The sequence below is a fragment of the Grus americana genome, chromosome 18, assembly GCF_028858705.1.
Source record: "Grus americana isolate bGruAme1 chromosome 18, bGruAme1.mat, whole genome shotgun sequence".
In the NCBI taxonomy this organism is placed as follows: Eukaryota; Metazoa; Chordata; class Aves; order Gruiformes; family Gruidae; genus Grus; species Grus americana.
The window spans coordinates 5,113,471-5,353,564 of record NC_072869.1 but is presented as its reverse complement, the minus strand read 5'-3'; the positions used below and the strand labels follow the sequence as shown (position 1 = coordinate 5,353,564).

Below are 240,094 nucleotides of genomic sequence, written 5' to 3'. Positions count from 1 at the left end.
AGTATTACATAAAACACTGAAAGTATTACATAAAATAACTCCCAATATGGATTTTCAGGAACTACACATAAACAAGCATTGAAGCTGGCCTTAGAATTCACATGTTTCTGTACAAATAAATGACCTAACTATAGACTAGAAAGTCATGCTTTCTTCTAGACCTGGTGCAATTGTAACTCCTTTTTGTGAAGCAGAAAAGCTGCGATGGAAGTGACAGGAAGGATGTCTTGCTCTAATGCTGAGAGATGCGTGGGCTCTCCTCTAGAAGGGTAGGCTTGTAGCTCTCAGGCAAGTAAGGGTCGAATACAATTTGGGCACCACCGCTCTGTCCTTTTAAAAAAGGGATGACTGACTACCTCTGCCTTTTAAGGTCCTGCTGTGTTCTGAGCATGACTCTCCAAGGATATAAGGAAAGAAGTACCAAACATACCCGAAGCAGCACGTTTGGCACCTGTAGAAATTCAGTGCAAACAGCTGAGGAAACTTCAGGACTGAGCAACAGCTGCAGTGAGGGGTTACAGGTTCACAATGTTGGACTGCCATGCTTAAAGGCTACATAGTTCCCCTTTTGGACCTGCCCTAAATGACAAAATCTCCTCCCTGTGGCCTTAACGCAGCTGCTTTGGAGGAGGTGCAGCCCCATCGTCTGGGACAATAAGCAAGAAGCTGTGTGATTCTGGAACTCATGCAGCCTATTGAGAGAGCAGAGGTTTACTCCTAAATTGAGCAATGCTGTTGCTCTGCCTACTAAGACACACTTGCAATACTTCATGGCTTCCTTTGAGTTTCCAACAGTCTCCTGGGCCTTAACAGCACAGCAAACAGTGACTCATTAATCTGGAAAAGTACAACCATCGTGGGCTCCCTAGTCAATTAGTTTTTCTTGCCTTTTCCCTAACCCTCCACTGAATTTTCCTTTATTTCATCCCTAAGCCCACACATGGACACAACACACCAGTTGATTACATTTACTGGAACTTTTGGAAAGCACTCTTTCAACATGTTTAATATGTTGTAAATCATCCTTTTCATGTCATGCAATGTATGTGTTTTGTGATGGGGAATGCAGCCTTAACAAAGCCAGTTAAACCAGAGAACCAAACCTCTACTTCACATAAAATGCTGTAGCTCCCCTCTCATTAAAAGTTTACAGCTCAAGGGAGTTCAGCACTATTGGTTGATAGCTATGCTAACCACCCACTTTGTGTAATCAGGCTCATGAAATGGATGACGTGCTTATAACGATAGAGAGAAACCTCTTTGGTGAGCAGGAATATAGAAAGGAATTTTCTTGGAACTCCATTATATCCTACCAGGACTTTGGTCAGCATCAGTTATCCTGCTGTGCATTTGAACTTTGTTACTGCCCTACTTAACTTTCACTTAATCCTCCTGCAGAGCTGAAGAAGACAGGACATCTGGAACTGAAAACAATTATTCTTATCTCCTACTGCTTTCATAATTATATGAGGTTCACATTTGAAGAGCTGCATTCCTTCTGTGGACATGTGCTTTTAATTAACAGAGGGATGGTGCCACACCACCAGAAGTCAAATCCTGAATCTTGCACAAGTCAGTTACAGAACCTCTGAATCTTTAGCCAACATGGCAGCTTTCTGGCTGAGCTAGGAGGAAGCCTGGTAACAAACACAAGACAATGTAATTTCACCATAACTGTGCTTTTTGTTAGAGACTATTGCAGGAGGATCCAGCAGATTCAGCTGAGATTTATTTCAGGGTAGGAACGATCTCTTCCCATGGCTCTGCAGAGGGCTTTTCTTTGTTTTCGACCTGAGCTGAGTAGCCCAAAGAATTTACAGAGCACAAAGACATGAAGGGAAATGCAGACAAAGAGCTGAAAAAGTGACTCGTCCAAGCTCACCTAGTGGATAATGTCAAGAGCCATTTTGTGTCTTGCTTCCCTGCTCTGCCAGTAGATAACGGCATAAAGAGCGCACCCTGTTCCTCTTCAAATGATCAGTCTAATGAACCTGGAGCATTTCAGCCAGTTGTAATTGACTCTCCAGCAGTAGAAAGAAAAGGATGAGCTTTCGACTAACCTACACAGGCCATCGGTTGAATTACTTCCTTTCAAACAAGCTTCTCTGTAGGCTCTAGACAGCTTGGGAAAATTGGTAGGAAGGGAAAGAAAGTGTTACGGGGAAATGACCACTTGCCTATGGTGTTCAATGGCTATTGGTGCACAGACTTACAGGTTTATGGCCAGAAGCAGCCTTCAGATTATCTTAGTTGACATCCTGTGTAACACAAAACATTCAATTTTACATTCAGTCCAAGATCTGTACTATGAAAACAGAATTCTCTGCTCATCTGAAGTATATTTTTCAGAAAATGATGCAATCAACAGGTGGGAGAATGTCTTGCCAATTCATTCAAATGTTACTATCGTGACTGTTAAAAAACTATGGTTTATTTCTAATTTTTCTAATTTCTTATGTTAATTTCAAATCTTTTGGCTTTTACCTTGTCTGATGAGTCTTCCTTTGTCCTACTCCACTACAATTCTTGGGACTAAACTTATCCACAAGATCTACCTAAAATACTACATATAGCTAAAAAACCCCCAGATGTTCTACGTAATAGATGACTTCCGTGGAATTACAGTGAGTCGAGAGTCTGAGCTAAAGGGTAGTTTAGGAAGAAAAGAAAGGACTGTTGCAGGAAGACCAGTTCTCACTATTCCCACAAATATCATCTGCTTTAGCATCACATGCTAAAGAAAACGTTTAAAAATATTTCTACACCCATGGAAACAGGTTAGGAAAGTAGAGGGTGTGGTAGTGACAACCATTTGCCAAATCAAGTCAAGATCTAAATAGCCTCATTTATCTTTTGAATGAGTCATTTTAGGTCATGCAGATAATAGCGCAATCCCTTCTTTCCTACAGCGAAGTTTTAAAATTACCACTCTTTCCTCAACATCAGGTAAATAGGTTGCACCTCACAATCTCCAGTTTATTTGCACTGGGAGTGCATTGCTTTCCAGAAAAGCTGTGGCTAAAAGGTGTAAATCAAAAGTCAACATGGCCAAATGAAAGAGATGGGTCCTGACACTAGGAGTCCAGCATATTAAAACTCTTTACCACAGATTAAAAATATTTAGTATTAGAAGGCAGGAAAACAGCAGAACTCCAGCTATTCTCTGAATCCTCTTGTATTTGGGTGGAGCTTTCTTAGATACTCAATACAGATACAGTCATAGTTTGGGGTTCAATTCAACTCTATGAAGAAGGCTGTTACAGTGTTAAGTGGCCAGTTAAGACCTCTTGTGACAGCTCAAACAGTGCATGTCTGGTGCTAGGTCTTTGCAAACAAGATGATTGTCACTCAGGGTGCCCCTTCCTGCCTATATGTGTAGGCAGGAATATGAAATATGTAAAATATATAAAATATATAAAATGCATAAAATATATAAAGTTCTCAGTGTGGCAGACAAGCTAGATTTTCTGCATATTCTAAAACTACTGAAAAAACAGATTTCCCTTTGACTCATACAGGAGAGGAGAATATAGACTGCCATACACGGGCTTGTCTGTGGTTGGAGATGCTATTGTTACTTTTCAGCTTTCTGGATGAAGAATTTGCTTCTTGCAAGTTGCAAAAGTCATGAAACAATTTGTAAGAAAGGCTTTTACATAATGCAGTCAATAAAACAACAGTAGCAGAAGATTATAATTGCTTTGGCTGTGTATAATAGAAACATGAATGTGCATACTGTATAAATGGTGTGTCAGGACTATTCAGCACTTTTGCAAAGTTTTTGGAATGCACTGAGTAAAATGCAATGACAATAGTATATAAATGTCTGCACAGCGGCTGAATCCGTCAAAATCCCACATCTTTAGTTCATCTTCAAGAATTTCTGAAAGTGCACCAGTGCCACACAGAGACAGATGCAGGAAAACACAATATAGCTGGTAGCACTCTCTCACATATGGATACCCATATCCAAAACAAACACAGAAAATCATCTGGGGCCTGAAAACCTCAACGTAGTATTCATTGCTGTTTTCATTTCTGGCCACATATGATTTTCTGGTGGAGGGGTTGTCCAATTCACTGGTTAGATTCCACACCATAGAATTCAATGGATTTCTCAGCGTTGATTTCAGTAGCAGAAAGGTTAGGTGCTGGAATTAATAGGTGAAATTAATAGATTATTTCCATTCTGAAAAACAGGTGGACAATTTAGGTGCATTAATCCCATTGATAGCCCAGATCAGCAAGTTTCCTCGAGGTATCATTTCCTGCTGAAAGCAGCAGCAGCTAAATACCTAAGAAATACTAAGTATGTGGGTCAAGTCGTGGGCACTTTTGAAACTCCCCCTCATTGCCCTAGAATAGTAACCCTCTATTTTCATTTGGTTAGTATTTAGGTCCCTGATCCATGTGTGGGACTGGATCGTGCTGTATCTAGGCTGCTTTCGGTAGCTGTGCTCAAGCTTGGGTTCATGTTCCCAAAACCAGCTGCCCTGAAGCAGTTGCTGTCCCACTGTCTGTTGGGGCACAGCTGTAGGAAGTTAGTCCCCGCTGTGTCTGAACTCACCCCTGACTACAGCCACACTATGTAGCGATGCAGATAACAAAGGGTTTGGGTTCAAAGTTTAGCTTCTATCCCTAAGCTAGGGACAATACATGGTCATGCAAGTGATAAATAATAACACTTACATGAAAATAGAAAATAAAGTCTCCTTTCAGAACTGTTTGTGCTTTCTCAATAATCACCAATCCTTACTTACCAAGAAAAAAGGTCACATAGTAATGCCTTCTTTGAAAGTTTTGGTCCCTAGTGTAGCCTTGCGATACAAATCACTCTTTTTCCATGAGAGCACTGAGGGGAGGAGGGAGCGGACAGGCAGCTGTAGCCAACTTACAACTGATGCCATGTAGACAACCATGTAATGCAAAACATTTACCGTAAAACAATAGGCAACGCTGAGCTGTGATCACTTCAGTCCTTTTGCACAAACAAGGCTCCTTAAGGGATCGCGTAATCTCACAGGATCATTTACACACGTGTCCTTGCTCCGTGTTAAACATCAACCTTTGACTCATAACTCCTCCTTTTTCATACTGGGTGAAAGTCATCTCTGTACAAACAGGAGCCACAAAGTCTTTCAGTCTCACGTGAGCCCTATTTCAGAGCATGAATCGGATTTTAAAGTGAGATAGAAATCTGATAAAATTGCTGCAAAACTACTGTTTCTGCAAGATACATGAAATCAGTCTCCCCTATAGCCCATTCTCTCATATTCCATTTTAAAGATCAGACCCTCAGCTGGGCGGGCAGCATAGCTCCACCGAAGTCAACTTAGCTCAGCCAAGAATTTACTTATAAAGGTTCAGCCATATTGTCATCATGTTTTGGAGACCCAGCTGGGCTGACTGAAAGCACACCATTGTAATTCACAAAGAACACAAATAAGCAAAAATATTTAATACGTATTGTATAAATATTATTAATAAAAGGTCATAATACAGGTAAGCATGTTACAAAAATATTGTATGTCTGCTGAGCAGTTTCACCGGGGAAGTGAAAGCAGGTAATGTATGAGCAGAGACTTTCCACCATTAGTGACATTATTTTAGAAAGATGCCACAGGTCAAATTCTGGCATCAAATTTATATGCTAGGAGGGGGATGGTGAGATAGCATCTTGCCTTCTGCCACAACTCTCTCTCCAGAAGTTTTCTGGGCTATGCAAGGCTGACACTCAGCTTGTATGTCCAAACCAGAGTCAGCCAGGAATCCTCATGCTCTGCTTGCAAACCAATTGACTGGAACTGGAAGGGACAGCTGACATAAGTGAACTCTTTGTCAAAGAAGTCAGTCATTTGGCAGGGAAGCTAGAAAAAGCTAAATTTTGCCAGCCTTGCGCAGAGGTTACCACCAAGTGCATTGGGCTAGTGTTGTCAGGCAGGCTCTTTGTCAGTCAATAGGTTTGATGACGTCCCATAGCTCAGGGCTGCTTTTGTTTTTCTGAAGACACAGTGTTCAGCAGGAATATCTCACAGGAATTAGAAGAATAAAGCTGTAATGAAAACAATTTACAGCTCCGCGGAGTAAACCTGCCCTAGTCACTTACATTTTGATGCCCTGAATGCTTTGGCTGTCTGTGCCAGCCTCATGGTAGCATATTGTTATAGGTGGTGTTATCAGCAGGAGCCTAAGTGAGGTGTGAGGTGTGTCCCTGCCAGTGGATTCCTCCTGCCTGGGAGCTCAGTGCAGTGACAAAGCTTTCTGTTCCCTTCCACCCTGCCCACCCCCAGTCTGCCTGGGCCTGAGCCTGCTGCCACCAGAGCCACCGGCTGGCTGGGCGTGGGTGGGTGTCTGCCTGTGTCACACCCCCCTACCAACCAGCTGTACAGCATTTTCTGTTCTTCATATATTCTCATGTGAGCAGTCCATGAGGAAAACTGCTTGTTAAAATGTGAAAATATAGATATATAAATAGATGGGCCCATAGAGACTATTCAGTCTCCGTCCTTGGGGAAATCCAAAAGGCAAGGCCCTGGCCAACACACCACCGGTCCCGGCCCCGCTCTGGCACCAGAGAGGTGACACGCACATCTCAAGGCCGGGTTCCCCGCCTACCGCCAGGAAACGGGGACCCTATCACGAAACTGGGGGAGCACGGAGAAGATCAAGAGATGCGCCCATACAACTGCCGGCGGACTTACATTCGTATAAACCTACGTCCTCCGCTCGCTACACCGCAGCGGGCAGCACACGCCCCGGGGCGGCTCCCAGGCTCGCCCCTGCCCCACGGCCCTGTCATGGCGGCGCGGCGGCCCCGGGGCGCGGCGGGGGCCGGGCGGCCGGCAGGGAGGGGCGGCGGCCGCCATTGGCTGGGCCCGGCGCGGCCGCCAATGCTCCGCGCCTGGCCGCCGTCTTCTGCCGCTGGTGAGAATGGCGGCGCCGCTGCCGCCGGGCTTCTCCGAGGAGCAGTTTCGGGCCGCCTGCCGGGAGCTGGACCAGCCGGCGCCGGCTACGGGGGGGCCCTGGCAGCTCCTGGTGGACAGCATGGGCGTGAGGATCTACCGGCTGTACGACGAGGTGGGCGGGTGGGGGGAGCTGCCCGCGCCGGGGGGCGGCCGTGCCTCAGGCCCTCCCTGCCCGGGGCTGAACCCTGCGTGGGGCAGGGAGCCGGGGGAGTGCGGCTGCGGAGCGGGGCGGGCGGGGGGCGGCGGCGGCGGCGGCACGTCCGGAGCCGCCGGTTCCCCGCACGGGTCAGGCTGAGGCCCGTTGCCCGTCCAGGCACTACTGGCCTCGGATCAGTTTCTCCAGGCTCTCAGAAAGCGGCTTTTAGGGTAATGCTATTAACTGCTGATGGAGAAAGCTGCTCTGCTGCAGTAAACACTGCTCTTACAAACTGCTAGGGGAACCCGCGAACTGTGTGGCTTTTAAAGCTTGTTAGCAGGTGGTGGCTGGAGAAATTCCTGGTGGAAGGTGCTCTCGGTGACAGGAGCAGTCATGGGTCTAACGGGGTGTTTGCTCCGCGGGTTCCACTCCTCTTTCGAGCCCTCTCTGAGGGATGTGTGTGATGGAGAGACCTGTCCCTGCACACTGGCCCTGAGCACTTCCCACGTTAGAGCATCCTCCTGATCTGCAAACTCCTGCTCCCCTTCCTTCTCCCTCTCTCCAAAACTCCTTTCAAACAGATTTTCTACCTTTCTTCCCCTAAAGTTAGGAGGTAGTTCAGAAAGGGTGGAATGCAATTCCCCCCTTTTTTGGAGGGACTTACTTCTCTTAAGTTCAAAAGTTCAGGCTTCCAGAACTGACATGATTAACATAGCGAGTGTTTCCATTCTGTTGCAGATTTATGATTTAATAATGACTTTTGAGTCCATATAAATATCCTATTTCTTCAGGTCTGTGATCATAGCCACCTCTCAACTCCTTATAAAGCTGGACTTCATGCTGTGCTTTGCATGAACATCTTGTATTCTGAAAAAATCATTTTGGGCATGGTCATGTTAAGAAAAATAGCAAATGAAGCAAACACATAGGTCTGTGTGAAAGGCAAGATGAGGTAGGGAAAGTCTTTTCAAACAAAAAAAAAAGGCACTTCATACACCTCAGAGTTTTTTTGGTGGTAAATAGTCTGTCCCTGCTTACAGCCTGGGCGTGGTAACTGGCAATAGCAGGACAAGCTTATCAATGAGAGCACGCAGCAAAGGCGAGCCTGTGATGTCTGCCAGGTATCTACGCAGGAATCAGATGTGCTGATGAAACGGAGGGTACTAGGACTGTTGCTTCTGGAGTGGATGAAAGAGAAACTTTAGGACCGGAGCTCATCCCAGACCTGTCAATGCATTGCACAGTGAACAAAGGCAAAGTAACTTTGGGAAGATGGAGGCTGGATTTAGCCAAACCAATGGGACCAGGTGCCCATGAGACTTGTACTGGGGCAGCCTGCTTTGCTGCTCTTGTAGAAATTGAAGCTGGCTAGATGGAAAGTAGCTCAGGCTTCTTCTTCTCATGCTTTTATATAGGACTATTGAGCTGACTGAAAAATATCAAGGTGTCTTTTTTTTGTTTGTTTTTTGCATCTTATACAATGACCCTAATTTAGGGTAGATGGACAGACTAGGTAGGATGCAAGAGACCTTTTCCAGTCCAGTCTTCTAATTCTGCTGGGAAATAAGTCTCTTGGTTTGTCTTTCAGTTGCTTCAAATTGCCACATGAGAAGAAGAACCAAGTCTAGGAGAAGGGTCTTTGCTTAAAGTTGTTACTGGGAAAATTGGCTTCTAACACTTATTGAACTGCAAGTCTACTATAGCAGTGGTAGTCCAGGAAGCTGCAGGCAGCAATTATATTTCCTGATGCCTTCTCTTTCCACCTTCTCCACAGGCTACACAAATAGATCTCCCAGGCTTTCCTGCTCTGTGCTCTATTCCAACCCACTGATTGACTCTCCTGCTGATAGGCATCTGAAAACCTGAAACATTTCCTTCTTGTTTTAACTTTCTTATTGTGAATTGCTGTTTTTATTGAATGTCTTTTTCCATCTTGCCTCCTGCAAGATGTACTGTTTGCTTTTCAGATCATGATTTATTATTTCATACTGTTATCAAAATATGACCTTTTTTAGTAGAAGATATTTAATGATGTATGCTGTCATTTATCTAGCAGTTGAAGAAATAGATTGGTAGAGAAGAACAGCATAATATCTTGATCTGTCTTGAGCTGCAGTATAAGAACTTGAAGGTTACAGATGTAAGAATGACTGAACTGATAGTGTGAACCAGCTGGGAGCCCACCTTTAACTGGAGCCTACCTTTGAATGTTTAGGTAGAATCCCATCTGTTAAGTCAGGGGATTAGATAGTGCAGCACTTGCACTCTGTATTTAGTGCTTCTGAATTATGTGACAGTAAATGACATCACGACAGTTCTATTTTAACCTTTGATGGAGGTTCTATCTATAGCAAAAATGCTTTAAAGACCTATATTGTATGCATATCTTTTTATAATCCTCAATTAAAAAGTACTACAGGAACTTCTAGTTGCCTATTTGGTGAAACGTACAAGCTTTAGAAACAAGCAATACAGTGTAATAGTTTGTGGTCCTAAAGCTTTTACTGTGTTTGGAAGTGTGAAACTGTATGTAGTTTGTCCTTGCTAAGGTACAAAGCGCACAATTCTATGCAAAATCTTTGAGGCAAGCTCTGATAGCTTAAATGAGAAAATTACTGCATGGCTTTCTTCTGTCAAAGAGATTAAGAGGAAGCTAAAGGATGCAAAGAAATGGTGAGCGTGCTGATAAACAGCTAGTTTTGTGTATTGACTGCAGAATTAAAGTTTTGGGTGAGTTTGGTTTGTTACCTCTCAAGATGCAGTTGCAATCAAAATCCAGGAAAAGAATACAAAGACTTCTGATCTTTGGTGGTGGAGCAGCCCAATAACACGAGGAAGTAAGGCTTTCTTCTAAATTATTAGAAGAGTGAGGAGAGTTGTGGTTTGTTCCTCTCCTGACTTATGTGACACTGAATGTAAACATACACACATGCAAGATAATCTACATAGAATTTTTACTAGTGACCTGGAATGAAATAGCGTTCAAGTTAAATCAACTATTTTTGAAGTACCAGTGTAGTGTTTTGGCATATGCTGTTGGGTCTCAGCTCAATTTCAGGTGTCATATTTTCAAAATTAGTTTTTCTTGTGAAAATAAAAATGTTGTTGCCTTTTACAAAGATGACGTGAGTGCATGGGGCTGCACAGGTGCTGAACAGTTCAGGTTTCAAGCTAGGGATTGATGCTTCCGGGAAGCCACAGTGAAGATGAGTAGCTTAAGCTTCTTGGTCCCATTATTATCTTCTGGTACATCAAATCTTCATCCTCTAGGGTTGATTTGTGAAGGGGAGGGGAAGACAAATCAGCCATTCACTAACAGAATGGTGTATAATCCTTCCCTCCCTTTCCTTGGGAATGCTTGAATTTGACTATATATTCAAAATACTCTTATTGTTTTAATTTTGTCCTGAACTGGTACTAACAATAGAACAAACATTGCTCTATAGGCACAGATGGAGTTTCCATATGTTGAAAGAAACATTAAAAGCATTAACATAGGAGATATCCTGCACCCCACCCCTTCAGTGCAGACAGCTTTCGGAAAGAAAATAGCTGATAAATATTCAAGGCAGATATAATAGTGCATTGTATGTAAGCATGAACATTAGAAAGCATTCTTGTATCGCAGCCTGAAGTATAAGCATACCTGACTTGCTGGAAAGCTTATTCCAGATCCTGCAGTACCTGGTAACCTCCTGGAAATGGCTGAGACTGTTAAACACATTATATAGGGTCTGGAGACCTTGCCACAACAATTTAATGCTTCTGGTAAGCTTCAGTGTGGCAGGATTTAGTCTGCACTGACCACTGGGGATGAAAAGGGGTGTGTGTGTGAAGAAACATGCTCCCTTTGGAACTGCTTATGAAGTAAAAGGGTACTGGTGTAAGGGAAGGAACAGCCATTGTGCAGGGCAGGTCAGCCTGTCTGGATTTAAACTTTCATGTATAGATCAAAAAGTCGAGAGGTTAAAGACTGAATCTGGCATTGTTTTTTGAACACTTGCTTTCACAGCTCTTGAGCAAATTTGTTGTATGTGCCCCACCTAATTTCCTTCAGCTGTTCTCCCTGCTGCAGAGTACTTCCCTTTCCTGTGTGACTTTTCCTCTCTCCATTCTGTTTCCACAGCAATCAGGACTTTATGAGTATAAAATCTTCGGTGGTCTTGCTGACTGTCCCCCAAAACTGTGTGCAGATGTCTATATGGATTTAGATTTCAGAAAACAATGGGATCAGTATGTTAAAGGTAAGCTCATCTAGGCAGTTTAAAAGCAAGCTTTATGTCCACATTAACTCTTCCTACTAAAACTTTGTTCAAAGGTATTTCAAAGTTGCTGCATCTAGAGACTTTGAGCCAGAATTAAGTATCTTTTGGGGTAAGGTTGCATTCTGCAAATACACTGAGATGGAACAGCTAACATCTAATCACTGTTTAGCTGGAATGAATTCTTTCCATGTTGGTTAAAGCACATAATTGGCATCACTTGCTGCAAGGTGCTCCAGCATAACTTCTAGCTGTTGTAATTCCTAGGTTAAATGTTAGTAGATGTTCTGGGGAGAAAGGGAGATGGTACCTTTTGTGCATCTTTGCATATTGCAGTGGAGTAGTGCAATGGCTTCCACCAGTTTGATGCGTGATGGAATGTCTTTTCCTGAAAGCATTGGTTGTTCTTGGCACCTTTTACAATCAGAAATGGGTGTATTGAGAAAATAGTTGATGACGTTGGGCTTCTACAGAGAAAGGAATAACTAATTTAGTTGTATTTATTTAATATTTCCTTTGAAAAAGGGAGTTGAACCTGGATATCCATATGATGTTAAAACATCTGAAGTCAGCAGTGACAAGGCAAGGATTCAGCTGATGTAGGCATCCAGTAATCCATTTGTTTTAAAGCTGGGGAGCCCTTCCCTTTTCAGCCTGTGTTGAAAATCAGTTCAGGCCAATAAAACCCGAAACAGGGCCAAAGTGTTTTGCTGAACAATGAACAGTGTTAAACACCAAAGAAGTGTTAAATGTTGTGCCTGTTAAGTCTAGGACAGCTCTGGTGAGCAATTACTGGTATTGCCTTTGACTGTTTTGTTAGGAGAACCACATACTTGACTCCTTGGTCAAGCTTAAGCAGCTATGTCTTCATTAGTGTTATTTGTCAAAATGGGCAATAGCTTTCTTGTAGCAAAGGCCACTTTGCCATTACTGAAACAAAAAGAGCTGGAGTGGGACTCAACATTATCATACTAGGTATAAAAATACTGTTATGTTAAATTACTTCAGTAGTCTTTGATTTAAGTGCATTTAGGAGAACTGAATCTTTCTTAAATAAACACTACCTTTTTTTTTTTTTTTGTAATGCCTTCTTAGAGAAAAGAAAGGAAGCAGTTGGGGAAGCTACACCCTTAAACTAAAAACTAGATAATGTTGCAGAGCTGGTGTTTATATCCTTGCTGACCATGATACATTCATCTGTGAATTTATAGTTGTACTGGTACTTAAAGTCCAGAGTTTCGCAGAAGTTAACCCTTGCAGGGCATAAACTTAATGTTAACGCTTTCCTTTAAGCTTAAAAATTGACACAAACCTACGTATTCTTTAGAACTGTATATGATGAAATATTGCTAGCCAACATTTTCAGTGTAAACAATATGAGCTTGGGTTTTTCTCCTTTCACATTTAGAGAGAAAACCCAGAAAACTTCCATTCAGAGCCTTCTTGCTCTTTGTTTTACTGTTTGTATTCCTTATTGCTTTTACAGCTATGCAATAATGGCATTCCAAAGAAGAGTTTTCTGCTGAATTGCTGGCTGGCATTGAAATAAAAATGTGACCAGAGGTTTTTTGCATTTTAAGTTGAAAAGGTAACTGCTGCTGCACTAAGCATGAGAGGAGCTAATGTCTATCCTCTAGTTCTGTTCAGCAAAACTCTTTCTGAAGGCCTCACTGGAAGCAGATATGGGCAGGATTCCTGTGAATACTTCAGAGGGTCGTGCTTTGATCTGTCCTTGCCAAGGGTTTGCCTGAGGCCTCAGAAATGTTGGTATCAGCCTGCTGTTGTTGTTGCATTGCTGTTAGTACCCTGGCTATTTCCAAAGCAGGCTCCTGGATATCTACAAGATGTGGACATCCCAAGGCCTGGTCTGTGCTGCAGTTGCCAATAAAGCAGGGAAGCTGTGACTAAACTGTAGGGTAGCAATTGAGGTACCACATCCTTCTGTGGTGTGATACAAAATGGTTGGGCCTGAGAAATATTGAAACTTGCTACTCCTGGTTGTAATACCATCCTGATTGAGATCATACTTCCCAACAATTTAACAGTAATAATTGACTGCTAAAGCAACAAATGCAGCTGTGCCTATTATGAATAAAATGGACTTGTGATCTATTGTAGTAATGCTAAGTGAAATCTGGTTATTGATTAAAATGCACTGTATTCTGCTTTGATCAGAAGTTGTCCACTAGTATTGACAGACTAAAGTGAGTACAGATGGGACATGACTGACTTAGTGTGTGTTTCTTCTGTGCTTGCAAAGATGCAAAGGTAGATGAGTTAGTAGCTAAAAACTGCATCGAAGTCTTTAAAATAGTGTCTTAATCCCCTTGAAAAAGGAAAGCTCTGCAGTTAGCAGTGAAAGTAAAGCTGATAAACCAATGCTCCAGTGACCTCTGGTGGATAGCATAATGCTGTAGCTTATTACAACACAGAGCATTGTGCATCCAATACTGCTCCAACCCGGAGAAGAGGAGAGGCTGGTTTTATGGGCCACAGCTGACTTGCAGGGTGTACTAATGGCCTAGTTTGGAACATGTTATATAGGGAAAGAACCTCCCATCTGTAGCACTCTTCTTGCCTTAGCAATGAGATTGTCAGTCTGTTCTAGCCTTATTTTCAAAACCACTGAAAGTCATGTGGCAGGCTGTGTGCATTGGCTCTGAGGGATATATAGCACCTCTAGGCAGAAGTCTGCTCTAAAGGAGAAGAGCACTCTGTTAATGTGAACCACCTTTCTGGATCATACCCTTTTTAACTGCACCCATGTAATGACCAGCCCCTGAGCAGACAGGGATTCACCTTGGCTCAGCCCCATGGCTTGTCAGGTCCATTACCCTGATAACAGCAGTTACTGCCTCAAGGGAAGAAGCCGTACAGTAGACAGTTTCTCAAACTCAGCTCTGTAGTTTGATTTGAACTAATTTTTCTCCTTCATGCCACACTATTGAGTCACTTCCATGTTTTAGGGACTATTCTTAGATATTTTTTTCGTATTCAGCTGCCTTCTGATTGAGTTTCCAGGCAGACTGAAGGTCGTGTAATGAAGGCTCATAAACTGCTCAAGCTTCTTGTTCACTGTTGCCTCTATATACTGCTGTGAGATTCCTAATAGCTTTTCCATACTTGATTAATCCCTCACATAAGACCTCTTCAAGTATTAGAAAGCAGTGCTCATCCTAGTTCCTTGTTAACTTAGGATCATTTACAAGGGTAATGGTGTGCTTGTGAAAAAGCATACTGTACTCATACCTCAGAATTATGCAGACTATGCATAGGTGAGGAAGAAGCTTTGAGATGGAAAGCTAACTATCTGAAAAGGAATTTGACTCTGCCTCCCCCCAGAACTGTTCTGGTTTTATGGTTGGTATTTTTTATTTGTTTTTTTTAATCAATAAATTCTATAGCAGCAGAAAAACAGGCCACCTATTTTTATGTATTTGGTTGCTGAACAACCCTTCTACAGAACTTTACATATGTATCAATTTTGACGTAAGGGTTGCCTGTAAAATGTGTTCATGTCAGAAATCTGAGCAGTTCCTAATGCCGTGTATGGTTCTGATTTTGATTTGTACTGCAATATCTAATAGTCTTCCTTTTTCAACTGTAGAACTATATGAGAAAACATATGATGGTGAAAAAGTAATCTACTGGGAAGTGAAGTACCCTTTTCCTCTCTCAAACAGAGATGTATCCTTTCAAGCTTTTTGTTCCTCTTGCAGTTTTTGTCACCTGGTCATACAGGGATCCCAATGATGTACTGATTGTACTGCTCAGCTGCACTCGATCTAAGATCTTGCAGTCCTGATATTACATGAATGTGTATAGCATGAAGAAGAGCGTGGGTGCCTCTTCCCACGCACTACTAAAGCTCAGATAGCTGAATTATTACTCTGCAGGATTGAATCCTGTAGAAGCATAAGAAATAACTTGAAGGGGCTGGTATTTGTAATGGAATTCACTTGTCAATTCATCATATGTCAAGCTGACACTGTTTTGACATGCCTCCTCAACTTGGAATACAGTATGTCTATATTCGTGAATGTCGAGAGATGGATGTTGATGGGCGGAAAATCTGGGTTGTGTTAGCTCAAAGTGTGTCTGTTCCTCAGTGCCCTGAAAAGCCTGGTATTATCAGAGTTAAAAGCTATAAACAAAGTCTGGCAATTGAAAGTGATGGCAAGACTGGATCTAAAGGTAAGAAATCAAGAAGTGTGATCACAAGTCACATAGCCAAAGAATGTATGTATTAGCAAAATGCACAAAGAGGAAGACTGGAAACTTTAAGCTAAAACCGTTACTATAAAGTGGATGTAGTGAGCACTAGAATACTTTAAAATGAATGAAAGTTTTGGAAATGTCCACTGCAGTGTGCTACTGTTAAGAATCTTCTATTTAACAGTTGGGCTGTGCAGTTAAGAATAGACTACTGACCACTTCATTCTGCCCAGCCTTCAATTTTTTTTCCTGCCAGCCAGTTCAGTTGGGTAGAGTCTGATGCTAGCTGCAGTCTGGTTAACTTGGTGATAATACAAGCATCATGTTTGACATTGATTTATAGATTAAAGGGTTTGCCTAGAGATTGACTTCTGTCTAAGATTAGTCCTTTAAAAACAACCTTATAAGACAGGCTGCCTAAAATGGTTGCAATAGTCTAAATTAACATTATGGCACGCTCAGCTTCCCAGAGGTTAACTGGAAATGGCTATACTTGTTTTACATTCCACTTCAGTACAAGTTGACTTTTTTGTGAAGAATTTAGAGCAGAACTGTTGTACTTTGTGATTCAGTCATGCACACTGACAGCTTCTGTCATATGGTGTTAGAGCTAATACTCCGACTATGGCTGGATAACTTTCTGGTAACTTCTCTCTCATCTCTAGTCTATATGTACTATTTTGATAATCCTGGTGGCATGATTCCATCATGGCTGGTCAATTGGGCTGCCAAGGTAAGTAAAGGTTGACAGCGCAATTATCTTTGGCTAAGCTGTTTCAAACGATGTATTCACTGCATCCATACTGGTCTTCTGCATGTTGGGTAGAATTATTTTTTTCTGAAACCTTTCTAGCACTTATGCAGTCCCATTTTTAGAGTCTTGCTATTGTCTGCTCTCATGGCAATTGTCTTAATTTTTTTTCCTTAACTCCTATCAAATTCCATTGGTTAGTCAACCAGGCAGGTAAATTTGTGCAACAAAACCAACAAATCCATGTTCCAGAGCATATGTGAATAGCCTTAACACAAGCAAACTTCAATAATGCAGTCTGTTCATGAAGGATTAAAGGAATGGTCTGCTGCTTTGTACCAGATCTTAAAATTGTCCTGTATTTGTTTGAAGGCCTCGATCTCTATAGTGGGAATTCTCATTTTGCTTATAGTTTTTCTTGATTGCATTATGCAAGAATGACTTTTCCACTTTTCTGTTTACAGAGTGGTGTGCCTACTTTCTTGAAGGACATGCAAAAAGCTTGCCGTAATTATTCTAAGAGCACATAGGTCAAAATTGATCTGAATTGTTTAATTCCTAGAGCTCTGCACTTACAGGAGTGGCTATTATATATTACACTGGATAAAATCTACCTCTAATATTGGAAATAATTTTATTTAGTTGGTTTATGCCTTGAATTTTATTAGATCTTTGATTCCATCTCCAACTGAAGAGCTAGCCACGGGCAAGTTAACACCAACATCAGCTGCGTGCTTTTGCAAGTAATTAAGTTTAGCCTTGTCCCCCATGCTTTGCTTATGCTGATTGTCGTGTGCCAGCTGGAGGAGTTCTGTTGATTGAAATATTACATCCTTGGACAAGAGACAAGGTTCTTGCTAGGAAAAATGTCTGAACTGGAACTGAAAATTCTCAGCATATATTATGCCTGGATCTGCCTTTGTGGCCTTGCAGGGTAGCTCCTTACTGAAACCGAATAATGGAGGAGGAAACGCTTTTGTTACCCAAGTTTGTCATTTTTAAATTGTCTGCCCACTATAAAACTAAAAGATTCTGAGGACATCTAGGTAAATTACTAGAAGTCTGCAGTAGGAACTGGAACTCTATGTTACTAAGCTTCCTTGTGATGGCTTTAAGTCCAGATATAAAAAGACTTGTGCCTAAAGCCTTGCATTCACATCTCAATACCCCTGGATGAAAAGTAAAAAAACATTAGCTGTGTTCAGCCAGGAAAAAAAGGAGTTGGCTTCCATGTCTGATTTAAGAGGAATAAGCTGTATCTTCAGAGTCAGTAGCCCTATCTATAAAGCAGCTTGGATACCAACTTTAAATTGGAAGTAATTTCAAACTGGATGCCTGCAACTGAGTGAGAATGAACTTGATGTGAAATTTGGGCTTGGTTGCATTTTTAAATTTCATGCTGATGTAAAGAATGAAACTGTAACTGTGGGTAGTAATCCACCAAAAGCACAACTGAGTGGGAAATTAAATTTGCAGCAGCTTTGGGATGGGGTGGAGTGGGTGTGGAGGATGGAGAGCATAGAAGTTGAGAAGGCCTCAGTCTCAGGGATTTAATACATTCTGCATCATTACTAAATCTAATCCTGTTACTAAACAAATCTTGTAATGGGGCAGCTTTGTCTTGTTAAAAAATAAATGGTTGAAGTGATTGCCTTCATACTTTGTGTAAATATTTGTTTCCAATAAATCATTATTCTATATATGCAGTACTCTTGTTACGTCTCGTGTTTATGAGTGGCTGTGCTGGGCAGGTCACAGATGACAGGCTGATGTCATGGGCTGTTTTATTTTTAAAGGCTTTTGAAAGAGTAACTTGGATTCACGAGAGCTAAGTAGGATTCTGTGTGTTCTGAAGAGCTTGCTGCCAGCAGTTTAGGCATTTTTCAAGTGTCTTAGACTTCGAGACCATTACTCAATTGAATATTACAGTGCTAACAATTCTTGATCTATTTTAAGTTTAGCTGTCACGTTTTTTTCCCAGCAGATGAAGAACAGACATCAAGAGAGAATACTTCTGAAGCATAATTCTTTAACTTTCCACAAGTTTTGTGCACATGCACTTACTGGAACTGGAGCCAAATTTTTATTCATGTGTACTGAAAATGAATTATTTCCATCATACCAAGAATACGATGGTGTTTTACCTGAGTATATAAATTCTCAAATTTCTTTTTTTTTGGCAGTGTTCAAAAAAAGATACCTTTAGAATTCAGAAAGTATTTTAGCAGTGTGCTAAGTATGTAGGAATTCAAATATCATAAGCAATCACAAGAATACCAGATTTGCTTTTAAACAACAGGATATGGATACAAGTTCTATTCTGAAGCAAAGGTGGCACTAGGTAGATTGTTCAAAAAGAAGATAAAAAAAGCAAAACAAAGTATTATAGACTTGATACAACAGAATTTAAAAAGGGGACTAGCTGAGGATGAATCTTCCTGCAACAATGATGCAAACTAATTGATTTCCAGTTCCTTCTGAACAAAACTGACCTCTGTACCACAGTAGTACAAAACCTACCTGTAATTGTAAAACTACCTTAAAACTTAGAGTTTCAATGTTTACAAGAAATGTGTACCTAGTGAGCTGAGTATGTGCACAGAGATGAGTCATGTACAGATGAGGTAATTTTTTTCTTCCTTTTTCTTGAAGCAGTCTGTAATTTTGTTTGTCCTTAATGAAAGCAGGAGAAAGAGTGAAAGCATTTTTATATTCAGAAATTCATGATTGCATCTTTGTCATTAGTTATTTGTCATCACGACATAGTCTACATTTGTCTGCAGTGGGCTGAAACAGTAAGACTGAGCATTCAAGAGGCTGAATGGCTCCATTGTCAATCTTGCTGAAAACTTGATTTCCTCCAGACCTCACACTGAGAGTATAGAATACATGGCCTTTGCTCACGTATCCTCATTAAAACCATTGCACAGACAGTTTCTTGTGCTGTACACAACTTTCCAAATTAAAAGACATTTGACTAAACAGTAGCTACTGAAAACACCTTTTCACAAGCAACTCACCAATGATATGAGATGAACGCAACATCGGATCTTCTGTTAAATTTAGGTCCCCATGGTATCTTATAGTGACTTAAATATGCAGTGGCACTTCAGTCTACTTAAGTATGTGTTACTACACCTATCTTGTTTTACTAGAGAAGAAAAAGCTGTTCCAGCTTTGCGTGATGTGGCTTCTTGTCTAAATGTTGATATTTTTCAGTCTTTGGATGTAAAGACTTTCATAAAGCATTTTAGAGAGCTTTATCCATGATTGAGTATTGAGCTTGTATAAATCACACATGCATCATGTGGACTTTTCTGGATAGCTCGAACAGAAATTTACCTGCTGTGGAAGTTGTAAGTCATGCATTATGAGTTCTGGTGTACAGGGTTAAAAAAATGAAACCCCCTTTGCATGCCATTTGTTAATGTAGCTCCTGAAAGTTAGCTTTCTGTTTCCACCAGCTTGCCTGAAAATGGAGCTCAAAGTTTGTTCTTTTAGAGTGATCTGCTGTAAACATAGGGCACTTTGAATAAAAAGAATGAAGCATTTCTGTTAGATGATGATTGACCCTCATCTTCTATATCCCACCCCCATTAACAGATCACTAGGTATCCCATTCTACAGATTAATGGGGACTAGTGAACTTTTCCTAGTAGTCAAATAGAACTAGAAAAACGCTGTAGTTTCTGTCAATAAATAGGCATCTGATCCAAGGCACAATAACCAGACTTTTCCATAAATCATAATGAGCTTTGGATCTATTCTCATATAGAGCTTTTGTTTTAAAATTATCCGCTCCTATAAAAAAATATTTTTGCACATTGCTTTTCACATAAAGAAGTGATTCTTTTTGGGGATGACTGGTCACCCATCTCCTGTTTCCATAAGGAGTGATGTTGTAACAAGGTGAATATAAACCCTTCTTCCACATTGTGTTCTCATCATTCAAACTCATTCTTTCCATGTGATCTCTCTGTGAAGCTACTGTATTTGATTTGGAAAGTAAAGTAAAGGAAAGATTCTGAGTAGCCCAAAGTCAACATGGCGAATGATGTCAGATACGCAATTGCTGTAATGCTGCCTCTCAGAAGATGATGTGTAAAGGGAAACACAAGTTGTCTTTGCTCAGGAAACATCTGGTTGATACTTCATTTCTCAAGCAGGTCATTGGCTTTTTTTATAATTTAGTGGAACAAAAATGTGGGAAGATAGGGGGATAGACTTCTGATATTAATGCACACTGGTAGACCATTTATCTTCCCACCAACAATTTTGCTTTCCATTATGTTAGTTTTCTATGTGTAAACAACATTTTCAAATGGGATCTAATGGTATTTAAATTTCACTTAGCTGACAGTAATCTCACCCTGAGCATGAATTTGCCTTCCTCTAGACAGGAGGATAATTTGTAACCAAAGTTACTGCCCCAACGTAGTTTTCTGATCAGACTACTAGGCTTTCAGACAGAAAACTTTATTTTTCACTCATCTCCTGAAGCTTAAAAGACACTGAAAACTTCCATACAAAACCAGAGAGGAAGGCTTATGACAGGAGGTAAGTTGTTATAAACCTAAATGGACTATATGGAAAATAAATGCTCTTTGAGGAGCAATAACAAGAACAAATCTCTATAGCAAGATGACTTTTGCTGACATTTTTTCATACCACCCTGGCTTATAACTGCAGATTTAGGACGAATCCTTACCAATAATGTAAAGAAAGCTGGTGTTTAAGCATCCTACTAATTCTTCTCTGCAGCTACCAATTAATATATGAATTAGGATTACATATGGAGACATATGCACACATGAAGAGAACGTCATCTTTCTCTGTTAGTTCAGTATTCCCTGTTCTTTGAGAACTTGACCATAAACAATTATTCTCATCTGGAATCTGAATTACGAAAGTATCCTGGAGTCCTGGTGTGAGACAGGAACATTTTAAATGGGAACAACTCTCCACTGGAAACCTTCATTTCCAAAGTAAGAAGAACTGCATCCTGTGAATAAGTGTTTCAGTGGAACATGCCATAATAGGCAATTATGTTGAAGGGCCTTGAATATAGGTATTAATTTTAGCCTTGTGAAAAATTTCCTGCATCTCAGCTGTGCAACTAGTTAAACTGAAAGCTGTTCCTACATTAAGATTTAAGTGAGTTTGCCTTTAGCTGTCCTCATTAGATTCATGCAGATTTTCAGATCTTTCTAAGGCCTATTTCATAACTGCAGGCAGAAAAGGTTCTATTACAGGCTTTGTGATATTAGAAGAGTCAGTTTTCACCCCAAGCTTAATTCTCTTATTATTCTTCACCTATGGGAGAAACTTCTGGGAATGAATCATTTTAATAGATTGTGTTGTTCCTAGAATGGCAAGTTTTGGATTGTAGCCATTCTTCTATAATACGTAAGGCCAAAGGTTACCTATGTGCTGTACATACTTCCAATAGATGCCTGCTGTTAAGTTACAAGGCTCACTGCATTTCTGCCTGAGCATATCTCGAAAGGTTTTAAGTCATTTCCTATTTCACTTAGAGTTGTAGGGTTTGGGGCTTTTAATATTCCATGTGCATATACATATCTTCCAAAGCATGATAGAAATGGTGTGTAATTGGCTGTAAATGGATGTTTCATATTCAGCCGCAACTTGGAGTTATGGTTTAAGGGTGGGCTTTAAACATTTTTTATTAAGACTAGGCTGCTGCTGTGCATTTTAAAAGTCAATGCATTTTCTCAGCATGGAAGTCATATAATTGATTTGTACATTTGAGCAGAGAGCAAGATCCCACAAAATGCCAAAATTGCCTGGCCAACCCATTTACCCTGTAAAAGGCCCATATGATGCCGTTCACCTATTCAAATAAAAACAAGCAGTAGGAACATTTCTACAGCAGGAAATTACTTTGACACTAAAAGGGTCTATTGTCTCAAAGTGTGAGGTGGGTATGTGAAAAAGTACATTGCCTTCCACTGATTTTTTTTCTTGTAACATGGGAATAAACTGACCCTTGATAGCACTTAAGGCGTGGTTCTAGGAACCATGAAGTTGAGAGCATTATCACCGAACAATGAGCTTGATTAATTCACTACAATGACAGACAGGCATGTCAGTAATTTAGAAAAAGGAATTTAAAGTCCATTTGGAACAAGTTAGAGAATAAGAATAAAAGAGAAAGCTGAGGACCCTTTGACGTCTTTCAGCAAAGACAGGCCTAGAAATACCTGCCAGATCACCAAATGCAATTACAGGCATCACATAATATAAATCATTCCCTTTCATAAAGTATGTTTCACAAGTATGTGTTTAATCCATCTTTTCTTTCGGACTAGTATTTCTGTATGCTTAATATCTTTGCTAGTAAGTTTATTGTGAAAATACGACTTGAGTAGAGAAATAATATTTTGCTCTTCATCAGTTTTATGATCAGTAGATATCGGAATATTTTATGACAATGTAAGGGAAGGGTTTTTTCACAGTGATGATAATCAGCAATGAAACAAGTTGCTCTGGGAAACTGTGAAATCTCCATTTTTGGAGATAAAGCTTGTCTGAACAAGGCCCTAGGCAATTTATCTGACCTTGAAATTAGAGCCAGCTTCAAATTTGGTGCTGCACTGGGCTGTGGGTTGGACCAGATGATGAGATGATCCCCTATGTCCCTTCCAAGCTGAATTATTATATGATTTTTAATAAAAATAAATCCAGGAGATTACAGTGTGAATCCTTCTGAGAAGGCAGCATTATTTTCTTTCCAAATGCTGTTATTTAACAGACCAACTTGAATGAGCTAAATTCCTATGATATACAATGAGATGCACAAGTATATGAAAATCCTATAATCAAAATCTGTATTAGAAACAGGTACATAAATGTTTTTGACAAGATGCTTGTGGTAGGCTTCCATTATTGCTTTAGTTTATTAACTAAAATTATTGGTATGAGTTTGGTGAGAAATCTGGGAAATTCAGACTAAATTAAATTACAGCAGACTTTCTGAATCTTTGCTAGTGAAGCTTAATATCATAATAAATACACTATTGTGTGAAAGCATGATGACTACTTTTGGAAAAAAGACAGCAATAGCAGACAAACTGAGGCTGTGCTCCATACTCAGAAAAAAGTTATTGATGCCAGTTGTTACTGTTCATTTCCTGTTGCATCCAGCAGCTGTAGATCGTATTCGAAAGGTTAAAGCTGGGAAAGCCTCAACTGGGCAAGGCTGAGATGTAATAAAAAGAGAAGATGAAATGCAGATTTAGAATATCTAAGCATTCCACAATGATCCTCTAGTTTTACCCTAACTATCATGGCATGGTACTTTTAAAGACAACATGTGGAGCCAAATAGCACTCACAAAATGTTATACATGGTGAGACTCTCTTTCTGTCAGATGGGAATATATACTCAATCATATTTAATTATAATTAAATTAACATTAAAAATATTTAATGTTAGTAAGTAGAGTCTTCTTCACCAGACCTGGTGCTCGTTATCAGCCTAATTCAATATTTAGCAAAAGAAGATTAAGAAATCTTTGTGTTGACTCTATAGTGGACTTTCCTCTACCTGGTCCAATGATGGATATTTCTAATCAATGTTTACTGGTGACTGCAATGTCCTTTACTGTCACGTGCCTTTCCCTTTCCCTTCCCCCTTCAATATTGTGTCAACATTTGGGATGAACCCAAATCCTAATGTGTGATCTGACCTTCTGACATCTTAGCCCAGTGAGCTACCAACTTAGCCATGCTTCCTGCTCTGGAGAGTAAAGCACAAACATCACTCAAGGATCTTCTTCTACCCACTTGTTATTTTTATGCCTGTCAGTTCTTGTGCATTTTACTGTACTATAAAAATCTTGGATGCATTTTCATTCCCAAAACATGTGTGGGGATCAATATATCTGGATTTAGGTGGGAATAAGAATTACGACTTTTGGAATTGGTTTCTGGTGAAACTAAGAAAAATGAGGGGGAAAAATACAAACTGGATTGAAAAGATAGTACTGAACATGAAATTATGTTGGTCAGTGTTAAGCAGCATTCTGAAAACAGAATATGTTTTTGTTTAAAATGATGTGATAAAGTATATGCACTATATTTTATAATAAAACCTTTCATCAGATTTCCATGCAAAGAACAGGGCAATTTTTCAGGTACCTTTGTCCCTTATTTCATTAAGCAGAGACATATTTTGAAATTGCAACATTTTTGGCTTGCTGTGCTAACTATTCAAAGAACAAAAATGTTTGCTAGAGTCCTAGTAAATACCGTCTTCTGACTTTTCAAACTGCAAACCTGTATTAGTTTAGCACTGTTGTACTAATGGAAATGCCAAGCTCTTAGAGCATTCTTCCCTAGGTAAGATAGCTTCAACTTTTACAGTTTCCTGTTTTGTCCTAATATTTTGAAAGGTAAAAAAACCCCCTAATCTGCATTGCTCCACATATGCCTTGCACAGAGGCTGCAATTCAAACACTATTTTGTTTGGGAGCAGGCATAAGTAAGTTCATTGCCTACAGTAGCAAATGAGGAGGAAAACAAAAAAGGTTACTTTTTTAACTCTTCAGAATGGCAGTGTCAGTAAGACGCCTTTGGTAGTTTCCACAGCAGAGAGATCAAATTAATGAAACATCAGCGAGCTAGAATAGTGCAGTCTATTTTTGGTCGTGAAGCAAGCATCCACAAAGCTCATCTGTTTCACTAGGGATATTAGAGGAAATTGCAAATACTGTAGAAGGCTATTCTAATGTCACATGCTGTTAGGTGGGTTAAAAGGACAAATATTGAGCCTTCCATTTTGGATTTCTCTCTGTCAGTTGCTCTTTATCAAGCAAGGTTGTGTATTTGTCCCACAAACCCCATTTTTTTTCAAGTACTAATGAAGTCTGTAATGTGGTAAAGTACATAAATAAGCAGTGGAATAAGTTCAAATTTTTCACTCGGTTTTAAAAGATACTGAAAAGAATATTTTTTGGATTAGTTTCAAATGCAAATACAAAATATTTAAGCTTTTTTCACCTCATTTTCATCCCGCTTTTCAATTTTTAATTACTAAAAATAACATGGAGCTAGAGAAAGATGCAGAGAGTGGGTTACCAGTGAGGAAAATAGATCTTCAGGTTTGGGGGGAAAATTGGGACAATGCTCCAATTGTCATGGAAAAATAAGGAAAACAGTATTTTTATTTTTCTTTTGTGAAAAAAAAATTAACATTTTTCAACCACTATCAGCCTTTTCCACTGCCAAAACCAGCTAATACCTGGACAAAACAGAGATAAAGTATTAAATCTGCGGAAACAAATAACTCCCTCCTGCTCTCACAGCTGTATGGCACAAGCCGCAGTGGAAAGTCACCCCTTAAGCACACGCTGCTTAAGCATTTTAACATTGGCTTCACTCCATAGCAGTACTTCCCTCTCAGCAGAGCCTTTAGAAGAATTCTGCCTCTTTTCCCCATTGACCTGGATCAATTCTGCCCATGTTGGAGTTGCTGTACACGGCAGCACAGTTCAGGTACAAAAATGTTAATCTCTTCAAACAGTTTGTGAGTAAGAGACTAAACTCCCATTTTGAAGCCAGCAATCTCAAAGTAAGGCAACCCAATCTGCCATATTACTTCAAATACTATTTTGTTTCATTTGTATTGGAAGGCCACAGTTTGGGAAACCAAGGAGGCCTCACAGGAAATAAATAAATATATTTATCATTATCCTAACTTTTGCTTGAGTAGAGTTATCTAGAGAGCTAACCACATCTGCACAGGAAATAAGATCTTTAGTTAATGGACTTAAAAGAGCAGATACTGATTACTTGAGGAGGCTGAGAAACAAAACCAATGTGTTCTGATCCAGTGGATGATTTTGTTAAATTGGCAGCCTCGTTGTCTTACAGATTGACCTTGCATACGCAGTCTGGTGAGTCAACTGGCAGAGGTCGCAAGTGCAGGATTACTGACTGAAATGTGGCAGAAGGGAAGGAAAACAAAAATACCTACGCACAGAAAGGCACGCATGCAAAGTAAACGAGGGCAAAGCAGCACCTGGAAAAGGGCAGTAAATAGAGCTTAATAGTGAGGAAAGACTGCAGGAAACCGGGTACCCAAACACAGTAGAACCAGGAAGGCATATCAAAGCGTTAGGAAGGGCCACAGGTACAGTGTAACAAACAAGGGCACCACCAGGCACACACTGCTTACTGATCTGTGCAGACTACAACATCAGGGGCTTGGGGAAATAGAAGCAATGTGGACACAGTATCATTTTTTTTTTAATCTGAGAAGTCATATCAGCATTTGGTTTCCTTTTTCCTGCTACTTTCCTGATGTTTCACGCGGGGTTGGAAAAAGACCAGAAAAATTGAAAAAAAAAAGTGATTTGGTTTAAAAAACCATAAGTATTTTGCTAATTCATGCCATTCAGAGGCTAAAGTACAGCTCTAATACTTTTGTCTGTGAAAAAAAAAAAGTAGAATGTGGCCATTACATGAAGAAAACACCGAGGCGAATTCTGAGTTGGGAGTCTCAGTTCCTAGGAAGGACCCTCACTCAGGTCTATGTGAGAATTCACTCACTCACACAGAAGTAAATTCTGGGGCAGATATTATACAGAAATTTTACCTGCTCCTCCCCAAATTCACCAAATACTTTGTATTTCTTTAAGCAAATGAAAAAATAAAAAGAAAAAAAGAAAAAAAAACTGATTTCTTTTTTCTAGTAGCTGCTCTGTACAATCAGGCTGTCCTTGTTAGGTCTGACTTACACCTGGATCTTTGCAGATCCCAAAATCTAGAGCTATACCTGGTTGTCTATGACTTCATCTCTTGGTATCTCCACTCAGCCATAAATTCTGATGTCTTCTCAGTCCCACACTCTTCCTTTTTTCCAGAAGTGACACACTAGTCACCTAGAGGAGTCTACCCAACAGCCTCTCTGGTATGCTTATAACCTAAGACATGGATTTTCTAGTATTTCATCTATTTGTTTTCTGTTTCAGTGCTTATGTTTACTAAATCCTTACAGTGCCCTAGCATTAGGCACTCTTCTAATGCAAAATGAACAGTGCTTAGAAACTCATCACATTTTCCAAATCACTTTCCAATATGCACAGTTGACAAAATAAGTGTGATCTTGCCCTGCTGAAGTGAATCACTGATAGTGAAAAAAGGGGAAGAATCTACAAATGAATTATCTTCAGGGGATATGTTTCTAATCAACTTATTAGGGTTGTAAATTATTCTCGCATACTGAGCAAATTGTATTTTTAATCATTCTGTGATTTTATCACTTATTTAAAACAGCACCTGTGCAGAGCCACTAGGTTTTTTTGGTGACACCTAGCGTTGATGATTGCATAAAGCAGTTCCTGGAAAATAGAAATAATACCCTGTGGCGTCTCTGAGCAGACTGTGGCCATTTTTCTCTGAATTTAGCAAGGGTGTTTGCTTCTTGCTTTGTAAAATTGTGACTGTGAAACCTCACAAAAATTGTGCACAACAACAGGAAACCTTCATGAATAGTTCTGCAGATATTTTGTCCCCTCTGCAAGAAACCATCCTGGATGACAAATGAACTGTTAGATACTATAAATTCTCCCTGCACTGCTACAAAAGGCAACATCCTAAAATATTTTTTCTCCCTACTGAGCACTCTGTTTTGCAATCTCATAATGTATGGTACAGCTGAACATTAGGCAGTTTCACAGAGGCCCATTCTAAAACAAATTAAGAAAATGAAAAATCCCCAACACTGTAACTGCAATCGGCTGCTACTGCTTTCATTTACAAGTGCAGATTATAATGTACATTCAATTTGCATATAATTCATTGTAATCTAAGAATTTTTTAAAAACAATTCAAGTATTTTATCGGCTTAGATCATGGGCATTTAATGACAGAAATCTTTCAAAGTGTCTGGACTTTTAGAGACAAATCTTTAAAAGGATAGCACTAGTTAGATGAAAAACTTAGAAATTTTTGCTAATTCCATTTAGGGTTAGAAATCTAGCATTTAGATTCAGCAGGGCCGAGTGGGATTATTTACTCAATTCTATTACTAGTTTACTGTGTCCCTGTAAGGGTCACTTAATATTTGTGTGCTTCTCTTTACATCATCTTTCGTATGGGACTAATTACTCTGCAAAAGATTGATGGTTTTGAGAAACCCTGAAATTGCCCATTAGAACACATTACTGATGTACCTCAAATTGGGATGTACAAAAAATTAGGAAGAGACATTTACTCCTCTTTGAGGATGTTATTTGTAGTAACAAATCTACTTCTGCAATATACCAAAAAAAAAAAAAAAAGGCAAGTAATGAAAGAAAAAGTGGGACAAAAAATAAATGTAGCAGCAGATTTGGGCTGTTTAGCTGCTTTTTCTGTTTGAAATCAACAGGAACAGTGAACTGGAACTGCGCTGTGCTTTTTTCCCCCATTGGCTTGTAAATATGATTCATTTGACTCAAATCTCCACCAGCAAGTACAACAGCATTCTATCAGAAGTCAAGATACTACCTCTCTAGCTTCACAGTATGTAAATGCATTAATAGTATCTTCATCACAGCCAGGGAAACAGATTAAAATATTGTTTCCTACCTCCTGGGAACTGACAAATACTAATTGCAACCAGATATATCTCACAGCTCTGTAGACAGGATAAACATTTTAGCAACATCAGTAGATCACTCACGCTGACATTTTTGTTTGAGGAGAACAAGATCTGGAAAGATCTAGATTATTCTCTCTCGATCTCTCAAATATATATTAAAATAACATTATATGTCACCACATAGCTCATGGTGAAAATGTGTGTTTCCCTCTAAAGAAATTTACACTGTAAGGACCCTATTTGTAAAAAGTCAGAGGCAGACAAAGAACAAGTGAAAAATTAAAGTGACTTACTGGTTCTGTTCATAAAATATTGGTTCTGCCTGAAGGAGCACGGAGTAATGAAGTGCAAAGAACGGGATAGAATCCTCATTATGGCTGAAATGAAATGAGAAGATACAACTTAATAGTCAGTGGTAAGTGCAACTAAAACCTGCTTTCATTAGTTTATCATCTTGATGTGCTTTCATAAACAGTTATATATCATTATTTACATTTTAAAGACAGAACACAAGATAAAGTGATCCATTCAGTCAACAGCCCAACAAGAAGTGAAACTCAGGTTTCCTGGATCAGTCACTACAAAACCCTGCAAGACACTTTGACTTTATCATGAAATAAACAGCATATGGTCAACTCCACAACCCTCCTTTGGGTGAATCTTCACTCAAGATAGTTCATCCAAGTTCACTCACGCAAACCTTTATTAGTCAAAACTTTGCCTCAGCAAAGAAGTATGCTTGGTCTGTAATCAAGAGATGTTTTGGTGAAAGCAAGAGACAAAAATCCATCTTTGATAAGAGGGCTTAGATATTCCTTAAATCATAGCTCCACATCTTTCAGGTGAACACATCTCATCTCAGTATCAGCAAATTACTAACAGAAGCTTCTGCAGCAAAAACATGTGAGTGTTTAACAGTTCACAGACTGTTTGACATCTGTTTTGGACAATAAGAACAGAGACTCTTGTACAGTTACATCTATTTGCACCTGATGAAAAATCTCCATGCAAGACTAACTGAAATTATATTTTTGTACACTATGCCATTGACATTAATCACATTTATCTAATATTCAATGCAATTGCATGATGGCAGATTTGGCTAAATGTGATATACATAAAGCTGTTTGATTTTGCTGGTGTCTGAACTAACAACATCTACAGTTTATGTGGCAGACACATAAAGAGCTTAATTAGCTCGCCCTCGTAGGGAAGTATGCTGTATGCAGCATAAGAAATAGTTATTGTGGTCAGCTTAGATCAACTTCAGACTGTAGACCAAAACAAACTCAAAAAAAAATGTGGTTCTATTTTGCACTTAGTTTACATTTCCCAACCCAGATGACTAATGACACAGTGCGTTGATGATTTAACTGGGAAGTGTAATATGTTACTGCCATCTAGTGCTATGCAGTAGACTCAGCCTCTGTCATACAATTGAAATATAATATTTTAATATGACATGTGGGAGCATTAGATAAAAAGATTACATTTCCTATCAGTTGATCTATGAAGCTTAGGATACAGTGACTGTTGGTCTGGCCCTGTGATCTGTCCTCTGTTTACATGGAGTAAAATAAGATTGTAACAATGAAAAAGCTCCAAAATCAGACAAGAGGCATGGTAGAAACCACACTGAAAAAGTGAAGACTATTATATTTAGAGACAACATCAGAAGACTGGAGTTGCTCAATGAGCCAATAATCCCTAGCCAGGATAAGGCTGTCTTTCCCTTTATTAAATAAAAATCCCAGAACTCTCAGGTGGTCTACAGATGGTTTCCCATCAAGGTTTTCCTAAGATCATGTGGTAAAAATTTGTCAACATTCGAGACTAAGGCAATTTCTTGGTCAAAATTTAGACCCTTGCCTTGACTCATAATGAAAATAATATAATTAAAGTTTTGCTGTTTGCTTTATGAGACCAACTTCTGGATGCTGATAAGACACTTGGAGGGAAATGATGCCGAACCACAAAAAAAGACTGCCAAAGGAAAAACATATTTTAACTGTACGGAGTCTGAGCACTGTTAGGTAGTATGTGACTAAAATAACTTTAGCTGTCAGCGCTGAGTATCTCATGTTTATTAACAACTACAGTTGTTACTGGTGCAGTGGTAGGAAAGTTGAAATAAAAAAAAAACCCAAACATTTGTGCAGAAATAGTTCAAAACTTGATCCAAAACTTATCAGAGTCCATGAGACTCTTGATTTGAATTTTGGGCCAGCACTTCAGGATGTGTAAAGAGAACTTCAAGTATGGCTTATAACTAGCATGAACAGTGGAGAGTTGAAATATATGTGGGAAAAGACTCATGCAAAAGTCTTTACTGTGTATCTCTCATTTAAAACTCATTATTATTTCTCCAAATAAAGATGCTGCTCAGGAATGAGAAAGGTTAGGATAATTATTTACTCACTTTGGACAGTATTGGAAAAAGTCCCTCAGCTATACTCTTCTTTTTCATAGTATATTTCACAGCAAGTTGATAAATTAAATGTAAGCAGTAAGTATGAGCTTCATTCAATACCAACTGAAATCTTTAAAAGTCTTCTATTTACTTCAATAGTCATCTTATTAAGCCCTAATGGTAATACTGTAAGTTTAAATTGAAATCTAAAGTTTTTAAAGGATTCAAAGATTGTTTTTTTTCAAATATGGCTCAAAGTAAAAATGAAGCAAATGACGTTCTCTCTCAACTTTTTATTTTGGATCAAACCTGTAAGTTCTTTTTTATGCTTTCCTTTTTACTGAAGCAACTGAAGAGAATCTTCATGGTTTGTCCCACTGAGATTAAGTAGTTTAATAAATTCTATAGCATATCAAAACATGGTATTGTAAAATCACTTTCTTTTATTGACAAAGGATAAAATGTCACACCAGCTGCTGCCAAGTGTAGTCATTCATGTTTTCATCACAAGTTTGTGACAGCCTCTTAGTATAATCAATTTTACACAATTTAGATAGCTGTCTTCATTTCTCCATTTTTGTGAAAGTATATTGTAAGTAATCATTCTTTTCCAGTTAATAGAATTACATAGCTTGCAACTAGAGTAGGAGTAATACTTCAGAGTAATTTCTAGAAGACCACAAAGAAAAGCAGCCCATTGTGATTCTTTTGTGGTAGTTCAAAGAGAATCCTTTTCTATTTCTAGCAACTTCTACCTTGCAATAAGCAAGAACTCTACAATAACATCTAGCAAAAGGTACTTCAGTTCAACTTCATCCTATAGTGAATGGAATGCTAAAAACAGTAAGATCCAAGTCAAATTTGTAACATTTGTTTCTTGAATTTAATAAAAATACCAAATAAGAGTGCTGGTGAGATCTGCAACAGCCCTCTGGTGTTATAAGAAGCAGATTACAGATCAAATCTTCATTTCCTTTTGCCCTGCATTGGACTAACATTTTATAACCTTTATAAAACAACAAAACCAGTGGAATGTTGTCATTTTGCACTGTTGAGTATAAGAACAACCCAGAATGGTATGCTTTGTAAAAATGGGAACGTGCCTACTGTTTGGGGCATCCTTTAGTCTTTTTTCTACACAACAGCAAAAGCTGAGTCATCCTCACTCGTAGAACGATTCCAGGAGCTAGTCATTACCTCTCCTTTTATCATCACAGGACATAGCAGTGATGTATCTATAAATGATCTTGAGCAAAGGCCTGCAATCTTGGTTGCTTCCTCCCTTTTCTGGTCCCTCTCCCATCTTTATGTACATTCAAGTCATCATTCAGGCTCTTCTGAGACAGTGCTTTCCACTTTCTAGGATCAGTATTAGTTCATGTCTTCTAGCATCTGCCCAAGATGGACGACCAATAACATAGACTAGGAATGAGCTTTTTATTACTGGAATTCCTTCTGCAGTACAAACCCACACAGTCCATAACTCAAACCAGGCTTACAAATCTCCTGGCTTGGCAAATAATAGATCTCCCCTCAGGCTACCAGAGAGTGAAAAAAGCATCTAAAAACCTGCCTATTAGCTAGTTATTTTCTTTGCAAGGTACATAACCCAAAACCAATGGCAAATGTAGTTATTTCCCACTGAAGACAAACTATTGGCTTTTCCTAAGTTACAATCAAAACAGGCTTGATATGCATTAATAGAAGAGTATTGCTTTCAAGTCAAACAATTTCCCATTGTTGCAACCACAGCAAAGGAGTAAGAAACCAAGTAACAGAGGTAGCAATCCTGGGAGCTGTTAATGACGGATCTAGAACTACTTTTGTTCTGTGCCCTTAATGACAGGCACGATACCAAAAGAGAGGCTGCTGAAGCATGTAGGAAACAGCCCTCTTCACAAATCAAACTTAGTTAAAATCAGCTTCTAGTAGAGACTGAGACAGACTACTTCACAAGATTAAAGGAAAGGCCATTCCCTCAAGGAAACAGAAAACAAATCTTCAATTTCTGAATAAACAGAACTACTATACTGATGCATGTGACCTTTTCCTACATCCTTTTTGCAAAGATCAACATCTTTCTTCTACAATGCGAATGATGTCATATAAACTAGGCAACACAATGATAACTGGAAAAGCTGATCGAAAAGAAGAACATCGGCAGAAATGTGTGAGAAGACAATTAAGCAAGGACTTAACTACAAAAATGAAATTGCACGTCTAAGGTACGAGAAACAGCCTGAAAGATCGTAATTACTGATTCTAAGCTCACTAAGTCCTACCAACAAAATATGGAAATATGTCCCCATCTAAGCCTGAAAAAAATGGGGCACATTACAATGGTAGGATGGCTTTCCTTCAGATTATATCAAAATGATAGACAGGAATGATTTGTGGCATGGGAAAGTTTGCTCTTGTCACAAGGGAAAGAGCTACTAAAAAGGCAGCCTTGGATTGTCTCAGGGGTAAAGGTTTTCCTGATTGAGATTATTTATAGAGAATTAGTTTTTATGGTGGGCGTTTTATTATTTTCTTTTTCTCTTGAAAATTCCATCCGTTCCTTGTTATTCATTTCAGATGTTCCACATGAATGAAGCATATCAAGGTATCCTTTGTAGAAAAAATCCAGCAGCAACTCTGTAAACTCACCATCACTGTAAGTAAATTCAACAATCAGAAAATTACTAATATTTGTCCAAAATGTTTTGCATTTTCCCTGCTAATCAGTTAAATGCATTGGAATAAATGGCTTACTTTAAAGTGAATCATCCACATCACAGAATGTATATATGTATTATGTATGGTGTAATGAATTTCTCTCCAACCAGATCAGAACACTCGTGAGCAGTCTGCATATTTGAAGTATTTCCTGAGTTATATCTGCCAGGAAGGATGCTTTGCATGGGAAACTGATTGCTACTTAGTTTTTATTGTACTTGCAGAACTGGCTTTTTCACAGAGGCTGATTAACATTATTTTATTTGACCAGGATTAATATACCACACTGTCTTCTATACTGTTAGCAGTTCTATTATATTCAGCATGATTATAATAATAGTTTCTATTCTCTGGAGTTTTTTTATTCTTCTAGATTTCTCATTAGTGATTCTAAGGAAAATAACACCTTCCTTGTTTGATTAAAATATCTCAAGTCCATGCTTTCATTGATAGAAAATGATGTTTTAAATCAACCTTGAAAACCATATCAATCTAAAAATGTCTGTATTTATGAAATCCTTAGCTACTTCAGGATGTCAATTAAATGACTTAAAATTCAAATACAAAAAGATACAACCACATGTCATTAACATTTCAGGACATATGCTTAGAGGGTTATACTGATTATGTCCTTGCCCGTCTTCCGAACTGTTCTGCAGATCATGCTGACTTTCCTCTGGACCTCTGATACTCTCCCCATAAAGACTGCAGGAGGTAAACCAGTGTACCATATCCCGCAATATGCTTTATATATCCAGTGTCACATCGTCCCATGTCCATGTTAAGAATACAGAGGCTTCCAAAAGTAAATACATCCAGGCTGTCAGGAGGCAAAGTGTTTTGTGTATGCAGATCGTATGGGTGAATCTTCTGTTACAGGGGGAGTATTCATTTTCATGTTGTTTCTCAACCAGCTCTACAAAGGGAGGATGAAATGATGACATACTCAGTGGTCACACAAAAGCTGTTCAGTTGTCTTAGAATTTGTGCTGGGTGTAACTGTATAGTTTTGTTTGAGTTTTTTATGCCTATGAATGTTGCTTCTACACAAAAACCCCCACCTTTATGAATGACCTGATCTTTATGTTATTTTGCTTCTCTCATAATGGCATACAGTACCATATAAAAACTGACACAGAAAAAAAGTGAATTCTCCCTCTCTCAATCTCTTGCCATTTTTAATAATTTATATGGACCCTTGGCTTCTATACCATAACAGATGCAGAGAGCCATGAAACTGTGAACTGTTCAGCACTGAGATTCTAAAATATCATTCTGATGAATACTGAAGCAGATAGAGTGATTAAAAAACCCCACAAAAATTAAACACAAACAAAAAAACCCCATTATAGTCTTTGAGTCAATCCTACAGCTGGTGTAAATCAGCACTACCTCCTCTGACACCCATCTAATTCTGACAATATGAGCCACCTGAGACTGGTCCTCTTCATGCAGTAATGTGGAGAGTATCATGTTTAATCACAGCTCTAAAAAAATGGTAATTCTTATTTTGACTGCCCTTCTCCATTTTTAACAATGAGGAAGGAATAAGGTGTTTTCCTTCCATCCCCTCTTCTTGTGGGGAAAAAAAAAAAAAAAGGATTGTTAATGTAGTTTTAATTTCCATCCTTTTTTATTGAAACATAATTTTCTTTTCAATTAAAATCTCAAAAGATAATTGAAGATGGATCTCTCTCCAGAGAAAATATAATTAGAAAGCTGTTTCTTCAATGACAAGTGATTCAATAAATGACATTCATCAATTTGAAGGTATAGAATCTTTTAGCCTAATTAGAATGGGTTCATTTTACAGCTGAGTACCTTGTGTCTCTGCCCTCTCACCTTTGGGGTTTGCCTTTCAATGTGCTGTACAACAGCTGCGTAGGAGACATTGAGGCAAAGTTTGCGACATTGCAGGTATCGGTCTTTCCCTTTTGAACCATTTGTAGTTCTCTATCACTGGAAAGAGAGTGCTTTAGATAAGCAAAACTGATTTATGAATCCAATGGACCAATTCTTGCTTAAGCAATTAACATTATTCCCACTTCACATTCCCTTCAGATCTGAATTGTTGAATAATTTCTTACTTCACCTTCTAAATACTAAAGTATATAGTTTCTTGTAGAGAAACACTTTTATATTCTCTTCCAGAAATGACTGCATTATAGGTTTATGAGTTTGGTCTTTGTATATTGCATGTGAAGTGTCCCTTTGATATCTTTTAGATTGCACAATACCATACAAGTGCAAATTCTTTTTGTATAATCGCAGTAATTGTCAGGAACTGCGGACTTTGCAATAAACTGTTGGAGGTGGAAGAAATCTGTTCTTGCAGGGAAGATTTATTCTAAATTTGCCCCAGAGAAAATGGAAGGATCTGCATGCTTAGCATTAAAGAAATGATTGCAGTGATTATGGATTTCTTAGTTATAGAACTCACAGAACAAAAGTGCCTTTAAGAAAGATTTAATGTCTCACTGTGTATTTATTCCTGTATTTGCCTGTTCAATTTACTGTATTTAAGACCTTTTCAAATGATAATGTGTGTGTAATGCAAAGGATGGGAAAGAGTGAACTGGTACAAATCAGAACACTTCTACTATTTTAAATGGACCAAGAAAGATTTATTTCAGCTGAAAGTCTGATTAATGAATTCTAACCTGTTCCAGATGTGGATATTTCATCCAATTCTTTTTAATAATTTCCCTGTCTAAAGAGCTTTTCAAAACAAAGTGATCATCAATCAAATCAAAATGAGTATCAATTTCTTTATTCAAAATTAGAAATAGCTTCTCTGATGCAGTTTGGCTTGATAAGAGTCTGATGTTTCCACATGTATAATAAAAGATTTATTGGTGGTATTGTCTCTATCCCAGAGAACAACAATAGGATTATATTTTATTAAGGTTCAGAATGTGTTTAGTGCTGCCTAAAGGAGTGAAAAATTAGCAAGCATATTTGTCTGATTCCAACTTTATGGAAAGAGGATGTAGAGGATTGTAATAAAGCAGTACTTCTCTTACAACTGAAACCGAACACCAGTGTAGGTCCCAATGATGCTTTAGAGTGGTATCCCTTCATACTTCATTGCTTTCTTCTGTTAGCTGTATATTAAATACTACACAACTTTCATGGCAGCAGTTCCATTTCATGACGTCCTTGTAAGACAGGGAATTTCTTGTCACAATATTAAGGATGTAATTGTTGTCATCATAGGGGTTTTATGCTTTGTACATTTACAAGAATTTTTTTTTCCTTCCCTATTCACCCAATGACTGCCCTCTGTCTGCAACAGTTGGACCCTCTTAGTTCAGTCCATCTGATTTTTCATTACATCTTTATTGTTTTCTGTCCATGAAACTGAATAGAAATGGCTGCCAGGGGATTTTAATCTGTTCTGGTGAAGCTTACACTTTTCAAACAGCTATATAAGCAGGAGTTCAAAGAATCCACTTGTCCCATAAAAAGATTGTTATGTTTTGTTTTCCATTTTAGAACCAGAACTCAAGGTTATTCAGTGTCAAGAAGTCTTCTACACTGAAAGATCAAAGCTCCAGGACTTCACCAAGGCTACAAACAACTAATGTAGTACTAGCTGGTAAAGGGTTTAACAACTAACATATGAGGGCACTACAATTAAGGATACCAGAGTTTCAGTTCCTTTCTTGTGATGTGACTTCAGACAAATACTTTAAGATCTTGATTGCTCATCTGTGAAATGAAAATAATCTCTTGTTCCCTCAGATGGCAGTCGCTGTATGAGCCAGTAAGCCTATTCCGTATCTGACCAATATGAATCACTAAATAACTAACCAGCCGTGCCATAAGAAGATGAGTTTGTCTGTGTCATAAGTAGCCTGGAAGCTACTCAGCTCTTCTTCATTAATAACAATAATGGTTCTGTGTTTTAGAAATTTGAAATGTATTCAGATTTGCTCTCTGCCCCATGAAACTTCAAGGTTAGGTCTGGCACAAACAAAAGGCTGCTGATACAATGCACTAGGAGATTGCAGGAGCCCCAGATGGTGGGTATTTATCAGAGTTCACCAGTGAAAGGCTTTTTTTGTACGCAGTACATTTGAGCCAGTAGGAAAAACTAATAGCTTTGACTTCAGGAGGCCAGGCTGTAGACAAGCACTCTGCAGATCTCCAGACCGCCCTGCGAAGGCTCCTCAGTTCTTGCCCTCAACACTACTATTATTCCCTTGCAATTGCTGCCAGTTGGCGTGGTAACCATGGGCATATTTGAACAGCTGAATTCTTCCCTCAGTTACACTTGGCACCACTACAGACTTCAGGGGAGCTACAGGGTGTAACTGAGGGCAGAACTTGGCTCCCAGCATCCACTACAAACCAGGTCAAGGCCACCAAATGCATTTTTATCCTTAATGTTTTAATCCATGCAATTAGCAAAAGGAACCTAGGGCATTAACTGTATCACCTTGCCTGAGAAAGCCTGGCTCCTTCATTTGGGCATAAGATTATGTTGCGTATGAAGCTTTGTCAATGTGCCAGCAAGTGTGGAAAGAAACACATTTCTTACACCTGAAGTGCAGACTCAGTGTCACTCACGCTGCAGTCTACCCACCTATCACACCGAGTTAAGCCAGCTTCCAGAGCTGTACTTGAAACAGTGCTTTGTTTTAACCACATATTTTTATTTCATAAAACAGAGCTAAATATCCTGAAACTAAAGGAGTATTTTTTCATGCTGCTATAATTTGTGAAATAATGAGACATTTTGGTCTGTTAACTCCTCTTAAGTCTCACCACAATGTTATGCTTTGACTTCATTTGTGGTTACAAAATATTTACTTTTCTCTTTAGCAGATTATATGAAGCTGTGTATTTTGTCTTGGGAGATATATACATATATTTATATATATATTTAATCTTAGTAGAAGCTGTTAGTAAAGCTACCATTGTGCTCTGATCTGTTTTTGGATCCTCTTTAAAAATATTTACCAGGATATTGTGGATTTATTTGCTGATGCTATCTTTTCTCAAAAAAAGATTAGGACATAATAATAATAACCTTTTTTTTTTTTTTTTCACTATGCAGGTCATATGCACACAAAGAATTCTTCACTTGTACGGGGAATATATTCCCCAAACAATTATTTAGTCATATTAAACCTTCCCTCATTAGAGATTATTAATACAAGGTGGTATGTCTAAAACTGCCAGGGGGAGTTAGAATCTTAAGCCTTCTCAAAAGGCAGAATGAGCTTTTACTAGGACAAACTCCACATTAAAGGAGACAGTACAGTCTACTTAGGATTTAAACAGCGGGACACCTGTGCTTACTTTCCTTCCTTTTCTACCAACATACACTAGGTTCAGTTACCAAAAACCTGATCATCACTCATTTATCAACTGAGCTGCTATTCAAGCAAAATTCAGATATTGAAGATCCAATCCAAAACCAAACAGCTACAGCGTTCAGGAGACTTTTGATCCTACATTTCAGCCACCTGTAGTTACAATGCTGCTTATACAATATGGCTGTGAAGTAATTAACAATTTAATACTTGTAAGAGGTTATGATATCCTTTGAAAAAATCCAAATGTGTATCTAGTCATCTTCTCTCCTCCCATCCCTCCAGTAAGAATTAAAACATGAATTCCTCATTGTCTGGGAATGCCCCTTTACCAAGTATTTTCTTGGTAATTAAAAGACCATCTCAGCTAGTACCTTTCTCTTTTCGTTCCTTATCAGCTTAATGTCTTGATTTCTCTACTGCTGTCATTATCTTTGGGACTTCTCTGTTCTCCCTACATTTAGTAGCTATTGAGTCTTGTAGGGATAAGTTTGGCATCAAGGGATAAAGGAACCTGCAAAGGAATTCACTGCACACAAAGACACTAACTGCATCATTCCTGCAAGCTAAAGGAGCTTTTAGTAATCTTTTTCATCACTCCTGTGGCTCTTAAGTCTTCCCAGACTCTCAATAATTTTAAAGATGTATAGCACCTGAATCTGGCAGCGATTTCAAAGGCTGTATCACCAGTGCCAAATACAAAGACAATATAATCCCTCTACTTTTATTCAGCATCTCCTTTTCCTAAACACAAGTATTTGCATTCGCTCTGTTGGCCAAAGGATTCTAGAAGAGGAAAGTCATGTTCTGTTGAGCCTTCCACAGAACTGTCAGATCTTTTTCACAGGTAGCTTTTCCCATATATATGGTATTTTAGTTGGTTATACTGAAATGCAGTTTAATATTCCCATCATAGCAAATGTTTCAGACTCCTGTCAGTGATCTTAATTTTTCATGACTTGTCAGACTGTATATGATCTGCAATTCCTGTCAATTACCTGACATTTTCTTTATGTCTGACCTGAAACTCTAAACTTGAGAGAAGTAGATTTTCAGAAGTCTTCAGGCACTTAAAGAAAGGCACCTTGTTGCATTAAAAAGGGACTTAAAGAAATAAGGTACCTAATTCCTACTGACTTCCAATGAAAGAGTGCTTAAAATATTTGACAACTTCTAACAGTTTAATTAGCTGCTTGCATGTGTTGTAAAGTTCATAAATACAATTTGAAGAACAATCTTGGCTTTTAATTTGTGCATTGTTTCCTATTGTAGAAGCAGAGAAAGGACCCAGAAATGAACATAAATTATATACACTTTAAAGTCTCTTTGTATTTGAGAAACAGGATAAAGGCGTGGTTAGTTGTACTTTGTACTTGTGGATCTGTGCTGTCTTTTAACCACAATTCCAGATACATACAATCTGCAACTGGGAATCTTTAAGCTAAATATATCTATTAAGTTTAAGATTCCTAAAAAGATATTAAAGTAACTCAAACTGGGCCAAAACTCCCCTCTCCTCCCACCCCCCAACTTAGAGATAACCTTTGTTTTCATTCTTGTATGAGATTAAAGTGATTTGCGGGAAGGGAGGGGGAAGAAGGAGGAGTGAAGGGGAATTTCTAATTTTTCCATAATACAAATCTTGGAAAAAGATGAATTAATTTAGGAAACAACAGATGCATATGGCTTCCAAATGTCTTGGGTTTTTTGAGCTTGTGAGGAAAAATGATGTGTTTTGGTGTTGTCTTTGATACCCAGTGCTGATGAGCTACTTTCTCCTAGTACAGTCCCAGGATTTCTGAGGTTTAGGTTACATAGGAGCCACAATAGCTTGATTCAATGAGACAGTCTGACACTGGTCTTGCACCTTTGGACAACAAAATTCAGTTTTGCTGAGAAACCTCAAACTGCTGCTTCTAAACCTAACATTAAAAACTACACTAAAGAATTTCAAAACAAGCACTGAGGTGATATTACAATAATCATTTATATTTTAATCAAACACTTTTGGGTCTAGCCAGCGATAAAATCCTACATAGTAATACACATCTAGTGAAAACATGATACGCGCCCAAAATATTCTAGGCTAAATGAAGTGAAACTCTACTTATTCATCCTCCCTTTCAAAGAGCACAGCCAAGGCTTTACTTGTTCCAGTGATAATTTTCCTGGATGCAAAGAGGAACAGCAGATGCCTATAAAACTTTTATCATACACATGCTTTGTCACTGTACTCCAGAGGGCAGTATGGTAATACCTATGAGATTTGTCTATTGAGTCATGCAAGAATCCTCCAAATTTTCATACTAAAAATAAATATTAAATTATTTACTAATATTTTTACACAGAGAAGCCATCAAATATGCAAAAGCAACATGTGAAGAAATGCTGTTCAGATTTCATAGGTGCCTATATTAAAACAGTTTATAAGGAGATGAGATTTAAATTAAAAATATCAGTCTTCCTATACAATATTTCAGTTTTATAAAAGGATTGCACAATCTCAAGCTAAATTCAAACAGAAAACAAACAAAAAGTAGCTTTCATTTCTTTAAGAAATGTTTATTTTCTGATGCTCAGCCTCAATATTGGATGAGAAAAATGTTAATATATTAACTGCAGTATAATTAAGTGCTTTCTCCAAAGTCAAAGATATGTAGGAAAGTGCTGCTTGGTAGTGACTTTCATAATTTGTAATATATAAGTTAGAGAAGAAAAAAAATCAAACATCTAAATACTTTAGAAAAAGTTAGCTATTTGTGCTTCAAGCTCTTGCTGCTTCTAGATATTGCAGCCTAAGAAATTACTTTGTTTCTGTGATTTGTTTTTAAGAGAGATCTTAATGAAAATCACAGGTCGTCACAGCAAAAACAAAACAAAACAAAATCTGTATCCAAAATGTACACCCAGAAATTTGAATCAAGTTTCCATCATTACTTTTCTCCAAAGTAGTAAGCTCATTCTTGGTTATTAGGGCAGTGCAAATCTGAATAGCAGAAAACCTCGTGGACAAATCAGGTTATCCAAACTTCTCAATAAGGAAACCATTTGCCACAATATATTGAGCAATGTGCATAAACACAGAAAAACTAGGTCTTTGGTGTGAAAAGAGTATTCCATAGAACAGTGGGAGAAAGGAAATACTACCCTTTTTTTACAATGCTTTAAAATTTGAGAAATTAGGTAACATGGCCAGAATCAAACAGTTTGCAACTCTTTGGCCAATATCTAACCCTCTTCTTCTCTACCTCAGTGCTACATCTTAACTCAAGACTATGTACTCAACTAGTTTCTTTGTGCAAACACATAAACTTAATCCTCAGCAAATGACAAAATCCCAAGAAATTAAATGAATGCATTCATAAGAAACCATGCAAGCCTAACTTCCCATTCTACATGATTTTATTAAAGACACTGTTTTGTATTCTCCATGCCACCACATGTTTACAAGCCAAGTTATTTTTCTCTCAATAGAACAATTTGGCTATACAAATATTATCTTGAATTTCTGAAGCTCTGATTTAGCTGTTTTAAATTCTCTTGACTAGAAGTAGGGATGTATATTATAACTATCCACCTGTAGTGAACAAACTCTGGAAGTAAGAATTCCTTCCAACTCTCTCAAAATTAAAGAAATTAATTTTGCTTAGGTACATCTCTGTCTTTCAAGGTGATGAGTACTCCTGAGACATGAGTTACAATGACCAAGAATATTGTTGGTTCTTATTAATGTGGGGATTGGAGATATGTGTATGTAATTTCCTGCTCATATTTAGCAGCTATGGGTTGCTCTAAGTCTTAGTATGTACTGTCCTAATTTGCAACTCCTCCTTCAAAAGCCCCAGTGGAGTGGTTAAAATAGTGCAATAATTCACTTGTCCTCCCCTTGTACCAACTTATGGTTTTGTTTCCTATAACTCTTTTAACTGCACCTTTACCAGTCATCATTTTCCTAGTCTTCCTCTATCCCTACCATACATACAGAAAAAGTAACTGGAACTGTCTGGACAGAGGGTGTTATTTCATTCAGTCCCTACACCAGCAGCCTTATCGTTTCACTTTCCTGAGCAATACCAGATAGGACTTTCTGCACAGGTTTCTTGATTGCCTAAAGCTGATATGAGCTGCCTCTACCCAAAGGTCTGAGGTGAAAGGGTTGATTACAATATTTGACTACATTATTGCAGTAAAATTTATCCCCTTTATCATGGTTCTTAGAATGTTAATCTGGCAAGTAGCCAGGCCCCAATTAAAAGTGTACATATGTATACATATAAGTATGTATGTGCCAGAATGCTAAGCAACTGAGAATCAATAGCCTCCCTCACAGTAACAGTAGAAAACTATTCCTCAAGAATATTAGTATTATTTAAAATTGCAATAGGATCATATTGCAATTGTTTTAATAAAATGACTACAATATAGGGCATTGTTTAGTCAGGGTTGACCATAAAATTCTGAAATTAAGCCCTAACCTGTATGTAGTAGAAGGTTTCATGTAAATAATGCCAGCAAGACAAATGTGAATCCCTATATATTGCAACCATAAAAAAGCTTATGGAGTGTTGCTTTGCTTATTATGGATTTTATCAGAGTTTTGTTGAGTGAAGCAGCAATTAAACTAAATATGCTGTCCCAGAAACCATTTATGACTCTTCTGTCTACATAGAACAGACTATACTGAAAGACACCATGACTTGCATTTCAAAACATGCTTTAGGCTTTCTTTTAAATGGTTGTGAAGAACCGAGTATGGGTCTCTTCACAACAGATTTGACAAAGCTGAAAATCTACTGTGTCAAATTTTTAGAATTTTGGGTCCTATGCCACTTGCCTAACGCAGTAGGTGTCTTTCCCAAACAATTCTTAGGTCATTTATGATTACTTCAATAATTACTTCCCAGTCCTAAGCAATGCCAGGTCTGTACCAACACAGAGCACCTAAAGATGCTGCGACACTTTTGCCCACAGTTTCCCTCACAGAGAAGGGTGTATTTAAGGAAGGATCTGTATGGGGAAACTAGTAATTAGAATCTGTAAATAATTAAGCTTAGAGGGAGGTTGGTTAATGATAGTATCTTGCAAGGGAATATACATTTTTTGCAGTCTGAAAAGACATAGATACTGCCACAGTATGTTTTTGACAGTTCATTAACTTTATCTGCTAGCCCTGCCCATAGAAACAGGGATTTTTGGCTGAGTTCTGCTTCACTGTTTGTCTGTGTCTTGCAGGTCCAGCAAAGCTGCTTTCATTTCCTTTTGTCCACTTGCTTGTTATGAAAATAGATTTTAATAGTCCAGCTAGGAATTTTAATATATGAAACTCAAACTGCATGCAACATTTGCTGTCTGTGTTCAAATGTGCACCAACCTAGGCAGCAATAGCATTGTTTAGCCCTGTAGTAAAAAAGTCTTATCCTTCCATTGGCATCTACAATGATTGCAGTGAACACATAGACATAGATAAGTGTGGACAGAGACAAATTGTGATAAAAATATGTGGTAAATATGTATTCAATCAACCTCTTTAGTTAAACTACAATAAAAATATTTCCATTACACAATAAAAGTAACGATGTGGATTGTCACAAAACTGACAAGAAAGAATGTTCTTGTAGGTATAGTATTCCCTTCAGACTTGAGATCTGTATGCAGTTCCTCTCTCATTACTATTTTTTGTTTCACAGGGAAAAAACCACATTTTCTATGCCATATTTCTCTATGTAAAACTCACTCTCACACTAAACCAGCACAATGTTTAGAACAAAGGCTGTGTAATTACGCTCTTTGTAGAACCTTGTAGCGGTATTGGCTGAGCTCAGCTGGGGCTGCTAAGTGCTGTATGTAAAACAAACATTCTTGAATTTGGCTTGATTTCACTGCCAACACTTTAGGTCAACCCTTAAGCTGCTTCTGCTTTAATTTTTAATTAAAATACATCAATAATACCCTTTGAATGCTTGTATCTCTGTTGTTTCCAGCTACACACTAATTATGTTGTCCTCATTTACACAACATTTAATTTTCTGGTTGTTGTCTGGAGAAATTCCATAGTATTTTTCAGACCTATTTTCCTGCTACTGCGGGTATGCTGGCTTTCTCCAAAAGATACCTGCCCTGAAGGTAAATCAGACTCTTTGCCATCTTCTTACTCACTGCCCCCATGATTTCCACAGGAATAGAGCATCAGTCTTTGGGCTTTAATTCATTGGTACTTTCATTGGACCAGCTGTATGAGGGACTGAAACTGGTGCAATGAGAAGACTGAAGCAGATACATAAAGCAATCATCAGAAGAGTGAAGCTATACACACACATAATTGCATGTGCATCACTTAGCCACAATACAACTATGACTCTTATTCCAAAGAAATTATGATCCAAGGCACTGATTCTGCAAGCTTTAAGCAAGTGCTTCAATGGCTCAGTGCTGTGTACCCCCATACAGCCCCAGGGAATCAAGATAAAAGCAATGGCAGAGACTGAATGGGATAATTTCCTTCCTCCCCAACATTGTTCCATGTAATGTTGGCAGCTAAATCTGCAAAGTGACAGTTCAGCAAAGGAAATTTTTCACAATGACTGCATGTCTCACATTGCAGTCCCTTCCTCCCCCTTTTTAGCTGTTTATGCTAAATCACTTCTCATTTGCCACATGGAAAAAACCTATGTCCAAGATGAGGATATATTGTGCATGCAGCTTCTTCCTTAACTTCTTTCAAGCTACAGAAAAGTCAGAAAAACAGGTAGAATTTGCTAATCTCCCAATAAAAGCACAAAATGTAAAAATCAAGACAATACCTGTCAAAGCAGCAAAGAGTCTCTTCCCTTAATCTGCTAATACATACAGAATATGACATGAATAACCCCCCTCCTTTGTTTCTTCCAGATTGATTCTTCCCTCTGCGAGCACTGGTTTTGCTCTGAACAGAGGAGGGAAAAATATTATAGCAAAATCAATAGCAACACAGCAATAAAATATCACCAGGCCTCAAAAGAAATCCTAGATGCTTGACAAGATCAGCCCTTTGCCATGAAAGCCCTCTGGAATTTTCTAAGAAAGCACCACCAGATCAGTGAGATGACAAGCAAAATGGCACTGCCGTTGAGCACAAAGGCTGAAGTGGATGAAGGAGAGTTTATAATCAAACCTTTCAGCATGAAGAGTGGATTCTTTCCTCCCAGCTTGCCCCCAGCACAATGCTGAGGTGCTGCCTGCCCTGTGGTGCTCAGGCTTTTCCCTGAGGGAAGGCTCCTCTGCTGGCACCTGAGGGAAAACTCCTGTCACCTGAGGGAAAGCTTGTCTCTTGTCACCTGAGGGAAAACTCCTGTCACCTGAGGAAAAACTTGTCACCTGAGGGAAAAATCCTGTCATCTGAGGGAAAGCTTGTCTTTTGTCACCTGAGAGAAAACTTATCTCTTGTCACCTGAGGGAAAACTTGTCTCTTGTCACCTGAGAGAAAGCTTCTCTCCAGTCACCTAAAGGAAAGCTCCTCTCCTGTCACCAGACAGAAGGCTCCTCTGCTGTGACCTGAGGGAAAACTTGTTTCCAGTCACCTGAGGGAAAACTTGTCTCCTGTCATCTGAGGGGTGGCTTCTCTCCTGTCCAGCCCTGCCCTGGAGCTGCATTCACTCTGAGGTGCCCCACTCTGTTGCCTGCGAACTACCTTCCTTCCACTCACTTTCCAGAAGCTTCCCCAGCCCGCCCAGGTCCCCTCTGGGCAGCATGGTTCCTTGCCCGGGAGAGTGGAGCAGAGCCTGGGCTTCACAGGCAGGACCAGGGAAACAGCCAGTCCTCATCCCAGCTTCTTCTCAGCCGTTTAACAGATCATGTGCCGGAGTGCAGGCAGAGGAAACAATTCCGGAAAGTCACAGTTCCAGTGAGTTTCTGGGAAGATTGGTACAAATTAGTGTCTCCCCTGGGTGGCAGGGTAGAGCAGAGGTACACTCAGGCCTCTTTCAGGGGAAGTTCAGTGCAGCTGGTGAAAGGGGATGTAATCTCAGAAATAAAGTGGCATTCGGAAGGTGAAAACTGTCAGAAACAAAGGATGAAAGTGTAAGCCCATGAAATGCAGCAAGTGTACTCTCCTAGATTCTAGCGGGGCCTCAGAAGCCCAAGAGATTTGTTTGGGGCATCACTGTGTCCTTTGAAGGGTTGATGGTGGTAAAGCCATATTTCAGACATGTTTCTTCTTTACTATACTCTTTTCCCACACGGCCATAGTCCCTGGGGCTGGAGGACAATAGTCAGATGAAATCAAATGCAGATTTGGGCTTTCAGGTTATGGACATTGGTGGAAAGGTTTGCCTGGAGGCTGAGCTGTGTGGGAAGGTGAGGTGAGGTGAGATTCCCAAAACTGCAGGGGACAAACATTCAGCTCATACAAAAACATGGCTTACATTTTAAGATGCAGTTTTGAACTTCAGCCACTTGATGGCCACATTTAAAAATTTTGTTTCAGATAATGCTAGTGCTGTAGTCACCAAGATAATGAGGCTAAAATGTAATGTATGGGGTCAGAAAACCGTCTAGATAGCCTCCCATACAGAATTATGTTTGTGCATATGTCTATTTTGATTGTGTAAATATTTATCTCAATATCTCTCTGAAACAACTGCATAATATAACATGGAGGAGAGGCAAAGTTTTTTTGCTAGAAGTGGCAATTCAAATTTAACTCTCTGGTCCCCTGGCCTCGGGTGTGTTAGCTCTTTGGCACCTGTGGCATTGGATCCCTCAGCCTGGGCTCACACTGCAGCAAGGATGAGACTGTTTAGAGGCTTGGAATAAATTTAGCATTGCCAGCATGTACTTGTACACAACATAATAATATAATCATAGAAATATTATTATAATATCATAATAATAGAAACATTATTTCACACAGTTTGTGAAAGAACTAGCTGTGGCGTGAGACAGTGGCTAGCCAATTCATCTCCTAATTACAATATTGAAAGAAAACACACTAGAATACGTTTTGAGATTTCTTAAGTTTTTGATTTATAAAGAAATGTGGAAATCTAATAGTTGTATCAAATAGAAAAAGGCAAGACACTTCATGTGGTAAGGGGGTACAAAACTGACATTCTGAAATTTTGCAGATTTAATTTCTTCCTAAGCAAAACATTAGATAAGTCAAAATGATTTTTTGCCTTCTTCAAATTTGTGTTTTGAGCCTTTGATTGAACCCTAAGCCATTCTGGCTGAGATCATGGCCTGAGCCTTTTACCTGAGAAATGCAAATGTGCAGTGTTATTGACCTTTTATTTATTATTATTTATTTTGAAAGTATCATTCAAATGATTCAAGAATATGATCCTAATGGATGCAATTTCCTCATGGAATTTTGTTCCGATGTGGCAAATTCAAAAGTTGTGGGACCTGCTGTCATTGCTTGTACTAAAGTTCTTTTGCTCCTACCATAACCTCAGGGTTATGGACGCTCGTTGGCAGGATAATGACAGTGTTACTTCAAACAGTATGGTTCCTTTTAATTGTCTTGAGAGCATTTCTGATCATTTTGTAAAGGGAAAACAAATAACTTTTTTGTTGGCAAGAGATCTTGGGAAATACATGGAAAAGAGGCTGCAGTAGTACTGAATAATAAAAAAAATCCTATATATTCCTACTGAAATTTGATAAGATCTGGGCAATTGAAGAAGCATGCTTCTTTGGATTACTTTAAAAATTCTTGGTGGTATTTTTAAACATTTTAATGTTTGTTTTAAACTTAATACAAAACAAACAAACAAAAAAAACCCCAAAAAACTTATCCTGATTAATATTGTTTCAGCATAAAGTAGTTTATCTGTCAAAGAGTTTGAGACAGGATCTGGCTCCAAGATGCAAACTGTCCAGTTTAGACTCATTGTAACAAGTGAACTTCAAAGATTGCAGTATAAATTTCTGTCTATACACTCAGTACATTAAACAATGAAGCTAAGTCTATGTCTAATCTCCATCTCATGAATTTGGCCTAACTACATTTCAGGAGGCCAAAAACCAGTATCCTGCTCTTAGGTTTACTATCCTTAATCCAGTTGATGATAATAAATAAGATAACAGAGATCCAAGTTTTAATGTGGTTGAGGTGATACTACATTTACAGCATGCAAGCAGGTGTTTGATCTGAAGCTAGAACTTTTGGAGCAGTATTGTATTACACAGCTTAAGTTGGGGAAGGCTCCTGGGCAACAGCAGTCTCATGAAAATTTACTAGGATCTACAAAATAAAAAACTCAATGGGAAACTAAGAGTTAATTTGTGCTGTTTCAGAAGCTGGTTTTTGGAACTCTCTTCGACACAAAGCTAGTTCCTTTTCCTGACTCTTTCAGTTCACGTGTATGCGAAGTACTGAGCAAGAAGAGCTGTTTATTGTTCTTTCCTAATTTTGAGTCTCTCTGAAACTTTGTTCGATAAAATCTAAAATAACCTATCTTCACTTTGGCCACCGTGAGTTTCATATGGTTCTAGTAGAGCAACTACTAATAAAGAAAAAAAATAAATCATGCTGCAATTATTACTAATCTTCGCTTTCTTCCTTCACTCCTTTTTTCCCTTTCCTCATCCTCCAGTGTGACTGTGGCATTGAATACAGCTGAGACAGAGCTGGTTCCAACCTCTGGTACTTATTTTTGGCTCATTAATTTTTGGCAGACAAGGGACACTTAATAGGTCCGACGTTCCTGGCTAGGTGGTGATTGATCAAACGTCAGCACAGTCAATGTTGTTATTTTTTCCAAACTCATAGTAATGTTATTCCCTACGAGCCCACAAAAACAAAGCAATTAGGCTGGCTTGATAGGAAATATGGTGGCTAAACCAGCATCAGAAGTGAAGATAGCAGTTTTCCATGGGATTACCTTTCCCCTACTTATTTCTTCAGTCTGCTGCAGTCTAATTTATAAAATCACAAGGTAATGCATGTTGTATTTAAAGTACATTATCTGGATTATGCCAACTGTGCTCTTCAGGAATGTGACATTGTGAAATGAGATTTCCACACACCTACAGGAATGAGCAGACACTGTATTTATTAGCCTAGTAAAAATACAATCTTATATCAATAACACCCAGGCTCTCTCTCCATTTCTTCCTGTTTGTGTTGTGTGTCTGTGTCAGCCTTATTCTGAGCCAATGTTGCCAGGTGTACTCGCCAGAGTCTACTCAATTGGAGCTGTGAATACCAGCCAAAAATAGCTAGCACTGAGCAGATGCTCCAGCAGAGTTAATAATTCAGAGTCGGTAAGAGTGCACGCAGAAGGTACACATGGCTATTGGCTGCTGGAGGTTTGACTGTGTCCACTGAAGATGAAGTTGTAACTGACATTAGGATGTGGGACACTGTTAGCTGTCTGGACAGGCTGGTTAGTGAGGAACTGGGTGGTAACTTCAAATATTTAGGTTCAAATCCTGCCTTAAGCTGTTGAGTTACTGGGTACTTTTACTTAGCCAGTACCTTTCTTGTGACTTGATTTCCTCATCTCTAAAATAGAATGATGCTGCTCATGAAAAGGAAAGATTAGATATTCCAAACAAAAGACAGTATTGCTACTATTGACAGGGAAAATATCGCAGTTGGATTGATTTGGGGTTTCATAATGTTGGTAATACACTCCTGAATAAGGTGGTGCTGCTGGTATTCAGTGGATGACATTCACCTTTGCACAAATCAGTAGGTTACAGGGGACGGTTGGAACTGGTGGTATAAATGTGCTCCATATACAGATGCATTTCACCAATTCCCCTTTGAATGTGTGAAAGAATCTCTGTGGGTGCTGATCAGGTCTAGGGATCAGAGACCTGAAAACTCTGGCAGAACTTTCTGTCTTTATTTGTGTACAACAACTCAGAAAATGGAGCGTGTCCATTTTTTGGTTTTATCTCAGTAGGTTTAGTGTCTTCCTGATTCCGATAACAATTTTGCTAACATTTTGAGAAAATTAGGTTTTGAATGAGCCCTGAGAAACTTTCAGGGTTAATGAAAACAGTAAATGAGTTTGGTTTGGGACCCAGTAAAGCAGTTCGGAGTTGCCTGCTGCAGCCAGTAAGCTTCCAGGAGGGGTCTGAAAAGGGAAAACTCAGCTTTGGTTAGGAATACAGTTCACATGACAACAGCATGGGAGCCTGAAATGAAGAATTTCTGTCAGAATCTTCCTATGTAATGATAGACGCAGCAGGAGATGATTGCTTTCTTTGGATGTCACTGTCTGACTCATTCTTGTCTGAGCCTTAGTAAAGCTGAATTGTTGGTGCTTCAGAAAGCCAGGGAGCTGCAAGAAGTCTGCTGAGGTTTGAGCTTGAAAGGAGTTAAAGACTGTTTGTGTGTTATTTGAACCTTAGGAAGGAATGAAAAAAAATGTTATCTAACTGTAGTGCTGAGTCATCTCAGTCTGGAAAGTGTTAGGAGGTGCTTAGGTCAGCCGAAAGATTGGGAAGGAACGTACTGACTCAAGTAATTTCTCGTGTCAGCAGAGGGTCCTTGCTGCAGTATGGACTGAAACTTAGAAGTGGAGATCTGAAGGGGAACATTATAAACAGCAGCTGCTTTAAAAATAGTATCATTCCTTTGCTTCTGAGGATTGCCTAAAGTCACAGGAAATCCTGCCATAACTATCCCTTCTAGTCTTTCAACAAGTAATATTCACATCTCTGTTTTAGTTATTTTCTAGCTTAGTTACATTACTTGGTGCTTGTTGAAGAAAAGCTGGGTGATACATTACATTCTTTCCTGAAATTGGCTTAATCTCAAGCAAAAGTTTCAAATGCACCTAAGTGATTTGGAAGCTTATTCTGACTGAGCTTGAATCACACCTGGAAGTTAGACCAGACATTTATGAAAGTGTTATCAGTGGCCTATTGCTAAAATGAACCATAATATAATATTTTTCAACTTCTTTGGCTGAAAGTCTCAAGTACCTTGTGAACTTCTAAATGAATAGTTTCATTCTGTCTATGTGTAAAAATATTTATTGACCCTCCTCCATAGGATGACATCAGTATGGCTTGCCCTTGGCGATGGGAACAGTTTCGGAATTTTCTGACAAAATAATATGTTGTTGGAAAGTGCTTCAACTGGGGCTCTCAAGGCTTCATTTATCACATGTTCTACTGTAATTCCCATGAGCTCTGGTGACCAAGACCTTTACTCTGGGCCATAAGTGCAATTTGGTGTGTGCCTCAAAACCTTGCTTTATTCTAAAAGGGTCTCCAAGTAGTAACTACTTCAGTCTCCTCTTTGCTTTTTGCTCTCCACCAGAAATAGAAGACATATTACATTCCACTGCTTCTTCCAGCCATACGTGCTGCATCTCTATCACGTCTAGATCTGTTCTATTAATGGTTGTAAATACCTTGACTGTGGGAAGGTTTTCTTTACATAACTTGTGAAATGGTTTGTCTTCTATCAATTCTCTGAACTAAGTAAAACAAACAAAGATTTACAGCAAAATAGGTTCTCTAGAGTGCACAAGATCTTTCATTCAGGCAATGGGGTACAATGAAATTTCTACCAGATTCCTTTCTCCTTTCTTTTCCTCTAGCTTACTATCCACCCAGGAGGGTGAGAATAGCACCTTACTGGCCGGGCTGGTCCATAGAAGTCATGCTTAAAGCCTTGTAACCATAATTGTTTTGTCTCCTTGTTCTCCAACACTGCCATGTGAATGAGGTCATGGTAATAAGTGGTTCTAGTCTGACTCCATAATGTCTTTGCTTTGTGTCCTTAAGGACTTCTGGAATCTGGACACTATATTTTGGGAGTATTAGGTAGGAAACTTTTCTTAAAATGTAATGGCATTGTTGGATTTATATCTTTATGTGCTTTCTGTCTTTAAGTGATTATTTTTTCCCTACGATATAAATGCTTCAAATGTCAAGATTCTGATACTGTGTATTGTGCAAGGAGGGTAAGGGCAGAAATCCCAACTCATTGATTGCAATTCAAAATGGTAATGCCCTCTTATAAAAGCTGTGTTATCTCAAGTATTGCAATCAGATTCCAATTTGGAAAAATGAATCAAGGCACTTAAACTTTTCTTCTGCCATTGTGTTTAACATTTCTTTCTTTTTTCACTTAAAGTGTCAGGAAGTGGTGCTGAGCTGGCAACAGTATATACCATCCCAGAGGAGGCTGTAAGTAAGTGTTAAAAATGTTTAGTCCTGTCTATAAAAATGACTTTAACTGAACTCTGAAAACATAGTAACAGAACTGCTGCTTCCAGCAGTTTTTGTGGTTATTAATAGAAGTTAGTGCATTGATTATTTTGTAATGGAGATTTAAATTCTTATCTGAACTCTCCATCCAAATAGAATACTTTCTTGACTTTAGCTATCTGATAAAATTTCTATGAACTCCTTTACATGGAATGAAATTCACCACTGTATAAATTAGTAGGCTTGTGGGATTTATTATTGATTCATATAACTAAATCTTGTGGAGACTTCTCTTTTTGATGAAGAGCTTGCCTTGAAGATTCAGGTTACAACTCATCTGTTCAGTTGTTCCACCACAGAGGTTATTGTAATTAAGATCTCTCATACACTAGAATAAATTTAAGAAGCTATAATAAAAAGATGGCCCTTCATCAGAATATTAAAATTATTTCCTGTTATTTCCTCTAAACAGAAGATTTATTATTTAAACAGTTACACTGCTTCTGATCCTCATACAACATAATTGTCAGCATTATGGTGCTAACATCAGTAATGTAATTTAACTTACTGAAGTGGAACATAGTATCTGTCAGGATTATTTCAGCCTTTACTGTTCTCCTGATCATAAGAAATTTGGAGTTTTTCCTTTTATTAAGACATAATATCATTTTAAAGGAACATCTACCTTTTGAATGCCATGATATTCATGTTACTGATTGTTTAAAAATCCTTTTCCAGTGTTGTTGTGCCCTCACAAACTTATTAGCAGTATTTTATAACTTTTCTGGGGGTTCAAAATGCCACTGGAGGACAGATGACATACTATAGTATACCATTACAGTCTAATGTGTTACTTTGTGGTCTCAGGTTGCTTTTCCTTGAGTAGTTGGATACTATCAGTTGTCAGTTTCTCATCTATTGTTTCTTTCCTGCAGAAGTTCAGTAAGTGAGAGATGACAGAGCGGATGCGCTGCCTGTGTTAGTGGAGCAACAGAACTCCAACAGTGATGTAAATTATTGGAACAGTGTTCATCTAAGGAATTGCAGACAGACAAAACAGCTCTGAGGAAATGCATCCCTGTCAAAGACTGTTTCAGCTGAGGCTTGAACAACAGCAGAAGTAAAAACCAGAGTAATCTGGTGAGGAGGAAAGCAAGCTGGAACCACTGTATGTAAGTATTTTCAAGTAATTTCTTACATAGTTCACTTATCTGATGAGCAGATTACTACATGCATTTCTGGACACAATTTTTCATCTCTGAAGAATGAAGATTGCATTTCCTTCAATGTGATGCATAGGCAGATTTTTTCTTTCCTGTTCTCTAAATATGTGAAATATTTTATATGAAGCATGGAATTTCAAATATTTATAGGGGAGAAAACACTTTTGTTTAGCCTTCCAAGTATATGCTGATACTTTAAGCCAAGTATATATTGATACTTTGATTGTGTGGTTAATATCTTTTAATGGGACATACTTACAAACAAGTAATTGTGGTATTTAAGAGTAGGTGTTTATAATTTCTATTTATGGAACTGTTTACATTTCTACTATTTTATTCAGGAGTCAGTTTATGAGAGGATGTTAATATCAATAACTTACCTGCATTTACACATGAGCAAACCCAGTACTAAAAACTGGCAGCCTGGAATGAGTATGCACAGAGTTTTACGACAGTCTGAGACTGTTTTTTATGAAAAGTTGTTGTTTCATTTGATTCTCAGAAAAAAAGTGTGTGCGGGGGTGTGTGGGTGTGTGTTTCTGATAGCTAAAGAGTAAGTAAATTTTGTCATTAACAAAAACTTTATGGGACCAGTTTTGAATTGGACAAATCAATTCCAGCCAATGGAAGATTAAGGAACTCTGCATTGTGCTACCAAACTCAGACTGCCATGATGAATGGAATAAAAAAGGATCATTGAGATTTTCTGAAACCTGGTATTAACCTGCAATTATTTCTCAATATGTTTTACAAGCAATACTCATTAGCAATGAATTCAAAGCTCATGTGCATGCTATAGCAATACTACTTCTAGTTTTTAAAAGATTTATGGGGGACTGCAGCACTGCACCAGGCTAGATTTTTTGCATGTTTCATAAACTGGTTATGATGCTCATTTGAAGTGAAAAACGGTGGTATAACTTAGCATGAGTGTATCTTCTCTGGAAGAATTTGATTTGACTGTATCTTGTCAGAGGCTCTAGATAAATAGTGATTCATGTAACTAAACAGTCTCATAGAGACTGCTCCTTCTGATGGAAGAAACTTGGCCTGCACATGCATGTTACAATTTAATTGACTGTCTGGAAGTAGCATGACATTCTTGTCTGTACTCTTTCCACATACTCAATGAAGTGGTACTGGTTTCTTTTTCTTAAAGATAGCTTAACAGTTTTAAGCTCACAATAAAGAAAGTCTTCAAAGAACCTACCTAAAACTTTGTACAGAGCTCAATACATGCCATGACAGAAGGACAGCCAGTAATTCACTGAGGAATTAATTCTCATTTCCTTTGTTTGCAATGTGATAGCATGTCCAATTATACTGTGTCTTCACTGAAATTTTGCTGATTGGGGTTAAAACTTCACTGCTAATCTCAACAGGAAAGCTTTTTAAAACAACTGTGTTCATTTTGCATAAACCATAAATTCAATAATGATGTTTGAGGTAGAAAATTCATTACTCTCTTAGGTGAAGGAATTGGGAATTACTAATGTCACAATTGTATATCCTAGTGTTAAATAGCTATGGTTGCAAAAGTGTTCTTTTGGACTCTGTATCAAAAAAGAAAATATCAGTAACGATGGTCAGATAGGGTTAAATTCACAACTGAATGGATTAACTAAGCTGTATCCAAAATTTAAAAACAATCTTTCCCTCTTTCTTTACTCTTTCCCATGTTTGTCAATGCTGTTTCAGTGCCTCTACTATTAGAAAAGGAAAGTACTTCTGGAGGTGCTAGCTTTGGGGGCGTGTTTACCCCTAGTTCTAATGCTCTGTGTGCAACTGAATTTACCTTGTAGAAACACTTTAGACTCTTTAAAGCTTTGCTTGTTACAGATTGAACAGAAACTATCAAAATAAGAAAACTTTTTCATTTAGATTTTTTCTCATTTTATTTTTTATTCATTATTTTTTGTTTAAGGTTTATTGTAATCTGAAGCAATCATATTATTCAGAGAAAAATCCGAATCTTCCATGAAAACCTTTGTAGAATATTGTTATTGGAAGATCAGCTAGTATGAAATCATATAGGTAATTAATTTCTCAATTTTAATATTAAAAATTATGCATCTGGAATATGGTGGCTCTCTCTAAGAAACAGGGAGACCTGGGTTTCAATCTCTTTGAAAAGATTAAAATCTCATCACTTTTTAATAAAAGTATGAATCTATTTATTATATGAAGTATTAAATTTCCCAAGCACTATTTTTTAAAAGAGGATTAAGTGTCAATGAAGTAATTTCAATTCCCAGGATAATTATATTTCTAAATGTGTTTGTGTACACTTCTGGCATAAATGACTATACTTTCACTAAACTTGGTGGAACATTCTTATGCTTCTAACTGTTTCAGCAGCCAATGTTTGGGTGGCTCAGTACTAGCCAGCACTGTTTTGATGTCTGGCTGGCCAAGGATGAGAAGAGGAAAAGGGCAACCAGAAAATATTGATTGTAAATTTATTCTTTTTGAAACAGTTAGAGCTACATTTTAGTCTTATTTTCAGGTGAATAACTTTTTATCAACTGGAAACCATTTGTGAATCAGTGCTGAATTACAAAACAATGTTTTGAGACTAAATTTAGGTCTGTTTATAAGTTACTTTAAAAACAAAACAAAACAAATATTACATTTGACCTCTAATTCTCATTTAAATTTTGGCCATTGAACAAAATATAAATACCTCTTATTAGTACAGTTCTAAATCCAGAAAATTAATTTCCAGCAAATGGATTGGCTTTTCAAGAAGTGTCAGAACTCCTTTTGTGTTATAATGCAAGTGTTCTGAATAGCACAACAGAATGAATTGGGGGTAACAGGCTGAAATCTGGATAGATGCTGACCAGGAGAATGCAGCTGGCAAGTTTGACTCCTGGTCATACTAAACATGAATGGAGACTGAAAGAATGTATCAAATGGGATGGAACTGGTCCTCCTACTAACACCTGAATGGAGTTCTCAAAGGGAGTGCAAAAGATAAGAATCTTTATTGTCAAAAATTCACAGTTCAGAGTTTAGGGTCTGTTATAAGTGAATTCACACTGAGTGGATGCAGTATTTATTCCCCTGCTTCAACCTACAAATACACTTTGTCATGTGTCTATGATTCTGTGTTTTTAAGATGATACAAAGAAAAACACTCCTCTGAGGGCTTTGCCCTAAAGATATATGGGGATCAAGGGAAACTTATTTGCTAGTGGTTAACAGCAGAGAATAGCCTTCTTCCTCTTTTAAACTGATGCATTTCCTAAGCATGTGGAGAAACGTGATATGTGTCAAACAAGTGGCCACATATTGGGCCTAGTATTCAGTTAGCATTTATTAGTGTAAATTATTACTTCAGAGCACTTCTTACACCAGCAGGAAATATATCCCTTAGAACTGACATTTCTGTGCAGAGTACTTAATAATCATGATGCATGCATCCTTTTATGTTCCCCTCCCACTTATGCTGAATTACTGCTTTGCAACCAAAATTTACTGATCAAATGGCCTAGCTGATTATATGACTTGTTACAAACACTGTAACAAAATAATTAAAAGACCTCTTTTAATTGGTATTAGAAAAAATGTAGGGAATTATAAATACAGGCAAGCTAGCTGAGTTGATGTTTAATAGATACAAGAAAGCTTTGTATTGAAGACACAGCTTTCAATTCTTTTATTATATCTCTTATAACCAGTCGTCAGCATTTGGATATATTTGTGAGCCCAGTAGTGTATCCTCTGTCTTCAACTTAGAAAAAAGTACAGTGGAAACTCACCAGTAAGTAAGTCAGATGAAAACATTCTGCAGCCTACAGAAATTTCTCTGTTACATGGCCTTTTAGTTGCCTGAAGAACAATTGGAGAGTGTAGGAATTGCTTTAGAGAAATCATAAATTGTTTTGGGATTTACTCAACAGATTCTAATTTTGGATGAAATATGTGATTATGGAAGCACATAATAAGCATTCTCTCCTACACTCACAAAGAGTCTTTCAAATATTGTCAAATAATTCTCTCTTAGATTCTGTTGCATTGTATCAGCCTAGTCACATGCTTCACGTTCCATAACAGATTTAGAAATGATGGAGAGTTTTTTCCTTCTAAACAAATAAGCAAAGAGAATTTCTACCTGTCCTACAAGTAACACTGTTCTTGTGACAACTGCTATGCAGTGATGCTGGGTTTGTTTCAAGTATGATGCCTTCCACCCTGCCTTACAACACAGAAAGAGAATTCATTAGAATTCTCTCAGTTCATTAGAACCTACCTATAAACAGGTAAAACCTGTTTCTCATGTAGGTACCACTGAAGAATTAGCCAGAAGGCCTGACGGTAGCAGTAGGTGGGGATATTTGGCCAGTCTTCCACTCAAGCTTCCAGTGTGCTAACTGAATTAAGACCTTGTCTATGCTAATGCCCCAGTCCATAATAAGGGATTTGGTGACAGAATGAGAAGAATCTATATCAAAACATGGCAAAGGTGAAAACATGTTTTAAAAATTTCTGAGCCATGGTAAACATGACAGGTATTTTTCTTAGCTTAAAGAAGCAGCTAAAGAAGTTTATTTCATCTAACACCTTTAAAAGCAATTTTAAAATCATGAACAAAACTATGGATCAGTTGACAGTGCTCTTTAGTGTCTTTCATTAATGGTAAAGAGGTAAAATAAAAGCATGGAATTAAGTGGAGAGATCCAGAGCACTGGTTCATGCCCTTTACATGTCAAAAAGTATGCCCTATATAGCTCATATTTAAATTTTCTGAAAGCATGGGTGAATTTTCTCCTGCTCCTGTCCTTATCCTTGTAGAGTATTTTTCAGTGACTATAAAGTAAAAAATGTGTTTATTAAATATAGAATGTATGTGGTGTTCCTCTTTGGTATATAGATATCAAGATAGCTACAGATTAGTTAATGTCAGCCTTTTGGTCCAATGAATGTGTCAGTAAAGGAAACCAAGCGCTTCTCTTAATAAGATGACTTTTAAGCATCCTCAAGGACATATTAAAGTGATCTCTTTAGAAGTCATATTTAGTGAGCTAATTAGCATGATCAGAGTGTGCGTTCCTTCCTTATGATTAACTTCATGGCACTGAAAGGAAAACTCTAGGTAAAAGTCTTACAGTGACACTAAATACATAGATTCTTATATTCTGTATTGGAATGCATGACACACTGGCTACAGTTTAAGTAACTCTTTAAAAGTATTTTGAAAGCAGCAAGGACATAATTCAACTTAAGCTCTCACTTTTCCTCAACAGAAATACACAGGACATTAAACAACTTGGGCAAACAGTCTGGAAAGTTACATTGCAGTTCATCTTGTTACACTTGGTACTTTTTAGATAATGGTGACTTCTACTCTGAGTTTTACTCAATAAAGCTGGAACTTCAGCTTTTTTATGAAAACATAAATATCTAATCTTCACTATTGTGATAATCTGTTTACTGTGAAGCAAAGATAAAGTCTATGTAAGTGATAAGGATCACTTTCATCACACCCTTTAAAGTTTGATATCTAAGAGATTAAGAATATTACAATATTAACCACAGGAAAAATGTTACTGATGGCTTTTTTAATTTTTAAAAACTGAAATATGGATGATGTGGCCCTTTTCTGATGCACTTGCATTGAAGTTAATTGGTGCAGTGATATTTTTATAGCATTCACATGGACATTGCTCCATAGCATTGTGCTTGGGGTATAAGATCAGTACTGATGCTCAAGTATGCTGTTTCCTATAAACCAGTATTAGTGTCTAATCTTGGTTTAGTTGACTGAACTATACTTAAATTATTGGAGGATATAATTTTGATTGTAGTAAGATGGAAAACCAAATGTTATGTTCCTTAGAGTTTGGGACTGAAACAGATGAATGGCATAGTGTTACTTAATACTGCATACAGAGTTTAGGCCATGAGTTCTTCAGCAGAATTGCACAGCTTAAATATTCTGTTTTCTTGTGTCTGATGTGCTGCACTGACTGCACTTCTTAGTTTGCTGGAACTAAGTCTTGTTTCAGCTATGATGAGATACATCAATGTAGCTCCCACTAATACTTTCTGTTTTCTACTTTATTTCTGGGCTTCCAGACTTAGTCGTTGGGAATAATACCTGAAATAAAAGAAAAATAACTTTAATTCCATTCATTCTTTTCCACCTAATGAACAATAATGCTATTAGAAGACATCCATAGGTTCCTCTGTTTCCTTAAAGTCATACTAGAGCTCCTGTTTTGCTTTTATAAGAGCTGACTCCTGATTGCACAGTCCTAGACAGGTCAGTGAGGAGTCCCTGTTCTAAGGAATAGCCATGTCTGTAGGAGACAATCCATGGGCTAATTGTGAAGCCATGCCATTGCTTTTTTGTTTGGACTGGCAGACAGGGGAAGTACAATTTTTCAGTCTGTGCCATGGCAAAATGTGATTATAGCCTTTGCATACTAAGTTCAGTCAGTCTTCCATAGGAGTGTGGGGAACAAACCGCTTGAGAGAAGTGCTGGCTGGAGGTAGAGCCATATCCCTTTTTCCAAATAAATACATAGGTAGAAATGAAAGAAAAATGTAAGGTGCAACCTGCACCTCCACTTCTTGCTGTGCATCATTAGTCTTGAGTGTTTTCTGGTGCCTTGTTACCAGTGGATGCACCTACTGGATGCACGTACATTCAAATCAGCAGAGGCTGCATTACCTTACTGTAAAATTGTTGTAAAAGACATACACTGATTTATTGATTGGTGGCTTTAAGGCAAGGTATTACTTGGTTTCACTGCTTTGACTGTGCCCATACTTTCTTCTGAAAAGGTACTGTGAAACTGGTGGAGTTCATACCATGCCACTTGAGGACATAAAATACAGTATGAGTCTTGACTCCATCCATGCAAATATAAGTAAGAAACACTGATCTAGGGCCGTAATGCCAAAGTTAAGTGGAACAAACTGGACTGAAACAAGTTCAGAATATTTTTTAGTTTTGAAACAAAAATAGGAATGTGCTGTATAATGTAATCATACACTATAAACAGGTGAGCTTTCTAAAATTAGATGATGATACTGGTCAAGCAACAGACTAATGAAGCTTAATTTCCAAAGTAATTCTGTTAATTACTTAAAAGGACTAAATTGCATTGCTTTCAGTAACAAATTATTATTTATATACTTGGCATTATGGCATTTTAATAATAAAAATAAGATTTTAATGAAAATGCAGATTTCCATCCAGACTCCTGATTACTGTGCGTTTTCTGATTGTGGTCATGAACATCTCTTTAAAGGACTAGTACACTTGATGAAAGACCATCATTTGGGTGTTAAAGCTGACCAAAAAAAACCCCCAATCACCAGATCAGTATACCAACAGTGTTTTCACTATTAAATTAAATCTAGAATCAGAAGAATTGTCCTGATTGTTTTCAGAACTTCAGTTGTTTCATTTCTTATTTAAACCTAAGCTCTTTGTGAATTGTATCAGAGAATGCTACTTTATGGTACACTGTAATTATAGATTACTGTCTCTGAAGTTTGTCCTACAGAGCAGAGAGGGGGAGAATGTACTCATATGTTCCATCTTTACTACTGCATTCCTTGGAGGGTTCCATATGTTTACCTTTATCTGACCAGATTTTGTGCCTTTGTGGTTACTGGCAAGAGCAGTTGAATTCTTTCATGCCTATTGCTTTAATAAGGAATGTGAAGCCACATACATAATAACACTAGAACACAACAGCATGAAGGACAAATAATCCCTGATGAGATGCATATCTTGAGTAGGGACTAGGAATGCTTTGCACCCAATTCTTTATTTGGATTGTTACACTTAAAAATTCCAAAAGGGGGCAATCTTACCCTCTGCCTGAAAGTCTATAAATTTAATTCAACTGAAAAAACACAGCACACTACTTTCTAAGTTCTCATTTACCTTAAAAACTGAAGGTTAGTGCAATGATAAAAACAGCTTTTAGGGGTTTGGTTTTGAAAATTAAATTTTAAAAGTGTTACTGGATTTTTAAACTTTATTAACTGCAATAGTATGAATATGTGTGGTCACTCTCAAAGTGTGATGGTTAAAATTATCTGATGCCCTTACCTGTAGAGAACAATCATGCTGTTGAGAGAGAAACATAAAAAAAAATAATAAATTATACACTTAAATTGCTCTTGGACATAAATCAGACACATGTATGATGGAGATTTAGGGAAAAATAAAATATCAAACTCATCCTCTTTTTCCAGCTGATTGCCACTTATGAATTTAAGAAAAAAAACCTATGTAATCTCTTGGAGGAATGTAATTATAGCCAAATTGATGCAAGTTGGTTTTTATAATTTTTAATCTTTCTGCAGTGCAAGTAGGAGAAATAACCTGTAGCCTTTTGGAAAAAACCAAACCCAAACCTTCAAGAAATGTGCTTGCTGTTCATTTGTAGGAACTTTTAATTATGTATAGCATTTTCTGTAAGAAGTATGTATGTTTTCTGTCTATATGCTTTCTAAATAATGTATTGTTGACCCATGTATTGTAATTTGATGGCATCGATAATTTAACTGTTAGAAAAGAAAATGTTTCACATATATGATATATATACATCCACTTGCTGCCAAAAAATAGTATTTCTGTAGACATTAGAAAGCCAATATTAAGCCAATATCCTTTGGTTCAATCAAACGGATGTTCAAAAGGAAGGCTGCAAGGAACTGATGAAAATCAATCTTGCTCTTGACTGTGTATCACAGGATGCTAGAGTCACACCCTTTCAGTTTTCTCCAGGTACCAACCTTCTGAGTATCCTGTCTTACTCTAAGACTGAACGTCTGCTACATGTTCATAATTCTGGCATTTTACCAATTACCTGCCTCAGAAATCAGCAAGATACCCCCTACCTCAACTGGAGTAGACCCAGCATGCTGAAGGGAAAGATGTAGTGCTTCGGATGTGCTGTTTGTTACAGGGCAGATGAGAGCTCTGCTGGGTGGAAGGAAATGGAGATACAACTGAGAGGTGTATTCTGACCTTGGCTTTATCTTAAATTTAGTTAGAGAATACTTCTAATGTTTTAAAGATTTTTAGTTTTGAGAGACTTCTGAATGCTGATATTTTTTAATTGAAACATCATTGTTTATTAATTTCTCTTTTTACTTGTGGTTCATCCCAGTAACACTGAGGCTGCATATCTTCCCATGATAAGGACGAATACTATAATTAGTCATTACTACTTGGAGTATGGTTAAAGCTGATAGATTACTTGTAGTTAAAAGAGTTGCAGCTTGTGATGTTTGGAAGCTTTAGCTCCAGTCCATGTAGTATGAATAAAGAGGTACAGATTGTCAACCTGTGTATGCTGAAGTGGCTCTGACCCCTGATTCACGGCCAAGAATATGGCCGGTACAGTCACAGTTCCATAAAGTGTTATGGTTAAATGTGTTTTCATAAGATGTAAATGAAGCTAAAATAAATTATAGCACCACTTTATTTTTATTGTGATAAGCAGTATACATAATAAATTAATATGATTTTTTTTTGCCTTGCTTCACATTCATATGATGTAGACTATTTTAAACCCAGCTACATTTTTTCCCCCCTAGAGAAGATGACCATACCAATTGCCTCACTATCTGTTTACATTCTGGAAAGAGTCATTTGGGATTTTGTCTTTCTGAAATAAACGTTTGCTTATGGATTTTTTTTATTGTCACATCCATGGCATTTTTAAAGTAAATAGGAGTACAAGGTTTATATTATTTTAAATGTATATTGTATTTGTCTTCCCAACACTGTGGTTTTTAGTACTGTGAATAACGTAGTATGGAGCCAGCCTATTAAACAGCCTGTTTTTGTAAGGAAACTGTTAGTCCACCTACAATATTCTATTGCTTACTGTGTTCTTCCAATATGCTTAGCATTCCACAACCTAAATGATCATTTGTTGAACAAATTCATGCTTTTATTAGTCAAAATACAGAGAAAACAGAGCCCCCCTGTTTCAAGATATTTGCTAATGCACGGTTAATTATCACATATAGCTTACTATAATTCATTTTACAGGGAGACCTCCTGCAGGTAACATACTAGCAGTTTATGAAGCAAAATAACCTCACTATAGATTAGAACTGTTTCACTACTGGTCAGACAGTTGCTGCTTCTAGGCCTTCTCACTTCACATTGCTAATTTGAACAAGGCTTTATTTTTATATTTGTCAGCAGCAAGACTGTAGCATGGTTGTTAAACCTCTCCCAGGCCTAATTAGAGTAGCAATGCTAGCATTCATAATGAATCTCGTGTCCTGGGTTGGAGGAGGTAGCCGTGGTGCTACAGTAGCTTCCTGGCAGACAGTTGCTGGCAGGTTTAAGGTAGCTTGTGGCTTGCAATATTAAGTGACTGTTGAAATTCATTGACTCCACTGCGGCTTATGTGTCTAGATGACAACAAGTTTACACGGTTCTTTTATAGTTACAGCAAATGGGTCCATTTAAATATTTATTAGGTGATTATGGTGATGTGAAATGGAAAAAAATTGCAAAGTACAGTATTGCATGTATAACTGTTTTAACTGTTTGTACAAAATAGGCCTGTGGTATCATTTGAAATTACAGCATCTTTTTTTCCTCATAAATATTTATAGTGTATCAGTAGCTAGGAATGCTAATTTATTTGCATTTTGTTTCTTATTTAATTTGACAGCCATTTGGGTAGCCATTAAAGGCACTCACTCTGATTTGAATGAAGGATATTTCAATCAGCATTTGAGTGGCATTTTGATTGGAGTGGGTGAAGTTCAATTTTAGGAGTTCTTTTTGCCTTTATGGGACACAGAAAGGAGTATTACCTATGTGTGCTTGAGGATGGGAGCACCCCCAGAAGGCCTGCTTCTCTGAAACTTTTACTTTTGAGGAATTTGTCATAATCGTTGGATTAAATGTAGTCAACTTGTTTATCTCGTTCTTCATCTGGCTTAATCAAAGTGAAAAGAACAGAAGACCCAGGTATAAATTTCTGCAAAAATTAACCAAGAGTTGTTGTAAAACATGAATATGACTTGAGTGCTAGAACAAGCTATCTCAGGTATATAGATAAAAGGATTAAATGCATATAGGAGAAAAAGAAATCCAATTCATTGACAGCTTTGTAGCTACTGCTTACTTTTTCATAGCAACAGAAGAGATGGAAATAAGTCAATCTCACTTAAGGGCATGAAAGAGCATCATAATGATATCCAGAGGTGTCAGAGCAAATATGCACATTGGAAATGCTCTCAGTGACAGCACAGAAAATAGGTATAGTGAAGAGAAATCAAGCATAGTACAGTAAATTTAATCTGAATATACCTGTGTGTCTATATCTCTATATAAACTTAAACATAGTATGAGAGACTTGCTCTTTGTAAAGAGAATAATTACGTTACAGCAGCTTCACTCATGATACTATCACTGAACTTTGCTGTTTAGAAATTTAAATTTGCTGCAAGCAGGTGGCATAACTTTCTAAATCTATATTTATAAAGAACAGAAATTAACAGCAGAGATAACAAATCTGAAGTCAGCTCCTGTCAGGGGCAGTGTAAGATGCACATCATTGTCAAGCAGAGGCAGCAAACACTAGCTGAAGTAACTTAACTGTGTTTTGCAGTATTGACCAACATGTATCCACAGGTCTGATTTGTGCTTTACTAATTCTGTGCAAATACTTTGATACTTTCCCATCAATTTCAGCAGGCTTGGAATAGATTCTATTTTCTTGTATTGAAAAATTAATTGGAAATTAATTTAATTTAATTGGTCCTGCCCTCTTTGGGTGTTCCAGTTGTTTATATTCCTTTGTTCTCCTTTATTTCTTTTCCTTCTTCAGTTCTGCCACAGTGTCTCCTATGGCTATCCTTGCTCTTTAAAAATTGCAAACAGTTATTCTGTTTCTTTTGCAAGGGATTGACATGAATATTTTTGAAATTTATAATTGGAAGGAGCAGAATTTAGAATAGAAAAGAATGAGTGTAATTGAGATTTAGAAGACTTCCATGTTTAATATGAGTATACTGAGATTTCTAGACACCAGCAGTGGAGAGGGAAATATCTTCATTACTGGAACAAATTTTGTCAATTGTACTTGAGTTGCACAGCCCAGAAATATTGACACCAACTTGAAATGGAGATGGAGAAGTTTCATACTTTTAAAAATTAGGTGAGTTACTCTTCCAAACAGGATAAGTAATTTCCAGGAAGTAAAATGGAGACATGAAGCTGAATTAACTCTGCCTCACCAAGCTACTGGAATGTCCACAGGCTTCCTTAAGACTTGCTGTAACATGTCTGCAATTGGGATTTAGTCTACTGTATAGAGCACAAGATTGGCTAATATTTTGTTACTCCACTAATGCTTATTTCATTACTAGTAGCAAAAAGCAAGACAGTAATCCTATAGGGCTATGTTTAATGCCGGCTTTAGCACAAGTTTTGTGCCCTTGCTCAAAATTGAGAGAGCTAGTGACTGAAGGATACTACTACAGTACCATTAGTAAGAATTACATACTAGCGCTCAGTTGAGAATGGGTTGTTTGGTTTCTTTTCTGCTATGAGAACTTAGGTGATGAATTACTGCATTAATAAACTGTCTATATGATTATGTAGATATTTACCCTAAGGCTTAAGAAATCTGTGCTTTATCTCTACACTAATTTTGAGTGAAATCCTATTAATGCCCAAGATGGTAAGTTAAACTTACAACTCAGAGGGAATGTACATCAGCTTGAAGTCAGGACACTGAAAATGACTGTGTTCTTGTGCATACACAATAACCCTTGGTCATTAGGGTTGTCAATCTAATTCTTTTAACAAGTACTAAATTCATTTAAAAGAAGACGAAGAGAAAGAAAAGAACATTCTTTAGCTTTTTGAGTCTGGAACTTCTATCCTCCTGTTTGCTCAGATTTTCCAGTGAGATCACTTCCTGAATGGGGAATAATATGAATAAGTGTTCTGAGAGGCAGGTTCAAATGCTAAGCACACAGAAACTGTCCAGTTTTGTGATATCCCATCAGTGACAAGGTTGAATTTGGTTCAAATTTTCAAATAAGCTCAGAAATTTCACATGTACAGCTTGAATAAGATGAATTTTTATTGTATCTTATGTGATAAGTTTCATTAAATGTTAAATTCTAACAATACTGTTTAGGTTTTAAAGTACCTTGATGTACGTATCTGCCTTGTCATTTCAGTAGAACAATTTGGTCTGAATTGAAAAATGTCAGAATTTCATTCTAAAAGTACCTGCCAAATTACATGGTTTTATCTTCTGATAAGATGCTGTTCGAAAGACTGCAAAATATCTAAAGTAGTGTGGTTATCATCAGTTATTTTAATGGAAAATTTGTGTCCTAGTTAAAGACCAGGATTCTGTCCAAACACAGTGCAAAAGATGTTAACTTCCTCCATAAACATTTTAATGCAAGCCTCCTTGGAAAAAGAAAAGTAAGATAAAATAGGAATTTACTATCAACTGGTGGTTTATCCTAGGGCTCATATAGTTGTTTTTTCTGGTAGTAGTTCTTAAGAATGAACTAGGAAGGAATGGCTTTCTTAATTCCTTCCATCTCTATTTGTGATTAGTTTCCTAAGTTAGATGCCCCTCTCACTTTTACTTCATTGAGTAACTAAAACTGTTTATGCAGCATAATAAAACTATCCTAAATACACGTGGAGTGCAAATAGACATTTCCCAAATAGAGTAGAAATATAAAATTAGTTGTACAAAAGTTTATGAAGACCAGCTCTAAGAAGCAGAACAGAACTGGTCAAAGTAAGCTGCTGTTTTCTGTGTAGGCTGTTAGTTGGAATTCAGAGAAATATCCAGGAACATCCCTGGAATTTTTCTAGCTCCAGACATGTGGGGTTTTTTTTCCCCCTGATTATTAAGCAGTGGTAAGCACTACATTAACTGTCCTTTTCACTAATTAAAGTGGCATCCAGATGTCACTTCCAATTTCTGCAGTCCCTGCACCATCCCGGACTCTCACAGCTTCTTGAACAAAGCAGGCATCACACCTCTTGTCTGTCCCTCCTTAGTTTTACAAACCCTTGTTCAACACATGGGTTTTTCTGAAGTGATCTAATATTTTGGTACTGATACACTACTCTTGTCTGCTGAATACAGTCTGAATTTTTGAAGTAAGATCAATGAAATATTCACACACAAACATGAGATTGAACTGAAAAAAATCTGTATGTGCCTGAAAGCAGAGCTGAGTGTTTTGGCTCAGTGAGGCTAGGTTAGAGGCATGGTTTTTTCCTATTAATTCATGCACAAAGGCTTTCTCATGTTCAACTTGCTACCTTGGAGAAATGGCAAAATAAACATAGATTTGCAAAACAGCCATGCTAGAATAATTGTTTGGTGTCCATAATGATTCATGGATATCTGAAGCAAGATTTGTAGAGGAGACAATATTTTCTGTTAGCTGAAATTATACCTGCAGAAGATCATATGGACACACCAGACCCTTCAGCTTCTGATTTGGGAGAATAATAAAGGGGAGAGGGAATTAGTAGATTTAATTAAGCAAATACAATAGTTAAAATAAGTGTTGGAACATATAGGTTAAATTAAGCTTGCATATACACTTTTGTCTTAAAGAATCTGTGAAATCAAATATTTGAAGTGTGTATGTGGGTGTTGTATGTGCATTCGATATATGGTTGACTGTCTATCCAGTGCAATAGCCTTCTCTACCTCTGTTTTGTGCCACAACTTTGTGACATCTTTACACAAGATAATGTTAAATACTTTGTTTTTGAGAGATTTCTGCAGTTTAGTAGTTTTTATACATTAGTCAGAACTGGTTTATACATTTGTCAGAACTGTTACAGGTCCATTATTATAATCCATATGTATTAATTCTGATAATCATAGAATCATAGAATGGTTTGGGTTGGAAGGGACCTTAAAGCCCATCTAGTTCCACCCTCCTGCCATGTGCTGGGACATCCTCCAGGTTACCCAAAGCCCCATCCAACCTGGCCATGAACACTTCCAGGGATGGGGCATCCACAGCTTCTCTGGGCAACCTGTTCCAGTGCCTCACTGCCCTCACAGGGAAGAATTTCATCCTAATATCTAATCTAAACCTCCCCTCCTCCAGCTTAAAACCATTCCCCCTTGTCCTGTCACCACATGCCCTTGTAAACAGTACCTCTCCAGCTTTCAAAAAGTCCTTCTCCAGCTTTCCATTTTCTTTTTTCCATATCGCAAGGTCGGGATGTACTGTTTTCTGAACTAATACAGAAAATAAGACAGAGATCTTGTTTCAGAGATGAATATTAAAGTCTGTCTCTGAGTATGAACTAGTTCTCCCAGCAATGAGTCCCTCTTCTGCTGACACTCCATGTTGTGATCCGTTTCGATGAAAGACATTGAGGGGCAGGGGGACTGCAAAAAAGCATGCAGGCATGAGAGAACAGCACTTGCTGCAGTATGGCAAAATAAGGCTTCTTTTTACAGTATCAGGACAAACAATTTTAGAAGAACAGTACTACAATACACTATATTCTATCTTTGTGCATGACACCGGGAAATAGAAATCCATTTTTCAGATGAATGAAAAATAGGAGGTCCAAGTGTCAAGATCTTAGCACTAGGACAAGTTGGAAACTTTCCAGTGGAACATTTTTCTCTCAGCTAATGCCAGTTCACCAAAACCTAACACGTTGCATGAAAATGTCTATTCCAATGAAATTTTTGATGGAAATGTGCTTGGTTTCCTGCCAGCTCACCCGCTTTTCCCAGCTCTCAGCTCCCCGGCATCTCAGGTGGAATGGTGCCAGAAAGTCAAGTTTCTTCACATTCTTGGCCTGTTTGGCAGACTGCCAGAAAGGATGGGAGTCTGGGCTCACGAAAGTGGACAAGAAACCTTATACATGCACATACAACCATACACATACTCTCACAGGTCATTTAAATCCATGTCAGTTCATTCAAAGTAAAGGGTTTTTTACATAGAGGGTCCTTTAAATATGACCCTCCTATGGAAAATTTCTCATGTCAGAATTTTAATTCCAAGTTGCAACTGAAAAAAGTAAAATTGGGGAATATGAAAAATGTTCCTTATAAGGGATATGCTGGTTCCCGTGCAACAGCATGTTGCACTATTGTCATTGAGGCTATCAACAGCTCCATCTGCTTCTCTTTTTCATTGCATAACAGGATCTATATTTGTATTAGGTAAGGTGTTTACACACTTAACCTTAACAAAACAAGATGATATTTTTAGAGTTTTATAAACATTTATTTTATAGATTCTCCTTAAGCCACCTTAAATAAGGCAGGTAATCTTTTCTTGGTCACTAAGTTTTATCTGTGGACTGAGGCAGTAGAGAGTTTCAATGTTTTTGTCTGAATAATAAACAGCAAATAGGCATATATACTGAAATTCTGACTGAGAGGTCCCTGAAGCAGGAGCACTGTAATGTACTTTTTTCCATAGCCTCACTTCATGCACTGCAAGCTGCTCAGTCAGTTGTTATATGTAAGTAAATAAATAAACTTCAATCACACTGGGTTAGGTAATTTCTGACTGGGGGGATATATTCACATTTGAGACAAAAAGCAGTTGATTCAAGTAGCCATTAATGAATTCCTTTTCTGATTATTCTTAATACCTTGGATTAGCATAACAAAGTCAGACTCTTTAGGAGATCAGTACTCGAAGCAGTTAATTTTTCAATTGAGCTTTTGAGAAGCTGGGATTTATAGTAATAGATAAAGTTATTACTATTTCATCGAAGAAAGGTTCCTGAATTCCACTGCTGTGGAAATCAGTGTTGTGGTCATCAAGTCTGAGCCTCGCTGCCAGTCTGTCAAAAAATGTTGCTTTTGTAATAATAGGATAATGTTAAATGTCCTGTATAAGATCCTAAAATTTCTATTAAACAAATATCTTCCTTTGTCAAAATAAGGGATAAAAACATTACTTTTTTTGGGTTTTTGGTTTTTTTTTTTTTTGGGGGGGGGGGGTGGTGCACATTGTGTAGTAGAGCAGGTGGCTGCGTTGATGCTGTCCCTGGCTTTTTCATAAAACTGTAATGTGATTGGAAATTGCTCCCAATGTCTTTTTATTCTGGTGTGATAAAATGGGAATGATCAGCAAATTTTTCCTGTATTAATGCTAGCATTATGTACACAAATATTTGTAAAAGGCTTAGATAAAATGCACTGTTAGACTTACTAAGCATTAATTTGGGGTGTCGAAGATTTTTATTATGCTGGGAGTTAACTTTGAATGTTCTACATGTACATGTTTCTGCCCTTGTCATTGCAATAATGCTGAGGAAGGGTCCAAGGGTTGCAAGCAGCAGAAGAAAGTGGGTAGAGAATTTATTAGCAGAAACTTTAGTTCAGTCCTAAAAGCTGCCATCTCCCTCACTGTAGCTGCACAGAATCCCGAGATCCTTTGCTTGCTTTAACTTTGACATGTCTATCCATGAGGAGGAGAAAATGGGATGTGTGTGTGTATATATGCACACACACATACACAGCAGGATTGAGCACTTCAAATTCATCCTCTGAAAGGAAATTTTAAGATTAATAAAATCACAAACTTTTTAATTGGTTTCATATTAATTGGTCCTTGCTAAAAATGATGCAACAGAAACCCGTATGTTAACGGTTGCTTTCTAATGTCCCTAAATTGAACTCTCAGTTGCCCTCTCTAATCTCCTAATCTTTTTGCAAAGGAGAGCAGAAGGGCCTCTCTACAAAGCAATCTTGACTGCTTTATTTGACTCATTGGGGTGAGAGGAAAAAGGGAGGAGGGGGTGCAACACATATCATGCTGCAAATACAATTCAACATGTGCAATGAAGTGACAGCTGAATTCTTCAGGCCTTTATGTCAAAGAATCAGTGCTGGGCTGTGGTGTGTAAGCAAAGGCATCTCGTACTGTTATCTGACTAGTGTTCTCTAAGAGCAACAGTCTGACAGAGGGGAAAAAAATCAACTGGATTGCTGGAGGCAACTCTCTGGAAAATAGAACACTGGCACTGACTTTCCTCAGCAGCTACCTTGCATAAAGTAAAGCTCAGCTCTTTACCATAAGACTGAACTAGTTCTGACCTCTCTCCACTGTTGCAGGCACTCACAGCTGCTCTCTGGTGGAATGAGAAAAATCTGATTTCCGTACACAAGTGCATCATCTAAGATTTTGAACTTTTGTCTATTCACCCAGACATAATGTAACACATTTTTCTGATTGTTCTCTGGATGTTTTAAGGGACTCAGATAAGTCTATGCTTGAAAATTTGGATCTGGATCCGAGTCTTTGACCTTTTCTACCTCATAATATGAAGGTATTGAAACAAGTAATTCTGCAGAACAAAATTACACTCACAGTATTTTTGGGATGCTGGTTTTGGTGTCACCTGAAAGAGAGAGTGAGATATGATTGTGTTGTGCAATGCATGTCATGCTGTATATTTCATAACGAGGCTGATTTTCTTAATGCAACCAAAAAGTTTGAGGTTAGAATCAAGGCGTCTCTGTTCCCAATGCACTAACCTTCATGACTATTTCTATTAGCTCTTCATGTTGTAGGACCTCAGACTCACTGTGAGATCACCCTCCTCCAGAAGTATATTAATTAAAACCAGGGGTGGGCAAAGACAAGAAGCAAGGATTCCCAACTCCATATGCTGAACTAGACTGAGACCAATGGGCCTGTATAGAATGTAGATTCTCAAATATTTGGGGGTTCAGGAACATGGCCAGTGCAGCACTGAGCCTGGGGTATGAGAAGCAGCAGGGGACAGCAGCCACAGAGAACAGAGCTAAGGATTCAGGCTTGGATTTTTATAGGAGCCTGTGGAAGTAAAGGCATCTCTCTTCAATAGGCTGTCATGAATACTTATTAAAAGTTTATATTTCTTGCTATTGATCTCTCTCCATTTGCTGTAGTAAACTGGATCTGATTTCTTGATCTATGTCTCTGTAATCAGCTACCTTGATCCCAAAAGCTGATTACAATAACTAAATTAAACTGTGTGCAGTGGTGTATTGTCCCATCAGATGGCACAGATGAGTTCTACAGTCTCCTTGAGTCACCTAAATCAACTATTAATAGCTGGGTTTAATGGAAGAATTCCTAGGCAGCTCAGTTTTTTCTTTGGTCATAAGATATTCTGGAGGTTTGGGGTTTTTTTCTTCCTGAAATTGTTGTGCTGTTTTTGGTACTTAAGAGACAGACTCCAAACGAAGCAGCCATTCCTAACCTATGCAGACAAAGGGAGTGGTTCCCTTAGCAACAGGAACCATGTGGAGGTTCTCAGAGAGCTCTCTTTTCCCCCTACTCGTGTTTTCTTTTAACTCAACATTTTGCACAGCATCTTGCATGGAGACTCCGACAGCTGGGCTGGAGGCAAACGGTTCTTCCGGCTCTAGCTAACCAGTGCTCGAAAGGCAATTGTTCTACGCTCATCAGACAGAAAAAATGATAATCATGGGTAAGTGAACTGGCACACAATAAGAGTTCACGCTGAGGAGGGGGAAAGTTTACTGGCTTGCAACCAGAAGTGTCCAGCACTTCCCAGTAGGCATGTATGTTTGAAACAGGGGTACTAATGTGATGCTTACCTTGTTTACTGGTAGGATTGTATGTCTGCATTTGGCATTTCAGGGTTTGGAAACATTAGCACAACTGGGTTCTAGTCCTTAGTGTGCTACTGACTTCCTTTATAGCCCTGAACATCTCACCTCACCTCTCTGTTTTCCTTCCTCATCCACTAAACGGAAATGATATGCCAGGAGGATCTTGAAAGGACTGTAAAGTACTATAGAAATATACCATATTGCTTGGCAAAATTATCTTTGCTTTTGAAGGTAATGATAAGGTGTGCAGAATCTGAGATAAGCTATTGCTCTTATATTGAATATTTAACTCAACTTTTCTGTACATAGATTTAGTTGCATTTCTTCATGGTTCAGAAGAGGAGATATGTGCATGTAGTGTCTGTATATATATGTGCATATGCATAAAAATTTGTGTATGCTGGTGTATAAATAACAGAAATAGACCAGTTTATTTCCCTCAAAATAGCTATAGCATTGGTAATATAGTAGCTGTGTTTCAGTTAAATCCAGCATACTATAAAATAATGGAATTTAATCTTTGTATGTATTGAAATAAACATGTGTTCTGCTGTCCCTAAAGTGTTATGTATTACCAGAGCTCTTGCCAGTCTCAGTTGGAAAAGCCTAATGCATAAACTCCGTAAGTTTGTAGTCATTTTACCTAAAAAGAGACATCTGAATTAATCCAATTTTAAGTCAGGTTTTTTTATGGGGGACTTGCATAAGGGATGAATTTGTTTCTCTCTTCTTCCTAATTTACTGTACAAAGTTCCTCTGGTCACAATTTTTCATCACCTTTGAATTAAAATTCAGGCATTCGAGTTACTATTTTGACAAATAGTGCTGCATGCTGGTCATCTGGATGCAGGCTTCCTTTTATTCCACACTTACAGACGAGTCTCATAATGTCGCAATGAATGCATTTACCACTACAGGCAACTTAGTTGCTCTTATTTCAAATGTGATTACTGCAGGAAAAAATAGTCATTGGTAACTACATGCACAGAACAGCTGCAGAAGTATCATGCATGAGCTATCCAGTCATGTCAACAATGTACTGTTATTACTCTTCCTATTATTCCTTGTGCGATGCTAACCTACATATCACTTGCTGTGTGCTTGTACAGCACCCAGTACTGCTGAGCTTTTCCTAGATGATCACAGGTTCAAACAGTCATAATACTCCCTTTTGCGTGGTAATTGACAATTTGTGTCTTAGCTCCAATTTAATTTAAGAAAAATTGCCATGTTTGCACCTTTATGAATAATGTTAGCTTTTGTGCCTGAGTAAAGATGAAGGCAATAGTGTAATGTCACTGAAATGAATTGTTCTCCTTTTCTCTGTGTGGTTTTATTTCCCTCCTTTTATGCTCTACTTCAAGCAGTACTACTGCATGAATCAGTGATACCAGCTAAGGTAGAGGATTAAAATATATTACACTTACTAGGAAATGTTTGAGTTCCAAATTACAATTTGGTATGTATATTTTGTAATATGTGAAGAAAATCCTGGGTTTAGGGTTGCGGGTTTTTTAGCAAAGATTTTTAGTAATTGCAGATTGATCTTCTTCATTACTTCCCCCATCCCCATTTGGTGTCTAGTTCTACAGTTTTCCCTTGTTCATCATTTATCTTTTTGGGTAGAGTTTATTTTCATTCAGATGAACAAAAATGTCAGTCCTTTTGCCAGGCCTGCTCTTAAAGATTTTGTATGGATAAGCCACTGAATTACTTCAGATTTAATAAGTTTGTACTGTTATTAGCAGTAGTTATACTGTGCCTTTCATCCAAGCATTTGAAGTGCACTGCAATCATAAATTAAGCCTCCCCAGAAATCTGGAGACAAGGAAGTAACACTAAGGGATCACTTAATCGAGAAACTAAGTAAATAACAGGAATTCTAATAATCTACGGAAGTGCTACATATATTAGAACAGGAAGCAAAGATATAATGTAGAAGCAGCGAATTAGATTGATACCAACACCTATTTCAATTTCTTGGTGCTTCACATATAGGACACATATATAGAGTAAGCTGAAATGGAAGAAAAAGTGGATGTGAGTCTTAAAGATTAAAGAAAGGAATGATGATTGACCTATAGGAAGAATTATGAGAAGCCTATTTATGTGTCCGGCAGCCAAGAAGTTTGAGAAGTTTCATGCTTTTAGCAAGAAGGATAATCTCATATGGATCAAATTTCTGGATTTTACCATTTTTATATACTGTATGATTTTTCAACACCAAGTAAAAGGCAAGGCTATAATGTAGTAGCTCTTTCAGTCTTATTTATTCATTAAAAGATCAGTGGGTATAACTCCTCCAAGATACCTCTGGCTAAAAAGCAAATCATATATTAGCTTTCACATGGATTATGGCTTTTTATATTGTAGACCTGAAAAGAGGACTGGTGTGATAGTCTGGTGAGATACTGCCCCTAGCAACCTGTTAACAGTCATCTGATCCATTGCTGAAATACATTACTATTGCCTGAAGGTAGACAGTGGACATCCTCTTCTGTAAAGACTTTTTAGCATCTTTTGTGGGAAGAGCCAGAAAACCTAAGAATTGTGAATGGCTCTCATGCATCTGTTTCCAATTCTGGAACTGCTCTGGCATTTTCAGAGCGCCTTAAAGGATTTAAGAAGCCAGGACTAGTGACCATATACAGTCCGTAGCTGTTCAGCAAAGTAGCCAGAGTCTTCATCCTTGTGTCATTTAAGTCCTGACTCTGGGTATGTTTACATGGCAAATTCGTAATGTAGCTAGAGAGATGCATGTGAGTCAAATGCCAAGCAGTCCATGAGACTAATGGCCCAGCTACTTACTTATATAGATGGCAGCCCTGAAAGTAGACAAAGTGCCCAAAATCTTTCATTGCCCGACACCCCATTTAGTCATGTTGTATCACTGAGCAATACACAGTTCTTACTGTAGCACATGCTAGGGTGCTCCTGCTGCCATAGGTAGCAGCAGCTCTAAAAACACTGCAGCAATGAGTTTAGCTTGTTCCAGGTTGATGAGAAGACAAGCTCTCCAAAGACTTATGAGAGCACTCTTGTTTCTAAGGTGTACTACATCTAGTGCCTTCGTGTCTTCATTGCTAACATCGTTCTTGCTAGCTCATTTAGGACACAATTTGCTGTAATCACATTATGTTAGCTGGATGTCTAGGCATCGTTGATGTGGTATAAACTGTACTGAATTCACAACTGGAAAGTGTTATAACCCGAAGATTTATTTCACTGAAAAACCCCCAATATTCCCCAGCACTTAAAATGTAAAAATAACAATGTGATGTGCTTAAAAACTTAATGGCAATGAACAGCGCACATACGTCTTCTAAAGTGCAAGAGTAGGTGGGACATCTGAAAGAGTTCAGCAAGGAGTTTGGATAAACAAGCCTTGTCTCAAAGCCTTTTCAAATTCACAAATATCATACATATGACAAGACTTAGATTAATGTTTCTTCTCTCTACTTGAATGTTACCAATAGTTTCAATGGACAACTCTATGGGGAACTGGTGTTACTTCCTTATGCCCTCATTTTTAATCACCTGCTTCTATTAATTCTTTAGTCATGGGATTTGTGGAGCTGTTTCTCCTCTTCCCATGACAAGCTGATTTTACTTCTGTATCAGTTTTTGTTTGTAGACGTTGCTTTTTCATACGTCCTTTCTCTTATTCTTCCACTCAGTGGATAAAAAAAAGAATCTTTTCTTTCTTTTTCCTTCTCTTTCTCCTCTTTCAGCACCATTATGAAAAAGCACATAAATGTGTGTTGTAGAGTCTGCTATACAGAAGCTATTCTGAATTGTAATGGATGTATTCATGGGATCATCCTTCAGGCTCTAGTCTATTGCCTGGGACAGTTGTAGGACAAAGGAAGTAGGACGGTCTTCAAAATAAACAATAACTGTGGTTTATCATTTCATTTCTCTGTCTCCAGAAATATTTCTTTTTGATTCAAAAAGGTAAAATCAAGACCTGAAAAAAAAGTCCTTCACTGATTTTTTAGCCTTCTTTTGTGTCATCCTCAAGCCTATGTTTTAAGGATCATCTCATGTCTGATTCAGATTAGGTTTTTTCTGTAATAGTAAACCTTGAGAGTTTGGAGTGTGTTTTGGAGGAAGATCTGGAAGTTCAGTATGAGCTTAAAGTTGATATCTAAACTTTCCTTCCCCAGAAACATATCAGAAATGCATCTACAATGGCTCTGAGTCGAGGGTTAGTTTCCTGCCTTAAGGCAGATGGTGAGCTGAGAAAGACAGAAATCTGCAGAGGGATCCTAAAACAACCTTTTCTAAATCTTTTAAGGCTAATGTCTCCTTTTCCTTTTGCATCCTGACAATGTTGAAATTAATGATCTTTGGATTTAAATTTCACATGGAGTCAAGCTGAGAAAATGTACCTGAATCCAAGTTTCTTCTAAATACAAAGTTGCTGCAGCTTTTGTTCAGAGCTAATCCTTGTGTGAATCATATGGCAACGCTCAGCATGCCTGGTCTCCTGAAGATGTTCCTTTGAGGTCAGCAATTGTCTCAAGCAAATATTTGCCACTTCATAAATCTCTGCTTGTATAGGCTGGATTCTATAGCCTCTTTTTTGGGCAGTGCAAGATTATACAATAGCTATCATGCATCACCAGGGGAGTAACAAATTCTTTTGGAAAAGGAGACTAGATATTCAGACTGAAACACAATGTTTTTTTGTAACCAAACTAAGTTTTAGATCAGTCAGATTGTCACTTGAAATAGATAGGAATTTCAGGTCCAACATTTTAATGACTAAAATAATATGTAGCGAAAGTTGACATATGCAGTCAGTGCTGTTTTGAAAAGGAAAGGAAAAAGTTTGAAATATTTCACTGAATATATGATTTTAGTGCTTGGGGAAGTTTCTGTAATAATATTTGAAATTATGACTGTATTTCAAAAAATATTATAATGAAGTGTATCAAATTTGTTCAGAAGTTAATGTTAAGTTAGAACTGCCATGTAGCTATTTGTACCTCTTGAAAAGTATATCTGTCACTCAGCATTTTATATATGGAAAATTTGATGTATGGTCATTGCAAAAGGATATGGAAAAGAGCTAGCCATTTTTATTGGATTCTGTCTGGTGTGACAATACTTTTGGCTCACAAGTGAAGGTAATCATTCAATTTTTACTTAATATATAGCCAGAAAGTTATTCTTTAAAAATAATCAACATAGCATTTTACTTTGAGTTGGAATTTAAATCAGATGATGGTTGTTAGGGTTTTTTTAAAACTAAATGGGCTGATACATTATAAAATATCCCACATCTAATTAGTTAATATTGATTATGTTAAAAGTGACCTCCATTGTATAATTCCTTCTGTATGATCTGATTACTTTTCACTGCGGTACTGTGTACAAAGAAACTCTGTGACATCTCCATTGGGCAGCTGAATGTCTCTATGTTGTCCGTTTAAAGGGTTCTTCAGATTTCTAACGTAATGTTATAAGGCCTAGATCGATGCTGTCTGAACTTGACTGTTGTGGTCAATTTGGGATTAAAATTGTCATAATAGCTATATGTTCACTGCTTTCCAGGATATTCTTATATAAAGTATATCTTGTATTTCATTATCTGTATCTATTTTGAACATTTAGAACAGAAAGTGTGCAGTCTGAGTGGTCACAGGGGTAAGGATAGAGCCCAGGCTGTGACATGTTTCAGCATGTTTCCAAACTCAATTGAACTACTACAGTTTATATTATGTTATTTGTATTAGCTAAAAAATTGTTCCTTGCAGCAGCACATTAAAAACCCCCTCAGTTTCATTTATGTAATAATAAGAGGGTGAGAGTTGCAACATTTCATGTCTTACAGTGAGGCATGTATTTTTACATGATATCATGCTACAGGCATGATGTTTTAGGCATTTTTAAAACTCTGTAAGATGATAGAAAGATGAAGTTTTGGAGATCATAGCAGATTCTGAGCAATGTAAGAGAAAAAGGAGGAAAAGATTAGTTTAAGTAGTTGAAATTTCTTTTCTTTTGTCACTGTCTGCAGTTTGATGATAACCATTGCTCCAGACAGCTCCCATCCAATCATGTTATTGTCCTTACTGAGCAACAGTAACTCTTTGCTGGTTTGTATTTAAGGGAACAAAACAGAATGGCAAAAGAGTTTCTCCAAGTGATTTCTGCTGTTGCATTCATATTGCTATTTATTTAAAGCCACAGTATGCAATAGTAAAGCTGTGAAAGTGGTACTGTTTACACTGAGCATTGTCAGTCCTCACAATCTGCTTATAGAGCCAGTTGGTATTATATTTAGATTCATCATTCAAGAAACAAAGAAAGAATTGGGACAGAGAGAGGAGAGATGCTATAGGAGGATGGTAACAGGAGAAGTACAAATATTTTAGCCTATTACCTCCTAGTTTACCTGGCTACCTGGTCACAGAGTACAGTGTGCTTTGCAGGCAGAGGTGGCTAAGTGAGAGATAAATGTGTGTGGTTTTATACAGTCTTCATATCTTGCAGCTAAACATTATTTATAGATATTAATTAGTTCTCTGTCTCTGCTATTTTGTTATAAACCTCTGTCCAGCTTTCTGGCATGCTTTTTATAGGGATGATTAATAGTGAACTTTTCAAACTAACTCCCCTGCAGGAATCTGTAGAGAGAAGAAAGGTGACAGTAATGCACTGCTTTAGTGCGATACTGAGAAACTGTATGTTGAGAACAAGTGTAGTCACTGTTGCATGTGTTTTTTTCCCTGCCCATGGCAGGGGAGTTGGAACTAGATGATCTTTAAGGTCCCTTCCAAACCAAACTATTCTATGATTCTATGTTTCTAAATTGTTGACATCAAGTGTATTTAGTTGTAAACCCAGCAAACTCTGTAAATTGCATGTCTCAGACCTTATTCTTGCAAACACCTACTCACGGGTCTTACCTCATCAAAATCAGCTATTTATGCCCATAAGCATGCCGATTGGGCTTTCTTGCTTTAAATCAATGAGTTAAGAAAGACTACTGCTTTCAGGACACTGGTTGATTTATGCATGTTAGCAATAAAATACGTAATGTACCATAGTTCTTTCAAAGTGCCCAGCCAACTTTATTGGGACTTTTATCCTGCTCACAAAGTTTGCCTTACAGGACCAGGCTTCAACAGTGACAGACTTCCCAACAAGTGGCTAGACTGTTTATTTCGTGTTAGTTAGGCCACTACATTTCTTAAATAGGGGTTTTAGATTTATCTTGGGAATTCAAATTAATATTATAAAGCGGTTTTGTTGGGACAGAAAGGGAACATAATCCAAAAGCCTCTGAAATTAATGGAAGTTTTTAGCTGATTTCAATGAGCTGTGAGTTTAAGTTTCAAAGGGTGTTTTGCAGAATTAATTACTTTATTTAAATAGAAACCTCTCTTATGAATCTGATAATATTTTTTCTATCCTGCTAAAAACCACAGTGTCTTTAGGATCAGAATCCTGAAATTTCCATTATTATTCATGTTGTCATTGATGTTATTATTGAAAAGTTTGAAATTATATATAAAACCCAAGACAACCAACTGGTCAGACACCAGAATGGGACTAAGCAGAGCTAGCTGCTAATCATATCTCCATCACTGTGTAACTAAACTAACACATAACTATCATCTCTTCACCTTGCTGTTTCCTCTGTGACTTATTTATTTATATTGAAAGCTTGAAAGGGAAAGTATTCTCTCTTGCTAAGTGTTTGTAGACCATATAGCCCCAGATTCAGCAGGGGCCTCTTGATACTATAGTAATAAAAATAAACAATTAAAGTCTAGAATAATTGCTTTAATTAGATGTTTTAGAGCTGACCAACTGCAGATTATGGTAGAAATGTGTCATGCTGGCTGCTGTACTGGGTACAGAATAACTGGTTTGTGTCCTTAAGCTTGCCAACAATATTCTTTTCAACTGGAGTTATTAACCTGTATTCTCCCCAAGAACTGAAATGTAATACCAGTATGGTAACAAACACAAAAAAATGCATGCCGTGTTTCCATGTATTAGTAAATTGTTTTATTTTGAAAAAGTTTAATTATTATCTAATGCATTTTCCTTCCCCAATTCGAAATCTATAGAGTCTTCATAGATTGTAATTCAGTCTTTTTGCTCTCAACACATCTCTAATTTTCTTTGTACATCTGTATTGCAAGAATAAGAGCAATTTTCTTAAGATCCAGACATTTTCTTCTTTCTGGAAGGTCTGGTTTCTGTTCATAGTTCTCTGTTTTGTAGAGTTAAAAAAATATTTATTAACAGTTGGTCATGTGTAAAGTTCCAGTTTGCAGCTGGTGGAAGTTTGTAGTTTTACTAAATTTGTGTTGTCAATTTTAAACAGTTGAGTGCTACAACACAAAATGTGCACCAGGTTTGGTACGGAAGGCTGGGGAGAGAGAGACACCTTGGGTTTGTGCAAAGTTTTACTGGAATCTTCTCCTGTGCTTGTCTTCCTGGTGTGACTAGGGAAATTCTTGCAGACAGCAAAAAAAAATAGACTCAGAGTTAGAAGTGTAGACTAAATCAGATAAATTATTTCCTTTCCATCGTGAAACATGAATAGTTTGTACATGATTCTACAGGTGAAATTCATCATTAATGGTTTCCTGTTCTTTGGTTAAATGGATAGCTTTTGAAAGTTCTTACTCATAGTGTCTTACTATAGCCACTAATAACGGCTTCCACCATATATGTGACAGTGTTCTCTATGTGTGAGAGAACACCAAGTGTTGAGAGTTCAGTAGGCATTTAATAAAATAAGAGCATGTTCTTCTGAACAAAAAGTACTTTAAAACAGTGGCTTTTAGAAATCTGTCCTTATTGGGAGTCACTTCATTTTTTGATTTAAATGTTGGACTCTGTGATTTGTACGGGAAGAACTGGATTATTAACATGCAAAACCAGGCACCAGCAGACACATAATATACCTGTCTCAAGATATTTTTGAAATGTCACCTAAAATAGTTAATAGGTAATAGAAAAAAATGCTGCAAAGGAAGTGAAGGTGTTGGTTTATGTGTATTAGTATATGAAGCAATTCTGTGTGGTCACTTTGAAGACTCAGTAAGTACAAGACAGTTTGTTCCACTTTCTAAGAATTTGGGGTATGGTGAGTGGATTAACACAGGGAATTACTGCAAGGTAATCAGTATGCTGTAATTTTATGTTCCAGTGTAATTTGCAGTAATTTCCTGGGTAGACAAATGCAACGGAAAATGAAACGGAACTAAACGAACAGACAGCAGAGCAAACCCCAGCTTGCAATCCAGACTGCAAAGCTGAAAAATCCCCAAGTTTCCATCTGGCTGAATATAAAGGAAACACAATCCATAAAAGGGGATACTGAGATCTCCTACAAGTTCAAATGAGGACAGCTATGCATCCTTAGAGAAGCCATGACCAAACTTGTATGGGTAGAAATATAAAAATAGACTGTCAGCAACTCTGTGGTTTGGTTTTCACATTCTGAAAGACAATCACTGGTGGCAGACAGACCACCTCAGTTTGCATCTGACTAATCTGTATAGGAGGTTTAAAAATGAAATACAATTTTTACCTAGTTTCTCCTAGTCTGCTTGATAGTGCATGGGGGGGCTTTTATGTGGCATATTTGGTCAGACATATTAGGAAGAAGTGGTAAAATTAAAGTATTTGCTAACCACTATGAAAATTAAATACAGCCCTTGTGTATGGGAAAGGTGGAGAAGATTTTTTTATGTAATTCTGCCTTAGTGTACTGAACCACTTGTCCCTCAGCAAAGTACTGTTGATACAGGAATGAGACATAAAGCACCACAGCCATCTTTTCTGCCTCTGTTAAATGCATTCATTGTAACTAGAAAAAACAAGATAAAAAATGGCTCACATAATCCAGGCACCTGAGCATGTCTTCATTTTAACTGTTACAATCTGATCTTTTCATAAACACAGTGTTACATTTCCCTTTGAAATTTTATTTTGCTTTTGCTTTTGAAATTTAATGATCAAACACAGCAATCTGAAATTTTTAATGCCTCGCAAATGTGTCCTGGTCACAGACATAACAGGGTTTGCCTGTGCATTCTGTGCAGGTTTATCTGGATTCATCACCTCCAGTGAATAGGAGCAAAAGAGGACTTATTCACGTGTGCCTGCTTCTGCACCAGGCAAGGTTAATATTGCAAGACAAAAATTGTTCTAGCAAAGAAAAAGGAACGCTTTTCATTGCAAAATTGGAAACATCAAGACAGAAGAGAAAAAGGGAAATAACAAAATAGACTAGACTTGTTACCAGTCCTCTGAGTGAAGGAAAGACAAAGGGATCTTTCTACCCCTCGTCCCCAGTTAGGCGAGACAGATCAACCAACATTTGTTTTTTATCTTGTTATCTAAAGAAGTCTTATAGGGACATATGTCTTTAAATGGAGCGAGGAAACAGGTAGTTCATAGATGGGCTCAGTATCATCGGGTGACACTAATCCACGACTCATCAATGCTACCACACTATTACTACTAATATTAGCTTCTACTTAGTGCGTCAACCTGAGTCTCCCTGTGGTCATCCCCAGCTCCATCTCCTTGGAAATCTCTTTGCAGCACTTCTTGTTGAAGAGGGGAAGCTTACTTGGAGTTAACTGTTCACCAGGGATGAGATAGTGCCCCTTCATTAGGTCATGCAACAAACTCATAAAGAAATAAAAATAAATCTTGATTTTCATTCCTAGTTTTCTCCAGGCAACTTCTTTTGTATAAATGAATGTTGTGGTTCTTTTTCCAAGAATGATGTGGCTTGATGGGATAGGAAACGGTATCTTTTTAGTTTACATGGAAATTGCCAAGACAACGATGAAACAAAAAATATATTTTCTTAATTTAGAAGTCACTCCAGGAGGCTGATTTCTCAAGAGCATAAATGTCTGCCACATTATTTCATTTTGTGCTTTTCACAACTGATTAGAGAAGATAATACTGGAAAACTTTAAAGAAAAAATAAGAAAAACACAAAGTCATGAACTGGAATAAGAACGAAAGCTTGTCTGTCATCTGAAATAAGCTGTCTTGATAGGGGAGTGTTCCTACTGGCCTTTTCTCTTTCAGGGTAAAAACTAATTCAATGTAGTTATTTTCCCAATTTTCTTCCTTGAAAAGTTGAGCTCTGAATCTGGCTAGTACCACAAAAACATTTAAAAATTACCTCCCTGATGTTGTATTTAAAGCTCTTCCCCTTTCAGGTATGAGCTGACCAAGATATTTTGGCCCGTGCCTAAATATAAGCGGATTAATTAATTGTGCTGAAATGGCTGTGAGAATTTCCACTCATAAAGAAGGACTCATGCTTTCAAGTATCTTTTTTAACTGCATCTAAAATCTTCAACCATTATCAAGAAATCTGCATTTTATAAAATGTATTTAAGGATGAAAATATTGTTCCAAATTTTTTTTTTCAGATATACCAGTGAATCCATGGTTCAGTCCTCTGGATTGTAATTGTCTGTCACTACAGAAGGTATTTGCACCACTTAGCTTAGGTGGCAAAATGGGGGCCCAGACTCAACTCATTGGCAGTAGGTGACATCCAAATTTAACCAGTCTCAGCTACTCTGAGATGCTTGCCTCACTACTTTGACAGTAAAGGAAGCATTTACTACCAATGTAGATACCTAAAATGAAGGCAGGGTGACTGTCTCTTCCTCACTATGTCTTCCAACAGAGCTAACAGCATGGCATTTTGATTACAGGATTATCTGCCCCTCAGGTAAGTATTCATTGCACTTTAAACTTTTATGTCATTGACAGAAAGACTGCATCTGTTTAAACTTAAGTGCATACTTTAATATTTTAAGCATAGGAGGAAAAAAAGTCTTTCCATACTGATTGAATGAATGTTACAAAGGAGACGAATGTAATAGGAAATTCTAATGTTGTGTTACTAACTGCTGTAGTGATGCTCACCTACTTGATCTACGAAATCAGGATCTGGACCAAACTTTGTCAAAATTTTATAGCCTAGATTTTCACAGTTTGCAAATGGTGGAAATGTGTTGCTCTGAAACTTCTAGCTTGTTTTTCAGGCTGTCAAAGCTCAGAAGTTCAGACAGGCATTTGGCTGAGAACCCAAAACCTGAAATTTTCACCCGACTGGAAAATAAGTTGAGTTTTACTTGTCACTGTGTATAATACTGATACTGACGTTTACAGCAGAAAATATTCCTTTCCTAGCTAGAATTGTAAAGCTTTTAAAATAAGGTTCTTCAACTTAAATACTGCGACATCTGTGAACTTCTGCCAATTTTTAACAGCAAAATCATTGGTTCTCTGGAAATAAATACTACAGGCCTCTTGGTAAACCAGTTTAGACTTCAGAAATTTCAAGGCTCCTCACTGTGATCAATAAAGGATTCTTCAACTGGCAGAATAACTTCCCTTTATATATATGCTTTCTTCACACACAGATTTGTTGACATCAGTGGATTCTGTATGTGAAACAGTACTAATATACAGTGGAGAAATGTCTTGAACAGCAAGAACAATTTTTCAGTAATTGAGCTTGCATATAGAGCAGTGAAGAATTTGCATGGTTACAGATGTTGTAGAAGATTAAATATAAAGGCACTGTTACCTGCAGGAATGAAATCCATCTTGTCAGCTAGTTGGAAGACTCATGAGAAGGAATTTCCTGTTGTGGCCAATTTCATCTCTCCTTCCTCCGCCCCCATTACGTCTTTGCTGTGCCTGCTTCTTCAGCTCTATCCGAATATATTTTCACTACGGCACATTTAGTTATCAATCAACGGGAATCTCAGCTGCTGTTGTGCTTGGTGGACAAACTGTTCTTTCTTTACACTAACAAGGAATGCCTGAAATAGCCAGACACACAGCACTGATTGATGCAGCTACAGTTTATACACCTAGATTCAGACAGTCTGAAACTGCCAGAATTAATGGCTTATTATTAGAAAAATACTTCTGCTAGACTTATAATTTAAAACCATTTAAATGTCTCAGGCATAATCACTGAAGTTAAAGTTTTAGCTCACAGCTTGATGGTATGAGTTAGGCACGTCTGCCTATCTCAGGTGCGTTTTCTCTTAATGTTTTTGTGTTTTGTGGTTTTCTGGTATTTCTAGGATATGATATCTGGGATGATCAAGACTGATACACAACTTTCTATAGATTACATTATGTTCCCAACTTATATCACTGAGCAAAAGAGAAAACTGTCCCTCTTCCACTGAGTCAAGCCTAGTCCAAGCAGGTCTGGATCTCCTTGTAGAATACAGCTCTCACTTTTCAGTTCTTGTAGATAGCAATGCTCTGGTGCTAACTTCAGGGAGGGAGGAACAATTAAAAAGTGGAATGCAAAATTCCCCACTCCATAAGCTACAAAGAAGGGGAAGAGAAGGACGTAGCAAACTGCATCAGAGATGGGAGCTGTTTGTTGCTCATCACACTAGTGAAAAGGATGTTTAGAAGCTCTTGCGATGTGCATCATTCTAAAGGGCTGAGAGTATAAAATGACCAAACTTCAAATCAGCTAGTATTCTTAAAGTATATTAACAGTCTGATTTGGGGGAAATGACAAGAAAGATGATGGGACCCCAAAGGTTTAGGACTATGTAATGTTGTTGCACAAACAGAAATGACCATACATTTTCACTTACCATCTGGAACTATCCAGTTAGCTCAACTCAGTGGGTGCCCACTGCTCAGGGAAAACACCAAGAGGCCACTCCCGAAAGGCAATCTACACTTGCTGTATTGTTGGCAAAACAACTGCTTCTTCTCCTGGACTTATTCTGTAACATATAACAGAATTAAGGGCTTCAAAGAGAACATGTTGGAAATGAAGGGAAGGTACTGAGTGAGATATGAGAGGAGCAAGATAGCACACAAACAGGGGCTATGGGACAACTAGCTCAATTATGCCACACACATTCTTACTGCCTTTGAGTGTGATTCTTAATAATGGTTAGGCTTTCTGTTTTATATATGAGAGTTTAAGTTTGTGACTGGCTTTCATCAGCAAAATGAACCATGATTTAAAAGCCCCAGTGGCACAGAATGCGGAATACCGAGCTATGGGAAACCTGTTCAAAGGCTGTTTAGTCCTGAGTGCTCAAGAATAGATCATGGGCTGCCCAGGTAGGTGAAATCAGAGAACATGAGGAGCTAAAAGGGGATTGTGGATCTAACTGACACTGAAAGCATAGGACTATATGTTGTCTAAGCAACAGTCTGCACTGAGAAAAAGCTATCAAACTGACCTGGATATTCTCATCACTGAGTGTGTTTTGTAATGTGCAGTGCATAGCACCAGGATGCCTGAGCAAGGGCAATCTCTTACATTTTGCTGAACTGTAAATGGCTATAGCTTTGCCACCTGTGTTAATACAATACTCTTAGTTCGTGTAACCGTGTAAAATTACAAGAGTAAAATTATCAGTGCAATTAAGGAAGCTTTTAACTGATGGAGTTCTTCTGTTAACTAACTACAATTATATTTCTGGAAATACTCAGCACTTCAAAATATTTATGAAGCTTGATGCAAATATTTATTTATATATCGCCTGCTAGACATATTTTTATCTCTACTCTATTGTAGTCTAGTCAATCAGAACATCTAGTTCTTGAAACGGGTCAAGATTTTTGTGAATTGAGAAATAAAAAAAGATGATGTATGCTGAAAAGCATAATATTTTCAGAAAAAGTTTATGCTTTAGCAACCATCAGCACTGTTATTTTAGCAGGCCTCTTTTTAAAGAGAATCTTTTTTCATGGGCCACTATCAATTTTCTAAGTCATCAGTAAAAAAAAAAAAACAAATAAAAAAGATCTCAGAACTATTACATTGTCCCTTTTGAACTAAATATGTGCTATTCATCAGCTTTCGAAGACAGAGGAAGGACTTGGACGCTAGCTAGGGGGGAATCGGGAGGCTTCTGTGTAACCTTGAGAACAAGTGAGGCTGCATCCAGGGTTGCCTGTGTACTGAGGACACACAATGTCAGTCTGCCACCTTGGTTAGAAAGACAGATTTTTTTTCCTGCTCTTGCAAAGGGCATCTTTTTCCTTTTTTTTTTCCCAAGCTAGACTCCTGGTAGCTGAGCTCGATGTGTTAGTTGGTAGAGCAGAACAGCAGTCTTCGAACGCTGGTTGTTATACCAGACCATTGTTCCTGGTTCGTCAGAGCGATAAGTCACTCTGTAAATATACATGGGATGTGAAGTATATCTCTGTTGTCTTTCTACAAGAGCTGCTTCTGAAAACGGGTTTTTAGCTTGAGCAGTGGCAGCAAAAACACAGTTAGTATTGATTTCACAGGTTATCTGAGGCAAAGTCTTGTTTTGCTTTCTCTGGATAATTTGAGGCATCCTTTATAACCAGGACTTTCAGACATCCCTCAGAAAAGACAGAATTTTAGAGCCTTTTTTCCTTGCTTTTTTTAAAGTGAATTCAAAGTTAAGTCCTTTATATTTAGCCCTTCTTGGTGAATCTCAATATACTTGTTGTATTTAAATAAAACATATCTTTTTTTCTGTTTGTTTATGTTTAATTTTTTTCAGGAATAAATTCATAATATAGTCACTTACAATACTCAAGTACTTTTTTTTTTTTTAATCTGGCTCTGGGTAGTTAAAATACTTTTATACAATTTAGGGCTAAATTAATGCTATGTTTGCACTAGGAACACTAGGACTGTTTGCATTCTCATTGCACTAGGAAGTTCATGCAAGGACATATTTCTTATTTTTATTTAACATCCCAAATTTTATTGACTCAGAGTCTTAAGGTTAATAGGCATATTTATAAATATACCCACATCAATCTATATTGTGGCTCTCAGTAAGTGTTAGAGAGGAGTTGTTTGCACAGGAAGTTAAGACAAATTAACTAAAGATATGATTTTAAAGTATATTAGTTAAAGTGCATTAAAGCTTGGTGTGAATGTTCTCATTCAGAAGTAAAGTGACTGTAGTTCACTTTACCTTAATGCACTTTAAATTCACACCTTTCAGCTAATTTAGCTTTACTTCCTGTGTGGACAAGCCTTAAGATTGTTCCCATTAAATGGCTGTGCTGAGCTTTATTTTCTATTTCTTAATGCAAACATGTAAAATAGTCTTATGTTCTAAAGAGACTATGTTTTAAAAAGAGATTTTGTTATGAGTTTTCCAATCATGACATTTGCTTGAATGGGGTATTAGGTGGTAAATTTTAGAAATTTTAGGATAAACTATTCTTTTTTTTTTTTTTAATGTCAGGTATGAGATTAGTACAGACAGAAAGTATTTATCCAAACAAAAAACATAAGACGCTATGGGCAGCACATGAAACTATGACAACCCTTCCTCAATGAGTCTGCATTATTTTCACCTGAGAATCTACTGGAGCAGAATAAAGAGAGTTTGAACTATTTTTTCAGGATTCCTGAACTTTCAAAGCTCTGGAGAAAAGGTGCTGTACATAGCAGATCAACTCACCAGCACATACAGAGTGACATTGATGCTTTGAGGATGTCTGAAACTTAGAGTGGAGACACCTACACACACAGAGCTCTGCCCAGAAAACCTTGTCACTGACATGGCAGTGCACAGGCATTTTCTGTTTAAAAAAAATATATTCCATCTCACTATTTAGCAGTAATTTTGGTATAGGTATTCCATTTTAAAGATGGAAGTTTGATGACTTTATTACAGTCTCTTTGTGTATTTTGGGGTACTTATGATATATAAACTAATCACCTTTTTCTCAGCATAGATTTTCATTAGGTTTCGGTTTATATCCTTTTATTCTCATGTGTATTATCAAATGAAATATAACTGTTCTTCTCAGTTCCATTAAAAGCTGTATGTTTCAAGAAACTGAGCTCTTATCACAAAAGCTTTGAGTATGCAAATTTTTTAATGTTATTTGACATGTTAGGCTCTTATTAATATTGCATATTTATAGTATCAGGGATAGAAGCAAGATTGGCCAAACTAGGACTAACTGAAGCCTAACCCCTCTTATGCGAATTTATCCAATCTACTTGTAGCAACATTATTTACCCTTCACAGAACTAGTGCTTTTGCTGTTACCTATAGGTTGTTGTATTGAGCACCATACAGAGCTGGGTGATCTAAATGTATTCAACTGAAAACAAGGGTCTGAATTAGTGTTTGGATCGGCACAGTGTGTTGATCCCAATCCAGCAGCCTACCTGAGTTCCCACTTAATTTTTAAGTACTTAAGTGGTCACATTGGTTTTAGTGAAACTACTCAGACTTCTGAGGGGTTAAAGAAAATCATGTGCTTAATGCTTTCCAGGGGTAAGACCAGAATGCTAAACACATTTTAGGGTTTAGTGCTATGCATTTTACTCTGCTGATGACGTGAACTTTAACCAGGGAGTGTGTATTACATTTGCCAGCTGTTATCCATGGTGTTCTATGGTTTGATCAGAGCTGGCATGTAGCTCAAAAAAGACTGTATGGCAGCTGATAGTTAAGTATGTATGTAATAAAGATTGTATTTTTGGTCTTCAGATAATGGTGAAAAAGCTCCAATTCTCTTTCATACTCTTTTCCCCATTTTTCTCATTGTTCACATTTTTTAGGAAGCAGTAATATGATTTCTAGATCAGTCTTTATTCTCTGTATTCACTTTTTGCACTTTCTACATAACTTCTGTTCCCATTATGCATTGTTGATAAAAATTACAAATTGTTTGAGACAATTAAACTCTCAAATATCAGTAATTCCCAATGGTCTTTTCCATAAAAATCAAACTCTATGTGAAATAGAAGAATAATATAAGAAAATGTTGGTTTAAAAAAAGAGTAAAAATAGTAAACAGGTACAGTAGTGAGATACATTGCCAGAGACCAACTTTGCCACACACTTTAATAAGATAAAATATATTAATTGGTGCTTGAAAATATATTTGTATCTGATATGTACTAGCAAATTTACAGAGAACAAAGGAAACGAAAAGCCTCTGGCATCATTAATGGTTCACATACTTGTAAGACTGTTTTGCCACTGATAATTATGATAATAATGTCTTCTGTGAGTTTGATGGTTACATGTTGCCATCTCTTGAATCACAAAACATAGAATATCATGGAGGGAACATGTTGTAATAAACATAGGCAAGAAGCATCGTACAGATATTATTTGTGTTACAGGATCACCTACAGGCCCTATTTTATTAGGTATTGCATGTAAGAAAGCAAGCTAGCTGTGCAGACAGATGATGGATGAGGGTGGAAGGGGTCAGAGAAACAGGAAGCGACTTGGTCACGGTCATATAATAAGAATAGAAACGAAGTCTCCTCACTCCCAACCCCAGCGTGTTATCCTGTATTCCACACTGCTTCTCCATCTGTACGCTTAGTTATTTCTTAAGCTCAACCACTGCTTGAAATCTGAGCCCACCTGGATGTGACAATAAGCACCACCAAAGTTTTAAGTAGGTAAGTTGAATGTGCAGGTATAGCAAACTACTTAGCAAGCGTAGTATCAGGTTTCTAATTTTATCTGCAGAGACTATCATTCCAGTTGTATTTCAGCACCAAAATAGCACATTAGGCAAAACAAATTTGGCACAAATAATGAGTTTATCATCTCTTTGATTCCTCTGTACATGCCGTAGGTTTGAAGTTGCATTTCTAGTAGCTTCACAGACAAAAGCATAGTGTGTGGGAAGGACTGTAAACCAGTGGCCTCTGCAGCCACGTTTTTAGATTTAGGGATGACTGTCAAAGGAAACCTCTTCTGAAGCTGTTTTAGCTTCAAAAAGAGTAATTAACTTGTACCAGTTTTTCAGCTTAAGTCATAACCTCTGTCGACTCTTTTCTCTGGCATGCCATGTTCATCTTCCAATAAGCTGTCTTTTTGGTAAAAAAGAGAAAGTCAATCATATTGTTCTGAATCAAACGTGATTTTGTGGCAAGCTGAATCCCTTTTGCAGCGAGAGGAGGAGAGATTGCTTCCTTTATGCTGCAGTGGGAGTGTAGAAAAGTATACAGGGAGAGAGATTAAGTATCCCATAGCTACAAGAAACATTGTCCATGTTGTATACATGTACATTATCTCACAGTTTCAGTATGGGAATGTTTAGCTTGTTGTACTTGGGTCATGTGTCAGACTAGATACAATTGACATGTTTTATCATTATAGTCATTACAGTGACTCAAGAATTTAAATTGGGAAACAATTCTTCACACTGGAGTTTACTGAAGAAGAAATATGGGATACCACACCTCCAGATTTTCCTCTTTCTGGATAAAAACTTCAGCTTCAAAAATTTTGCCATATTCAAACATTAATCCAGGATTTCTGGTAACACTGCAGACCAATTGGAGCACCAGTGACTGCATCCCATGTGGCAGTTGTAGAGGCTGGTTCTTTCAAGCAATGTTTGACTAAGTGCGCATGCACTACACAGTTGCTGTCTGCCTGCAATAGATCTGACACTTTCCGGAAGTTTTGGACAGACCTGCCCTACCACACATGTGTTTTCAATTCAGGCTGCACTCACTCAGTAAGTCAAGTCTTTCAGGAAGCATCTGACCTGCTCCACAAGCTCTGTATTTTTGTTTCCCTGCACACACAGAAGATTTGCTCTGTTCCTCACGTGCATAACAATTTACCCCATACAGTAGGTCTGACATGATGTTTTCAAGGTGTTGAGCTGGCTGCACAGGTGTTGCACAGCATATATGTAAGTATTTCAATCTGGACTTATTACAGGAACCCCAGAAGGCTATGTCTTACGTTTAGCTGAAACAGTTGCAATCACAAACAGTTGCTATGGCAGAACACAGGGTGCTGAATTGTTACTGTATGGTCAGAACTAGAGATGAGGGAGGGTAGAAACACCTCAAGGCAACTCTGCTGCCAGTGAAAGTGCTTCTGGTACTCAGCCTTTATGTGTGTGTACCGTAGAGTAACTTGAAGCATGCATATTAATACAACATACCTCATCAGACTAGGTGATCTGATCATGAGCAGACAGTCCATGCAGCGCATGTGCACCGGGTCTGATGACTAGCAGAAGTGTTAGACTACCGTAAACGTGATACATGGATCATATTTGCATAGGGCAGCCCTGAGTATAGACTCCTTCATAGGCTGTAGGAACACAAAACATAACCATGCTCTACATCCATAGTGGCTTTGAATACTTAGGAGAGAGTTGCAACTTGTACATCAGTTGTGGTTTTATTTAAAAATTACTTTTCTTCTGAAATACAAAAGAAAATTTGTTTCCGAATTTCTATAGAAGAAGAAAGATTATAAGTACGGTAGATTATTTTAATCCTTGATGGAAATAAATTCCATTGTGTAGCCACTCCTATGCATGCTTTATTTATACCACATGTTGTATCAACATTATCAACTTATTAAATTTTCTGTTTACAAAAAGAGTATGGCCAGTATGTTCAGATATGGCTGGTTTTTACTTGTCTAAAACTTCATTGTCTGCTCTTCCAAGAATTCATTTGCATTAGAAATTACACTTATGTGCAAATTGTTAGTGGATAATAATTACAGTTTAAGCTGTCAGCCAAAATACACCAAAGCTATGGTTCTCATATTTGCATTTTCTATTCCTTCTCTGTCCAGTAAAGCAAATTAATTACACTGTGTTTCTTCTGCAAGTCAGCAGGAGGTAAATTGGTATGGTAGAAATGAAAGAGAAGAGTCTAAAAGAAAATTGTCAACTAATTTGTTAAGTTTTGATTTCTCTTTGCTGCATTGTTTTGCAATATCAAAGCCGGAAAATAAATGCCTGTCATTGCTTTGAGCATTGTCCGAGTGCTGCTGGCATGGGAACTGTTAGTGATAAGTGAAAATGTCAGATAGCTCTTTGAATGGCAGCTATAGGGCATCACAAGGACTTAAAAAATCAATTTCCTTTAATTTCTGATGGGCTTCATCATTCATTATGTTTAAGAGAGATTGAATAACATGGCCTTGATTTACTTTTTGAGGCTTCTGGTACCTTGGCCTTTGCACGTTGAGGGGATTCCATCTTAATTTTTTCTTGAAAATAAAATCCTCACAGGATTGGCAGGATCAACATCCTGCCAATGCTTCTACTTCTAGAAATTCACCTGGAAATGGAATTTTGTGCACCACTAACCAGTCTGATTGTGAGCCCTTGTTAATAAAATTCAGGTGACCTTATTTTCTGTATTTTGAATCATATGGTCTCTAGTCCCAGTGAGAAAACAAGAATAGTGACATCTCCTATTGTTACTTATACAGCAAAAAAATAATAGCACTTGCTTCAGAATTCCTGGTGTAACACAAGCAACAGGCTGTCTTGAATGGTATAAGAATTTGTAGAGGTGAAAAATTGATTTTGAATTGCATCTTGTTGTATAATGTAGAAAAAACCCCCCACACAAACTGAAAGGTCTCAGAGCATTTAAAAAATATTTTGGTCCGATATTTCTAAATTTGAAATTAGAAGGAAAATCTTTTTTGTTTGTTTCATTTTCAATCCATTCTGTAACAGGTAAAAAAGTAAATATGAACTTTTTATAAGAACTTTCATTGAAATTTGAGATTTCAAAGAAAAAGAAAATTAAAATCATCAATACAGATAAACATTTTTCTATGCTTCTGAGTAGCTTCAGACAATAACACTCAAACCCAACTATTTTAATCTCTATAGTGTTGATTTTCAATTACATGATTTCAGTTTGCTGAGCAGATGATGTGCAGTAAATAAAGGGGGAGTGACACAAGGGTTGAAAGGAGCTGCAAATATTAGAAAGCATTATATTTATATTTATGGGTAAGTCTGGGGAGTTCACAAAAGTCAAGTACGTTGGTTCCCTTGTATGCAATAATTCCAGTTCCTACATTGAAGGGGTTAAAGATCTGACTCTGATCTGAACCTTCAACACAAGTGCAAATTGAAAGATGTAAATCTGATCTCACAAGTCTAGACATAACTGTCAGCTACTTTTAGCCATTGTTCTGTATTGATTTTTATGTTCCTAGTTTTATTTAATGAACAGGTTATTTTTCCTGTCCTCTGTAATTCTGACCTTATTCAGTAGAATCTCACTCTGCAACTCCCCTTTACCTTTCAAAAAAATCTCTTCCATAACAGGTTCAGAAAGCAGTTTCCTGAGAATTTTTATGAGGATGTTATGAAAATTAGGGTTGCATTTTTGACCCCATTTAATCTCCAAGCATCTGGCTTGCACTGTTCAGTTTGGTGATGTTTCTTTCCCCCAATATGACTTTGATAAATACTTTTGGTAGGCTGCTTACCCTTTGCAATTCAAAGCATTAGAATTATTTACTACACTTCTGCAAACTTTCCTATTGTTTCCACTGTCCTTTGTATCAAATGAGTTGGAGACCAGCACCAGCTTTGCCGCAGATTGATTATGTGGCTCTTGATGGCTGCTTCTTTTGGTAGTTTTGAATTTCAGTTCAGAGTAAGAAGAACTGTGCAAGTACTATAAAATCATATCTTTCTTGCTTTTATTTTCCCTTTGCACATGATGCTTTTATTAAGATGATATACTATTTTTATTTGCCATGAAATCTTAGTTCTACAAAACTAATTTAGTTCAGATGGCAATACTTGACATATGAATTTTTAAGAACTTTGATGTCCTACAGGACAAAATTCTTTTCATGCACCTTTAGTCGACGAGCTGTATTTTTACTGTCAGTAATATTTACTATTTTTTTTGTAGCATAGTAGTACCCCACTGTGAGCAGATACCCATTGTAGTAGGCACTAAACCAACATTTATTAACAGAATTCTTGCCCTGAAGAATTTGCAGTCTGAACATGAACATATAGAGGAGAGGAAAGAAAGAACTATTTATTCTTCTTTTACAGAGGAAAAGCTTGAATGCAGGAACATGAAGGCTCAAATCCACAAAGAAATTTAACTGCTGTTGGAATCAACTAATTGATTCAAGGTCCACGATCACCCTCTGTATAAGTATCAAGAGGGAAGACACCAAAGTTGGATGTACACTTCCAAATAAAAATACTGGAAAAAAATCAATATAAACTAGTCACAAATACATATGTTTGCATACGGTAAATCAGGATGTTTCCACCTATTGGTGGAAAATACTCTTCTAGTATGAGTATTGGCAGCAAGAAACACAACTGTATTAATGGAAATTTATAGCTCAGTGCTCCAATGATTAGAGAAAATTAAGAGGTGTCTCAGCTATCTAGTCAGAGAGATCTTGGAGTTTTGTCTTTGTCCTTGAAAGCTAACATTACAGTTGTCAAAGTTCATTGACCAGGACTCATGATTGTGTGGAGGTTTTGTTTGTTCTGTAACAGAGTTATAAATACACAGTTTATAATGCTTTTATTTAACATGGGGAATACCTGTTAGAAGCACAGAAGCTGTTTGACATATACGGTGTTTGCTTGCAACAAACCCTGTCATCGATCTGCTAGAGATCTTGGGCTTTTGATTTCTACTCAGTGGATGCCTCAAAACCAGAAGATAACCTGTAGGACTATTAAAAATAAAATTCTGAAATTTAACTGAGGACTTGTATAAAAAGTCCTTTTGACTGAATAATCTTAGAAGAAGATTTAAAGAACACTCGTTGAAACTATGCACTTGAGATGAGAGGAACACTTGGGAACCTAGTAATGTATCTGGTCATGCCAGCCAAAACTCCAGGTCAAATACAATGCTTGAAAAGCCAAAATGATATATTAGCTTTGTTGTTTGCTGTGCCGCTTACTAGTAGCCAAACTGATATGTCAGCTCTTTCTGTGTGAAACTACTAAAATTGAAATGCCATCATTTCATTGAGCTATCCAAGCAAATTCTGTACTTGTAAGAAAATTAAATGTTTCATAATTTGAGAGACACTTAACTTTTATTATTCTCTTGACAAGGATTACAGCATAAAAATAATTAGATAATTTGAAGATCTATGTAAAATCTTAGAAGATAATGTTTTCCTAATAGCAGTTCATTTAAGATAGATCTCTATGGTTAGCTCGCAGATAGTTCTGTTTTAGCATTAGGAGAGGATCTGCTTTTACATTGTCTCACTGGATAACAGAAAATCCCCAATAATTAATACCAGATCCTCAGCTCTCACAGTTTCATTGAAAGCATTAGGTCTATGCCAGTTTACACCACTTGAAGATCTGACCCAGCAGGTATAAAAATGAAAATGGCAAGGCAAAAAAATCTGAGCAATTTGATATCGATAAAAATGTGCATGAGGTCAGTGGTGACAGAGACTTTTCAAGTTTTCCTTTGACTTTTTTATCCTGAAGAAGAACTTCTTTTTTCAGTCATTGAACAAGGTAATGTACAGCAAATGATAAATTGCAAAAGAAAATAATCTGTTGTAATAAAACCTGGGCAGAGGCCCAAGTATTTGTTCCTAAAATATTTATTTTCCCCCAGCTGTATTTATGTGTGAATACACTGATGTTTCTAAAGTATTAGAAAATGTAACATCTTTTGAGTAAGAAACTGGTTTTAGTTATGCACAGTTCCAAAAAAATTTCAAAATGTCTCACTGACAAATTCCAACTGGTTTTATATGACAATGTTTGCAGAAAAAGAAATTTCAATTCAGAAGTCTGAACCAAATTTCTGACACAGAAAGTTACTCAGTTGCCCAGAAAAGAAACTGTAATAGATCAGAGGACAAGGTAGTCTCTCACTTTGAATAGCAAATACAGTCAATAGCTTGTATTGAAATTATTGTCACTATAACTTATCTCAGAAAAAGATATATTATAATTATTTAGCAAAGAAAAATTAAATCAGAGACAAATATAGAATTTGCTCTTAACTCAGAGAGGAGATGTTTTCTTTTTACTTCTCTACAGCACTGGTAGAAAACCTCAATTAAAAATTGTTGTAAGGAAAATCACAGTTCAAATAATGAGCTTAGAGAAAAAAGAAAGCTCAGACCTGAGACCTGAATGTAGAAAATGAAAAGTTTGAATTTTACTGAGCCACAGGGAGAGAATATTGTATTAAGGAGTTGGGTGTGTAGCCCCACATGTGATTAATTAGCTGCACCCAGGTGGTGAGATAAAAGAACAACAAGCAGCTTAGCTGAGAGAGAGCTGTAGGGAATAGGGGGCTACTGTAGGAGTGCTGGGTCAGGGAAAGGGGCTTGCTCTACCAGCTAGATGAAAGGCCCTGCTAGTACACCTGCTGTGTAGACAGCAGCAGAAGCCCTTGGAAACAGAGGTCTTAAGAGAGGCCAGACAGCAGGATTTGGTTTATCTGTTTTCTTTATTGATGACCTGTGTTTGAACAGTAAATATGTTCCTTAGAGGAGGCTACAGTGATGCTAAAGATGCTTCATTAAAAGGTGTGACTGGCTTATATCTGAGTGGGGAAACTGAGGCAGGAATGTTGGAAGGTGGCGTTGTTGCTTGTATTGCAGTGAAGTACTGTTCAGTTCCCCTAACCCTGTATCTGACTGTCCCCTGTAGCTTTGCTTTGCCTTTGGAGTATGTCAAGAGCGGTGGAGCAATTTGGAATGTTCTTCAGGTCCCTTACTGAAGGTGAATAACAATGGTAATACTGGCTAGTAGAGAGCTGCACAGAGGATCTGGGAACAGAGAGTAAACTAAGTGGGTCCTATGGAGAAGTTCCTCATCTAGAGTGGTTTGGATGTATGCTGGGGCCTAGCCTCGTTATAAGGAATGGAATATATAGAATCAAACTGAAATTCTATATGGGACAAGAAATGGGGTGGTCTTTATTGCAGGGTGGTCTTAAACTGAGGTTTAATGTATATACAATATACAAACATTTTTGACAGACCATTAACACCTATAATCTTGTAAATATTTGCAATTTTCTAGATCATAAATATAGCTGCATAAGCAGTTCTTTCAGGACATCATTTATACTCCATTAAAGGTTAATTTACAAGTTAGTACCTTATAGAAAGAAGATATGTGTACTTTTATGTTAACTTTCTGTAAAGGGAGACTGGTGTCTCCAGCAGCAATTTGTAATTCTCCTGTGACACTCCCAGTGGCACTATTCAAAGCGCTATTTGAATTCTTTTCATCAGCTCATGTTCACAGCAAACTTAATCTTCTGTTTTGAGACGGAGGGGGAAAGAAAAAGAAAAAAGAGCAAGATCTTAGGTCTTCTGTCTGCGTTCCCAAGCATCCAACTGTTTGTTTAAACAGTCTCCCCTGACACACATTCTCATTTGTCACAGTGCTGATGATACCTGCTGCTGTATCTTAGCCCAACTTAACTAGCTTGGTTGTGCTGGGGTCTTGGTCGTGAAGGGGGCAGGGAGGAAAGAGGTAAATAGTAGGGGATTGACTCTGTGGGCTATGACTTTATTCACTGTAATGGCATTTGTGCTTTCTAAAGATCAAAGGCCAGAAAAAGGGTGGGGGCAGGGGGAGAGAAAGAAAATCGTTCACTGTAGACCTAGTCAGGGGCTTTCAGAAGTGCCTGTGAGAAATTAGGTGCCTCTCTGCGCATTTGATCATCTAACTTTGAAATCCTGATGAGAGAGCTTAGAGAAGGATCTGAAGAGAAGGTAGAATAACCGCTCCTAAGTTAGGACTATTGGGGAAGAATGATCAAGGAAGGTGCCAAATTTAACTGATTTTGATTTATTTTATTTTTCTAAATGAAGACTTTAATTGTTGAGCCTGGTAGCTCAACAAATGAGTGGCTTTAAAATTGCAGTTAGCTGCAGATATACAGGAAGCAATCAAATCTTATAAATGGATATACTTTGTCAGTTATTGGGATAAAAGAAAGCTTTCTCCAATGGTATGGCAGGAGGTCCTATGATGGTGTCTATGGGTTTATTCACCTTCCATAGGATTTCCCATGAAGAACGATGAAAGCTTTATGCTTGTTGTTCACTATGTAGTATATGTTTATCTTTGTTATTCATATCTTAATAGTGTAAAGACTTCAGCAGTATTTTTTTTCCTGTTTGAAACTACTGTGCACATTGCAGAATGTTCCAAGCATCTGTTTTTCGTATATTGATATTCTTTCAGCTGGTTTCATATACTAAGTGGAAGGTTGTCATTATGGTGCATTCACAACACACTAAATAGGAGCTAATTAGGTATTCTTACTGTACTGTTTTCACTGGGAAGCTCCTTATAAAAATTGAAGTTTTTCTCAAAACAGAATGACATCAACACTTGGGTAGCTTTATCAGGCTCAGGGTTGAATTTCTAAGGTATGTGAGAACTGGAAGCTTTGACCATTGCACATTAAAGTTGTGATCTTCCAATCCATACTTACATTTCTTCTCTGAAAGAGGCAGCTTTAGGAGTAATTAAAAACTTGCAGACTGGTGTGGAGAAGAGGGAATGAGCTTACTTCTTACCAGGTTAGTGATTTAATTACAACACTATAGAGTCAGTCCAGTCTGTCAGAACTGGTCCACTTGTGTTAAACAATTGCTTGTTGTCTCAGAAGAACTTTCTGAGGTACTGCTTGTAACCTCAAACCAGTGTTTCTCATAGTTTTAAAATCACATCCTTATTAATCCAGTTGTAGCTCTGGTGTTGAATGAAGCGACTGCCTTGTTGATGCCTGAATGAATTGGCATGTATTTTAGTATTAAATTAAATGGAAGCACCTCTGCTCTAAATGTAGCTGGAGTTGTACCTGGCTCTAGGAGATAACTGGTATGCCAGTGACAATGCTTTGAGTCCTGGTGTCATTTACATGCTTGGAAATCACTGTGTTTTGCATGACCAAGGAGTCAACTTTAACTGCTTTAACAGGAACATCAATCTTGATGCCTAAGAGCAGCTGTGTGGCATGATGTTGCCGATTAATGCAATATGCTGTGTGGCACAGGAATCCCAACAACAGGTTGGAGAGGGGCATATTAAAGTGCAGAACTGCATAGGTCAGTCACAGGTCCAGTCAGAGCAACCCTCTTTGTACCTCATAAGGGCACTAAGTCGAGCGCTGTGTTTGCATATACATATCAAAAATAGGGGGTTAATTTATCTTGTAATAGTTACCATAAATAGCCTTATTATAGTTCAGGTTGTAAGTGGGTGGGCAAAACAAGAGTAATCGTAAAGAAAAGTCAAAAACCAGTTTCTTCCTACAATTACTAGTAAAGACGCAGTGGTAAAGGAACATGAGGTTTAATGGCTGTGTAAGTGCTTTAATATAGGTTAGCCTCAGTTGGTGCAAATCCCTTTGCTGTTTTTTTGGTATTGGGCCTGCTTGTAGGTCTATGGCTTGCCATTGCACACATGAGGCAGCTTAAAGAAGCATTTATCTACATCAAGAAGTAGCTCCAGTATTTCATGAGGGCATTTTCCATTCATCTTCCAATCTGTGAAAGGACTGTCTTAATCATCTGGCTGGCTGGCTTTTGTACCTCCTGAGAACTCCCCTCATATCCTTCAGAAAAAGGAAAATCTTCTGGAGAAATCCTTTCTGCTATACTTTTCTTGTCCCTGCCTCCTAGCTCTAGAAATGTGGGGTCCCCACCGTACTAGCTAAGGGCAGGGCCACAACTCAAGAGGGTCTTATTTCATCTTGCTCTGTCCTGTGCAGAGCCGAGGGATGCTGCGACTGCCAGCTTTGCTCCTGCAGCAGCTCTGTTCCTGTGTATAAAGTGAAGCATGTGCTCAGGAGTTTGCAGGATCAAGCCCAACGCATTTGCTCTTGGCCTTCCTCTCCCACATTTCATGTATGAATTTACGCAGTGGAAACTAAATTTTACCAAAATATTAATGAATAAGTAAATATATGATTGTCTTACTGTGTGAAATCTTCCTGAATTCTTTGGGTTGAATCCAGATTTACACAAGTGCAGAGCTTAGTGTGAATGTAGGCGTTGATGATTATAATGCCTACTCGTTTAGCTGCTCAAATGACATTTACCTTGCTAAACTTTACAACAATTTGTGGAGCCTTTAGGCTCCCCTGTAAAAATCTTAATTTAAACAAAACATTAATGTTATAAAAGCCTGAAAATGTAGGTTAAAGCAGATTTCATTCTATTTTGTTTCCTAGAGTGGAAGCATTTTCAGCTACATTAGAATCTTAAAGGAGTGTCTGTTAATTATTAAATTCACAGTGTAAAAATCTAGCAGACTTGCTTGGAATTGCATAAAAACCTGTTTTGTTATGTAAATTGGTGCCAAAATATGTTCAGTTGCTTAATCTTTGAAGTAGCGATATGTCACACAGTTGTTCAGGGAGCTCTACGGAAGGACACCTCTCACGTGTAACATCTTTTTGCTGATAATTTTGTATGTTTTATCATGAATGTGACTCTTATGTTTATCAGACTAACATCTTTTCCCTTTTCATTTAGAGAGAGTGATGAATAGACATAAGAGAGCAGTTTTTCTTTTCTGTTGTGAGGGAAGGGAAACACGCCAATGCTTATGAATTACTATGTTATTGTTTCTTTATGACATAATTAAGTAAAAAAAATAAAATGTTTTTATCTAGACATTGATCAGAAAGAGTTTATTCCTGCAGTAGCAAAGTTAAGGAGATATTAACCAGTGCTTTGCAGTTTGATCAGAGCTGTCATTCCACAGTACTACTTTGCCAGTCCTCCAAATTACTACTTTTACAGTAAAGTGCTAGTGTGAAAGAAGACTGTTTCATGTTTTCCTGTCATTTCTAAAAATGCTTTGATATAATCCCAATTTCAAGAAAGCAATTTCATTATTGCAATAGATTTCTGGGTGTAGGAAGTTGTCATTAAATTGTTTTGCTTTAACTAGCTTGTTGCAAATTAACAGTACAATATTTTTTCTAGGTAACGGTCAGCTTTGTTTTCTGAATAATAGTTTGCATGAGTTGAAGATACTGACAATGCTTGCTGAATGCACAATGCTTCTGATCTTTCTATGCAAAGCATAAATAAAAGGAAGAGCTACCAGAGCAGTTTATCTCCAATCCCTCTCTGAAGCTGTGTATTTCACAGGATTATTGTGATGAAGGTGACCATCAAAGCAGTGAGAAAACCAAGATCCTGATTTTCTAAGAGTGAAACAATCTGTTAACTAAATATTTCCTTTTAGTGAGTCTGATGCAACTTTTTAAATAAGAGTCTTCTATTATCTTGTAACCACAGAGCACAGAGGTAGTAACTGGAGCATCTTCAGATTGCAATAAACAGTTGCTAAATTGCAATGGAAAGCTGCACAGATTTCTTATTTTATATCTTTTTATTACTCAAGAACTACCGGAAAACTCTTTGTCCATCTCCAACAAGCTGGTATTATTTATATTCCCATTTATAATACTTCAGCCAAATGACTGAGATTTTGGAGGCTTTCCAGAAAGACAAAATGCTTGGCATATATACATACTCTAGGAGAGATCCTATGTTGTTTGTTGATACTTTCAAGATCCAAAAAATTAGAGTGGTGCTTTCATTGTTACATAGTCTGTGTATTTGTGCTTCATTTAGCTTTAGGAAAAGCAAATACCTATTTCCTCTGTCACAGAATATACCTAATGGGGAAGGTGTCCTATTTTTTCAGCTGTTTATGAACTGCTATTGTAATTGAAGAACTATTATCAGAAGTTGCTCTTAGAAGTCCTGTGTATGTTTTCCTTTCCCAGACCCTGTCACAAATCCATGCTATAAAGATCAGTGGTAACTCATCCTGGACCATTTCTTTTAAAGTTTTCACATTGAACGATTCAGGTACACATCTATTGGGACTTTCAAAATGATTTACCAAAATAGCGGCTTGCTTTCTTCTATGGACTGAGATTGCATCAGTTTAAACTGGTGAGAATTGTTTATCTACAAGTATAGCTAGTAATAAGACAAGGGCTTATTCCATCACTGAAATTACATTTTCATCTATTTTAGTTTCACTATAATCTATCCTTCGTCTATCTTTTGGTACCAAATTAATTTTCAGCATGTCTTCCTGCCCTGGTCTTTATCTTGGAAAAATGCTGTAGATGCATTAGTAATTTCCTATATGACTTCTAAGCATTTCCAATTTTTAAACAAAATGTCATTCAAGATTTTTAAAAAATTTGTCTTCAAAACAGTAATAGGTGGATGCTGCACATTTTGATTCCCTGACAGCTGCTTATTGTTGCTATGATGGTATCAGTGGAAGTTAAAGAAGCTTTCAGCTTTGGTGTTCAGACTGCATGCAAGGTGCCAATAGAAGAATGTAGACAGATGAGCAGTGGGTAATAGGAACAAGTTGCAGAATGTTCGCCCTGTAGTTCAGAAAAGCTTTGCATGTCTTCCGTGCAGTCCAGCAAAAGAATTAAGCCAATCAAAATATAAAAGCTCAAATCCTGTTGTAGTTAGTAGTGGTCAGTAGCTTTGGATGGTAATTTCTGATCCATGATTGATCATCTTCATTTGTGGAGGTTTCCTGAACATATTTTTTTCATCATTTGTTCTTAGTATAGTATTATTTTTCAGAACAGTCCAGATAATGCAAACACCATTTTTTGACCTTTTTAAATCATAACTTGTCAATTGTAAAGAAAGGTGATTTTTTTTCTTTTCCATTTGTTCCTGGATTAATAGCAGTGTAAAATCCTGTGTTATCTGACACAGGTGAAATTTATCATTTTATATCAGTGTGCTGTCTTGTCATCCTAGAGACAGAGGTGAAAATTACTTTAATATCTCTTTATGTTGAACTAATGGAATAAAATTCCATTGTAATTATTTTCAGACTTCTCTGACTTTCATATTTCACTCATAAGCTTAATTTTCTCACCCATCTGTGTATGCTATTCAGTTGTATTAATTATTCCATACTGAAAGATGCTACTTGATAATTAGTTGGTTGTATAATTTGAAGCAAATGCTGTAATGAATTTTCCCTTTCTTTTTATTCAGAAATCATCTGGAAGCAGTTTCCTCAAAAGTACTATTTACAGAAAATTATTTACCTGGTAGTTTTTCTTGAGGAAATATAGTTGCTCTCTAATCATGTCTAAAAAGCTCATTGTGTGTATCTAAATTTTTTAATATATTCTAACTCTCTTGGTTGCTTTTTATTAGATGGACACCTATTGATATAGTAATTTTCAGCAGTAATTTCTTCACTTTCTGCATTACTTTTCAAGGAAAGGAAAAGTTCATGAGTTATCTCTGAGAAGTCATCTAGTTTTATTGTTTGCTTGGAAATACAGTTCAGATGTTTCTTTGGATAGACAGATGAAAGAAATCAAAAGGACTTGACTGCTTTGGAGGATGTGTTCTCAAAACCACATCTTGCAGGCAGACAGCTTTTACTGCAAATTCAAAATTTACCACTGCAATCCTAACTACTTTGTTTTCTTGTGTACTTGTGATCACTCATTTACTTCTCACTTTCCATTTCAAATGTATTTCTGGTATGCAATTGGCATTTAATTCTTACACTGTCATCTACTGTAAGCACTGTGTGCATAATTGGAAATATTGTCTGAACTTAGAAACAGCTTTCTTCTACATTTTGACAACTGATTGACAACACGGAACAGCAGTAGCTCAGTACTGCCAAAGCTTGTTGGGATTGGTGTTTCTGTTGCGATTTTCTGTTTTTAATAGTTGAATCTAGGTTGAAGAAAGGAGATATTTCTCATATACAGTGAGGTTTCATATCTCTAACCTACTGAGAGATTCCCCCTCCCCAAACCTAAGACCAAAAACTAAGGAGGCTTACAAACTAAAATCATGTTCAGTTGTTCTTAGATAAATTGTTGGAAAAAACTCACCAAAACTTCTGGTTTTAACGGTGTATAATTATGACTGCATTATTTCTTTAAACGCATATCAGAACTATTTGGAATTGTATGAATCATATTTTTTCTATTACTTATATTAAAAATTTAAGTTCTAGTATAAATAGAGGAAAATCTAGGCGATCGGGCGGGGGGGGCGGGGCAGGGCAGGGGTGCAAGCTGGTACTATTAAGCTTGTAAGTGTGTTTCTTCCATGTTAGAAGTCAGCTGTTTTGCTTGTGGGTTTATGTCCTACAATTTTGTATTCTTCCAGCACAGTTCATATCTGATAGAGCATTCAATTTCCAGACACTTTGACGCTATTGGTTTGTATTTTCAGGAGGCTGGTAGTTACAGTCTTGGATTTGTCACTCTTCTGAAGAATCATTCTTTAAGGATGGAACTTGTTTGAACATGCTTTTTTAAGTGTCTGGATGCTTTTCAGAAAATAGTTATATTTAAACTGTGAGATTGATATAATAATGGGCTTAGTAATAAAACTTTTCTATAATACTGAAATACTGATACTTTAGCTTGTTGCTGAAGTACAGGTTCATTTGGAATAGAATATTTTCAGCTGGAAGGGACCTACAATGATCATCTAGTCCAACTGCCTGCCTGACCACTTGAAGGCTGAGCAGAAGTTAAAGCATATTACTAAGGGCATTGTCCAAACGCGTCTTAAACACTGACAGCCTTGGGGCATCGACCTCCTCTCTAGGAAACTTGTTCTAGTGCTTGACCACCCTCTCGGTAAAGAAATGCTTCTTGCTTACTGTTAAGTTGTTTCTTAATATAGCCTCATTTAAAGAAAAGGATGGCATCATTCACTGGCCACTAACTTTGTTCTAATTATGTAATCTAATCTATAGACTTTTCTAGCACAAGTATCAGTGTAGCATGTGAGTGATTTTAAAATTCAGTTCCATGGTAATTCCTTGAAGTTGGGGGGGTAAATCAGATGAGCCAAGCTTGGACAAATTTCTAGCATTTCCGTTAAGCTGTATGATGAGGTATAGACAGACATAGGAACAATATTAATGTCCCATTCTAGCTCTGCCACAGGTACACTGAGTAACTTTAACAAATCCCTCTCCCTGCCTTCCTATGAGGAAAGGAAATCATAACGTACCTAGAACACAGTGAGGTGTCCATATTCATATTAAAACTTGTACTGCTGCCTGGGATTCTTGAACCTTAAATGTGTTCATTAATGTTAATGACTTCTTCTCTTTTACAGAAACAACCTGTTCTACCTAAAAAGCTTTTGCTATCAATATTTAAATTAACATACCATCATCAGAGTAGAAGTGGTTTTGGTTAATAGCATCATGACATGTGATTGTGGTCATGCTTTAGAAGGAGATCAACAACATATTGATAAAAGACAGGAAAAATAAGTGCTCAGGTTCTGACCAGGGTGTGCATATTTGCCAATACTGCTCAAATTAGTGCAAAACCAAAAACTGATCACAAAGCAAGCTTCTCATTGCAAATACACGGCTTTATTGCTAGCTGAGTAGCAACACTGGATGTTGTATGGAATCTGTTGCAATAGTGCCTATTTGGAAAAGTGGACAGAGGCCCAGAGGCAGGAGTTCACCCAGAATGGTATCTTCAGAGAGGCAAATTTTATTCTCAGTTGCAATCATTCAAAAGATTTGCACTAAGTGAAACAGTGCAGAATATGATCTAAAGCATATTGTTTACCAATCAGAAGTAGTCACAAAAAGAAAGAAATTCAAAACTATTCATTGGTGTGATAAAACTGCACGCTTCTGGTTTTGTTTGTGGTTTTTTAATGTTACAGTCAAGAAGAGCACCTGCATTAAAACCCACGGGCATTTTTTCTGTACAAGGGCTAAGGTGTCATACTGGTCAGTGATGTTTGACGTGTTATTCTCTTGTTCAGCACTTAAGATTTCAGTTGGACTCAGTGTTGCCTATAAGAGAGACCAACTGCATTACTGTGTAAGATACTTCTGTGCAGGTTTTTAGGTTACTCATACAAGTTATCTATGAAATGCATGCATACAGATCATGCTCCCTTTTTTTCCTTTAAAAAAAAATAAAGGCAGAGAAAAGGTACTCAGTGAGAGTTTTCCCATTGTGTGAATTCAGTTAATTTTTCCTTATAGCACCTCATAATTTTTCTGAACAGAGATCATTAATCATTCCAAATTGTGTAGAAGTTTGTGTGATAGCTGTAAGACCACCAAACTCTGACCCTGGAGGAAATGAATTCCTAAAGGTGAAAAGAAAGTGTTTTCTTAATTAAGCCACCTAAGCTGCCTGGTTTTGCAAATATTTATTAACTCAATTCAGATGAAGTCAGATTAGCACTTCTAGCTGCAGAGAATGTTATTTCATTGGACCACGAGTCCTTGTTTTCAAATCAATATTCAATCTTTTAACACAGCAGCAAATTATTCTCCCCATCTATCTCCTGTGACAACTATAATGAACATAATATCTGGATAGTGATGTACAAACACTAAGTACTTCATTTATAAAAATACAGTTAGTAGTTATTTATAATAGGCTGTTGGGGTTTTTATACTTTTTGAAGTTAATTTTTAATATTTTTCAATTTGTTGCATGTAACTGAAACTTAAGTGAACGTGTAGATAACAAACCATTCTTGATATAGTAAACTTGTAGGGTATGTGAGCTTGGTATCACAAAGGCTTTCCCAGCCAACGTCTATGTACTCCAGGACTAGAAGTGTTTTAGTATGAGCTGAAGAACAAAAGGTACTTTGAAACTTGGCCCTGCTGGAGACTGAACCAGCTCAGAGTGTGACTTAGAGCAGGCCATGCCAGCCGTACTACCTAAAGTGGATCCTCTGTTGTGTGTTGTAAGCACCTTCTGCCCCAAGATTAACCAGCACTGTTCTTTCTGATTTAAGGATGAGTGAGAATGAGTAATGCATGTCCCAGGTGGCCTGTTAACAAGGTGGAAGTTCAGAGTCTCTTGCTAACATATCAGGATTTGGCCTATACCACAATGAAGAGGGATTGGGACTTTTAGTCCTGAAAGGAGTAAGTGGTTTGAAGGCTGCATACCAAGTATTTTGATAAGTCAGAATTTGAATGTAGGAAATAAAACCAAGAATCTCAGTCTGAATCAGATTCTCTTTGACCTAGTGGAAAACAGAGTAATGCTTGCTGCAACCTGCCACGAAAAGTAGGAATTTATTTCAGAATCATTTGATTCTTTAGTTAGGACATGAGGAAGATGGAGGAATGGAAACAGAAGCTGTGAACTAAATCCACCCAAAAAGTATGTGCTCATTAGAGAGCAATGATCACCTTCTCTTCGGTTCTCGTCTGTGGTGGTGAGGATCAGACTCATGGCAGCAAAGTGACCACTAGTAATAATGTAATTATTAGTAATTGCTTACTGAGAGGCTGACATACCTAATTGAAAGGAAACAGATTCATCAAGTTTAGGGCTTAAGGAAAGTGATGAGAGTATATTCTCGTGAACTGCTATTCTGACTCCTATGTTAGAACTGCTATGTAAAAGCTGCCACTGCAATAAAAAAGTAATTATTTTTGGCAAAGTATGTTACAGATCTCCTACATTCTACACAGGAAAAGTTTGGTTGCATTTCCTGCATTTTAATTTTACTTTTATTGAAATGTTGGACTTCAGGAAAGAATAATCACATATTTTGAGTTTTGCCACTGATTTTGCTGTGCGTTGCACCCCTTGTAAAGTATACATAATTGTATGTCCTTGTCTCTGTAAATTATAAAAAGGTTTTAACAAAAACTCTTTTACGTCCATGTACATTGCCTCTGTAGTAAACCTTAGATCTTCATGATTTGAAAGCTATCCTAAATGCTCAGCAAAAATTAATGTTTAAATGTGCTTTTTAACTCAATGTGAAATAGAATTGCACTGGAAAGCCTAGAGTCACTTCACGGCAATCACTTCAATTCTGTTTAGGTTTTTGTATTGTTCCTGTGAGACACTGGTTTGGAATTCCTCAGAGTTATTTTCATTTTAACTAAAATGTAAATGAACAGTCACATCAGACCAAATGATTGCAATATGAATTCAAGCCTGTGTAAAACTATCATAGCCAGGAAGTGTGATGTTTCGCTCTTAGAGATGACCCATGGGGCTATTCACAAAAGCTGGTCTAGTGAGACAGATCTCCTTGTGGTTCTTTCTCTGATAATGCAGACAAATAGGCTCTTGTTTTGAATTGTTGTTATCTAGAATAGTCTGTGTCTCTCAGGATCTGGAAAATTTATTCTTCCCAGGTAAATGTTAGCCTCTGAAAATAGTCCCCCTCCTTCTACTTCTTGTCCTTAGTTAAAGTTTTTCTGAAGTGGTACTTTATTCTTGTTTTTTGAAATGCCTGATTTTAATCACTATAAGATATTTGTTAAGGAGAAATCATTGCCCTTAAACAGATTTCTACTTTTATCAGGATAAACAAGCTGCTCTTGGAATATCTGTTTAGTGAAACAAACACTGCTTGGGAATCACAGAACAGCAGGAAGTTGTTCTTCTGTTATCAAAGTTGTTTCTTTGCTCAGTATCACAAATAATGATCCTTGTTTAGTGCCGGTTTTGAAGAAAAGGGAGATTCACCTTCAGAAATAAGCCTTATATTAGTAAATACATTACTAATTACTGTAATCATTTAAAAGTTGCAATGACACCCGTCTATATATTTATAAGCTCATTCTGGTCTTTTGAATGACCATGTCACAACCCTAAAAATTCTTCTGATCTTTGAAGACAACATCACTTTATAGCTATGGTTTAAATAATAAAAAAAAAAGTACTTCTCTGGAATCGTGCATGTCTGCCTCCGTCCAGCTTTGTTCCATGCTCAATTTTGGTAAATTCTATTTTTCCTTTTTTCTTTCCTAATCTAGAAATTGCCAGCTATGAAAAGCTTGTTAATTCCTGTTTGTAAAATGTTCTGCTATAACTTGGACTAAATGCAGTGCAGCTGGGAGTAGTCATGGGCAAACAATACATGGCATAAATTAGCTCTGTATGGAGTGTCTGACTAGATAGCATAATCAACACGAGACTGACAAAACAACACAGTTGCGCTGTTGTTGCTGACAACTTCATTATTTCTATGATGTTCAGCTGGGTAATTTGTTTCTGAGGAACAGCAATATCTTCAGATATGTCTAATGGCCTGTATGTACTTTTATAAGCTTTCTGAAGATGGGTATGTTTGCACAAGTTTAGGGGTTTTTCTAACATGGGGAACAATTGCAGGAACCATTAGCCAAGACCATTCTGCTCTGCATTGTTTTTGCAATAGGGCAGCATTTCTGTCAAGCAATGTTGGTGAGCACCTCTGATATGTACGTGGATCACTCAGGGCAGCAGCAGCTGCTCTTTGATTCCTCATTTCAAACAGCAGTGGCTTGAAGGATCTGATGAATGTTTTACAATAAGGTATTTCTGTTTACCTTAACTTACATTCCAAATGATCCCAAAGGTCTAAGCTGTGTTTTGTGGCTCAAACCCTCCAGGCCCTATTCTGTTGCACTGTACCAGGGATTATTATTCTCAGGAATTTTCCAATTAAAAATACTAGGGGGAGGAAAAACCCTGCCACTTCATCAGAAACATGCCATCTTTAAAGAATTCTGACCAAACAGTTCTGGCTTCCTGCTAGCTCATCTAAAACAGTACTCTGAAATATAAGCAACCAGGGTCCACAGCTCCAAGACACCACTGGCTGCTGCAAAGCTGGAGAACTCCTGGTCTCTGGGTCACTTCCTGAGGAGGTGGGAGGCTGCCAGCCCCCGGCGCTGGCCGATCTGCCAGTTCAGCCCCACAGCAGAGCCTGGGTGTGTGGAAATCCAGGTTGGGCTGACGACTGTAAGTTAGGAATCACGGCTAAGGCAGGAAGCCTGGAGGAGCTGGGGCTGCCAAGCTCAGTTTCTTTTAGTTGCTTACGTCAGGGGTCTCTCAAATATTTCAAACCACTTGGGAAAATTATTTTATTAGGAAATTTTAGTCCAAACACAATTATTTTTTCTTCACTCACAATTTCAGAATTTCTTGAGTTTGATCACGTCTATGACTGATGAACTGGGAAATATTTGTCTTTTTTATGAATATACTGAATACTTCTGTGTCTCTGTGGATAATAGGTTATTTGCTATGGATTTGGATCAAGAACACTGACTAAAGGAACTAGTGAAAGTCAGACTCAGATCAATGTCCTTGAGGAAACACAAGAAACCAGGGAATAGGACAGAGAATTAACAAATTGGCAAAAGGGTATGTGTGAAAGATGATAGGTAAACAAGGAGCCAGAGAGGCAGAAATTTCCAAAACCAGAGTTGGAATTTACTACAGCAGCTTATATGTATAAAAGTTTGCAAGAAAGAATGAGTGTGGAGACAAAGAAAGATACACTTTTGTAGGGCTGTTTGGGGGTTTTTGGTTGGTTGGTTTTTACCTTTCCCGCTGTATACCTTTGGCTGTATAAAAACCCCACCCCAATATCTTGTTTCAAGGAGCAGAGTCGCTTTCACCACCTTTCTAGTCAAGGATTTCCAAAATGAGAGAGCATACAGATGCCAGACAGAGTTGGCCTGACCATACTACTTTGGGAGGGAAGCAGGAGATCCCATGCTCGGGCATCCCATCTGCCCGGCTATGCTGTCCCATCCCACCCACGACAGTGTACAGGGCTTCAGATCTGACATTTGAGCAGTGTTCTTTTAGGGGGATTATAAACAGTAAAATACAGCTTTGTCTCTAATGATGTTGACAGCTTTGCCATTAACTGTTTAGGAAGTAAAGTCAGGCTTCATGTGAAGTTTTCAAATTCCAAATACATGAGCGAGTTTCTTTGCTCCAAACTTCCCACCCACTTTCCAGACTACTGGTCTACTGAGTGTGTTTCACAAACTCAGTGTATGCATTGCACCGAAACACAAGGTGATATAAAACATAGGAACATTAGTTTCTGGACATGGAGGACATGCTTACTTCTGAAATACTATCTGTAATTAGGCGTTGGACATTGTGCACTTGGGACAATGTAATACCTGTGTGTGGCTGCTGCTGCATGGACCAGCTCAGGCTTTTGAAGAACTGGGTGGCTAGTGCCACCTATTGATTGATGGAACAAAAATGAACGTCTCCCAGCTGCCCTGAGATTTTACACAGAACCGCTTTGTGGGCTTCTCGGCCTCCGCATGGGAACAGCCTCCTCCATCCCACAAATGTTACCCGTGTCCAGAACAACCAAACAGAATTTGCTAAATGGAATTAATGGCCAGCAATGTGCTGCTTGGCTGCTAAAAATATCTATGGTGTGTAAAAAGCTGAGAACAATAGAGGGTAAACATTTTGGGAAAAGTGTCAGTTAATCAGCCAACTTGGGTGGCCTCTTTAAACAAAATGTACCACTAAACATACATCTTCATAAAAATGTGCAGCATTAGCAATAGTAATAATAATAGCTTGTGGCATCAGCTCATGATGTGTGCTGCGGATAGATAAACTTTTAGAGCGATCAACCACGGAATGAAAATCTGTTGCAATAGGTTAAGTAGTATAAGTACAGCAAACAAAATATTCTATTCAACTAATAGGTATGAAATATAGGCAAGTGAAATAGTAAATGGCTGACATCTTTGAGCCATCTAATGGAATCATCAAAGGCTAAGAACATGCAGGTTTCTGTACAAGATCAGACTAACGGATCTGCCTGCATGTGTTTTATTATAAACCCAGGGGTTTGTTTTCTGTAGGTCTTTTTTTGTCTCTCCACTTCCAGAACTAGATGCGGGTGCCTATCACACATTCATTTGTGATTTTTAGCAATTAATTTCATGTTTTTTATCATTTGGTAAATTTATGATTACTTCTGTTACCTTATGGAGTGTTTTATGTCTTCTGGCTTTTGAACAGTTTAATAGTGAATTCATATGACAGGAAGATTAGAAATATGTTTACTTGATATCAACAAACTAATTGTCTTTCATAGAACTAGCTTGGGCAAGAAAACCTCTCATCTTTTACTAGTTTACTAAATAATATTTGTGTAGCAATAGAGAAGTACTAAACATTACAAAAATTGCAGCTGCAAAAGGTCTACTTTCCACCAAGTTGAAGGGAGAAAGCAAAGGAGAAAAGGGGGAGTATTGACCCACAGTGAGAAATTGCTAGAAAATGTGTAAGAATAGACTGGTAAACTCACTTTAGCTTTTTCCCCTGAAAAGAGCTGAAAGTTGAGAATTCCCTCACAGGTGAGTTCCATAGATGGGGTCTACACAGACCAAAAAAACCTTAAATCAGAGATTATGACTCAGAAGAATCATCCCTATTTGGCACAGCACTGAAAATGGAACTTTTATGTATACATTTACTTTTAACTAATTTAGACATTTCAGATTTTCAGCATGCTTTTTTTCCAGATAGTATCCCAGTGTTAGGGAGTTAATTGGTAGTTTTTGAAAGATTTCCAATCTTCCTCCTGTTGGCAAGGAGCGGTGACCTCAGTCAGCTGTCCTGCAGCCTTCTGACTAACGATCCTCAGAAGCCACAGAACAAAAGAGGGAATCGTATAGCCTGTGACTTTCACAGTATAGGAGAAGGAATACCGTGCATAATGTGTTGTCGTAGCACTTTTTAATTCGCTGCTGCAGCAAAACATGCAGGTAGTTGCATTTGCTATTCTTGTTATATCTTTGAAATATGTACATATGTATGTTTACATACACATGTATATGCGTGTATATGTGCATATCGAAAATCTCTCAATAAATTGGTTGGTCTGTATCCAGATTGATTTAAAAAGTATAGAATAAGTTCAAGTCCCATGACATACAAATGTCAGGCCCAGGACTAGATTGTAGCTTCAGCTACTTTGGCAAAAGGACCCTATTTGGTATGAGGTGTAGTACCCCTATCTGAGTTTTGAAGGGTGGGAGAATCAGACTGGTCACCAGCTTTTGGGAGGTTTCCAACCTTTTCCAAGAATCAAGCATCATGTCCGAATAATGCCAGTGATGTTTTTTCAGCAGATTGTAACAGTAGCTCTGGTATCCCTCTAAAAACAATACAAAATATATTTTCTGCAGACATAATGATCATTGGCTACGACAGACCCAGGAATGAGTGTGTCTTAATTTTTTTCTATTGCTAGATGGTATACAGGAGTGTTCTGGTTACATGAATTTAACCCAGTAGACTGTCCAGAAAGGATAACTATTTTCTAGATTGTTGTTTATCTTTGTTCATCACCTACACTATTTTTAGAATTCTAAGGCTGTTACAGTTATCCCACATTCTGACTTTGTAACAACTTTATGGGTTTCTGTGGGATTCAGCATTTGCATTTTTTGCTCTATAGTAAAAGAAAAAAAAATAATTTAAAATATCTTTGTTCTACTATTTTGGAAGATCTTAATACAGACATTACAGGATCTGTTTTAGTCAAAATGTAGGCATCAATAAAATATGTTTTTCTTAATCATTTAATAATCTTTTTCAAGTGTAACCTGTTCAGGCTGGGAGCTTTCAAATGATCTTGCAGATGTCCCATAGCTATGGATATGGTTGCTGCTTTTGTTGCTATGATTGCAGGCAGCTGTAGTGATAGCTTGCTTGAAGAAAGAAGAAACAATACATCACATGCAACATGCATTACTGGACTGAGTGTAGGACTGTGAGTCTTATTTTCCCCCCTCTTATTGGTTTAACGTAAAACTAACTGCTTTAAGATGGCTGCATTAATGTCTTTTCGCTCATACTTCATGGCAAATTAATTACAATCACAGTTTTGTTTACTCTGGCAGTAATTATTTTTTCTACTTGCACGCTGTGCTGCTGATCAATTTTTAAGGGATATAAGAAGATAAAAGCATACAGAAGTCATGGCATCTTTGGCTACGGAGGCAAGAGCTTTCTGTATTAGTCATTCCTATAGCTGCACAGGTAACTAGTATAGAGTTAAGGCACCAAACATTTTTGCCTGCGATACAACAATATTTGCTTTAAATACTGCTTTGCTCTGAGACCTTATCAGTGATTTTGGACTTCAGTAATTGCTAGTAATAAGCTTTTTTTTTTTTATATCTGATCATTCATGCAGTGTAAGGAAGAGGTTTACTCATTCTGCCCAGAGGCTGAACCAGCAGAGACAGCAAAGCCGGTGTGATTCATTGAATGAAGACAGTGGACAATTACCAGCAACTTGGTCACGTTTTGCCCTGGATAGCCTAAGCTGGTAAGTCTAATTTAACTCTTTAATGCATATATTCTTAATTATTAGTTTCAAGTATAAAATTATTTCATAAACATATTTAAGAACGTGTGTGTTGAGTGGTTTCTTGGCTGTTGTGCTTTCTTAAAATCTGAAGTTAATGCTTTTACAGCTATGCTGTGTTCTACTAGTGCACCTGCCTATACAGTGCAGCATGTATGTGCCACTTACAACAGCCAGTGATCTATAATTTAGATATTTTTTTTCTCTCTCTCCACAATATGTCTTTAAAAGGACATGAATATTAGGTCAGTATTTGCCAATCGGGGGGATAGGGGGGAAAGCTTTTATAAGGGTAAATAATTTATATTTATTTGAATTTGAATTTTAAAGCACCCTCCTGTTGGGGAATAAAATGGTTACTTCGGCACTTAGAAGTGCAAGTAGAAATCCGATGACAAAGATTAAGCTACAGTATGTGCAGCATGAAATGTGTGTTGGAAGACTTCCATCACTGGTTTGGTACCTGCTATAGCAGGGTGAGAGTCACACAAACGAGGCTGCTTTGGTGGTTATTTCCCGGGTAGTGCAGTAACTGTGTCCCCAGAGATTCAGGTTGTTATTGGAACCACTGTCATAAGACAAAGCAAACTACTGTTAATTATGACTAGTTATAAGGGGAGCTGCTGTTCCTATTCTGTCTAGTTCTGCCTTTTACTGAGAAACCTTGTAACGTGCTGCTGCTTGTAGTTCTTGACTTGCTGTGTGAATGCCAGTTAGTTAGATGACAAAGGGCTACTCCAAACCACACAGAGATGTCCTCATCACTTCCTTCTGAATGATGCTAGATATGTGCAGAGGCTTTCATAGGTGAAAATCTCAAATGGGTCAGTTCTGGACATCACCTGTTTCTAAACTGTTAGTCTTTGATATACTATAACAATTTTAGTTGTGACAATGAGATCTCCTCATTGTGCGTTTCAGTTGGGGGATTTGTTATTTCAGTCAAGACAATGCCAATTTCAGAGTTTCACCTGATCGGTGAGGTGAGGACATGGTTGTAAAAACCCCAAAACGAATGACTTAAGAGTAGTTTTAGGCTCCTTTCTTACAAAATAGTTCATGTCTGTAAAAATAAAATGCCAACATCCAATAAAAACAAATAATTCTTCAATCACAGAATCATGTGAATTGAGCTGTCTTTGTTTTCCTTATTTCTTATTAAACATTTTACCCATAATTTTGCCTGATCTCATTTCCATTGCTCTCCTGGGAGTCATTTCTACAGCCTAGTAAGATCACACTTCCAGAAAGTTTTTTTCTAGAATATGCAGCTTGCCTTTACCTCCACCTTTTTTCATTTTATACCTTGTATGTGACTAGAAAACATGTTAAGTACAATAATCTTCAGTAGCATTTTGCATTTTATTGTTTAAGTACACTGGTAAAAAATGCATTTCTCTTGCATTATTATTATTCCAGCTATTGCTTTCTTGTTCCTTGTTTATTCCATGCACTATTTCAGGACACTGATGGTTAGTATACAGGAAACATTTATATGTTTCAAGTAATTTGTGATGCACTGATTCTGTGTGGATAGCAAAGATGCCCTATGTTCGATTGTTGAATAGCTGCAATTTTTACAGTGTTTACTTAGCTTGTCTATAGACTCGCCTGCTCTTGACTTAAGAGAAATTTTCATGACAGTATGAAAGATTCTGTCCTCTTCTTACGTTAATGTTAGTCTTGGGGATCTGCTCTGGCTGTGTAATGAAGAAGCTTCCACGTGTAATATGGACACCCTATTGTTACTATCCTCGGAAGTCAGTGTTTAGATGGCTAGTAACACGCCGTTGTTTTCTTCTGAACGTATAAAACCTGTTTCATTGACCAGATCAAGGTGGGAGGACTCCAGCAACCCCTAGGAATTTAATAGCTGGAGTCAAACTATGATTTTTAGATACTGTCAATATGAACAGTAACCCATGGCATGGGAAACAGGCCTGAGCAGACGTGATATTAAACTGCTGCCAGGCTTTTCTGGGCCAGCAGTGCAATGATACCTACATTTGCTTTGGTCCTGAGACTACACCAGCATCCTAGAGTGCTTTAACATATGTCGAGAACCTGACTTCTTTTTACAGTGTATGTATTGAAATGTAGAGAACTGACCTGCAACTGAGTTTTGAATGTGTATGGGGAGATGTGTGACTAGAACACCTCTACCAAATTCTCAGATTTCCTGGAAAACTGTTCAAAAACTGAGAGGTGCTTTTCGTTTACTTGCTCAGGTTAATATTTCCTCATAAAAGAAAATGTTGCTGTGAAGCTGTTCTCCGTAAAAAGTTGGGATTCTGTAAAGAACTTCTCTACTTCTCAAGAAAAGCTTCAATTTGAAGACTTTCAAGACATTCTGTGAAAGACATGCGGGCAACTGAGTTTAAGGAGATGGATACAAATACACTTCCTTGGTTTCCACTCAGCCTTTCTATCTAGTCTGTGCAAGCTTGCTGTTTGGGGCAGAGAATAAAATGCTTCATTTGAAGAGACAGTGATTTCAGTTACTCCTTGTAGGCACTGCTGCAATGCGTGTAATATTTAAAAGGCAGGACGAATTGCTTGTGTGAGCATCACTTTACCTTTTTGCATAAGCTCAGAGAAAAGCAGTCCAAAATCATTGTAGTGTGATTGCTCCCTGAGTCCCAGAGAGCTCGTTTCTTACCATATCCACTCTTGCACATTAGTTTCAGGGATGCACTACACATAATTCCCTTCTTCTGATTGCACACACTGTTGTTCTAATTTAACAAAGTCTACTTATCACATATGACAATTATGTTGACTCTGTCTCTCTTCATTCAGAGGCTTGGTTTCTCTTCAGTACCCCATGAGCTTGGACAATATGTGAGATTACTTGCAATCAGATACTTTTGTGGTCAGGATGTATGCTTCACCACAATTTACAAACGAGAAAGGAAGATGTAGACTGCTTATGAGACCTGGGTGGTGTCTTTAATCTTAGGGACCAATTCATGCCAATGAGCAGCCTCAACAGCAGGGCGAGTGTTTAGTAAAGAATGCTTTTATGATTGTAAACAGTTAGTAGAGTCTGGTCCTGCAGTCTGATTTGCTTAGATGCAGGTTGACACCACAAGAACAGAAAGTTACAGGATTTCTATCATAGTACAAAGAATCTAAAGCTTATTTCCATGAAAAGGTAGTCTGAAAGGGTAGCCAGATTTACTATTACAACTGTGAGGTCTTCTAGAGAGACATTCTGTCTTATAAATGTGTGCACACTCTTGGCAGGGAAAAAGGAAATGTGAAGAAATTGTGCATTTTCGTCACCTTTACACTTGCAGAGATCCCCGGAGATAGTTTCCTGTGCTGGCAGTTTGGTCAAATCTGATTCTTAGTTTCCCTTCAGAAAGGCAAAACTATTCCCACATAAAGTATTTCGAGTTAAATGTTAATTCAATTTTTCCTAATATGGAAAAATTACAGTAATCATAGAGCATAGAAAGTATTGTTTAATTATGAGATAATATGGAAACCCTATCAGGCTAGGCAGTCATAGAGAGAGGAGGCAGTCCCTCTTGGAAGAGTCTGTAGTTTAAATGGACGTGGCAAACAGAGCAGGATAAAGTTATACAATATATAGACAAAAACAGTGCTTGTCCACTAACTGAGGGAAGAAACTACTCAGTATGAAACTGCAAACAGCCACACTTAGGATCACAGATTATTTTCACTATAAAATATGGAGTGTAAGGTCTTTGTTTGCAATAACCTGGACACTAGTTGGCTATAGGTAGTTTAAACTAAAAATGTACATATGCCTCATTATGCCTACAACAGAGTCTAAATAGTTTTCTTCTGTGTTTCAGCCATTATTCGCCAAAACATAATGCCTTAGGAGTCTTGGTCACAGAGCAGGTTCCCTCTCTGTCAAATGCTCCTCAAAATTCTAACAAAAAACTATTCTCTGTAGCAATGGACTTTCATTTGGATGATGACATGTCAGCATTTGATGCAAAATAAATGTAAGCTCATGCGCTATTTCTGCAGTAGCTTGTGATGGGTTCAGAGATGAGAAAGTATTTTGAATCCAGCCATACTTCCTGAGTAAGAACCACAGCTTTGAGTCTCTAGAGAAAGAGAATCCACCCACCCAACTGAAAATGACACATGCTTTTGGAGCACACAGTTTGCTAGCAGGTAGTAATGTGGGAAATAAAGCACAGGTCTTGCCATGACTGTGCTTATGTCAAACTTAAGTCACTTGACCAGTTAAAAAAATTCAGTCCTGCATTGTGTTCTGTAATCATTTACATTTTTTTTCCTCTCAGTTGCTTCAGTTTTGTTTTAAGAAACCATTGTACTGACAAAACACAGGTTATGCACACGTTACACTAATTAAGTGTAAGTAACATTTACATTTGGGTGTCATTTTTTGACACCTGTGTTACCAGAACTCACTCTGTCAAAAGGCTATTTCCCTTATTAAGTGAAACTCCTTCTTATACAAATTAGCAAATAGTTCTGAAGTGGTCTGTTTTGTTTTTTCTACCCTTAATTCTCCCTCCCCATCGATATCCTTAGGACTAATTCCATAAAGAGGAATTTGCATTGAAAAAACCCAAAATGCTTCTGAAAGTTCAAAAACTGTATGTGACAGTGATTTTTGCCATAGAAGTCTTGCAATGTGTGTTTCATTGATACAGTTCTTATCAATGATGTTAGTGTAGCAAAACCTTGTTAAACAGCTGTTGTTTTTCTTCTAGAAACTACTAGCTGAAAATGACACAGCAAATGCACAACTTAAGTCTCCTCCAGACTAAAAAGAACAGCGTGCCATCCTCTCCAAATGCTGCAAAGCGGTTATATCGGAATCTGTCAGAGAAGCTTAAGGGGAGTCATACGTCCTTTGATGAAGCATACTTCAGAGCTCGATCTGACCGACTCAGTCTCCGTAAGACCTCAATGGTAACTACTTGATATTTATCAAATTACCAATTTACTATCCTATTAATCTCCTTAATCGGTTTGCTTTTAGTCTGTACAATTTTCCTCATCTCACTTTGTTCCCTGACCAATGCTGTATGTTCTTCCCAGACTTATCATTTATGATCCTGTGCGAAAATAAGTCTGACTTTCTTGAATGCTAAAGAAAAGCTACCCTACTCAAGTGATGATGCTTTATTTTAGGAGTAAGGTCTTAACTTGGCATTAATGTGACAAAGTGTGCATTAAATATACGCACACAAGTGTTTCTCTTACAAGAAATGAAGAAAAACTATTTTGAGAAACCAAAGATGACTTTAAGAGAAGTTTCTGGTTTTCCAAACAACAGAGCAAGTGGAACTTACGTGCTGTGAAAGATAAACGCAAGGTTGCTCACTGACTGTGGTGACAGTCACTAGATAAGACCATGGAAAAAGGAGTTCACGCGTGAAAGCAGTTTGGCCTGGGTACAATAGCCGAGTCGCAGAATGCAGCCAAGCACTCTAGTGCCAGTACAGGAAGCATATAAGCACCTGCTGGACTTAACACTCACAAGCGCTCCTATTTATGCCAGTGCTGGTGAAGTTACACAACCTCCAGCACATACATTTTGAAGAATGGACTGTGTCCCTGAAATAATAGCACAGTGTAAGTTCAGTGCACAACAGAATCTTTTATATCTGCTGGAGGAAAATGAACCTGCTGTTGATATTGCCAAAACAAAATAAATTCCCCTTTTCTGAAAGTAGGAAGAACAGATACATCCTTCAACTTCTCTGAATTATTTTGAGGGAAAGAGTTCCTCTCCACTTCTGAAGAGCAATGACTTATGACAGTGTCTGTGAATGTGCCAGGAGCCACCTCTTGAAACCATTACTCTGCTGCAATAAAGCAGATGCTTAGTGCAGTGCAGGACTAAACTCTGAATACTGTTGGGACAGATAATAAAAATATTACATATTTTCAGAAGAAAAAGCACAGTCTAGACTCTTTTAACACTCACAAATCTTTGCTACATGTGAGAAAAATTATATAAATCAATGCAAGAATTGAAAATAATTTTAAAATCAATTCAATGATCCTGTCCTCTAGGATCACTCCTTTCCTGAAGTCAGAGGACCCATGCGTGCTTCATGGAAGAGCTAAGCTGAAATGTAGCTCTAGTGCATTGGAAAGGCAGGAGACTGTTGTCTCTCTCCTGTGAAGAAAGACTATGACCTGAAGGAAGCAGGGGATCATGGCTCCTTCCTCTCAGCTGTGCTTTTGAGGCTGTGGTTTTTCCAGATGCTTTCAGTTTGTAGGGATCATTTGAATTTGGGCCTCTAAGTATGAACTGTGGGAAAAGATTTTTTTTTTTTTAAGATGATTTTTTTAGCCACTTCTTTTCTTGTCTTTTTCTTTTCAATTGCAAGCTTGTGTGTGACTAAGAAGTGAAAGAGAGGAGGATAAACTAGTGCTGGGGACTGTGCCAGAATAGACTGACACATAGACTGAATGAATGCCAGTCTGTTAACATATCTTCTGACCAGTGTTTCTCTAAATATACACTTCGAATTACATATTCCTTCAAACATGGGGTCTTCTGTCATACTTAACTAATGAGAAGAGAAATGGCAAATGAGCATAGCCCAAAGATTGAGGAGCAGTGTACTACTTCTGAGGCTCAAGTCCTCTGCTATCCACAGCGCTCATTACTTGCAGTCTCACTTCTCCACCTTTTCCACCCAGATCTGTCAGGCAGTGAGAGTGTCTATTCAGTCAGTAATCATAATGAGGAGAATAGATTTTACATCGTGATATGGATGGTGGTTTAATGGGACTTAGAGTCACTTGTGCTAACTTTGTTTCCCCCAACCCACTACATTGTCATGGAGTGACGCAGCTTTTGTCACTGCTGACCTACAGTGAGCGTAGGTACCTCTAGGTATTAGCAGTCTGGGGTCTGAGCTGGTGTCCACACAGTCAGTGAATAGACTCCCACTGAACTCAAAAGGATTTGGATCCCATTCTGTCCCTTCTGACTGTTGTTTTCACAGTTTTCCCTAGAAATAAATAGCCAGGAAAGTATCAGTGAAGGGGGGGAAATATTCCAGGTCAAATTGCTAGCTGATGTATTTTCTAATCATTGAGTTTCTGTGCTACGGCGCTAAATCAATGACTAAAATTATGTCTCCAGACAAGTGAACAACATTTGTCAGAATTTGTTTTCTTACAGCTTTGGCTGGTGAAGAGTTTTCGTTCCATTCTATCTTGCTGTGCAACACTTTCCATTCAGTAAATTGTTGTCTTGCTGCAGACATAGCAATGTCCCAAAATAGCTTTATTCTTGAACTCATGTTTATCAAAACAAGTCTTTGCAGAAACTACTTTAACGTTTTTTCCAACTCCAGTAGCACATAGTGGACTTTTTCAGTCAAACCTAGAGCAAATATCTTGAAAGGGGCACTTCATTTTAATTAAGCTACACAAGATTACATTTCTAAACACTCCAGCACTGAATCACTTACTGGAACATGGTTATTACTTACTGCAAAGCAATACTGTAGTCCTTTTCAGTATATACATTTGTGCATCAGAGTAACACCTAAATAAATTAATCACACAGCACAGCTGTCTAGCTAATGATTAGAGGCTGCAGGACTGAGTCAAGGAAAAAGCAACGTGAAAACTGACCCTAAACTTTACCTGATCACTTGTAAATGAGATTCAGTTTCTCTTTGAATTTAATGGGTTTGTCTTTTCAGAGCAGAAGAAAGTTATCCAGTAAATGTAAATGAAGGCAGAAATCAGAAGGCTTTTGTTAGTATTTGTGACAATACCAGCTGGAGTAAAATTGAGCACATGGATCTAAAGAAATTGTCTTGCTCACATTTGAATTTCTTACCCCTGGGCTGGAGATGTCTGAATAACGCTGCAGTACTAGAAAGTCTTTTACATAGAATATGATCAGCTTTTTACAGAAAACTTTATGATCTTCAAATATATTTCTGTTTTCTGCGTGAAAGTAAATAGTTGGGTAAAAGTTGGTCAGGTGGGTAAAATATTTTTCTGGACTTGGAGAGCTGGGCAAATGGGGCAGTTTACTGGCATGGCTGAAAACGTGGTAGATGTGTTGCTGTCTCACCAGGGTATTTTTTGTCTGAAATAGATATAGCATGGTTGGATGCGCACTGCTATGTGGATGAGGGATGCGTACACGCCTAGTTAGAAAGGCCATGCCACAGTTCCCGTGTTTTTACACTCTGAAGTCATGAGACTGCCAACACATTTCAGCCTATTGCTTTTCTCAGAATTGTTCATTTGGAAAACTTGATATTTGCAATTTGGTCTCATAATTGTTTGGATTGGATGAAGTAGCTTATAAAATTCATGCTCTGTTTCTTGTTTAAGTGCAGTTTTTTCAGATTTCTAATGAAATGAAGAAATAGAAATTTGGTTTTTTCACCCTTTTGGTGAAACATTCTTGCCAACACATTATCTGGCAAGAGCATTTGTGAGGAATTAACTTAAGCATGTGCTTAGATTCTGTTCAGCAACCGAAGGCCAAAATTTCACAAATACTTTAAGTATTTAATTTGGCCAACAAAAAACCAAAGATACATTTTTGAAAGGCATCTAGGTAGGTCTAAATCTTGATAACTGGATCCAAAAATAAGAATTCGATTCACAGTTTTTAAAATAATTCTACAATAATCATTCAGGTAGGTAAAATCTGTTGTTACAATGTGCGTATATATATTTGAAAAGGACCAAATCATTGGGTTAATTGCAGACGTAATATTGAAGTTAGCCATCTTTTTCTGTATTATGTAACAGGGATTTTTTTAGTTTTATATAACACAAGAAACTCCTGAGATGTAGTACAAGATTTATTGAATTTCATACAAAATTGGAATTAAAGCAAAATAGTGGTATCAAGCACTTAGGGCAGCACTCTACAAATGCTAACACATTTAACTTTTATGCACATACATAAAGGCAATTAAAAAGAGAATGTCTATTCTGATTTCAAAAAAGGGGAAAACCATGTATGTAGCTAGTGCCACACAAGTGGAAATGTGAACCAAGAAATACCTAGCACCACAAGCCTGTCATCAGGTAATATCATCAGCTCTACCTTTTTGTTCTGCTCTCAAACTCTTAGCCAGTGTCTCCTAAAATTAACTGAACTGAAAGAAATTGAAACTAATGTGGTCATTCATTTTACTTCAACCAGTTCCCTTTGTAGTAAGGTCTTTATGAATTTACTGTTAAGTAAGTAGATTTTCCTAGCTGTGATCGGTTACAAGAGTAATATGATTTTGCTTGTTTTCTGGTTGGATCGAAATGCAGACGCTTCTGAAGCATAATTACCCTTTATTTCCATAAACAACTGTATAGACGAAGTTCCAAAAGCAATAGAAAAAGAATTTTAAGTGGGTGTAAACTGGGATTAAGTTAATGCTTTTTAGAATGTTGATACATATTTTTGGAGAATTGGTGAATATATTTTCTGTTTTCAATAATTTATATGAAAAAAACAGTCCATTGGTTCACAGTTCTGCATTCATAATAGTGATGTTTCAATAATAATGATGTTTCAAAGAGCAAAGGAGCACAGTGTTTTGGTTTTTTCCTCTTTAGGCGGAACATCAATGATCTATTTATGTTAATTTTGAGTACATAGTACAGTAGCATACAGCTGTTAAATGCATATCATTGACTTGAGTGTGAGTTGATGACACATAGCATGTATCAGAATCATACCATTAATTAAAATATTTTGTAATCATAATTAAAATTCTTTTAATTTCTAGCCAGAGCACTTCATCCCTTCAGGGTAGGGGCAAAATACCAGAATAAGAGTAAGAGCTTTGATTTCAGGATGATAAGGTGTTATATAAGCAAGACAGCAGATGTGTGGAGCTACTGGAATGAAAAGAAATATTGCTGCATTGCAGTAAAAATTTCTGTCATTTTTAAGTTTTACCTTATAATAAAAGAAATATGTGCTGACCTCTTTCCTAAAACTTTCTGGAGATGTGCCCTCTCTAATGACAGTATATGTCCTTACAGACAATGTCTTGCCTTGAACAGAGGGGTGGATAAAGAATGATAAATCTAGCTGCTTACCATTCAACCATTCCTTTGTCTGAGATTTTTCTCTTACACCTAACACTGAAGTATGATTTAAGTATTTGATACTGAAATTAAATCTGATTCTTAGAATCTAAAGAAGAATCTGGAAACAAGAATTTGACAGAGACACATTTTGATGAAGCACTTGTTTACATAGTGTCTTTTATTCTGCATGGAAATCTACAGAAAAAAATATTTCTCCAGCATGAGCTATCTTGTGTACTTTAAGTGTCTAAAAGGTAGATTCCCAAGTCGGCACTACTCTCCTAGATTTGCTTTATTGTTGCATAGTTCATCTCATCCTTAGATAGTCATCTAACATAAGTATCTCATTTCTCTATGTTGACAATTTTGGGTAAAGATTAACATATGTATATCTGTTGTCTTTTTCTGCTGATCCCTACTATTCAGCATAGATGGGGTCCATATTAAAACTTGAAGATAACATCATCTTTGCAATTTCTTAGTGTGGTACCAATACTTTACATGCAAAACAGTAGATGAAAAGATTTCTGTCAGGCCTGAGAATTTCTGAAGACACTTTTAACTTCTAGCATAACTGAAAAAAACCTGTAGAACTGATCAAGTTCCAAGGTGTAGATGTGGACTCTAGTTTTCAGAACTGCTTGCAAACCATTAGTCTATGTGTTTTAGAAGGAGACGAAAGATGTTGCAGCAGATCAGTGCTCTTTCAGAAAGCTTTCAGTGAAACAACACAAAACTTGGGCAGGGATATGCCAAATAAAACTACATCAATTTGAAAAAGAACACGAAGTTTTGATGTGGCTGAAATGTTAATTTCTTATCACAGCAGAAGACAGTTTCAATTCAATGTTTATTTCGTATCATAAAGAATACCTTATTGTATAAAAATTTTCTGTGTTTCCTCCGTGTAGGTTTCAGGACACAGGAAGCCAGTTTACATCATATATCTGATTGCTTGCTCTCTTATGTATGCATTTCTTCAGTATGCCCATTGGCACAATATGTCTATGTAGATCTCAGTTCCTTTATGTGACCTCATGCTGAGTCCTCCTTGCTTAGCTGGGCCTCGTGCTTCTACTAATTCATTCTTTAGAGGAAAAAAACCTATTGGGTAATTATGGCAATGAGACACTGGGAGAGAGTTTAAAGAATCTTGGCAAATAACATGTCATTACTGTAGGCTCCAGAAGGATGTTCTCATAACAGAAATCTGCAGGCCATGCTGCTCTCCTGCACCTGCTTCTCCCCAGCTCAATTAAGAAATGATTGGTTTCTTTGCATTACCCCATTCTTTTATCTCCTTGACATTGGTAAGGAAAAGGTTTAACGGTTCTCCCTGCCTGAGAGTCAGTGCTCTGTATGTTCTTGGTTTTGGCTGCTTATGTTCTCTGCTGTTCAGACACATCACTTTCTGGACATGCACACTGGACAGTCAATTTTTCCAGTCTCATTTCAACTTCTTTATTTAAGGACTATACGTTTCAAAGCTGTTTCTAGTTACAAGTTAAATGCAAAAATATGAGCACCTAGAAATGACTGAGGTGTTTGAATGAACAGTACCTATTACTAGGTCACACTGGAGCTGTGAAGGTTTTTTTCCAGAATAGCTTGTTTGATTTGGATTTTGATCACCTTGAGTTTGTATACTCCAGATTTTTACTTTAATTTTGAGTTGAAAAACTCAGTAGTCCAAGACCTCCAAAATCATAGTCTTTCATCCAGTTTCACACAGAAAACATTTAATATTGTTCAAATAGTTTGATTACAGGACAGATGTCTAAAGAAGTATGGGTTTGGTTTGTATGTGTTCAAAACTCACTTGAATCTTCCCACAGACCGGAAGCAAGTTCAAGCACACAAGTTCAGAGGCAGACCAAGCTCAGTTTTGTTGCAAACAATTTCCATCTTTCCAGCTGAACCTAAGCTGGGGCTGGAGGATCAATATTTCATGGCAATCTCACAAAACACAATTTTTCTCTATTTATTTTTAAAACACTGACATTTGAAGAGTTTTACTGAATTTCTGTTTTTATTGATATGCAGAATTTCCAGTGCAATGAAGCTATGTTTGAGGCCGTAGAACAGCAAGATCTGGATGCTGTTCAGATTCTTCTTTATCAATACACTCTGGAGGAACTGGACCTGAACACACCAAACAGTGAGGGACTAACTCCTTTGGATATTGCCATTTTGACAAACAACGTTCCTATTGCTAGGACCCTTCTACACGTTGGGGCAAAGGAAAGCCCACACTGTAAGTAAAGAACACAAATTAAATTGACTTAGATAATTGCCTGTAGGAGATTAGGTTTGCTGCTGTTTTGGGAAATTAATTACATTACACACAAAAATTGACTGGGTTTATCATAAAGATGATTCTACCAGCAATAGTACCACAGTGCTGGAGGACATTTGCAGCAATATCTGCTTGTTGAATGCATGCTTAGTAGATCTTTTTTGGTCTCTGTCACATACACCAACTGATGAATCAGGTTGAGTTTCTAATGTCATTAACAGTGGGGCAGCTGAGGTAAAATCAATACTGAGGAAAAAAAAATCTTTACAAAATGGAAACAGGAAGTGAGTGATTCAAAGATCATGGTCTGAAATATGGAGTTTGTCATTGAAATGAAAAGACGATGGGTTGTCTAGACTTGGGTTTATTTTGATTATCCTTTTGATTTTGGCTATGCTGTCTTCAGGAGACAGGTTGTGTTGAAATCTATCATTTCCATTACCACAGACTCCTCACTCCTATTCTTCAAATGGCCTAAATCATAGAATCATCGACTGGTTTGGGTTGGAAGAACCTTAAAGATCATCTAGTTCCACCCCCCCACCCCCCGCCATGGGCAGGGACACCCTCCACTAGACCAGGTTGCCCAAAGCCCCATCCAACCTGGCCTTGAACACTTCCAGGGATGGGGCATCCACAACTTCTCTGGGCAACCTGTTTCAGTGCCTCACCACCCTCACAGGGAAGAATTTCTTCCTAGTATCTAATCTAAATCTCTCCTCCTTCAGCTTAAGGCCATTCCCCCTTGTCCTGTCGCTCCATGCCCTTGTAAACAGTCCCTCTCCAGCTTTCTTGTAGGCCCCTTCAGGTACTGGAAGGCTGCTATAAGGTCTCCCCAGAGCCTTCTCTTCTCCAGGCTGAACAACCCCAACTGTCTCAGCCTGTCTCCATAGGAGAGGTGCTCCAGCCCTCTGAGCATCTTCATGACCTCCTCTGGACTCACTCCAACAGGTCCATGTCTTTCTTGTACTGGGGACCCCAGAGCTGGACACAGTACTCTGGAGGGGGGGTCTCACAAGAGTGGAGTAGAGGAAGGAGAATCCCCTCCCTTGACCTGCTGGTCATACTTCACGTGATGCAGCCCAGGATATGGTTGGCTTTCTGGGCTGCAAGCGCACATCCCACTTAAATGAGAATTTCAAAGTTCTACAGAATCATAGAAAATCTAAGCACATAACAGACCTTCTCACATTACTGGATACCAATATTGCTTATAACTACATATTGCAGTTATAAAACTATCCTTTGTATTCCTTCATGGGCATTTTTATGCACAATTTGTGGGTCGGAGGGTGACTTACCAACCCAATTAATCAACCGTATACCATGACACAAACTCCGACGCCTTACTTGTGTCTAAAAATACACCAATGTATGCGAATTTGTTTTAAACTGTCAATGCCTATATTTAGGACATTCCCAGCAAGGCTATAATGAGACTGTGTTTGAGGGGTTCGGCCACTGCAGACTCTGCCATTAATTTGAAGTTAGTTAAATTAACAACATTTAGTGCTGGCATGTCAATCTCAGTGCTCCAGGAAATTGCACCTTGAGGCTACTAACATTGCCAGTTTTTTCACTGGAGAGTGTGTGTGCATGTGCGTGTGTGTGTTGAGTTTTTTTGCCAGACCCTCAGTGTTGGTACACCTTTATTGCTTTTCTATGTCCACAGCACTTATATTATCATTTATTCTGGCCTCCTTTAACCTTCCCTGGAGATTTTTGCATAGTGTAGCTGCTCAGTGAAAAGAGTTTTTTAGTTTTATATTTATTTGTTTATTTTTCTGTCATGGTTCATGACTGAGGCTTTAAAAAAAAGTGTGACAGCATTTAGAGTACATGATTGACTGCTGAAGCAACATTCATTAACCATGACAAATCTAGAGGAAAACACAGTCCTGAGTGTTCTAAATAGCAGTAAAAAAGACTAAACTAATTTTTCATTGACCTCATCTGTAAATAAATGCAGTCTGATGGCGAGCAGGGGCAATCATAAATTAGTATTCATTTCCTGTAATTAATGCAAACATGCCTATGAACACAGAGAATATGAATATATAACCACCTCATTTCCATTTCAAAATATACCCACCAAATTTCCACTTATCTTAATTTTTAGTTTTTCTGATTGAAATAATGGATGAAACATTCTCAATAAAAAGCAAATGATTGTTTGTTTGGGGGTTTTTTTGTTACCTTAAGGGTTTACAGTTGCTACTTGAAAACAAAATGCAAAAAGTTATTTTTCAGCACTCAAAACAAAGGTTTGCAGCGTCTTTATATGTGGCTTCATTCTTATGGAACTGATAGCAGTCATTTTCTATTTTCTCTAGTTTCTCTGCTTTGCTTTCTGTACTTAATCAACCCTCTTAGAATGAAATCCATTCTGTTTGTAAGATCTCAGGGCTGCAAGAACTTGATCCAGCACTCAGTGGGAGCATTTTCATTTCTCTAAGGGGGGCAGTTGTACAAGACTTCCCCAGGGGGAGGGGATTTCAAGGTAAAATTCTGACTCATCCCGATTTTGGGACAGGACACAAGAATCTTTTTAATCTGATGGGAAGTGTATAGGACCGATGCACAGATTGCGGAGACTGCAATGTACAGGAATTTCTCATTCCAAGTGCACACAGAAAGCTTCCTACAGAGAAAACTCTTGCTCTTCCACTCTATTAGCCATAGTGATCCAGCTGAAATCTCATTATAGCCCCTAACCTAATGCTGTAGAAAAGATGATCTGGAGGACAGATAGCTTCCATCTGTATCACCCGGATTGCTGCCTGGAATAGGAAGAACAGCAGAAAAAGCAATAGAAAGTAAAACTATGATCTTCATTTCCACATGGAGCTTGGACTGTATAAATCTTAACAGGAACCCAACATCTCTTAAATACAAATTAAGTAAGATCAGAGAGTACAGAGTTTAAAATATTAATTTAGTTGGGGAGGAGGCAGAGTCCACTATATTATCTTTTCAGTTACTCTTATTCATCACATACTCATGGTTTGGCTTGGCTTGTTGATGTGAACCCAAATAAAAATAAGATTAACATTTCCAGTGGCTGATTGGACATGTTTCCAAGACCTGACAATTGTGGATCAGAATCTTGATTAAACAGATAAAGCCAGATGCTTAGTGAGAACTTGAACCAATGCCAAGTCTCAATCACCTGAAGTTCTGGCACATAAAATCTCCTTTCTCAGTCCTGTTGTGCTATCAGATGTGTTGCATGCTTATTGTAAGCTTGGATCCAGGAAACCGTATCAGCTTTGGCCCTCAGGAAACAGGGAGGTCTGAGGATACCAGCATATTCCAGTAAGCCTGGCCATATGTCTCTGATGTCCATATGAAGAATGATCAGGCTTCAAAAAGGATGGCTTCAAGCCAGCTTCTGAAAGCAAAGTCTTAGAGACAAACATTCTTCAAAAACAACTTTTTGGATGTCAGGGGCATTGAGTAAGTCCTTGCTCTCCTGTGGCTTTAAAGTTCCGTGGCACTTTTCACATTAGTATATAGGGTTATTCTTAGACTCTGCTAAACTTTGATTGTGATATTGTTGTGATAGAGGGCAAAAGTTAAAATGAGAGTAAAGCAGTGGAACAGGTTGCCTGGAATGGTTGTAAAGCCTCCATCCTGGGAAGTCTTCAAGACCAGATTGGGTAATGCACTCAGTAACTTGGTCTGACCTCATAGCTGACCCTATTTTGAACAAGAAGGTTATACTAGAGTAGGTTCTTTCCATGCTGATTTATCCCATAATCCTGTGATTTTGGTTTAGGAATAACACGTTCATATGCACAGACATCTTTGCTCATATGATGTTTTAATGCTAAAAACCTGTCAGAGTCTTGGTCCTTTATATGGTACAGTTTGATGTTTTCAGAAATGTCTAATGCTCCTGTCTAGTGCTAGGGAAGTGTTTTCGGTAAATAGGGGCCTCTTAAATTAAGTCTATCTCAGAGCTCTTTTGCCAAAATACCAGACACCAGAGAAAAGTTATTTTCTATGATTTCAGAACTCCTTCTCTTGTACACTGTTTCTTGCATATTGAACATCAGATCAGCAGTTGCATGTCTCTCCAGGTTAAACACCTTTACAAGACCTATTTTCTAAACTGCAAATAATTTGAACAATTTCAGGCTAAGAGTGATTCTGAAAATAGTGCTCGATTCGCCACATTTCATTGTATAATCAAGGGGCTGGTTTAGCATAGTCTTGTGGACTTGGGCCCTATTTTAGTTTGTAACCTATGTGATCTGCATTTTCGCCTTTACATAGCACGCAGTAGTTCATACAGGCAACCTGGACTGCTAAATGTCAAATCAAAATTGTTCTGAGTGCTGGAGAAACCCAAAATCTCCATGTGTCAAGCTGCTTGCTATCTGTCCAGTCTGTCCAAGGACTAATTAGATATTACATGGGCAAAACTGTGGCACAAAGAAAACCTGGAGAGAGATCCATTCTATACCAGCAATGGCCCTTAGGCACAGAACTCTCATTCTTAAGTTTGCCAATTAGATCTGTCTTTACTTGTAGAGATTTATATATTATATGTGTTTATAACCAGTAAAATCTTCTTCTTTTTTTTTTTCAATAAAAGCTTACGATATTATGGCAAAGTAGGGGTTGAATAGAAACCAAATGCTTTATTATTTTAGTTCATTTTTAATATTCACCAACTTAAAACATATATGCAATTTCAGTCTAATTAAGACATTTTTAAGCATATGAGAAACATAGGAAGATAAAATTTGTTAATGTTATTAATCCCATTTAAGTGGCCAGATCCTTATGTGGTATAAACTGGCATGTCCTAATTCACTTCATGATGAGACAACTACTGGAAGGCAGAGCGTTCAAGGATTTGAACTTGCTTGTGTTATACCAGCATGCGTAAGGCCAGAATTTTGTCACATAAGTCCATCAAACAATTACTTTTCCCTTTTCTTGGTAGTTGTTAACATGGAAAGCAGGTCAGTGCATCTGAGTACATTGGTCCAGGAAGCACAGCAGCGAGTTACTGAATTATCTGCTCAAGTGATGAATGAAGGCCTTGGTACAGACAACACAGAAAAAGAGAAGCAACTAAAAGCGTGGGAGTGGAGATACAGGCTATACAAGCGCATGAAGGCAGGCTACGAGCATGCTAGTAAGTAGAAGAAAGTAGGTGCAAAATTCAAGACAAGAACTCTACAACTGAGAACACTCTACCTTTGTTGAGCAAAGATGCTCTCGCTAACTGATCCTCACAGCACTGCTGTAAAGCAGATGAATGCTAGGGTGGAAAAACTGAGGCATACAACTAAATGGCGTCCCAAGAATGAGAAGGAAATTGATGTCAGAACAACAGAGGAGTAAATATCTGACAGCAACAAGCACAAAGCTCCTTCAGGAGTGGGCTGCATAAAATTGATGACACCTCCAAACTCTTGGTTCAGGATCTAATGATTCTGTCCTGCTTGTTTCTCTTCACATTTACTCCTGGATCTCATTTAATGTGCTCAGAGTTTAAAATAGGATGATTAGAAAAGAATATATGAATAGGGAGGAAGAGGGATGGGGACATTGGCCTTTTTCCTGTTGTAATTTGATTTTAAAAATATGTATATTCTCTTCTAAAAGAATGGAGGTGTTCTAAACACTTGATCAAACAATGGATTTTCTTTTTACATACAAAAATTGTGAAAACTTAATCTTATTTTTGACATCTGCATATAACATTTCATCAGTGTAGTCACAGATTGGGTCACAGTTATACAAGTGAGTCTGCACCCAAAGTAAATGTGAATTTAGGTGCATGGGAAGGAGTAAACAGGGCTTAATTGTTTCACATGTAGATCTTTTAGCTGTATCCTATTCAATGAAATACAATCATTGCCATTTTATATCTTTATATAAATGTACTTAAAAATAACTTTCTCAAATTTATTGTATTCTAAGATTACTTCCTCAAGACAGATGTAGTGCTCCTTGTATTAGATACTAAATACAGGCAATACAGCAAGTAAGTTAATATAATGATTTTTTTAATCAATCCCAGCAGTAAGTCATGACACTTTGTGTTTGATTTCTGAATTGAGTCTGATTGATATTCTGTGAATTAAACTTTTTTTTAAAAAAAAAAAAAAAGTTAGGCCTCAACTGACAACTGTATTTTGGAACTACTACACTGAAACATTTGTGGAATTTGCAATTTCTGAATCACAATCATGTAAAAATGTTTTCTGTTATTTGACAAATTTGAGTTTGTTAGTGAAACCATAAAGGTTTAATTAGCTCTTTGTGGTTTTGTCCTTTCTCTCTCCTCCTACCCACCCCAAGAGATTTATAGGGGCTTTTCATTGACATAATTAGCATGAATCTGTTTTATTGGGTTACATATATGCAGGAAGATATTTTTAACCAAAAGGAGCCAAAAACCATGATAGAAACAAATGGTGTCTGCAGGATATTGTTAGCAGGGGCACTAATTAAAATGCTCAAAAGGCAGAGAACACAAACACCTACAACCCAAAGCTCACAATTGCAGGGTGATTTTCAGTGGGTTCTTTGAAGACTCAGAAACATTGTTTGAATAGGATTTGTTGTGCTGAAGAGCTGATGTTTTCTCTTCTCTCCCAGGAGCCCCTGAGGCGCCAACCAATGTCTGTCTCATGGTAACAAGCAGTACATCACTCACTGTCACCTTCCAAGAACCTCTGAGTGTCAACTCAGCTGTGGTGACCAAGTATAAAGGTACTGGATTTAGACATCTTTAATTTACTTTAACAATGTACAAAAATTTGAGGGTTAAGTGGCAAAGGTATTTATCTACAAGAGATTATGTTACAATGCAAATAAACTTTGAATTTAATTATTTTCCTAGTTAATAGTTGTAGAAGTAGAATTTTCTTAAAAGTTTCCCCAAAGACAAAATTTTTATTAAAAAATAAAAATAAATTAACCAAAATCTTTCTCCATGAGTGCTTTGAAGAAGTTTGCTTGACTCACTGTGGTTAGGATATCACTGGGTTGAGATGAGCAGTTATAAAACACTAACTTTTGGTGCCTGTGGGCTCCTGAAACCATGTGTATCCTTGTAAATGCCAAACCCACACCACCATTCCTTAAAGGAATGCCTCTGGAAGCTGAAACTTTTGGCAGAGGCATCATACAGCCCAACTAATTAGCTATTCCAGGGCTGCCACATCATTCTTGGAAGAGCAATACATTTGGGGTGGCACCAGTTAGTTGCAAAGTGGAATGAATAGGAAAATGCTTCCATCTGAATAGCACTGTTGAATAGAAATGGTTTCAAAACAGAATTTCTATTCCACAGGAAATTCCAACATAAAAAGAAAAAAATTATTGAAGATTAGAACAAAAATGAGAAATTTTAAAATTTCCTGTTTAAAGAAACTTACAGGTTTTCTAAAATATTTGAAACCGTAAGTTCTGCAGTGTTGAGTGCAGCAATCCACAGCCTCCATCTTCCACAGTTCAAGGGACTGAAAAGCACTCTTCTGAAGATCTGAGACCTTCTTTGCCCAGCCCAGGGGAGTCAAGGAGTGAGGAGCCTGAAAGTCCTCTTAGTTATTTCCCACTGTGTCTCTCTCAATGTTTCCTGTTGTGTGTGTTTCTTTGTATTAATAATTAAAAACCCATTGGCGAAGTACTTGAACCTTGGATTTCCATACACATAGCAAGAACCATAATGGCTGTGTTGCGGGGCAGCCTATTTCATGTTTCCACGTGTGGGTGTCGCAGGGATTGCTTCAACAGGATTGATTCAGAAAGCCCCAGTCCATTGAGGGTCCAACGGCTCACAGAGCTCTTTGGAAGGTGGGACGTGCCGGTGCACAGGCTCCACTGGCATCAAGCACAAGCACCCAAAGGACTGCATGACTTCATTTTGGAAAAGGCAGATTCTCTCTTTCTTCCCCCTGCTTCTGATTAGAGATTCCAGTCATCACTGGGTATACCCAGTAAAAAAAAATTTTTATGGTGTAAGAAACAAAAACAACCTCCCAGACATCACTAAAGCTATCCAAGTGATTCCATTCCTGACAGCCTCAGAAGAAGGGTAAATTACTGTATTACACCTAGTCAGCTGTGCAGTGCTGCAGGAAGTGTGATTTTCAAAAACATCAAAGCCCTTTAGAAGCCTAAATCTAATTTTCAGCAATGGGTTGGGTTGCCAGGAAACTAAATTTCATTTAAGGGCTTCCTACTGCCTGATTTGCTTGTGAAAATGATACTTGGGCTCCTAAACCACTTAAGTTCTCTTGAAAATATCAGCCTGCTCTTTGTAATATGCATATTTTAAACAATCTTGAAATATTGTCCACACTCTCATTATAATGATTGTTGATATTTTCACAGTAAAGCAAATTCCCAAATAGAATTGATTTTTAAAAATAATTTTCTAACGGCTGTAGCATTGTTTTCTTGTGTATTTGTTTGGGTTGAATCTGTTTTGTACCATGTCAATTCTGTCCTCTTTTTGGTAAACACAACATTCAGAGAAATTTAATTCAACCTGACCTAACTTTCTAATCAGACTGAGTAGCATTGCCGTCGTATTTTGAATTGCCCTCATTGGTGATCATTTTATGCTTTATCAAGTTGACAGTTAGTTTTGCCAGAATGTTCTTTTTAAATCCTTGATCCCAGGAGACTTGCATATTTATGGTTAGATAAAAAGAAAGATCATTAATAGCTCCTTTTGGTGACTTTCGGGAATTAATTAAGCACTGGTTGTAGAATTGTTTATTACATTATGGAGTGAGATTCTTTGTGCTACTTTGAGGGGTCATAAAATGAACCTTTCAAATGATCACTTGCAAGAATGATTAGAACCAGCTAGCAATTACTAGCCCTGAAAGGAGAGTGTGATAACATTTTCTGAGGATCTTTTTAGTCAGATATATAAACCTCCTACCTGGAAAATCATCTAAGCATTTTGCTAATTCAGGGATGAAAATAAGTTGTTAGGATTTTCTTCCCCTCAATACTTTACCATTTCTTTTTCTAAGCAAATTAAAATTCAGGAGCATTTGCAGCAGTGTTTAGGGAATACCTGCTCATTAACAGAAGCTAATAATGTTCTTTTCTCCGGACCTGAATTATAGGGGATAAAAACTGACATCACGTCTGTTCAGTTTAGTTTCATTCCCTAAAAACATTGAGAAACTGCCAATTCCTTTCCTTTTTCTGTGTCATCTTTTTTTTTTTTTAAACATATTTTTTCCAAAGCTTTATTTGCCCAAATGTAATTTAGAAACCAGGCTTGGAACATTATCTAACTGTCTGCTATTTTCCTGTGTGTGATCTTTTCCCTTGTTAGCTGTATAACTTACAAATAATAATACAGGAGAATAATCCTTTGCACTCACTCTCTAACCACTAAAACCATCTCACTTCATTAGGAGATTTAATTTTAACCACACACGGTGAATGGGTATTGACTTTGGTGTCCCAGCTGGATGGCAGTTCAGTGACTGCATTCTGTTGAGGCATTGCTTTAAGGAGCCAGAGTATTCTTTACTTCCTCTCCTGGATTGTTGTTTAATGTTGCAGGCACCATCCTAATGGCTCCCTTCAGTTTGCCTCCAGAGAAGGCTACAGCGTGGTGGTGGCTGACGTGAAATTATTCCTATGTATATTGTAACTTAGTAAAGTGTTTTGAGGCTGGAAGCAGACAGGCATGACATAAATCAATACTAATAGTAATAATCTGCTCCGTGCTAGAGGAAGATTCAAAGCCAGAGGCACCTCACTCCAGCCAGTTTTAGGAAGGATGTGAAGCATCACTGTAGCATTGAGAAGAAAAATCCCTGCCCTTGGCTAATCGTGCCCTCAAGCCAAACTTCACATCCCATCCTGGAAGTACTTAAGACCTGCTTTAGTTTTACATATTTGAAAATGCAATCAAAACGTTCCATACTAATATACAAAATAACTTGCCACAGTTTAAAGCTAGGGTGAACCTTCTGTTTAAGGCTGTCATATTGTTTCTGATGTATTTTTATCCTAGAGCAACACTACTGTAACTATCTTGATGCAAAAAATCCCAGCAGCAACATAATCTAGATAGGCACCACTTGACTCCTAGGAACAGTCCCAATAGAGCGAGCAGTAAGTGCTTGTAGGGCTTTTAAGAACTGTTGTTTTTCATTAACTAGCCTTTCTAGGCTTCACATGTTCCACACAACGCATACACATAAAGAAAGCAGGGGTATTTAAAGAATAAAAGGGTAAGTAATGGTAACTGTAATTTTGTTGCACTTATTTTCTGTGCATTTTAAACCTGGTTATTATTCTGCTTTTATGGTGAATAAGTACAGGTAAACCTCCTCTTACTGCATAATTTTTTTTCATCCATTTCCCATTAGAAGTAGTCATAATAATGCTGTGATCCCCAAGTATAGGATAAGGAAGAAAAATGGACATAGCACTGATCATTACCTACTGGAAAGGATCACTGTGCAATGGAAAAATCTCCATTTATATTTTATTTACAATTTTTAAACAAACATCTATATACCCTTTTGGAGAAAAAATGAAACAGCTTGTATAACCAAAGTTGAGCTAATTTATTTAAGAGCCTGGAAATATTTATGTTTGAAGAGAGAGGAAGAGAGAAAAAAATCTGAGCCATGTTTGATGTAGCAAACAGAGCTGATCTTCTCCGTTTGGATGTAGCTGTGGACTTGGATGCCAAATTATTTTCCAGATAGTGATGCTAGGCTATCTAGGCCACTTTAGCCCTTGTCACCTTTTCGTTTAGCTTGTTGTTTTAGCAGAATATTTCATGTTTGTCAGGACTGTCCAGCTGCCTTCCAGGATTTCTGTTGGATGGAGAAAAGACTTTTTTTATTTTCTATGTCAGTGTGGCTCTTTACAAAAAAAACCATGTCAGCTTAGATCAGGAAAGAAGGAGTTCTATCTTGCTTAAATTTTGACAAAAAGTCATTCCCTGCCTCCCTTCTCCAAAGCAATTTGTGGCTCATTTCAGAATTTTTCTGCATGAGAATAATTTAAATTGTCTTTAAATCACTGGTTCAGTCCTAAAGTAGATGCTATGTCACTGCTTGATCCTGTTCCAATTTATAGTGGAATGAAGTAACATTCTGCATTCAACTTGATCTTGAAACCCTTTTCACTTATTATTCAAAGTTTCTTTGTATATTTTGAAACTCATTCTTTCTTTCCCTAAAACAGTTCTTACTCCATAAAAAAAAAAAAAAAAAAAGAGAATACATTTCTTTGTGAGACATTTGAATTTATCCTGCTGAATAGGTGTGGTCTGATATTTTTTACAGTAGTTCATTTATGGCATTTTATTACGTCTCCTGGGCATTTTATTTGCACATTACATTTTGGTAGCTAACAGGACTGTGCAATCTGACTTCTATTTTTATGCCTAGCAAGTATAGAAATGTATAAATGTTAAAACAAACCTTTCTATTTCTAGCTCCTGACAATGTCTGTAGTATGTATGTGTAGGACAACATAAATTAAAGAACTTCTATTTTTTTAGTTTGCTATGTATTTAAAACCACCTTTGAACATGGATCACATATTAAGTGATGTTGTGGTTGATCAGACAGCAGTTACTCAATTCAATCATTTTTTCCTCCTTTGTGTTTGATAAGGATTTTGAACAAGATGAAGGGCTATGAGAAAACCCAGACACATAGGCTCTGGTTTTGTCTGTCTTTAGTGTCTAAGAAAAAAGGCCATATCATGATGTTGCTGAATTTTAGATATTGCTTTACCTTGTAGATTTACTTTGACTTACTAAAATTAATACGTATATTTTGAAATTATTTGCATGTGGCTAAGCGTTATAGCTTCCAGTTCATAGGTATTGCATAGAAAAGGTGAATTTCTTACAGTCAGTGACAGGAATGGAACTCAAACCCTTCATTTTCTGTCTTGAAGGAGGTTTCTGATTTAGCAGATCTTTTGATCCATGGGCTTGGAAATGCTTCCTCACTGGAGACTTAAACAACAGAATGTCTTCAAAGGGGTTGTGAAAAAGTTTCCCTGCTCACTGCTTTGTCTGAAGTCTTCTCTGGTCCATCATGGACTTTTCTGGTGCATTTATAAGCATAAAGGGTCTAAACCGTAGTCAGTTTGTCTCTCCAACCAGAACTTGATGCTGTTCTAGTAATTAGATCTGACCAACAGAACTGATACATGAATGTAACTTTGGAATCAGACCTTTGGATCTGCTTCAAGCTCTTACCTCATGTATTGAGCATAAATTGCAGGGTTTACTGTTTTCATGCATGAGTGCCCAATTAGTTCATGCATGAACACCCAATCGATTTATGCATGAGCGTCCAATCAGTTCATGCAGGAGCATCCATTTAATTTACTAATGAACGCCCAGCTGGTTCACACATGAGCGCCCTATTAACTCATGACTGAGCACCCAATGAGTTCATGCATGAGCACCCACTTAGCTCATGCCTGAGTACTGTGTTGGGCATATATGGCAGGTTTCAGTAGCTAGGGGCCACAGGTGTGAAAGGAGGTCAGGAGATGCCAGGTGCTGGTCACAACTGGCCCAGCCAGCTCTAAATGCAATGGAAAACCCCATTGCTGAGCGTAACTCCACGGTGGAGACCCAGGAAGTTGGCAGTAGTAAAGGGGGAGGATAGGTGTTTGGCTTAAGTTGAGCCTGGAAAAGGTGGTGGAAATGTGTTCACTTAGATCTGTTTGTTGAATTGTTTATGTTTTCTTTCTTCTCAGTCTGAATGAGTGATTAGAAGTTTGTATTAATTGGCAATAAATTAAATTAAGTAAAAATTCCCCAAATCAAGACTGTTTTGCCTGCAACACCTGGCTGCAGTGCTAGGGAAAGGTGAAAGCTCTGTAAGCTACTGTGTAGGGATTAATTTATAAAGAAATAAAAGCCTTAACTATAATTAATTAACATCTATAAGCTAAGTCCCTCTTTAAAAATATGTTACAGGAGAACCAGAGGAAAAGCAGTGGAACCCCATTAAACAGATTACTTGTATTAGGGTTTGTCTATTTACTTTCTTTGTTAACAGTGCTATGCAGTGTTCTGATTTGTCTCCTACATTGTGATAGATTACATTTTTGTTTGCATTTTCCCAACTTCTCATTATTAATTCGATTTGAATGTATTTTTGTTTTGGGAAGAAGTTGAGCCTAACCCATGCATGCTTCACACAAATGAGCAGCAGTCCTTACGTTCATGAGCTTCCCCACCAGTTTTGGTTACACAGATTACATGAGTAAAATGTACCCACTGGGAGTGGAAATTTGCAGAATCAGAGCCAAGGCTGTTATACCTTTCTAGGATGTGAAACCTTCGCATAAGAACCCCATTTATTCTCCAATCCCTTCTCACCGTTCTAACGTGTATTTTCTCCCACTTTTCTTTCCACAGCCAGAGTGGGATACGTTTGTCATTGCACGGCTGAGACACAAATCTTGGCTGTTATTATAATCCATTGTAGCTTTTTAATCACTGGCCCACATTGGAAGGCAATATGCACCCACATGGCACATTTTCTTAGTTATTTATAAAACGTTAGTAAGAAATGTCATTTTCACTAACAGAAGGGAAAAAAGTTCCTTCTTGTACTGGAATAGCTGACCTTATTACAAATGGATAAAGAATTGTTAGTGCTTAGAAAACACTAATTGAATACTTGAGCGAAAACAGTCAATAATTTTTTTATTTTCTCTTGGTGAGAATTTTATTACAATGCAATAAAAATAATATCTTATAAATCATTTATATAATGTAGATTTGCCATAAGATGAGTTGTGAAACCATGATCAAGCAAAGATGTGTCTTTGGCACCCAGCCTGCTGTCATAATGCTTCCCATAAACATCAAGACATAAAATAGAGTATTCTGGCCTGGGTCAAAGGAATATCCAGAAACAGGGCCACAAGAAAGGCTCTTTAACATCACTGATTATTATTAGCAGGCGTAAAATGTAAAGGAGCCTACAGCTGTTTGGGAAGAAGCTTTACTGCAAATAAAGTATTTGATTATTAAAAAAAATTCTCTGAAACAAGTATCATGAAGATGTATAGCCATGGAAGTTTCAAATGAAGATGTGCTCTCTAGGAATAGTCTAGCAATGCTCTTCTTGGTACTGTTTTGACTGTTGTTCTGACAAGAGTCCCTTAAACCCATCCATACCTCTTTCACACTAAAACACAACAGTGCTTTATTTACTTCAGGTGGACACAGTGCTGTTTGTTTTCATCTTTTTCGTTCCTCTTCAGCCTTATTGATGTTTCTACTGACCCAGTACAAAGAGCCTTGAATAAGTTTACAGAAATAACAGAAATAATAGATAAGATCCAAAATAATGAGCACTAGTATTTAGAGCAGTTAGGAGCTCATGTTTTAATTTAAGTAGTACCTAGAAATCCCAGTCCCAGGCCATGACTACACTGTTTTAACTTCTGTGTTTGCACAGCAATATGTGTAAGTCCCTTAGGCAGTGTAGTAAATCCCAGTTAGTGTCCCTAAACAAACAAACAAATGAAAAGTTCACCTGTCCCTTTTGTAAGTGCTGTGGTTCGTATCGTATTGTCTCTGTCTATGCTCTTAAGCAGCAGAATGCAACCAGTTCCAGACGTTTTAAGTTAGTGTGCATTTATGGGTCAGTTATACCTTTCATGCAGAAAACCAAATCCATGGGAATAAATGCAAATTCCTCAGTGCCAAACATTTGTTTTTTCCTAAAGGAAGCACTATGCTGGGATCTCTGTCACTAGGTCTCTACAGCTGGTATGACTTGCCTTTCTCCTATCATTCTTTGGAGAATTTCCATACATGAGAGAGGCATGAACAGAGCCTGAACCCAAATCTGCAAAAATTGGGTTCTTTTCTCAATTCAGACTGGAAAGAACAGTTCAAGGCAGCTAGGAGGAGCTGACCAAATACTGCAAAAAATATTCTCCATCTGAGCTGGCGATGCTGTCTACACCAACAAACTGATTCCTCCTTTTCACTGGTGTTCAATTCTCTTCACTTGTGTTATACTTCTAAATATTTGTTTAGGTACTTCATCCTGATTTTATTCACATGAATGGCAGTGTTCAATATCCTTAAATCAAGCTGCTGAGACATTATAAGTGTAAATTATTAAAATTATTCGTAAAGATCAGCAGGCAGGAAAAGATGGTGTGAAGTGGTTTCTGGTGTTAGTGCTCTCAGTTTTACATTTCAAAGGAAGCTGTTGAACAATTCAAGTATTTGTTAGGAGGCCCTTGGAAAAACAAGCTAACATCACAGTGTCCTTCAGCCTAGGCCTTAGACATGGGGAGGAAGGGAAGGAGAGACAATCTTTGCTGTTTAAGTCTGGGTTAAAAGCCACACTGGCACAATGCTTTGCCCAAGGTCACACAGCAAGTCAGTAGCAAATGCAAGAATAAAACCCAGAATCCCAGCTCAGGACACTATTCTGTAGACCCCATTAATTTAGCGACAGGACTCATGTCCCTCAGTCTAATTAATCTACTCGGCAATTCACTGAGTAATTTAAGTGCAAGCAAAAACAAATGCCAAGAGAAGTGGCAAATTCTACTGTGGCTTGGGCTGTTTACTTGACTCAGGAGAAGGTGCTTTCCTGAATGAATCTACAATAGGGTCTGGAGGTGTTTCATGCCTTCACTTTGTCTCTTGTCTGTCTGTCAATCTCTCTGATAAGCTGTTTAAGGCATGCTCAGTGTAACAGCAAGATAGCAAGTGGAAAAGAAACAGGTGAAAATAAGCTTCTCCCTTTATTTTAAACTGCATGAATTGAGTATTAAAAAAAAAAAATAAACCACACAACTTGGCCACAAGTAGGTTACATAACTTAAGCCAGTCTAAAATTATGTGCCAGCAATTTACATGAGTTTTATGTAACTGTTTATACTGGTGTTTATTTAAAAATTACTACTTATCTTGGCGACCGCAGCAACACATCGTGCATTTGCTAGCTCTGGAATACAGGGCACCTTCATTAAAACACATAGTCACCAATATATTAAACACACAAAAACCCCTGCTCTGACATAACGTGAAGTGTCAGATGGAAAGCCGCAACAGCGAAGACATTCAGCGCTCACGACAAAGCAGGCCTTTGGGGTGTTCAGAACGGGACTGGAACATGCTCCATCCTTAATTCACCCAACAGCTTTCAGGTCCTTTACAGCACAGTTGGTACAGTCTACAAGACCAGCTCTTGTTCCTGGGCTTTTATAAAGGACCCTCTTCATCTTCAGGTTTTTATACTTGAACATTTTTATATTGGACTTTTAAAGCGCTGAGGTTAGCTAGCTTTTTGTTCTTTCTTAAAGTCCCAAGTACTTTAGAGTTACACAAATGGTTGATATTTTTTGCTTACTACCACAGCAGTCTCTCCCAGCACTCTCTTTTAGAAAGTATGCAAAGATTGAGCAAAATCTTCATGATGGGCTCCTCATGCACAAAGTTACATACTTTTTAGATCCGGGTTAATCACAAGGGTAGGTCCATGGATGTGTGGCTGTGTATTGGTACCAGAAAGCTATATGTATCCCACAAAGCTAGAAAGTGTGAGCAACACTGGCCTGATAAATGTAATATAGGTCATAGGAGTTTGTCCCTTGCTGTTCTGCGGCCTGCTGAGTGAACAAGATGCTCTACCTCTCCTTGCCTTCATTTTCCCACCTGTAAAATAGGGACACTGGTATTCACATCCTTCTAAGAGGTTTAAAACCCAATGAATGAGTATAGTAGAGCATTATGTATTATTTTTAGACAACCATTATGGTAGAAAGCTGAAATCTCGCAATGTATAACAGGAGATATAAACTTAATAAGTGATAAATGACTTAAGTTGGTTTGCGTTTCCTTAAAACTATGTCATGTCATCCCCTTCTCACTTGTATCAGTAAAATCATGGGGGAAAAAGGTTTGTTAAAATCAGAAGTAAGCAAAAATTTCCAAAATTTTTAATGAGTTTCTTTATGACAGATATCATGAGTCAGAGAATGACATTCTGTCAAAAATAGCAATGCTGCAGTGTATCCCGTTATTATGTTTTCAGTAGTACTTTGAAAAAGGGGGGAAAGAAGGCACTATTCCAATGCAGCTGTTCAAAAAATATTTATTTTTTAAGTATGGAAATTTTTATTGAAACTGGGGGGCAGGGTTTTTTCCAAATGTGAGGTTTGTAAATATATATACTTGAAAACTGCATTTTGAGTAACTTTGTATAGACCATCTTGTTAGGTAAATATCCTTTAAAAGGAGGGGTTGTCAATCATAATGATAACCATAACCTGATCCACAAGCTACTATCATATTCCTATGTTTTCAATTCCATGGGGCTCAGCCACCACAGGGTGAGTTAAAAAAATAAGTACAAAATGCTGGCATTACTTGTTTGCATAATGAGAAGCACAGCTAAGCCTCAGCCTAGCAGCCAGTGAAGACTCAGCTGGTTGAGGGGATCACAGGGGTACACAGCCCTCCTCTGTACCTCATGAAAGGACTTGCAGACTCAGTCGCTCTCCCTGATGACTAGTTGTCCTTCAAGGGACTGGGAGATCACAGCGTCACCCAGCAAGCAGATGAGGGCATTTGCCCTGCACATCGGGTTTCACCAACAACATGAGTTGGGGCAACACTTTTCCTTAAAACATCAGAGCAAAGCTGTGATTTATTATTTCAAACCCCACTTCCTCAGCCATTCCTGAGACAGCATTAAAGGCAATGTCAGCCTTTTCTCCTCTTGGCAACTCACCTTCTTTCTCTGAACTCCTGGTCCTTGATTATTTCTGAGAACAAACTGCCATGCTGTTGCTAGTCATGATACCAGTATTGTGATGTTCCTGCTGTACACATGGTAGCAAAGGTGTAGGATTACAGTCCTGTTTAGATTAAGGCAGTTAATTCCTCTTCAGGCAGCGTGTTAGGATCTCTAAATATTAGGAGCACTTTTCTAAATGCCAGAATACAAATGGAAGGGTTGAGAAAGAGACCCACATCAAGAATAGGGCTGCAATGTGTATCCATGTAAACTACCCAAACTTAAATATGCCTCTTGAACTACCAGTTTGTGTTTGAGCACTCTCCAGTCCATAGAACGGCTAGAAATTTGGGAAGCTCAAAAGCAGCTTAAAGCCACTTATTTCACCCTTGGCTTTTGTTTTGTGCTGCCTAAAGTGCAACCTTACCACTGCCCCTCACGCTGAGAAGCAGAGTCAGCCATGCCTGGGGATTTCAATGAAGACAGGATTTGTTGGCGGAACGTGTCTTGAGTGGCACTATCTTGCTTTACATGAATCTTTGAGAAGAACAATGGTATCCGAAGTGACTGAAAGCCTGGTGATAACATGTTCAGCAGTTCAGACAGGGTTTCTCCAATTTATCCTTCTGGAAAACAGACAAGATGTCTAAGTTTGCAGCATGTATACAATGTCCCTGATGATTTAATACAGCAGAGTTATAAACCCTGAAAATCATGGTTTACAATGGAAACTCTGACAGGCCATCAAGTTCAATGGTACTTATAAGTATTCCTATAATTAAGTTGTCAACAAAAACCTACAGTACAGTACTGTAACAGTCTCTATATTTTCATTCTAATATACAGAGATAGCTTCCACTAAAGGTGGCAGTAATTAGGTATTTAAAACCCATGGAAAACTAGAAAAATATACACTGAAAAAGTTCAAAGAAAATAGACAAAACCAATATCCTTTTCATTGCAGCAAATACAAAAATGTTGCAGAACATGCTGTGCATTCACAAACTGCAATAACAGAAAAGGAGCAATTAGGAGAGAAAGGAAAAATGAGTTGTGCTATTGATACTCGGCTATTTTAGAAAAATGTGTTGGCAGTTGAATATTGTATATGCTGAGCAAAAAATTCCGTGAAGCCTTTTTCTTTTAACATGAAAATACCAGTATGACACAGCCAGAAGATGAAAATTTCACATGCCAATATTAAAATACCTATACCTACTGATCTGTTTTAAATTAGACTCCTATACCAATAAATATGCAAATAAAGTATCTATAAACTATTTTGTGAATCTTAAAAGGAAAGCTTTGGGTATAATTCTCTAGTTTGATGTAAATCCAGAAAATTGACGGGATCTTCCCATGTGTGCAGTAGAATAATTTAAGAGATTAATTTTGCTATATTTTTGATAGGTTTTCCTGGAATTTTGAGTCTGAAGGTACAAGTTACTAAATCCCAGAGGTATGACTCCGGGATTAACCTTAGCTCTAATCATGGTACCTGTCATTACTAAAGTATAATTTAAGAAAAAGAGACTGTTTTCCTACCTGCAGCCATCAGTTCCCCACTTACATATAGGCTTTTTTTTTTAAATCATCTAGTAGTTTTTCACGGTCTGTTGATATTTTACATGCACATTCATTTTTGCAAGTACTGAGGAAGACTCCTGACAGCAGGACTACGGATTTCATAACCCCTTAAGCAGGAATACGAGTCGTCCAAACAAGTTGATGGGAGCACTTCGGTGAGGGTATCCCTTAGAATTTAGGCTGCAGGACAGGTTGGGAAGGATGTGTCAGCCCAACGCCACTTAATTCACTTCCAAAGTGGATACAACTTAATAGGTCCTTGTGGACCTCTGTAATTTCAGGGACCACAGGAGAATCAGGGTTGGACAAGAGAGCCAGAACCCACTGAAACCATTGAAGAGACTCTAGCGAGTGTCTGATCTAGTCCACAGATGGTATTTCTATACAAATTAGCCAAGACTAGGTGATGAGAGTTTTGTGGTCCTCTGGAGCCAAAAGTACTCTGCCCATGCCCACCTATGCAGATCCAATTGCAAAACAGTGGGCTTTGTTGGTTTGGATGTATAAACTGCCAGATGGCATTAGCAGGTCCAAATCCTCTACCTACTCTCTTCCACTACTTCTCTATCTTTAAAAGGAAATTGTTTAAATGAGGGCAAATGTTGACAGCATGTAATTTGTATTGCAGAGTTTTTAAGCATTCTTTCCTGAAAAGCATTTAAGCAATATTTTGCTTTTCTCTCTCATATACAGAGATATAATTTAATTATTGTGTGAAGTTTTGCTAAACATTATTGTTAAACCTGACTTTTAGCATCCACATGGAATGGGAAACTGTTAGAAGAAAAGTTAACCTGTGAGTGATTCAAGTACATTTCTTTGCTTGGACTGGTATCTGATTGCATTTTCTCCTGCTATTTGTTTCCTAGTGGAATGGAGCTCTTCAGAAGACTTCTCTCCTTTGGTTGGTGAAATAATTATGGATAATCTTCAGTATTTGAGGTGCACCATCACAGGTCTCAGAACAGTAAGTGCCAAATGACACGTTTAGATCTTGATGCCCCCTGCCGCTGCAGTGATACACAGACACTGACAATTTGCATCCATGCCTGCTGGTGATAACTGCAGAGCACCCTTCTTCTAGCAACAAGTTCTAGTCATTAAGCATAAGATGTCTGGTATCCATAATCCGAAAGTCACAAAGGAATAGACAGACAGCATGAACTGTTTTATAAGTTGTCATGCTTACGGGAGAACAGAAAAGACTGGCGTGAAAGCTGCTGTTTTCTGGATCACAGGATAATCTTAGTGCAGATCAAAGGCTCGTGAAAGATCTAGTCCTGACTCTGATGACCAGCAGCTAAAAAACCAGTTCTTTCTCTTCACCTTCTTCCAGGAACACACACATTGATGGCAATCATTTTCATTTTTGTTATTTATTTTTGTATAAATGTTTTACACTGATAAGAACAGGTCACCAATGGAGAAAACTGATGAACATTCATATGGATTTTTAAGCAGAATAATTTTGACCATGTGTCTGAAAGTCTTTTTCCTACAGGCTGTTCAGGACCATTTGTGCAAGCAAATATTGATTCACAAAATACTTGATGAAAATAAGTCTTGCTCAAAATACAACTATTTCCACTAGAAACATCACTAGAGGGGCCCAATCCAGCATCCGCTGAGCTGGAGCCTTTCCACTGTATTCACTGCACACTGAATCAGGCCTAGAGTTACAACAGGGGGAAGTATGCATGTGACCCTTGGCCAGTGCCCCAAAACATGGGCTCTCAAAATGACAGAATTAACTTTGAAGAATAACCAACTGGCACAATATAAACCCCTCTACGTAGAATAGAAAAAATAATCTTTTTTTTCTAACCTTTTCTGTGAAGAAATCTTTGATTTGAAGCACACTGCCTTCCAGGGAGCTGAGCCACAGCATGTATTTACTCTGTTTCTCATTTTCTAACAACAAAACAGAGTAACTATTCTTAAGATAAAATCAAGCAAGCTTGTACAGTCACTTCCATAGGCACATGTTAAGAACAGTGCTTACTGTGTGTTTGTCTATACACTCCAAAGCATGTAACATAGTTAAATTAAAAGCTAGACTTTCAGAAGTGCTCTCCATCAGCCTAGATTTATGCATCAAAATCAGTGATAAACGTGTGACTGATTTCAGTGGCAGCCAAACAAAGCTTCTTCCATTGCTGTGCTGGTAGAGAGACTGTTAAATACAAGATGAAAAAGAGGAGTCCCTATTCCTGAAGCCTGATTGTAAGAGGTCCCAGGGTTCAGCTTCGGTAGAAGAGATTGCGGTTTGTCAGTTGGAATTGGTGTGTTCTGTTAACCCTCAGCAGATTGCTTGTCCGAAAATCTTTGTACTATGTTTCAATCTGTCATGGTGCACCAGCTGATGCACCGGAAAGCTATTTCAGATTTTCAAAGAAAACATCATTGGGAGGGATTGCTTTCCAGTTATTACAGCCAAGATTTTGAGTCAAGCAATAGTTTTGACTCCAGTTGTTTCCATTTGCAGGGCCAGAGGTATTATATCCATGTTTCAGCATACAACATGAGAGGATGGGGACCTCCACGCAAATCTACTCCTGCATATGCTTCTCCTTCAAGTAGGTAGAGTTTGTCTACCCTCGTAGTTTGATTAGTGATGTTGCTTTGTAAGAATTTCTCCCTCTTCAAAGAACAGAAAAAGACAAATATTCTGGAGTTCATTATTTAATTGCCATGACATCTAGGATTGAAATAAATAAATACATAAGCCTCAACTCCTTCCACCTCCCTAAAATAAGCAAAATAATCATATATGTATATTTTTTTGTCTAATCTTTTATTGTTCTCCAGTCCTTTGACAGAACATTGTCATCTAATTACTAACACTTAAGAAAAATGAGAAATATTTTGACCTTCCTTTCTCCTAATAGAATTCTGCTATATGGAACCTCATTTGTCACTACATGAATGGATCAAAACCTGAATCTGAACTAGAACAAAACCACATCTATCATATGTAATTTTGTATCTGACTTGTAACATTATAGATTCCATCCACTGGACCATTCTTATAGCATCCTGTGTGTAAAATACTCTAGTTTGGGCATGCATGTTGACAGGATCTAGCCCATCAGCACTAAAATGTCCCAGACATGTCCAAAAGCCCTTCTTCCTTTTCAAACCTATGATATGTTTTCTCAGACTCCATTAGGACTATCATTTTTTATTTGTAATTTTTGATCTACTATAATCACATTGTACTGTTAGTTGCTTTTCCAGACTTAGTGTTCAATGCCAAACAGGCTCAGCATATTACAGCTTCCCATGTATTGATTAATGCAGTAGACGGACTTTTCATTTTATTGTATTAGCATTTGGTTTTATTACGCTAATTGCATGCTAATGTGAAAAAATAAAGCAAGCTGGACCTACTCTCGGTAACATAATGGAGAAGGTTGGATAAATGAGACTCTTGCAGTATCATTGTCCCATTTTGCCTCAATTTTGCTCTTGTTTACCCCAGAATAAAACCAGAACTAGGCTAAAGAAATATTCTGTTTGAGAACAAAAATGCACTACAATTGTGGGACAAAATTCTACTCTTGGCTATGTGGATAACTCACTACTATGGAGTTGTTTGGTATAACTTAGTGACATGCAATTACCTTGACTATACCCAGGGATAACTACACAGGATTTGGCCCCACAAACAGAAAAATTACATTAGCTGAGAAACAGTCTCTTTTACGGTAACTGTTAGTTTTTCAGCTAAATATCCACAAAGAACAGGGCACTCCTGGCAAGACAGGTGGTATTTAAGACCGTAGCTTTGTATGATACGCACTTTTGCTTTGAGCATATTGCATTGTCTTCCCTGTCTGTTTTGTCCACTGTTAGTAACCTTCTGAAATCTGACAATATGTGCCAGTTCCAAAGCTTTGGGATGTCAGGGAAGTAAGTTCTCCTGAAGATTTCAGTGGATCAACACAAAAACTATGCAGAGAATTAAGTTAATTTCCCATGTTTAGTGTCTCAGGGATTCTGGGCTTTAGAGTAGCAGAAAGTCCTAGACTTGCTGGCAGTAGGGCCATGCTGTCATGTGCAGCTGCTCAGAACTCAGCGAAGTCCCTGCTTCCACCAGGGAGAGTAGCACCATCCATGGGAGTACTACTGAAGTGCCTGGGACAATTGCAGGGGTGTTTCTCTGAAAGGCAGCCAAGGTAACAAAAGGAGTCTTTTGGATTTCCCTGTAGGAGAGCAGGAACATCACTTGATACATATGGGATTTTTTGTGAGTATATGGCAGAGACATGTTTCTTCCTGGCTATATATGTGTTTTCTTTGTTGGTGAACGCAGAAGCATTAGGCAAACTCGGCTCACTGTGTAGAGATAGCTGTCAAGATTGTGGTATTTTCATTAAGTTCCTTAATGACACACACTTAAGTTTACAGCAAGGGAGACCATCAGAGCCTAAATGTAAATTCTTTCATTAAGTAATATTAACATCAGAATTTTAGCTTGAGAGACAAGATGCTATTTACTGCTGCAGCTACTGGGGGCAGAGCTTCTTTATCCACATGACTGCCTTCACCACCAGCTTTGAAAACTGGCAGATTTGTGCTTGGCAAGAAGGCAGCACTGTGAAATTACACCAGTGTTGCATAACAAAATATGGCCCTAAGCTAAAAATTAAGTGTGAATACATTAATACTCTACAAAGTTTCTGTAACGGCAGCCAGAAGAATATGCAAGGGAAATGAAAGCTTCAGGGCTTAATCCTGATCCATTCCAATCCCAGAGCATCAAAGATTAGCGATATCCTTGGAGATGCATCCATGTAGCATGACAGTGAATTCTTGCCACTGTCCTCCTGTTTCCCCTACATACACAGTAGCAGCCTGGAAGGTGCTGGCCGTTGTTGTGCGCTGTGTGAAATCACAGTAGATAGTAACATTTCTAGGCTTATTCATGGCATGTGAGTGATGGACAATGAGGGAAGCTGGTCCAATTCCCACATCATTTTTAAGGTAGTTGGCAATCTGGAGGCTAAAAAAGTTTGGAAACCACTGGGACAGAGAAATCATGAGGTTGTTTGAAACTCTACCAGTTTGATGACTCCAAAGCACTTTGAGATTGGTGAGTTCCAGTGGGTTCCTCTTGGCTGCTCACAGGAGATCTAAGAACTGGCCTCCCCACACAGAGCTATAAATGCAGCTGGCCCTGGATCTCTGCAATAATATACAACATGCAGGGTAGACACTCTGCAGCTGTTACAACTACCCACAGGCTATCAGGATACCAAATGTCTTCTCTTTCCACCCTTTCATGGGGCGTACTCTAGCTGCTATACTAAATGGCAGCAAATATATATTTCTATCCCTGGCATAGTGAGCCCATTGGAAGGAATGCTTGACTCCAAACTTCCACTGGAAACTAGATCTGTATATTTAGTGAGTGAGCAAACTGTTTGTTGGTGGCTGTGAATACGTACGTGGCCTCTGTGCCAGCAAGATGGAAGCACGCCTCCCTTGCAGGCAGATCTGTTAATACCTTGATCCACCATTACTCTGAGTCAGGAAACTGGTGCAATACTTTTTTCTCATTATAATGAAGTATGAAACTAGTCAAGGCTGGAATTAAAAAGCTCCTTTCCGATACACACAGTTTCATTCTCCTGTTTGTGATGAGGTTGCCTGTTTCTTAAAATCAAGACTGAGACTGTAGCTAGCAGCAAATGAGTGAAAACAAAGACTTCTGTAGGTTGAAGGTGTGTGGGACAGAAACCGCAGCTTCTTGCCTCACGAGTGCAGTGCTGAGCAGAGCGTGGACTCTAGGGCAGGAATTGCCAGCATTTGTTCAGGCCTCTGCTGGGAGCAGATTTTCAGAAGTGATTTTACTCAGAGCATGTTTCTGTGGCTACAGAGCTAGCTCTGGCTGTGGGAAGATGTTCACTCTCTGCTTTGCAATTGGTTCCCTATATAACTGTATACAGTAGAGCCACTGAGCTGCCTGGTGTCTCAGCAAAACGCAGGAGGAGCAATAGCGTGATCTTAGTGAGGTACTGAGAGTGTTGGTATGGTGTTGGTGTCAGCTGAGAGCCGCTCTGACACTACAGTAACAGACGCCATTTATGTACTGAAGAGAAACAGCCATTGTCTAGTCAGTCACTACAGGAGCTTCCAGGAGCTGATTGTGAGCTCTTTGTTAATAATCATTATGATTAATTATGTAGCTGGCACAAGGCAAAGGAAACTTACTGTACAAGTAACAACAGCGGACTTAAAAACAACTGTCATTTTTCCCTGCATGCCCAGATATAAAACTCCTCTAAAGCCAAGAAATATCAGAGACAAGAAAATACTTTAAAACCTTCTCCTACTCCTTTGTGTTTCATTTCTGTTTATTTCTTTTGTTCAATAGACTGGAAAGACTGCAGTGGAAGAGAACCTCGGCACAGGGGACACACTGAGGCCCTGGAACGTCTCCTTCAGCAGGTTCGAGCAGCTCATCAGCATTATAATTGCAGAGGTAAGGATAAATATCTATGTGGTAGGGCACCAGCTGAAGCCTCTGTGGCGCCTGTAATTTTAGCAGTTTTCTAGCTAGGTCATACCTTCTCATTCATCAGGAAAAGAAAGATATTAATATTGGCCCATCTGGAATCACTTTAGTGCACTATCTTGCTCTTAACCCTTGAAATTAGTTGCATGAAAACATCTGAAAGCTAGAATGCGCACAAGCACAGACACACCCTTTCTCCCTCTGTACCCTACACACCTATTGATTTGTTTTTTCTACAAATTAGTTTCACAGAGGATTCCACTAAAATGTTTCAAGGATCTCTCTTTTATTTTTTCATATTAAGAAAGACTTTAGAGAGTTAACAACTGTTTGGGATCAAAAGAGGGGACTTGGCTGCCTCCAAATGGAAGACACTAAGTAGTCTAGTGGATGTGATGCCAATCTATAATGAAAAATACTTGCACAATGCAGTGGGAAGGTAAGATTGCCCTATTTTCAAATAGAATGGATCAAAACTAGGAGAGAGTTCAAGTCTCAGCCAGCTCTTTGCTCTTCATTCATGAGAAACAGACTGTGCCTTTAATAGCTCAAGAGCCAAGGCAACAGCTTGGCATTCTTTTTAAAGCATATATAAAAACTCCTGTTCTATATGGGTTGTTGAAAAGTACTATGTATTTTCTTAAAATAAACTTCTAACTGGAATAATGCTTCATGGCAAAGGAACTTATTTTAAACTGAAAAGTTGAACTACCATGAAGTTTTCATTTTTCTTCACCTAGTATGACTGTTATGTCAAACTGCATCAATTGATTTAAAATCATAGAAATACTTAGGGCTAAAATCATCTGTCTGAAACTGAAAGATGCAGCCTTTGTTCTTTACGTGCAAATATGTCACTATCATGATGATCCACAGTCTGCCACAACCCATTGTAACCATAGCAACTTAAACTATTCAGCTATGTTGCTTGGAAAGGGAAAGGAGATATTGCAAGAAAATGTTGTTTCTCTAATTAAAATTCATACAGGCATTATCACTTGCAGGTGGTCTTGGTACTGAAAATACAGATGATACATTCTATCTCTTACACAGCTTTTTCATGCTATTGAAGAAGTCTTTTTTCCATGGTACAGTTTTTCCTTTCTGAAGTTAGCGCATATATCAGGTCTTTCAAGCCACCTTCCTAGTCAACAGGGAATAAGCGATGGAATATCTGAGAATATTCTTAGTATAAATTGTTTTACTGACATACCAGCCCAGAACAGAAGCAGTTATAAACAACATGCAGAAAATCCCTCCTTTTGAGAATCTGACACCAGTGCCTGGTTCTTATAAAATTCCACTGCTCCAGAAATTAGCCCGTCTCAAAGCAAAGCACAGACAACTCTGTTGTTGATTTCCTAACTCCTTTTCCTTAAATAATAAATAACAACAATATAACAAATCTGTTTAGCTCCAAACATTTTCTTGCATATCTGAAAGAGGATCTGGGAGCTTACATGTGGCAGTACTACACTGTGGAGTCAGCTTGAGCAACTCCCTCGCCTCCAACCAAATAAAAATCTCATAATTGCTTGTAATGCTAGCATTACACAGTAGTATTTTTTGGATAAATCAGGATTGTAACATAATAGGAGAGCCTTTGGAACTTGCCTTAAATATATGACTGATGTCAATCCCTTGTATTTCAGTAATTTGGTAAAGAATTGAGACAAAGAGTTTGGAGAAAAAGTAAGAATTATGACATCACTTTGACTCTGAAATTTGACTCTGGTATTTATCAAACTCAGTGAAATCTGAGGAGTTTGATCAAGGATCTGAGATATGCTACTATATATGACTGAAAAACCCAAATAATGGTCTTCATATAATACAGAGGCCTGAGCTAGATTCTTAATTAATGTAAATTAGCATGATTCGACTGACAGAGATAGGAGTCAGCATGGATATGCCGTTATACATAAGCTGAGGACCTGTCCAGGCATTTATCCATTCTTTACCATGATTCTCCACACTCTTCTTTGATTATACGTTAATAATGTAACCTCTGTTTTCCTCATTTGTTTTAGAGATGTAGTAAATATCTGGACATTGTTTGTAGAGTATCCTTCAATCTGCTTACAACCACTGATGTGCTGTGGTTTATAAATGAGAGCAGAATCAAGCTCTGCATGAATTAAAGTTAGATGAAGTCAGAGACAGGACTCAAACCTTGGGGTCTTGGCACCTTGGCTTTTCACTAAGTGATTCCTCTGTGGGGTATCACACTCATGCTGCTCAGGCTGGCTGAAGGGAGGTGGAAAAAACTGAGGGTAATCAATCTAAAAGGTCTGAGATTACTTGGATAACATAGGCAAAAGCCTCAGAACACAGAGGAACTAGAAGAGGAAGGCTGTGTCCTAGCACTCCAGTGTGATCTGGGAGGGTTAAATTGCCCAGATTCCATGCAGATCTCTTGCCCAAGTCTGTTCATTCAGACTTTGCACTGCAGCCTGCCTTTTGCCCTATGCTTTGCACTGCAGGGGCTGAAGAAAACAAGCTTACAAAAATACCAGGAAGAATACATTGGAATGTACAGTGAGTTTAAGAGCTTTTGGAATTAGATCAGCTGTTGCTTTTGAACCTGCTCTGTGATATGATGAAATCTCCTAGGGAATTACTTAGGAAGCTTTGCTTTCATATGTTTAATCTTCTGGAAAACCCTGATGATTACAAACAACAGTCATCCATTTGTCTTCATAATACCATGGTACAGACTATCATAACTGAGTTACTACAATTGTATGTCCTGGCAACACTTCAAATGTATTTTTTAAGTATTTTTTTCTTGTAGATCATTCTTTCTAAACAATTCTGAGTGGATTAAGTAATTGTGTGATGCTTCATTAAGAAAGGAACCTAACTCTTCAGCAAAATGCTTACCAGATGTTTTCTTTCTGAAATTTGGCTGAAATGTGTTTTACTAGACAAGTCAGAGGTGAAATAAAAATGTTCTAATTGTAATTTGATTCACAAGCAGAGTGCATACTTTTATTGCATTTAACAGAGAGAAGGATCTCTGATTCCACAGGATGTTTAAAATGTTTAGATTATAATTATTTGTGAGAATACACAAGAGCAGGCTTGAGAACTAAGCCATAGACTGAGAAGTTCAGGTAGGGAATTTAAGAAGTTACAATTTCAGCTGTTCAGCCTGACTTTGTAATCCAAAATATACCACCCAGTAATATGACTGTCATGCCAATAGTTTTTTCATGTGATACAGAATTTTCTTTTGAAAGACATCCCACCTTGAGGTGAAGTAATACAGAATCTGTCGTGGTCTCAAGCTATTGAGGTGTCTGGCCACTACTTTATGCCTTCACCTTCTGCGTGGAATTATGTCTCCGTGCACATTATCCCAGTGTCAGTTGTCCGCACTGCTAAAAATGTGCAGCTTTAAATTGAGTTTGCATTTGTCTGGAAGTTTCCAGCTATTTGATGTATTTTCATAAGGTTACACAATTGGTGAAAGCGAAACCCCATTTTATGCCCTCCACTAGGATTTCAGTGGGATCTAGCTCATCTTGTGCTAATTTGCTTCCTTATTCAGGGTCACCCTAAATGATATTTAGCTGTTCCACAGGCTGTCTCCTTTGTGGGGCTAAGATCTCAGATAATGTTGCACTGAGGTAATTCCATTTACTTCACATCTGCCCCACTTGAGGAGAGGCACCCGCTTGTCTAGTGATAGGACAAAGAATTCCAGATGATCTTCCTCCTCAGAGAAATGCCACGGCATAACAGACATTCCTGTAGAGCAGAGACCCCAGATGCATGCTAGCGTCTGAGCATGCAACTTTGTTCTTATTCTGCCATGACTGACTGACGTTGCATTTAAGGATCTGTTGTATTTAAGTGAACTGCAGAGAAACATTTATATATCCTGCCTGAGAGAGAAAAACTGATAATGTTGTAAATATACCTTTGTAGTTAATTGCCTATTTCAATCCAGGTTTGAGTGCTTCTGATCTCAATCTAATCATTGGAAATTCTCTAATCTCAGCCACTATTTGTTCACTCCTGAGCTTCTTTTAAAAGAGCTCATAGATCTATTGCTGTATCATTTATTCATATAAACTTATTTTGTTGTTACTGGTGGTTTTCTATAAAGGTTACTCTATGTTATGTATTAGTTAATTAAATAACAAAGTTCCATTTCCTGTAGATCCAAATTATCCTCTAATCTCAGCTCCATGTTTTTTGACTTCTAGACACACAATGCTGTAAAACAAAAGCAAATAGCAATGTAGGAGAGTTTACAGTCTCCATCTAGTTTTACATTTTTTTTTATACTGTTGGCTTCTGCAAAGCTGTGGACTAAACCCAAACCACTGAATAGCCCAATAACCTATATTTCACTTGTAATGTGCCCTCTTATTTTAATGTTGCAGTCTCTGGGTATTTTATACAGAATTATGTTGCTTTGCCTTCAGCAGTTTCCTCCTCCATTCCCTCCATCCTTAATCTAGAAGAAAATACAGATTGCATAATTAGAATGAAATTTATATTCCTAAATAGGTCTTAACCTTGGAAGAAGGAAACAGTAAGACAGGAGTTTTAATGTAGCATTTGGTTTACGTTACTGTAATATACTGAAAAAAAGTTCACAGTAAAATAAAAATTATCTGAGGAGATATGGATAGAAAAACAAATTAATTTTTTTAAAAGCAAAAAAACCAAAGATCAGTTGCATCAAAGGAGCAGTCATGGATTTGGATGAGTCTGTTAAGACTAAACTGAACAGCGCATTGGAGAATGTCATGGAGAACAAGTTTGCACTGGAAAGACAATGGATTTGATGATCTAATAAGTCTCATACATCTGAATTGTATAATTTCACCCCCAATAGAACCTCATTCTCTTTGTACTTGCTGTTCAGCAGAGTGGTAATTATTGCTAACAATGTGTCTTCTTTCTGTGGTTTTCAATGTGCAAATTATGGTGCAAATTTATTCATCATTTAAAAATACGTTGAGCACTTCCACAGATGGGGTTTTGACAAGAGCAAATTTAGTTGTTCTTTAAATGTTCAAACTTAACACTCACTAGGGAGACACAGATAGACACCTCCTATTCTAGATTGGAGGTAAGTGGGAAATATGTTGCTCTGAAAACACCTAAGCAGACTGATTAGCAGCTTTCAGCAAATAGATCTTCACGAGACTTGTATTTTCCTATTGCAGAAGGGTGTCCCTCAAAATGTTTCACACTTCAGTCTGGATGGGTATCTATGCTTCATCCAAATAAACAGTCAGATCCCCGAAAACTGAGATGTAGTTTCACAGTTACATTTTCCTTTTTGCCTTTCTTTTCAGATCACTGTAAATATCTGAAGAATTAATTGTTTTTTTAAAAATAAATGTTTCTGCTGTTTATCTTAGAACACCATTAAACAGGAAGGACATCGCAAAAGACAATGCAAAAAAAAAACCCAAACCCAAACAGTTTTAAGCGCCTGTTCCTTTTAAATGTCATATGTGGACAACAACTGATAATACATCTGCCATTATACAATCCTGCATGTTCCTGACTGCCATCTATTGGCACAGCCTCTAAAATCTGCTTACAGGTATGCAGGTGGACACAGCTGTTTGACAGAGCTTGCGAGTTTCAGTTCCCACTGGAAGACTTTTCTTTGGCTTACAAGGAAACTGAGACCATGCATGAGAGAAGGAAAAACATTAAGTCAAATCCATGAAAGTGAAAAATAATACAATGTATAAATATTTAACCACATTTTTTAGAATGTCGGGCAAATATTTGAATTTATAAAATTCTTCTGTTGAGAAGAAGCAGGTCTCAGCTTTGACATGAAGCGAACAAAAGAGTTAAACACCTCTTCCTTGGATTCCAGATTACTAGGCAGCAAATATAACTGTGAAAGCTCTGAAGCAATACAGGTGAGTGGAAATTGTTGTGGTGGGGAGAAAAAAAATATCCAAACAGAAGCACGTGCATTTAATGTCATACAGAGAAAGATGAGGGTCAATCTAGTTGTTTCCGTAAAGCTTTTACTTTGCTTAGACTGGTGATGCTGTGGTGGTAGTGATTGCCAGGGCACCAATTATTCAGTTTAACTGATGGTTCAAATCTCTTCTTGGGTTTTTCAGACCACTTGCAAAATTCACATCCATTCTGAACATTAAGAGTACGCAGTACTGGTTCAAGGTCTACTTTGCCTAGGAGCAAAACATTTTTACCAAGTCTGAGTTTGCTGCAAGTAAGGAACTTGTTTGCTTTTGCATATCACAAAGAGAATGAAAATACAAGCAAAAGGTTGTATTTGAGCATGTTTCTAAATGTTGTCTTTTAAAAGGAATATAGTGGGCACTGACTGAAATTTAGTATTGTGGTTCAAGAGACGAAGGTTCGTTATGAGATACTATCTGAAATTTAAGTGCTGGGTTTGGTTTGCTTTTTATTTTCCATTTTAGAAAGTTCTAAATTACAGAATGCTGGTCGCAAACAATCAGTTTCCAGAAGCCTGAAGCACCTTTTCCACTCATCGAACAAGTTTGTGAAGACTCTGAAACGGTTTGTCATTCATTTTATCTCCCAAACATTCTGAGTTTTAGCTAGCAGTTGTCACTTTTATGTAATAGTGAAAAGCACCTTAGAAATATATGTGAAGATTCCACTACCAAGGAAACAGCAATCAGCCAGAATGAACCTGATAAAATCACATACACGTAAGACTGGTACAGGTGACAGGAAAATAATGCTCCAGTTCCTACTGAAATCAACAGAATCTTTTCACTGTTACTGTTGGAGATGGATTTGAACTGTAACAGAGTGAAATATTCTATGCAAAGACAAAGTGCAGTTACTGAGGTATTTTGGAAGCCACGGCCTCTGTTGCTGCTCAATAATGAAACTATGCCATTTATTTCATTCATGATATAAACTGCAGGGCTCAGATAACATGTTTTAATAGTCCACTGGCAACAAGCAACACATCTTAGAATTCTCTAACATCTTTAGCTAGGTTTGCAACCCAGTGTGACCCAAACAACCCTCAGCCTTGATAATTTCTTTTAGTAAATGGCAGTTGCTTATCCTGGATTATTTCTTCTTTCATTGCCAGGAGTGTTCAGTTTGCTTTTTCTTCTTTGTATTTTGATAAGAGTTCGATTCTTTCAGAAGAGTTCTCCAGAGTCTTTAAATTCCCTAAGGCAACTACTTAACATATGTAACTAATTGCAAGGGTAAATATTGAAAGGAATGATCTCTATAAACAGTTTTGCAGATATGCTGGCCAAATTACACTCAATTACACTAATGTAAATCCATAATAACCCACCTGATTTCTATTGACTTACTTCAGATTTACTCTGAAGTAAATGATGGCAGAACTAAGCCCATTAATGATAAAAAGTTTTGGTAAAATTTCTGATTTCTAAAGGGCATAAAGCCACCATTATGTACTGTTTACTCTGGCAAAATTCTTTCTACAACTGATGTCAGTGGCTTGCACAGATTCATAATTTCTCAGATTCCTGTAGTCTCACATCATCTAAAGTTATAAGCTTCCCAAATATTTTTCAGAATTCACTGACTGAAGTGGCATGATCTTTGTAGCAGAGAAGTTAAGACCAGATGATTCGATTTATCTCCTCAGAACTAACACCTATGATTCTTTGACTAAAATTTGGCGTGGATGTGAATAGACATGAAAAGTGTTTGACAATGTTTCCTTCTTTCTTTAGGGGACTCTACTTATCTGTTATATTTTTTTACAAAGACAATTTATTAGTCACCAATGAAGATCAAATCCCAATTGTGGAAATTGATGACTCTCACAGTAGTTCAGTTATGCAGGATTTCCTGTGGTTCACAAAGGTAATGGGAGCCTAATTTCATATATTGCTTCAACAGATTTGTTACTAGCAATGCATAGACCTTAGCTCATAATTTTGAATATATGAAATGATGTCATTAAAAAGCTAAATGATGAAGGGCTTTACTTTTCACTCAGATTAAAATGCAATATTCACAAACCATTTATATGGGTTAAATTCTGACTGGATCACTGACAGTGGCACAATTGGCTTTTTTAAATGTATGTTCTTACATAAATGATTGCTACTTGTGTACAAAAAGGTTTTATGAACATTTAGAGGAAGAGCCTAAAGAAATAACTAGAAGTTTTAAAGTTGGTATTTATTATGGTTATGCCATCATTAAAGATATCTTCACACTATTTTTTTATACCCCAAAGAAGAGTAAATCAATTTTACACAATAGTCCAAAAAGCTATTGAAATAGGTGGATGATGTTTACAGAACAACTTCTGTGTCTGATTCAATATCTGTTTCATGTTTAGCTAGGCAACTCATTGCCATCCGCAGAAACTCAAAATGAGCAAATCTGCTGATTTTTCCAAGTCCAAAATGCTTTTAGTTTCATTTCTGCTTTTGTAAATGCTGAGAACAAAACCTGATTGAGCTGGATATATTTTTGCAGTTGTCCTGCATGTGGGATGATATCAGATGGCTGAGGCAGAATATGTCTATATCTGTGTCCTCATCAACAGCACTTCAAGCCAGGCAAAAGATGCTCTCAGCGGCAGCACAGCTACAGGTTGGTTGCATTGCATATTTCTAGCTATTAGCTTTGTGATCTCCAAGGGATAGTACTACCATCTGTCCTATGGTTCACCACTCCCCACTGGCCTCTTCTTTGGAGCAGTGCTATCATCTACAATGACATGAGCTACTAAGCCTCTCTTGCCAGCTGGAAGCAAGGAGATACGTTAAAAGTAAAGAGTAGGAAAAAGAAAGGAAAGAAACAATAGTGGCAGACAAAGAAACAAACAGATATGAACCAGTAAATAATGACCACAGATAAGCTTGTGGTTTTGCAGATTGGGAATTCAAGAGTTATAATCCTAATATTTGCTGCTCAAAAGCCTCTTGGAAGACCTATTAATTATTAATATATTTATGAAGCATTTAAACTCTGGGTAAGATTTAGCACTCCCTTGTGCTATATGGGAACCTGCAGCAGTAGGTAGCTTCTGTCCCTGACAGGAAGTAGAAGGCTGACGTTGCCAAAATAGTACTCTTGATTCACCCATGGCCTACAAACTTCTCAAGTATGGCTTCGAGGGCAGAACTACACTGTTCGACAAACAGGATGGCTATGCTGTTATGGATTGTCAGTAGGGAAATAAAAATGAATGTTTCATTAAGTTCTTAACTGAGCTGCCAAAATTTTTAAGGTGAAATGTACCTTTGTGCAGAGAACCAGTCAGAGACCTATCCAGACCTTTAAAAACAGAGACTAAGAGAGATTAAATGGTGCATAGATCTTGTGCTGACCCCTCACAAGGACAGCAGCACTACTCATATCACGTTGTTAAGGCATAGCAGTGCCTCTCAGGATGGTTCTGTTCCAACCTGTGCTACAGATACAACCTGAGTGGTACTGAAGAGGCCACTTGATCCTTCTGTGTCTCAGTCCACTATTTGTTATGCAAATAGTAATTACACTCTCTCCAGCAGAACATTTTGACATTTATTGTAAAGCTTTTGAAGAATGGGTTTCATGGTAACATGAAATCTCTAGCTGGAATGCAGGCACTTGCATAAAATATTTTCTTTTGTGGGAAAATACATTTTCAAAGGGATGTGTGCATGATTCTTACAGAAGGTATATCCAGGCCTCACTTTCTCCTACCTTTTGTTTGAATGAAGTCACCAAAGCTTCCCAGAAAAATCTATGGTACAATCATGGAATTAATGAAGATCTTCATATTGCTTGGCTCACATATCAACCATACGGCCATCCCTCTTGTTATTGCCAGGCAATGCAATAAGCTAGGGTTTATAGCAGCCCTGAGAGCCAGATTCTTTGTGGCCATTATTAAGAATATCCACGTGGGGTTTGTTTTACATTTTTTGGAAAAGCACGCTGTACAGGAGAGTAGCCTTCCTGGGCAACCACCTGTCCTGACTGATTTCCCCAAAGTATCCCGAAATATATGGAATGCCAGTCTGCTGTACCTTTATTGGAGGACCACCTGTGTTAAGCAGCAGCTGCTTGTCAGTCCTTCGAGCTGTCACTAGAAAAAGTTTTAACTGTATCTGCTGAATGTTCCCTCTGGAGTCGTTAGCTCAGCTTAGGTAGCAAGTATTCCTTTGGTTAGCTCAGTTTCGTTGCCTCTGTCCGGAGCGTTGCTAGTGTGCAGGGACTGCACTTCGAGATAACCAAGATTCCTAACACACGGTGTTATTATTTGCTACTGGAGATGTGAAGAGCAGAGCTCGAAGCACAGACATATAGCAAATGTGTCCATGTGGTATATTGAATTTCTGGCAAATTTATTGTCCTTAACGTTTGTTCTGTTAGCTTGGTCCCCTGATGAACACAGGGATTGTCACCGATCTGCCAACCTCTAACGGTGTGTGGCCTAATGGGATCCACCAATGGAAGGATCTCAGTAAAGTTTATATGGTTGAATACATTTTATTGAGGCAGTTAATAGACCGACTCCGCAGGAATTTAGGACAAAATGGAAAAGATCAGTGACAACACAGCTGCTAAGGGACTGGATCAATAGATTCAGAGACAACAGGGACGGTAATTTTGTCTGTTGTTACCACTAAACAACTAAAGCAAACAAAACACAAGTGATGGGGTGCCAAGCTAAGCAGACACAAAACTTTTTGGGTATATGAATTAGTCGCATATTCATATTAGGAGGTGCCCCCTTGCTCTGTGCTGGAATGCCATTCAGAATATACAGTCGGTGACAGTAAAGAACTGTTTGTTTTCATCTAGGCACATCCATATGCTGCAGTGATTAATATGACAACTAGATGGCTAACATCTACCTGCAGGGATTTGCCCCACCTGGGGACACATGGATTAATACAAAATGTATACTCAAGATACCCAGTGTTACTCAGTTAGGGAGGCTAACCTCGAAAGGCAGAACAGTTCAAAAAAGAGGAGAGGTGCTATACAGACAGCAACAGTATGTCCTGGAGAGGGATGCATAAAGCTAAAATAGCTAAGTTATGCCACATAAAGGGCAGTCACTGTGCTGACTACCTAGAGTTTATAAACAATTTAATAATACAGTTTATAAGTAAATATTGCCTGCTAAGTACAGATAAATAATTTCAGGATAATCTATCCGTTTACAATGTCATTAAGTTAATGTACAGCACTTCCCTAAACATACAATGTGCTGCGCTATGAATTCAAGTTTTCATTTTAAGCTACCCCCATCCCTACCCAGTTTACTGTAGATGTCTTGAAAAGTCACAAAGTAATGAGCATATTTTAAATGTTAGGCATTTTTCTTTAAGACATCTGGGAATCTCTTCAGTGGCTGGTCACTGGATTGAGTGTGTTTGCACCTATAAGCAGATGCCTTGCTGTGTGAGGAAAGGGATTTTGACCAAAATATGTATTTTATGTGGAGTCTTTTAAAATTACTTTTCTTTAATCCTCACATATTTTCCTGGAGAGCTTTGCCCTGGTAGTTTGTTAGCTTCTGCCAGTTTTGTCTAGCACATTCTTGGTATCTGAAATAAAAGGAAAAGGGTCCATGTCTCTTCAAATTCTTCAGTGTTCCTTCACAAACACACTCCACAGTTTAGCTCCAGAATTATTTACATTCAACACAGATATGAGGGCCTCTTGCTGTTGTTGCTGAAAATAATCTGAATAATTTTAAAACAGAGAACAGAAAATGGAGATTATAGTCAATGACCCTAACAGAAAACATTTGAAGTGTCCATTCTGAATGATTTGGGAACAGAGGAAGAATTTCGTACCATTTCTGACAATTGGTTATAGGGACGTTAAGAGAACTCTTCAGTAAGTTCAAATCAGAAGGGCTTCATTGATACCAAAGGAATCACCAGTAGACCAACACTGAGTGCTTTTGAAATTTGCATCCTTTATCTTTCCATGACTGGGCAAAAGTAGGAAGTGCTGTCCAAATAAGCGAATTATTTGCAGTGTGTCCTTTTACAAAGGCATTGCATCAGAATAGTCTTTCTGATGTTCTCCATTAAATGTTGGACTAAACACATTGGACACAGTTCAACCCACAAACACAGCCTAGGGAAAACCTTTCCTTTTGCCACTGAATGATGTGACTGTAGGGCAAGGGTTTGAGAAAGTTGTTATTGAATTCAATAGGACTGATGTCAGTGAGCACAAAGTTCCGTTTCAAAAAATACCACTTTCCTGATCTGTGACAAATAACTTCCATTTTATAATTTGCTTGTTTTCTAGAATTTGCTGGGAACTCACAACTTAGGCAGAGTTTTTTATGAGCCAATCAAGGATCGACATGGCAATATGCTGATAGTTACTATAAGAGAAGTGGAGAGTCTTTATTCATTTTTTAATGGCAAATGGATGCAGGTATCCAAACTACAAAGCCAGAGGAAATCCCTTTCAACTCCAGAGGAGCCAACAGCATTAGACATCTTGCTTATAACAATCCAGGTAGTGCTTTGCTTCTCTTACTGTATGTTATTTGCTTTTGTAAAGCCTGTGCCAGAGCCCTGATTTTTGGAAGAGTCTTGTAGAATTTTAGGCCTTAATCCAGTGCCCAATAAAATTAATGGCAAGGCTCCCATTGAAAGCAAAGACTTATATTACTTCCAGTGGGTCTGGGATCAGATCCTTAATATGTAAAATATCCATGAGATTCTAAAGAAATTACTTCAAAGTCTTAGCAGAGAATAATAGTTTCTATCAGTTTCGGGAAACCATGCTATAGAATTCTGTAGCAAGGGATATAAAAACCTTTAAATTCTCTGCGATGTTCTTAAGCACCTATACAGACACTTACAATTTCTACCCTCCATAAGATTTTTCCATCCAACCTTGAACACTAAATCTGGGTTTAAAACCTTACTATTCTACTTAATAAACTTGTTCTGTGGGGTTCAGGGTTCCTTGGAGCCTGGTATAGTTGCTAAAGAATTCTTTACTGACCATAACCCTCCTTTAATTTCTGCATAATGTGCCCCTAGACTTCACAATTAGAAAAATACCAAGGTAAGGACTGATCTTAGAAGTTGCTTTGCATAGTCAGTTCAGTTAACATCATTGAGAGCCATGGGTTTGCAGCCCTTCAAGAATCAAGGTATCTGTAAACTCATGTTAAACGTAGATAGTTCACATAAAGATTAATACATGTTTTCTGTAGGTAATGGCAACCTATTTCTCACAAAATATCAGTAGCCAATCTCTCTAAACTCAGTTGCATAGTTACCCAAAACACTACAAGACAAATCATCATCTTAGTCCCTTCTTTAACACCCTCAACTAGACGATGACTGCTGTGGTTAATTTTTGAATTAGAGGCACTTTCTTGGGCAGAGATTGTGCTTTTTGTACCGGAAACTGACAGGCAATCAAAATATACATTACCAGGTTTTAGGAACGTTAAAAAATTTCCAAAAGACAATAAAACTTACCTGATCTATGTTAGATTTAATGTATTAAAATGTGTTAAAGGTGTAGAAAAATGTCAATCTGGGCAAAAGTTTTATATTAGGAAACCCAAAATACAGGCCTGATCAGATTTCCACAGAGATCCTAGTGGAAAAAATGTTCCCCTAATGGTTTACACATTCCTATCTAATGCCCACCCTTTCTTCTATTACTTGTTTAATCATCGAATGGGTATTTTGTTCATGAAGTGCTTGTGAAAATGAGGGTCTAATTGCATTGGTCAGAGCCAAGCATAGCACTGGCAGATAATTTGATGGTTCCAAGAGTAAAGGCATAAGGCCAGGTGTCTTAATCCTCACCCATTGCAGAAGCACACATTTCTCAGGATGGCAGCAGACATCATTTTTAGGGTAGTTTTGGGGGACTGCTATACATAGCCTTAAAAATGTCTCCTGGGTTCAGCAAATATGCCATCATTATTAATTCCTTCTAAGCTCTATTTGTCAATAGATATTTGTTCAGAAAACACAGCCATTAATTAAACTTTGCAAACCACCAACCCCCGTGCTCATAGAGATCTTCCTGTTGACAGCAGGTGATACAGAGCAGGTTTTTGAGAGATACAGGCTGAGACTCTACAGGGATTCCTTTGGTGACAGTACTGGCTTACGCAGCCCCTCTCTCCCACCTTCCCCAGGTGACAGCTTTTTCCCAATGCTGCTCTTCTCCATTGTGTAGCTACGCACCAAACGTGAACCAGGGAACTGCTTTGGCTGAAAAATGACTGCTCCTTTTCCTGAGTTGTTTTTCAGCTGAATCAGTTCCCTGGCCCAGCTCAGGAATGATCAGACAGGAGTGCAGAGGTGGGTCTTATTTAAGCTAGTTTAAATACTACAGTTGTAGAAGATTGAAACCTCAGTTTTCTACAGCCAACTCCTGCATGATGTGGACAGCTTACTGCACCTGTGCATGGCTTTAAGTAAAAGGTTGTGCGAGTGCATCCAAACTACCAGATTATTTATATGCTTAAGCATGTGCTTAAGTGTTTCACAAATTGGGAACACTGTTGAAACAAAAAGACGGCTGTAAAAACATTTGTTGCTTTTTGATCCCAAACTCTTCCGCTTATGTGGAAAAAATTGAGATTTTTATGTAGGACTGTTTCTCTTAAAACAGGACATTCTTTCCTATCACAAACGAAGTCAGCAACGCCTCCCTCCTGGCTTGTATCTGGGTTACCTTAAACTCTGCAGTTCTGTGGATCAAATCAAAGTGCTTGTGTTGCAGAAGTTGCCTAATGTCCTGTGTCATGTTAAAATCCGAGACAACAGCAATGTCTCCAAGTAAGTGAATGTATACATATTTACACACACATATGTAGAGACAGAACATTTGTTTTAGGTTTGAAACCACTGATAAAATTTAAATGCTAAAGCAATTTTGCCATTGCAAAATTGTAGGTGCCAGCAAAGTCTGGCTGAGGTGTCTGCCATCACAGAGATCAGCACTGACCTGAACAGGCACCTGGGGTGTTTCCAGGAATTTGAAGGCTGATCCAGAACACATACATATGAGCCCATTGGTTTCTAAAGGCTGTATTCTGCGGTCGCTCAAATTCTGTGCAGTAGTAATGATCTTACGTGTAACTGTTAGGAAGATCATAGCCTGCAGCCCTGATTCAGCCTCCACTGAATTCAGTGTCACCCTTTCTATTGATTTTTACTGACCATGGGGTGTTGGCGTTGGTGATTTTTTGGTGTATTCTCCTGTGTAATACCTGGTTTCTCCCTCTAATCCACAGCAAACATACAGCAACTGAAAACACATATTCAGACAAATGCTATCAGCTAATGAACTGCTGTGCTCTGGGAAAGCCATCTTCCCCTTTGTCCATTGCTTCCCTTATCCATTGAGCAAGTGCACTTACTTGTACCACCTCGTCCTTGCCTAGTGGGCAACACATTTTATTGGCTTTTTTCTGGAGCTTTTTAATCCCATATCATTTCAGAAACCAGCTGATAATTTTGCATGAGGAAAAAGGAACTGGGTATCCGTATGGATAACAAGATTATCCAGAAAGTAGTAGTTAATACTAACAAAAATTTTGGAAGGAATACAAAGGCTAGTGCTTCAGAGTTTATAACAATCTCTGATTCTTGAAGTTTAAGATCAGGTCTTTATTTAGGAGCAAATTGGACCACATCTATTACTTGTCTTGTAGCGGGGTTTCCTGTACTTTTTTTTCTTGAATGTTTGGTGCTGGCTGCTTTTCAAGGCTGAATACTGGGCAGGGTGAATTAAGGATTTGATCCAGAAAGATGATTCCCATGTTTATCAGGTCTAGAATGGATATATGTCAAGAAAACCAGGAAGTTCTTTGGCTCCAGTGAGTAGAAGAGAGTCTGTCACAGAAATTAAACTTCCTGTTAATTGTCATTGTAGTCATTTCCAATGCATGCTTTTTAAAATATTGTGGTAGATAGGGAATGAAGTATGTGGGAAAGAAATCCTGGAGTGAGAAGCCTTAGTGAAATATTTCTAAGGCAGTTGGACTTTCAGAGGTTTGCAAGGAATGTTCAGCCTGATGTACGTACATGTGCTAGAAAAATTAAACTTTTCAAAGTTAGATTTTTAACCATAAACAATCAAGATTGCACAAGTTTAGAATCTTTTGCTATATGAGGATTAAACTATCAACAGATCCCAAATGCACATACACTGAATTCCTGCTTGTGCACTGAACTTTTGTTATATTTCTAATTTTAACTTGACTCAACATACAGAGATGAGTGGGAATGGATCCAAACACTTTCTGGCTCGGAATCTGTGGAAAGTATGGATCATACTTCAGACTGCCCTACTCAATTGTTCTTGTATGAGCTCCAGATGGCAGTGAAAGCTCTCCTTAAACAGATCAATCTACCTCTGCATCAGGTATTTTCCTTTGTGGTATTTATCACTTTTTTGAAAACTGATTCTTAAGAACACAACTAAAAGCTACAAATTGTGTAACTTGCAAGTAGGGATGAAATGTTACAGTTGCAAGAAAAGAAAAGCAGAGAAGTTTTGTATTTCATTGTTCTAAGTGTGTGTGTATGGAACATCTTCCACAAAACAGTTATTTTCCTCGATATTTGAATATACAATGATTAAGAGACAAATTTTCTATTAGCTCCTGGTTTTGCATCTGTTAGCATATTTGTGCAACTTCAGGCAGGTGCAAATAAGCACTTTTACACAAAACTGGTAGTTGTGAGCACCTTTACCCACCTGGCAAAGAAAAACAGGTATTTTTCCAGGCAAACAAGGCAACTGACTGTTCTTTTGGAGGTAATAGTGAGGGTGTATGAAAGGCCTGCTGAAGACACAGCATTTTGCTGTTTTACACACAGATAAAAGTAGCACTTCTAAAACACACAGTTCCAGACCTCCAGATTGCTGTGAGTGAGGAGAGGTATCTGGCTTCTGGCTTTACATTTAGGTACAAGAAATGCATATGTGAATAAATAAAGTCAGGGAGGATAATCTACGATGTGAAAGGTCCATGAAAAAATAAGCTAAGAAGTTTGTTTCTTGTTTACATGAATTCCATTTTTATTTTGGACTACAAGGGTAAAGAGGGCTTAAAGTAGAAGTAAATCATCTTTATATTCACTTCAAGGTCTGTTTGTGCAGCTAGAAAGATGTGGCCCTAAAATAAATTAATCTGGTTCTACATTTCTTGATTTTGAAAGGTTTAGGCTTTGCTTTTAAAAGTGAATCCATCAGTGCTGCACCTTCTTGCCTGGGAAGAGCCAAATAAGATGCAAGTAAATCCAAAATTAAGACAGATGGTGTGCTGCCTTGTGGTCAGTGACTAATTCAATAGGGGTCTGTATGCTAGTGTATTTTCTTGGAGGTTACAGCTTTTGTGTATCTTTTTTTTTGTTTTTAAGCTAGGGACTAAAATATTTAAATCAATGCACAATATGTTCCTTGGGCTGCAGTTCAGCCAAGCATTTAAGCTCATCTATTCTATGATTCTGTTGTGCATGAGAGATAGACATAAACATGACCTTGCAGTTAAACACAGTTGTAAATGTTTTGATGACTCAGGACCAAACATCCATGTTAATGAATTGAATTTTTAATTCAACAGATTTATTTATGTATTTTTATTATTTTCGTGGTAACAGTGACACTGGTGCATACCCAGGGTAAAATGCAGTGCTGCACACAGCAGCTCCACAGCAGCCTCAGGCCAACTCCTGTGTGTGCCATTTTCTCTTGCTGCAGCACTTGTTAAACCTTTCCAGTGCTGTGTTGAGGGAGAGCTGCATATTTCTCTTAACCAACCCTAAATTGAATCTTAAAGGTTTTTAATTGAATCCATTTTCATGTTTTCACATAATTATGCAATCATAATCTTGAAAAGCACATGGCATGTGATCATTTTCTGCCTAATAAGAAACATAAATGTTCGTTTTCAGGGGGGTTGTGCCTGTGTGTGTTGTTTTAATGTGGAACATTGCAGCTTTAAATCTTTATTTTATGTAGTGACATGAACCCACATTTAGCCCCCCCCCCCCCAAATATTTATGTTTTATAAAAATTCCGAGCTTGATGTTGTGCAAATTTTCTTTAATGTTTTATATCATTTCGGGTGTTGTTTATATAAGTGCCATGTTGTAATTCTCTCCTATTTCTTCCCCCGCGCGTGTCCCTCTACAGGCTAAGCACTTCCGTCTGTATACACAGGAGGTGTTGGAACTGGGTCACAATGTCTCCTTTCTTCTCCTGCTCCCCGCCTCAGACGACGTCTGCACTGCCCCAGGACAGAATAATCCTTACACCCCGCACTCAGGATTTCTTAACCTCCCTCTTCAGATGTTTGAACTCGGTATAGTAGCTTGCTTCACCTAGAAATATTAACCCAGTCTCCTTATAATAAAATCACAAAGTTGTATCTGTTTTCCCCCTTGTCCCAGTGGAGAGTCAATAAATCACATGATGGCTTTGGCAACAACACTACCTATAACTGTGTACAAGTTATAGAGAGAGCAGAGCGGTTAAAGCATATACTGTAGCAATCATTATTGAAATGCAAAGCATAGAGCAAAGCCCACAGTTATCCAGTATGTGTCTATAAGCTTATTTGGAAGATGATGTTCTTTAAAAAACAGAACCAAAAACTACACGCAACATAGCAAGATTGGAGTGCGAAAGGAGTTGCAAAAAAGCATCCCTCTAAATTGTCACAAGAATAATCACCAGTGTTGCAGAGCAGAATTTTTGCAGTTCTTGACTGCAGATAGTCCTACGCTAGGTCTGACTCCCTCACAACTTTGTGAAAGGTCTGAGTGGAGTTTCCCACGTGATGGTCATCTTTTTCCTTCTGGTTCCTGGAAAAATGCAGGAGACTCAGCCCTATTGCTGTGGTGCAGGAAAAGCCTGTTGTGAAAAATGTCAAAGCACTGGAGTTGAATCTATTTCTTTAGGGAGCACATCCTGTGCTGTAGCAGATTCAGCCCTCTTGTTCCACTGCATTGCTGACTGGGTAAGAATTCCCCAAAACACCAGCTGTCTCACAGAAGGCATAAGATGCTTTAGCTTCAAGGTCCTCTATTTCTCATTTCTTCTTCTTTGGTCCACAGAGAAAAGAAAGGTTCCACATAAAAGCAGCTCATAAAGACTTAATAGTTCTTTTTAGAAAGAATATTATAAGTTAGGGGACTGCTAAGCCTTACACATTAGTCTCCTCTGTTTTCTTCTGGCCTGTAAAACTGGGGAGGAGAGAGAAAGATATGAGCCAAAACTGATGGAGTCGGTACACAAGGAGCCTTTACAGAATACGTCCCTAGTGGCAACTGTGTCTCAGTGATATTTCTCTCAGGTGTTTACATGACACCATTATCAGCACCATCCCATTTCCTATATATCACTGCTAAGTGCTGTTAAAGTCACTAATGTAGGAGAACGATGATTAGATGTTAATGGTGGGTCTTACCAAGACTATGTTTTCACAGTCACAGTAGATCCGTGATCTCCCATCATCCAGCAACACAAGTTTCATTTGGATCAGGCAGGAATATACGACTGTGTTTATGCCACATCAGCCAGAGCACAGAAAGTACTGCCTGTGACAACGCTGGGTTTTTATGCTGGTTGTGGGAGGACAGATGACAGCTGAGCTGCCACAAAATGATAAGTGGTACAGACAGACAATACATGAGCTGGCGTAGTCTGCCAAGAAGTTACCCCTTCAAAAGAAAACTAACGTAATTGAACTAGAAGAGCTAGTTCAGTGCTTTGGGTCATAGGGCCATGGCTGTAGTAACCTACAGCCAGACTTATCTTCTTGACACGCAGCCCTGAAGTCTACAGTTAGATTCTACTGAGCGTATCATTCCTTGCTATGAGAGGTGACTGCTGCATTCACTGCGCAAGGTAATGCATGAAGCATATTCATCTCTGGTGAAATTAATCTCCACAGTAGAGGTTTTGCAGGCTATTTAAGTCTCCGTATGTGGTACACAGACGGGGGCAGGAGTCATTCTCACCTCTGGGACATAGTTTGCATCGGGCTGGCAAAGCAATAGACGCTGAAAGGGATGATGTGGTGCAGGGAAACATGCAAAAGAGTCATCTCTCAAAAGGTGTTCTGGGTGCAGACCTCTCTGTTTAGCAATGTTGCTGCAGTGGGAAAGCAGTTCATGGTGGAGAAAACAGTATGGAAAGCTGAATTTTACTTTTGAGTATTTTTTTTTTTTAAGTAAGCAATCATTTGGCCAAAGGCAGATGACATTTCTATATGACTTATTATATATGTATCCCTGACGTTCTATAAAGTGACTGTGATTCACATCTCAAATATTAGAAGCTTCCATTCCCCATTAGCTGGTGGCTACCAACTATATAATTGCATAACCACAAAAGACTATGTTGAAGTAACATTTGTTAAAGTAACATTAAAGAGTCTGACTTAAAACCACAAAGGCTAGAAACTTCAGCACTGAAGCTGAAACCGCGGCTGTAATTCACTCAAGAGTCCACCACATATGGCATATATACTGTAAGACCACACACTATTCAGACTAGATCCCTGCAATATCTAGGCATCACTGAGAAACCAGAAGGTAGAATTCTTTCTTTCACTCTTTTTTTGTGGGATTTCTATGTTCAGATTAGGCCTTTATTGTTATGCTAATGATGTTTCTGTGATTGGATTTCTTAGTTTGAGAAATTCTTCTCAATTCTTATCATGATGTTTGCAAGGGATAAGTAGACATGTGACACCATTTATATTTTTCTTTTAATATTTATGATAAGAAGAATATATGCAATTTACACTTGAAACATGCTGAAAAATATCATGCCACAATCCAGAAAAGTAGCAGTAGTAAGCCAGCTGGCATTCCCTGCTATAACAAGATCATGCTGTATGCTTGCATTTATTGAAGCACCAATGAATGGGGAAGTATTTCTGAAAACTGGTTCTCCCTCAGCAAGTTTCGGTATGTCTGTAGTGCAGTTCGCAGAGATAACTGGTAAGTTGTGCCTGAGCAATTGCCGGTTCTGGAATGATGTGGCTTTAAGCAGTCAGGTAATTTAACATTATGAAGCTCCGTAGCACTGTAGCTGTTCTGTCTCTGTTATCTAGTTACGTCTTTTAGAGGTAGCTCAGCTAGCTCTGTGCTACTCCAAAGTCAAATTACACAAAGCAAGAATTCATGTCTGAACTTTCTGTGTTACCCCTCTGCATAAGAGTTCAGAGGATGATATGTGATAACACCTAAAAGAGCTTTAATTGTTTCGCCCAAACTGTGATATCACTGAAATGCTTTTACTGCTGAGTCATTTACATTGAAGTTACTGATTTAAGCTAGCCTAGCCCAAAAGAAAGTTATCATCCTTCGAAATGATACTTTCTTTCTGAAACACTCAATTAAAAAAAAGTAAAAGATGAGTTCCATTTTCCAGTCATGTCACTACTTTCTTGATAAAAGAAATGATGAGCTATAAAAGCCTCAGAAGCAGCCATTCTGATTAAAGCTATCAAGGGCAAGATAGCCTCTGGAGTTGCATACTAAGGACCTGATTATCCTTTCACTTAGATATAAATTAGAAATGACTCTTTTGAAATCAGTGAAGTTACAGAGTAAATCCAATGTAAATGAGAGGAGAATTAGAGCCTGTATTATTTATTTCTAGCTTAAAGTAACCCATCCAGAGTTAGTAATTATATTTTTTAAAAAAAAAAAGTGTTCTGAAAGCTAAGGATTTCATATTTCATAACCGGAATATAACAACATTTCCTTTGCACTTGGTCTTTTCACAGTTCATTTTTGCTGTTATAAGGAAAAATTTATAAGCCTGTATTGCCGCCTTTCTGCTGTCATAGAGCTGGACTCTCTGAAAACCCAGCAATCCCTAAGGGAAGCAATTTCAGACAGTGAAGTCGCTGCAGCCAAACAAAGACACCAGCAAGTTATAGACTACATACAGGTAATAGTCTGTTTCTGACTATTCCAAGGAGATTTTAAGGTGGCTTTCTTAAAAATTGTTTAGGGCTGTAATTTGAAATCTAAATAGAGAATTATTCACAGACATCATAAAAAGAGCAGTTGTATCAAAAGTGCAATTCTGTCTTTATGAAATTCAAACCCAGAACATGATTTCCTTAGTTGTTGCTTTTATACAAGGATTTTTATGGGTAAAATCAAATGACAGTTATACTAGACTGTTATAAAGAAATGTGTCGGTCTGCTGGTAAAAACTGACTCCCATCTAATGTGAGGTAAGCTAGTGCCATGCTTGGGCATTCATTTCTGTAATAGTTCTTCTCTGTGAATTGAGAACATTTTTCACTGTAAGTTGCCAATTAAAAAAATTAAAATGAAATTTCAGACTAGGTTGTGGAGACAATCTTCATCAACAGTATCAGAGTGAAGAAAGCAGCTCTGCGTTTAAGATGGCAAGCTAGCCTCAAAAGCATTTGTAAGTCTGTCCAGTACCATGCAGTGATACTGCTCCAGTCCCCCAACACAGGAGGATCACAAATGTATTCATACTTGTCTAATTTGCTTATTCTCTGTCTCTCACACTGATTTTCCTGTACTGTTCCCAGATCAGGACTTTACCTACTCAACTCAGGGATCTTTGAACTACACCCCATTGTGCAGCATAGCAAGGCCTGTCCTTTTGCAAACCATTTTGGCAATCAGTTATTTATAGATAAAACTCATGACCTTTGCAGCGTGCATCTATGGGCATGGTTGATCTTTCTGCAAGTGAGGTGCAGATAAGTTTACAGCTCTATAGTCTTAATATTCAAGCAACCTTCTGTTGGAATAGGGGCCAAGACAGCCATTTATCCCATTGATAATATGTTTTGCCCCCCATAATTATGAACAAGATGATAATATTTCTGTTCCTCTTTGCTCTGAATTCAGATCCCCTTTGCCTTGTCCACTTGGGAGCTTTTGGCAACCTGCAGGAGGGCAGAGAGGAATGTTCCATTGCACTTTCACCACTCAATCACCTCCTTCCTTCTCATCTTCCCATTCTCACGCTCAGAAAATCTAGCTTTTTCACAGTGTGCAGGTGAATTTGGAAAATTTTTATCTTTTACATAAAAAATAAGTATATGTATATTAATATGCATGCACTGTATAGTCAGTTCTGTGTTCCTCTTCTCCAAAGCATTTGAGTCAAATATATATGCTGGGAAAATATGGGAGAACATTTTAAACTTCAGTGTTTTGTGCTGAATTATTGTGACAGCGTATTAGCCTTGTCAGGTTTCCTCTCAAATGAAAACCAGCTGTATTCCACCTATTGGCAAAAATATCTCAGCCCACCACATACCGCAATCTTCAGTGGTGACCACAAAACCGCAAGAGCATTTGTGTGATCCTAGATCTAAGACAGTGTTGAAGTCACTACACAAACCAAACATTGTAAAGAGCAAGGGAGTCTATATAAATGCAGTTCTGAAAAGGAGTCAGAGGGCAACTGAAAAGTAAAAAACAAAAACAAAAAACAACAACAACAACAAAAACCCCAGCAGATAAGGTACATCGAGTCTTTACCAGAATGTTACTCAGCAAGAAAAAAAATCTACAGACACTGGAACTAAAACTGAAGTTAAGCTGTAATTTATACAGCATAACGCTTCAAACATTCCTAAATTGTAAAAGATCCACAGTTCATTAAAATGACTGGTCCATTATCCTAGGAGACACTGCAGAATGGCATCAGGAAGAAAACCAACAGGATTTATATTTTATTAAACTGTATGCAGTATGATTTTTCTGGGGGTTGAGGGAGGATCACAGAAAAGAAATATAAAATCTCCAAAATCAAATAGGTGAGACGTTTGCTAACTGGCATTATCTTCATGGAGCTACAGTGAAGGCTTGAAATGATGTAGGATTATGAATTAATCTCTGAACCATTTGCTATTCTTATCAGTGTATATTCTTAGCTCAAATTAACTCAGTGGCAAGGCTTGCACTGACATCATTGGAGTCAGGATTTCACCTTTACGTTAAAATGGCCTTACTAGGTCAAAACAAAGATCCATCTATCCAGCTATCCTGTCTCCAGCACAGCTCATCAAGAACTACCCTAGCTAATCTGGCATCTACAGTATCCTTTGGCGATAAATTTCAAACTTCAAATGCACATTTTGTGAAGAAGTGTCTCCAGCTAAGAGTATGTGCTGGAGAACTCATCTTAGAATATATCAGTCTGCAGTCTCCTTTTCACTGATCCCTCTGTTACTTCCCTATTTGATAACAAGCACCGCACAAAGCACCACTCACTTTCACCTATCCGTGTACTGACCCAGGGCTCTCGTTCTGCATTCTTGCAGAATGTAGCTTGTGTAACCGCAAAGCAGTGCCTTCCCTTAAACACTGCAATGTTAATATGAAGGCTCACTTCTTTAAATGCAGAATGTTCTGTAGGAAGAGAAGTACAAGGGAAGTTCTAGAAAGGATACTGCAGCAGGAGGATGTTATACTGTCATTTGCTGGTTGCAGCAACATTTGCTCAGTCATCAAAGATCTTGAATTGCTTGAAGATGTTAAAAGTGTTCCATTATCAAAAGACTCTGAAGACCCACATTAAACAGCATCTTTCCTCTCTGCAAAGATACTTAAAGCTATATCCTGCTATTGATTTAGGCACTTATCTCTTATTGCCATCACCAGGCATGTCTTAGAACTGTCTTAGTGTAGATTTATACTCTTAAAATGCATGCAGACCAAAATTATAAGGGAGAAAACCTGCAGTTTGGCTCATAGCTGTGCTTCAACCCTCCATGTATGAATATTCTTCCACATGTATGTATATTCTTCTGTTAAACACTAGGTCTGATGTGATGCTTTTGAACATAATCCTGGGTTTGCAAGGATGCTCAAGAAGTCTTGCTTTCATTCCAGTGCAGAATAAAACAAGCTTTCCAGTGTGCTACAAAACTGATCAAACTTTTTACTCCATCAAAAGACAGTTTTCATTTTCCATGTTAGAGTTTAGGCCTGAATTCACTCCTCCTGACTACAGGTTCTTAATTGAGGTACATAATTTGAGAGACTGGTGGCCCTAAGCAGCCTCTGTAGTGGTGGAGGAGGACAAGCACCGAACCAAAGGCAGTTCAGACCACCTAAATCTGAAGTGTCCTGACAGGGGATCCTGCTTCTCTCTGTTGGCAGTGACTACACACCTACTTGGACACTTGAAGAAAGTACACACTTAGGTAAAATTAATACAAGACTTAACTGTACTCTTTCACCATTTCTTTTCTCTACAGCAAATTGATGAGATCTGGAGGAAAATGAGATGGATCACAGAAGCACTGCAGTATGCACGATACAAGCAGCCAGCAGCTGGCCTACCCATAAAGAAGCTTGTGGATCTTTCAGAAGAACACTCTCAAAAGAAAATCAGTTCCACCTCTTCACATATTGATTGTCTTCCTTCACCTCCCCCTTCGCCTGAGGCTAGAATCCAGAGGAGAAAAGCTGTGACTGGTAAGAGAATTCTTGTTTGTTCATCAAGCAAAATCTTTGAACTCACTTTTAATTATAACAGTTCTTGTACGTCTTTTTATAAAAGTTTTTTCCCATACCTGCCAAGGTATTTTAACAATCATTTTACCAATCATTTGCCACTCAATATCCTGAGATACTTCAACAATCTTTACATAATCATTTTTTGTTTTCGACTACTCGGAATAATCGCTTATCATCAGCCAATTTTGTCACCTCACTGTTCCAGATCATTTAATGAACAGGTTGGAAGGGACAAGTACTATCACTGACTTCTCCACAATGCCCAGAATTAGTAAAATCCATCCACGGTGAAAGCTGACTACTTCATCTGTTGTCTACACCAACAATCTGCTGTTAATATGGAGGGAGCTTTCTCTTTACCTCATTTACAGCTTCATTGCTTCAGAACCTGTGGTAAAGCACATTGTCAAAAGCTCTTCAGAAATTAAGGATGCCTGTGTATTAACTGTGTACATGTTCACAGTTTTATTAGACTGGTGAGACATGAGTTACGAAGCAAAAGCTATTGACCCTTTCTCATCATTCATGTATCTATCCCTCACCATAGTTTCTAATAATTTGTCTGGAATCTAAGTCAGACTTTTCCATAGTCTCCATTTGTCACCTTCTGTTTCTCTGATATTACAGCCATTTTCTTTCCATGCTTTCACTATTCCTGTGCTTTGGAGCAATTCTTTCTTATGCTCCTCTTCCTTTGTTTTGATAGAGCAAATTTTAGTGCCAACAGTCCAGTTTGATTTAACAGTTGTTTTCACGTACCTCAGTGTCCTCAGTGTTTTAGACAAGCACTTTGAAACACAGAATTACACAAATAAGTACCCACCTCATTGACGATTATTGCTTCTCTGAACAGCTGGAAAATTAAACTGATGAAAGAAATGAATCACAGCAAATAAAGATGAAGCAAATTAAACAGTAGCACCTAATTTGCTAACAGAATAAGGACTTTGGAGCAAAATGTAAATCATCATTTGCTGAGCTGTCTTTAAGCAACGAGTAAATGAAACAGTAGAAACAAAAGCAACAGATGCTGCATTAAACAACTGCCATGACCATTTTGGTAATAATAATTTGTTTTTTTCAAATTGGCAGTTTTATACAGTTAAGAAAAATGAATAAATCTACTCTGATTACATTAGGTTAAAAGAAAAGAAACCCAAAGATGATGGTGCTTTGATTCGCTCCATTACACAGTGGTGTTCTTTCTCAGCATCTCTCCCTGAGCTAATTTTTTTCCCTGTATTACAGACCATGAATGCAGAATAATCCTTAGCTCTGGCACCATGTAACCTAGAGCATTATCTTGCCCTGTATGGCTTGATTCATTATTGCTATGCTATATGGTAATTTACACTAGGTCAAAGTGAATAGTCAGCACTGTATAAAATCTGTTTTCTTCCTTGGATCTAATATAAACTATCCAGGGCAGTAGAGCATCAATCCATTCTATCACATATGCCACTATTTATTATGTTATTGATCCTTCTGAAGCCAAAAGATAGCAGTGATTTCAGTGTCAGTGTGAGTTTTAGTCAACAAATTCACGTTTGAATTAAGCATGTCTGCTTTGAATTTGAACGTACATAATGCACCTGACAGGCAAAGGGGTAGTTTTTGTTCACCTACCTCCATGTCTGGCCTCAAGCCTCTTGTGCACATGTACAGCTGCACCCTGCTCACAGTTACAGAGGTATAAATCTGGAGAATCTCAACTGACATCTTTAATAAAAACAGAACCTGGATTAGAACTTTTCTCTCTCCCAAATCTCCATCTCTGTGAAACTGGGTGAAAACAAGATAAAAGAAAACAGATCCTTTCAGAACATAGTCCCAATTCAAATTCAATTTTTTCCCTGTAATTAATATAAGAAATTAATCCTTTTTGGTTTTCTAATTCTAATACCACCTCTCTAACACATCTGTCTTTGCTCCCACCTAGGCCCATGGACAATGTCACAGAGGAAACACACATACATTTTAAGATTTGATTCTAAATTAAGAAAAAAAAATACATACATGACAGTTCAGCAATTTCTCTCCTGTACTTGTCTTCATAATGTTAATCAGTTCTCTTTGCAGATTCCCAGCCCTGCTCAGATGAAGAAGGCTGCTCTGAAGTATTCCTTCCAACTGACAGTGACTATGACTCCAGTGATGCGCTAAGCCCCAGAGAATTAGACCTGATTTACTCCTCCTCACATGACATATCCCAGCAGGCAGGCAGTGGCCTGGGTGGGAGTGCACCTGATGTTCTCCAAGTCCATGACATGAAGCCTTGCCTAACACTGAAAGAAGGCCTGGCAGAGCACAGTGCCTTTGATACTAATGCTGAATATTGCACAGAGTATATGAGCAATCTAACAATGTCAGGGCTTACATCGAAAAGCATAGACAAGTCCTCTAGCTCCAAGCAGCCATTGAGCTTTTTAGGGAAAAAAAAGCTAGGGAAACATCAGCATTACAACTACTTCAGCCGGCATCATCGTTGGCTGCGTGTGCACAGCGAGACGCAGTCTGGCTCTCTGTCTGAAGGCGTGTATACTCAGCATCTCATGAGATCTTCAGATTTGTCTCAAGAACCTACCTCCAGTGAGCAGTTAAAGATACCCATCGATGGGTCTCGGAGCACTTTCTTACCTCATGCATCCAGCCTTCCAGAAGATGGGAAAGGCAAGTATGAGGAATCAAGGCAGGATGTCCATAGGATACATGTGGAGCCTTATAAAGCAACATTTCTGGGTGAAGAGGGCACGTCCTGGGCAATGAGCACACAGTCTGTAGAACACAGGGATGTGCACAATGCTATGCAACAGATAATGGGTCCAGATGACCAGTCGGGTTCTGCTGTCTCAGAAGTCTTCAGCAGCACACTTTAACCCCAGACTTCTGCATTGCTTCCCATTGCTCCACAAGACGATAGCGAGCATTATGCATATAGGGCTGTACTTTCAAAACCACCTGTAAAACTCCAGCTCCTGAAATGGCAATTCGTGCCACTCAAGAGAGTCCTAATCTTTTGACTTCATTGCCAGATTTCTGGTCTTACAGGGGTATGTCATGATGCAAGTAGTATTCTTGGCATCTGCAGTTTTGCAGGTAGAGTCGTAATAGTCACCACATAACAGAACAACCTGTGGCTGCAAATCAAGTAATCAGGTTTTGCAGTTCTCTTGATTTCCATATATCTCTAAGCATGCAAAATTTTAAGCATGAGTGGTTCTGCCTGCAAATTAGCAGAAACTGTAACATCCTTGGTGTCGTCATGTTAGGACTGTGTCCTAAACTTCTATTAACCTGGTTTCCACCATTTCCTAGAATTTTTTTCTGCTTCTTGAATGGATTTAGGTTGCATATAACTAAAGTGCTAACTGGTCTAGTAACGCAGTTAACCCAGAGTTTCTGGCCACTGACACAGAAATGTAAATTCTTTCAATATCTAGAAAATGCAGTCAACACCATCTCTGAATGCTGTCAGAGCCTGACATAATTATCACAATGATTTTTTTTTCAGGAGCTTAAATTTCAAATTATAGCAAGTTATTGTAAAAGCTTAGGAAGTGAACCTTTGAGGTCAAGAGCAGGCAGAATGAGGCCAAGTTCTAAAGGAATAATATGCAGGGTCTAAGTGAGATTGAAGCAAAGCTTGGTCTTTTCTGCTGTCCACCACACAAAAGCATATTTCTTTATGTTGGAGACACTCTCGTACACCCATTGGAAAGAAATGCCCCTACTTTTCTTCCTGAATATTCACTGTAAACTTCAGGGGTATTTGATCACCATGTCTGAAATTGGGATATTCTGGCAATTCAGATTAGGGAAATTTGGGGTGCAGTGTGAATCCAAGATTTTTTATTTGGGCCACCAAATTATTAAAGTCATAAGGAGGGTGGGAGGTGGTGTTTAGCATGCTGTATTTGTCTAAAGGCAGATCACAATGAGTCAGGTTTTTGTTCTTTGCAACCAGAAAAGACTTACAGTACTACAGAAGATGATCTCAAAAATGAAATCTCTATTAAAGAGAACCATAACATTTGAGTCACTAAGAAATGAACTAATGTGGAGAGAAACCCCAGCTGTTGCACAAGCTTTAATTTTTCTTAAACAGTTCTTGAAGTTTAATTTTATAGGCCACATTCCTGCTGGTTAAATTCCCTCACTCCATGTTTGCGCAGCCTTCTACCTTTCAATTTTTCAGCCTCCAGGTGGATACATTCTAAGGCCTCCAATAAAGAGATTTGAGTTAAATAGCTGAGTTTACAAGTCCTTGAGGTAAAGGTAAGGATTTGGGCCCATGATCTGTGGTCCTTATTAAAATAGCACTTCCATAACCCCAGTGCTATTAAAATCCCTGTGAACTCAATCCATAAATTCAAAAATAAATGTTATTCACTATTTTATGCTTGGTCAGTATGTGGAAGCCAAGAAGAGTCTTTGCAGTGATATACGGGCAAAAACTTTCTAAAAGGGATTTACATTTGTAACTTCTCTTTTGGGGAGAGGGAAGTTAACTTTATGCACCAAAAAAATACTCATTCATTCCCTGATCCAAAGCTCAGTGAGGATGGAAAGACTTCCATCCACAGGCTTTGAATGAGACCCATACTGAAAATTCGTGTGGGTGAGAAGATGCAGGGAGGAGCAGAAGAGTCAGTGCCAATTTGCAGCTAGAAGGACATACATTGTAGGTTTTATGCCACATGGAATTGCATGGGGAAAGCCTGACTCACAAACCACAGAACCAAACAGTCATGTTTTACTGTCACTGAAGGCAGTAACAGCTTGTTACATTGGATTATGTTTGTTAGCAGAAGGCTTTTTACCAGGGAGAGCCAGAACAATGTAATGCTCATATTCAGAAGTCAAAATAATTTACATTGTTTTCTAGTATACAGCACCTAGCCTGGGCTTCCCTAATCTGTTTAGCCTCTAAGAAAAACTACCATAAAACTGTCTATTAAAGAATAAAAATAACAATATGCTGAGGCCGTATGTTTTTGCAGGAAGGGACAAGATAAAACAAGATGTTCCTAAATGAAACCTGCTTTGCTTTGCTTTGGTTCTTCAGGAACAGGGAGGGCAAGAAGTAGCAAGATGTACAGCAGAACAGGTACACACTGCTGGTTAGATGAGGATGTAAAAATCTCTGTTACCTACTCCTGCTGCTGGACTTCTCCAGAAGTAGTCATGTATCTAATAAAGAGCTGGATTCTTTACTGGTAGAAAGGGCTTGACTTAATCATAACCTTCCATGCTAAGATGGAATTTGACTCTGGGAGTGCAAATGCCACCCACAATCTACCCCATCTTGATTTTAACCTTGTTATATGGAAGTAGTGTTTACATGATGGCCAATGGGGCATGCTTCCTTGATGCTATGACTTCTAGATTGAAGTTCTTCCACATACTTTAATAGTCAAAGTAGTAATTGATAGTTCTGATTTTAAATACTTCTGGTTGTAAAGCACTGAATTATCTTTTGGTAGAAATACGTGTTCTTTGTTCAAAATTACTATCCCTACCTATTCAAGTGGGTGACTAAAGCAGCTCCTTAAAAGAATAGTAATGAACACCCAGAGATAAATAAGTAGTAGAAAGCAGTGCCTTTCAAGTACTGTCATAATACTAATCATAATACTTCTACAGTTCTCTTAGGAAGATCACCCACACATTTCACAAGCAACTAGAGCAATTCAGAAGAATCCAGCAAAATACAGCACCATTATCCCTGCTCCATAAAAGCATGAGCGACTCTTCTGAGTAGAGCTTAGAGTAAAGGCTCACAGTCAGGAATCAGATTAAAATTAGGAACTCAGACCTTTGCTTTAATTACTAGGAATCCTTTCTCCAGGTTGAGCTAGAGTGCCCCTCCAAGGATTCTTGCACAGAAATGTGAAATGCTGTGGCTCAGAGCACGCAGCATACTACAATTTCATTAGCCAGCAGACACTCCCTCAGATGAGTCTGCACCCACTTGTATCAGCTGAAGCTCTGCTCTAAAATGGGTACTGAGCCTTTGCAAACTTCTGGTTCTCTCTCTCTCTTACTTATGTATCTTGCCACAGAACCTTTGTCCTGCATTTTCCAGGGAGTATATTTTCACCTGGGCTGAACCCAGTCCCTTCTATTTCTAGGCATTACTTGGACTGGCCAGAAAAGAATATAGTGCTTTAATATCATGACTCCACAGAAACAAACAAACAAACTAAAAAAACCCACCAGGTACCATATATCCTACGGTCTAAAACTTTCCTGTTTCTGCTAGTAGGAAATGAGATATAGGTAAACTGCAAGGTTTACACTCAAAATTCCTTGCATCCACAAGAAGGCAGTCTGCCCATGGACAGTTTGCCTCAAGAAACCTGTGGCTCAAGCATTTACTTCCCATGCTTCTATTATTGTTTTTCTTTGCCTTTAGATATCAATTAACAACTGGATTTTCTATACAGTAAGAGCACACACAGAGAAATATAGAAATTAATATTTTAAAATACAGATGGAGGGGGGGAGAGATGGAATATTTTATCCTGAACATTTATGTTCAGAGTGTTTTGGAAAGAGATGGTGCATCTTTAAATTCTCTATGGTATAAAGAAATGCATTAAGTTGCTGGTCAACTCTTTTAAGGTGTTTAAATGCATGGCTCATGACTGTTATGTAAAACTTCAATACAGCCTTACAAACAACAAGGGTATAGTGTATTTGAAAATATGGTATACAGCTTGGAAACTTACTCTGAATTTCTCTGAGGTGTTGAACTTTGCCATCAGCAAAAAGTATTTTTAGTAAAGAGGCCTTGAATTTTCAGACAACGGTTGGGTCTCTGATTTTTCCACTACAGAAAAACATTAAATAGCTAGAATGCTTTATTTGTAAGTATAATTTATCTTCTGATTCCAAGAAGTAGAATTCATAAGGCTAAATCACGCCCAGAAGTGAGAAGCACAGCTGTCGGCCCAGCATATTCTTTGCAAAACCCAAGGGCAACATTCCCTAAGGAACCCTGGAAGCATGCTTTGGCCAGGGGTTCGCCCCTCTTTTGTGCAGGCACCCACTACAGCCCTCTCTTCTTTCTGCTAAGTAAGTGTTTGCAAAGTCGTTATAGTCATTTTGTTCATTTGGCTTTGGAGTAGGCCCCATAGAGTGCTGGAAGCTGTACAGATCCTACCGGCTCAGAGATCCTCTCTCTTCAGTATTGGTGTTTATGAGCTCTTGCCCAGCTAGCTGGCTCATGCTGGGCTTTTGGGGTGAAAGAAGAGCCGGGCTAGAACACCTTCCTCAGCCTTTTCATACTACAGCATCTTGGGCGAGATTTAGCCTTTAAACCAGTCATCCTATGATAGGGTAATGTGTTACTAAGCTTGTCTGTCCCTAGGCTACAGAAAACCTCTGATTTTGCTGGTCAAACAGTAAGACTAGATTTTTTATGTTTATTGTTATTTTCATTTTCTTTCTTGGGAAAGCTATGTGAAATTGGTCTAACATTAGAGAAAGTGATTGGTGTAGCACTAATCTACCTTATTACTGTGAACTGCAGTAATTTATTAAGCAGATTTTAAGCTAAACGCACAGACTTTGTGTTTTACTTTATATAAAGGTCAGTTTGGGCCCAATCCTGCTGTCCTCGGACCTCATTCCAGGTTCTTTTGCACCACTGTAAATCAAGAGTGGTCCCACTGAAGCTGAGGCAGGTATTGCCTTGTGTAAGTCAGCATCCACTCGCTCACAAGGCTGGCTCGATACCAGCTGAGGATCTGGATCAGTGGAGTCATCATGAAAGCAATGCATTTATGCCATTGTAAAAAATGATACGTGTAGGGAAGACAAAAGGTGGTTTATCTCATGGAATATTCCCCTAGAGGTCACAGGGCCATTGTCGGAGCCAGGCTCAGAGAGCGAGCCCACCATGCTGCTGTGTTCCCAGTTCCCAGTTGTACTGGGGGGGGAAATGCATCCTGTGTAATATATTGCTTCGTTTTATAATAGGGACCAAATTTCTCTCCCAAATTATGCAAATGAATCCACTACTGAATGCAATGGGAGTTCCAATAATTTCACTGATAAAAACGAAGACTGGTTAGAGTTACTGGGGGCTTGGGGGAGGGGAAGAGGGGTTGTTTGGTTTTTTCCCCTCAGAGAAAAAGTAATTTAAGTGAAATGTGCAAGGCAGTGTTTAATTGCTTCCTGCCTTGTTTGTACATAGCAATTTGGCTGTTTATTGGTTGTCTTTGTTCAGATTTTTATTGTAACTTGTTGCTATATATGCAACCAAGCATATGTTAAAGTTTAAACTTTGGTACATAATAATGCACAATTTTATGTGCTTTAAAACTTTGTAAATATATAGATGAACAATGTATGCTGTGCTAACTGTGATCTTGGGACTTGACACAACAATATTTTCATGCATATGTACCTGCAAATGGTTTGAAAATAGCAAAATATATATTGAGGATGGCCATGAGCCAAGAGTAAATGAGTGCCGTATGACTCATGCTTCTTTAATAATTCCTGAAAGAGGCATGTATAGTACATAAAATAGACAATAAAAATAATTTTCAAGACTACAAATATTTTTTATAACTTCAGATATTAAATACTATTTTAGAAAAAAGATTGGTTGGTAAAAGAAATCTTAGGTTTATTCAAGTGAATCATTGTCATAAAAATGTTCTTAACATAGATTTTTTGTTTGATCTAATATCATAGAAACCTAGCTCTTTTAAGATTTAGAAGACTTGAAGTGCTCTTGCATTCTTACAACTCTTGTGATCTTCTAAAATTATGCACTTCAAGTCTTCTCCCTCATTAACAAAAAATGCTAGTGTATGCATTCATATAAACCTAAATACCAGCTGTACTTGTGTATGATCTTTAAACTGCATTTTTTGAAATATCTTTTATCTGACCATCATCAGGTACCCACGTACGTGAGCTTTACAATCCGTGGAAATCTGAACGTAATTTGTGTTTTTCTCTGAATTCTTTTCTTTTTATTGGAAAGTGACTTTTTCTAAGGCCAAGCTTTCAAATATGGTCTCCAAATTTTTATTTTGGTCTACCTATTCAGAAACCTAAATGAAATAGGCATGGCTTCCAGAGCTTGTGGGTAAAAATAACCTCCCACCAATGTCAACAGAGATGGAAATTCAATTTATATAAATGTAAATGCCTTAATGCAGAAGTGATACCTGGGTAGTCAGATTCGAAGTGGCATCTTTCTAATCCGTGTGTTAGCACTGCAGAAGTTGCTGCCATACAAGCATCTTTGCGTCCAAGCAGTGAACAGCATAAAAACCTCGCGGGCTGACAGACTGAGCCCTCTTTCTCCAGGCCCGGGGCTGTCGTGCAGGCTCTGCAGATTCCAGCTATGTATTTACAGTGACAGCCAGACAGAATCCCCTGTGCATTTCTGGTGTGAATCCATGCTTTCAAGCCACGATGTAAACATACTGTATTGTGGGTATGTATAATGTGCTTGTAGCTGAGAAACACCCCAGACATTAGCTGCTGAGGGAATTATCTTATAAAAGTGAAACACACTCTCCTGTTGTGATTCCTCTGTTTTTTCACATATTCCTGTACACAGAAAAGCATGGCAACATTGCTAATGTCATATAAAATTTGGTTACTGTATTTAAGCGAGAAAAATAAGAACAACTCCATTTTGAATGCTGACATGAAACTGGAAGGATTCTGCTTTGGGTCACTGTTTCCCTTGTTTCAAGGAAGGACAGGTTGCTAAATGCTGTCTGAGCCTCTCAACATTCCGTGTGCTGTTCTCCCTTCTGTACAGATAATGCCACAATTGAAATAAGTGACATGCCCAAGGTCACACAGAGAGCTTATGACAGAGCAGGGATGCAATTTTCTGGCTAGCATCCTTACAACATCATCAGTCGATTATCCATAGCTTGTGCACAAGTATATAAGGTAATGTAAATGTTAACAAATGTCTGTATTTCAGCCATGACATGCCAACTCATTGCAAGCTTCAGAATAACAGCATCTTACTGGAGTATCTGTGGATATTTTCACACATGGGAAATATTTTAACCAAAATGCAGCCAAAGTGGAATTAAGAAGCAGAGCAAAATAATTCTTAAAATGTAAGATAAAACGTGACTGTCAGTCATTTCTGCTTCCTCGATTTTTAATTTCAAAACATTAAGATTGTTACCGCATTGACTAAGTTAGTAAAAGAAAAAAACAAACGCGAGGAATTAGTCATGTACAGTAACCTCAGAAATTAACTAGAAAAAACACCGTGAGACAAAGGAGGATTTTTGTGTGCATGTACTTACATTACTGTGGTGCATTGCTGCATGTACCATGCATTTTTAGGGCCTGGTTGTTTGTATGTTTTGCTTGCCCCAAGCTGAGATCTCTTCTTCATGTAAGAAGATAAGTAGGTGACCGGTGCAATTCTTACAGACCTTTATTACATGTTTGCCATGGTTTCTCGAAGGACAGTGCTGTTTTATAATTGCCTCTGTGTTCTATGCTGTTTTACTGAAATGCTTTTAAACCAACTGGAAAGAAGTTAACAAACTCTTCTAGGCATGTTTTTGACTCGCTCTTCTGACAACAAAAGATAACCATTTCGCTGTTCCACTCAAGTGTATTAACTTATATAAGCTGTCATCTCTCTGAGCAAACTATTAACTTATTTTTTAATTCTGTCTTTAAATAAAAGCTTTGAGTTTGATTTGGTTTTTTTGTTTGGTTTGCAAACACACAAAAAATCTTTAATAAGCTTTGCTGTTCTGTCCTCCAGACTGCTGTTTTCAAACTCTCTTTTCAAACGAATATGTGTTCATTTAGAAAGGGGTTATTAGAAGTTTCTAATTTTTTGAGGTTTTAATTAATGAATATTTATTAATTAGTCCTAATTAATCAGTAGGACTTCTGCTTGTTACCTGCGTGAATAACAGATCTAATTATTCTGATTTTCCAGTTCATCTCTATTATAGCAAACACGCAGGGAAAAAATTCAGATAGAATCCTCCTCTCTGCTACTCACATGTACACTCAGTTACAAAGAAAAAATGGTAAAGTAAGCAGCAATTTTTGAGCTGTATGAACTAATATTAATGTTAATTTAAGGACAAAACAGCCTGTTATGCCAGTAAATAGAAATGCTTTGTTTTGGAAACATCAAAATAAAATCACTTAATTTGGTGATATGGGCATTTTTTTGCCTGAATCAATGTGATATTTTCAAAATTAAAATTAAATTATTTTAAAATTTCAACCAAATTTCATTTTTCAGGGGAAAAATAGGCAATGAATAGGCAATGCCAAAATGTTTTGTCCAGCACTGTTTGTAATCACTTTCTGAAAATCCTGAAGCAAAACATTTCAAGTGTGGATGCCTTCATTAAGTGGTAATAAATCCGTAATAGATGACCAGGTTGAAACACCCTTTTGTAAGAAATGCCAGCATCTACCACTGCTGTTGATTTTAGTGATACTTGGGAGTGCTCCTCACTCCTGAAAATTAGGCATTTTGTTTAAAAGCTTAGTATTAGTCACAAATGCATGAGAATGTGGCTCTGGTTCCCCTCAGCTGTGATCATTTCTGGGCCACAAAAGATTTTGCCGCCTACGTGGAGGTTCTTCATGAGAACCTGCATGGCCTTCGCCTTTTCCCATATTGCTTTTTAAAAGGTTTGAGAAAGGAAAATGTTGCGCTTTTTTTCTTCTTCTTCTTCTTTTTTCCTGAAACAGTTGCAGAAAGGAGCTAAATCAGAACTTGGGCCTGAACAGTTTAACACCCGATTCTCATGGCTACATGTGCTTTGAACCTGGCCCCAGCAGACTGAGGATTTTTTCAAGCTTTCTTCTGGGGCACACTTGCTCCTTTCCCCTTCTGTGCCTTGTGGTTTCGTTCTGATCCCCTGCTCTCTCGTGGCTCCATCCTGATCCCTCTCTTCCTCAAGTCTGAGTCACAAGAGCAATAACCCTGCCTGCTTCGACCTACTCAGTGCCTCAGCTGTTAGGGTAAAGCCCACGCTCCCGAGGGACTCACGTTTGAGTACAACCCCAGGATTGTCAGGGCTCTGGCTGGCAGTGCTGCTGAGGGGACAGTCTAAGACTCTATTTTAATCTTCTGGAGTTCGGCCAAACGCTGGAACGGAGCTGCCAGCACGAGGGGGGCCCTCCTGCTCACTGCGCCTGACCTCCCATCAGGAGAGGTGCCGGTGTGTTCCTTCTCAAACTACTAGGGCTCTTTCATTGCGCCTGACCTCCCATCATGAGTGCTACCAGGGATCCAGCTTCGACTACTGGGGGCTTAACCCTGGCAGGGATCCAGCACGCCAGCCACGAGCTGCTTGTCTCCAGATGTAAGATGCACCACATGTAAATTCACGCGCCGCGGGCTCAGCTGGAGGGGGCTGTTTCAGGTACTTTGTAAAAGCAGCCGCTGACCCCTTGCCCTGTCCTACAGAAGTGGACGTACCTCTGCACAGCTTTCAGCTGCTCCATATCTTTGTATTTGGGTAGATGTGTGTAACCAGCATTTTGCACATGGTAACAGTCCTAGCCTGAGCCAGCACTCCTGCAGCTGACTCTTTACCTTGACTACAGATACCCGCTCCTGTCTGGAGTGGTCTCAGCTCCACGGCCTGTCCCCACAGAGAGTAATTAGGTAAATAAGACCTGGCTGTGCCTTGGGCCTCGGGGAGGGAGCCCGTAAACAACTGTGAAGCACAGAGTATGCCTTACCCTCTCTTAGAGACCCAGAGATGTGAATTTTACCGAAGACCGTTACAGAGGTTAGCAGTTCAGCTAAGTCCTAACGGTTTTTGCTGCTCAGCTTTGCCAATCTCCCCTTCAATACAGGCACCAAAACGGCAGCAGCCTCCTCCTTCCCTGTACTCCTGGTTTGCTCAGGGCACCAGCACGTCGGCCGAAGCCCATCCTGCGCACCAAGGGCTTTGTCCCTATACCAGCAAGCTCTGAGCTGGAATCTCATTTATCAGCAGCTCCTACGCTGTTTTTTACATGCTGCATATCATAACTGATTACATCGCCCTCCATGCCAATCTAACATGCAACACTATTGAGTATTTTTTGTTGAAAGAGAAATATATTTTACCAGCCTAATTCAGTATGTCCTTATTTATTAGTTTGTGATTAAATATACCCATCAGGTCGGCTCTAGTGTTATGCAGGTGTATGCCTTAGCGGCCCAAAGCCTCGGATGCCACTGTGGTACCAGAGTACACAGTGGCGGGAAAAAGCTTTGTCCTGTGGAGGGCCAGGCGGGGCTCTCGGTGCCAGCCACACGCTGACGCTGCCCTGTGCCCCTCACCTGGGCTGCCCAAACTTTGCCCGGCTTGGGGACTGGGCCAGGGCACGCTGCCTGGATGGGACAGCCCGGCGCCCTGCCTCGCTGCCCACTGCCCCTCACCTCACGCCCACCCAAAATGGCGTCCTATGGGAGCCCCGCGACGCCCTCTCCTGGGCAGCGTGAGGTAATGGCGGCCGCCAGGCCTGGTTTGGGGTACCCTGCATTACATGTAATGCCCTAATGTGCTCTATGGGCTTTGCGAGGCACGGGATGGAGGAATTACCCAAGGACCCGTGAGCGAGTGGGAGGAAAAAACCCTCCAGTGTTTCCCACAGCCCTTGGGCCCTTCGCTGTGATGTTACAGCAGGTCCCTGCTCCAGCTATGGCGCCTGCGTTGCTAGAGCTCAGCCTGCGTGGATCGCTTCCTCTACACCAGCCATCGATGGCCGCTGCTGCCACCTCTCAGGTATTTGTCGTTTACAGGGCTCTGAGGTGACTGGAGGCCTGAGGGCTGTGACACAAGTGTGGTGGGGTGAGCACGCCCTTGGCTCACCAACATGGAGTCATGGCCGGTCTGAGCCTACCAAGCTGCAACCTGTGGCCATCACCAGCCTTAAACTCACTGTACAGGGATCTGCATTGTGCCTTAGAAAACCTGTAAGGGTTTTAAGATCAAAAGAGATTGAACAGTGCTGCACTAATCACTAGGAAACACCTGATGTGAGAAAACATTCAGGCGTGGGTCCACGTGGGTGAGGCATTTGACAACCAAGGGCAGCTTGTGTGTCATCCACACTGATGAGTCTCTGGAAGAAGGTTTGTACATGCGTTCTGGGCAAAGTTAAACTCATAAAGATTACTCTGTTTGAGTGATTGCATCACCACAGGTTTCTGAGTGACTCCAAAGTCAAGATGCATATTTTAAATCTCCCCCGCTGTTGCTGATAATTTGTTCCATATTTACTGTACTACTTAGTACTTGCAAATGGGGTTTTTTTTAGAACGTAAATGTTAATTAAATTAGATAGCCATAGCCACAGCAGGCCAAACTCATCTCTGACCCTTAATGCCATTGCAGCCCATGGTTTCAACATTGAGGACAAATTTAGCGTTATTGACTTTCCCCCCACATTAATCCATTGTACTTGAAAAGAAATGGAGCTTTCTCTTCCACATAAGCTCAGATGGTAACTATTTCTGTGTTGAGCTTTGTGCTGGCGTTGGATCCTAAAGGTTTTCAAAGGACAAGGCTACCGAAACTGTATTGCTTGTTAAAATATAAATAGGTGATGAATATGCACAATTCTGAACTTATTCAAAGACCACAGTTCTTACATCTGCATCTGTCAAGGTAGGATTTGGGTAAGAATGTAGATAAAAGGCTTAATGCAACAAGCTTGTAAAACCACATTTACTCAGCTGGAGTTCTTATGGTAATATTTTTCCTTAAAGTAAATCAGCAAACTCCCACAATATCAGAAAAAAGGGCAACTCACAAGAAAATTATCCCATGCACAGCTCTCCTACATTCTGTAGAAATTGCATCCAGTGTTCAGTATTGCATTTTTAAAATTCATTGAATAAAATTATATTTAAGACGATGTCGTCACCATTTATGAATAGAATATCCTTTATGCACTTGATGATAGCTTTCACTTTGGAGCAAGTATGATGTAAATGAGATCTATGCTGTTGGGACCACTAATGTGCAAGCCGATGAGAGGTCCATTGTTTTTGTGACAGATAGCTTTATTATTTCACTTTCAACATGTTCTACAATATTTGCTAAATCAGTTTACAGAAAATCAGTTCAACCAATGCTGAGAAAAAATATTTTAGTTTTGGCAATTAATTTTAAAAACAAACTGAAGATTCGTTTCAGCATCCCCTGAAACCGTGAAAGCTGGAGAGAACGCAGCTGTATTGAGCATCAGCTGCCTGATTACATTCCAAGTAGGCAATAATCTAGTTTTCAGCTTTCGTACTAAAAATCTCATTTGAGGTGGCAAACTAATGTTTTTCACTTGTATTTTTCTTGCTAAATGTCTCCTCTATTTGTCGTATAACCAATTATTTTAAATTTCATTCTTTGCCAAATGACCAGATTTACCTCATACGGATCTATATTAATGCATATTAATACAAGTAGTAAAATATTTCATCCTGTTTTGGTAGTCAGGCTTCAGAAAGATTCAGAAGAATCAGTAGAGATTTATAAGAATGATTCAGGGATTGGAAAACATACCTTAGAGCAAGATACTAAGGCAACTCTGTCTAGTTCATTTAACCAAGAAGCGACTAAGAGCTATTAGCTCCTGTTCGGCTGGGTTGTCATCAGTCAGGAGTGAGTATTGCACAGACAGTAGTGGCCTTGCCATCTGTGCAGTGCCCAGCCGGGTGCACAAGCATCTCCTTCAGCTCTTGGTGCTGACCCTGTCCCAGTCTATGGCCAGGGAACATATCATTCCACTGAGATCTCTAGAAAGGACATCGGAAGACTATTGGCAGTGTGAGTGATCTTGACTTAAATCTTCCAACCTGAACAAATATACAGCTCTGGCTCCACCCTATGCCCTCCAGGCCAGCAAGAAGGCATGGGCTAAAAGTGCAAACAAGTGTAATAATTTGAAGGTTTTTTGGGGTGTGAATTGATGGGGGGATAGGCAAAAACACTTGTAGGGGCTACAGAGTAAATAAATTGGGACTTTGTGCATCCAGTTTTACTGGAAATGAAGTTGAGACAGAACTTAACTTTTTTGAAGGAAGTTGAGTGGCCCCAGTGAGAGTGTGGGTTCTGGGAGATGAACACGGGTAAGACCTGCCTTTTTGGATGCAGCTTGGCAGAACTGAAAGTTGGCAGAGCTTAGCCAACAGTGAGTGCTTTAAAAATACCATCCTTGCTCTTTTAGTTCTCTGGGTAATACATTCCCTCGGGCTGTGTGACTGTACACAGCAACACACCTTTAAGTACTTCCATGCGGGTTTTGAGTATTGGCTTATGCTCTTTAGTTGCCTGTAGGCAGGTTTATAAATTATCTGCTGAGGCTTATTTTGCTTATGTGATTATTTGAAACATGCTTAAACTTAGAAGATATTTAGTCAGTATCTTTGTCTCTTTAAAGACATTCTGCTATAATATGTTGCTCTTACTATTAGCTTTTGGGTTTCACAGAAACTCATAAAACCTCTTGTCCAGCAGATATGCAATACAGGTCTGCTTGACATAAAGACCGCCCGCCTGCTTGCTAACCGTGTACTGCTTGTCAAGGTGCCTCTTCTCCCCTATTTCAAGTTCATCAACTGAACTTTGTTGGCAACAGTAAACAGTTAAGTAGCTAAATGTCTATTCAATGAGCAACCTGCCAAGTTACCAATGCAAGCATATTTTTGTAAAGAAATATGCAGCTCAACTTGTGGTGGCCATTGAGAAGCTGAGCTGCAAAAACATCAACACCACAAGGACACAATATTTTTCTCCTGATTACAACACGCTCATTTATTTTGGAATTCTTATGCCAGCTGAGGATTACAGGGCAGTGACAGTAGAAGAGCTGTCCAGATGCCAAGGAAAAGAGAGAACTGTATATGTACTCTTGTCCTGAAATGGTAGAGGGTAGGGAGAAAGGCTGGGTAACGATTTGAAAGAATACATTTCCATAAACTTTTTCAAGGGAATCCGCAGATCGCTCCCACAACAGATACCTGCAGTACTTTGAGAAAAGGTATAAAATCCAGTTTATTGCTAAATTGTCGGGTCTGCTTGTTCACTTGAAGAGAACGCAAAGATCTGCATATTCAGAACAACTTTTCTTCTAAAATTAAAATAAATTAGCTGGGAAGGCCATCACATAATAAGGTACTTGTGGTGGGAGCAATCCCTATAGTATGTATTCCTAGGGCCTGAGTGATAGTGGGCTCTAACATCTGACTGGGTTGGTCAGGCAGCAATTAAAAAACCCCAAAACTATAATAAAGACTTTGTTTTATGTGGAAAACGCGTGTCTTTCATTCATAGGTATGTAGATAGGTTTTTTACCTCTTAATATGCAATCATTTCTGTGTGAAGGCAACCTCTCTGGTACTCAGCATTATTTAAAACTTTTAGATTCACTGGCAGTTCACAGCACTGACTTTTTGAAAGAGACGGTGTTCATCAAAATGTACGGAGCACAGGCTGTATAGCCTTGTGCGTAGGCTGTACAGAATTTTTTTATGTGTCTTACCACAGTATCTGAAGTTTTTTAAACCTTCTTTTAAAAGCCTTTTTTTTCCTGTTTTATCTGGAAAAAAAAATTGAGCATAGGTGTGCTAAAGCAAACCAGCAGATGGTACTGTTTTGTGGTCTTTCTTCTGTCATGCCATCTGTTACCTCACGGTTTTAACTTCTGCTATAAACTTTTGTAGAAACAGGGATGCCTTTTTCTTACGCATTTGTACAATACCAAACATGGTCAGTCCATGTGCAAGCTTTTAGGTTCTATAATAATATAAACAATAAATCTTTGAAATTATACAATTTTTTTATCTTCATAGTATCATCATGGATGTGATGTCATTCTATGGCTGAAGAACCAAGACATAGATGGTCTACAGTCAAAATTATCGAGTAACCCCTAATTGTGTGGATGTGCTTATTCAAGCCCCCTAAGAGCTGATATTTCATATCAGGACTTTATATGTTCAAAGCACAGTTCCAGTTGGCTTGAATTGCAGCTGTTGTGAATGTATGCCCTGCTATGAATGGAGTCCCAACTGAGGCTGCATAGCTTAAGCATTGTCGAAAATGAGACATATACATTAAGTGGCCACCTGTGAAAAGTTTTCAGTTGCTTCTATTCTACTGTACTGGGATTCTTTGGCAGAACACAGGGAGAGAATTCATTTTTCTGTGATGATGTTCAGTTCCTGCAAGTGTTGCCTTTATCTTCTGCTTCGTTCACTACTTAGCATCTAATTACTGTAACAAATCAGAGTCTCCTATTTCTGCAACAGTCTCCTTTCATTGCATATCCATTGTCAGGTGCACAATTGGCGAGCTCCAAAGATGAAAAAGAAAGTCCACATGCTGCCTACAGAAAGAAGTACACAGCAAACAAATGGCATGTGCTTAAGTAGTGAAAAGCTGTAGCATGAAGCATGAGAACAATCCAGGGCTATTTCTCAGACACTAATGGCACCTGATAGAACATGGTTCATTATCAAAAATGTGTTTCCTCCGCATGAAGGCCCTTGGGCTTTATTCCTTTACTAGATCACACTTTTGACTGAAGGTGGTTGAAGGTCCACTGTCCCCAGGACTGATGTATGAGAAACAGTGACTATTCAGATAAAATAGTGAGAAGCCCTACAAAAGCAACAATTACATTAAATTTAGAAGGCTGCTTCTAAACTAAATTTTGTCTATGTAGTATTTCCTTGCTTCAAGGATTACTTTGAGAAGTTGTGCAGAGAGCAACCGCTATTTCACACACACCACAACCGTTCCCTGTAGCTACAGTCCTTATTCGGTCATGTTCATTGCCAGTTGATAAGGCCATTTTTAGGAGAACTGTGGAGTTTTACCATTGCCTTTCATGCAGCTGGGATTTGGATTTCCCTTTCTAATTGATGACTAACTTCCACTGTAATGAAATCAGAAGATGCTGTGAAATCCATGAGGCCCTGTGGCCTATCCCTGGCTACTCTTACAAAAGATAGGAACCAGTCCTAAGCAGGGAAAGCGGAGCCCTCTTGGCAGTTTTGCTGTTTTGTGACCTTGAGCAAGCCAGTTCTGTACGTTGTGGGCTTTTATCTGTGTAACCTATCGAGATGATCCAGAATTCAGACCCTGAACTGCCGTTCAACACATGCACAATGCCTACTGCAAAGGGATCCTGGTTACACTGCACTAGCATTCACCCAATACCCTTAGCTCAAAAAAGCAAAGTGAACAACTGACAGAAGCTGAACTTGACAGAATAATCACTGAGCACGTGCTGAGTACACATAGCATGGTGCAGAAAACATGTACCAGTTTGTATGAAATCTGTTGGATTGTCTTCCCAACATCTCTGATAAATCTATTTACGAAACCGCAGCTGCCCTTATGTACTACTGTATAGGCATTCTTGATGCTTTGAAAATTTTCAAAGCAGCCTTTCAACAAGGAGCCATTCTTTTCCTACATTCTTAGTCCACAATACAGTAGCCTTATCTCCTTGTACAAAATGGCTTCTTTGGCCAGTGCTCAGTGAATGATGTAGTTTGAGTCAGTCAAATCAAAGTCTGGCTAAAGCACTATCTGGGATTTCAGAGCTCTGAGTTCAGTTTTCAGTGCTGTCATAGATTCATGCAACCATCTCTGCTCAGGTGGTGACTGGCTGCACCTGCATCAGGAGCGAGCTGTGCTGGAGAACAGGCAGGCCGGCCTGGGCCTTGGGCGAGGGAGCGAGACAGACCCCTCTAGCCAACCAAACCCTGGTTCCCTTCCAGCTGTTCTGTAGCACAGCTCGGCGTCTGGCTCTTCCCCCTGCACACACTGTGGGTTTGCCACTGGTTTGAGCAGACATTCGCGCTTGGGTCCGGTTCCTACTGACTTAATAAACATGACCTATGCCAGGACAGTGATTCAGTGACGGGAATCTGGAAGGAAGCTGTTCTCTGAGGGGTTTGTTCCTCTTGGAGATTGGCATTCCTTGGCACGCAGCGGCAGCATCCCTTCTCGGGATACCTGTGTGTGCGAGCACACGCACACGTTTGCTGCCTTTGGGTATGCTTTTTCAGCACCTAAACAAATACACATCTAAGGGAATCAAGAGGCTCACTTGCTCTTTGCTGCTGTCCTTTGGAAGGCTCTGTTGCCCATTAAAATTCATGTGAGCTTTTTCTGTCACTTGTCAGGCTTCTTGAATGAAGCTCTTTCCAATGTTAGGATCTCAGCTGCAGGATCAGGCTCTTACCTTGAAAATCTGTGCATTAAGCACCTTGTATTTTATCTATATAGCTGTTGAACTAATCAATAAACACTCTGCTAGTTACATTTATCCTCCCAAGCTGAGGGATCACACACCACTGGCATTGAAAAGGCTGAATGATTTGCCCCGGTTCATGCTCTTGAATAAAATTGACAGCTATGAGATGGAAATGTTCAGCTCTTTTTTAAATTTGCAGCAGGAAAGATTTATCAGACAGAGTTGAAGTCTTTGACCCGGTTTTGTCCTGCTGGGGTCTCTCTGAAAGCCTTTACAAGCTGCAGAGGGAAAGGAGTTGTCCCAAGCACTGATATTTTCAGGTATCGCTTACTCTCCCAGTTACAGCCACAATAGCCCAGCAAGCCAGTGGGGTTTTAGGATTCCTCACTGGCTCTGCGTTGCAGCCTGAGCAGCACTTTTGCAGGGCTGGTCAGAGATTGCTGCAGAACGGGACTGGGGGCATGCTCCCACCCAGCCAGGAGTAGGGGGAGGATGGGCACCTCGAGGTGCCACATCCACTTGCAAGGAGCAGTCGGGGAGGAGAGGAGCCCTGAGGATGCTGCTGCCAGCTGAAGTCTGAATGGCTCCGCTGGCTCCAGGGGCAGCTCACGGGGACCTTCGCTGGGGGAAGCGCGGGATGGGACAGGGACTGGCACAACCCGGGGGGCTGGCGGGGCCGGCAGGGCCAGCCCGGAGGGCCGAGTTCGGCCCAGCCGAGGGCTGTGCTCCGCGCAGGGTGCCGGCAGTCCGCGGGCCTGGGGGCAGGGCGGCTGTCTATTTTTAGTGAGGGTTTTATAGAGTGGATCCCTGCGGTCTGGCTCCACACTGAAATATTGTCCTAGTCTCAATGACATAAACACAGGGCCAGCCTGTGATCCTGGCGCCAGCTTCAGCTTAGGGAATGTGAATGAAAGTACCAGTAGGGTCCAGGCAAGAAGGAGAAGAAAAAAATCCCGACTGTAATTACAAATAAATCCCAAACCCTTTCGCTCTCATGGCTCACTTAGTACAGCAAATAGCCTCTGATTCTCTACAAATAAGTCCCAGCTTAGTTACTGACAGATCTACCAAGAGGCAGTTAATGGAATAATGACTAAGAGAAGCTTAGGGTAATTTACACTGTTCCCAGTGTTGGAGGGGGATTGCCCCCACCTCGCCCCCCACCCTGCTGCCTTCAGGTCCTGCAGCAGTAAGCCACTGGGCACGACCTAAGCCTAGGCACACAAGGGCCCTCAGGCTGGTGGGGGAAGGCTGCTTATTTATTTATTTATTGAAGAAATCTAACACAGAATGATGATGACAGGCAGACTCCGATATCTGGAGCTGAATCATCTCCCCGAGGAGAGTGATTTAGGTTAGGGTCTGCAGAGCAAGGTGATACCTACCTTCTTTTTTGATGAGAAAAGTGGGGAGATCTTAAAGTGGCATAAGAACCCATCTCTGCCATGAGACACTTTAAATGCAGCAGTGTTCCTTTTGCTCCTTTTTCTGTTACAAAATGTCTCTTCTTTGAATTCCTAGCCCAAGTCTGTTTTAATACCTAATATTTGAGTTAAAGTGCTCGGTTTGCTCACAAAAATTAACCTTCATATTCAAAGTATGGAGAGCTCTTGTGGAACACCCACAGTGATCAGGGCAATTCTCTTTGTTGTTTGGTTTTGTTCTTTTTGTAAATAAAAACACAGTAGTGTTTCAAAGATGCATCATCCTATCAAGAACAGGAGTAATGGAAAGGTTCTTGTTACATGGGAACAATTGCACATGCACGCATACACACATGTGCGCACACGCACACACATAACACATATACACAAAGAGAACATATACACATATACACAAAGAGAACAAATCCAAGTGATAGTTAAAATAGATGCCATTGTGTCTGGCATCTTACTGAACAGCTGATGTGTTCATTATGAAAAGGTGATGTGGCTTCAGAAGGCATGCTAAACAGGAAGGATATTCAATTGAAGTGTCATTATTTCAATCTTGCTTGAAAGAAAATCATCCTAAGACCAAGGCATATGCGGGAAAGTCTAGCTGATTTTTAGTCCTGTGATGGGTTGTTGCTTCTTACCATGCCATCTTAGACTTTCCAAGTATCTGTATTAAAAGGAGGAGGGTGATAGTCACTTGTTAATATTTTTTAATGAAAAAAAAACAAAACAAAACCAAAGTCCTTACCCAGGCTTATCAAAGGAAGTTGATTATCCATAAGCGATGCTTTGCTGTGAACAAAGTAGTAATTTGTGACCACTTCTTTCTTTGCTGTGATGTTCGCTGTGGGGCTGTTTGTCTCGTATTCCTACTATACCCTACTATACCCTGCGTCAATTCCCTTTTAGAGACGGTGGTGGTGTGGGGATGTTGCGCTATACCAAAGCATGGCTCTAAAAGCTTTTAACTCTATCCTGTAATTGATGTGTTGTGTAAACTGCAATAAAGGAAGGATATTAAAAAAAGGAGGGGGGAGAACAACATATTTAATGAGAATGAGTAAATACACCCAAGATGTAACTGTAGATATAAGAAAAATAAAAGCAGCTGGGGGGCTTCTGAGACATTGTTTGTCTTGAAAGTGATGAGAAGAGGCACCATCAAAAGACTTGTTTTACTACAGTCATGCTTCATTATGGGGAAGGAGAGTGTGGGGAAGGGGAGGGGTGAGGGTTCCCTACGTGACCAGGTTGCCAGAAGAGAGAACCTAACTCGTTTGCATGGCCTAATTAATCCCTGAACCCAGTCAAAGTCTGAGTCAGAGGGAGAGAGCAAATGTCAGATCTGTGTCTGGGAAGCCTAGATTCATTATTTTACTCGCCTGGGTCCCTTTGCCTTCACAGCAAAGACTCGAAACTCCCAAGCCAAAGAAACACATCCCAGAGATTCATACTGAACATGAGCAGGTTTGGAATCAGTCTCCTTTGTGTCTGTTTCTGTATCTGAATTAATCCCATGCCCCCATGTGTGTGTCTGTTTCATCACTTGTGAGAGAAAGTGGAAATCATTCAATTTGCTACTAAAGGTACAAGTTTCTTTGAAAAATATCCTATTGAACACACAGTTTTTCACAGCCAACCCAGTCACTGTAAGTTTGTATTTCATCACATATTTTGTAGTGGCTGCAAAGATAATGTTATGCACACAACTCTGGCTGATCATTGTGATCTACTTCTTTTTGAAGAGATCAGATTCCCTAAAGGGATAAAGCATAAGAAGCAGAAAAGAAGTGATAAATACAACATGCTGGGGAAAGACGCACAATTTAATCTTTTTCTAGTTATTAAAACTCCTTTATTCTTACAGATTTTCTAGCCAGAGCAAATTTAAAGAATGTCTAATAAAGCAGTGGTTCCCAGTTTGTGGAACCTTCCTCTGCTGCATTTATTCTTGAGGCAAAACTATAGTCAGGAGTTGATTTCTACATTGAGCTAAATTCTGCTCTTTTATTACCCTGTAGCCAAAATGCTTCTTGTGAGCACAAAATGCAGCCATTCTAGATTTGGTCTGGGGTTTCTGAGTTAGATAAATTTGTGATCCTGCCCCTCGCTGGCTCTCTGGTCAGGATTAGACCCTGCCTTTGGGATTTTGTTCTTCCATAAAACCCATGAGTCTCTCAGAACATTTTGCCCCAGCATCTGAGGCAACATTTACTGAGTGCAGGGGACCTCGGGGCTCAGGATTTAGTTGATAGAAGTACTTTTAAAAGAAGTTTAATTTTCCTTCATTCATAACCAACAAGCTAAATATGATGTAATCGGATTTATTTTTTCCTCTTCACCCCCACTGGAGCCAGGAAAATGAAGTAGTTGAGAGAAAAGGGGTTGTCATTTTCAGTCAAGCAGCCATTCATCACGTAGCATTAGACAATTAGCAATAAAACATTTGAAGGGCTCCATTGGTGCTAAAAGGGCGAGGGGGTCTTTTTAAATATCAGAGGTGGGAAATGTTATGTACCAGGGTTATTCAGTAGCTGGCATCAATGAATCACTCACATGCACTCAGGGCTTGATTGGGGGGTTGCTGGATTTTTCGCTTCATTGAATCTCTGTCACTCAGTTGTCTTTAGTGTTTTATAAAAAAGGAATAATAAAAACTTGGTTTATCTCCATAGATGTTTATCTTAATAAGCAGGCTGGCAAAAAAAAAAAAGGATAAATACATTCCTACTTGTCATGTGTGTATATATGTAATATATGCTGCTACAGGGAGTTTGTTTGGATAAACAACGTTGCCTGTGTGGAAATTCAAATCCCCATCAGGAGCCATTGCTTGTAAATATAAGTGTCATTTTTTAACATAAAAAATGCCTTGGTTCCTGTTTCATCTTTGCCAGTTCTCCCACTGGCCTCTCTCTCCATAATGAATGGGTCTGCAAACTGTGAGACGCTCAACCGGCTCTGGTCTCTTCTCTCGACAGCTGAGATGTTAGTATTTGGCACAAAAAGCAGGATGGTTAGGTGGGGTAGAGGAGGGGGAGTTTAGAAGAACTTTGGGTTTCCTCTGTTGCAGACCTTTTGCGTGAATAAATAAATAAATAAATAAATAAAACTTCAATTCCTCCAAGTGGGGTTGCAGCCAAGAAAACTCTGTTCTGAGAGATTCAGATTTACGGCAGAAGACACTGCTGAGAGAAAAAGCGAGAAACAGAGACAGTGGAGTTCCACCTCCCATGATATATAGAGCCAAGGGGAGGTATAAATACCCGTCACTTCCCTGACCGTCTTTTAAAAAAAAGACAAACACCCAGGATCCTGTCTCTGGCTGGCTTGCAGCAAGGCGCCCTCATAAAAGCTAAGATAAACAGTTTATCAGCAGATGAATGCACAAGCTCTGTTCTAAAGACAAAAGTCTATACCTTAGGAAAAATGCACGAGCAAGAGGCGAGTGGGCTGAGAATCAAGGAGGCACAGTGTTGTAGGAGCAAGAATGACACGAAATGAGAAAAATAGAGTAATTTTTTAAGGACACTGCAAGATTTTATTCTCTTCTTTTACAGCCTTCTCTTTTTTTTTTTCCTTTTTTTTTTTTTTAAGGCAATGGATACCTTTCTACATATAGCTGTACTTAAAGACTAAGAAATAACTTACTTGTTTTATTTGGGGGGTCCCTTTTTTTTTTTCCATTGCTTTAATGCATCAGTCATCTTAGGATTTACTCCACTATAAAACATTCATCCCAGAGCTTAGTTTCAAAATATATTATATATACATCATTTATCACTGCAGATACAGGTTCTTGGCCAAATGTATCCTTCCCTGTCTCCATTCTGTTGGGATTTCAAGGTAGAACTTTGCTCTTGCAAAAAAAGTTTACCTTCCAAAGTATGTGATTCATAACTGTTTTCTTTCAGAGCAGCTGATCAGCTGCTAACACTGTGTAGTCCGTTAACAATCCTTATTCTGTGGCCCTTTCTGTGAATCAGGAAAGGGGCAGGGAAATGGATGAGGTACCTTTAGACGCAGCACCACATTTCAAAGGTCCAGCACAATCTCCCTGAATCTTTCCAGACTAAAGAATATAGCTTGAAAGCAATCGAACAGTGATTTTCTACCTGTGGTGCATGGATTCCTGGGTGAGGTAATACATGACCTTTGATAGGTAATAATGTAGATCTGGTAGATTGTCATATGGCATATATGAACTACGTAAAATGTCTGAAAGCTGTGCATCTTGTTTAGAAATTCTTCAGGGATTCACCATTTAAAAAAGGTTAATCTGTAAGCAGTTTCTTACCAAGGTTATAGGGTTGTGACCAAGGAAGAGGGAGTTGGTCTAGCAGCTCACTAGGACATAAGACTAAAATTTAAGTGATTTTAATTCAGTTGTCTGCTCTATTAATCACAGGTTTCCTCTATAATTTTAGTAAAACACTGGACTCTTCCCTCAGCATTGATACAGATTTACTGTAGCATCTAATCAAACTCTCCAACATCTCCATGAAAGAGGCAAGGATTATCATTCCTGCTGTACAAATAAGGAAAGCACAAAGCTATGAAATTCATTGCCCAAAACCATATGAGAAATTTGCATGAGAGCTGGGCAGAGGACTCAGTTGGTTATGTTGTTGGGTTTCATTTCTTTAACAATCATTGTTTCATGCCATGGATTTTTAAAAATAAGAATTGAAAGGCAATGAGATCATGAATGAGATCATGATTTAAATAATCTTTAAGTGTAAGGGAAACAAGAATAGTTGTAAGGAAGCCTCCACTCATAAGGAAGGCACAACTCTTCTGAGTCCCCCAGCAAGGTTCTTCCTCATCCCAGTTTTGTAGGGGTTTATTACTTTCTGTGAGATTCCCTCTGTGTTTCAGAGTGGTGCACGCATCGAGCTTGAGACCATTGCTCATAGACAGATTTGACACCACGGGCTGAATTCAGTGTTATGTCCCTGAGCACTGGGTTGGGTGAAGTAGGTCAGGCCATTTTCTGTTGCTAGATTTAATGGGAAACAAACCTATTCTGAATTCTTTCTGTGCATCCTTGCTGTTGTGCACTGAAATCAGATCCTTGCATAATGTGTTTTCAGAGCTGTGCTCCAGAGTCATAAGCAGAGCAGTGCAGGCTGCATACCTCTTCTCTCCTCATCAGAGATGTGACCCTGCAGAAGTGGCATCTTACTCTTGCCCACATTGGCTTCCTGTGTGCCTTGAAGGTTGTGTTTGCTTTGTCTACTGAAAAAACACATTTTTACTACTGACAGCACTCCAGAACCAATAAAGCTGAGGCAAAGGGAGTTGTTTTCTCCTCTGCTTCATGCACCATTGCCAGTAGAGTGACCAGCTAAGGCCTCTATGAGCTGCTGGCCTCTCTCCCTATCCAAGGAAGGGCTGGCATCCTACACAGAGCCTGGATCAGGCCCTTCACCTCCAGGTTTCATTTACTGCTGTTTTCAGCAAACCCTAAAATAAACCAGTTTGATGGGAATCCAAATCTCTTTTCCCTCTGACCCAGAGGCTTTTGGCAGAGCTGTTACTGGCAGCTCTTCCCCAGTCCTGCTATCAGCCATTCCACCAAGAAATTCTTGGGCCACAAGTGACTTCTGTCACTTCTGCATCCCTCGAGCTTTCACAGCCTTGCCAGGAGCCCAGTGCACCCCAGGCAGACACCTGCGCTTCAGGAACTACCGAGCCCCAGCCTGCTCCGCTCAGAACAAATCTCTGTACCTTAAAGAGGCAGTCCATCTGAACCAGCCTCATTCCAGAAAACATTTAGTTCTACAGGTAACGCAATTCAGGAGAGAAAGGTCTTCGAGTGCTTCTTTAGGATCACAGTTTTGAACACTGAATCTTAAACACACAGAAATAGACAGGACATAGGCCTTATAGGCTTTATTTTTAGATTAGAGACTGATAGTTAGAGAACTAGTTTCAAATACTAGCTGAGTTAAACTGAATTTATTAGTAAAGAAGAAATACAAGACATTATGTATAACGTGAATTTTTGCTTTCTGTTCAAAACACTGTTATTTTAACCTAGTATCATTATTTGCGTCTTTGTGTTTAAACAAGGTGGTTTAAAAGTGAATTCAAAAGTATTTGCAGTGACTTACAGGTGACTTATTGGCTGGAGGTAGGAACATAGTAAGGAAAGAGAGACAGACAGGCACCCCCAAAAAAACCCATTAGCACCTTGCTAGGACTCATCAGCTATCCTCACAACTGCTCCCTCCTGAAACCAGACACAGCAATCCTTCCAGAAGCAGTGGATCAACCGATAAGCATTGAGTGTGAGCTTATGCTCCTGTATGTCAAGAAACACTTTGTGCTGCAGGGTGGGCAAAAATATGGTATATGAATAAAGGAGGGATGAACAGACCCTCCTCAGCTCAGCAACAGCAGATCAGCTTCCGCAGGCTGAATCCCAGGAGGCAGGAGCGGAACTGTGCGTGAACAGGCCAAGACCTTGGTGAGAACCTGAGCCAGAAGCAGGTTGTGTCTGAGCTCGCTCGCTGGCTCTGTGCAGACCTTGGCACCTCCCTGTCCTGCTCATACTCGGTTCAACATCAAAGTCACATCCAGTTAAGTCCTGAATTCAGCAGAATGTCTGTCTTCAATTCCTGATGTTCCTACTCCTTGAATTTTGAGGAACTTTATTTTGAAAGATAAGAGGTGTGGTTTCTTACTTATTTCCAGGGACAACTTGTATGCCAAGTTTCAGCAATGAAAGTTTATCAGGTTCTAGATGAAGGTGGAGACCTAAATCTCTGGGTGAAAAAATATGTAATAAAACTGTAGCAGATCCTTGACTGACATCATAGTAGCAAGTGTCACTGTGAGGCTCCTTTTACAGCGTAGAGCTAGGGTCAGTTTTCCATCTTTTTCATGTCATTTATTTCAGTTATGTATTATTTATGAAATGCCCTACATGCTCAGGAATAAAACAAAACAAGAGTTGTTTTAAATTTAACTTAGGGAGTGAAAATAGTTGAAAAAATACAGTTGACTTTTAGAAAAAACACTCAACCTGGGTAATCTATACATTACTTCCATAATGAACCTAAATTTGAAGGTTAACATTTAAACAAGTGCATAAATAATTTAGGTGAAATGGCTAAGCTTCAGTCCCGTTAAACTTGGGCTCCTAAGTGCCTAAATAGCCTGCAGGAATGGGATTCCAGCACTTCAGGAAATTTTACTCAAACCTTAATAGACTGTTCACATCCCCTTACAGCTTGCTGCCTGCCGTGCCTTGCGAGCACTCTTTGCAAGACAGTAGTCCTGCAATGGCAGTACCATTTAGTATCAATTTTTTAAATTGTTTTATGGATTTACTATTGAGATGGGCTTTCCATCTTTTCTGTATGGATTGGGGGCATAACTGGAAACGGTGTTTCTGATGGAGAAGTCTTAGAGGACTCCCTAGAAGAAATGCTGCCTAAGTGCTCGGAGGACCGCAGCGGAGCCTTGCAGCCTGCCGCAGCACTCCGCAGCGGGAGCGGAGCCACCGGGCTCCTCTCGGGGAATCTCAGGCTCCGTACGGAGGGTCTCGCTCGGCGGTAGCCTCGAGGTCTGAGCACTGTCCGCGGGAGCCTCCTCCTCCTCCCTCCCCGTGGAGGTTTTGCACACCGTTGTTTCTGCCCGCGTTCACCAGCACGGCGCGGGAAGCTCATGCCAGGGGCTTCTCCGGTCCCCTAAAACCGCGACAGACGCGCTGGCCTTCCGCCGCCTCTCGCTCTCCCCGTGCCCACCGCCCGCCCGCGGGCAGCCGTCGTCCCCGTCCCCGTCCCGTCCCGGCCGGGCCGCGGCGCCGCCAGCAGAGGGCTCGCTCCGCCCGGGAAGGCGGCCGGTGGCCGCCGCGCAGCGCAGGGGCCGCGGCTGGGCGCGGGCAGAGGAGGTGTCTGCAGCGGCCCCGCGGGCGGGCGGGCGGCCAGCCGGGCGCGGTGGTGGGCAGTGCATCGCGGGCCCATGTGCGGAGCCGCGCAAGCAGCCCCCAGCGGCCGGGGAGCGCCGGCCGGGGCAGGAGGGCGCGGGCAGCGACGGGAGAGCCAGCGCGGAAGCCTGCGCACCGCGGGGCGCGCTGCCGCCCTCCGCGGGCGGCCGGGCCGCGCTCCTGCGCGGGGCGAGCGGGAGAGGCCGCGCTCCGCCGCCGCGCGGGCTGCACCCATGGGGTGACCGGCGCCGCGGTGCGCGGCGGCGAGGCTGGGCGAGGAGCCGTCGTTCCCCGTGCGGCGGGGCGCGTGGAGCGGGCCGGCCGGCGGCTGCCCCGGCGAGAGCAGCATCTCCCGAGGCGCGGCGGGCTCGCGTGAGCGGCGGCGTGCGGAAGGCGGGGGGAGGCAGCGGCGGCTCCCGCCTCAGCCTTCCCCACCAGAGGGTGTCTGCAGGGTGGGAAGGGGGAAGCCGCGCTCTCCTGGACTTTTGTGGGAGTGGGGGTTGTGTTGTGTGTGTGGTTTTTTTTTAAGGGGGGTGGGGTGGGTTAGAAGAGAGTCTGTGGTTTCCATGGAGATGAAGCTGAAAGTGCAGGAAATTTAAAGGCTTTGGGTCCTTGCAAAGCAGACAAACTGGTGCCAACGTGCGTGGCTGCTGTTGCTGCTGAGGAGGCTGCTTTGCAAACGGCGGAGAGGAGCGGGGAGGAAGAATCGGCAGCAACTTCTTCCATACGCACGGGCAGACAACGAGGAGCAGCAGCAGCAAGCAGAATTTGCAACAAAAAGAGGCATCTCCCTTTCCTGGGGAGGGTGAAAAGAAGCAGCAGCAGCAGAATTTTGGAGCGGCTCCACCAGGAGAAATTTTATAGAGAAGCCTGCAAGAGAGAGAGTTTGCAGGGGGCTTGTTCTCCGGGCTTATTAGGGGGCTGTCTTTGCTGGTGGTGCGGGGAGTGGAGGTGATCCCCCTTAAAGACAAGCTATTTTGGATATCCCCGTACAAGTTTTCTGATGTATTTGCTTGCACCTTCTTCCCCTGCTGTTTGGTGAACCCAGCCCCCCTCTCCCCCCCCCACCGGTCTCCCAAGGATGGATCATTCCCAGTGCCTTGTGACTATATACGCCTTGGTGGTTCTGCTGGGTCTCCGGCTAGAGCAAGGCGCCTGCCAGCACTATCTGCACATCCGACCGGCTCCCAGCGACAACTTGCCCTTGGTGGATCTAATCGAGCACCCGGACCCTATCTTTGACCCCAAGGAGAAGGATCTTAACGAGACCTTGCTAAGGAACCTCATGGGCGGACACTTCGACCCTAACTTTATGGCTATTTCCTTGCCCGAGGACCGGCTTGGAGTGGACGATCTAGCTGAGCTGGACTTGCTGCTCAGGCAGAGACCCTCGGGAGCGATGCCCAGCGAAATCAAAGGGCTGGAGTTTTACGACGGGCTGCAGCCGGGCAAGAAGCACAGGCTGAGCAAGAAGCTGCGCAGGAAGCTGCAGATGTGGCTCTGGTCCCAGACCTTCTGCCCGGTCCTATACACGTGGAACGATCTCGGCAGCCGCTTTTGGCCCCGGTATGTCAAAGTGGGCAGCTGCTACAGTAAAAGGTCTTGTTCAGTCCCAGAAGGCATGGTTTGCAAACCTGCCAAGTCCGTGCATTTAACGATCCTGAGGTGGAGGTGCCAGCGTCGGGGGGGGCAGAGGTGCACATGGATACCCATCCAATACCCCATCATTTCGGAGTGCAAGTGCTCCTGCTAGGGCTTGCACTTACCTTTTCTTGCCCCTTCTCCAGCGGACTCACGTGGACCTTTGCTGCAAGAAAAAGACATTTGCTTTCTGGTTAACGTTGTAATGCACTGTAATGTGTAGGAGAATGTATATTGTGTGTATATATGGCACCGTTTTAATATACTATTAAAAGGTCAGTATTATACGTGAAATAATCAGCGTCTACTGTATTTTTAAGACTATTACCCTGATCGTTGCTAATGTATCTTTTTTTTTTTTTTGGTATTTATATTCCAGAGAGAAGTTGCTTCGCTTTGGCGAAGTAGGTTTTTTGTTGTTGTTTTTTTAATAAAAGGATTAAAAAATACAAACCAAACTTTTTGATAAAACGTTTTAAAGCTATTTTCCATTATTCGGAAAGCGTGTGTGTGAGGTTTTTTTCTTTTTCCTTATGGACTTTAGATTTAAAAAAAGAATAAACACCTAGAGCACAATGTTATTGTAAATAGAGAGAACAGTTTGAATGACTTAATCCTATGTAAATGAAGAGTATCTGCTATTTATTCTTTATATCCTTGTAGTAAAAGTGCAGTGCAGAATTAAAGTCAACCACTAAAACACGAGCCGTTTGGATTCTGTTTGCTTTTTGGTTTGGCCACCTTCGGGGGGGCTTTCTTCTCTCTCCTCCTCGTTCTCCACGCTCAGCAGGACGTTTCGTGGTGGCAGGGGGAGGTGGGAACCTGCTCACGACTCTGTTAGAAGGGAATCTTTGGCACCTACACCACAGGAGTGCCCCGGGGATCCGGCCCCGCGTGTGGGGCCGGCGAGGAGCGGCTGCGCGGGGGGGTCCCCGGTTCCGCGCTGCGCCGTCCCCCCGCGGAGCCGCTCACCCGGTGCCGCGCAGGCAGGGCGCGCTCGGCGGCAGCTGGGTTGGGATTTTTTTTAACCGCTTGACATTTCATTTACAACGGGACACGTGTCTTTCACACCTACCATTGTGGTGGGACACTGCTGAAACTTGACCCTTGGGCTTTGGGGGTTTTCAGCGCAGACACGTTATTAGCCTGATCCTATGACAGCCTCGCACACCCGCCCTGCCCGGCCGCAGTCGCCCCTCGCAGCCCGGTTAACTCTTTGGGCTCCCGCCGGCCCCGGGTGATCTCTCCAGTGATGGCCCGGCGCTGCGCTGCCCAGGGACGGGCCCCTTCCAGCCGCCCTTCCCCCGGGCAGGGCAGGGCAGGGCAGGGAGCACCTGGCTCCCCCCGCACCCTGCGCTGCAGCCCGGCGCGCCCGAGGACGTCGCTGCCTCGGAGGTGCCCGGTGTCCCGCAGCCGCCTTCTCCCCGGCCCGCCTTCCGCGGGGCCCGCGGCGCCGCTCCGCCCGCTCCCCCCGGCCGCCGGCTCCAGCGCTGCCCGCCCCCAGCCCGGGGCAGCCTGCGGGGCTCCGCTCCAGCCCCCGCGCTCCGCCGTCCGCTCCGGGGAGCGGGGCACCAGCGGTGGGGAACGGCCCCGGCCCGCGGAGCGCGCTGTGCTCCGCGGGGCGCGTAACTGTCCCGCGGCTCTGTAAGGACCCGTCGCGATTAACGAAGTATTTGACTTTTACGTGCTGGGAGACCCGACGGTTAGTATCTCATAGATACCAACTGCAAAAACAAACTCTCCACGTGTTCTTCAAAGGCTCCCTGACAGTGCAGAAAGCCTTTTCCTTATTTATCTTGGAATCAAATAACTTTTTTTTTTTCCCCTCCAAACTCTGAGGGAATCTATGCTAATTATTTTTAACCCGTGGGTCTTTCATTGACACAACCCAGCCCTGCTTTCTCTAACGTTTAGTTCGCGTATCTCCGAATGCATATTCATTCCCTCTCTCACTCTTTCGGTGCATTTTACCACCCGTCTCTTTGCTTCTAATTTCAATAGTTTGGGAAAAAAAATCAGATCTCGGGACATTTAGGGTATTCATTAACCTAGTGAAGAGGAACAGAGGCATTATTACTCACATAGAAGGCACCCTGCCCCCATGTCTATCTAAGGGTTCATTGTAAAAGGATTAAAAGTTAAAGACCTTCATCTTATGATTCTTTCATTTAATCTTCGTGGCGCCTGAAAGACATGCTGGATGGATGATCACATTTAAAATATTCCTAATGTCGGCTACCTTAGGACTCCAGGCAGGGCAAACAAACGTAATTTATTTCTAGAAGAAAGGGGATATTGAGATGTTTAAGTTTATGAACCACCATTACCATGTATATTTGTTAGGTTCTGACAAATACCCAAATAACATTAAAATCAGCCATTCATCACATATGAATTTATGCAAAACCTTCTATGCCTGGGGCCAATATTTTTTTAGACAGAGTTTCACTTGCGAAAAAAAAAAAAAGTTTATTTAAAAAAAAAAAAAGCCAAAAGCAAGAGTTTTTCATGACTGGTAAACACGAGAATTATGTGAACAGAAACTATTTCATGCTGGGATGGCAGCCAGGGACTCGGGAATGTCAACAAAAGTTCTCCGAAGGTTGAAAATGTCACTGGATTACAATACAAGGTCCTTTGCCCCATTAGCAAACTTTACTAAAGTAATATTCCCACTACTTAGCAAGGGGACTCACCCGGTGATTTATCTGTCTGTGATCGGAGCAATGGGGCAAACAGAGACTTCATCTGGAAACCACCACTGGCTGTTTGCTTAAAGATTTTAAATTTTTATGTGTGCAGAGATGTGTGTGTAATTGTGGGTGTTAGTTGAGTGTAAAATAAGTGTGTTGTTAATATAGTCTAAATATCTATCCCTGTATCTCTCTTATTTTTAATCTGATAGTCATTGTAATCAGTAAGACATATGTACATACATGCCGTCTCAACTAATAACACCCTGTTACTACTAAATTTACAAGAATATTTGCAGTTAAAAAACTCAAGTTCCACCATCCACAAGGCCCGTGATTTTTTTTTTTTAAATAAATAACTAAATTTTGTCAGCTGGTAGAGCAAAAATAAACTAGTAGTTTTCACTGTTGTTTCTGGTCAGGTTCACTTTCTGGTCCTCCTGCCCTAGTGTTGAAATGTTTGGCTTGTAGTGGAAGTGTTTCAAGCCAAACAAATAAAATATCTTTCTGATGAATGTTTCTATGCAAATCTTTTTAATATTAGATTTTGTAATATGTTTTTAAAGCAAAATTGAATTATGGCTCTTTTAAATTGAAATCAATTCATAACGCAGACAATTTTTGTTTGCTGATCTTTGTAGTGGCATCATAAGACCTCACAGAGACCACTGTGGGGAAGAAATAGGAAGGGAAAGGTTGAAAGTTTGCTTTTAGTTACTCTTCAGTTTCTTCTTTTGCAATTTTAGTGTCTTAAAGTGTAATAATGGAAATTTAAATTCATTTCCACATCTGCCATAGACTGCATAACCTTGGTTGAGTCCTTTAGCCTATGTGCTGCAGTTCCCTATAAGTGGTACAGGCATTCGTCATCTTTGTCAGCGTAGCTAGTCTTTATCCAGCATAATTTGTTCTCTCACACCATGTGTTTATTCAAAATCTAGTAAAGTTACGGCCCAGTGTTCAAGAGGGGTTCCTTGATGGCATTTGATTTAGTGTCCAAGCCATTGGTTTTGCCAGTGCAGAACAGTATCTTATGTAGCATTCTCAAATGCTTTATACTTCTGCTTATCAGAAAAGGATGTGACTATTAACAAAAGTTGCAATGTTGTGGGCTGATTTGAAAGCGTAAGAGTAACACAGTTGCTAAAAGGATAATAAAAGTAGACTGGAGTAAGTTGTCCAAACATTTGTAATAAGCTCATTCAAAATTAGTCCAGATAGTGTGAAGAAAAAGAACCAACTAGGAAATTTTTTTTACACGTATCATTAAAGTGTGGTGTCCTCACACGCATACTTAACTGAAAAAATATATTTGATTCATTTTATCCTTTTCAAAATACTACCACAAAGATAAATTATTGAGATTGCATGAGTACATGATGGAGTCATCACAAAAATAACTACAGCTAGAAATTAGAGCAGTAGTGTTTGTATAAATACTGGACAAGTTTTGCCTCTTCCATAATTTTAATAGAGAAATAATCTTAATTTAGTAACATCAACAGCTATTAAAAAAATCCCTAGCAGTTCACCTTACTTGGGTTGTGTTACATAAATGTAATCTGCACCATGTTGGCTGGATTTTGGATCCATTAAAAAGAAGATATTCCAGGTCGGAGATTTGCCAGGAATCTTCACTGAAAGTTGAAATAAATATAATGACGTCATCATATAATATAACATCATAGCTTTCAAGGTAAGCCAAACCAAAGGTATGTTGGCAGGGGAATGCTGCCACCTGGTAGATCCATGCTAGGAATAGATACGATACACTCATCCAGCGGGGAGGAGAATAGCCACACTCTTCCTGGAGTGCCCACAAGGATCCTGCAGTCTTTCTGTGCGTGCAAGTCCTCTGGGAGCCTTACTGCACACGAGAGCTGCAGAATCCGTGTCAATGCTCTCTTTTAAGAGAGCAGCTACAGCAAATTTGAAGAGACCCTTTCATTCCCTCTTCCTTGCTCCCAGACCAAGCGAGAAGCTCCAATGGTTAAAAGGAAGGGAATGAATACATTCACTTCAAACAACTGTTGGAATGGTTCAGAGGGGAACAGAAATATTCAGCAATCAACATTAAAGACTCTAAATCCTTAGAGGTGTTATTGCAGGATCAGCAGCTTACAGCCCTCGTTCGTGAAGGCTGGGTACCAATGTGTTACTGTTAAGTCTCCTGCAGCTAGTTCTCTGTGGGGAAAAGCAGCCGCTCTGTGTGATGTGCTTTCTCAAGAGTCTGAGAGAAAAGATATTGGAAGAGAAATTTGCGCAGGTATAACGTCACAGTGAGTCACTTTTCTCTGCTGAGCTAGAGGACAGGAGCTGCAGAGATGGCACAATTTAGCCTCTAACATTTTAGGTGGATAGTTTAGATGGAAACTAGCTGAGAGCAGATGCTCTGGGGGCTGGCTGGTTGTACCTTCTGCCCCCTCCAGGGATATATTTATGCTGCCATTAAGCCCGTGTCTGAGGCGACAGTCAAGACCAGACAAACCTGTGTGTGCACTTAGGCCTGGTCAGCCTGCAGATATCCTGGAAAGCTTGGCAGCCATCCCTGTGAGGGCCTCTGGCAGCACACGGTTGCTCCCGTACAAGAGCTACCACCAAGGTAAAGCCAGCAGCGCTCACTGAAAGCACACAGATCTTAGCACTGACTAGGCTGGAGCCTACTCTTCACCTACGACAGACATTCCCCAGGGCTCAAGTCTCTCCCTTAGAGAATCCAAGAGTACTAGCTGCATCAGATAATCGTAACAGAGTTTCAAAATAGGTTTCACACTCCCTCCTAGGTTGGGGTTTTTTTTTCCCCCTCATGAGAGGGGGAGTGGCAAGACTCCCATCACAAAGAACGTTACTCAGAACCAGAACAGATCTTAAGGCACAACACTAAAAACCTGTATGCAATGGAGAAGGACTGGGTGGCTCGGGGGATTGGTAATGGTATAAAGAGCTTTTCACCGCTAGGCTTCTGGCTTCAATCCAGAGGTAGTAACTGAAAGCCACAGTCATCTGATGCCTGCATAGTGGGCTGTGTAGAATGAGTTGTTGGTCTCTGCATAGATCCTACCAAGCAGGATCCAGATCACAAAGCCACCACCAGAACTGACATGCTTGCAAGGATTCTCATTCCAAAGAGCAAAATGAAACAGGAATGAGGACGTTTGATCTGTGTTTGTGATTTAGTAGCAATAAGGGTGTACTGTTGTTGAGGAAGGGGTTGTTTGTTTTGCAGGGGGAGGGGTTAATAGAGGAGAATATAACCAGCATAGTCCCTTGTATAGATACAACGCTGATAGTATTTTCCTTCTGGTATAGTAATATCAACAATAATAATATCAGTAATAGCAACTTATTACCTGGCTTGGATGCAAAACTGTGGTCCAGAGGAAGATGCAGCAAATGAAAGGGCCATACTCTGCCGTATTAATTGGAAGTGCCTGCTGCACTGTGCAGTGCCAGTTACTTTATGGTAAATGCACCTTATGCCTACCAGTACAAGTACATGCTGCTCACGGGGTTGGTCTGCTTTAGTTAAGACAGTGCAACTTTCCAGGGCTCAGGTTAGAGGTTACCCTTTCGCAGGACCCCAATCGTGCAGCTCTGAACACGCATTTCTCTGAACAAAGGATGGAACAGGCTGTAATTCATAATATGCTTGCCAAGCTGCTGTGGTGTACCTGTGCAATATAAAAATCCAGCACCTTTTCTCAGCAATAAATAAGTTGCTTTTAACTTCAAATATTAGGAAAAAGAAAGACATAAACCCAATATATATTTATGTAAGGGCCAGTGTAAACATCACTCCTCTGTTTCAGAATGAACGTGCTGGTATTCCAAGCACTTCATAATATTGTCTGTGAGTGAAAATGGACAGAAAATAATTTTCCTTCACTCCACCTCCTAGTTTGCTTTGGACATTTAGAGATACTGCATATCTAGGCAGTTTTATTTTGTCCTTTGCATATATTTGTTCCTCCAAGGCACTCTATTTCTTTCCTACAGCAACAGAATACTGAAAAATATTGCATAAATGTTACTGTGAACAGGCACAAATTGGTAGAGGCACTATATAGCCCAATGAGACAAGCTGAAATACTACCTTTTAAAATTGAGTGGACTTCCAAGTTCATCATGTCCCTTTGGAATAAGTGGATAAAATTTTGTTTTGTAGGTAATATTTCCACAATAAATGAGGTCATTGACTTGAACCTTGAAGGTCTTGTAAATAGGCCTCACTGTCTTAGTTATAATCAAGCCCTAAATTAAGTCTTAGTGCTACATTAGAAATCTTTCTCGTGGCCTTAGAAACATTTAGGTGTCTGTCCTCTGCCTCGTTGTATCTGCTCATAGGCTATTGCCTTCAGAAGGGCGTGAAGAGTCCCATTTCATCGAGTAGTTTTCTGGACACGGATCTTATGTTGTGTATATACACAGTGGAGTATTCTAGTTAGCTGGAAAGTCTAATAAAGTTCACTAAGAACTACATGAAGTAGGCATTAAGGCTGGACCACCAGGTCAGGGATAGTTATGCTGTACTTAAGCTGTCTTCAAAAGTGCAGAGCATTGTGGTCTGAGCCAACAAAATCTTAAGCACACATTCAACCTAGGCTTCATGAGCACCTCCACAGAAGGACTACTCACCTGATTAAAGTACAGCACGTACGTAGGTTCTCCCTCGGATCAGGCCGAAATGCTCAGCACCCTGTATCAGAGTCCCGAGGGAACCGAGAGCAGCTTGGGTGTTCAGGGGAGGGCTGTTTTACCTAACCAGGAACAGCTGAGTGTTGTGGTTTGTATAAACTGTTTGCCATGTATGTGTGGCATGTGGCAGTAAATGAAACACTTACTTTAAAACTTATTGAAGTTCTTTCAGCAAAAAAATTAATGTGGGGTTGGCTTTTATGCGTTGTTTCAAATGAAGCAGAGATTTATACACCTTATTATCCTAATTTTTTTCCAGACACTGCCCTGAATATCTCTCATATCTTATGGGAAATTAAATATCAGAGTTTTTAAAGAGATCATTTTTAATTTCCCATCTATGGTACGAACAAAAAAATGAGTAAGTCTAATGAAGTGGCATGTAGTCAAATGTTCAGACTGTAATCATCCACAAAATATTTAAAGCAATCTGAATGAAACTTTTCAGACAGCCAGACTAGGTTCTTCTTACTCCTAAGCTTCTGAGAGATGCCAACTGACTTAAAGGTTAACATTTTCAGGCCTGGGTGCCTCAGATTAGCTATCTTGTTCAACAATCAGACACCTACGGGGGAAAAAAAACTATGGTTTGAGTTTTGGATGCAGAAATTCACAGCCCTCAGTAGGAGACAATAATACACCACACAGTGAAAAACAGCAGATGTAGCCTTACCACTGAAGTTTGTATCTGATACTGTGAATTTCATAATTGGTTATAGTAAGATTTTTTTTTTTCCTAAAAAAGATCTAATAGATGAACATTTGAAGAAAAGAAAAAAAAAAAAGTGGGACTTAGGTACATAACTTTCCTACGGACTGCAGAAAATCCCATTTCCAAATCTGCTTACTCTGAAGGAATGAGAGAAAGAGGAGGACTTACAGTTTCTCACAGGCAAGAGAAATCCTAAAGCAAAATAATTAGATCCTAAGCTGTATCTTCTGCCAGGCTGGATTTGTAGGGAAAAGGAGAGGATGGGGGAGGTACAGCTGAGGCATTGATAACCTCTCTTCACTTTTTTCAGTCCTCCTGCCTCCCACCAGCCTGGGCGATGCTGTCACATGCTGAAGGAGTGGTTGAGTCCCCTCCCTCCTTCCTTTCAGCTCTCCATCAGCCCCTGCAGATGTCGTGGATAAACACATTGACTTCAATACAGAGATTTTATGCCGATCAAACATCTTAATCTGCTTGTAAAATAAATGAAGTCTTTTAAGAAGTCTCTTTTTCTGTTTCTTGTTGCCTAACATCTTTCTGCCTTTGGCACACTATTTAGCTATCCTGAAGTGACATGCCAGAGGGAAGGGATGCCATCCAGAGGGACCCTGATGGACTTGAGAGGTGGACCTGTGCAAACCTCATGAAGTTCAACAAGGCCAAGTGCAAGGTCCTGCACGTGGGTCGGGGCAATCCCAAGCACAACTACAGGCTGGGCAGAGAATGGATTTTGAGCAGCCCTGAGGAGAAGGACTTGGGGGTGTTGGTGGACAAGAAGCTCAACATGATCCAGCAATGTGCACTTGCAGCCCAGAAAGCAAACCGTGTCCTGGGCTGCATCACCAGCAGCGTGAACAGCAGGTCGAGGGAGGGGATTCTCCCTCTCTACTCCGCTCTCATGAGACCCCCCCCAGAGTACTGCATCCAGCTCTGGGGTCCCCAGTAAAAGAAAGTTTCTCTTTGTCTGTTAGCATATTTTCCCTGAAGGTGGTCATAATATTGTGATTTAAAATATTTTTTGACCAAATAGTAGATGCTCTATGAAATTGCATGTTTTCTTTTGCAAGTTTAGCTTTGTGGAATTTCTTTAGGTCTCCATAAAAACAAAGCAAAACATGGGCATTTTTATCACCCCTTTTTTCTTCTGTAAAATAAATGGATTCTAAAGCTATACTGCCCACTCTTGAGGAGCTCATGAGAAAATTCCAGTATAGCCTTTGCAATTTTGCTAGAGTTAAGACAAAAGTCTGCAATTAAAAGGACTCCTCTGGTCACTTCATAGTGTAAAGCAGTAGTGTTGAGGGGCAGAGCATAAAAGTTATTTCATTGTTAGGTAGGATATCTGGCATAATAATCCCTGCCAGTATCTTGCAGGATCTTTAGTGTCTGTGCAGAGACTGCTACCTCTGGACCTGAAGAAAGCTATTAGCTGGCAGCAGTAGGAGGCTTCCGTTTTCTGTGCAAACTTATCTTCAGAAAGGAATACAATATATGTATTTTACAAGTGTGCTAGGTACCTTGCTATGTTCAAGTTTGGGACAGCTACTCCTGCAACCTCTAGTGACCCGCTGTGCTGCTCATTGGAAACAATAATTTGAACACTGAGGGGAAATTGCAATATTTATAATATATTAAGCCATGGAACATGTGAAACCTGGTTTCCTGTGGATTTATGTCCTGAAAGTGAATTTCTGGAGCTCATTTGCCAAATGTATCTGGAGCCAAACCTGGACAGCACTAACCTGACCCTCCCATTTCTGGGGAGCGTTGTCTTGCCTCTGCACTGGAAGCCAGGTGACATCAACTTTGCATAAGCCTAGCGGCACTCTGAGAGACATGACCTGAATCCTGGTCTGTCCGTCTGTCCCACTGGGTGAGGCCTTGTGCTGGTTTCTTGATTTTTAATAACAGCTGAGCTTATGCTTTCAGCTTACCTTAGTAGTGGGAGCTACTAGATCTCTATTCCCAACATAGCTTTTGGGTTTTGTTATTGTCAGGAATTTAATACTCATAGCTGAGAGAGCATATAGACACATACACAGCACAGTCCAATAAATTTCATTTCCTTTGAAAACAAAAAAAAAAATCTAAAAATCACTGTAGAACTGAATAATAGATCTGAACCTGTGAGTAGCTCTACTGCAAGTATTAAATAACCCTATTGCAAATCATCCCCAAATCATCTCCTGCTTCAGATGCTCTTAAGCATCGTTTCTGCTATGGCACTTGCAATGTGTGAGTCAAATATGTTATTTATTTCAAAGGATTTTGCTATCTTCTAGCCTTATCGAGCAATTCTATAGTTTATTCTGTATCCCTTGTCCCTCTTCTTAGCATTTTGGATCCATTTCATTGTACTGCAATTGAAACTAGATTGAAGGTCCCTTTGAGAAAATGTGCCTGTTTCTATATTTCTGCTGTAAATTGCTCAGAATAGTCCAGGTTCTGTTAAAACAGTAAATGCTCCTGGCCCTACTTGTGCAAATTGTCTTACTGAGGTCAATAAATTTATCTACTTGTACAGCTGAGAAAAATATTTTAGCAGTATTTCTGGGGCAAAAATGGTGACTCAGTGGCAGTGTAACATTTTACAGATTCACATCAGATGAAAAATATGGCCACTTTCCAGCTTTGAGAACATTAAACTTTTTTTTTAAATAAAATATTTTGTTCCGAGGTTTTCAGAGTAACACCTATTGATTTTTTAAATTTATTTATTTTTCATTTTGAAAGTCCTCATTCAATTCTATTACAAAAACCCATTCTTTTTTAACCTATGTAAGCCAAAATCCCATCTCAATCAAAATTAAACTCTTGAAGATTGAACAGAGCATTTAGTGTGATTCTAAGCCAATATTTCTTACTTTTCAGCTCACCAAAAATTTTGAAAATGTATTATTTTTGGTGAGCTCCAAGCATATATTTAAATTATTCACCAGAGCTGTGAGGAATGGAAAAATTAGATTGTCTCACAGCTCAAATCAGATGCCAGATCCATAGCTGCAGTAAATCTGCATAGCTCTGCTGGTGTCGGGCGAGCTGTTCAGTTTTATGCAAGCAAGGAATCCAGCTTCACTTAAGTATTTGGTTCAGTGGGACTGTGTAGATGGACTCCTCAGGTGAATATGGCTTGTAGCAGAGATCCTTGAGAGGAAGACTTGTAAGACAAAAGTATTAACTTACTTATTGGTAGCATTAACATGTGATGTCTGTGGTTTCAGTACTTAGTATAAATCCTGTGTGCATGGCCATTTATTACATGAAATCACTTCTATACTCCTTCACTGGGAATATTAAAAGTTGCATGACTTCCAAGTCTTTCTATGTGCTGTTGATTAGCATTCCACCAGGATCACTAACCTATTAGAGTGTCTGTCACTATTGGTGGAAAAGAGTCTTTTATTTCCTTCTCAAATGATTTTGCTTTTCTTCAATGGTGTCCATAGCAACACATACTGGTAGTGATGAGTCCCTGATTCTGTTGCAGGCTTTCCACAGCAGTGTCTTGCCAGTAACAACAGTTGACCCGACATTGTAAGGCTGCTCAGAGGCACGTAGCCACGCTGGTTCTCCTGATGAATGGGAGGTATCTTTCCTTATGTGGCAGGTCAGTTCTGGTAAATGACGTGGCTGATTTCTAATCAGACTAGCATCGCCTGTTATTCTGAACACAACTATGGGAATCTAACTTCGGCAGGTCTTTTGGCTGAAAGTTGTTTTCTGAATGTGTATCTGCATACATGTGTTCCTGTGAACACGTGTAGCTATTTCTAAGGATGCCAGTTTGCTGCTCTAGGCTGAAAGTTAGCTCTAATAGCACTCTGTGGAAGGGGTCTTCCAGAATGTAGCCAGGGGACAAGGAAAGCCATTTGTCCCTTAATCTTCTTGACCTTCCCTCCCTGTTTTTAACCTTTTTGTCTAGGTAAAAGACATTTCAAGGAAATGAGTAATCTGCAATGCAGACTATCTGTGCTGCAGACTTTAAATTAGAACCAACAATCTAACATCAAACTTAAATAAGAATGACTTCATTACCTAGACTGAAGCTGGCAAGGAAGACAAAATGCTCTGCTGTGTGGTCTCCTGTGCCTTAACCTAATATTCAGAACTAATAGGAACAAGTCTTGGACTTAGTAAGAGTTGGCTTTATATCACAATGTGCATAGAGCAGGGACCAGATCCAGTAACCTTTCTTCATGCAAGTAATTCTTGCTCACATATGTAATCAATGGGATGATTTGCTTAGGTAAAGATTCTCTGCATGTGTAAAAGTGGAAAGGACCTGGACAAAATTCTGCAGTTTTTCTTTCTCTGACTCATACTTGTCTCTGGATTTGCTTTGTGTATGTATTGGCACTATGGTTGCCTCCAAGCCCCAAGTACATATCTGCAGTTCTTTATGTTGTATTTTGAATGCCAAATAGACATCCTGAGTTTCTCATGCATCCATCGAAGAATCTGCATTTTGGAAGCAAGAAATCTTGCCCAAATGCCTATTGCATTAAATGAAAAGGATTCGTGCTGACTGCAACGCCCCACCATCTTCATTTGTGCTACTAGCGTGTCATTTCTGGCTTTCAATGTCATTTTTTCCAGGGACAGCTTCGCCCCGATGTCTTGGTGTAAGGGTCCCATCTGTGCTGGGGCCAAGCACAATGAATGTTATGTTAACAGATGGACATGACTGCAGTCAATAGACCATGCTTAAGTGTGAGTGTTGAGAGCAGAACTCACAGGTGGGAATGGCCAAATGTCTGTCTGTACTGTGGTTAGGGGGACATACCATTGCTAATTCTGCTGTGGGCTGACTTAACTGAAAAAAGAAATTCTTCCTTCACCACATAAGGAGAGGTTTTGGCCTGTTGGAATTGCCTGGGTGGTGCAAAGGAAGGTGGGGTGTAGAGAGACATTCTAATTAAGTCTCTATCCCCTTTTGTTCATATCTTTTTAGGAAAGCCCCCATGGAATAGACCAAAATAAGCTCCTACCCCTGGCTGAATAGGTTGTCAGGGTGCAGAACTATATTCTGCAGACTTATGCATGTGTAAGGGGTGTGTAACATTTTTGTCTGAATGGAGCCCTATGTTCTCATAATTTATAGTAAGTAATCTTATTTGCAAAGCATGCCCTTACAGTTTTAAAAAACAAGTTAATTGACTTGCATAAAAATCAAACATGTCAAAGTTTTCCATCTCAACACAAACACCACATTGAGCAGCACATTGCTACAATAGCCATGATGCAGTCTGGGCTACCTATTGAGATATTTCATAAACCAAAATGGAATCTTAAAAGTTTGTCAGTTTTGCATACCTCTGAGTTGCTGAATTTAGGAGTCCATTACTTGACTAATTATACAATGTTTTATTTTTTTCCTTGTGTAAATAAACAAACTTGTGTCTGAATTTTGGCAAGGGGCACTAGAAGCCAATTAGAAGGTGTTCCCAATGTATTACAGTATTACAAACAAGATGCCTTTTCTTAGAAAGGCGAACACACCGTGTTTCTTTTAATGAGTGTGAAAATATACCAGTTGCTTAATCACTAGCAACTTATAGTTATAAGCATAAGTGAGTCCCTTCTCAGGAATGAAAAACATAGCTTAGTTTCTTTACTAACAGATGACATTTTAATTTAAAGCTCCAGTTTTTGTCTGGAAGGGCTAAAACATCTGAATTATTTGAGCGAGAAATAAGGGGCAGAGGGGAAGTATGAGAGAACAGGAGGGATTTTCTTATCTGAGTAGACTTCATCCACCACTTGTTTGAGTGGTGAAGATAATGCGTCCCCCTGGGTTTGTGTCTGCAATGCCATCTAAGATGCTGCATCATTTCTAGTGCAGTTCATTCACTCAGTCTTGCCGCACTTTAGCACTAAACTGGATCCAAAACTAAAGCACTCTTAAGTCATGGATGTACAGTTACTTAAGGGTAGATCATGCTTCCTGCATGTTGTAGGTAATGGGTTGGAGCACAACAGCATCCCTGGAAGAGTGAGCCCCAGGAAGGATGGTGACTCAGCTGTCACTTCTTCACGTGATGCTCTGCTGGGTAAAAAACAGGGATGCAGCCTTAACTTACTTTGAAAGGGTAAAGCTTCCTCCTGTGCAGTCTAGACAAATCCCGATATGCAGGCTCGTTGTGAAGCAAGAAAAATATTAAGCTGGATAAGAGACTGGATAGAACAAATAGCTCCATATAGAGATCCTTTATCCTTGTTTTCCTTGAAATGTTTGTCTAGAAACATAAAGATCACTTGATTTATGACTTGTTCAGCAAGCTCCAGATCAGATGGTGTTGCATTCAGAGCAGTGAATCTGTCAGCCTGGTATTACTCCGCTGCAGCCAGTGGAGTGGTGCAAATTCCGCACAATGACACATCCCTAGCTGCTAGTCACTGGGATTATGGCAGGAGCATGTTACTTGTCAGCAGATAGAAGTGTGGAAGAATCTGGCCCATCATGATTTTTAATCCTTCTCATAAAAATAAAATAAGCCTTGGGAAAGCTCTCCAATGTTATTTAAAAATAGAAGAATGAGTGTTAGTGGTTTTATACGGATTACATAAATTACTAGTTTATTAGAAAAAGGGATAATTTTAAAAAGAGAGAATTTCCCTCGAAGGGAACATTTAACTTCTTTGGGTTACTTTATGGATATTTTATTTTACATTTTAAAATAATTAAATCTTTTAAAGGAGAAAATTTCATTTTTTTTGTAAAATAATGCTTTTCCTGCTGCAGAGCTACAGAGCCACTTGTGAGCCAGCCTCCATGCTACTCAGCACTAAGGCATGTGCGTGTGAGGCCATGGCTCAGCAAGTTGTTGTGCGGAGCTTTGGTCATAGTCTGTGCATGTACTCTTAATTCAAGGCAAAGGTAATGTTGACTGACTTGAAAACCGAACACAGGAGATTTAATCCAAAGGCTGCTATACTGCCCAGCTTTAGTTATGTCAGGTACACAAGTTAGATTCCCAAACTAGGAGTTTAGTGTCCCTAGTTCCAGGTGAGCGTTGGGAGGCAGAGCATAGTTACCAGCCTATTTACCACCTAACTGACTTGCTCTAAATCATGGTCAAAATTTTCACACAGGCTTTATAACAACATAGCAAAAGCAGTTCAGGAGTCCGTGAAAGTTAAATGAGTGCAAATTGCCCGTGTAAACACACAGTCCAATCCTTCAGAGACACGGGGAGTAAGGGCCAGCGATCCTGCCTGGAGCAGACTCTCCATCTGGATGTGTGTGCACCGTCCCTTTGGAGACGCGGTGGTGGGAAGGTGCTGAGGACGAGAAAGCCATGGCTGGTGAACCACTCGCATGCTAGGCAGTTTAGTGCAGATGTAGATCAAAAGCAATTTCTGGTCCCTGCTCAGTATGAGGAAGGGACTGGGAAGGGGCTGTGACTAGTGCTGAGTCTATGTGACTGCCTCCCAGAGCCAGTCCTAGAGTGGTGCTGCTGGGACACAGCCCCTTGCTTCCTCCCCCACCACCCACAATTTTGACGAAGAGGAAGGAAACATAGAAAATTGCCCCTTTTGCTGTGATTTTTAATGGGAAGTTGGTCTTGTCAAAAAAATTGCTTTTTTTTCTTTCAGTAATGCATCTGAAAATGTTCAGGTTCAGATTCTGAGAATATAGTGAGGCTCTGATTGGGTGGCAAACTTTCTGTTAACACCAGGAAAAAAATCAGGTTTGCTTGTAAAAATTCTTTGGTTTTCAGTACCCAAAAGTGGAGGGGAAGAACTTTGTTCAAAACTAAAACATTTCAGCTTTCTGTCGCTGAACACCAAAAAGTTGTCATTGAATTTTTTGTGGTGAAAGTAATAGTTTCTAATCTAGTCCTGAGATTTTCCAGGACATTTAGGGAATAGTAGGCTGTGCTCTGGATGGGGACACAGGAGACCAGAGCTCCGTTCTCGGCTTTGTCAGAGGTTTTTGACAAGCTACATAATCTAATGGGGTATGTCTACATGCCCTGATGGAGGTGGCCCAGGGCTCTGCTGGAGTCAGTTCTGTCTGGTTTGGTAGAAAATAAAAGCCGGTTAACGAAGTGGCAGTTTAAAGACGCTTCAAGCAAGCTCAGCTCCCTGTCATTGCTGTCCCCTCGTCAGAGAAACCCTGCTGCCTGCTCGTGTTCAGCTCAGCAGGGCATTTCTCCTCCTTTCTTCACTCCCTTCCCTTTTCCCTTCCAATTCACACCCGAGTCCCCATACCTGCTGTTACCTCCACACTCCCAAGGCTGATGGCGAGTGCTCAGGCAGCACACCCCTGCCAACGCTGCCCCTGACCGGGCTTGCCTGCGGTGCGGGAGGCTTGCCTTCAAGGGCAGTCTTTGGATAGCTGAAGCCTTCCCTCTCCATCACATAAGACCCCAGGTTTCCAAAATGTCCGGTGGATTGATTATCACGCTTCACAAGGCGCATTCGCACTAGTTGCCCACAGATGGTCTCCAGGCTGCCGTGTGGTCAGAAGACGGCCAGATCCTCAGAGCTACTCTCACTGTCATGTATTGACTGCTTTTCTGTCTCAGTTTTTCTTCTGTAAAATGGGAATAATATCCTTGACCTGTTTTCTCTCTTTAGTTTGTTAGGGATCTCTGACGGGGTCTGTGTCTGGGCAAATTAGGTCCCTTTCATATCTGCAGAGACATGTCTGTTAAAGGTTCCCTGGCACTACTACTAATAAAGAATATACATACATCTAAATAATCCCTTTTTTCAGATTTTTATAGCCATTTTGCCTTACTGGGAAGGATCCTCAACTGTTGTAAATTTGGCAGGTGTCCACCAAAGTGAGAGCAACTCTACCAACTTACACCAGTTGAGGTGTTTGGCCCCAAAGTATGCTTGAAAAAAAAAATAAGTAAGCTTGGTGTAGAAATCCTTTTGTTAATACAATTAGCATATTTTGTGTTTACAGCATTTTAAAAAGGTCTGTTAAAAATAAATTCCTGAAGTCCTGGATAAATAAATAGTTGTACAGAAGAGTCCTCTGTAGCCACAAAGTTGCCAAAAATTATCAGTAATCCTCAGTCAGATGGAATGTACAGTTGGCAAGGGGATGGCAGGAAAAAGTCCTCACCAGTTCTGCCTCATATTCCCATACAATGAGGGATGCCAAGTTTTTCCATTAGTGTCTGTGATGCAGTTGAAGATGGGAGTGTTTGTCATTAAGGAGACCTTGTTTTAGTTAAATAACCAGTGAAGGGCTCAGTTCGGTTGCATATTTTTCCATCACTAGACGTTGATTTCACATGAGCTGCTTTATTTTGTTAATGAAATTTGACCCTCGTTTCTTCTCCCTCTGCATTTAATTCAATTTAGGTCAAAACATAGAATATGCAAATGAAGAACCACAAGTTCAGCCCACTAGTGATGTGGTTTTAAAGTCTTGAATAAAAATAAAAATTATTTACAGACTAGTCTGGGGCAATATATGCCTTGAAAACTGACATCCAGGATCCTGGCAGCTGACGTATGTATTTATTTAGGCTTTGACACTGCTAGGATTTATAATTTTGGGGGTTTTGGTTTTTTTGGAAAGTGACTAGTGATTTGAAGGGCCTTTATTCTGAGTGATGAAATTCAGACAAATGAAACTGGCATGTGCTCCCTGCTGTCTGAAACACTGCTTTATTGAAGCCCTATGTAGTAAAGCTTCAAGCTTTTGAGGAACTCCCAATCACTTGTCAATTCTGTGTATCTTGGCCCCTGGGCACGGTGCATGTAAGTGGATAATGGGCCAAGATCTATTTTTATTTAAAACTCTGGGATTCCCGCTTGGTTCAACAGGAATTACACCTGTTCAACCGAGGGCAAACTTTGGCCCTGGAATTGAAATCTAAAGATACTGCTGCATCAGAGCACAATCACACCATGCAATCACAGCCTTGCCACACAGTTTTGTTTCAGAAGTATTATACCTACATCAGGCACACCACAAAGATGAAATAACAAAGTAGTGAGAAAGTGGGAACCTGCTAGTTCTGAGGTTCTCCAGTCAATTTGACTGGATCCAGCTCTAATAAATATATCTGTTAAATATCCCACCGTTAGATTTATGTGATTGCATTGTTCTACACCAACATGAAAGTTGCTGCTTAGAAAAACCATCTGCTGAAAAATGTAGTAGCTTAACTGCAACTTTAAGTGTATAGAAATGTTTAATACAGTCAGAAGAGTAGAGCTGTAGTTACAGGAGTGACTGTGTCTGCATAACACTTGCATCCTTTCAATTAGCCCTGAAGGTAGACATCTGAGAACAGAAAAATTAAGAGAGACTGAAAAGATTTGCCATCATTGCCATGATTAAGCTCCATTCATTCTCAATTTTTCAGTGTTTTCCTGACCATCAAAGCATAAAGGCAAAGTCTGAACTATTTAAGGACTAGTAGGGCTCCAGATTAAATGAATATCTACATTATAGCAGCTACTTACTGTGACTGTCAAAAGTTAGTCTTGCCCCAGAGAGAAGGTACAAAGAAAACAATGGAGGGTCTTCTGTGTGAAACCCTGAAATCAGATACTAACAGTCACGCAGAGTTGTGCAGCTGTAATACAATCTAACCTTTTCATGTTTAGACTAAAGCATTTTCATTTAACATTATACTTAACGGAACAGCTTTAAGCCAGCCACAAAGAAGTGACCTGGCATGTTTTGACTATAATAAGCATTGATTCCATGCCTATAAATTTTATAGTTGAATCAATTATATTCGTTCTTTATAGGATTAAAGAAAATGTTCCATTTTGAATGGATTTTTTTTATTATTCTCATGTCAGAAAGGAATTGAAGGAGAAAAAAAGAAAAATGCGTGAGCGATGTTAAATTATCAAGAAAATGCCTAGAGTGTTTTCTTCTAGAATAAAAACTGTATAGATAGAATATCTCAGCCTGAAGAAAGATCCACAAACACTGAAAATACTTCTTATTTCCCATGAAGAGAGAAAAGGACCACCTGTGGTCTTTCACTTCCCAGAACAGGAGACGACACTCAGATCTCACTGCAGAGGGACCTGTGCCATCGCACTCAGCACTGAATGGGAAGGCACATGGTTTTCTGTCAGAAATAGTAGACTGGGCTTTGGGGAGAGATCAGTTAAATTTTCATCTCTGCCAGAAGTTTTCTTGGGCAACTCACCTTTCATCTGACATTATGAAATGTTCTGGCCTGGTACTGTGTTTTTACAGCATGCCCAGTCAAATCAGTCTTTGGTGGGACTGCTTGAACACAGATCCTAATTATCTCTAACTGATACAATTAAATGATGTTTATGAAATGCAGTGTTCTCAGTGCTTTATGCCTGTTGAGCGGTAGAGGTGCAAAACTGGGCAGTAGGGAAGTGATACATCTCTGGAAATCTTTGGGGTTGTGGTTTCTGTGTCTGGCCACTAAAGTTGTATGGGGGTTTTGAAGTACTTTTCAGATTATTTGCCATGCTACCATTATAAAGCAGACGTATTTCTAGATGATGGCAGAGAATTCACTAAGATATCAAAGGCCACTGTTAGTCAGAGTTCATCTGTCACAAAGCAGGGAATAGAAGCCAGAACAGAAGCTCTTCCCATTGAGCCACATCTCATTCTGGTGTGAAAACATCCACTTCACTATGCTGATGTGAGATTATGAAGTAGCTTGTGACAGATATCAACAACACAAACCAGAACTCTTCACAGTCTCCAAAACTCAGACAAACTTGTGTACTACAGTAGTCTTTATTTACAAGTGCTCCGAGTAAGGTGCCAGTCCAGAAGTGCTAAAGATTACATCATACATAAGGATTGAAATCATATCCTTGGTTTATTCAAAAGCTACTAGGACACAATTTATATCCTAAAGTTTGGGGCATATGTTACAATACCTGTTCCTATGTATCCACACAAAATTTTGCTTCAAGTCAGTAAAATCTAATGTGTGACCCAAACAAAACCAGCACAGTGAGCAATAAATTTTCAGCCGCAGGCAGTAAAATACTGGTGTGGGTGCACACCCCTGAAAGCTCTACTGAGAGCTTAGAAACCTTTGGCTCTTGCCTGTAGGATACGGTGTGGTGTGCTAACAAACACTTTTGCAGTGAAAATAGCCTTGAGCAACCAAGTGGGCACTCACACCCTAGTGACAGAGCAATGTCTAGCAGCGTGGAGGTGAGACCCATCGTGGTTCCTCCTGCCACGGTCACCACCCAGGGCAGTATATGCCCATGACTGCACAAACATCTCTGCAGTTGCGCTATCACTGTTTTCAGTCCCCGTACTGCAAAGCAGTACCAGTTCAGAGGAGAGCAAAACATCTTTGCCCAGACCAGCTCAGCCAACCCTGTGAGCGATTCTCTAGGTCAATGACAGATCATCCAAGGAGAAGAGAGAAAAGGAGCCGTTGGCTGCTCCTTTGCAGTTCCTGAAGACCAAGGCCTGGGGCAAATGTAATCATTTTGAGTAATGGAGTGCAGTAACTGATCAAGGTGGACTAATTTATGATGCTTGATTTTATAGTTCTAGATTAATTATAGTTTTTTTCCCCTCCCAATTACTCTAAGTACCTGACAAAACAGTGCCCAAGCACATTCCCATAAAATGAGGGGCGTGTGAGCAGCTTTTTTTAAAGGATCCATGGGAAGTTTTACATCAGAAACAGTAAAACATCCTTGGAGTTTCTACAAGCTGCTGCTAATGACTTTTCCACCACATGCAGTTATTTGGACTGCGTTTTAAAGTAGACAAGATTTTAAAAAACTCTCTTCTGGTCTAAAAGTCTATGTAAAAATACTGATCTCTCTTTGCTTCCTTTGTTGGAAACATAGTATAGTGCAGACAGTATTGTAAGCATTGTAAAAGTAGCAGGTATCAGGAGAGCTGGGAATCCATGAGTAGCTGGGAATGCTGAATTTCTTTGCCATCAAAACTGTGTATGTCTGAAGTATATCATTGTCTCCGGTATTTGTGTGAGCATGGCTGTTCAGTTCAAGAAAACACATATGCATGTATTAAAGTCCCATTTAGACAGGGAAATTTTGTAAATGCATAACTTTTAAGACCTGTTGATGCAACAAGCATATATTTAAAGATGAACTTCAAAGATTTCCTGAACTCAGGCCGTAAACTGTGCTAAGGTAGTTCTGACCAGGTGAAGATGGAGTCTTTTTGTAAGGAGCTTTATTTCACCCACAAATAGCATGCTCTGGTTTGCCATCATTAATAGCCTAATATGGTGAGTGATAATGTAACATTTCCCTGATTGTTTTGGTTTTTATTTTTAGAATAGTAGCATTTATATAACAGTCTTTGTAGAGATTTAGGGTACAAAACCCCCTAACCGAGGCTACAGCTATTAACCTCATGCGTTGTGTTTATAAAAAGCCACTTTAATACGGTGCTGTATAAAGTATGTATAAAAAGAAAAATCCATTACAACCAAGAGGATTTTCAATGAAGTATTAGCCTGGTAAGAGGGTTAACAAGGTTGGTTCTTTTTTCCCCTTCCTTTCTTTTTTTTAAATCAAGGCACAACTTAGTATAAGCAGTTAATGTGCAGTTTTGGTGCCACAGATTAAATTGTGCAGGCAAAAGTACTGCAGGGTTTTTGTAAAGACATATATTCAGTTCATTGATACATATAAATAAGATTATACCCTTTCCCCTGTATTTGCATTAGCCAAGACAAGTATTAGACATCATAATACAGAATGGTTATTCAGAGTTCACTAATTATGGCTTCGTATCTTTAAATGAGATTATAATATGGCCAGCTCTGGATCCTGGTACAGCCTGACTGAGTTATGCTGTGACACTTGGAGGCAGCAGAAAAATAGCTTGGAAAAAAAGTTCACAAAATATTTCCATATCAAGTTGGTAAGAGTGTGTGTGTGCGGAGCAGGAGAGAAAATGGATCTTAACCTCCTGGTTATAAACAGTTGCTCCAGAGCTGGGATTTCTGATGCTGGCAGCTGGCAGTGCAGGTGCTGAAGGTAAATAATAGCAGACCGCATTAAACCTGCAAGTGAGGAATCGAGGGTGACTGCCTCCCAAACACTCCCACGCTACTCCAATAATAGCGGAGTTTGGCCCCGCTGGAACGCTGTCAAGGACTATCCCAAGATTTCCGATTCAACTGAAGATGTGGCCATGCAGTTGTTATGTTGGCTCTGGACTTCACTAGACCTTTCCCACTTCTGTGCTGCCCAGGATGGCCTTCAGATGTTCGGGCAGACAAAGCTCTGTGTAAAAGAGAGTGCAGACTGGGTGAATTTTTATTTTGTATGTGACTTTTATGGGGATGACATCTACATTTCATCCATTTTTCTCAGGATCCTGTCAAGTCTCTGCTGCTTTTCCCCTCTTCCGCCCTTTAGAGTTCTTGAACACAGTCGCACCTCTGGCTTGCTGGGTGGCAAAGGGAGCAGGGCACTGCAACGGAGGTGGCCGAGTTTTCCTTCCACTCCCTACTGAGCTACAGCCTAGCATGCTTAACATCGTGTGTAAATCACAAATAACATCAGAGAATTCAACTGCAATAAGATATGGAAGAAGAGAATCAGGCACTCCGTACTCCCTGCTGTGGGCTGCTCTATACTGTTGCTCTGAGCTGTTGCTACTAATCATGCTTCACTCCAGAGCTGGCTGCATTTCAGTGATGAATGAAGCCACCCTTGTGTCCAACATGTCTGTTCTGCTTTAATTCTGCAGAGCTCTTTGGAATCTTCTAGGATGAAAGGTGTATATAAGTGCGAGACTGTTGGTTTTATTTGGATTTGGAAATAGCCTCTCTGAAAATAGTAACTAGTAGATGTCCTGATTTTCATCTGGGATAGAGTTAATTTTCACGAGAAGCTGGGAGGGGACACAGTCAGGACAGCTGACCCAAACTGGCCAAAGGGATATTCCATACCATATGACATCATGCTCTGTATATAACTGGGGGAGCTGGCTGGGGAGGAGGGATCACTGCTCAGGGCTGGGCTGGGCATTAGGATCTGGGTGGTGAGCAAATTGCATTGCGTATCACCCGCTTTGTATATTCTTTTATTAGTATTGTTGTTGTTGTTTTCCTCTTCCTTTGCTGTCCTAGTAAACTGTCCTTATCCCAACCCATGAGTTTTATCTCTTTCTTCCAATGCTCCTCCCTATCCCACCGGGGTGGCAGGGAGGAGTGAGCAAGCGGCTGCGTGGTACTTAGTTGCCGGCTGGGGCCGAACCACGACAGTAGATTAAATGCCAGACCAGGATGAGGCAATACCGCTTTGTACACAGAGAGGATTATTAGAACTATTTCTTTAGAATGATACTCAGAATGTGAATTACTCAACTTGCCAGGTTACTTATGAAACAGAAAAAGTTACAGAAGCGCTTATGTAACATTGTTTTTCCAGAAAAATAGGTGGTGATTTTTCTCAGCAGTTTCATGTGCTAAATGGACTAACATCTTGCAAAACCCCCTCGCTGCTTTTCCTCACAGAACTTCTGTAAGCACACACATTCAAAAGCATATCCATGCATAACAAAGAGCAATCTCAGATGTTTTAAGTAGGCAATTGGATACAAGAACAAGCTTGGACTATTTGATGGGTGAGAAAGGTCAGTTTGTTTTTAACTTCTCTGCATATAAATCATCTATAAAAAGTTTATTTTGCAGATGTCTTGAGCAGTACAAACAAGCAATACAAAGCTCAGTGATTTGGGGGCTGGCCGGAGGGGGGAAGTGGGCCAGAAAGGTCTCTTGACTACATTCATGGCTTCATCCTTGTCACACCAGAGCTCCGTTACACCACCGTGACGGCAAGCCCAAATTAGCCTCTCTCTGCACAGCAGCGAAGTGAAGAGGATTGGTGTCAATATGGAGTGACTCTTGCAATGTTCACCTCTCCTGGGTACAGCAGTATTTATAGATTAGCAACTGCTCCCTCTGCTTTTGGAGAGACTGGCTGGAATGCTTAATATTTGGGGCTGAACTCTTCTAGAAATGTAATTATTATTTAACACAGAAGGAGAAAGGCTTAGCCAACTCAGAGTATTCACTTCTAGGCAAATATATGGGAGGTCTCTAGTGATACAAAGTTATGTTGTGCCTACTATTTAGTCTGCCTAATAACATGTTCAATTTTGGGTACTGAGCTGACAGAGATCTCTTTCAGAGGGTGTATAATTTACCCCTTCAAAACAATGCTTCTTGATGCTTATTTTTTATAGTATTTTAAAACTTACTACAGAACAACAACAACAAAGAAACCCTCCTCCTTGGCTCCCCAGTAAAGCTCCAAGTGGGTGTTTATGTCACTCCTTTAATGGGCATTTGTATTTTATGCCTTATTTTAAAAATGCATTTACAGATTTCTTTCTAATTAAATTTTATGGGTGAATTTACTGCTCATGAAAGTGAGTGATTAATAATGCTGGCTCGAGTCAGATGTAGTGGGGTAGGCATTATGCAAACTTCCCTGCGTGGCTCTGCCAGGGCATCTCAGTCTTGACCTATTTTACCCTGGAGAGCAGGCTGGCCAGTAGTGTGATAGTCACAGCACATGGCGTGACTTTTTCATCACGTGCTGCCAAACAAGCCACCAAGGAAGAATTTTCCTCTGGAGTGTCAGTGGCTGGCACAGTTCTGTTATTTCTGCTGCTGACATACATGGTGCTGTACTGGCACTAGTAACCCCAGGAGAACCTGACTGGGAGCTTTGCGTTTGGCTCCCATGAAAACAAAGAGTAGCCTAACCTCTCTGTCACTTGGAGAGGGTCTGAAACTTCAGTAACTGAATAAATTCGAGGTTGTAAATAATCTTATTGCCTTTAAGAGGAGAGTCATCTTCTTAAAATCAAGCATTTGCTGAAGTCATCTGCTGCCTATGAAAGTCAAAAACCAGCAGAAGCAGTAAGATGGGGGAGGTAAGCATGCCAAAGTCTTGAAATCAAGTCATTAGAAACTAGAAATCAGTATATTGCTAATCTATTTATGTTAAAGCATACCTTAGAAATGCAATTAATAAGTAAGATTCCCTTGTTAGTCTTACCTGCTGTTCCTTGAGAGCCCCGTATTTTTCGTGTGTTAGAACTCAAGGCAAATACTAAGCCATTTATGACAACGTGACCTGTAGCAATTACAGGAATAGCTCCATTTCCAAAAGCTTGCAATGCCCAGTGTATTTCCCAGTGACTCCTTCCCAGCGCTGAAATGCATGTCGACTTTCATGGCTGTCATACAATTCTGAATTGATAGTGTGGCACCTTCAGAAATCTTGCCAATACCAAACCCGTGAAGTTATACCAGCTCTGAAATGTAAAGATCTAAGCTTTACTCAGTATGATTTTTCAAACCATAATCTTGAGTATCACTTGTTCTTTGACATCTTCTGTCTCACAGAAATCCCCATCTCTTTTATTCATCTGGAAAGGAATCTTATCTTTGCAATGATTGTCACAATGGAGCATTTCTAGAAAGCAGAATTCCCTGTGACAGCTGTTCCAGTCTTTCCCTATTTTTAGACAGTGGACACATCCCTCAGCTGACACAATCTCAAGTAGCACTATTAGTTAAACTTAAATTTTCAGTAGCCAGAGTTTAGCCCCAACCCTTTAAACATTTCTTCCAAATACACTTTTAACTGTGACAGTCTTTAGCACATTTTGTTTCTATGCCTGTTGTTACATTTTTGTAAAATGGGCCCTCTCTTCACCACACACTTCCTATTAGCAGTGTTGCCAACCCTCTCAATACTCAGTGTTTACACATAAAGGCTTGGCTTTGGGATTTGCATGAAGACATTAGAATAATAACTTTTGGTGCTTATATTTAAAAATATATCTCTCACTACTGTGGTTATAAAGTTTGGACACGTTTCTTAGGACAAGAAGGCAAACAGACGTCCAAAAATATTTACAAACTCTTGTAAGAGCTTATTTTTTTTCTAAAAAGACATTATAATTCTGAGTCTGCTAAATCATTTCTTCAAACACTTTGTAATGCTGTAACAGACATAAATTACCATCAGGAGACAAAAAGGGCTCTGGACAGAATGAAATGATGCCACAATTATATGAAGAGAAATTAACTGCAGTATATAAATAATGCTTGTGCCGCTTGACCAGAATTAGCCAAGCCTCACACAACTCATCTGGTAACGCTATTTGTTGTTCTATTTTTTTCTCCCAGAGAGAGTTCTGGTAGTCCAGAAAGGTCTAATGAAAAGTCTGTTGAAAAGTCTAATGAAAAGACTAATGAGAGTCAATGGAGATTTAAAGTAATGCTGGTTAATATTGTAGGGTTAGACCAGTAAAGGATGGTTGCTGAGACATTTTTAGAAAATGGAAGTTGATCCAATAATATTGGTATAATTGATAGGTGTTTCCCAGACACCAGAACCAATGCTGGTACAGCAGTAGGTTGCACATGGAATAGGCTTCTGCAGGGTGACAGTCTATAATGGGATTTGTAGTATGGACTACACTTGCACTCTTAAAACTGAGTTGGGGTACTGAGTAGAGACTCTTGTATTGCAAGACTTCAGATGGACCAGCGGTACCCCCTGGGAGGTACTCACTGCATTATTTCCAGCACAGAGTTTAGGCCACTTCATAGGGAAGTGGCTATTTACATGTGGAAAATGCAGCAATGTCTTCCTAACCACAAACAGGATTTCCAGTGAATAGTTAATGTTAGGCAAAGTAGGCATCTACAGTAAATAGCAATGTGGTTACTGTAAGTGCATATTTTAAATATATATATATATATATATATTGCACCCACATTTTCTTTCCCCTAAAAATTTAGGCTTAACATCCCAGGTTACCAGACAGGATTTTTATTTCTAGGGCGTTATATAAATGACTTTCATATACTGCTTGGAATATATCTATCTCACAACAATTAAAGTATAATCCACTTTATTACTCATTGTCTTCAATTTATTCATACCATGTTCTGCAAGACATTTGTTATGGAAATTGCTTATGAAGAATGTTCCAATAGGAAAATGAAATGCAGGTTCAATATCCTAAGGAAAACTCTGATTAAGTAAAAAAACTGACTGATCATGCAATAGGTTTTGTTTCCTGGTGAAAATTATGCTGTCTGCACTGAATTGCTAGGGGTTTTTAAAATCACTCATTGCAGAGCTCCATAAAGAACCTTCCATCACTCCTCCTCCTGGCTTTCACTGGTGTAAATCCAATCTAAAACCTGGTAAACGAGGAAGAATCTTCACGAAAGAATTTAACATTTGCTTCTTGGGAAAGTGTAAAGAGTGACTGTCAGATAGGACTTTGCAGAGAAAATATTTACCTGCAACAGCATTGATGTCTCAGTAACTAGGAAGAGCATTCTCCAACGAATAGTCAATGTTTGGCTTAAACTCAAGTGTCCCAACAGCTAATTCAAGTTGGCAGGTTTTGTTGACCTGCAGACCTAATTATTTACACTCTCCAGGTATTGTGACCTTTAAAGAGCACATTTCAGATTGAAGTAAGTGGATATATGCCAATTTGCACCAGCTGTGGAACCAGTCCTTAGTTTTACATCCTGTTCTCAAACATTCTGAGTCAAAACCAAAGTAGAAGGATTCATGGAATTTAAGAAATTTCTGGGTATGCTTCTGGATCCATATCAGGACAGCTTGGCCCCTTCCTTTCCCTAGCCTTTTCTTCCATCATTATGAGCCCTCGAAGATGTCTTCAACATAAGAGTTTATGCCTTCAGAAAGGCAGTCATTG

At 39.0% G+C, this 240,094-nt stretch overlaps 3 protein-coding genes across 10 annotated transcripts; all 3 read left to right on the top strand.

Annotated features, from left to right (window-relative positions):
• The first annotated feature begins 6,793 nt into the window (after positions 1 to 6,793).
• Positions 6,794 to 18,035, top strand: PCTP (phosphatidylcholine transfer protein). 4 transcript variants are annotated; one of them, XM_054846727.1, is made up of 6 exons: positions 6,794 to 7,077; positions 11,228 to 11,345; positions 14,971 to 15,050; positions 15,386 to 15,557; positions 16,244 to 16,311; positions 16,998 to 18,035. In XM_054846727.1, the coding sequence occupies exons 1-6, from the start codon at positions 6,931 to 6,933 to the stop codon at positions 17,019 to 17,021; spliced, it is 609 nt and encodes a 202-aa protein (XP_054702702.1). In that variant the 5' UTR covers positions 6,794 to 6,930; the 3' UTR covers positions 17,022 to 18,035. The 4 variants fall into 4 exon arrangements, with proteins under 4 accessions (XP_054702702.1, XP_054702701.1, XP_054702703.1 ...); XM_054846726.1 differs by having other exon boundaries at positions 16,794 to 18,035; XM_054846729.1 differs by having other exon boundaries at positions 6,830 to 6,924; positions 16,794 to 18,035.
• A 15,496-nt stretch (positions 18,036 to 33,531) lies between these two features.
• On the top strand, positions 33,532 to 191,860 carry ANKFN1 (ankyrin repeat and fibronectin type III domain containing 1). Of its 5 annotated transcripts, XM_054846789.1 has the most exons (23): positions 33,533 to 33,570; positions 33,923 to 34,001; positions 34,723 to 34,777; positions 53,465 to 53,517; positions 54,474 to 54,710; positions 117,169 to 117,303; positions 122,064 to 122,265; positions 129,430 to 129,640; positions 134,637 to 134,831; positions 136,304 to 136,417; positions 149,904 to 150,001; positions 151,520 to 151,610; positions 155,414 to 155,521; positions 161,992 to 162,091; positions 163,264 to 163,396; positions 164,021 to 164,137; positions 167,810 to 168,025; positions 170,159 to 170,325; positions 171,766 to 171,916; positions 173,693 to 173,861; positions 177,300 to 177,466; positions 180,777 to 180,996; positions 183,118 to 191,860. In XM_054846789.1, the coding sequence occupies exons 7-23, from the start codon at positions 122,080 to 122,082 to the stop codon at positions 183,912 to 183,914; spliced, it is 3,240 nt and encodes a 1,079-aa protein (XP_054702764.1). In that variant the 5' UTR covers positions 33,533 to 33,570; positions 33,923 to 34,001; positions 34,723 to 34,777; positions 53,465 to 53,517; positions 54,474 to 54,710; positions 117,169 to 117,303; positions 122,064 to 122,079; the 3' UTR covers positions 183,915 to 191,860. The 5 variants fall into 5 exon arrangements, with proteins under 5 accessions (XP_054702765.1, XP_054702763.1, XP_054702768.1 ...); XM_054846790.1 differs by lacking the exon at positions 34,723 to 34,777 and having other exon boundaries at positions 33,532 to 33,570; XM_054846788.1 differs by lacking the exon at positions 34,723 to 34,777 and having other exon boundaries at positions 33,532 to 33,570; positions 53,465 to 53,521.
• A 19,389-nt stretch (positions 191,861 to 211,249) lies between these two features.
• On the top strand, positions 211,250 to 212,884 carry NOG (noggin). Its single transcript, XM_054846655.1, has one exon. The coding sequence runs from the start codon at positions 211,736 to 211,738 to the stop codon at positions 212,405 to 212,407; it is 672 nt and encodes a 223-aa protein (XP_054702630.1). The 5' UTR covers positions 211,250 to 211,735; the 3' UTR covers positions 212,408 to 212,884.
• Positions 212,885 to 240,094: the final 27,210 nt, after the last annotated feature.

Bases quoted from the DNA above. Each gene is read 5' to 3' on its own strand.
- PCTP (XM_054846726.1), top strand. From the start codon at position 6,931: ATGGCGGCGCCGCTGCCGCCGGGCTTCTCCGAGGAGCAGTTTCGGGCC. The intron at 11,346-14,970 runs GTAAGCTCATCT...TTTCAACTGTAG, and splicing joins ATGGGATCAGTATGTTAAAG to AACTATATGAGAAAACATAT. The intron at 15,051-15,385 runs GTATCCTTTCAA...CTTGGAATACAG, and splicing joins TTCCTCTCTCAAACAGAGAT to TATGTCTATATTCGTGAATG.
- ANKFN1 (XM_054846790.1), top strand. From the start codon at position 122,080: ATGACACAGCAAATGCACAACTTAAGTCTCCTCCAGACTAAAAAGAAC. The intron at 163,397-164,020 runs GTAATGGGAGCC...ATATTTTTGCAG, and splicing joins ATTTCCTGTGGTTCACAAAG to TTGTCCTGCATGTGGGATGA. The intron at 170,326-171,765 runs GTAAGTGAATGT...CTCAACATACAG, and splicing joins GACAACAGCAATGTCTCCAA to AGATGAGTGGGAATGGATCC.
- NOG (XM_054846655.1), top strand. From the start codon at position 211,736: ATGGATCATTCCCAGTGCCTTGTGACTATATACGCCTTGGTGGTTCTG.